We start from the raw sequence: 288,358 nt of genomic DNA on the forward strand, positions 1-288,358 counted from the left end.
CCCGCTTGCACATTTTTACCTACAGGTAAGCCTATAATAAGGCATACCTGTAGGTAAAATGAATATCTCCTAAACCTGTACAGTTTAGGAGATATTCACCTTGCATGCAGCAACTGACATCAGCGGCGCATGCGCTATGAAGGTCCGGCGGATACTGCCAGACCTTGCTGGAACGGGCACTCCTGTGCGCATTTGCAAAGTGACATCATCACAGCTCCGGCCACTCACAGCGCCGGAGCTGTGAACCCAGAAGAAACGCTGAGGGAACATGTCAGCTCCCTCAGCGGTGACCGGATAGTGGTGTGGCCGCTTCGTTCTAAGGTAAGTATTTCATAATGAGCTAGTAAGTGGTGCATACTAGCTCATTATGCCTTTGCCTAATGCCGCGTACACACGGTCGGACTTTTCGACCGGACGCTGACGGACCAAATCCGGCGGACAATCCGATCATGTGTGGACTCCACCGGACCTTTAGCGGACTTTTCCAGTCGCAAATCTGACGGACTTTAGATTTGGAACTTGCTTCAAATCTTTACGTCGTAACTCCGGCGGACCCAGAAATCCGCTCGTCTGTATGCTAGTCCGACGGACAAAAACCGACGCTAGGGCAGCTATTGGCTACTGGCTATTAACTTCCTTATTTTAGTCCGGTGTACGTCATCACGTACGAATCCGTCTGACTTTAGTGTGATCCTATGTATTTAAGTCCGTTCGTTAGAAAGTTTGCCAAAAGTCCGCCAAAAGTCCTTCGAAAGTCTGTCGGACGGGCTGTCGGACTTTTGTAGCTGAAAAGTCCGACCGTGTGTACGCGGCTATACAGTTTTTTTTTTTTTTTCCAGGGCATACAACCCCTTTAAGCAAGCTGCTAGCAGGCTTCAACAAGCTTTCAACCAGCTTCAACAGTTCTAAAGCCTGCTAGCAGCTTGTTTAAGGCTCCATTCACACTAGCGCGTTTTTTGATGCATTTTGCATTTTGCAGAAATGCAGGGGAATTTTTTAACATGGGTTCCTATGGAACATGTTCACATCAATGCATTTTTGTACCTCTGCGTTTTTGTAAAGGGTCAGGGACTTTTTTTCATGCAAAATGCAGCGTTTTGCATGTAATAGAATTCAATGGACCAGCATCAAAAACGCAAGTACAGCGTTTGTGCAGCATTTTTACAGCGTTTTTGCAGTGTTTTTGACGCGTTTTGTGTTTTTGCCGTTTTTTTTTTTTTTTTTTAGACTGTATACAGTCTAAAAAAAACTGTAAAAGCAAAAAAAAAAAACGCAAAACGCTGCAAAAACGCAGCAAAAAAAAAACGCTGCTCAAAAACGTGGCAAGCATCACAAAAAACACTGCAGAAATGCTCAAAAGCAACATGCATAGGCAGAGGCGGCTCTAGACTTTGTGAGGCCTTAGGCAAAACTTAGACATGAGGCCCCACTCACTCCCATAATGGGAAAAATAATTCAAGGGATGAAAATGAACTGTATTAGGGGGGTACAGTATAGGGGAGTGGACATTACAGGGGGTAGGTAAGTGGGCATAATAAAGATATATTTTCCTCAAGCAGAGCTGCACAGGGAAGCTGCTCTCACAGATCCTACCTATTCTGGTAGGCTGTCACAAAGAGGGAAATAAAGGGGGATGGGTGGAGAAGGAAGGAAGGAAGGAAGGAAGGAAGGAAGGAAGGAAGGAAGGAAGGAAGGAAGGAAGGAAGGAGAGAAAGAAAGAAAGAAAGAAAGAAAGAAAGAAAGAAAGAAAGAGAAAGAAAGAAAGAAAGAAAGAAAGAAAGAAAGAAAGAAAGAAAGAAAGAAAGAAAGAAAGAAAAAGAAGGATGGAAGGAAAGAGAAAGAAAGACAAAGATGGATGGAAAGAAAGAGAAAGAAAGATGGATGGAAGGAAAGAAAGAGAAAGAAAGATGGATGGAAGGAAAGAAAGAAAAAGAAAGATGGATGGAAGGAAAGAAAGAAAAAGAAAGATGGACGGAAGGAAAGAAAGATGGGTGGAAGGAAAGAAAGAAAGAGAAAGAAAGATGGAAGGAAAGAAAGAAAGAAAGAAAGAAAGAATGAAAGAAAGAAAGAGAGAAAGAAAGATGGAAGGAAAGAGAAAAAAAGATGGAAAGAAAGAAAGATGGAAGGAAAGAAAGAAAGAGAAAGAAAGAAAGATGGAAGGAAAGAAAGAAAGAGAAAGAAATAAAGATGGAAGCAAAGAAAGAAAGAGAAATAAAGAAAGATGGAAGGAAAGAAAGAGAAAGAAAGATGGAAGGAAAGAAATAAAGAGAAAAAAAAGATGGAAAGAAAGAGAAAGAAAGATGGAAGGAAAGAAAGAAAGAGAAAGAAAGATGGAAGGAAAGAAAGATGGAAGGAAAGAAAGAAAGAGAAAGAAAGATGGAAGGAAAGAAAGATGGATGAAAGGAAAGAAAGAGAAAGAAAGATGGAAGGAAAGAAAGAAAGAGAAAGAAAGATGGAAGGAAAGAAAGAAAGATGGGTGGAAAGAAAGAAAGAGAAAGAAAGATGGAAGGAAAGAAAGAAAGATGGAAGGAAAGAAAGATGGAAGGAAGGAAAGAAAGAAAGATGGAAGGAAAGAAAGAGAAAGAAAGATGGAAAGAAAGAAAGAGAAAGATGGATGGAAGGAAAGAAAGAAAGATGGAAGGAAAGAAAGAAAGAGAAAGAAAGATGGAAGGAAAGAAAGAAAAAGAAAGATGGAAGGAAAGAAAGAAAGACAAAGATGGATGGAAAGAAAGAAAGAGAAAGATCGATAGAAAGAAAGAAAGAGAAAGAAAGATGGATGGAAAGAAAGAAAGAAAAAGAAAGATGGATGGAAGGAAAGAAAGAAAAAGAAAGATGGGTGGAAGGAAAGAAAGAAAGAGAAAGAAAGATGGAAGGAAAGAAAGAAAGATGGAAGGAAAGAAAGAAAGATGGAAGGAAAGAAAGAAAGATGGAAGGAAAGAAAGAAAGAGAAAGATGGAAGGAAAGAAAGAAAGAGAAAAAAAAGATGGAAAGAAAGAAAGAGAAAGAAAGATGGAAGGAAAGAAAGAAAGAGAAAGATGGAAAGAAAGAAAGAGAAAGAAAGATGGAAGGAAAGAAAAAAAAAAGATGGAAAGAAAGAAAGATGGAAGGAAAGAAAGAGAAAGAAAGAAAGATGGAAGGAAAGAAAGAAAGAGAAAGAAAGAAAGAGAAAGAAAAAAAGAGAAAGAAAGATGGAAGGAAAGAAAGATGGATGTAAGGAAAGAAAGAGAAAGAAAGATGTAAGGAAAGAAAGAAAGATGGATGTAAGGAAAGAAAGAAAGATGGAAGGAAAGAAAGAGAAAGATGGATGGAAGGAAAGAACGAGAAAGATGGAAGGAAAGAAAGAAAGAGAAAGAAAGATGCAAGGAAAGAAAGAAAGAGAAAGAAAGGTGGAAGGAAAGAAAGAAAGAGAAAGAAAGATGGATGGAAGGAAAGAAAGAAAGAGAAAAAAAGATGGAAAGAAAAAGAAAGAAAGAAAGAAAGAAAGAAAGAAAGAAAGAAAGAAAGAAAGAAAGAAAGAAAGAAAGAAAGAAAGAAAGAAAGAAGGGGATGGAGGAAGAAGGGAAGGAAAAGCATCCCCTACATCAGTGTACTCACTGGGAGGCAGGAGGGACTGCATGGATGGATGGATGGATCAGACTCCCCTTTTCCTTTTCTGTTTGTTGGGCTTCAGCTTGAATCTTCCCGGCCACACATCCCCTTCTCTGAGGCAGAACAGAGAACACTGCCGAGGAGAGTGGGCGGGGCAGACACAGGAGGAGAGGGCGGGAGGAGGAGCAGAAGCTCTCTCTCCTCTTCTGTCTGGCTGTGCAGGCAGCAGGGGGAGATCTGTCAGAACAGACTCTGCTGAGCGGCTCTCCCTGTCTGTGATCCGGAGATGTACGTGAGCTCCGATCACACGTCTCACTCGCAGCCTGTACCACTCCCTGTAGCAAAGTGAGGGGACTCAGGACTGTGTGATGGCGGATACCTCTGCTGCTGGAAGAGGCGGCTCTCTAATTAGGTAAACAATCCAGCTGTGCGAGGCCCCTGTGACTGCGAGGCCTGAGGCCACCGCCTATTTCGCCTAATTAGAGAGCCGCCTCTGTGCATAGGTGTGAATCGAGCCTTAAGTGGCATGCAGCACTCCCATTAGGATCTGGGGCTGAATGATACATTAAAAGCTTCAAGAAAACTTGCTGTAAGCTCTATTTATGCTTTGTAGAAACTTGCTGTTCACACTGCTCTTTTACGAGCTGAAGCCCATGTGAAACAGGCCTTTAGGGTTTAGGCACTAGAACACTTTCAATTCACGGTGGAAAGTCTGAACTTTCTTGAGAAGAGTTTATTTAGAACTGTTGCAGAATGGACTGATTTGTATTTGTCTTACACCTTGTCACTTGGGCCTTCACAGTGGTGTTTATTTTATATAACACATATTTTATTGTTACTTATTGTTATATTGTGTTACAGTACATGGTATCGGTGCATTTCCATGCACTCTGAATAGCATCACTGTACATACTGTCAGGTCCATAAATATTGGGACATCAACACAATTCTAATCTTTTTGGCTCTATACACCACCACAATGGATTTGAAATGAAACAAACAAGATGTGCTTTAACTGCAGACTTTCAGCTTTAATTTGAGGGTATTTACATCCAAATCAGGTGAACAGTGTAGGAATTACATCAGTTTGTATATGTGCCTCCCACTTTTTAAGGGACCAAAAGTAATGGGACAGATTAACAATCATCCATCAAACTTTCACTTTTTAATACTTGGTTGCAAATCCTTTGCAGTCAATTACAGCCTGAAGTCTGGAATGCATAGACATCACCAGACGCTGGGTTTCATCCCTGGTGATGCTCCGCCAGGCCTCTAATGCAACTGTCTTCAGTTCCTGCTTGTTCTTGGGGCATTTTCCCTTCAGTTTTGTCTTCAGCAAGTGAAATGCATGCTCAATCGGATTCAGGTCAGGTGATTGACTTGGCCATTGCATAACATTCCACTTCTTTCCCTTAAAAAACTCTTTGGTTGCTTTCGCAGTATGCTTCGGGTCATTGTCCATCTGCACTGTGCAGTGCCGTCCAATGAGTTCTGAAGCATTTTGCTGAATATGAGCAGATAATATTGCCCGAAACAATTCAGAATTCATCCTGCTGCTTTTGTCAGCAGTCACATCATCAATAAATACAAGAGAACCAGTTCCATTGGCAGCCATACATGCCCACGCCATGACACTACCACCACCATGCTTCACTGATGAGGTGGTATGCTTTGGATCATGAGCAGTTCCTTTCCTTCTCCAAACTCTTCTCTTCCTATCACTCTGGTACAAGTTGATCTTGGTCTCATCTGTCCATAGGATGTTGTTCCAGAACTGTGAAGGCTTTTTTAGATGTTGTTTGACAAACTCTAATCTGGCCTTCCTGTTTTTGAGGCTTACCAATGGTTTACATCTTGTGGTGAACCCTCTGTATTCACTCTGGTGAAGTCTTCCCTTGATTGTTGACTTTGACACACATACACCTACCTCCTGGAGAGTGTTCTTGATCTGGCCAACTGTTGTGAAGGGTGTTTTCTTCACCAGGGAAAGAATTCTTTGGTCATCCACCACAGTTGTTTTCCATGGTCTTCCGGGTCTTTTGGTGTTGCTGAGCTCACTGGTGCATTCTTTACTTTTAAGGATGTTCCAAACAGTTGATTTGGCCACACCTTGCTATCTCTCTGATGGGTTTGTTTTGTTTTTTTAAGCCTAATGATGGCTTGCTTCACTGATAGTGACAGCTCTTTGGATCTCATATTGAGAGTTGACAGCAACAGATTCCAAATGCAAATAGCACACTTGAAATGAACTCTGGACCTTTTATCTGCTCCTTGTAAATGGGATAATGAGGGAATAACACACACCTGGCCATGGAACAGCTGAGCAGCCAATTGTCCCATTACTTTTGGTCCCTTAAAAAGTAGGAGGCACATATACAAACGTTTGTAATTCCTACACCGTTCACCTGATTTGGATGTAAATACCCTCAAATTAAAGCAGAAAGTCTGCAGTTAAAGCACATCTTGTTTGTTTTATTTCAAATTCATTGTGGTGGTGTATAGAGCCAAAAAGATTAGAATTGTGTCAGTGTCCCAATATTTATGGACCTGACTGTATACAAAAAAAAAGACGAGCTATAATGCACCACAACATGCAGATGTGACTATTCTGCGCATTGTTGCAAGATGTGTTCTTATAAATAATGCAAGTGCTTTTTTGTGTGTTTAGTGGTGCCCCTGTGGGGTCGCTGCATGTAGTAGTTCCACACGTCACCCTGCTTGGCCAGGCATTCACTTCAGACACACTTTGCCAGTCAGTGAACAGTCCTTTAGCTTGTTTTTTTGTTATTTTATTTAGGGGATTAAACTTGGATGGGGAAAAGGGACATGAGATGTCCAAATAATGAATCTTGCTTGTTTGAACAAAGATAGTTGAATCTGTATGGACAGTCTCTAGAGCTCCACACTCCTCCAGCACACTAATTGAGATCACTTTGCTTTCTCTACTGTACAATCCCAGATTTCTGTCACCGTTAGCACATGGTTAGGCCTCACTCTGAATAAGTCCCAACAGTTCAATAATAGCCATTTGCTGGCAGGGGTCTGCAGTCCCCTTTAGCAACCAAATAGCGATGGAAAAGGACATTTGTGCTAACTGAAACTTGGTGGACTACTGATCCCAGAAAGTCAGGTGCAAATCCTGCCAACCCTCTTGGCTGCAGCAACTTGACTTCAACGACACCACAGTCTCTCCCTCTGGCTTCACATCCAATCCTGGCATGTCCCTCCCAGAGCTTCTCACTGTGCTTCTCACCGACTGTCAGGGCTGGGCTCAGCCCTTCGTTCTCTGAACTGGCCACTCAGCTGTCGGCTAATTGCCAGCTCCTATCTCTCCACAGTTACTCACCTGTTGATGATATCCTGCTCGTCATTCCTGTCTACTTAAGCCGTCCAGCCCAGTGGATCTCTGCCTTCGCCTTGGTCAACATCACAGAGATCTCCTGCGTTCCTGTTAAAGACTTTCTTGGCTGACATCCCTTCTGGCTCCAGATCCTGCTTGCTGTTCCACTACACTGATCCCTGACTTTCTGGCTTGGCTGAGTATCCGTTCCGAACTTTGGCTATGTTTTGACTACGTTTGTTCTATTTACTTTTATTATTAAACAAGTGTGATTTAACTGTACTTCTGTCTCGGCCTGATTCATGGTTTCTGTCAGTAGGCGAAGGCCATGAATTCAGAAGATACAGTCAATCCACTTGTTGGTAATATTTTTTCCAGATTGGATGAGCAGGATCACCACATGGATCAGTTTGCCATAGCGTTACAAACGCTCCTGAGTCACACGGCTCATTTGGAATCTCCCACTGTGGCTTCTTTTAAAAGGGTATTTGACGTTCCTGCATGCTCCACTTCTGCTGCCAAGTGCCTCATGTCCATCAAACAGAGTACGAGAACTGTTGCCAATTACGCCATTGAATTTCGTACTCTGGCAGCAGGGTTGCTTGGAACAATGAGGCCCTTGTGGCTGCTTTTTCTCATGGTCTCTGGGATACCATCAAGGATGAGATAGCAGCCCGGGATATACCCACTGAGCTGGAAAGGTTGATCACGTTTGCCATCCCCATTGACTCCAGACTCAGAGAAAGACTCTCTCTTAAGGAGCGCTTGCAGAAGCCTCCTGTACATTTGTCTCTGAGCTTTGCAGTCCCACCTTTGCCTCCCTCACCTCCCATGCCTCCTGGTACCGAGTCAGTCAGTGAAGGTGAACCCATGCACCTGGGTTTCATGCGTCTCTCTGTGCATGAGAGAACCTGTAGGAGGAGGGAGAGATTGTGCCTTTATTGTGGCCAGGTAGGTCACTTTTTGAAGTCTTGTCCTACCCATTCAGGGAACACCCGAACCTTGAGGTCCTGTCACAGACAGACCTTAGGTGTCGTTGTTTCATCCCCAGTTATCCAGAAGGATAAGCCCCTGGTTTTGTCACCCTTTTTTGGGCTGAGTCATCCGTCGAGATACAGGCTCTAATCGACTGTTCATTGATGCTGCCTTTGTAACGAAGCACTCGATTCTGCTGCAGTTGCATGGCACTCCACTTGCCATTGAGGCTCTTGACAGTAGACCTCTACAGCCTGCCCATGTGACTCATGAGACTGTTCTGTTGTCCATGGCCGTAGGGGCTCTTCACCATGAGATATTTCAATTCCAAGTGATTTCCTCACCTAAGTTTCCGCTGGTTATTGGTTATCCTTGGTTACAGAGGCATAACCTCTCTTTTGATTGACTCTGTGCTGAGGTTCTCTCCTAGTCGCCACAATGCAGTAAGATATGCTTCCAGAAGGTAGCCAAGGTCCTGTGCACCTCTTCACTCTCCTCCCTGCCAGAGGAGCACTGCTATTTTAGTGATGTTTTTGACAAAGGTCAAGCCGATAGTTTGCCTCCACACCGGCGGTATGATTGTGCAATTGACCTTCAACCTGGTGCCATACCCCCTTGTAGCCGGGTTTACCCTTTGTCAGTCTTGGAGGATAAGGCCATGAAGGAGTATGTTGCAGACGCACTTTCTCAAGGTTTCATCCAAAAATCCTCGTCTCCTACTTGCTGGCTTCTTCTTTGTGAAGAAGAAGAGTGGTGAACTGAGACCTTGTATTGATTATAGGGGTCTCAATCATTTCACAATTAAGAATGCCTTACCGATTCCGTTGATTACGGAGTTATTTGACCGCCTCAAGGGAGCAACGTTTTTTTTTACGAAGCTTGATTTGAGAGGGGCATACCATCTCGTGAGGATTAAGGAGGGCGATGAGTGGAAAACTGCGTTTAATACCAGAACAGGCCATTATGAGTACCTCGTAATGCCTTTTGACCTTTGTAACGCCCCGGCAGTTTTCCAGGAATTTATTAACAATTTCATCCGAGATTTGTTGCAGTTATGTGTGGTGGTTTATCTCAACGATATCCTCATATTTTCCAAGTCCCTCTAGAGCCACCACACAGATGTCTGTCGTATGCTTCAGAAATGAAGAGAGAACAATCTCTATTGTAAATTGGAGAAGTGTGAATTTCATCGTGAACAGGTTAAATTCCTGGGCTAAGTCATTTCCCCTGCTGGTTTTTCGATGGACCCAGAGAAACTTTCAGCAGTCCTACAGTGCCGCCGACCCGTGGGTTTACGTTCTCTGCAGAGTTTTCTGGGCTTTGCCAACTATTATCGGAAGTTTATTCATAACTTCTCATCTCTGGTCAAGCCCCTGACCTCTTCACTCTGCTCCCTGCCAGAGGAGCACCGCGATTTTAGCGATGTCTTTGACAAAGGTCAAGCCGATAGTTTGCCTCCACACCAGTCGTATGATTGTGCAATTGACCTTCAATCTGGTGCCATACCCCCTCGTGGCCAGGTTTACCCTTTATTGGTCTTGGAGGATAAGGCCATGGAGGAGTATGTTGCAGACGCACTTTCTCGAGGTTTCATCAGCAAATCCTCGTCTTCTGCTGGTGCATGTTTCTTCTTTGTGAAGAAGAAAAGCGGTGAACTGAGACCTTGTATTGATTATAGGGGTCTCAATCATTTCATGATTAAGAATGCCTTTCCGATTCCATTGATTACAGAGTTATTTGACTGCCTTAAGGGAGCAACGGTTTTCACAAAGCTTGATTTGAAAGGGGCAAACAATCTCATGAGGATTGAGGAGGGCAACGAGTGAAAAACTGTGTTTAATACCAGAACAGGCCATTATGAGTACCTCGTAATGCCTTTTGGCCTTTGTAACGCCCCAGCAGTTTTCCCTGAATTTTTTAATGATGTCCTCCGAGATTTGTTGCAGTTACAGTCAGGTCCATAAATATTGGGACATCGACACAATTCTAATCTTTTTGGCTCTATACACCACTACAATGGATTTCAAATTAAACAAACAAGATGTGCTTTAACTGCAGACTTTCAGCTTTAATTTGAGGGTATTTACATCCAAATCAGGTGAACGGTGTAGGAATTACAACAAAAGTAAAAGTGTGTTATTTCCTCATTATCCCATTTACAAGGAGCAGATAAAAGGTCCAGAGTTCATTTCAAGTGTGCTATTTGCATTTGGAATCTGTTGCTGTCAAGTCTCAATATGAGATCCAAAGAGCTGTCACTATCAGTAAAGAAAGCCATCATTAGGCTGAAAAAACAAAACAAACCCATCAGAGAGATAGCAAAAACATTAGATGTGGCCAAATCAACTGTTTGGAACATCCTTAAAAAGAAAGAACGCACCGGTGAGCTCAGCAACACCAAAAGACCCAGAAGACCACGGAAAACAACTGTGGTGGATGACCAAAGAATTCTTTCCCTGGTGAAGAAAACACCCTTCACAACAGTTGGCCAGATCAAGAACACTCTCCAGGAGGTAGGTGTATGTGTGTCAAAGTCAACAATCAAGAGAAGACTTCACCAGAGTGCATACAGAGGGTTTACCACAAGATGTAAACCATTGGTGAGCCTCAAAAAAAGGAAGGCCAGATTAGAGTTTGCCAAACAACATCTAAAAAAGCCTTCACAGTTCTGGAACAACATCCTATGGACAGATGAGACCAAGATCAACTTGTACCAGAGTGATGGGAAGAGAAGAGTATGGAGAAGGAAAGGAACTGCTCATGATCCAAAGCATACCACCTCATCAGTGAAGCATGGTGGTGGTAGTGTCATGGCGTGGGCATGTATGGCTGCCAATGGAACTGGTTCTCTTGTATTTATTGATGATGTGACTGCTGACAAAAGCAGCAGGGTGAATTCTGAAGTGTTTTGGGCAATATTATCTGCTCATATTCAGCAAAATGCTTCAGAACTCATTGGACGGCGCTTCACAGTGCAGATGGACAATGACCCGAAGCAAACTGCGAAAGCAACCAAAGAGTTTTTTAAGGGAAAGAAGTGGAATGTTATGCAATGGCCAAGTCAATCACCTGACCTGAATCCGATTGAGCATGCATTTCACTTGCTGAAGACAAAACTGAAGGGAAAATGCCCCAAGAACAAGCAGGAACTGAAGACAGTTGCGGTAGAGGCCTGGCAGAGCATCACCAGGGATGAAACCCAGGGTCTGGTGATGTCTATGCGTTCCAGACTTCAGGCTGTAATTGGCTGCAAAGGATTTGCAACCAAGTACTAAAAAGTGAAAGTTTGATGGATGATTGTTAATCTGTCTTATTACTTTTGGTCCCTTAAAAAGTGGGAGGCACATATACAAACCATTGTAATTCCTACACTGTTCACCTGATTTGGATGTAAATACCCTCAAATTAAAGCTGAAAGTCTGCAGTTATCTTCTTTGTTTCATTTCAAATCCATTGTGGTGGTGTATAGAGCCAAAAAGATTTGTGTCAATGTCTCAATATTTATGGACCTGACTGTATGTGTTGTGGTTTATCTCGACAATATCCTCATATTTTCCAAGTCCCTCGAGAGCCACCACACAGATGTCTGTCTGTTTACGTACTCCAAGGGAAGTGCTCCTCAAGCATTTGGTAAGCTCATATTACATTGCTATTGAAAAAGTGGCTTGTTAGCAGACAATATCTTTCTGCGCAGCCGGCCAGTTCTGTGAGGGTATCATATGATTAAGCCTGCCATGCGCCCGCTGCGGTGTATGGGCAGCTCGCTCTGTGATCACTGTGTCACTAGGACACAGCTGATCACAGTTCAAGGTAAAGGGCCAATCACAGTGGTCTTTTACAACGTGATCAGCTGTGTCCAATCACAGCTAATCAGGATGTAAACACAAGCCGGTTATCACTACCGGCTATAGCCACCAGCAATGATTATTGTATTCTGCTGCTGGGGAAGGTTCCCCGCACTCCCCACCGGCATAACACATTAGCGATGCAGGATTGTTCAATTTTCTTTCCTTCAACCCACGGTTGAAGTCCACCTGCTCACTCACCTCAGTCTGACTTGCCTGTGCTTTCTCTTCTTATTTCTCCACCTATACTGACCATCTTTGCCTTTTCCCCTCATATGTTCATCTGCACTTATGATCCTGTGCCATATTTTTTCATATTGCCAACCACACTTACCACCCCGTGCCTTTTTATCTAAAATATCCCCTCAACCTTTCCATCCTGTGTCAGGACCTGGATCACCTGTTGGTGGCACTGTGGTTCCCAGAGCTGAAGGGCGCAGTTCCAGTGGCCACCAGTGGGTGTCTCACAGCAGCCAGCAGATCCCGGCAAATAGGCTCCACCTGATGCTGAGAAAGGTATAAAACCCTTCCCTTGATTTTCATAAGTGCTTTAGTGTTTTGCCTTTTAATCATATACCTATTTGCTGATTATCCTGATCACTGTCTTATCCTGTACTTTGCATCTAGTACCCTATAACCTGTTACCTCATCTCTGCTCCCCTTGTTCCCATTTCCAGTCCTGGTCATGCCCTGTATTTGTCTGCTTCCCTCCATTTGTACGGTAAGTAGTGTACTATAGTTAGGTTGTTTGGTTTTGCATCACTGTCATGTTTATTTTTCGCTTTTGATTTGCTTATGGTTTGTTGCTGTTGAATTGGTGCTCAGTCTGATTCCAGTTTCCTAAGTACAGCTACACTAAACTGGTCATCCCTGCTACCTCTGGACACCTGCACTTGGTATCCCTTACATCCTGTGGCTTCTCTTCTCATATCTCCCTTCACACTTATGCCTCGTACACACGATCGGATTGTTGGCCAACAAATCCATGGAATTTTGTCCCAAGGGCGTTGGCTCAAACTTGTCTTGCATAAACACAGTCACACAAATGTTGGCCAACAATTACGAACATAGTGACGTGCTAGACGTACTACATGGTTTTTCATATCTTTAGCGCCACCCTTTGGGCTACTTCTGCTAATTTTGTGTTAGTAGAAGTTTGGTGAGTGTTGATTTGCGCTTTTCTTTTAGCGTTTTTCATTTAGCGCTTTTCATTTAGTGCTTTTTTTTTGTTGTTTCTGAACGGCCGTTTGTCAACCAGACACGTTGCGGAATCAGAGGAGATAGCGTTTTATTTATTATTGGCCTTGGAGTTATTGCTTTGACAATATTTTTTTGGTTGAATAATGATTTGATTTGGTATATTTTCTATATTTTTGGATGCATAGAATGCACTTTTTGGTTAAGTTCTATTGGCAGATAGCATGTCTATTTTTTTTTTAATGCACAATAAAAAAAATGGTGTACAATAATACTTGGCTACGTGTTTTACTTCAAATGACATTTTGGGAGTAGGCAGTTACATTTTAAAAAATACAATATAAAATTGTCAAGGGACTTTTTTTGTTAAAAAAAAAAAAAAATTGACAAGGGACACCAACATAGTTGTATCTTTGATCTTAAAAACTACGGGATAATGATGTTGTGGTAACTTGCACAAAAAAAAAACAAAAAAAAAACATAATAATATTATTCTTGATATTACTAGAAAAAAAAGCCTTTGAAAATCTGAAATTTGTTTGCAATAACTCCATCAGTATCACTAGCAAAGCAGCTTCATTATTATCCCATTAAAGAAGAAGAGATTTGTGAGCTGCATTTGAAGATTTCATAACTTGCCACATCACGAATGTTAATTCTCCATTACGAACACTAGTTTACAAGACCAACCGCTTCTGCTTCCGAGCATGCGTGTTTGTACTTTGGACTTTTGTCCGACGGACTTGTGTACACACAATCGGAAAATCCGACAACACACATTTGTTGGTGGAAAATTTGAAAATATGCTAGCCAACATTTGTTGGCGGAAAGTCCAACAACAATTATCCGATGGAGCATACACACGGTCGGATTTTCCGCCAACAGCCTGACATCCAACATTTCCCGTCGGAAAGTCTAATCGTGTGTATGGGGCTTAAGTATCCTGTGTCTTTTCTTCTTATATCTCTTTATTCATAGTCACCATCCCTTGGCTTTTCGTCTCAAAATTCTTCACACACTGTCCATCCTGTGCCTTCTCTTTTCATACTACCGCTCACACTGACCATACTGTGCCTTCTCTTCTCATACTACCGCTCACACTGACCATCCTGTGCCTTCTCTTCTCATACCTCCCCTCACACTGACCATCCTGTGCTTTCTCTTCTCATACTACCCCTTACACTGACCATCCTGTGCTTTCTCTTCTCATACTACCCCTCACACTGACCATCCTGTGCCTTCTCTTCTCATACCTCCCCTCACACTGACCATCCTGTGCTTTCTCTTCTCATACTACCCCTCACACTGACCATCCTGTGCCTTCTCTTCTCATACCTCCCCTCACACCGACCATCCTGTGCCTTCTCTTCTCATACCTCCCCTCACACTGACCATCCTGTGCTTTCTCTTCTCATACTACCCCTCACACTGACCATCCCGTGCCTTCTCTTCTCATACCTCCCCTCACACCGACCATCCTGTGCCTTCTCTTCTCATACCACCCCTCACACTGACAATGCAGTGCCTTCTCTTCTCATACCTACCCTCATACCGACCATCCTGTGCCTTCTCTTCTCATACCTCCCCTCACACTGACCATCCTGTGCCTTCTCTTCTCATACTTCCCCTCACACTGACCATCCTGTGCCTTCTCTTCTCATACCTCCCCTCACACCGACCATCCTGTGCCTTCTCTTCTCATACCACCCCTCACACTGACAATGCAGTGCCTTCTCTTCTCATACCTACCCTCATACCGACCATCCTGTGCCTTCTCTTCTCATACCTCCCCTCACACTGACCATCCTGTGCCTTCTCTTCTCATACTTCCCCTCACACTGACCATCCTGTGCCTTCTCTTCTCATACCACCCCTCACACTGACAATGCAGTGCCTTCTCTTCTCATACCTCCCCTTACACTGACAATGCAGTGCCTTCTCTTCTCATACCTCCCCTCACACTGACCATCCTGTGCCTTCGCTTTTTATACCACCCTCACACTGACCATCCTGTGCCTTCTCTTTTCATACCTCCCCTCACACGGACTATCCTGTGCCTTCTGTTCTCATATCACCCCTCATACTGGCCATCCTCTGTCTTCTATTCTCATACCTCCCCTCACACTGACCATCCTTTGCTTTCTTATCTCATACCACCCTCGCGCTGACTGTGACTTCTCTTCTCCTACCTCCCCTCACACTATCCATCCTGGGAATTCTCATATTTCCCCTTACACTGACCATCCTGTGCCCTCTAATCTCATATGTCCCCTTTCCCCTTATACTGACCATCCTGTGCCTTCTATTCTCATATCTTTATTCCCCACTTACCATGCTCTGTGTTTGGAAGTGAACCACCTGCTGGTGTCTCCTGGACTTGAGGGGAGTAGCCCCGGTGTTCACCAATGGGTGTCATTCTGGCTGGGTTCACACCTATGCAAATGGGATGCGGGTTTCCCTGCATCTTATTCACATAGCAGGAGAATGTGACTGGCTCTCTATGGAGCCAGTTTACATGTCTCTGGGGCAGCTGCGGAGCGCACTGCACAGAAATGCTGTGCGTCTTTGCCTCCGTTTCAGGGCCAAATTCAGTCAAAGATTCTGCCCTGATTCGTCCCTGAAATGGAGAACAGGGATGGACAGCGTTGCTATGCGATCTGCGGCCAGTTTAGGTGTGAACCGAGCCTTAGTAGCCAGCAGCCTCCAGCAACTAGTCTACACTTGATGCTGGTTGCTTAGAGAATATTTAGCCCCTCCCGTAAGCTTTCTCTTTAACACTGGCAGCCAGGGAGGAGGGTATGGGTGAGCCACGGTTTTACTGCCCCACAAAATTTTAACATTACAGCATATCAGGGCTGTACACATGCCGTGGTGTTGATGCTTTGCTTTGCAGCTCGAGTTGAAAAATACCATGGCTGCAAAGTTTGAAAGGTGGCTCTGCCATTGAGATCAAAAGGTCCAATAAAAGTAAACAAAAAACTGGTGTCAGGAGGGGGCAATAGCAGGACCCCTTGTGAGTCCATGGTGGGGTCTGAGCCATGACCTCCTCGGCTTACAATACACAAGGTATGATTGGGCCCTTAAAATTTTTTTGGAGATTGGGATGAATATGGAATGATAAAACAATACTAGGACATGTATTTTTGCGCTTTAAATTCTTTGTATTTCTTTACACTTTGCACATTATTCACATACAGATGATTCCTCCATATAGAACAAGTCAAACCTGTAGGTCAAGGATTTTCCCAGCAATGTAAATTTTGTTCTGTGTACTTTACAATGCCAGAGGCTGTTTCAAAATTCTAACTGCCATTTTTTTTTCTTTTAAAGGAACCCATTCATAAGTGCGTCATGCAATTCTCAATAAATGTTTTCTATTTAACTAATTCAGATTCACTCCAATTCTGTCATTTATCATGTAAAAATCTGCATTTGTTTTGCTAGGAAATTACTTAGAATCCAGAACACTGTAAGCTCTCACAGTTACTCTTGTTGGGTGTAGAAACGGGCTCTGCTGTGAAATATTATATAAAAAATATAGCAATTTGGCCAAGCTAGCATTTGGATGCTGAGCATGTGGATGGCTGGGACTGAATTTATTTTTACGGTTCAGCAACTTGGGTAGGGAAATTTGCCTGCTAAAATCAATTGGTGGTGTACTGCTATGAGATTGTCTGCAAGTACTTGGGACACCTATTGCTATACCTTCATTCCTCTGAGTGCAGGTTTTAGAGAGGAATGGAGGTATAGTAGGGTTAGAGATCCCAGATAAGGAGCAAGGAGAAGTCTGCCTTTTTCTATGATGTGGGTCTTTCAAGTGCTGTTGCCAATGGACTGCATAGCAGGTTGTCATATGTCTGGTCAAGCATGTGGTGCCCAAGCGGCTGCTGTTCTGGCCACGCTTGATCTGCTTCAGACATAGGTTGCAAACAGCAACAGTGCAATTTGCTGCACACGTGTCGAAAAAGGCCCACGCCAAGGAACTTTTAAAAGTCAGTGGGGAGTCAGCAGCGCCCTGCACCTGTGGAGCTCTACTGTGTGATGCAATAGGGTGGCTGCCCTTAAGCTGCCCCCCTAGAGGACATCCTGCCTTGTTGGAGTTGTGCCTCCTCCTCCTCCCTTCTTTCAGGCACCCAAGTACAGTCAGTGACCTCATCATCCCCGCCCTCCTCATCACTGGAGCAAACTTGGCAGTATGCTGCAGCTGGGGGAACATGACTGCCAGTTTCTTGTCCTTCTGTGGCACCCCCTCTCTCTAGGCTCACGGTACTCCCTTCCTCAACCTGTGAACCAACATCGGAGCCTTCCAATCGCTGCGCATCCTCCAGCAGCATATAACCAACAATGTGGTCGAATAATTCTGGGGACTCCTCCATACATGATGGTGGGACTACGGAAGGAGTGACTGTGGACAAGGAGCCGGTGGAATTGGCCGCTTTGACATCTGCGCTGGAAGGCAAAGTACTCTGAGCCTGGGTGACAGAGGATGAGGAGGATGGGGAGGATGAGGATGGCTTTGTTATCCACTCCACCAACTATTCTGCATGTTGTGGCTCAATAACACGGCCAGCAGCAGAAAAAAAGGAGAAGAGTGCCCCACGGCCTCCTGCAGAGCATGCACCATGTCCACGACCACCACTGTTGACTGTAGACACAGAGGCTGCTTGCCCTCTTTTAGTGGCCTGTGAGCGTCTGCCTCTCCTTGGTGGACTTCCGGACATGATGTATTATTTGTTTTGCAACACCACATTACACTGTATTATATACTGTGTACACCGCCTGAAGTGTATTAGAAACAGTACACCAAATGCACTGTAGATATAGGATACACTGGATGCAGAGTGTGTGTATATATATATATATATATATATATATATATATATATATAAATATATATACACTAGACTGTATATATATTAATACACTGCCTGCACTGACTGAATATAAAGTAAACACTGAATATATAGTCTATGCTAAATGCAGAGTACAGTATATATCTACTAGACTGACTATATATATATATTTATATATATTCAATCAAATACAATGCCACTAACTGAATAACCTGCCTGTTTAACCTAACTCTTTGTCCACGCCAACAACACTACATACAGCTGCTATGTAAGCAGCCTTATATAGTGTGGGGCATGGACTTAGTCCCCCTGAGGCACCCTACCTTTGGCCAATTATGGCTCTCTCAGCAGAGTGCGCTGTGATTGGCCAAAGCATGCAGGTCAGGTGCATGCTTTGGCCAATCATCATACAGCAATGCACTGTGATCTTGCAGTGCATTATAGGTGTTCCGCGGCGCTCTGATTTCCCGCGAACGCCCCATATGTTCGGTTTGTTGTAGAACAAACGACCACCCGATGTTCGACTCAAACTGCGGGCTCATCCCTAATGTAGAGCAACTCGGATTACTTTTACAAGAAAGCCCAATGCTGGCTGAAAAAAATTATACAGGATCATGGGGTAGCTGCATGATATTATCACTGATTCTCGCTGAGGACATTTACAGTATCTCAAAAAAGTGAGTACACCGCTCACATTTTTTTACATATTTTATTATATCTTTTCATGTGACAACACTGAAGAAATGACACTTTGCTACAATGTAAGGTAGTGAGTGTACAGCTTGTATAACATTCTAAATTTGCTGTCCCCTCAAAATAACTCAACACACGGCCATTAATGTCTAAACCGCTGGCAACAAAAGTGAGTACACCCCTAAGTGAAAATGTCCAAATTGGGCCCAAAGTGTCAATATTTTGTGTGGCCACCATTATTTTCCTGCACTGCCTTAACACTCTTGGGCATGGAGTTCACCAGAGCTTCACAGGTTGCCACTGGAGTCCTCTTCCACTTCTTCACGACGACATCATGGAGCTGTTAGATGTTAGAGACCTTGTGCTCCTCCACCTTCTGTTTGAGGATGCCCCACAGATGCTCAATAGGATTTAGGGCTGGAGACATGCGTGGCCAGTCCATCATCTTTACCCTCAGCTTCTTTAGCAAAGAAGTGGTCATCTTGGAGGTGTGTTTGAGGTTGTTATCATGTTGGAATACTGCCCTGCGGCCCAGTCTCCGAAAGGTAGGGCATCATGCTCTGCTTCAGTATGTCACAGCACATGTTGGCATTCATGGCTCCCTCAATGAACTGTAGCTCCCCAGTGTCGGCAGCACTCATGCAGCCCCAGACCATGACACTTCCACCATCATGCTTGATATTCATAAAAAGGAGGGGATTCCGGCGCTCCGAATGATGTGATGCCTTTATAAATGGTGTAATGGTGGCTTTAATAGCACATCTAAGTCAGTCAGTATATTGTAAAAAAAGGAGGCAGCCATCCTCAGAGGGTGTCCATTACCTCTGTCAGCAAGAAATTAGTATAAGAGGGGGGGGAGGTGCCAACTGAGATAGTCCTGCTGTTAATAGAGTGTTAGTGTAGTATATACACTTTCAGGTTCACAGGGTGAAGATGCTCGTCAGGGATAGAGGTGTCCTGGGGTATGCTGATGATGCTCTGCGTGCTCTGGTAACGTTCCCTCGGCCGTAGGGGTGTTGAATCGTGTCACAGGCTTCTCTGCAGTGACCACTTGACAGGAAGCTCCACGCTGACCAGTTTGGAATGCGGAAGCGGAAGTAACATCACCACAGCAGGGCAAGTATCCAAGCATAGAGTAGGGAATGCACAGGCTACGCGCTCAGGGCTCACAGCTCCTTCTACTGGCCTGTTTGCTCTTGGGAAGAGAGCAGCTTCTACATGTACTTAAGCTGCTATACTATATACTATATAATATATAGTAATATAAAATAGATACTATATTGAATTTGTCTATCTGTGATACAAACTCTCCATGTATCTATCCTTTTCAATTTTGTATCATTAAACTTATATAAATTATATATTTCCTTTATGTGCATACGCATTTTTGAAGTCATCACCTTTTAAAGTCCTGCCAGAGGGTTCTTGTTTTGCTATTTGTATAGTTCTACTTTAAGTGTTATGTTATGGTTAGGCCAAGGCTCTGTAGATACGTTTGGCAAGCAGAATAGAGTGAAAAAGTTAAAACGTTGGCAGCAACCAAGCTCTTTATTGTAATAGAGATATGCTTTGTCTTCAACACCAGCATAAAGCTGCTTAGTTAGCCGCCTTAGGGCACCGGAATGGGGGAGGAGGTAAAATCCATATCTCCAGCCACTTGCTGTGGATTCAGATTTTTAAAATACCTGTTTTCCGTCCCCCCTCCACCCCACCCCAGTAGGCTTCCCCCCGGTAGGAGAGAGGGCACAGTATTGATGTTTTAACTTCCTTGCTGTTTAGTAGGCTGCAGTCAGAGAGAGAATGAGGATCACAGTAGGCAGGCGCACAGTAGGCAGGTGAGGCGATGGGTGTGTCCCGCTGTCAGAGGATTCACAAAGGTCTTTTCCTGCTTGCCCAGGACACAACTACCCTTCCTATCCCTGGCCAGATCCTCCCCACCCACACCATCTGGAGGAGGCACTGCAAGACCATTAAGATTGGTCATTCCCAAGGTGTGTGTGGTGGGAAAGGGGGTATCTGGGGGGTGTGATGAGGGTGGGGGTACCTGGGGGATGTAATCAGGGTAGAGGGATTTGGGGGGGGTGTCAGAGGGGGGGATCTGATCATGGTGGGGAGGGTATCTGAGGTGTGTGATTACAGAGGCGGGTATGTGGTGGGTGTGATCAGAGTGGGTGGGGGTATATGGTAGTGGGATCAGGGTGGGGTTATCTGGGGAAGTGTGATCAAAGTGGGGAGTATATGGCGGGTGTGATCAGAGTGGGGGTATCTGGGAGTGCGTGATCTGGGAGTATGTTTTTTCGGGGGGGGGGGGGGGCGATCAGGGGGCATACGGGGGAGATGGGATGCAATCAAAAGGGCATAGGGGTGATAAAATCCCAATCCCCAAATACATGCTGGGGATTCTGATTTTTAAAATACCTGTCATCTGTTCCCTAACGCGGCACCCTCTCTCCTACCAGGTGCAGCGTGGCTGTTTTAGCTTGCCTGCTTGGGCAAATGGAAGACAAGTATTTTAAAAATCAAATTCCTCAGCACGTGGCTGTGGATTCAGATTTTACTCCCCCCCCCCCCAATCCCAGCGCCCCAATGCAGCTGCTTAAGCAGCATAATGCTGTCTCCGGCCAATGTGAATTTATTTATTTTTGATTAGTAGATTGTTGGTGTAATTCCAGGCTCCTGCAGACTGCCAGTGTAGCTGTCTCACAAACCGTCAGCCACAAAGGTTGACGGTAGCTGTAGTTCATTGATTGACAGGGGAGAAGATCCCCGGCCCTCTGTCACATGGAGGGTGGGGATCAGGGGAAGAGCAGCCAGATGCTGAACTTGTTTAAATGTTACACCCTAAATAACATGTAGCATGTTCGCAATGGTGAACTTATTCTTTAAATTCAAGTCAGACGGAAGTTAACTAAAGGTCAAATGCATCTGTCAGTGAATTCTGAATGATCTCAGAAGCATTTCAAACTGATGCTTTTGACACAGGCTTTACTAAATTAAACTCAAGTGCATCCTCCAGAGAGACTCCAGTCACGTCCAAGTGTTGCTGCAAGGAGATACTAAGGTGAGATTGGTGGGAACTGGATGGAGGGACCATTTAGGTAGGCCGCAGCTGCTATCAAGGAGAAGTTTTAGATTGACAAGTGGCTGACCAAATTACTTTCATATTTTTATTTACTAGCATGTTTCAGTATTTTTTTTTTTTTACCAAACTGGATGATGAAAAACTACACTGGGAATATCTTTGTGCCCATATGAAATAAGACCTTTCACACCAGATCAGAGAGAGAACAGCGCCTTGGAAAAGTATTCATACCTCTTGAAATTTTCGACATTTTGTCATGTTACAACCAACAATGTAAATGTATTTTGCTGGGGTTTTATGCGATAGACCAACACAAAGTGGCAAATAATTGTAAAGTGGAAGAAAATGATAAATGGTTTTCAAAATGTTTTACAAATAAATATGTGAAAAGTGTGGCGTGCATTTATATCCAGCCCCCGAGTCAATACTTTGTAGAACCACCTTTCACTGCAATTACAGCTGCAAGTCTTTTTGGGGATGTCTCTACCAGCTTTGCACATCCAGAGAGTGGAATTTTTTGCCCATTCTTCTCTGCAAAATAGCTCAAGCTCTGTCAGATTGGATGGAGAGCTTCTGTGAACAGCAACTGTGAATAGATTCTCAATTGGATTTAGGTCTGGACTTTGACTGGGCCATTCTAACACATGAATATACTTTGATCTAAACCATTCCATTGTAGCTCTGGCTGTATGTTTAGGGTCGTTGTCCTGCTGGAAGGTGAACCTCCACCCCAGTCTCAAGTTTTTTGCAGACTCTAACAGGTTTGCCCTGTATTTGGCTGCATCCATCTTCCCATCAACTCTGACCAGCTTTCCTGTCTCTGATGAAGAAAAGCATCCCCACAACATGATGCTGCCACCACCATGTTTCACAGTGGGGATGGTGTGTTCCGGGTGATGTGCAGTGTTAGTTTTCCGCCACACTTACCATTTTGCTTTTAGGCCAAAAAGTCAAACTTTGGTCCCATCTGAAAAGAGCACCTTCTTCTACGTGTTTGCTGGGTCCCCCACATGGCTTCTCGCAAACTGCAAACAGGATATCTTATGGCTTTCTTTCAACAATGACTTTCTTCTTGCCACTATTCTATAAAGGCAAGATTTGTGGAGTGCATGACTAATAGTTGTCCTGTGGACAGATTCTGCCACCTGAACTGTGGATCTCTGCAGCTCCTCCAGAGTTACCATGGGACTCTTGGCTGCTTCTCTGATTAATGCTCTCCTTGCCCGGCCTGTCAGGTTAGGTGGACGGCCATGTCTTGGTAGGTTTGCAATGAACAGTGCTCCATGAGATGTTTAAAGCTTGGGATATTTTTTTATAACCTAACCCTGCTTTAAACTTCTCCACAACTTTATCCCTGACATGTCTGGTGTTTTCTTTGGCCTTCATGATGCTGTTTGTTCACTAAGGTTCTCTAACAAACCTTTTAGGGCTTCACAGAACAGCTATATTTATACCAAGATTAAATTACACACAGGTGGACTTTATTTACTAATTCAGTGACATCTGAAGGCAATTGGTTCCCCTAGATTTTAGTTAGGGGTATCAGAGTAAAGGGGGCTGAATATACATGCACGCCATACTTTTCAGATATTTATTTGTAAAAAAAATTGAAAACCATTTATTATTTTCCTTCCACTTCACAAATATGTGCCAATTTGTGTTGGTCTATCACATAAAATCTCAATAAAATACATTTACGTTTTTGGTTGTACCATAACAAAATGTGGAAAATTTCAAGGGGTATGAATACTTTTTCAAAACACTGTATGCAAAAGCTGCTCTTGCTACAGATCCATCCCGTGTTCAGGCTCTTCTACATTTTAGCCTCTGTGGACCTTTCTTCCAGCCTTAGAGTAGAAGAAGGATAAAACCCCTATCACATTTTTATTTCTGATTGTTTCCCTGTTGCAGATTTTCCCTTCTTGTCTGGTGAATCTATTGTCAACAGGAAAAGAAGTGAGGATAAACCTCTCTGGGGACAGGAAATGAGGAAAAAATCTCTCTTCGGAGAGGAAGGATGAATCTGTCTCAATAAAATAAGTGAGGCTAAATCTCTTTAACAGAGCCCCAGATTGTGGAAAAAATCTGGAGTTCTAATCCTTCCCCGCTCTATCCAAAACTAGAAAAAAGCTTTTGACTTGACACACTTTAATTCATTTCTTCAGTAACATAAGCCCAGATCTCTACCCTGACTTACCTTAGCCAATCCCTGTCTGACAAGTTCAGACAGAAAAGAAAATAAAGAATAGAATTCTGGGGATGTGGTCCCCTGAGCTAAACAACCATTCTATGCTGCTGATTCCAGGAAATTAATGTTATAGTGGTTCTGTCATGAGAGGAGTGCTGGAGGTTCCATGGCAAACTTTCAGCAGAAAATGTTAAATGTCTGGCTGTGTCTGACTTGGGTAATTTTGTGTTACATACCTGGAACAACCATGCTGTGTGAGCAACAACATTTAGGCAGGCCATACATGGCGTGAATGTCTTTCCTGCAACCACATCAACACAGGCAGTCTTGACAGGGGAATCAATATTTGTTTTCTCCCGGCAAATCCCGGTGAGTGCCAGCGGGGGAAGCCATTGATTATCACTAGCGGCTATAGCAGCCTCTAGCGATAATAACAAGAGAATCCGGGAGGCTGGTTGTACCCAAGTTGATTGATCGATGAACTTGGTACATTCAGCCTGCCCATTAATGGTTCAAATCTCATCCAGTTCCTGCTAACCAGCCAACATTCGAACTGTGTATGGCCGGCCTTATTCTGCCATCCTCCAAAAGTGGTTGGCGATAGCGTGACTGCAGAAGCTGTAGCATGGCGCAGTCATACAATGGTTAGATGGATTGCCTAAACATTAGAGGCCATTGTGTTGTTCAGGGAAACCAATTCGATTCCACCTGTTGGTTCTTTAGCACAGGTTAAAGGATAAGTTCACCTTTGTGAAAAAATAAAAACAAAACAAATGCACATATTTTTCACAGGATCGCAAATGCAATGTCAGGCTCCCTGCAGACTCTTCCTACAGCTCTGAGGCCATACCTCTGTACGGGCTGTTTCAGAGCTGCAGGAAGAATGAATGGATTACGAGGGTGCTCATCAGCACCCTCACAGTCCACTGAGAACTACATGCCATCTGCCGCGGTGTTAATGAATGACTTTGCTGTGCAGCACTGATTTTGAAAAGTCCCAGCAGGTGTAGAGGAATTGGGTGAGGGGGGTAAGCGCTGCATGTAAACATAGAAACATAAATTGGAAGCATTAAAAGACAAAGTGGTCCATTGAGTCTACCCCATTATTTTAAATTCTCAAATGTTTATATTTGTTGTTTTTTGTTAACTTTTTTGTCTTAGTGTAGGTTTGTCTCAAGCGTGTTTGAAGCCATTTACTGTTGACTGACTCACTACCTCTGTTGGAAGTCTTTTCCAAGCATCAACTACCCTTTCACTAAAATAATACTTTCCAAGATTAGTTTTGAACTTTTCCCCTGCTAGTTTGAAGTCACATCCCTGTGTTCTCGATCTTGGCTTCATATTGAAAATACTGCCCTCCCGAACCTTATTCACTATCTTGATGTATTTAAAGATTTCATTCATGTCTCCCCTTTCCCTTCTTTCCTCTAGACCAGTGGTCCCCAACCTTTTTGGCACCAAGGACCGGTTTTGTGGAAGAATATTTTTCCAAGGCCCGGTAGGAGGGGGGAGGAATCACGATGTGTTGTGTTAGCGGTTCAATCATCTTGATACCATAATATCAGAACGATTGAAGTGCATTATTTATATTATTACAATAGAATGCAATGATTATATATTCAACTCACCGTAATGTAGAATCAGTGGGAGCCCCGAGCTTGTTTCCCTGCAATTAGACAGTGTTATGGTGTCAGGATGACTGAAGCACATTATTTCTATTACATTGGAATATAAAATGAAATAGTTCAACTCCCCATAATACAGAATCAATGGGAGCCCTAAGCTTGTTTTACTGCAACTAGGCGGTCCCATATTGGGGTGATAGGAGACAGTGACACTCGAAGTGTGTTGCTTATGTCCAGTCTACTCCGTAATCTCGTTTTGGTTGCTCTCACTGCAGAAAACCCAGCTTCACAAAGATAGGATGTTGGAAATGGCAGCAGGCTTTTCAGTGCTTTTGTGGCAATTTCAGGATATTCTGCCTTGACTTTAATCCAGAATGTATGGAGGTTTGAAGTCGTCTCCAACACACTTTTAAGGCCACCATCATTTGCGATCTCAAGCAGTTAATCCTCTTCTAGCACGGACACAGTTGATTCACCTGGCTTATTCACAAATGGGTCACGGATCCATTCCTTCCCAGTTCGGGGGTCTTTTGTGGTTGGGAAGTAATGCTCAAATTCTTTCGAAAGCTGAGAGAGGTGATCATGCACCAGCTGGGTGAAAGAAGGTTCTGGCTCAGTCTCTTTCAAAAACTCTAATGTTGGAAACATGTCAAAAATCCCATTGTTCACTCGTCGACCCCATAATTCCAGTTTGGCTTTGAATGCAGGCACTTTATCTGCTGACTTAAACACAGTTCTCATTCTCCCCTGAAGTGACAGATTGAGTTCGTTGAGCAGGTTAAATATGTCACACAAGTAAGCAAGTTTTGTGACCCATTCTGTGACACTGAAATGTGCTGCAAGTGGTGACTGTTTTTCAGAAAGAAATCTCTGGAGCGGCTCTCATAACTCAAACACTCTGCTCAGTGATCTACCTTTAGAAAGCCATCTCACTTCTGTGTATAAGAGAAGACGTGTGTGCTCCGCATCCATCTACTCACAGAGCTGTTCGAACAGACGTGAGTTAAGGGCATGTACTTTAATGTGGTTGATCATTTTAATCACAGCCTGCAAAACGTTGTTCAGTTCAGGTGACATTTTTCGGCTAGCCAGCATTTCTCTATGGAGGACACAATGCGTAGACTCGCATTCGGAAGCAACCTCCTTAACCCGAGTAGTAAAACCAGAAAGCCGTCCAGTCATGGCACCACCTCCATCAGTGCATATACCAACACAAAATGACCAATTCACTTTTCCTGACATAATCATTTGAACAATTCTGCAGCTGTGGTGTTGGTTGGTAAGAAGAGTGCACATAGCATATCCTCATGGACATCCTCCTGGAAAACATATCGCACAAAAACAAGCATTGTTGCCTTGTTGTCAACATCAGTAGACTCGTCAACCTGTATGGCATACCATGGTGACTCCTTTATTCTCTCTATCAATTGTGCTTCAATATCCTCTGCGATTTCATTAATTCGTCTAGCTACAGTGCTAGCCAAAAGAGGAACATGTTTCACCTTTTCAACCGCAGCCTCTCCTAAAATTTCATGGCAAATGTCCTTTGCAGCAGGCAGGATCAACTGTTCTCCGATTGTAAAGGGTTTCTTACATTTAGCAATACGGTTAGCCACTAAGAATGAGGCTTTCAATGCAGACGCATTTATCGAAGAGGTGGTCTTCGGTAATTGCTTCTGTCCTTCGGGTTCACGTTTTTTTCTTTTGAAAAACTCAACAGGCTTGTCTTTTAATGAAGGGTGCCTGGTCTCCATGTGGCGAAGCAGTTTTGAAGGTTTCATGGCTTCATTGGATAGCCGCTCACCACATATTATACAAAGCGGGTTTGGAGAATGTGAATCACCTGATGCAATGAACCCATAATTTAAATAGGACTCTTGGTATTTTCTTTTAAATGCAGCTTTTTTTTTTTTGCAGTCTTAGAGTCTTCTGTTGTCTCATCATTGGGTCTTTCCCCCTTTTCAAAAAAGCTATCCAATGACGTTTGTTTTTTACTCATTTTGGCTAGTTAACAAAGCCTGTCACCAGATGTGGATTGCCACTGCTGCTGCCTGTCGCCAGATGTGGATTGCCACTGCCTGTCACCAGATGTGGATTGCCACTGCCTGTCACCAGATGTGGATTGCCACTGCTGCTGCCTATCACCAGATGTGGATTGCCACTGCTGCGGCCTGTCACCAGATGTGGATTGCCACTGCTGCTGCCTGTCACCAGATGTGGATTGCCACTGCTGCGGCCTGTCACCAGATGTGGATTGCCACTGCCTGTCACCAGATGTGGATTGCCACTGCTGCGGCCTGTCACAGATATGGATTGCCATTGCTGCGGCCTGTCATCAGATGTGGATTGTCACTTTTCTGCCCCCAGATGTGGATTGTCACTGTCACCTGCCACCAGATGTGGATTGTCACTGTAACCTGCCACCAAAGCGTAACAGTCCCAGTATAAAAATATTATTAAAAGTATTATAAAAGTCCCAGTATAAAAGTATTATTAAAGTCCCAGTATAGAAATATTATAAAATGTCCCAGTATAGAATTATTGTAAAATGTCCCAGTATAGAATTATTATAAAATGTCCCAGTATGGAAATATTATAAAATGCCCAGTATAGAATTAGTATAAAATGTCCCAGTATGGAATTATTATAAAATGTCCCAGTATGGAATTATTATAAAACGTCCCAGTATGGAATTATTGTAAAATGCCCCAGTATAGAATTAGTATAAAATGCCCCAGTATAGAATTAGTATAAAATGTCCCAGTATGATTTATTATAAAATGCCCAGTATAGAATTATTATAAAATGTCCCAGTATAGAATTATTATAACATGCCCCAGTATAGAATTAGTATAAAATGTCCCAGTATAGAATTAGTATAAAATGCCCCAGTACAGAATTAGTATAAAATGCCCCAGTATAGAATTAGTATAAAATGTCCCAGTAGGATTATTAGTGCAGAGTGCTTACTTACAGTCTCTGAAGTCAGCATGGGAAAGTGAAGGGGGGAGCCGTTAGAGATTGCGGGAAACTAGTATTGAGCGAGGGTGGGCGGAGAGAGATGAGGTCATTATTTCTCTCTCTCTCGGCCGGCCACGCCTCTGTGTAGCCAGCGTAACCTTGCACCCCCGTATGTTAGGGCGGGACAGCGGCGCGCTTGTGCGTAGCACAGAGAAATGATGTCATCTCTCTGCTCGGGCAGCCGCATCGTTACAGTCTTCTCCATTTCCCAAGCGGTACGGCCCAGACAGTGCCCTTCACGTCGTGGCCTGGCTAGAGAAGCGGTACGGCCCAGTTTTGGGCCGCGGCCCGGGGGTTGGAGACCTCTGCTCTAGACTGTACAAATTAAGTTTCTGAAGTCTCTACTGATGTGTTTTATCCCTCAGATCTTTCACCATTTTTGTTTCTCATCTCTGGAGTTGTTCTTTCTTATCGAAAACATTTGAGGTCTCCAGAACTGCACACAGTATTCTTAACAAGCTCTAAATAAAGATCTACAGTGGGGACGGAAAGTATTCAGACCCCCTTAAATTTTTCACTCTGTTATATTGCAACCATTTGCAAAAATCATTTAAGTTCATTTTTTTCCCTCATGAATGTACACACAGCACCCCATATTGACAAAAAAACACAGAATTGTTGACATTTTTGCAGATTTATTAAAAAAGAAAAACTGAAATATCACATGGTCCTAAGTATTCAGACCCTTTGCTCAGCATTTAGTAGAAGCAACCCTTTTGATCTAATACAGCCATGAGTTTTTTTGGGAAAGATGCAACAAGTTTTTCACACCTGGATTTGGGGATCCTCGGCCACTCCTCCTTGCAGATCCTCTCCAGTTCTGTCAGGTTGGATGGTAAACGTTGGTGGACAGCCATTTTTAGGTCTCTACAGAGATGCTCAATTGGGTTTAAGTCAGGGCTCTGGCTGGGCCATTCAAGAACAGTCACGGAGTCCTTGTGAAGCCACTCCTTCATTATTTTAGCTGTGTGCTTAGGGTCATTGTCTTGTTGGAGGGTAAACCTTCAGCCCCGTCTGAGGTCCTGAGCACTCTGGAAAGGTTTTCGTCCAGGACATCCCTGTTCTTGGCAGCATTCATCTTTCCCTCGATTGCAACCAGTTGTCCTGTCCCTGCAGCTGAAAAACACCCCCACAGCATGATGCTGCCACCACCATGCTTCACTGTTGGGACTGTATTGGACAGGTGATGAGCAGTGCCTGGTTTTCTCCACACATACCGCTTAAAATTAAGGCCAAAAAGTTCTATCTTGGTCTCATCAGACCAGAGAATCTTATTTCTCACCATCTTGGAGTCCTTCAGGTGTTTTTTAGCAAACTCCATGCAGGCTTTCATGTGTCTTGCACTGAGGAGAGGCTTCCGTCGGGCCACTCTGCCATAAAGCCAGGACTGGTGGAGGGCAGCAGTGATGGTTGACTTTCTACAACTTTCTCCCATCTCCCGACTGCATCTCTGGAGCTCAGTCACAGTGATCTTTGGGTTCTTCTTTACCTCTCTCACCAAGGCTCTTCTCCCCCGATAGCTCAGTTTGGCCGGACGGCTAGCTCTAGGAAGGGTTCTGGTCGTCCCAAACGTCTTCCATTTAAGGATTATGGAGGCCACTGTGCTCTTAGGAACCTTAAGTGCAGCAAAAATTTTTTGTAACCTTGGCCAGATCTGTGCCTTGCCACAATTCTGTCTCTGAGCTCTTCAGGCAGTTCCTTTAACCTCATGATTCTCATTTGCTCTGACATGCACTGTGAGCTGTAAGGTCTTATATAGACAGGTGTGTGGCTTTCCTAATCAAGTCCAATCAGTATAATCAAACACAGCTGGACTCAAATGGATGATCAGAAGAAATGGACAGCACCTGAGCTAAATATATGAGTGTCACAGCAAAGGGTCTGAATACTTAGGACCATGTGATATTTCAGTTTTTCTTTTAATAAATCTGCAAACATGTCAACAATTCTGTGTTTTTCTGTCAATATGGGGTGCTGTGTGTACATAAATGAGGGAAAAAAATGAACTTAAATTATTTTAGCAAATGGCTGCAATATAACAAAGAGTGAAAAATTTAAGGGGGTCTAAATACTTTCCGTCCCCACTGTATATAGGGGAATCAGGACCTCCTTCCTCCTGCTGCTGAGCCCTCCTAGAATTATATTTGCTTTTCCAATGCCTGGCCACACAGTTCAGGTGATTGAAAAGTGAACAATGTACCCCCAAATCAAGGCAAAAGGGGGTCCAAAGGTGTACCTAAGAAAGTGGCCGGTGAGAGTGTATGCAAAACAAAATCATGCAGCATGGTTGGCCTCAAAGGGAAATGAGCCCAGAGATGGGCTTTAAGGGCCATGTAATGCTAGTGTCTTACAACTTGCCAGTGAAAGGATTGCAATACAGGGCTAAACAAGGTAGAGAAATAACTGCTTCCATGTGTACCTCCCTCACTAGCTGGATGGGTGAGCCATCGCTCCCCTGTTCGGTTCGCACCAGAACATGCGAACAGGCAAAACATTTGTTCGAACACGCGAACACTGTTAAAGTCTATGGGACACGAACATTAATAATCAAAAGTACTAATTTTAAAGGCTTATATGCAAGTTATTGTCATAAAAAGTGCTTGGGGACCCGGGTCCTGCCCCAGGGGATATGGATCAATGAAAAAAAAGTTTTAAAAACAGCCGTTTAAAGTGAAACAATAAAAGTGTAATATTCCTTTAAATTTCGTACCTGGGGGGTGTCTATAGTATGCCTGTAAAGGGGCGCATGTTTCCCGTGTTTAGAACAGTCTGACAGCAAAATGACATTTCAAAGGAAAAAAAGTAATTTAAAAGTACTCGCGGCTATATGAATTGTCGGTCCGACAATACACATAAAAGTTCATTGATAAAAACGGCATGGAATTTCCCCACAGGGGAACCCCAAACCAAAATTTTGAAAAAAAAAAATGGCGTGGGGGTCCCCCTAAATTCCATACCAGGCCCTTCAGGTCTGGTATGGATATTAAGGGGAACCGCGCGCCAAAAAAAAAAAAAAAAAAGGCGTGGGGGTCCCCCTCAAAATCCATACCAGACCCTTCAGGTCCGGTATGGATTTTAAGGGGAACTCCGCGCCAAAATTTAAAAAAGAATGGCGTGGGGTCCCCCCAAAAATCCATACCAGACCCTTATCCGAGCTGGCAACCTGGCAGGCAAAGAGGGGGGGATGAGAGAGCGCCCCCCCCTGAACCGTACCAGGCCACATGCCCTCAACATTGGGAGGGTGCTTTGGGGGGTCTCCCCCAAAGCACCTTGTCCCCATGTTGATGAGGACAAGGGCCTCATCCCCACAACCCTTGCCCGGTGGTTGTGGGGGTCTGCGGGCGGGAGGCTTCTCAGAATCTGCAAGCCCCTTTTAACAAGGTAACCCCCAGATCCCGGCCCCCCCCTGTGAAATGGTAAGGGGACCCCTAGCATTTCACAAAAAAAGTGTCAAAAGTGTTAAAAATGACAAGAGACAGTTTTTGACAATTTCTTTATTTAAATGCTTCTTCTTTATTCTATCTTCTATCTTTCTTCGGTTTCTTCCTCCATCTTCTTCTTCTTCCTCCGATCCTCTGCTTCTTGCTCCGGTGTTCTCATCTGGCATCTTCCTCTGCTGCGTCTTCTTCCCTTCTTCGTGCTCGGGCCGCTCCGCATCCATGATGGGAGACTCCCGCTGTGTGACGCTTCTAGTCTTCTGACGGTTCTTAAATAACGGCTTCCCAGAGGCTTTCCCTGTGACGTCAGAGGGGGCAGGGTCACCCGTTACATAATAGGCGATATGGTATGGATTTTTGGGGGGAACCCACACCATTTTTTTTTTAATTTTGGCGCGGGGTTCCCCTTAAAATCCATACCAGACCTGAATGGAATTTAGGGGGACCCCCACGCCATTTTTAAAAAAAATGTTGGTTCGGGGTTCCCCTGTGGGGAAATCCCATGCCGTTTTTATCAATGAACTTTTATGTGTATTGTCGGACCGACAATTCATATAGCCACGAGTACTTTTAAATTACTTTTTTTCCTTTGAAATGTCATTTTGCTGTCAGACTGTTTTAAACACGGGAAACATGTGCCCCTTTACAGGCATACTATAGACACCCCCCAGGTTTGAAATTTAAAGGAATATTACACTTCTATTGTTTCACTTTAAGCATTATTAAAATCACTGCTCCCGAAAAAAATGGCCGTTTTTAAAACTTTTTTTTGCATTGATCCATGTCCCCTGGGGCAGGACCCAGGTCCCCAAACACTTTTTATGACAATACCATGCATATAAGCCTTTAAAATTAGCACTTTTGATTTCTCCCATAGACTTTTAAAGGGTGTTCCGCGGCTTTTGAATTTGCCGCCAACACCCCAAATTGTTCGCTGTTCGGCGAACTTGCGAACAGCCGATGTTCGAGTCGAACATGAGTTCGACTCGAACTCAAAGCTCATCCCTAGGTAACAATGGTAAGTTTGTAATGTTATTATGTAAACAAATATGTCAGAGAGGAATGGATTCCGTGAGTTACAATTACATTTTAAATTTGTTGAAGATGCTAACACTTGAGAGGATGGATCTTAATATCATTATTGAGATGAACACAATGTTTCCTTAGTGAGTGTGGAAGACAATGACCGTAAGCTGGGTTCAATCATCAAACAATTTTGTAATTGTAGAGATCCTAGGTGAGATACCTGGGTATAGGTAAGGGAGGATAAATCGGGATAAGAGAGAGTAAAGAGGAAGAGAGGAAAAGAAGAAAAGTAAGAGAAACTGTCGGCGGGATCACATGGGTCCCCAAAGGATTACAATGCAATACTGTAGAATCTACTAGAGGGTTATGGTTCCAATAAATGACTCCAATAAATGATCGAAGTCCGAGGGAAGATAATGTGGAGCCCACGTTTTGCGGTGTGGGGGGATTTGGTCTAGAATGGTGGCTTCAATCTTACTGTGAATCATAGCTGAGTGACTATTTTTCACCTCTGCTATACTTAATTTTGGGGTTTTCCAGGATCTGGCTACCATCTGTTTGGCTGCTGTAGTAAGCTGGAGAAGAAGACAAATTTGTGCTCTTGTGTAGTCCCCCTGCACATGGTTTAACAGTGCCAGGGATGGGTCAGGGTCGAGGGTGTCTCGAAGTAATGTTGAGGCCATGTGAAATATTATTGTCCAAAATTGTTTCACAATAGGGCATGACCACCAAATATGGGCATGTGTACCCCTCTCTCCACAGCCTCGGAAACATAGGGGGGAATAATTCGTAGTAATTTAGTAATCCTTGCTGGGACAAGGTACTAACGCATGAGGACCTTGTAATTTGCCTCCAGCGCTATGATGCTATGCGACGAAGATTTTGTGTTGGTCCATATGTTTACCCAATCTTTAGCATCAAGCTCAATTTGTAGGTCTTTGGACCACTGTGCAGTATAAGAAGGGAGGTTGGCTGGTAGGGAGGTGAGGTGATTATAAAGACTAGCAATAATGCCTGGCGCATGTGGGTCAGAGTTGCAAATACTTTCGTAAATTGATAGGCCATCTAGAGGGGAGCAAGAGCCTATTGTTTGGCGAAATGTGCAATCTGCGGAAGCATTCATTAGGAGGAAGCTTGACCTGAGATTGAAGCACCGGAAATGTTTTAAGGGTGGTGTTGGTGACCAAGTCACAAATTCGAGCTGAAATGAGCCTGGCTCAGTAAAAGCTGGATAGAAAAGTGGGTGGCCTAGGAATGAAAGTAACGGGGAATGTGGAGAGATTAATTTGAAAGGGCCACATAGACTGTCCCACAGCCTGAGAGAACGGCGGGTAACTGGGTTGGATATAAAGCCGCGAGTTTAAGGGGGCAGCCATAGTAGGTTGGACACAATAAGGGGGGAGAGTTCCATCGCTTCTAGACTGACCCATAGTGGAATTTCAGTTTTTGCATGCAATAATGTTATTTGGGCCAACTGGGCTGCATGATAATAGTGGGCAAAGTTAGGGAGCCCTAAGCCTCCACTAAGTTTGCTACGAAGGAGGATGGATCTAGACACCCTAGGTTTTATGGGGCCGAATATATTTAAATACCCGGGTTTGAATGATTCGGTGGAAATAGGAGGGAATTGCAATTGGGAGTACCCTGTAGAGATACAGAAGCTTTGGGAGTAAGGTCATTTTAACAGCCGCAACTCGTCCAAGCCAGGAGACACAAAGGGGACGCCAGGTATCCAGTAGGGAGGACAGGTGTGATAATATAGGAAGATAATTTGCCTGGTAAAGAAAAATGGGGTTATCAGTGAGTTTTATCCCGAGATATGGTATGGATGATGTGGACCGATGAAAAGGAAAGTGGTCTTGTAGGTAAGTTCTTTTTGTGGAAGAGACACGTTGAGGGCTTTAGATTTAGCTTGATTAACTTCTAAACATGTTATAATCGCAAATTTGTCTAGAAGCTGAATGAGGTTAGGGAGTGACGTACGAGGAGAGGTTACAAACAGAAGTGCGTCATCCGCGAACAGGCAGATTTTGTGGGACGTTGAAGCGACTTCCAATCTTTGATATCAGGACTCGCTCTAATCAAAGTAGCTAGGGGCTCAATCACTAGGGCAAAAATTAAGGGAGAGAGGGGGCATCCCTGTCTAGTCCCCCTTTGAATTTGGAAGTTATCAGAGCGAAACCCTGAGTACTTAACATAGACTTGTGGCTGATTATATAGGGAGCAGAACCACTGCAAAAAATGCGGACCAAAGCCCCGGCGACGTAAGATAAAGTGCAGGTAAGGCCAGGAAACCGTATCAAACACTTTCCTTATATCTAAAGATAAAAGGTGCATTGGTATTTTGCGAGATTGGGCTAGGTGTTGGAGTAGAATAACCCTTCTAGTATTGTCACTGGCTTGTCGTCGTGGTATAAAACCTACTTGGTCTTTGTGGATCAGCCCCCTAATAATCGGGTTAAGACGTAATGCCAAAATTTTAGCTAAAATTTTGATGCCCAGATTAAGCAAGGAGATAGACCTGAAGTTGGACCAAAGAGAATTATCCGTGTTGGGCTTGGGTATCATGGCTATTATAGCTGTCAACATGTCTCGGCCAAAAGTATGGTGTTGGAGTAAAGCATTAAAAGAATTGGATAGGAGTGGGGCTAGGGTAGTAGCAATTTTTTTGAAGTAAGTGCTGGAGGGGCCATCTGAGCCTCTTGCGGAATTCCGAGAGCACTTTAACAGGGTTGCTAGTGTGGGTATTTTTATCTATTCGGAGTCTAATGGGAACGTGAACTTGTTCTGGGCGACAAAGACGCATAGCCAGGAAGGTATCTGGCTTGTTAGCCTTAGTATATATAGTATGATTGGATCTGCGTATGGCTTTATCGGCCGATTCAGCCAACAGCAGGTCCAGTTCAGCTTTGGCCTTCTCCAAGGCTATTCTATGGGTTTCGGTAGGAGAGGACTGGAATTGAAGAAAGCATTGATGGAAGTCTGCTTCCAACTGGGTTAGTTGTAGCTTTTTATCGCGGTTAAGGTGGGTGGCTGCAGTTCCACTATTTTGACAAATCTTCCTGTAATGCAACATATTACAGCCTAAATATGGGTTTAACATGTTCCAAAGGTGAACCTTGCCTTCAGGCTGGGTTCACACCAGTGCAAATTAGATGCGGATTTCTCTGCATCCAATTTGCATGTCAGGAGATTGTGACTGGCTTTCTATAGAGCTGGTTCACACATCTCTGGAGCAGCTCTGGTGCGAATTGCACAGGAGTCCTGTTCGTTTTCTGGTCTGTTTCAGCCAAAAATTTAGGCTGAAATTGGATCTGAAAACGGTAAATGGAGACGCACTGGACCCCCTGCTTCTGAGCCGCTCCGTTCTTCATTGTGAACCCAGCCTTTAAGGAAAAGTTAAGCCTGCTATACACATCCCAAATTTCAGCTGATTCCTACTGAATAGTCCAAATTTCATGCTTTGGATGGCCCTGTCGGTACCTCATGGAGAATGCAAATCAAAGTAATCAAGTGGAAAATGGGTGGCCAAACAGTGACTGCATCCATCAGATCCAAGCACTGCTCAGGTATTCTGACAACTGTGGGTGGAGGTTGTCTGAATACAATAGCTGTCATGGAAGATTTCTCCAACTACAATGTTAGGAACTCTATACCTGTATGGTTATCCTTGAGCTGTGTTCAAATTATCTTGCGGTGACCTACGTTTTACTGCACTGGATGAATGCAGGTCACCGCTAGTACATACTGAAAACAATCCTTTTCTATGTGTTCTGTTCACACTGAAATGCTGCCCAGAAGTGAGGTGCAGTGAGCTGCTACAAACATTTTATCACAGTGCAGAGGAAGGTATTGCATGCCACTGCTGTGCAGTGACATGAATGAAGTGTCACTTTGTGCACATCAAAGTTCACACACACACACAAAAAAGAAACCGTGTTATGCGCTGAAACGTGCATCACACTGCCCCCTACTACTGTCTGACTGCAACCGGAACTGCGGCGGTTTAGTGTGTGGACTGGCTCTTTCAGTCTGATTAGTTATTATGAGAATTAAAACTGACTCAGCTTTATCAAAGATTTTCATCTTCTGTTACCATTTTCACAATACTGAAAAGTTGAAGAGTCTTATACACAAAGATGCCAAGTTAAACAAGTTTATTAAGATTTTTTTTATTGATACAAGTAACAAATATACATACAAAAAAATACAGATTTCACTCCTGAGCTATTAGAATTTAGGTTTGAACACTACTGTGAGACATAGGGACCCTGTGATACTAGCGGACTCTATATTAACCTGATACAAGTAGTATGGATTATTTGGCTGCTTTATGCTTGAGTCGTGTAATTTGAATGCCTGCAAATTACACGAAAAGATTCTCCACCTAAATTTAATAAATAAAATACTTCTATTTAGTATATCCAAATTCAAATGTACAATACACTATCAATATCAGTGAGATGCATATTGTAGAAAATAAGTTGCACAACAAATTTATATATTTATATATATATATATATATATATATATATATATATATATATATATATATATATATATATATATATATATATGCATTGTGCATTAAAACAATGATAATTTACCTAGTGCCTTCTCCCTTAGTTACAAAGTAACGTACAAAAATGAACTGACCTCCAAGCCAACGAGAAATCAAAAATTTCTTGTGTTAAATAGCTTGCAAACTAGCCTATGATGAAAGGTACACCATTCCTACTGTGAAACATGGAAATGGATCGCTGATGTTTTGGGGATGTGTGAGCTACAAAGGCACAGGAAATTTGGTCAAAATTGTTGGCAAGATGAATGCAGTATGTTATCAAAAAATACTGGAGGAACATTTGCATTCATCAGCCAGGAAGCTGTGCATGGGACGTACTTGGGTATTCCAACATGACAGTGATCCAAAACACAAGGTCAAGTGACCTGTCATTGGCTACAGCACAATAAAGTGAAGGTTCTGGAGTGGCCATCTCAGTCTCCTGACCTCAATATCATTGAACTACTCTGGGGAGATCTGAAAACGTGCAGTTCATGCAAGACAGCCCAAGAATTTACAGGAACTGGAGGCTTTTTGCCAAAAGGAATGGGCAGCTTTACCATCTGAGAAGATAAAGTGCCTCATCCACAAAAGACTTCAAGCTGTCACTGATGTTAAAGGGGGCAATACACGGTATTAAGAACTGGAGTATGTAAACTTTTGATCAGGGTCATTTGGATAGTTTCTGTTGTGATTATAATTTAAAAAGAGTAAACATAGTTGATTGATAATAAATGGCTTCAGCCAAACACTAACCATCAGTGAAAGAAAAGTTTGTGTTATCATTCATATTCTCAGAAAAATGGCCAAGAAATCATACATTCTGCGAGGGTATGTAAACTTATGAGCACAACTGTATATTAAAAGCACTCACATTTAATCATGGGCATATTGCTATGTGTTGATGATGACTAAAACAGCAAAGAGCATTAGCACATTTACATAATTAAGCCAGGGCGATGCGTCTTGTTGTCAGACCAACTTCTTCAGGAGCTCCAGAGGAAGTCACTCTGGTGAGATGATGTGGGCAATGGACATTATTAAAATGTTAGTGCTTTTATTATGACTTTGGAGGTCCCTTCTTAGTGAGCTGCTTTCCAAATTAAGGGTGGCTGCACAAGGTGATTTGTTATATGAAAGTTTAACCGATTGGAAAATATATATTTTTTTCAGATTCAATAGTGCAAAAGTGTTTTCCACAGTATATTTATAATAAATAATATATTGCAAGTGCTGTCTTTCACACTGATACTGATAGTGTATTGTACAATAAAAGCTTTCCATTTGAAACCCATATCAGCAAAATTCAACTTATACAGGAACCAGTAACTCCCTAGAGCATTTACACCCTATTCAGGCAGCCATTCTTTAGCCTGAACCTATATTTATCAGAGTTCCTCTAAGAGAAGAGCTAAATAAGTCAATTTAGAAGATAGTTTGTGACCTTCTCTCATATTCATGAGGCTATTACCTACTGAGAAATTGGACCACTGCTGCAAATACACACAGTGGAAACTAGAATTAAGGAATTGGTGCATAAAATAATGGCAGAAATGTTTTAATGTCTAATCCAATAGAAATATGAATTATTTAAAGGTCGGTCCACTCTAACATATTTCACCTTAACTGCACTTCTGCCAGATTAGGGGCCAGACTAGGCAGAGGTGAACTTTAACCGCTTGCCAACCGTATAATTTACATTTACAGTGGCAAGGCGACTGCTGTGCAGAATCACATACCTACTACGTGATCTTGCATTTCCGGGTCTGGGGCGTGCGCCACTGGTGGCCCACTCCCTGCTGTGATTATACACAGCTGATCAGCAGGTATGGCGGACTCGATGTCCACCGGCACAAGCAAATGCTTCGGTACAGAGGTAGAACAGCCATCTGCCTATGCACACAAAGCAGACTATTGTTCTGTTAGCACAGGCATGGATCCTGTGTTTCTGCCTTAGTACAGTAACGGTTCATATTTTTTAGCACCGATCACTGTATTAGTGTCACTGGTCCCCAAAAAGTGTCAATTAATGTCAGAATTGTCTGCTGCAATATCGCAGTCCCGCTATAAGTCACTGATCGCTGCCATTACTAGTAAAAAAAGAAATAAATAAAAAATATCCCATAGTATGAAGATGCTATAACTTTTGTGCAAACCATTCAATATACGTTTATTGGTATTTTTTTTTTCCAAAAATATGTAGCAGAATACATATTGGCCTAAATTTATAAAGAAATTAGATTTAAAAAAAAATATATATATTGGATAGGTTTTATAGCAGAAAGTAAAAAAATATTCTTTATTTTTTCAAAATTGTCGGTCTTTTTTTGTTTATAGCGCAAAAAATAAAAACCGCAGGAGGTGATCAAATACCACCAAAAGAAAGCCCTATTTGTGGGAAAGAAGGACATACATTTGGGTGCAGTGTCACACAGCCACGCAATTGTCAGTTAAAGTAACGTAATGCCGTATCGCAAAAAATGGCCTGGTCATAAAGGGGGTAAATCTTCCTGAGGTCAAGTGATTAAAGAAACAAAGTCTCTTAACTAGTCCACCCCCGGACCCACCTTTTTGATGCTATGCCGCCATTCCTTTCAGTATCAGAATTTGCACAAAAATCTGTTTCTTCCAGGTATAGGGGGAGCATTTGACTCCCTCCCAGAATGCAGTGCTTGTGCAGCCAATCGGCAGACCCACCTTAACAGAACTTAATTGTGTCTAACCTTCAATATTAAGCTTACACAAGTTTTTACTCCTGGAGAAACAGGGTGGAAGGGAAGCATGGTAAAGGAAAGTATAAGTAGGTGGAAGGGTGGGTTAGTATGAGACTCATGAGTATGAGATGTCACTTTACCCTGAATGAGCAGTCTTTCCAACGCAAAACCTTGGAGGGCAGAAATATGGAAGCTACCACTGCTACACCGATACCTTGGAACAAACATGCAAAAGAGTTTAGGCTTATCAGCCTTCAGTGACTATATGCTTCACTTAGACATTCCAATGGCAAGATCTACTTGCTATACTTCCTGACTCTATTCACCTTCACCTTAGCTTTTGAGTATTCCAGACAACCTTGGGGGGTGTGACCACTCCTATGATATACAAAATAATTTAAAATTCCACCATGGAGAGTGATACTTTCCTGTATGGCATGCGGCAGCTAAGCACAACAAAGAGCTCATGTGAATATTTTTCACCAAGACGTAAGAAAAACTGCTGCCTAATTTCAGTATTTACTATTAACAGAAAGATACTTTTTAGATGGACTGACCCTTTAAGAGATGGCAACAAAATACTGGAAAATAAACTGTACTTTATCATACAACAAATGCACTCAGAAAGCAATTCAAAAACATATTTTCACTGGTTCCAGGTGATCAAGGTACATTTGCTATTATTTTACACTATAGAATATTTGCCTTTACTCCTGTTTGAGTGTCTTAGGTGTCAATAGCAGATTTCATGAAGGTGTGCACAGCATACAAATAGCTGCTTCATATTAATTAGGTGATGGTGGCCTGAATCCCCCTGCAACTTCATATACTGTGTATCCCTCAGGAATTTTGGTAAAGGGATTTGCACATCTCAGTTCTAAGCTCCACCTTCCTCGTCATGACTAAGCCAAGAAGTCTCCTGCTGAATTTATTAAATGTCAAATTAGGAGAACTGCAAAAAACAATAAAATGAAAATGGGGGCATAGCCGGAATGTCCATTAGAGTTATTTTACCTCCATTCATAGTGACCCTCCCTTAGCAAATAATAATTTTAGAACTCATGCTTCAATCCAAGGGTATCTTTCAAATGGAAGCATTAGGTAAACCGATCCTTTATTTTTAAAAGTCAATTTAATCTTGTTTATTTGAATCTGCAGAACAAATTATTTTAGAAAAACTGAAGAAATAATGTAATTAAATTGAATGTATAGCTGAAGAAGAATGTAGATGTCAAAAGACCAAATATCAGACTAAAGGGCGTACAACTGAATGACATAACACAGAAATAAATCAGTACATACAAAGCAGAACTGAAAATATTTGTTAAGCTAAATGTCCTATATTCCACAATATTGCTGTAAATACGCTGTAATGTTATTAATAGTTTGTTTCATTGAAAGAAAAATGCAGTTTTTATTTTTTATTATATAAAACATTATGTTATCCAAACCACCTGATTAGGTTCTTCCTTATATTTTCATACCTGAATTGGAAAATATCTGCAATTGTTTGGTTGCGTTGGCAGCATATTCTAATTTTAAATATTTTATAAACAAGATCAAGCATTTTTGGAAACCACTGTTGTATTTATTTGTAGCTGAAAAAGTATGTTTACCCACAGGTTACTAACTGGTGCATTTCACAGCTCATTAAAGTTAGAGATTTTATATTAAAGCAGAGTTCCACCCATAAAATTAACTTTACAGAAGTAAACATCATAATGCTTCAGCAACAACATATTGAATTTTTTTCTTTACACACCCCTTTTGCACTGTTGCTATGGGGTCCCTTGTATTCTGCCTCTCCGCGGCGATTTACATTTCCCCTCGGCACCTGTGCTTACTAGTGCTCCTGGGAGATGTGTGTCATTCTTTCCCAGGAGTCAGTGGGCAGCCCCGAGGGCTCTCATCGCGTTATTTGGAAACCAGAAGTGACGCGAGCAAAGGCGCGTTCAAGCGCCATTTTCAAAAAGGGAACAAAGCCCTTTGTTGCCATTACACTGACATGTATATATAGAGCAGCCAGCTAAGAAGGAGGTTTCATAGAGCAGCTACAGCGACGATCTTTTAGTACAGCGGGTGTATATCTTCTGCTTATCTTGGTTGCCATCACAACGGGACGGGCACTTCTGACGCCGCCGCCCGTTGTGATGGCAACCTGAGAAGTTTCCTGAGCTGCGTGCTTACTGCGCATGCATGAGAACGGGCAGTGCATGCTGGTTATTCAGCAGCACCGTATCCTGGAAGTTTATCCTTGTAGGCTTCGCCTGCCCACAAGCAAGATGGGAATGCCCAAGCAAGAGGAATATAAGGTTAGTTTTTTTTAATTAAATAGGAACAAAGGCAGCGCAATTTACCAGCCTAATGAATGCTAAATTAGCATACTATGATTGTAACTTTTTTTTTATATATGTGGTTGGAACTCCGTTTTAATACTTTCATCAAATAAGATAACTTCAAAGTGGTTGTAAAGCCTTAAGGTTTTTCACCTTAATGCATTCTAAGGTGTGCCCCCCTTTTTCTTACCTGCGCCTGATCCGATTCAGTGATGTGCATGAGCGCAGCGGCTCCAGCCGCTGTCGCTCTCTTCATTGTATAGACTGATAGCAGCAGGAGCCATTGGCTCTCACTGCTGTCAATCAAAAGCGGTGACATGGGAGTAGGGGGCGGGGCCGAGTCCCTCTGTCTGTGTCAATGGACGCAGCAGCGGGACTCGGGAGCGCGCCTGCACCTGTGCTCCCAGGGAAAGTTGCTTTCTGTGGGGGCAGCTGTTGAAGAGGAGGGGCCTGGAGTGCCAGCAGGGCACCCCAAAAGAGTCAGGCTGCTCTGTGCAAAAGCATTACCCAGAGCTGATAAGTATAGGCAGGTTTGTTATTTATTTTTTTTTAAAAAGAACGTTTACAACCACTTTAAGTCAGTGCGATCTCAAAATGTTCTCAGAGCTGGCTTAAAACAAAATGTGACTGTCACCCTGCCCACTTCTCCCCAAACATATGCAAGATGTATCGCTTGTTTTGTCTAAGGGGGATCGATATCATAAAGTACTAATGCAGGAACAGCAGTGGCCACTGGTCCTGCATTCTATGTGATAATGTCAATAACCTGAGTGGAGAAAAAAAAGTGGCTTCAGGGGACTGATCAGCCCTACCAGATGCGTGGGGATGAAGCCTTTGAAATCATGTGTTAGCATTCCTCTCTAATAGATTGCCCTAGACAAAACAAGCATTATATCTTTCATATAAAAGATGTCTGGGACATTTCGTCCTTAACAGGGTATAGTGCCTAAGCTATGAATCAGTTAATATGCTCCAACTTTGGCTCCCTTTCAACTGACTGCAATTTGCATCCATGACAGAACTCAGGATATGGTTGCCAAACTTTCTGAAACTTGGCACAAGAATAATGGTATAAAACTACTGATATGGCTCTACGCATTTTTTATTGTGGCACTTATAGAATATTTGGCAAAGCAACAACTGGCATCATTTACCAGTGAATGCCAAGTGACTTTCTATATTGTTCTTAGTCCACAATCAAATTGAACAGGTACATTCCTAAAACAGATTGGCAACTGCTGGTAACTCAGTTCTTATTTAGAGCATGATTCATGGTCAGTAACGTGGTGTCTGAAGGGCTATGCGTTCTTCTTGCACACAACAGCCAATGAGAATCTTATTCCATTCTCTCAGTGCAGCCTAAAAGAATGAAAAGAGATTTAATTGGTGGCTATGTTTTTTTTTTTTTTTTTAAGAACCCCCCAGATTGCTCTTTAGAGTAGTACAAGCCTAACAACTGGAGGTATGGGCAAGAACAGGTCTCGCTTCAATCCTAAATCATTTTAGCCTAGCTCTCATGTTGTAATTTAGTAATATCATGTAAATAATAATGGAATATCATGTAAATAATAATGAAAGCAAATCATTTTCTAACCTTAAATAATGTCTTAACATTACCCACCTCTTCATATATTCACACAGTTAAAAGGGACAGAATTGCCATATTTGTAGTGGCAGAAGACAATGTAAAATTTTTGATGTGCCTTTTTTTCTGTTTGGCTTTTCCAGTTTAGCAGAACATGTTCACCAAGTAGAGGGTTTCACCCTGGCGCTCTGAGTTAAAGCATGGCACCATAACCTAGAAGGATGATGTATTGTGTAACAAAGATTAAGTCCTGCACTGGATATGGGAGATTTCAAGCACTGGAAGCAGTAACTGGAAAGCATCTTGGATATAGGAAGCGCTGTTGGAGGCCTGAAAATTAAGACAAATAGTATAAGTAGGTCAATTTAGGAACTTTCCTGTTTCAAAACAGAGACTCAACTGGTACAATAAAAAAAGAAAAAAAAGAAAAAAAAGGTAATTAATGGAAATAATAAGTGCTGATTTCATCTTGTAGTTCTAGGCGGAATCAGAAAGAAGTGCTATCCAACACTTCTATACCAATATAAAAAGAAAACTGATAGTACATGAATGGCAGAGACAGAATACAGGAATATCACCAACAATCCACATACTTCTGTAGCTCAAAACATGGGGGTCATGCCTGACTATAGGTCTTTGGCACACTAGTGATTCTGTCAATGGAAACAACTCGACAGCAACAGAAGAGCCAACTTACCTTCTATTACTGTATTACGTTATGGTGGTTACACCAGTGAGATGTCACTCTGTTGCCTTTCTAGTGGTTGAAATTAGGCAGTATTTCAGCAAGCGAGAAACAGATTGTATGCAGAATCGGCTGTGTTACATCAGCTCTCTACTCTGCCTCTTCTCCCATCCCTACTGCCATAACTGCATTGTAATCTTCTAACCTTACTTTACTTTTCTGTGGCTCCTCGCCTGAAACACGCATTTGAATAATAGAGTCAGTTTTGATAATTAACCTACCAGTTAATGTTTGGATTGTGGGGGGGGAACTGGAGCACCTGGAGGGCAACCATGCAAGCACAGGAAGAATGTGCAAACTTTAGGCAGATAATGTCCTGACCAGAATACAAGCTGAAGACCCCACTGCTTCAAGGTACAGTGCCTTGAAAAAGTATTCATACCCCTTTGAAAATTTCCAAATTTTGTCATGTTACAACCAAAAACGTAAATGTATTTAATTGGGATTTTATGTGATAGACCAACACAAAGTGGCACATAATTGTGAAGTAGAAGGAAAATGATAAATGGTTTTCAACATTTTTTACAAATAAATATGTGAAAAGTGTGACGTGTATTTGTATTCAGCCCCCTCTGAGTCAATACTTTGTAGAAACCCATTTTGCTGCAATTACAGCTGCAAGTCTTTTTGGGGATGTCTCTACCAGCTTTGCACATCTAAAAAGGGTGACATTTTTGCCCATTCTGCTTTGAAAAATAGCTCAAGCTCTGTCAGATTGGATAGAGAGTTGTCTGTGAACAGCAATTTCCAAGTCTTACCACAGATTCTCAATTGGATTTAGGTCTGGACTTTAACTGGGCCATTCTAACATATGAATATGCTTTGATCTAAACCACTTCACTGTAGCTCTGGCTGTATGTTTAGGGTCGTTGTCCTGCTGGAAGATGAACCTCTGCCCCAGTCTCAAGTCTTTTGCAGACCCTGACAGGTTTTCTTCTAAGATTGCCCTGTATTTGGCTACATTCATCTTCCCATCAATTTCTCCACAACTTTATCACTGACTTGTCTGGTGTGTTCCTTGGCCTTCATGATGCCGTTTGTTCACTAAGGTTTTCTAACACAGAACAGCTGTATTTATACTGAGATTAAATTACACACAGGCGGACTCTATTTACTAATCAGGTGACTTCTGAAGGCAATTGGTTCCACTAGATTTTAGTTAGGGGTATCAGAGTAAAGGGGGCTAAATACAAATGCTCGCCACACTTTTCAGATATTTATTTGTAAAAAAAAAATGAAAACCGTTTATCATTTTCCTTTCACTTTGCAATTATGTGCCACTTTGTGTTGGTCTATCACATAAAATCCCAATAACATACACTTACCTTTTTGGTTGCAACATGACAAAATGTGGAAAATGTCAGGGGGTATGAATACTTTTTCAAGGCACTGTATATGTCCTAACCACTAAGCCGCTCATTCAGCACAAGGTCACATGTAAACATTAACATACCTGTAAAAAAGTGCATTATGCTTATGTTTCCAGCAGCCCTTTTGTTGAAATGCTACCTCTTTGCTGCTTGCTGGCTGCTGCCAGATGAGCCAGATAAGTCAAATACCTGTGTCCTCAACTGGCTTCTATGACCTGTAGTGATGTACCAGTTGGTATAGGAAACCACAGCATGCGGTGGAGGAGTAAGTATTCTACACACCTGGAAATATGGAAGACAAGCAGCAGCCCTTGAGCACTGAAGAGGTGGCATTTTAGCATACTGTAGAAGCTGCTGGAAAGTTAAAGCAGAACTTCACCCCAAAGGGTTTTTCCTTGTCCTCCACCCCTCCTCCCCCATATTTGGAATGTCTTTTTTTGGGAGGATAGAGAGGGTACCTGATTTTGATAGGTACCCGCTCCCACTTCTGTTCATATGGCCCCCTCCGCAACCTCTTATGACACGTTACAGGTCCCAGGAGACTGTGGGACTATTCACAGGGCGCAGCATGCCTTGCGCAAGCACAGTGGGCAGCGGCTGTGAAGCCACAGTCACAGTGGGCTGCCCACAGTTAAGATGCCAGCGCCTGGATCTGGAGACCGGCAACGAGGCAGGTCAGAGGAGGATCCTGGAACTGTACTTGTAGCTGCTGACTTATAATTTTTTTATACAGGGTGAATATCCTCTTTAAGTATACATCCTCTATTACAGGTATGGAATGCTTTACAAGTTACCTTTTGCTGTCAGGATCACTTTAAAGGCTAAGTTCACTCCTGGAGCATGTTACCTGTTAAACCCATATTTAGGGTGTAACATGCAACATGCTTTAGCACCTCCCCCTGCAACCCCCCCCTCCCCCCAGCCGCATCATGCATTCACATAAATTGGTGAATGAAGAGACTACAAATCCTGTCTGCCACTGCGACAGACAGCTTGTAGTTCTCAACATTAAAGCGCCTACTGCTTCAACATGCTTTTTTGATGTGTTTTTGATGCTTTGGGGATGCTTTATTTTTAAGCTTTAATTAAGCTTGGCAAATGCCCTGTGTGTATGTGTGTGTGTTTGGCATTTGTTTTAAAGGGGTCCAGTAGAACCTCAGCTCAGTAGTACCCCCACGCAGCAGATTCCCAGCTCATTGGTACCCTTGCTCAGCAGATCCCCAGCCTATTAGTAGCTTTGTTCAGCAGATCCCCTGCTCAGTAGTACTCTCAGCTCTGCTGATCCCCCACTCAGTAGTAACCCCCAACTCTGCTGATCCCCCACTCAGTAGTAACCCCCAACTCTGCTGATCCTCTAGTTTGCTGATCCTCCTCTCTCTCTGATCCCTGCTCACCTCCTGCTATATTGCTCCCACGCTGCGCACTACGTGTGACATTGCTAGTTTCTCCTGCTCCGGCCCCCCAGGTCTGCTGATCTCTACCACTCAGTCCTCTCTCTCTGGTCCCCCTGCTCACCTTCCGCTAGCATCTGGTAGTAGCTCTGCTCCAGACCAGACCCCACTTACCTTCCTAGTTCTCCCCGCTGCACACCAGATGTGACACCTGCACCAGACACTTCCAGAATATATACACATGAACCGGAAGTGACTACCAATGACATCTTTCCGGTTCGCTTGTCTGTTTCCCAGTGCATCCTGGGATATCTCATACCTGCAATACCTCCAAAACAAAGCAAAGCTAAAGTTGAATAAAAGCCTCTCAAAAGCTACAAGTGCTGTAAGCAAGCTTTGTCAGTGAATTCTATGGAGGCTTTGAAGAAACTTTGAAGCACCAAGAAAGCGACATGGGATATAATTTTTGAAGCAAAGCAAACACAATGTGTAAACAGGACGGTAAGCTTACCATTTTATTTAGTGACAGGTTCTTTCATCTGAATTTATGTACAGTGCATCTGGAAAGTACAGGCATACCCCACTTTTAAGTATGCAATGGGGTTTAATTACTAAAGATGGAAAGTGCAAAATCAGGCTCACTTCTGCATAGAAACCAATCAGCTTCCAGGTTTTATTACCAAAGCTTAATTGAACAAGCTGGGGTTAGAAGCTCATTGGTTTCTATGCAGAAGTGAGCCTGATTTTGCACTTTCCAGCTTTAGTAAATAAACCCCATTGCGTACTTAAAAGTGGGGTATGCCTGTATTCACAGCGCTTCACTTTTGCTACATTTTAAGTTACAGCCTTATTCCAAAATGGACTAAATTCATTATTTTCCTCAAAATTCTACAAACAATACCCTATAATAACAATGTGAAAGAAGCTTGTTTGAAATTGTTGCAAATTTATTAAAAAAAAAAAACAAAAAAAAAAATCACATGTATATAAGTATTTATAGCCTTTGCCATGACACTCAAAATGGAGCTCAGGTGCATCCTGTTTCCACTGATTATCCTTGAGATGTAATTCAATTTGATTGTAGTCCACCTGTGGTAAATTCAGTTGATTGGACATGATTTGGAAAAGCACACACCTGTCTATATAAGGTTCCACAGTTAACAGAGCATGTCAAAGCACAAACCAAGACATGAAGTCCAAGTAGACCTCAGAGACAGGATTGTGTCGAGGCACAGATCTGGGGAAGGGTACAGAAAAATTTCTGTAGCATTGAAGGTCCCAATGAGCACAGTGACCTTCATCATCCATAAATGGAAGAAGTTTGGCACCACTAGGACTCTTCCTAGAGTGGGCCGCCTGGCCAAACTGAGCGATCGGGGGAGAAGAATCTTAGTCAAGGAGGTGACCAAGAACCCGATGGTCACTCTGATTGAGCTCCAGCGTTTCTCTGTGAAGAGAACAGAACCCTCCAGAAGAACAAACATCTCTGCAGCACTCTATCCAATCAGACCTGTATGGTAGAGTGGCCACACGGAAGCCAATCCTCAGTAAAAGGCACATGACAGCCCGACTGGAGTTTGCTAAAAGGCACCCGAAGGACTCTCAGACCACGAGAAACAAAATTCTCTGAAATAAAGATTAAACTATTTGGCCCGCATGGCAAGCGTCATGTCTGGAGGAAACCAGGCACCGCTCATCACCTGGCCAATACCATCCCTACAGTGAAGCATGGTGGCGGCAGCATCATGCTGTGGGGATGTTTTTCAGTGGCAGGAACTGAATTGAGGAAAAGATGAATGTAGCAATGTACAGAGACATCCTGCATTCAGAGTGCTCTAGAGCGCTCTGGACCTCAGACTGGGGAAAAGGTTCACCTTCCAACAGGACAACTACCAAAAGCACACAGCCAAAATAACAAAGGCGTGGTTACAGGACAACTCTGTGAATGTCCTTGAGTGGCTCAGCCAGAGCCCAGACTTGAACCCGAGTGAACATCTCTGGAGAGATATTAAAATGGCTGTGCACCGACGCTCCCTATCCAACCTGATGGGGCTTGAGAGGTCCTGCAAAGAAGAATGGGAGAAACTGCCCAAAAATAGGTGTGCCAAGCTTGTAGCATCATACTTGAAAAGACTTGAGGCTGAAATTTGTGCCAAAGGTGCTTCAACAAAGTATTGAGCAAAGGCTGTGAATACTTGTGTATGATTTTATGTGTAAGATTTCAAACAAACTTCTTTCACATTGTCATTATGGGGTATTGTAGAATTTTGAGGAAAATCATGAATTTTGGAATAAGGCTGTAACATAACAAAATGTGAAAAAAGCGAAGCGTTGTGAATACGTTCCGGATGCACTGCATCCAAAACCCTGTCCTGCTGACTACACAGGCAGAATTAAAAACTTGACATAGTTTCTAAACATTCTCTGCTCCACTAAAAATGTGTTTTGGACAGAAGAGGAAGGGTTAGAACCTCTGTCACATTTCTATCACCTTGGGGAGATTTATCATCACTTCCTGTCTCAGACAGGCCCATCACATGTACAGGAATTTACTGAAATTCTCCCTAACGGGGAATAAAGCATAGAAAAATCAGATATGTTTATTCCCCTTGTCACTCTATCCAGAACACAAAAAGTTCAGCCTTGACTTCGATCACACTGACAGCCAATGACATCACCAGCACATGCGCTCTGAAGGTTCGGCTTACCGTGCCGGACCTTCAGAGCCTGTGGCAGAAACGGCGGCTCCCACGCGTGAGTGACATCACGCTCCTGGCCACTCATGTAGCCGGAAGCCGCAAACCCAAAAGGAAGACTGGATGAAGATGTCAGCTGTCTCAGCGCTGACATCGTGGCACTGGAATACTTTGTTTTTAGGTAAGTATCTCATATAGTGCCAACATGCGATGCATACTAGCGCATTATGACATGGTCTTGCAGGATTTTTTTTTTTTTACCAGGGGTTTACATCCACTTTAATGAGAAAACACTTTTGGTGCAACAAGTTAAGCCTGGTATACAAGATGAGATTATTGGATGAATGATCATCCATTTTATTTTGCATGCTAGTCTCCATATCGAAAACAAATAGGTTACTAAAGTACAAAAATTCCGGTACGACAGAATAAAAATTTGGAAGTGATGAAATGTATTGTATTTGTATTATTTTCGGACAAAAACTGTACTGAAAATCGTACAATCTGGTATCGTATGAGAAAAAGTTTCATGTTTTGTCCCTTCAGATAATTTCAGACGAAAGCTGCGTACTAACGATCAGATTATTTTACGATCGATTCGAAAGCAGTATTTTTTGTACGATATTCTGATCGCGTGTACTAGGCTTTAGAATACATACCAAATGCTTACAAACTTGCCCGGTCTGTGATTTACAGACTTTTCCTCTAGCGCTAATAATATTATTTAAATACTTTTGAGCTGTTTGAGGATTCAAATCCAATTCAGCATTTAGCTTCAAGACAAGCACAACTGTATTAGCACCAATAAGACTAAAATATGCAAACTTCAGCTAACAGGTCGCAGTGCTGTGCTTTAAAGTGAATCTTTAAATTAGCAAAGTTATTGCTTTACTTCAAAAAGACCCTGTCGCCACTTTAAAAATTGCTGGCAAAAGCACAGAAAAATCAAGTTTTTGAAATGCTTTCCTTTTTTTTTTTCCATATCTTTATTGAAATGCAATGTGTTTCTAAACGTTTGCTAGCAAATCTGATTGCTTCAGAATAGTCAGTTCCCTAACACAGCCCCTGTTCTTACATGTCTTCTTTTGTGGGTGAGTCCAATTACTCTCCTCCCCCTGTTCCCTCACCTTCCAACAAAACCTTTCTTGCAAGGGGAATTATGGCTTGGAGATCTTCTTGTTGGCGTAAAAAAGGGAAATAAGAAGCCACTGTCTAAGTTAGCCTACCAGAACTCACCTATAACTAAAATATAACTTTTAGTAAACAAACCCTTTAACAAACCCTTTAAAAAAGGAAATAGATAATAGGGTTATCAGGAAAACAAAAAATATATATATTTTTCATCATAGTCCCCCATTCTACAAATAGAAGCATATAATTATTTAACCACTTAAGGACCACCCCATGTACATGTATGGCGGCAGGGCCTTAAGCGCAAAATCATGTACCTGTACGCGATTGCTGTTGTCGGCTCTGGGGCACGCATGCACGCCGCCGGAGCCGCGCTCCCGCTGTGATTGGACGTGGCAGGAGCCAATCAGCAGTTCCGGCAGCCACGATGGCCGCCGGGACCTGCCGATTGTTCAGTGGAAGGCAGAACCGAGGTCTGCCTATGTAAACAAAGCAGACCGCCGTTCTGTCAGAGAGGAAGAGAGATCTTGTGTGATCTCTCTCTTTCCCCAGTTAAGCCATCCCCCACACAGTTAGAAAGCACTCCCTAGAAGCACACTTAACCCTTTGATCTCCCCTGATGTTAACCCCTTCCCTGCCAGTGTCATTTATACACTGACACTGCATTTTTTTTTCTCTTAGCACTGATCACTGTATTGGTGTCACTGGTCCCCAAAAAGTGTCATTTAGTGTCAGATTTGTCTGCCGCAGTTTTGTAGTCCCACAAAAAAAAAAAAAAAAAAAAAAAAAATCGCTGATCACCGCCAGTAAAAACAATTAAAACAAATGTATAGTCCATAAATCTATCCCATCGTTTGTAGACGCTATAACTTTTGCGCAAACCAATCAATATATGCTTATTGGGATCATAAAAAATGGCCTGGTCATTAAGGGGGTAAAACCTTCCGGGGCTCAAGTGGTTAAACTTGGTCACATCAACAGTTATCTATAAAATGTAATGGTTGGATACATAATATTTGGTTACAAACCCTGAAAAGAGTACAGAAAATATCATCTAGATATACCCTTATTGGCAGTAATAAATAATATATCAGTCTGTATATGCAGGGAAAAAATACTTTCCCAATCACAAATGGACTCACCTCTAAAAACACTCCTGTAATTAATGGATTCAGGATGTCTGACTTCTCTGAAGCCTGAAAAGAAAAGAACAGACAGAGGCTTAGAAATAATCTACCATTTTCCCTTTATATCTGTGATTTCCTGAATAGCCAATCAGAACTCCGTGACCTACTAGTCTCATGTGATGTATGCAATGCTAAAATATCGGCTAGAGGGCAGTAATTGGGCAGTGAGATATCAGAATGTACTGGTGTAGAAACAGCCAATCACATGCTTCCAAATTGCCTAAATGGCTGTGTTCAGAGGTATGCTATTAGTAAGCTGACACTCTTGAATGTACTATTGCTATGTATAACACCTTCCATTTTCATATACTGTCCCAGAGGACTACCAATGGCAAACTGAGTCCTGCTAGTTGGATAAATAGAATACTGAGCCTTAACTGGTTGAGGCATTTTGTTTTGGACACTTGGTGAATTAGCTCTCCTACTGTGCATTATCAATGCCGGTTTACGTAGTAGTTTTGCTATATTTATAGCATGTTACAGTTTATCTATTTTCCTTATCTGAATTACAAAAGGTCTCCTTATTAAAATAGGGAAGTATCAGCAAGTGCTAGCATGTCATAATAGGACAACTCACTTACCCCAGTTGTTGTCAGGAGAGTAGTCATTTTCTTTGAAAGCTGTGAGATCTCCTTGCACAACAAAATTGTCATCCTAAAAAATAATCAGACCATTATAAGTCAGTAGAAAAAGCATCAATCTCCATGACATGTTCCAGAAAGAATGACCAACAGTTTATAAAACTATAGCTTCTCGCAGATCATTTTCCAAGAATCATTTCAAATAGCTATTTTTAGAGAGGATTCCCCCTGAAAAAAAGCTTTATATGCAACTTGTTGGAATCTGTATTAATTAACACAGACTTCAATACAATGCTGAAAATAGGAGAAGGCCTGAAATTCTGCTGCAGATTGCCCTTCTGCTATGTAAACCTTCTCTTGACCCTTCTCTAATCTTCAGTGTTTGCCCATTTTTTCTGTATCGCCTTGCCTATAACTTAAGCATACATCTCTTCCTCACACATGACTCTTCATACATATATAGTCAACAGAATCTCAAAACCACAAAAGTGACTAATGACCTTCACAGAGCCAAAACAATAGATGACACTTATTTTCACAGCTCATACAAAAAAAATGCAAATGTGAACAGTGGCACACAGTGACGAACAATTTGACGTCATGAACATGCAAGGTGATTGTTCATTACAAACTCTGGTATAGCTGGGAATACTGAATCATTTTATGAAAAGTCACAGAGAGCCCGTAAGGGGCCTCTATTCAGACTGTCTACATCCACCCAAATTTTTATAATACTCCTATATTCCAATGCTAAATGAATGCAGCATGTTTCCATTTGAGGTGTGCATATTTTATTAACAGGAAAAAAAGGGATGAGGGAAAAAGAAGCAGGGGTAAAAAAAGGAGGCAAGAGCAGCATAGGGGAAGGGAAAAGCAAGGAAGGCAAGGTGTGAGAAGAAAAGAATTGGTGAGTTATGGCCTCCTCTGGGAAGTGGGCAAGGCTTATTGGTCGCTCTTCCACTACAGGAAAGGAACAGTGTTTGAACTCTAAATTCTCCTATTTACACTGCAACATCAACACACTATGGCCAGAGAAATGGTTCATAGGCACAAGTCAAGATTTCTGCATAGCAGGGTTTGAGGCCATGCTCGGAAGGGCTTACGTAAACTCAGTAAAAAATGTTGCATCTAATAAAACCCTATTTGTCAGATTTATCTTTAAGAGCCTTTTCACACTGGGGCGGTTTGCAGGCGCTATTGCGCTAATAATAGCGCCTGTAAACTGACCCGAAATAGCCGCTGCTGTGTCTCCAGTGTGAAAGCCCCGAGGGCTTTTACACTGGAGCAGTGCGCTAGCAGGACGGGAAAAAAAGTCCTGCTAGCAGCATCTTCGGAGCGTTGAAGGAGCAGAGTATATACCGCTCCTTCACCGCTCCTGCCCATTGAAATCAATGGGATAGCGCGGCTATACCGCCGGCAAAGCGCCTCTGCAGAGGCGCTTTGCGGTGGTTTTTAACCCTTTCTCGGCCGCTAGCGGGGGGGTAAAACCCTCCCGCTAACGGCCGAATACAGACGGTAAAGTGCCGCTTACAATAGCGGCGTTTTACCGCTGAAGCTGCCCCCGCCCCAGTGTGAAAGGGCCCTAAGTGTTGCAGTTGGATTTACCTTGCATTTGATGTCATTTACATTAGCAAAGCAGACGGCAAAGGTAGAAGGAAAGTTTTGTTTCTAGCTACATGAAATGCAGGATTGAGCTCCATCAAGATAAATCAATAAAGATTTCTTGCACTTGCATTATGAAATGGGTAGAAGATGTAATATAAAAAACAAGAAAAAATACTGCGCTACCACTAAATCGATAAACCCCCCAAAAAGCAGCAGTTAAACAGTGAGATGTGCACCAAAATGACAAAAGAAAAAGAAATAACCGCGCTAAAATATATATGAATAAGATATGTTAAATATTCTTATACCGATGTCCCAAAAACCTCTGTTAGAAAATTCATGTATGTATGTGAAACATTGCGATAATCAGAAAAATATATATAAGTCCATACATATAACTGTGAATCAAAAGGTGATGTCCATATGTGGTAGACGGAAATCTTTATATATGATAATTGACCAGAATCAGTCACAGAGAGAAGCCCATGAATGGACACAACCAGACTTGGTGGTAAAGATGAAAGAGACACCACACTCAGTGATCCGCCACCACACAAATATTGCGTTTACCACAAGGCAAGCAAAAACCAGCCTATGTTCCGTCCTGGTATGGGAAAATCCAGCTGGTGTGACTTGACTGCATACAGCGTGGCTAAGAGGATGTAGCAAGGACCCCAAACTCTCGTCTCACAGGCATGTGAATGAAAAGAAACTGACCATAGTGTAATACTGGCAGGACAGTTTAATAAAAAAAGGTAGAAAACTTACATAAGTAGATTAAAAACAGCAAATAGCCGGCCGGCATAGCGAGCACCCATCCACACTAGGATGGAGATGACATCAGAGCGTCAACCTCCCGACGTACGTTTCACCACAATGTGGTGAAACGTACGTCGGGAGGTTGACGCTCTGATGTGGTGAAACGTACGTCGGGAGGTTGACGCTCTGATGTGGTGAAACGTACGTCGGGAGGTTGACGCTCTGATGTCATCTCCATCCTAGTGTGGATGGGTGCTCGCTATGCCGGCCGGCTATTTGCTGTTTTTAATCTACTTATGTAAGTTTTCTACCTTTTTTTATTAAACTGTCCTGCCAGTATTACACTATGGTCAGTTTCTTTTCATTCACATGCCTGTGAGACGAGAGTTTGGGGTCCTTGCTACATCCTCTTAGCCACGCTGTATGCAGTCAAGTCACACCAGCTGGATTTTCCCATACCAGGACGGAACATAGGCTGGTTTTTGCTTGCCTTGTGGTAAGCGCAATATTTGTGCGGTGGCGGATCACTGAGTGTGGTGTCTCTTTCATCTTTACCACCAAGTCTGGTTGTGTCCATTCATGGGCTTCTCTCTGTGACTGATTCTGGTCAATTATCATATATAAAGATTTCCATCTACCACATATGGACATCACCTTTTTATTCACAGTTATATGTATGGACTTATATATATTTTTCTGATAATCGCAATGTTTCACACACATACATGAATTTTCTAACAGAGGTTTTTGGGACATCGATATAAGAATATTTCACATATCTTATTCATATATATTTTAGCGCGGTTATTTCTTTTTCTTTAGAAGATGTAATAGACAAGTGGTAGGGTTAAAGCCAAGGTCAATGTCTGCAAGCTTATTTAGGTATAATTTGTGACCAGGACTTGAAATAGTCCCAAAATAGGCGTACAAGAGTTACCCTGGCTTCACCACATCTCATCGCCTGTGTGTGTAATCTCTGGAAAGATACGGGAAAGAGAGAGTCCTGTACCATTTGTCATGAGTTTATGATTCATTTCTTGTAGTCTGTTGCTAATAGAGGTTTGGTATGAAAAATAAATAATGAGGTCAATCCCATGATATAGAATTTACGTCCCTTTTCCAATCTCAAAGAATGATTTAGGGGGTAAATTATAAGCCGCCAGAAACATTTGGTAAGAAATGGAGAGAGTATCACTTAAGGTGTCGATTTGTGACCAAATCTCTTGAAAAAGGATGGAAGACAGTGCATTTTGGTCGAAAATGGATAAGCCGATTGCGTTTTTAGTCGGTTCAGGTACCTGCCAGCTGATGAAAGAAGTAAAGTGAAATGCTCTAAAATGATTGCATTTTACCTACAACTTGAACGTTTTGTTAGCATGACCAGGGAAAACTTAGGGTGACTGATGATGGATGAAACTGAAGAGGGAAATGGTAAGCATTTCATTTGCAAGAGATTCTCTGACCCAGGCTGCAACAGATGGAGAGAAAGAAGTTGAAGTTATGTTATAAGGGCTCGAATAAATGTTACAGTAATCACGGGACGACGGGGGGATGGTCCACACATTCATCTAAGAATCGCCAGTTCCTAAATGTCTTGCAGGACAATTTCATGGGTCAGATGGTAGACACACCAAATAGAAATAAAGCGTTACTAGATCTACTGATTACCAACAATACAGACCTGATCACAGATGTGGAAATATGGGGCAATTTAGAAAACAGTGATTACAGGTCAATTGGCTTCAGTATAAATCACATAAGTAGGAAACATAAGGGAAATACAAAGGCACTGAATTTCAAAAGAGCCAACATCCCTAAACTACAAACCTTACTAGAAGGCATAAATTGGGATAAAATCTTAGGAACAAAGAACACAGAGGAGAGATGGGTTCTCTTTAAAAGCATATTAAATAAGGGCATCAGCCAGTGCATCCGATTGGGTAATAAATTTAAAAGAGCGAACAAAAGTCCTGGATGGCTTAACTCCAATGTAAAAATGCATATAAAAACAAAAGAGAAGGCCTTCAAAAAATACCGGGTTGAGGGATCAGCATCAGCATTCAGACTTTATAAAGAATGCAACAAGAAATGTAAGGGTGCAATTAGGGCAGCTAAGATAGAACACGAAAGACACATAGCGGAGGAGAGCAAAAAAAAACAGTAAAAAAGGGAGGACAGACCATATTGGCTCCATAAAGAATGAGGAAAGACATCTGTTTACAAAGGATGGGGAGATGGCGAAGGTATTGAATTTATTCTTCTCCTCAGTCTTCACGAGGGAATCGGGGGCTTCAGTAACCAAAACTGCAGTGTTTATCCTCATGACACATCACAGGAAGCATCCTCATGGCTAACAGAGGACAGAATTAGAATTAGACTTGGGAAACTTAACATTAATAAATCACCGGGACCAGATGGCTTGCACCCTGGGGTACTTCGGGAACTCAGTCAAGTAATTGCCAGACCATTGTTCCTAATTTTTACTGACAGTCTACTGACTGGAATGGTACTAGCAGATTGGAGAAAAGCCAATGTAGCACCAATATTTAAAAGGGGCCCAAAATACATCCCTAGGAATTACAGACCAGTTAGCCCAACATCAATAGTATGCAAGCTCTTGGAGGGGATGATAAGGGACTATATACAAGATTTTAGTAATGAGAACGGTATCATTAGCAGTAATCAGCATGGATTCGTTCTTGCCAAACCAATCTATTAACCTTCTATGAGGAGGTGAGTAGCCGTCTAGATAAAGGAAGGCCCATAGACGTGGTGTATCTGGATTTTGCAAAAGCATTTGACACAGTTTCCCATAAACGTTTACTGTACAAAATAAGGTCTGTTGGCATGGACCATAGGGTGAGTACATGGATTGAAAACTGGCTACAAGGGTGAGTTCAGAGGGTGGTGATAAATGGGGAATACTCGGCATGGCCAGGGGTGGGTAGTGGGGTCCAACAGGGTTCTGTGCTGGGACCAATCCTTTTTAATCTGTTCATAAATGATCTGGAGGATGGGGTAAACAGTACAATCTTTGTATTTGCGGACGATACTAAGCTAAGCAGGACAATAACTTCTCCGTAGGATGTGGAAACCTTGCAAGAAGATATGAACAAATTAATGGGGTAGGCAACTACATGGCAAATAAGGTTTAATGTAGAAAAATATGAATGCAATCTATACTCTAGGGGGGAGAACCTCTGGAGGAATCTAGGATGGAAAAGGACCTGGGGGTCCTAGTAAATGATAGGCTCAGCAACGGTATGCAATGCCAAGCTGCTGCTAACAAAGCAAACAGAATATTGGCATGCATTAAAAAGGGGATTCACTCCAGGGGAAAAAGCGATAATTCTTCCACTCTACAAGACTCCGGCCGCACCTGGAGTATGCTGTCCAGTTCTGGGCACCAGTCTTCAGGAAGGATGTACTGGAAATGGAGCGAGTACAAAGAAGGGCAACAAAGCTAATAAAGGGTCTGGAGGATATTAGTTATGAAGAAAGGTTGCGAGCACTGAACTTATTCTCTCTGGAGAAGAGTTGCTTGAGAGGGGATATAATTTTAATTTACAAATACCATACTGGTGACCCCACAATAGGGATAAAACGTTTTCGCCGAGGGAAGTTTAACAAGACATGTGGCCACTCATTAAAATTAGAAGAAAAGAGGTTTAACATTAAACTACGTAGAGGGTTCTTTACTGTAAAAGTGGCAAGGATGTGGAATTCTCTTCCACAGGCGGTGGACACAGCAGGGGGCATCGACCTCACCTACTACGTAACTATGTCCTTTTTGTGCACATGTAAAAGTAGGAAAAGACTTTTTGTATGCATAACTGAATAGGTCATTCCTCAATAAATATTCTATTAATTGTAATATACATTATATTGTATAGCTGATAACATTTGAGGAATGCAATATTCAGAAATTGTGGCGCACTATCAGGAGATGAAGACACAGGTTGAATAATCATTTGGGTGCCATAATGAGTAGTAAAAGAACCAATGTGTCTAAACATTTTGTTGCCACACACAATTCAGAAGTAACCTCTTTAAAGATATAGAGTATAGAGAAGATTGTAAGGACAGAAAAAGGTGGGGATACATTTTCTAAGCTGTGCAGGAGAGTTTTTTTGGATTTTCTCTCTAAACACCAGTATTCCATCTGGTATGAACTGTGAATGTGATGTTACTCACTCCCTGCACAGCTGAGAATTGAGTAGGTATCGAGAGAGAAACAGAAAAGAAAAACATTTTTTTTTTATTTTGCTATAATTAAATGGTGCTTTTCAGGTCTTTAATGTAGAACTATAGGCAAATTGTCCCAAAGCCAAACAGGAAGTGAAAGGAAATCTCTGCAAATTAAGGGAATTCCTTGGGGACCCTGGGTCACCAAAACTAGTGTCCCCATTGGAAGATTTCCCATCTATTACTTTTCTGGGAACAACCCAAAATCTGAGATTTTCTTTTACTTTCACTTTTAAAGATAAATGTAAACAGGACACTTAGAAAGGGTCAATCTCCTTAATGGGGGCACAGGCACCAATAAAAAGTGACAAGCATTCCAATTCCTCTGCACTATTCAAAACTAAAAAAAAGTTTTGCTTTCAGTTATACTTTAAGTGAGGATTTATTGATCTTTTTGTATTTTTTAGGGGAGTATGTCTCTAGTTATGGTACTTGTTTGTATTAATTTCGATAAGTAGGAAGAGGAAGAGTTTCATTTAATACTATAGCAGGCTGTATTTTAGCAGTTCTGCCATTAGATGGAATGCTGTGAAACTGAGTACAAATTGCACTGGTTACTTGTATTTCATATATATATATATATATATATATATATATATATATATATATATATATATATATATATACATACATACATACATACATACATACATACACACACACACACATTTATTTTTTTTGTACATAGGAATGTGTTTAAGTCTAATGATCATATGGGATTATTAATGTTTCCGTATAATGATGTATGGGTAGTGTCTTTGTCATTCTCTGACAAAGCTGTGCCTAGTGCAAAACATGTCAGAAGAAAATTTGTTCTTGCTGGTTATTTTAAAAAAAGGATGATTATTTTGCATCTTGTGTGGCATTCCTATTGCCGATTGATTGGTTAGGTGGAAACAAGCCGAGCCAGCACCAGAGATTTGACTGTAGAGTGTGGAGCCTGATCATGCCTGGAACAGCACGAAAAATATTTGACATTGGTGCCAAGTTATGCTTAAGGAAAAACCAGAGTTTGTTGTCCTGGTCAATGATCTGAGTGAGTGCCTTCATGATCAAAGCTTTGTAACACATAAGGTAACCTGGGTACTGCATTTATTTTCAAGACCGTGCATTTATTAAATCATGTAAGAGTGTGTTTTTGCCAAGACTCAAAGTCTAAAGCCTCGTACACACGATGCGATTGTGCCCAACCAAGCGTCCGATTTTTGTCAAAAGGGCGTGTGCCTGGATCTTGTCTTGCAAACTAACGGTACACAATTGTCGGCCAACAAACACGAACGTAGTGACTTACTACGAGGAATTTCAGCTCTTGAGCGCCACCCTTTGGGCCCCTTCTGCTAATTTCGTGCTTGGTGAGCACTGATTCCGAGCATGCATGTTTGTACTTTCGACTTTTGTGTGACGGACTTGTGCACTGACCATCAGAAAATCTGACAATCAACCGTTGTCCACCGAAAATTTACTAGCATTTGTTGGAAGAAAGTTGGACAACAATTGTCAAAAGGAGCGTACTGATGGTCAGATTTTAGGCCAACAGTCTGTCAACAGAAAATCCCCTGCCAACAATCGCATTGCGTGCACGAGGCTTTAGAGTGCAAAAGAAAGAAATGAAGTTCCGTTTTATAATGCGAGAAAGACTGGCTGGAGTCAGTGTACCCAGATATGAAATGGCAAAACTAAGCCCATTTGAAGGGGAAATGGGGTTTTAGCACGTCAACCAGATCTAATTAAAGAGGGTATGAAAAGTTTGGAGCACTCGTAAGAGTGGGGAGCAAAAGAAGAGGTTGGGTGATATACAATAATACGTAGTTGAAATATGCTGCCTTTTCATGTCAATGATTACCCAGGATCAGACTCTTGACAATGGAGTTGGATCTAAAAGTTCAGAGTAAAGGTATTAAAGTGACAATAAAAATAAGCGGAGAGAGATGTCACCTTTAGTGGGTAATGACGGGTATAGTAAAGCAGTGAAAAAAGTGTATGTCAGCTCAATGGTCAGACTATAGTTGGATGCTATTGATATGCGTTTTTCCAAGCCCTCATGAAGGGGCAGAAGTACAGCTCCCAATACACATCGTTTTTCGCAAATATTTTTAACACTGAAATAGTCTTGTATTTGGACTTCAACATTACAGCGTGAGGGCTTTAAGTCTAAATTACACATCCCTTCCACAAGCCAAGGTGATTCTGGATGCCCTACAGTGTGTAGAAATCCAGAATTCAGATTCTCAATGGTTTTACTATTATCATAAAATTTGATGACAACAACAACCTAAGGTAAACACAGAAAGATTCTGTAGGGCTTCAGTGCCTTTTATCCACTGTCCCAAGTACGTTTCAGGATGTGACTAACATAACGGATCCAAACACTTACTGTGAGAGAGCCTTGCCCCGACACACTGCTGCCACATTGGCATCTCCATGCAGGATTAAGGTGGCTGTTTTGTGGAACACTTCCATTGAACAGGCTGTTAGCTCTGCCAAGCTTCGTATTGCTGATTCATGAATATCCTGACACAAGACAAAAATGCATTTTAATTCTAACCGCACATATTGTCTAGTGTTTGTAATTTTACAAAAAATGGTCCGAGACTTGACAAACTGAAGACATGCTACAGGCATAAAGATAGCTTAGCACACTTATCAAGTAGCCATAAAAAATAAAATAAAAATTTACACTTTTTAACAATTTGTGTTAAAACCAGGGTTTTTTGTCACATACATTTGTAAATATACATAGAAGCCATGTTGCCTTATGAAGGTCCCTCTGTGAAGTGTAGTGTCTAACTCTAAAACTAGGCCCTTCGATGTGCACCTTACTTTAAAGTGGTAGCAAAGTCCACTTTTTAACTGGTTCCTACAGATGAGCCTAAAAATAAGGCTTACCTGTAGGTACAGTGAATATCTCCTAAACCTGCATTGTTTAGGCGATATTCACACTGCATGCAGCCAGCGACGTCACCGATGAATTCCCTCTGAAGGGACGGCATACCCGTAATGTACCTTCAGAGCTCCATGCTGCGGCTGTGATTCCCACGAACATGTGTGGGAGTGACGTTATCGAGGCTCAGCCAATCATACAGCCGAAGCCCACGATCCCAGAATGAAGACCAGGAAGCCCTGGCAGCAGTGACAGCGCACCACTGGAGGGCTTAGTTTTAAGGTAAGTATGCCATAATGTACTAGTATGTGGTGCATACTAGCATATTATAGCATTACCTTCCAGGTGGACTTTTTTTGCTCCTTAAGGACTTTACTACCGCTTTAAAAAGCTAGTAATATAAATTGATTGGAGTGGTTGTCATTTTTGTATCAAATGCTACAAGGGTGGTTGGAGACTGTCAGAGACTGGGCACACATAACAAAAGACTCAAACACATGCTACATTTGAAAAATAAGTTAAGCAAATTGTCAGCAAAAAATATGCTCTTTGGATACCTCCACGGTGTATTTTTGAGCCTCCTCCTCATCAGTATTTTCCTCCTCAGCTGCAATCTTCTTCTCCTCTTCCTCCACTTTACTCATCCACCTGTATGCAGCTTTCCTTGCCTGAAACATCAAAAGATGACAGCTCGTGAAACTGATGCAAGGAAGCAGAAATCAATCAAGAGGTTAACTGAGGAAACTAGACTGGGAGCCCAAAGAGTCGGTTTGGAAAGAGATTAACTATGTCCGGAGAGCACAAAGCTCCTGTGACAGTTTTAATTGAGTCAGCACAAAATGATAAATGAAGTGGGCTCTCACAGCAGCTGAAACATAAGAAGAAATCTATTAAGGAGGATACTGACACCTAGTGGACTCATGAGACACAGGCAAGTTATCCCAGATGGAATTTACTGCCACTTTTAGGGCCCTTTCACACATTTAAAGTAATGTGTGTTTTTGATGTATGTTCCTGCTGTACATTTTAAACAAAATTATGAACTCATTAGCAATATGTGCTTTTATATGCCATTCTGTGCATTTTGAAAAAAGGACAAGTAATAGGCATTCTCCATGATGCAGAGGTTTTCAAAACCTTGCATAAAGTATATCTAAATTCAGGAACAAAAATGTAATATATTGCAGCTTACCAGTCCTAAAATGTGGTGGCTGCACTAGTTTTCCTTTTCTCAGGCTTTCTTTTTCTTTATTTTCACCTGGTGGTTCTGCCAGTAAAACACATTTTCTCCTAGGGTGACAATGAGGGAGCAGCAAGCATTGTCACCCTAGGCTGCTCACTCCTGCATTGGAGTACAGATGCAGCATGCTCTATTTTTTTTTTAATGTACCAAGCTACAGACCATGGATGTGAACTAACTACATAAAAATAATAAGATTTGTATTTGAAATGTATTTTTATGCAGTAAAATGCACATTATTTTCTGCAGGAAAACAAATACGTGTAAATAGACCATTATGCTCAGAGTGGAATAGAAGCATCAAATAAAATATATAAATAAAGGATTTGTGAGACCAGCTAGCTAGAACTTGGATAGGGGTTGATTTATTAAAACTGGAGAGTGCAAAATCTGGTGCAGCTGTGCATGATAGCCAATCAGTGTCTAACTGCTTGTTCAATTAAGTTTTGACAACAAAAAAAAACTGGAAGCTGATTGGTTTCTATGCAGAGCTACACCAGTTTTTGCTCTCTCCAATTTTGGTAAATCAATCCCATAGTATCAAAATTCAGATGTTAGACATGCAAATAAAGTTGTTTCAACTTAGAAAATCCGAGCTCTTCCTGCCCCCACTGTAAAAGACATATTGGTTAGAAATGCCACAATGAAAGATGTTGCCAAAGCTTTGATTTGGCACTCAAACACAGGAACATGAAGATAACACTTTCTGCTCACTATGTCTAAGGCTAATTTTAATACTTAAAAAATCTTTGAATTACAAACCCTTTCTATAGGGTTACAGGCTCCAGTTCCAATTAAATATATTTCCTCCCATAGGACATAAGGTAGCATTTATCCCCATGACATGACTTATCATTTTCTTTCTCACTCCTCCCTGCCGCGCATCCAGTCCATCTATTTTCTCCAATTCTCCTTTCTATTCCCCCCTTTCTAATCTCTCCTGAAAATCTTTGTGCCTCTATTTTTTCTTCTTGAATATCCTTGATAACACTTTATTGGAATCACAATCTGAATTGAAATATAACAGAGCTGCAATTGATATTCACCATTGAAGTGCTTCCATCTTGCAATCAACACTTTCTCTTTTTAAGTGATTCATGGATTAGATAAGCTATTGCCTCATAGTTTAACACCTGCTGTGCGCCACAATGTACATTAAATACATTCTCTTGATAATCATACCTTGAAGCATTGCTATTGTCTTTTGCTGTACTCTTTACTGCTTTATATTTTCAAAATAAAAACCTTACTGCTATGTAATAAAAATAAATAAATAATAATAATTACTAAAAAATCTGATCTGCATCAAAATGAACCCCGTACAGTCTAAGGCTGGCCATACACAAGTATTTTTCTTTCATTCAACCCGCTGGTTGAATGAAATTGACTCCATTCCCTCATTCACACACTCAATGTTGGATGCGGGAATCACTTCCACTGAGCCTTTGTATTTTGACAGCGGGGAGATTTCTGTCAGAATACACTTATTAGCACCACCGGCTAGAGGGAAAATGCTCCAACAATAGATCGACTTGTGTACAACCAGCTTGCACATGCATTATTCCAAATTCGACTGGTCCCTGCTGCACCGGGCGAATTTCAATGTATGTATGGTCGGCTGAAGGCAGCCTCTCTCAACCAGGGTTCTGTGGAACCTTAGGGTTCCTCCAGAGGTTGTTAGACTTTTGTTATTGCTCAGGGAACTCCTATCTCTTAGATAAGTAACTACTGACAACCATGATCTTTTTAGCTACAGTGAGGGGAAAAAAGTATTTGATCCCCTGCTGATTTTGTACGTTTGCCCACTGACAAAGAAATGATCAGTCTATAATTTTAATGGTAGGTTTATTTTAACAATGAGAGACAGAACAACAACAAAAATCCAGAAAAATGCATTTAAAAAAAGTTATAAAGTGATTTGCATTTTAATGAGTGAAATAAGTATTTGACCCCTTCCCAAACCAGTACGTGGTGGCAAATCCCTTGTTGGCAATCACAGAGATTAGATGTTTCTTGTAGTTGGCCTCCAGGTTTACACACATCTCAGGAGGGATTTTGTCCCACTCCTCTTTGCAGATCCTCTCCAAGTTATTAAGGTTTCGAGGCTGACTTCTGGTAACTCGAACCTTCAGCTCCCTCAACATATTTTCTATGGGTTTAAGGTCCAGGGACCGGCTAGGCCACTCCAGGACCTTAATGTGCTTCTTCTTGAGCCACTCCTTTATTGCCATGGCTGTGTGTTTCGGGTCATTGTCATGCTGGAATACCCATCCACGACCCATTTTCAATGCCCTGGCTGAGGGAAGGAGGTTCTCACCCAAGATTCGACGGTACATGGCCCCATCCTTCGTCCCTTTGATGCACTGAAGTTGTCCTGTCCCCTTAGCAGAAAAACACCCCCAAAGCATAATATTTTCACCTCCATGTTTGACAGTGGGGATGGTGTTCTTGGGGTCATAGGCAGCATTCCTTCTCCTCTAAACACGGCGAGTTGAGTTGATGCCAAAGAGCTTGATTTTGGTCTCATTTGACCACAACACTTTCACCCAGTTCTCCTTTGAATCATTCAGATGTTCATTAGCAAACTTCAGACAGGGCCTGTACATGTGCTTTCTTGAGCAGGGGGACCTTGCGGGCGCTGCAGGATTTCAGTCTTTCACGGCGTAGTATGTTACCAATTGTTTTCTTGGCGACTATGGTCCCAGCTGCCTTAAGATCATTGACAAGATGGTCACCGTTCTCATGATCATTGAAAATCCACGAGGTGAGATCATGCATGGAGCCCCAGACCGAGGGAGATTGACAGTTATTTTGTGTTTCTTCCATTTGTTTTTAGTTTATTTTACAGTGGTTGTAAACCCTTCACAACCACTTTAAACTACAGGCAAGCCTATAATTAGGCTTACCTGTAGCTGCACTGGATATCTTTTAGGAGATATCCCTGTATTTGCATGTGCCGACGTCATCGGCACATGCGTACTTAAGCCAACTGAAGCAATGGCACGTACATGCTGTTGATTCAGTTGTACCGTGCCGTTCCCGGCAGCTCCCGCGTGCATGCGTGGGAGTGACCTCATCGCGGCTCCAGCCAATCGCAGCGCCGGTGCCACGATACCCGGAAGTAACACCCGGGAGAGATGTCGCTGGCCGGAGGGGGAGACGAGGACGGCTGCGGGGGCTTCATTCTCGGGTAAGTAATTCATAATGAGCTAGTATTCTGTGCATACTAGCTCGTTAAGCCTTTGTCTTGCAGGGTTTTTTTTCCCCGGGTTTACAACCACTTTAACAGTGTCTCTCACTATTAAAATAAACCTACCATTAAAATTATAGACTGATCATTTCTTTGTCAGTGGGCAAACGTACAAAATCTGCAGGGTATCAAATACATTTTTCCCCTCACTGTACCTGTAAGGGGGGACTCTTCCCAATGATCACAAATGTAAGGAACATTCTTCCTAGTGACTATCACACTAATGTATAGTGAGCTGTAGATATAGCAAACATTAGCAGAGGTCACCTGAGACTGAAACAATATTTCAAGGGTTTCTCCATGTTAAAAAGGCTGGTTTAAGGGCTTATTCACACCAAGCCCCAATGCATAGACAAAGCAAAATGCTTTTTTTTTTCTTTGCTGTCATTTCACACCACAGCATTATTGTGATGTAATTTCCCTTCATGTCTCAAAATGCCCTGAACCCTGGCCATGTCCTATAGGACTACACTTCTTTATTAAAAAATAGCACATGTTGCAACATCAAAATACATATATAAATAAGATTAAATTCTGATCTAATTTGGGAAAATGATGCAACAAAGTGTTTATGGCCAGTATTAATCTAAGCATACATATACAGCGGGGATATGCAATTAGCGGACCTCCAGCTGTTGCAAAACTACAAGTCCCATCATGCCTCTGCCTCTGGGTGTCATACTTGTGGCTGTCAGAGTCTTGCTATGCCTCATGGGACTTGTAGTTCTGCAACAGCTGGAGGTCTGCTAATTGCATATCCCTGATATACAGTATATATCCAGGAAATGCACTTACATTTGTAAGTTTCTCTGGTCTCATGGAGATGTGCAAGCCTTGAAACAAAACTGCAAACTCTTGAATGAAGTCTTCATCACCTGTGAGGAGAGGAAAGATATATATGAGGCCAAGTGTCAAGGTACATAATGGACACGAGAAATTAGAATTATTTTTTGTGTGCACATTGTGTGTGATGAGCATCAGATCACATTTTATGGCAAATTACTGCAGAAAAGCAGTTTATTTCCAAACAATTCACAATTATCTTGCCCAGTTTAGGCTACGTGCACAAGGGTTCCAAAAGGGGGGGGGGTTCGCCAATCCCTTTCAATACTTGTGCTCCTAGGTTTAAAGGGTGTAGTACGTGTTCACCATACAGGATGTAGTGTAATACTGATGTAAGATTGTTTTCAGTGCAGGCCAATGGAGCCAGAGTAACATGGTCACTGTACACTCCTCTCCATCTGGCGTCCATGTAGATGAAGGGTCTCTTTTAAAAAGTAGTGAAACATTTTGCAAATGTGGTTTATGTTCTACTTGCTTTGGAACTTCAAGTAAAGAGCTCTATTCATTCCAATTTATAAAAAAAGAAGGCCAGGTGAGAGAAGCTTGGGCGCGAGCCAATGACTGCACTGCTATCAATCTACCCTATCTATCCAATCAACGGCCAGACTCCGTGGAGAAGAGGACGCCGGGGGACACACACAGCAGGTGAACGGGCTCAGGTAAGTAAACGGGGGGGCTGGGGGGGCTGTCGTTGCCAGGTGTTTTTTCACCTTAATGCATAGGATGCATTAAGGTGAGAAAAACACAAATCTTTACAACCCCTTTAAAGTATAACTAAAGGCAAAATGTTTTTTTTTTAGTTTTGGATAGAGTGGAGAGGGATTAGACAACCTGTCAGTTTGTATTGCAGTTTCTGCCCCCATTAGGGAGATTCATCCTCTCTGGTCCTGTTTACCATTATTATTGAAAGTGAAAGTAAAAGAAAATCCCCAATTTTGTGTTGTCCCCAGAAAAGTAATAGAGGGGAAATCTTCCAATGGGTACACTAGTTCTGGTGACCTGGGGGCCCCCATGGAATTCCCTTAATATCTAGGGATTTCCTCTCACTTCCTATTTGGCCATGGGACAGGAAGTGGAGGGAAATCTCTGCAATCGGACACAGATGGCGAAAAAAATATGACAGGGGGTTATAACCCTCCCCTACTCTATTCAAACTAAAAAAAATAAATTTGCCTATAGTTCTACTTTAAGTCACTATCACTGATAATTCACTTGAATTCTCTGAAAAATCAGCTTGTCCATGGCCACTTTGAGGGGTTAATTTGGAGTAAAGATAAGAAGAGAAAGTGTGGAGCTTCTGTTTTTAGGAATGGGATTCTTTCTTACATTTTCTTAAGGAATAACAACTGGAAACCTTTCAGTTGTGATGAGCAATATCACCACTTTAGTGTTTAAGAAGACACTGGGGTTTATTTACTAAAGCTGGAGAGTGCAAATTCAGGCTCACTTCTGCATAGAAGCCAATCAGCTTCTAACCTCAGCTTGTTCAATTAAGCTTTGGCAAAAAAAAACAGGAAGCTGATTGGTTTCTGTGCAGAAGTGAGCCTGAATTTGCACTCTCCAGCTTTAGTAAATAAACCCCACTGCCACGTACTCATTTAGGACACAGTGACTGACTGTGCCTTTTGCTTTGGCTAGAGATACTTTTTTAAAGGAAGGGAAACTCCAAATTCTTAGATTTCCCTAGAGGCAAATGTCAGACATTCCATCCTGTTAAAACATTAAAGAAAGTAAGGCACTACTAAACAACCCCTATACCTCATGTAAGTGATACTGATTATAACTTATTCCAAAATAAATCCATAAATATTTTCTCTATTCATATATATGTGCATAAATGTCTCAAAAAACATAATAGTCTTTTTCAAGGTTAATGTGGTTGTTAACCCACTTCCATAACTTTATATAAGCCCCTCTGTGTTCTAATAGCAAGTGCTCCTGGCTGTGTGTTTTATTAAAAAAAAGCCTCCTTTACCTTGTTTCACAGCAGTTCCCTGCGATCACGTTACCGGCCGTGTCTCCTCTCCGCCCGGCTGACAGATGCAGCGGCGGGGCTGAGATTCCCCCACTGATGTCAGCCAAGACGCAAGGAGGAGAGGCAAGAGAGAGCCGGCCATCATGTGATCATGGGGAACCGCTGTGATATACGGTAAAGGAGGGATTTTTTTAATAAAGCACACAGACAGGAGCACTTGTTATTAGAACACAGAGGGGCTTTTATAACATTTTAAAAGTTATGAGAGCAGCGGGAGCGGAGTGGGTGGGCACTGACACAAGGGCAGACAGGCAGGGAGGAGAGGGGGGAGGAGGACAGAGGAGCACATAGGAGGACAGGAGGGCTGTGGATGACGGAGGCACGTAATCTGACCACGGTGTCAGGGCTCAGCAGCCATGATACACCGTGGTCAGTTTACAGAGGGGAGGGTATAGCCAGGCAGGATCAGCCAGGTATTACAGGTGTTACAAGGGGCCAGATGACACAGCACAAGCACTGTGCTGTATAAAATGCTTTAAAGGGACAGGACCCATTTTTTTTTTTGGGTTAACAAACGCTTTAAAAGATGTGCTTTATTCTCCTTCAATTAGAGCTCCACCACAGTGTGCATAAATTGCACACTCACCAACCATAAGCATTTATCAAGCCTCAGATAATTTGGGATAATAACCGATCTTAATCCACAGATCATAATTCAGATAATCCATATATGGTGCTGTATACGAGCCACTGACACCAGACACTCCAAATATCTCTCTCTCTCTCTCTCAATAGTGAAGGCACCCAAAAAGGACGATAAACCGTGATAGTGTAGTACTTTTTATTAAAGTATAAATATAAAACATCAGATGTGCACTCACATTTTCTGGTACTGCCGTTAGCCCAACATAAACAGCCTTGGGTTTATTGCAAGCTGCTCGCATGGAGCCGGCGTGCATTCCAACGCCAGGAAGTGATGCACGGGACCTGACAGGAAGTGACATCAGCGATGACCATGTGAAGCATGGTGGCTGGAGAACCTTGAAAAAGACTGTTATGTTTTTTGGGACATTTATGCACATATATATGAATTGAGAAAATATTTATGGATTTATTTTGGAATATGTTATAATCAGTATCACTTATATGAGGTATTGGGCTTGTTTAGTAGCACCTTACTTTCTTTAATGTTTTGATTTTAAGGTGGGTTCATCCACCTAAAAAGGGGCAGCTGCACACACATACACATTTTTTATTTTTTCACGTTGTTGGCGCCATATTTATCACATTTATTAAGTCATTCCATCCTGTTACCATAGCCACATTACAATTATGCCAAACATGTCATAGGGCAACTTTACTGTAGAATATTAACATTCAAACGTTGACTAGTGTTAGTGAAGGGCTGAATGTTTCAGTGGATAGTGAAAGCAATTGTTTGTTATCAATAAGGTGAATATTTTGTTAATAAGGGACAGTTCCCATCAGCCTCATGTAGTAACAAATTGTAAAATGTGAACATTATTAAGACATGGTAGCACATCAAGCACAGTGCAATGCCTTGCAGTGCCATTACTTCTGAATTACAACCCATCCCTCTACAAATCCCACCTGTGTTATAGCATGCTGCAACGCATAATGTGCATAGTGATGGGAGAAAAAGAGAAGAAGTGATTTCTCCTGCTTTGGGGTACATTCAAAATAATAGTGAGTGATGCAGTGCATGCCTTTCCACAATGCAAGAAAGTGTGAACAGGCCCTGGTTGTATTGTGAATGTGAGATTCTAACCCTTATAAACATACTTCATAGAGTAGTCTCTACAGTGCTTTGTGAGAATTTCACTGTGAAAATGGTAATGAAACCCAGACAAAAAATAAACTCCTTAATCAAATGGGTTTACCCTGACTATAGAACAAGTTCAGCTACTGAAACACAATTATTTTGGCCAGGAAATTTCGCTGATGTGAAAATAGCAGTGAAGTAATATTATATAGCTTGTTATTCAGTGCAAGAGATGAAATGACAATGTACAAAGCCAGTCCACATTGGGAACCACAATAGAAGAATGTTCCATAATGCTCAGACAAGGGGCAGCTGAGTCCAGTGGTGCAGCTTCCAGCTTTGATCTATTATTAAAGCATAACTCCAGCCAAAAACAGAAGGACAAAATACCAGAACCAGGATTTGCTGCAAAATCCACCTTTAATCCAGAGATTTCCACCACAGTCCTTTTTTTATGTCATTACAAGTCCTGAGTCTGATGGACAGCAGAGCTGCTTTATTCTTTAAACATTGGCACTCCAACAAGTATATACGTAGGATCCTACTGGCTTATATACATTGCTCCAGGAATTTGTATTGTACCTGTGTGATGAAGCCACCTCCCCTCCAGCAATGATTCGCTCATGAGCTCCCTCTATGACAACAACAGCTTTGCCCAGTCTTCTTTGGAGTACAGTATTTTCAGCCATCTTTTCATACCCCTTGAAATTTTCCACATTTTGTCACATTACAACTAAAAACGTAAATGTATTTTATTTTGATTTTATGTGATAGACTAACACAAAGTGGCACACAATTGTGAAGTGAAAGGAAAATGATAAATGGTTTTCAACATTTTTTACAAATAAATATCAGGAAAGTGTGGCGTGCATTTGTATTCAGTCTCCTAGTCTAGTGGCACCAATTGCCTTCACAAGTCACCTAATTAGAAAATAGAGTCCACCTGTGTGTAATTTAATCTCAGTATAAATATAGCTGTTCTGTGAAGCCCTCAGAGGTTTGTTAGAGAACCTTAGTGAGCAAACAGCATCATGAAGACCAAGGAACACACCAGACAGGTCAGGGATAAAGTTGTGGAGAAACTTATAAAAATAAAAAAAAAATATTCCAAGCTTTGAACATCTCACGGAGCACTGTTCAATCCATCATCCAAAAATGGAAAGAGTATGGCACACCTGCAAACCTACCAAGATATGTCCATCTACCTAAACTGAAAGGCTGGGCAAGGAGAGCATTAATCAGAGAAGCAGCCAAGAGGCCCATGGTAACTCCGGAGGAGCTGCAGAGATCCACAGCTCAGGTGGGAAAATCTGTCCACAGGACAACTATTAGTCGTGCACTCCACAAATGTGGCCTTTATGGAAGAGTGGCAAGAAGAAAGTAGTTGTTGAAAGAATGCCATAAGAAGAAGTCCAGTTTGCAGTTTGCGAGAAGCCATGTGGGGGACACAGCAAACATGTTTTAGAAGGTGCTCTGGTCAGATGAGAGCAAAATGGAACTTTTTGGCCTAAAAGCAAAACGCTATATGTGGCAGAAAACTAATACGGCATATCACCCTGAACACACCATCCCCACTGTGAAACATGGTGGTGGCAGCATCATGTTGTGGGGATGCTTTTTTCAGCAGGGACAGGGAAGGTAGTCAGGGTTGATTGGAAAATGGATGGAGCCAAATACAGGGCACTCTTAGAAGAAAACCTGTTAGAGTCTGCAAAAGACTTGAGACTGGGGCGGAAGTTCACCTTCCAGCAGGACAACGACCCTAAACATACAGCCAGAGCTACAATGGAATGGAATCAGAGTTTCTCAACCGGGGTTCCAACCGGGGTTCCGCAGAACCCTAGGGTTCCGCAAGAAGTCCCCAGGGGTTCCACGGCGATCTACCCATCAATCACAGAGAGCTGATGGGTAGATCGGGTCTCCGTTAACACAGGCAGAGTAGTGCAGGAAGTGTCTGTAATAAGTTCTCTTTCATATCGCGCTGCTCCCCGCCGGCCCCTCCTTTCCTCCCGTCCACCCCAACAGCTTGTAACTTGGAAAAGACGAGAGGAGAGGAGGGGCCAAGGGGGACCAGCAAGATATGAAAGAGAAGACTCCCCGCGCTACTGTGCATTTGAAATGGCTACAACAGTGTACCGGTGTGCCCCATGCCCTGCTGTGAGTGTGAGCTAATGTGCCTCATGCCCTGTGATGTGCCCCATGCCCTGTGATATGCCCTGTGATGTGCCCCATGCCATGTGATGTGCCTCATGCCCTGTGATATGCCTTGTGATGTGCCCCATGCCATGTGATGTGCCCCTAGCCCTGTGATGTGCCCTGTAATGTGCACCATGCCCTATCATGTGCCCTGTGATGTGCCCCATGTCCTGTCATGTGCCCCATGCCCTGCGATGTGGCCTGTGATATGCCCCATGCCCTGTGATGTTCCCCACACCCTGCCATGTGCCCCATGCCCTGCCATGTGCCCATGATGTTCCCCATTTTCTGCTGTGTGCCCCATGTTCTGCTGTGTGCTCCATGATGTGCCTCATGTTCTGCTGTGAGTTCCATAACGTGCCCTGTGTTCTGCTGTTTGTCCCTTAATGTGCCCAATGCCCTGCTGTGAGCCCTGTAATGTGGCACATGCCCTGCTGTGTGTCCCTTGATGTACCCCATGTTCTGTATTGTGCCCTGCTGTATGCCCCTTGTGTTCTGCTGTCGGACTTTGGTGTGATTGTGTGTAGACAAGCCCGATTTGACAGAAGGTCCGGTCGTGTGTACACAGCATTAGATTCGCCTAGTCAAAGTCCAGACCTAAATCCAATTGAGAATCTGTGGCAAGACTTGAAAATTGCTGTTCACAGACTCTCTCCGTCCAATCTGACAGAGCTTACGCTACTTGGCAAAGAAAAATGGGCAAATTTTTCACTCTCTAGATTTGCAAAGCTGGTAGAGACATACCTAAAAAGACTTGCAGCTGTAATTGCAGTGAAAGGTGGTTCTGAGTATTGACTTTATCATTTTCCTTCCACTTCACAATTATGTGCCACTTTGTGTTTGTCTATCACATAAAATCCCAATAAAATACATTTATGTTTTTTGGCTGTAACATGACAAAATGTGGAACATTTCAATGGGTATGAATACTTTTTCAAGGCACTGTTCTTGTGTATGGGAGAGAATTCATTCTGGAACTAAGGCATGCTGAGATTTCACACAAAGCTGCATATGTTTTGTGCATTAAAAAGCCTGCCTAATAGCATTTTTTTGAGGGCAGGTAAAGTTTCACTCTAACTGATTTAACCAGTCTCGGCAACAAAGAATCCTAAAAATGATTTTAACATGTTCATAAGCTAACCCACGTTAGATCTGGTCTGTGGATTTTGCCTTCAATTACGCTCATAAAAGCAGAATGTTTTATATTAACGGAAAAAAATTGTATTGTTTCAATTTTTGTCGTCCTTGGCTAAATCTCGATCCCCAATGCAATAAGCTTTTTGAGACTGTGGAAGATACTGTTGTAATGTATGCTTATGCAGTCATTATTAGTTTTGTCCTATTTATAGATAATTGTTACATTGTATTCCCTTGCCATCACCATCAGAATTGTAAAGACCCTGTGTTCAAATTTCTGTGTCAGCTGTCAAGTCTAACCCCATAGAGATCCTTAGATCCTCAGCCCAGGCTGTATATGGAGTTTCAACTTCTTACCAAGTCATGATTAAGGGCCCATTTACACTACAACACTGTGCACTGTGACATGTTAAACAGCCCATTCTAACATAACAGGCTGAATTCCATCACAGTGTGATGCAAGAGAACAGGCTGCATTTCACTGCATTGCATATGCATGTTAGAGGTGCATTGTGGTGCCATTCACAATGAATGACACAACAGCACACCAATGTATAAAACTTGCTTTGTGGTAAAATGTGCCAAGCAATGGTGTGAATCAGCCCTAAGTCTCATTATTTTCTTGCATTAAACAGTTTATTATTCAAATGAAGGATGCCAGAACCTCTACTGCTTAATGAGGTTCTCAATTTTGAAAGCTGTATAATAGAAGCAGGAACTCAGGGAGGGGGTCGCGTTTAATCTGGACTTGGGAAGAGGTCAAATCTCCATGTAGAGTCTAGGCCTAGGATCCAAAGAGGCTCCATGGGGACTGATCTGAAGACTAACAAGACATTTGCAGGCACCATAAGGTCGTTGCACTTCAGAGCGGTTTTTCTTACAATTGTTTAAGATCAGGTTTATTTCAGCACCCTCCACTTCAGCTCCCCTTATGTACATATACAATAGCACCAGTATGTGCCCATAGCTCTGCTGTCCACCAGATATGCACTGAGGGAACAAAAGATGCGCAATTTAGAAACATTACCCTTCTCCACATCATCTTCATCATCAAATTCTTCCAATGAGAAAACTTCCTTTAAGGATTCTAAGTCCAGTTTGAGTTTTGTCAGCTCTTCCCCTGACAGAGCACCAAGGATGGACTTTACCTGGGAATAACAAAGACTGAATATAAATGCTATATTAACTAACACAGAAAACAAACACAAAGCAACTCTAGACAATCAGTAAAAAACATAAAATTGCCAAGGCCAACTAGGATAGGATTCAGGTAGATGAAAGAAGCCAGCAACTTGTTTAGGTTGATTATCTGTATTACTCTTATCTTTTTTACTGCTGCTACATAGACCTACATGTTCCTAATTTGTTTTTAATTGCACCTGTCAGTATGGGGGTGGAGAGTGTATATACATTTGTAAGAGTCCAGTCTGTATTAGGCTATTTGCCAAAACATGTAAGCAGTTTTTATTATCCTGCAGCTGAATAAAGATTTCAACACGGATGTATGAGTTGCCGGCTCCCTTCATTTATCTGCAGTCTGTTCGGGCGAATGGAGAACACTTGGAGCCAGAGCACCAATTATCCAGATTCCTTGCATGGCTAATCTAGGATCCTGAAGTGAGTGCTGCACCTGTGTTCCTTATCAACTAGGACAGGATGTAATTGTTCAAAATCAGCAAGTCTGCAAAGTATAACTTTAACATGACTTCTACATAATGCGCTTCATTCAGATTCAGCAGATATAAGGACCACAGAATGTGCAGCTCAACCAGCAAATCGTTATATTGCACATTTACAGGTTCAAAAATTGAGCAAACGATGACTAGAAAAAAAAAAATCACTGGATACCACAGGGATTTAATAAACAGGATAAACAGCTGCTCAGGATTGCTGCTTATCAATCATTAAATGTGGTGGCTGTATTAGTTTTTTTTTTTTTTTTTTAGGCTCCCCCCCCCCTCTGTTTTCCCTGGTGATCTAGCCCATAACACTCCTCCTGTATTAGAGTGCCCCCACTCGGAATTATCGAGCACAGGGGGCACCTTTGTACAGCAGCATTGTCAGTTTGGGGGAGGGGAGTGTTAGATGTACAAGCAGATTTAAATACAGTAACAAATTAAAGCCAAACTCCAGCTAACACCAGCAGGAGGATTTTTTTTCTTTTCAATACATTTTTTGTTGGTTGGAGACCAATCATACAGGATTATCTTTTGACACGGGTGGATTTTTTTTTACATGTTTATGGAGCTGAGCTTTAAAGGATAAGTTCACATAAAAAAAGAAAAAGAAAAGAAAAGTAATAAATGCACATTTTTTTGCAGGAGCCTGGAAAGCATTGCACCTGCAATCAGCAGATGCCATACAGGTCTCCTGCAGAGTGTCAGTGTGAGTTGTCTACCCCATACATTGTAAGGTCAGGCATTTTCACCCTGACAGGAAGACTCAATGAACTACCACAGCACTCAACAGCGCGTGGTAGATCATTGAGAACTACAAGCTGACAGCCGCAAGGGATGTTGGGATTTGTAGTCTATTCATACACAGAACCGTTTTCAAAAGGTGACAGCTAGTATGGGGAACTTCTCCCTGTACTGCTGTCACTGGAAGAGAAGGCAGCAGGGAGTGGCTGTAGCAGTGGGAACATGTAACATGTTCCCAAAAGTGAACTCATCCATTAAGTGGTTGTAAAGGCTTTTTTTCCTTCTGGAGCCCCCCTACCAGTGCTGTGCACTCCTTCTCTCCTGCATGTGGCCCCATTGCAAGCTGCTTACTATGGGGGAACACGTGGAGCTGCACTCCCGAGCTGTGTGTGTCTGCTCTCTCCTCACAGGATTTGACTGACAGCAGCAGGAGAGAAGGCTCAGGTAAGTGTTGGGGGGAGGAACAGGTGGCGGGGCATTTCTTTTGCCTTAACCACTTCAGCCCTGGAAGGCTTTACACCCTTAATGACCAGGCCATCTTTTGGGATAAGGCACTTCGTTGTTTTAACTGACAATTGCATGGTCATGCGATGCTGTACCCAAATAAAATTGATGTCTTTTTTTCCCCACAAATATAGCTTTCTTTTGGTGGTATTTGATCACCTTTGCATTTTTTTTTTGCGCTATAAACAAAAAAAGACCAACAATTTTGAAAAAAAAGAACAATATTTTTTAATTTCTGCTATAAATCATATCCAATAAAACATTTTTAAAAAAATCTAATTTCTACAGTTTAGGGCAATTTGTATTCTGCTACATGTTTTTGGTAAAAAATAATCCCAATACGCGTATATTAATTGTATTCTGCAAAAGTTATAGCGTCTACAGCGATTTTTAGTGGGACTGCGACATTGCAGCAGACAAATCTGACACTAAGTGACACTTTTTGGGGACCAGTGACACCAATACAGTGATCAGTGCTAAACAAAAATGCACTGTCACTGTACAAATGACACTGGCAGGAAAGGGGTTAACATCAGGGGCAATCAAAGGGTTAAATGTGTCCCTAGGGGGTGCTTGCTAACTGTGGGAAGACAGAGATCCGTAAAAAACACAAGATCTCCACTTTTCCCACTGGCAGAACGGTGATCTGCCTTGTTTACATTCTGCCTCTCCTCAGAACAATCGGAGGGTCCCGACGGACATCACGCCAGCCGGACCCGCTGATTTGCTCCCACTGTATCCAATCACAGTGGGAGCGGGGTCACAGGTGACGTGCGCACGCGCCCAAGACCCTGTGCATGAAATCGCAGACATGTACGTGATTTCGCACATGGGGGCCGCCCTGCCGCAGTATATATGAGTGGGGTGGTCCAGAAGTGGTTAATGCAGGGAATGCATTAAAGCGGTTGTTTTTTTTTTTTTTTCTTTTTGTACTCTGCAAGGTAATGTCGTAATGTGCTAGTATGCATCGCACATTATGTTAAACTTGCCTTAAAACGAAGCCCTTCCAGCGCTGAGATGTCAGAGCTGCAGGTGCTCTGATCTTCACCCGAGTTTGCGAACTCCGAGCCGGAGCTGCCATGACGTCACTACCACGCATGCGCATGGGAGCCACTGTTTACGGCACAGGGCTCTGAAGGAACGGCCCGGGTGGCCGTTCCTTCAGAGTGCATGCGTTAGTGATGTCAAAGGCTGCATGTACAGTAAATAACTCCTAAACAGTGCATGTTTAGGAGATATTTACACTACCTATAGTGTAACCTTATTTTAGGCTTATGTATGGGAGTTCACTTCCACTTTAAGGTAAAAAAAAAATATTTGCGTTCATAGCCATTTTAAGATAATCATACATGTCCATACATACATTTGTTAAAATGTATGGGAACAATAAAAAAAAAAAAGCAGTACATCTCTGCACCATATGCATGCTTCTTTCTGCCGTTTCACTTCAAAAACACTGCAAGTAGAGAAAAATTTCATTTGATCTTGACAACCCTTGTCTCTACTGTACTGAAATTACAAGCAATGTTGTCAGCCCTGCCCGAATTCTCCCCTGTACTGAGAATTAAGCAGCCCATACATTAGTCATTTGTTTTTTGTTCAACCAGCAGGTTGAACGAAAAAAAAAGGGCTTGATTTCCTCATCCACATATTCGAGGTGGATGGAAGAACCTCCCCCCGAGCATTTGTAGTCTGACAGTGGGGATACTTCCCTGTACACTGATCAGCTATACACTGGCTATAGCTAGCAGTGCTGATCGAGCAGCAAAAAGCCAACAGGCGATTGTACAAAAGTCAGTCAGCAGATCGACTTCTGTACTGCCACCCTGCCCATACATGGATCGAAATTAAGCCAGTCCATGCTGAACTGTCTGAATTTTAAGCCATGTATGGCCAGTTTTACTGATAATATAGATAAAGCTTACAGGGCTTACAGAGATGAGTTGAGGGGCAGGTAATGATTTCATCGGAAGGTTTAGTAGTCCAGCAGAGGAAAACTGCTTGGGATTTCAGTGCAGCACAGGCAGTGCTGTCAGGACCAAGCTGACAACAAAACAAAGTTATAAGCTCACTAGATTTCTGGCAGGTCCACCACCAGGTATTTTTATGTACTTGTAGCGTTTAAAAGAAACAAAAAAAATGGGGAAATGTGCACATATTTCAAAGATTTTCTAAACATGTTTTTATGTCCAAATTTACACTTTAAAGTGGTTGTAACCTCTCCCTCACAACTTTATCGCACTGTAATCCTCATAAAAAACACTCATGATGGCTGCTAATAACTGTCTCCTTACTTGTTCTGTTTTTCTGGAATCCGTCGCGTTTTGATTAAAGACGTCACCAGTGCTTCCCTTTCCTTGATTCAAGGCATGCTCTGTGTACCGTCTATCCATTGACATGGTGCCGTAAATGGGATTTCCTCTCCCAGCGGCACAGCCATTTAAGCTCATGAGACTGCAGTGTTTTCTACTTCCTGGTACTCTCCATGTCACCGTGTGATGTCACATGGAGGGGACAAACCTTCTCAATCATGCTGCATTCTAGAGTGGTGATCAGCTGCAGCAGGACTGACAGGCATACATATGCAATCGTGCTTACCCATTATGAGTAATTCAGCAAACTCGGCAATGAGCAGCGGTTCTCATGGGAACATCGGATTGAGAAGGAGGCTTGGCTATTACATGATTGTGCCTGCGCGAGATTGCGGCAAAGGGAAACATGAAAGGGCGGAAATCGGACTCAGATAACAGTACTGAAGATGGCGCCATCTTATCCAGGAAGAAATTTTTTTTCAAAGTTAAAAAAAAGTAATAGGCGATTGTGGCTGGATTAGGTTATGTGATGCTTGCTAACAAGTGATTAGAACAAAATAGATGAAAAGGACCATAGGGATTTCAGGGTTTACTTCCTTTTTAAGCCTGCCTACCCTGACCCTACATTTTAAAAAATATGTCCATAAGCATGTAGATGTATAAACCTGGTGGGAGATAAATAGATATAGTTAATGTGTGAACAGATTCCTCCCCCTCCCCCCACCAAATACTGTACTTAAAAGGACAACAATTGTTTTATGATAAACCATACTGAATTATTTGTGAAGAAGCTATGTTAAAATATTACTGCACACCTGGGACCCTTTTTGTATCATTTATTTGCCCTCCAAATTGTGTGTGTGCATAAACATGAACACCGCTTCCTTATAGTATTTTTATATGTGTAATGTAAACTGAGGACATTTTCATTCCCGGTGTTAATCCAATAGAGGGGGTATGACCACTTATGCCCCATACACACAGTCGGATTTTCCGATGGAAAATGTCCGATCGGAGCGTGTTGTCGGAAATTCCGACCGTGTGTGGGCTCGATCGGACATTTTCCATCGGATTTTCCGACACACAAAGTTGGAGACCAGGAGATAAAATTTTCCGACAACAAAATCCGTTGTCGGAAATTCCGATCGTGTGTACACAAATCCGACGGACAAAGTGCCACGCATGCTCAGAATAAATAAAGAGATGAAAGCTATTGGCCACTGCCCCGTTTATAGTCCCGACGTACGTGTTTTACGTCACCGCGTTTAGAACGATCGGATTTTCCGACAACTTTGTGTGACCGTGTGTATGCAAGACAAGTTTGAGCCAACATCCGTCGGAAAAAATCCTCGGATTTTGTTGTCGGAATGTCCAAACAAAGTCCGACCGTGTGTACGGGGCATAAGAGTGAAAATGTTTTTTAATTTTCATTTTTTAACATGTATGTTGATGGTATGTAAATAAACTTTGTTTTGAAGTAATATGTTATAATGTCTTCTGACAGTACCGGGAAAATCCTATTTGCCCCTAAAAACCTCCTTTTCTCTTTTCTTCATAGTAGATAAAGATGATTCCAGTGCAATTGCCGAAATCCAACAAGATGAGTGTTAAAGTGATACTAAATTAAAAAAAACACCCATCTAAGTACCTTATTTCAAATCGATATATAACAGTCACCCAGCCTATCTGCAGGGAAACGTGAGCAGGAGGAGCTTCTAGTCCTCTGCTGCTGGTCACATGTTCAAAATAAAAAAACAGCCTTTGGATTACAGAGTAAAAAATAAATAATATCAATGAACCGTTTTAAATTGGCATACAAATACAGTATCTCACAAAAGTGAGTACACCCCTCACATTTTTGTAAATATTTTATAATATCTTTTCATGTGACAACACTGAAGAAATGACACTTTGCTACAACGTAAAGTAGTGAGTGTACAGCTTGTATAACGGTGTAAATTTGCTGTCCCCTCAAAATAAATAAACTCACAGCCATTAATGTCTAAACCACTGGAAACAAAAGTGAGTACACCCCTAAGTGAAAATCTCCAAATTGGGCCCAATTAGCCATTTTCCCTCCCGGTGTCATGTGACTCATTAGTGTTACAAGGTCTCAGGTGTGAATGAGGAGCAGGTGTGTTAACTTTGGTATTATCGCTCTCACTCTCTCATACTGGTCACTGGAAGTTCAACATGGCACCTCATGGCAAAGAACTCTCTGAGGATCTGAAAAAAAAGAATTGTTGCTCTACATAAATATGGCCTAGGCTATAAGAAGATTGCCAAGACCCTGAAACTGAGCTGCAACATGGTAGCCAAGATCATACAGCGGTTTAACAGGACAGGTTCCACTCAGAACAGACCTCACCCATGGTCGACCAAAGAAGTTGAGTGCACATGCTCAGCTTCATATTAAGAGGTTGTCTTTGGGAAATAGACGTATGAGTGCTGCCAGCATTGCTGCAGAGGTTGAAAGGGTGGGGGGGTCAGACTGTCAGTGCTCAGAGCATAAGCCGCACACTGCATCAAATTGGTCTGCATGGCTGTCGTCCCAGAAGGAAGCCTCTTCTAAAGATGATGCAAAAGAAAGCCCGCAAGCAGTTTGCTGAAGAAAAGCAGACTAAGGACATGGATTACTGGAACCGTGTCTGTGGTCTGATAAAACCAAGACAAACTTATTTGGTTCAGATGGTGCCAAGCGTGTGTGGCAGCAACTAGGTGAGGAGTACAAAGATAAGTTTGTCTTGCCTACAGTCAAGCATGGTGGTGGGAATGTCATGGTCTGGGGCTGCACGAGTGCTGCCGGCATTGGGGAGCTACAGTTCATTGAGGGAACCATGAATGCCAACATGTACTGTGACATACTGAAGCACAGCATGACCCCCCCCCCCCCCCCCCTTTGAAGTCTGGGCCGCAGGGCAGTATTCCAACATGATAATGACCCCAAACACACCTCCAAGACGACCACTGCCTTGCTAAAGAAGCTGAGGGTAAAGGTGATGGACTGGCCATTTCTTCAGTGTTGTCACATGAAAAGATATAATAAAATATTTACAAAAATGTGAGGGGTGTACTAACATGGTGTGGGTGGATTTCTGGCAGTCATAGGCTGTGTCACGCCCCTCCAGCCTGTGTCGTAGCATAGGAGGGAGGTGAAGCCACCATTAATCTACATGTAACTTCCCGCCCAATTGTGTTTAGCTGGTCAGTGGGCATGGAGGAGGGAGGGAGGGGGCAGTCCTTTACCACTGTGTATACGCCAACATGTGTGACTATATAGTTACATGGCTGTTCAGATGTGATAGGGAGGAAATGCTTAGCATAGAAACTCACTGAATACTGAGCATGTGCAAAGTCGCCACCACAGCTACAAAATCCCTAGCTGAATTGGGGACATGAACAGAAGGTGGAGATAGAGAACAGCAGGATCAACAAGATTTTTTGCAGAATACAGAAAACGAATCCCAGTGACTGAGTATGAACAGCATGTAATACACAATTTAGTGATATTTTTTTTATTATGTGGATTTAGTGACACTTTAGGCCGGGTTCACATATGTGCAGCTGGTGCGTTTATGTTCACCGGCTCATGCGCGATTCAGGCCTGAATTTTTGCCTGAATTTGCACCTGAACTGGACCCAAAGACGCACACAGGACCTCTTCTATAATTCGGGAATGGAGCCACCCGGACCTGTGTGAACTGGGTCCATTGAAAGCTGGTCACACTCGCCTGTCATGCGAATTGGATGCGAAAAAACCTGAATCCAATTTGCATATATGTGAACCCAGCCTAAAGTGGGAGAATCTGCTTTTACTGGCTTTAATTACAAGATCATTCCCAGAGCTGCGGTATGAAAAATGACACCCCCAGTATCTGTTAGCTTTCCATAACTGTGTGCAAGTATCTCACTAAATATGCAATTTATTACAAGCTTTATAACAGGCTGCAAGGTACTGAAGCTCAATTTCTGTGCACGCTTCTGGGGGAAATGAACCAAGCAGAGGAGTCCTAGGATAAGGATCCTGTTAAAACACTGTTAGTGCTGCAATGAAAATTATTTTGAATGTATTGGGCAGTTTTGGAGAAATATGGCTGGCTGTAGATAAGAAAGTCATTTTCAATAACAAATTACAAAAAGGCAGATTTAGAAAATATATAAAGCATATTACATCTTGAAAAAATAACTTTTAGAAATGTAATTGCGCATACTGACTGCAGAGACTGAAATAGCAACTTAGGGTATATACCTTCCCCTCACTTTCCTTGGACAACAGCTCCAAAGCCTCAAGGTGGGACAAGCCCTGGTAATCATCAAACAACAGGCCGTAGTGCGCTCGTCGCTCTGTCTCTGTCGTAACATCACTGCTGACACGCTGCTCCTCTTTCTCCTTTGCTTCTCTTAAAACCTAAAAGGGCATCAGAACAGATAACGTAGGATGATGATCCATGGAAGAAGAATTAGTAAAATGCTTATTTAACCACTTAAAGACTGGACTGTCACCCCCTTCATGCCCAGGCCATTTTTCAGATTTCAGCACTCTCACACTTTGAATGACAATTACTCAGTCATGAAACACTGTACCCAAATGAATGTTATATTTTTTGACACAGATAGAGCTTTCTTATAGTGGTATTTAATCACTACTGGGTTTTTTTAATTTGAAAAAGAATTAACATTTTGCAAAAAAAAGAAAGGTTTTTCTTAGTTTCTGTTAGAAAAAATTGTAAAAAGTAATCTTTCTTCATAAATTTAGGCCACAATATATACTGCTACATATCTTTGTTAAAAATAACCCAAATCAAAGTATATTATTAGTCTGTGTGACAGTTAAAAAGTCTATAAACCATGTTATATATATTTGAAAATTGATCAGTCCTGATGTACTGACTACCTATCTCAATTCTTGAGGACCTAAGAAGTACTCCCCAAATGACCGCTTTTTGGAAAGTAGGAAATCCAGGTTATTTGGTAAGTGGCGTGGTGCATTATGTGAAGTTGTACTGGGTTGCAGCAGATGCACAGACACAGCTGATATCTATGTGGTTGTGCGTCCCCAAACTCACATTGTCTGTGTTTGGGCTTTGCACCCACACAGATGTCAGACTGCGAACATCGGCTGCGTCCATGCAGCTACTGTGTCCCAAAAGACTTGAATAGAACTGCCTGCATGGGGATGCATTAACACCTGCACATCCTCATGCAGGTAAACATGGCCCTCTCACAGGAAACTTTGATGCGCCCAGAGTGAATGAGGCCCTATGGTGACACTGGGACTGGTGTGGTGGTGTGCAGGGACACTGACTGGTTGCACTGGTGTGGTGAGTGTTTAAAGGCTCATTTACACTTGTGACTGGGGGGGTGGCGATAAAGCTTACTGCCCATTAACCTCTCCTACCTTAGTTAGGAAGGTAGCGGCTGGTGTGTACACATACCACAGTAGGAACCATCCCCCCCGTAGTGTTTGGCGGGCAATACCATTTGCTGAGCACAACCCATTCAAGTGGGGCTGCGCTGTAACTGCCTTGCATCCACAGCAGTCTAGCACTTACGGGGGAAAAACAGGCAATAAATGCCTTCGCGCCTCCTTTTAAATGCTCTCTGTCAAGAGATTCAAACAAGGGTCCCTCTTCAGAGAGCACAGCACATGTGAATGAGCCCTTAACTTTGTTTTCAATTGTATGTTTTACAATTTTATTTTTTTACATTAAAAAAAAAATCACTGTCACTTGAGCACTGCAGTGCAGTGTCACCAAGATGACATTGTACTGCTCTGGCCGATGATGCATACTGTGTCTCTGATCACTAACCAGAGCAGTACAATGTCACCATAGTGACATTGCACTGCTCTTGTGACAGTGACAGATAACTTTATTTTTTATTTTTTCAGTGTATAGTACAGTGCCAAGAGATTTCAGACAGCAGGGTTGCAGCCTGTGTTTATATGTGCAATTGCTGTTATTGGTCAGGGCTGGAGCCATGTAACCCGGTCACAGATTGTGCCGCTACATAGGTGGGAAGTGCTTAAAAATATAAAGTAATTTACATAGTTACATAGTAGATGAGGTTGAAAAAAGACACAAGTCAATCAAGTCCTATGTGTGTGATCATATGTCAGTATTAAATTGTAAATCCCTGTATGTTGTGGTCGTTCAGGTGCTTATCTAATTGTTTTTTTAAACTATCGGTGCTCCCCGCTGAGACTACCGCCTGTGGAAGGGAATGCCACATCTTTGCCGCTCTTACAGTAAAGAATCCTCTACGCAGTTTAAGGTTAAACCTCTTTTCTTCTAACTTTTGTGAGTTGCCACGAGTCTTATTAAACTCCCTTCCGCAAAAAAGTTTTGTCCCTATTGTGGGGTCACCAGTATGGCATTTGTAAATTTAAATCATATGCCCTCTCAAGCGTCTCTTCTCCAGAAAGAATAAGTTCAGTGCTCTCATAACCAACATCCTCCAGATCCTTTATTAGCTTTGTTGCCCTTCTTTGTACTCACTCCATTTCCAGTACATCTTTCCTGAAACGATAAAACGATAATTCTCCCACTCCGGCCACATCTGAAGTATGCTGTCCAGTTCTGGGCACCAGTCCTCGACAGCATACTCCAGGTGCGGCCGGACCAGAGTCTTGTAGAGCGGGAGAATTATCGTTTTATCTCAGGAGTTGATCCCCTTTTTAATGCATGCCAATATTCTGTTTGCTTTGTTAGCAGCAGCTTGGCATTGCATGCCATTGCTGTGCCTATCATCTACTAGGACCCCCAGCTCATTTTCCATCCTAGATTCCCCCAGAGGTTCTCCTCCTAGTGAGTAGATTGCATTCATATTATTGCCACCCTCATTTGCCATGTAGTTGCCCACCCCATTAATTTGTTCAGATCTTCTTGCAAGGTTTCCACATCCTGCGGAAAAGTTATTGCCCTGCTTAGCTTACCCCATCTTCCAGGTCGTTTATGAACAAATTAAACAGGATTGGTCCCAGCACAGAGCCCTGGGGGACCCCATTTCCCACCCCTGACCATTCCGAGTACTTCCCATTTATCACCACCCTCTGAACTCAACCTTGTAGCCAGTTTTCAATCCATGTACTCACCTTGTACTTTGTACAGTAAAGGTTTATGGGGAACTGTGTCAAATGCTTTTGCACAATCCAGATACACCACGTCTATGGGCCTTCCTTTATCTAGATGGCAACTCACCTCCTCATAGAAGGTTAATAGATTGTTTTTGCAAGAATGATTCTTCATGAATCCATGCTGATTACTGCCAATGATACCATTTTTATTACCAAAATCTTGTATATAGTGCCTTATCATCCCCTCCAAAAGCTTGCATACAATTGATGTTAGGCTAGCTGGTCTGTAATTACCAGCGATGTATTTTGGCCCTTTAAGTTATTATTAACGCTGCATATTTATAAGTTTTAACTGTAATAACCTGAACTTAATAGACAGGCTTATACAATAAAGGCAGCAAGCACATTATACAAGGTTTGGTTACTCACATCAACCTCATTTCAATTCGCATTAGTCAAATTTTGAATCATGTGACTGGCTGAAATTGGATACAGCGCATTGCTCTAATTGCCCTTATAAATAAGTCTGCAAATCCTGTCTAATCTGCTGTTAAGAAAGACACCCTGTAACAAGCCCCTCTAGACTCCTTCTAGTGACTTTTCTTCAGATCTCTATATTTAATACAACAGCATAAATAAGAAATAGCAAGCATGTAAAACATGTAAGGCCACGTTCACATGGGTGTACCTAAACAAACTGGCCAAACAAAATGCAAAAACGCAAATTGCAGCAAAATCACGTGCGCAAAAATCAAAACGTACAGCAAAAAGCACTGCAGAAACAGATCAAAAGCAAACCGCATAGGTGTGTAGCGAGCCTTATGCTGGCCACACGGATCAATTTTTAGATGAGAATATTCAGATGAAAAATCTTTGTACATTCGCTGAATGAAAGAATGTTTTTTGAAATTTTCACTTGTTTTTAACATTCTATTTTTAAAATGAATGTAATTTCTGAACGAAAACCACATACACTGTCTGAAAATTCCTTTGACCAAGAAGTTTTCTATTATTTCCAAATTTTCCAGTCACTGTGGTTGAAAATGAATGTTAATTTGACCCCACTAACGATTAGATAATCGAACGAACGTTCTTAAAATGATATTTTTTTTTAAGGAAGACATTGTTTGTTTTAAAAAAAAAAAATGATCTCTGAGTCTGATGATATTTACCAGATTCATCCTTTAATAGTATATATCCTCTAATAGTATATACAGTATATCACTTCTGTCTGTTCTCAGAGTGGATTAGAGATTTTGCTCCCTAACCATATAGTGGGTTATTTTTAATTACCATTGCATAGCGATATTTAAGAATAAATTGCCTTTTTTTAAAACTTTACATATTAACTACCGTATTTATCGGCATATAACACGCACTTTTTTCCCCTGAAAATCAGGGGAAAATCGTGGGTGCGTGTTATAGGCCGATCCCCCCCCAATTGTGTGTGATCGGAGCGATCGCGGCAATTGCCGCGATCGGCGCCGACATACACAGCCGTGTGGAAATTCAAATACGGCGCCGAGACTGCAGGGACTCGGCGGAGCGGAGCTACACATAGCCGAGAGTCCTCGGGTTTTCTCGGCGCCGCTTACAGTCCCGCCCATAGGGCGGAACTGGGCGGGACTGTAAGCGGCGCCGAGAAAACCCGAGGACTCTCGGCTATGTGTATCAGCGCTCCGCCGAGTCCCTGCAGTCTCGGCGCCATATTTAAATTTACACAGGGCTGTGTATGACGGCAGGGATCGCGGCAATCCCACAAAGCTGCACGGGGGCAAGGCTGCACGGGGGGGGGCAAGGCTGCACGGGGGGGCAAAGCTGCACGGGGGCAAAGCTGCACTGGAGAAAAGCTGCACTGACAAGGCTGCACTGACATGGCTGCACTGACATATCTGCACTGACAAGGCTGCACTGGGGCAAAGCTGCACTGACAAGGCTGCAATGGACACTGGGGCAAGGCTGCACTGACACTGACAAGGCTGCAGATGGACACCGATAACGCTGCATTGATGGGCATTTTAATGTAAGTTTTTCTTCCTTAAACTTTACTCCTAAAAGTTTTTTTCCTTAAAATTCCCTCCTTAACTTGGGTGCGTGTTATACGCCGGCGCGTGTTATACGCCGATAAATACGGTAAATTATACACCACACTTTTTTTTTTAAGGTTATTAATCGATAAATCAAAACAATAATCGGCCAACTAATCGATTATGAAAATAATCGTTAGTTGCAGCCCTAAACACAACCCTTGCACAGGTGTACACCATATGGCCATGTGAACAAGGCCTAAAAATTTACATAAATAACATTGAGGTATACACTGCAATAATGTACACTACACTTTTACTTTATGGACTAAATACATAAATTAAAGTGATTGTGAAGGATTTATTTTCTTTTAAAAAAAACAAACATCTCTACACTTACCTGTGCAATGGAATTGTCAAAAGTAAAAAACCCAACTACGTTTACTATACCAAATTTATCAGTCTACAGATAACACCCGAAATGGGTGTATAAAGGGCAACAGTTGCTCCAAAACTGTGGCCATCTCCATCTAGAATGCCCTACAGAATATTACCGAAAAAAAGAAGAAAAAAAAAAAAAGGCGGGGGAGAAGAAGAACAGAACAAAGAAAGAGTAAAGTAAAGAGAGAAAGAAAAAAGGGTCCAGAATACTCCAACATATTTATGGTAGGTGTAAATGCTTACATGTGACAGAGTAGTGTTCCTGTGCATAAGCCCTTTGGTCTTCTTAAATCCTGGATCTCCTTCTGCGATCACATCCATTGTCTTTTTCCCAATAAACTCCAAGGCATCCAATCCCCCTGAGATGACAGTCTTTCCCTAAACAACAGCATAAAGATTACAAGGTATATTTCTAGTTAAAGGGTAATACCACTTTCATGGAAAAATCTACAGCAAATAAAAAAAAGTTTATAGCACATAGAATTGCTACAGAAGCTATACTGTTATATAATGTTTTTAAAAATTACCTTTCCAATAAGCTGAGCTGTAATTTTCCAAAAAATTCTATGCAATATGGCAACATTGAGATGTTTTGTATACAGTTGATATTATACAGAATGCCTACAAAATGTAATTTCCTACTTGGGTGAACAATTCTGCTTTAGGCCTCTTTCACACAAATGATCCGTTCAGGTCCGCCTGTCAGTTTTTTAGACGGACATGAACGGACGCTCCATAGACCTCTATGGAGCGTCGGACGCCATAGAGACAGACTCTACGTTCCGTCTTCATCCGATCCCCCATAGGGAAGAGCGGCACTCTGACAGGTCCATCGCTGCACAGTGTTCATAGACAGACCTGTCATCTGCCTGCTCAGTGGGGATCGGCGGAGCGATATAAAAGTTATATACTTAGCAGCCATGTCAAACAACATGCCCCTTACTTTCTATTTAAGTCTATTTACTTAACGGAAAAGCATAAATGTCAAAAGGTATAATGTGCCAAAAGATTTGTTGTTCTTTAATTTGTGGTTTACACAACTCTGCCACACTGCATTGCCAGTCGGGGGACACAACTAGCTGTAATTCTGCAGTTTTTTGTGTCATCTGCTCATTTGACAATCATATTCACACTCCAATTTCCCTGCCCAATCACAGGAAGATGACAAATTAAGCTGTGTGCTTGGGGCAGGGGTGTGTGAATTACTAAACAGAAAAAAAATCTTGTATTTCAAAGGATGTCTGTTGTTGTTTTCCTGGAATTTCTGTTTGAAGTGTATCTATTGTTAATGTATATCTAAAGCCAACTTTTTTTTTGCCTTTGACTTTAGGGCTCATTCATATTGAGTCAGTTCTTGTTTGACAGGCCACAAGAAAGCAATATGTTGCCTCCTTACTGCTTGTTTTAACCCAGTATGTGTTTTTTCCTTTTTTTGCGAGGGAAATTCCCTCTTTGACAGCTGTCACAGGAACCAGTGTAATCACCAAAAGAATTCCCCTCTATTCCTCCTTTGGTGACAACTGAAAATTTCTGCTTTACACCCACTTTTATGCTCATTGGTGGCCAGGACAATTAGGGAGAGTATATCTCCCTATTGGGGAACAGACAGCAATAAAGACCTAGGTCTGAAACCAGGTTCAAATATGTGCGAATTGGATGCAGGTTTTCTCCGCATCCAATTTGCATGAAATGCGTCCTGTGTGTCTTTGGGTCCGGTTCAGGTGTGAATTCAGGCAAAAATTTGAACCTTAATCACACCTGAACCGGTGAACAGGGACACACCGGACCCCATGCTGGGAACTGCGCCCACAGATATGTGAACCCGGCCTGACTTTTGAAACACCCAGGTGGTGATCTCTGAAATAAAGAATTGTTTGCGTGGGGTTTAAGGGCCTGTGCTAGGGTTTTGCCACATTTGAGTTGTGTTCGCAGTAGGAGTGTTTACATTTCATGATCATCGTATTTTCATGATTATCATACAAGTAGAATGATTTGAGTCATTCTCTGCGAGTGGTAAGCTCAGATATTGTAGATAATGCTAAATTCTGTTTGTGCACTAAAGCTAATCTGAGTATATATTTAAGGAGTGTCTGTCTTACCTCTTTAATTCTAGACCCATGTTTAATGAGAGCCCCACAAATACACACTTTGTGTCAGGAACGTGCGGTGAGGTCAGTGGCCGGTTAAGCACTGGCTAGTATTAGAGCCAGATACACAGAGGTTACATACGCCATGAATGTTAGAGCGAGAGCAATAATTCTAGCACTAGACCTCCTCTGTAACTCTAAACATGTAACCTGTAAAAAATGTTAAAGCGTCATCTATGGAGATTTTTAAGTACTGAAGTTTGGCGCAATTCCACAAGTGTGCAAAATTTTAAAGGGTGACATGTTAGGTATCTATTGTAACCTAACATCATCTTTCACATTATACAAAAAAGCCTTTGAAAAATTGCTGCACAAATATCGTGTGACATAAAAGTTTCAACAACCCCCATTTTATTCCCTAGGGTGTCTGCTAAAAAAATATACATAATGTTTGAGGGTTCTGAGTAATTTTCTAGTAAAAAAAAATTATGATTTTCACATGTAGGAGAGAAGTGTCAGAATTGGCCTGAGTGGCAAGTGGTTAATTACCATAAGTAATATACAAATAATTATTATATATTATTTTTAAAGTAATTTACTATATTTTCAAAAACTGTACTCAAGCAGGTGGCTTAATGGACAAATTACTGCAGTTTGTTATAACTTCAATCCAGTAATTTCACAGTAAATAGATAAATAATAAATAATTCTGTTATAACATATAGCATAACAATATATGATTTAGCTTGATTAAAACAGTACAGTACCTGACCGCGAGATTGTGTTTCCAGCGCGATGGTTCTCGGCGACAGGGTACTGTGCATGTCGCGCTGGCTCACTCATCGGGAAAGGAAAACTTTGTTTTCCTTCCGCGATGAGTGACAGGCAGTGCTGACAGCTGTCTAGTATGACTCCTGAGGCGGGAACACCGCGCCAAATTTTAAATGAAAAAACCGGCGTGGGTTCCCCCCCAGGGGCATACCAGGCCCTTAGGGCTGGCATGGATTGTAAGGGGAACCCCCTACGCCGAAAAATTGGCGTGGGGGTCCCCCCCAAATCCACACCAAAGCCCCTTGCCCCCATGTTGATGAGGACAAGGGCCTCTTCCCGACAACCCTGGCCGTTGGTTGCGGGGTCTGCGGGCGGGGGGGCTTATCGGAATCCGGGAGCCCCCTTTAATAAGGGGGCCCCCAGATCCCGGCCCCCCACCCTGTGTGTATGAGTATGGTGTACATGGTACCCCTACCCATTCACCTAGGGAAAAGTGTCAATAAAAAAAAAAAAAACACAGTACACAGGTTTTAAGAGTAATTTATTAGTCAGCTCCGGGGTCTTCTTCCGACTTCGGGGGGTCTCCTTCCGACTTCTCCCGGTGTTCGGCCTCTTCTCCCGGGCCCCGCCGCTATCTTCTTCCAGCTCTATTGCCAGCGAGGGGCCCCGGTCTGCTGCCGCTGTCTCGCCGCCGCTGTCTCGCCGCCGCTGTCTCGCCGCCGCTGTCTTCTCGCCGCTGTCTCGCCACTTCTTCTCTTCTTCCCCGATGTTGACACGACGCTCTCTCCGGCTCGAATGCTGTGTGCGAGCTGCGGAGCCATTTATATAGGCGGTGACCCCGCCCCCTTATGACGTCATGGTCCCAGCATGCGCAGGGACTCTGGCGTCATAAGGGGGCATGACCCCAGAGTCCCTGCGCATGCTGGGACCATACCGGCCTGGTACGGCTCAGGAGGAGGGGGGGGGGGGGCGCTCGCTCGTCCCCACCCTCTTTCCTGGCCGGCTGGGCTGCGTGCTCGGATAAGGGTCTGGTGTGGATTTGGGGGGGGACCCCTACGCCAATTTTTAGGCGTAGGGGGTTCCCCTTACAATCCATGCCAGACCTAAGGGCCTGGTATGCCCCTGGGGGGGAACCCACGCCGGTTTTTCATTTAAAATTTGGCGCGGTATTCCCGCCTCAGGAGTCATACTAGACAGCTGTCAGCACTGCCTGTCACTCATCGCGGAAGGAAAACAAAGTTTTCCTTTCCCTATGAGTGAGCCATCTCGGCGCTGGCTCCTGCGACGGGGCTCGCAGGTGTCAAATCTCGTGTCAAATGCAGCGAGATTGACACAATATCGCGGTCACCTACTGTACCTTTTCAGCAGGCAGCAGATTCTCATTCTCCCTCTTAACTGTGTAAGATAAACATTGGAATTTGGGTAAATCTTATACCCATAAACCCATGCTTTTTCCTTCTAGTTAAAGTGTCACTAAACCCACAACAGTAAAATCAATCTGTATATGCAGAATAGCATGCTTGTTATACTCACTGTAGAACTTAAGGGGTTAATCCTCTGCGTTGTGTAAAAGGGCTTTTTGATCCTGTATGCACAGATCCTCTCCTCCTGCACTGTCTATCTGGGGAAAGCCATCTAACACACGGGCAGGGTAGCCAACCTGCACATGCTCAGTTGTGTCTTTTATGCTGGAGAGAACCTTTCCTTGCTCTCAGAGCTAGCCAGGTCACATGATATTGACATCACACATGTGGGTGTGTATACAGGCTATAGTGGGAATCTCCTACCTGAACAAACTCTGCAGGTTATCATGTGACCGTGGTATACAGATCAGCCAAAAAGGTATATGATGGCAGTATTTTAATGTGAAAAGAAGATTTATAAGCTGCGGGCACTGTGGGTGGGCAGATGAACTATTTTCATATTACTGGGTTTAGTAAAACTTTAAGGGGGCTGGGCTGGAAGGGAGCATGTGTCTTTTAGACACATGCCCCCTTCTATGACACTGCAGTGAGAGAACAGTCTCCACTGCAGCATTTTTATTGGACAGCTTGTTCCAATGGTGCTTTACCATTGGTCCAAGGCTCCAAGGTGTCCATTAAGCTCAGTGCTTCTGACAAGAAATGAGAGGCACTGTGAGCTCATCCTCTCAGTCTGCTGCAAACAGAGTGTGCCAGCTTGTACTTAAACTGGTCGCTCTGTATGTAGCTTCTGACAGGCTGCACAAGAAGCCCTGTATCTCCAGAACTATAGGTGGCAGGGTGACCAGTGGTGGGGTAGGACTTCAGCTACCCTCCTCCAAATCTGGGGTCTCTGTGACCCCAGGTTGCAGAGCTACGACCCACGAAGCTGGATAGTTTATTTTTTATGTTCATGGCTCTGCCTCACCTGCCTCCCCTGACTGCACGTCCCTGCTTTGTGTGTAACATCTGCTAGGATCAGGCAGTCTTAGAAAAGGGTATTATGAAGATGCCAGGTCCAAGGTCTATCTGGAAGAGCTGTGAGTACCTCATCTAGGGAGACTGGAGCGTTATCAGACAAGAAGAAAGCACCTACAGATGCATCCTGTAAACAACCAATGTGCTTGACCAAAAAGAGTTATTGCAGGTGTAGGAGTGGTAGGGGTGGGAAAAGAAGGTATAGACATTGGACCTGGGATACAGGAGTCCCCAGATATTCACTAACTGAAATCTAGGCGTAGACATTTCTTGATCCTCTTAAAGGATGTGTAGGACAGTGTCAGGTCACCTGAGACCAGGTGACAGATGCACTCTGTAGGAGTCGGAAGTGCACCGCTAAGGTAGTGGACCCTAGGACTGACTGCTGCGGATTGAACCCTGGAAGGTTCAGGAAGCAGGTCTACAGGATAACTAACATGGATCCCAGTGGGAGCTAGAGCATAGATTCCCCAAGGTGCGGAGTCTAAGAGCCAGCGGGTGTTCACCAGAGCCTCTAGTGGTGAGGATGGACTGCGCTGCAGTCTGGCTCCAGGTCGCGGCCCCCAGGGTCTCACAGCTCACGCTCACCGTAGACTACAGGAGAAGAGGAAGGAGGCAGCAGGCTGGAACAACAGGGAAGTAAGGGGTAAGCCAAAGGTCTGGGCGACTAGCAGACAAGGATAAACATAACACGCCAAAGGTCAGGGTAACAAGCAGACAGGGAGAGTCAAGAACAGGCCAAAGTCGGTAACAGGAATTAGATGCAGGAAACACAGCAAGTACACACGGAGGCTAACACACAATGGTTGATCAGCACTGCTGGCTTGCAGTGCACAGATTAATATAGGGTTCCCTGATAGGGCCTGGGGTGGGGCCATGCTTAGAGGAGAGGTTATAAAACCAGTCAGGTGAGAGGCAGCTGGTCTTTAGAGATGAACACATGGAGACAGGTAAGCTGACAGAGAAAACTATTGCATAACCATGACAGACAGAGGAGACGATGATTTGGAAGCGTCCAGTGTAGGGTCTCCTTCAAGGTTGAAATCCCAATGTGAACGGTATCTTCAGAAAACAACGTATGCAGTTGTTCAAGGGTGGTCTCCAAGAAGGATCAGAATTAGGACTATATAAGCAAAATTAATAATATACATATATGTTGCAATCATGTAGACTCAATTTCCCCATTACAAATAAAGCACTGCTTTCTGGGTGATGCCAGCTATCTAGAAGCTGTATTTCACAGGGCTTTTAGCTATTTCCGGCTTAAAAATCCAAAATGAAAAAAATCTACGTAGTTTGAATCAGCAATAGACCCATCCTGCAGTAGAAAATGTAAAGAGACTTACTGTACTTTGCACAGCAGTGGATATGCTGGAGAGGAAGCCGAAAGCTCCTGAAATTGGTGATGAGGTCTCACCCTCTTTGGATTCAGCACCCTCTTCAGTATTGGCATCTGTAAAGGAAAATAGTATGACCTTTCACTGGATGTAAACATTTATGTTCTTCATATTTTGCCTGGGTCTTCTCCGCACTCTCCTATTTAATTTCACTAAACAAAAACATACTGTTAGAGTAATTAGCTTCTATTCAAACTTGTTGCAGAGTATATATTTGTACATCTGTACAAATTACATCGGAATAGCTGCACTTTTAAGGAGTAAGGATGTGGATAGTCTTATGTAGTGCAACAAGACTTTATGAACTATAGAAGTAAATAAAATAAATGTGAATATATGAGCTTGAGTCTATTCAAGCTTTAATAATTCTCACACAGCACACCAGTGCTAAACACACACATTCATTATAATCAGCACCTTTGAAAACCCATGAGTAAATTTAAAACATTTAGGACCCTATAGCCATTGTATTCCTGCTGTGTTTTGCATTCCATACATTATCAAAAGAAACTCCAATAAGATGAGCCTAGCATGGTATAAATCTAACCATGACTCAATCCCTATCATATAAATTAGCCATTCTCAACCAGGGTTCTGTGGAAAACTAGCATTCCTCCAGATGTTGCTAGGGGTTCCTTTAGCTGTGCCCAATTGACCTCCATGTGATGGGGTGTGCATTGTTCCAGGCCTATTGCCATTTGGTACAGCCAACAGTATGACACCATGGCAATAGGCCATTTGGCACAATGGTCTATTGCCATTTGGCACTTTTAGCTGTCTAGAAGAGTGTAATTCTTACCCGAACAGTAAGGGGGGCAAATTCTTTCCACTGACTACCAATGACAAGGGCATTTTCCCCACTAACAATGAATTGCTTTGGACAATTAATTTCTTTTAGCAGGGGGTTTATTGAAACATGAACCTTTTTTCAAGGGTTCCTCTGGGGTAAAAAGTTTGAGGAAGGCTAATATAGGTATTTTAGAGAAGGGTTCATTGAAACATGCAGTTTCCTGAGTTAATTCCATATAGAAAAAGAAAAATACTATCCTGTCATTAGTCCAATGCTGAAATAAACACGAGTGTTCACTTGCCTTCTGCTGCCTCAGCTCGGTCTCTAAATGACAGCTCTACAGGACTGGGAACTCCCAGAGTGCTCTCTGCCTTCTCAATAGCTGTACTGATTCCATGACCTGTTGAAGGGAATATATTTTTTTTAAGAATCAAAAAAGCATCAAAATAAAAAATATTTAGTACACACTTTAATGAGTTTAGATAACTGGTAATAGGTTTTAGATCTTTTTACAAACCACATACTTCAGGGATGTTGTTCATTTTCATTATTTCTGAAGCTTATTAAAGCTGAATTCCAGGCAAACAGTAGATTACACCGCTGAAATGCACAAATATAAACCATGCTCTCTATCAAAGGGACTTCTAACCGTGTTCAGACAGTCTTGTGATCAAAGTGCCTCTGCCAGACAGCAAAGCCAAGCCAGCGATCTCACACTTCTCTGCTGCAGTTGAGCAATACAGCTTGGTCATCTTCACAATTTCCAGACTGTGACTTGATATTGAGAAAAAAGATGCCCCGTGCATGCTATCACTCCACACAATCCTGTAAGCATGTTTAAGCTGCTGACTGAAAGGGCTCAGCAAAGCTAAATAACTTTCATTGGCTCAGAGTGCTGGCACTCCCTCTTTTAGTCTGAGTGCTGCTGTGCAGTAAATTACAAAAGGCTGATATCAAGACAGATTCAGAACATTAGGCTAGTTTTGTACAGTTAACAACTGGATTAAAATGTTTTTGGTTTTTTTTTTACGTGTAACTACACCACTTGGGGTGCATGTATTTGTAGTACTGCCTCTTCTCCCAGTCTTATATTTACCTGTAGCCAATTCAGCAAGATATCGGCTGTACAGTCTCAATAATACTGCAGAGCCGCTTGTCAAAATCTTCCTGGCCAGGCCCAAGCATGCCCTCTGCACTCAATCCTATGGAGAGCTCTGGAATGTGAGCTCTTACTCCAAACTAACTCCCATACTCCAAAACTCTCCACAAGATTTAATAAAGTGCAGAGGGCATGTGAGACAGGAAGACTTTAACAAGCAGCTGTAGGCCACTGACAATGACACAAAGTCAGTATCATGCTGGATCAAGAACAAGTCAGTTTAAGATGGGGAAGGGGAAGGGGGAAAAATATTCTGTAACCTTTTAAGCCTACATATAGTATATTAACTGTAAGTAACTATGAGGAGGTTATTAAGGTACACACACAAAGTACACTAGGGCACCCTGTTGTTCCAAATTGGTTAAACTGGCCATACTCTCTCCCAAGAATCCTTGGTCTCGAGGGATTGTCCCTGATTTGGAAAAAAGTCCCTCTTTCTTGCTCATTTGTCCCTCATTTTAGTCTGGTCTATATAGTTGTATATAAAATGCACTTTTTATCTTTCAAAAAGTCCTTCCCAGTTCTAAACCTTTCACCCAGTTTCTAAATTGCTGCATTTGTAAATTTCAAAAGCCAATATAAAGGAATAATAGTGGTAAAAAAAAGCATTTGTGGGTTTAACTAATCTTTTTTTGCATCATTCTCCTTTAAGGGGGTGTGACAGGGGCGTGTCCTATGCCTACATACTTTTGCTATGAGGCTTTCCCTGTTCCCATCTCAAAAAGTTGGGAGGTATGTCTTTCATTTCCAAATAATCACATCTTAAATTGACCAATAGTTTATCCAAAATGCTCTTTCACTATTAAGAGTATGTAGGCCAATCTCCTTTAATAATGTAGGGTAGCATCAGTTTGTCAGCAAAGAACTTAGCCTCCTCACACATTTTCGAATCTCATGAAGTCCAGCTTCTCACTTACTTAAAAATGCAATTATTTTAAATGCTTGCTTGTAGTGTTTTTTTTTTTCTCCATAAATTGTGTTGGATACACTTGCAATGCCTTAGAACTTAGAATCAATTCCCTAGCACCATCCCTTTTTCCCCTTGGACACCATAGCCCCCACCTTTTCTGGGAGTGTCTAATCAGTGTCTGTGCTGACCCAGCTCCTGCACTGCTCCTTTCCTTTTCACTTCCCAATAAAACCTTTTATACAACTATCAATGAGGAAGCAAAGGGAAATACTAAAAGGTCTATAAGAGTCTGCTGACATCACATCCAAAATGACAGCTCTTTGCGGCAGTCTCAGAGCTTTGGGAATGTGTACACAAGGAAGGCTTTTATAGGTAAATTATATGAATAAAATATGTTAAATGCACATATAAGTTTAAAGAGAATAATTGTTGAAATGAATGGTCTGCTGACAGGGTCTCTTTAAAGTGTAATGTAAGTGTCCTATCCACCATTCTGCATCCAGCTGGAAGGAGCGTTGGGGGGTTTAGCATACCCTGCTGGAGAAGGGGGTGTTCTAGGGAACCTGTTGCTTTGCTCTGCATAGACATAGGTACACACTGTGGGCTGGGGATCATATGACTGGTTTCATGGTTGGACTAAAAAATACTTACCTACAGTCGCCACAGTGGCTGAAGCAGTAGATATTAAAGACTTTCCCCAGCTACCCCAGTATCCCCAGGATGAAGAGGATTTGGTAGCAGAATCCTGCAGGAGAAATAGATACAAGGATATAAAAATAACACTTGTAGATAATAATTTAAAGGAGTTCTATGGTCAAAGCATACACTTTCTTTTTTTTTAACATCACCATTGTAATAGTAATACAAACAATGGTTATAGTTGACAATATAAGCTTATTTGAAAAATCTCCTTTCATGTTGTGAGTTCTGCCTGTCTGCAGGCCATCCCTTTCCACAACTTTCTGGATTTTCTGCATGCTTTGCAGTGTCCACTCTGCCGTATACATTTTAATTTCTAATTACTACATATCTCGTATTTGTTTTTGCACATTATCACTATGTTTATTTATTGGCACGAGTTTATTGATTTAATTGTTTGGCTGACACATTTTTGTTTTTGGAGGATGTTTCACCACGTGAAATTAGTAACACATGTGTATATATTTTGCTATATATATATATATATATATATATATATATATATATAATATAAAATTGTATTTATTTTTTTCTACTATAAGAAAAAGTCAGGATCACAGTGCTGCACTTCTTTTTTGGGGTGTACATATCTCATGGTACTTTGCTGCCTGGCAAGCAGTGATCCCTGTCCTGACTCCACCTCCTGAAACTCCTCCTCTCAGCACCTCTGTAAAATGTGTGACACGGCATGCCTACTCACGTTGCGGGTCACGGAATTCCAGGAAGTAAAATGTATAGAATGCTTCACAAAGTTTACAAACTTCAAGATTGTTCAGATTATTAGGAATGGGTAAGAAATAATTGAAATACAATGTGGGAATGCATAATAGGAGCAGGCTAGATATACCTGAAATAAAATGTGGGTCTCCTAAATTTTGACTGTAGACACACTTTAAGCTAAAGCTGGCCATACATTCGGATCACTGTTTGGCCAATAATTTTCCACCTGGCCCAGTCAATTATTAATTCAACTTTTGTTGAGTCGGGTGGTACTTGCAAACAACCCCAAAAGAGTGAATTCCAGCCTTTATGCCCCATTCACACTTGCAAGTGGGGCATTTGTGATTGGGTGCGGGAGACTCGACAGAGGTTCCCTGCAATTACCTACAGGCAGGAAGCCCAACTGACAGCCATTCACAGCCACTTTCATGTAACCACTCAAGCCGCAGTTACCTGTGAATGATCAGCCCTGGTTGCAGACAGTCTGTGTCCAGGACCAATCATTTGCAGGTAATTGCTAAATGAACAATTACATTTGAGAAGCTGCAAATAGCTGAGGGAGCTGTTCGCCTCCCATTTATTGTTTACAATGGGGGGCTTCCTGCCCACAGCTAATCGTGGGGACCCCCATGGGTCTTCCCTATCTATTCAAAGCGCCATTTGCAAGTGTGAATAGGGCTTAACTGATCAGCAAGATGTCACATAGGTGGAACTGGACTGACCTGTGTGAGAAAAAAAAATGTAACTCTGTATATGTTAATTCTGTATGCTTTGTCTACTACAGCGAACGTCCTTGGCATCATACTAACTTTTCTGCCACATACTCACATTCCTAAGACCCTGATAAGACACTAGCCCATCTATGCACTGTTTACAATAGTGATATTTATGTGATACTTACATAAGCATGGTTTAAAAAACCCTCAAATGCACTGAATAACCAGAACAGTTATTTTGAAAGATGCTGTGTCTCTTTGTGTCTGTTCCCTACTGCAGTAGTTATTATTCATTTAGAACCACTGATAAATATTAGGATAGGAGTTGCCTAGCTATACCATTTCCAAGACACCTGTGTCTTTTTTCAACCTTATAAACAATGTAACTTATATATATATGTCTTTTAAATTAGTGATAATATTAGCTAAATGTCTGGTACTGCTTACAACACACAAATACTAATAAAGAAAAGTTTATCAGTATGGACCTGGTCCTTTCGATCTTTCATCTCCATGCAGTCTGTAATATCTTATCATGATGACTTTCATTTATTTATCTAATTAAAATGCAATGTCATCAAAATTAAGATTTCCATGTAAAAAAAGACCCAAAGATAACAGGTCAACATAAAATAAAGTGAACTTTATCTATAGAATATATATATATATATATATATATATATATATATATATATATATATATATATATATATATATATAAATATTTTTTTTTTTTTTTTCAATATACAGTATATTTATTTGAGAAACAATGCTACAATAGCAGCTTCTGCGTTTTCTAGAATTTCTCTTATATCCATACCTGCTCTGGCTTGTCTGTTTGACTCTCCTCCTCATCAGTGGATAGACTGCTGGACTTTGACTCGGGGCGTTTCCGAGTTATGGCAACAGGTTCAGAGACTGTAAGTTTCTCCCCTCCAGGACTATTGTCTTTAGGGTCAGTATTCAGTTCCCCTCCAGGACTATTGTCTTTAGGGTCAGTATTCAGTTCCTCCTGGGAGTGGCTGGGCTCCCCAGTGCTTTCAGTGCTGTCCTTTTCAGACATTTTTAAAACATCTGGGCTAAAAAAAGATATGTAAACAAAGGAGATATTCTTAAATAAAGCCAATAATAAGGAGCAAATCTTAATGTTACCCCTTTCAGGGAAAAACAACAGATTCACAGGTCTACCTGCTGTTTATACTCAGCTTCCATTTACTCCCAGAGCTAGGTGGAAAACTTGATATTTCAGAGTATGGGATACAAACTGACTCTTTTCCCTTCCTCCAATTATCCAATGTTGTGTGTCTCAGCAGCCAATCACTAGGCCCCAGCCCTGTCACTTGGGGGCAAGTGTCCTTAGCTTTGGGTGAGCTCCAACCAGATCGATTTGGAGCTTACAAAGGGCTTTTTCTTTTCCTGGTAAATAGGGCAGCATGGGAGCCAAGAAAGGTGATTTTAAACCGTTGGGGGGGAGGGATGGGCAAGCCTGGAATGGGCATGCCAGGTGTCACTGGGTAAAGCACCGCCTATGGACAATTTTGGGTACTAAAGTTTGTTGCCGTTTTACTGGCACGCACAATTTTAAGGCTTGTCATGTTGGGTATCTATTTACTCGGCATAACCTCATCTTTTATCATTTACAAACAAATATATTGTGTTTGTGCACACTAAATATAACTTTATTGATTTTTTTCCTGAAAATTTTTGTTTGAAAAAAAGTTGCTCTAATATTGTATATATACAATAATATACTAATAATATTATAAGTTGCAACTACTGTTTTGTTGTCCAGGGTCTTTGCTTTCGGAAACAAATTGAAATACCTTTCAGGCCTAAAATGTAACATGTGTACAAAAATGGTTCTGACCCCAGTTTCAGCATCTCTTCTTGTCTTTCACCCATTTAACCCTCTTAGTTCTGCCCATTTCTGCAAAATGGAGCTATTCAGTCAGAGAGAGTGCCTTTGTATTTCTATCACAGTTGACCTGTACATTTCTACACCCTCGGACAAGGTACTTATCTGTCATATATGCATTTGAGCTTGCATTTCTATGATCTGGGTTACTCTTTTGCTGTCATTCAATTTACCCGTCTTGACCCTCATCTGGACAATGCCAAGATGTAATGACTTTTTTGTGTTAAACCATGTCACTCTCTCAGACTGTATGCTTCTTGAAAATAAATTGAAAAAAAAGGTTCAGGTTCTCAGTTTTATATATATATATATTATATAGTTTTAGGTAACTTTTCAAGCCAAAGTGCAGTTTTTCATCTTTTATTTTGTACAAAAACAAATGGGTTTATATTGGGATTAATGTATTTTTTCCCTTTAAAATATAGATTTATTTAACAGTTGTGCAAATATCGTTCGACATATAAAATTGTAACTGGAGGTAGTACTTGTTTTCTTATGGTGGATAGTTGGACAGCTATTCCCAATTTTCCTAGGGAAATGAAATGCTTATCTCAGGTAGATCATAGTTGAGAACAGTGCCGGGACAAGGTCATTCGGTGCCCAGGGCAAAGAAGGCAAACTGCGCCCCCCCCCCTTCACCCCCGCTGTAAAGAAAGCCAGTGTCAGTGGGAATCAACTGTGTCCTGTGTGTGCTGCTTTTTACTGCAGATCAATTTTGTTCTTTTTCCTGAGAAAAAAAGAAAAGACAAAAAGTGATCATTCCCTCTGTAAAGAGCTCTGTATTGATTATCAGAACAGGGCTCAGGGCAACATGTCACCGTCACCTGCTGCCAGATGCCACATGTCATTCGCCATCATCACCTGCTGCCAGACGCCACATGTTGCTGCCACCATCACCTGCTGCCAGACGCCACGTGTCACTTGCCACCGTCACCTGCTGGCAGATGCCACATGTCACTTGCCATGGTCACCTGCTGCCAGATGCCACCGCCACATGTCACTTGCCAACGTCACCTGCTGCCAGATGCCACATGTCACTTGCCACCGTCACCTGCTGCCAGATGCCACGTGTCACGTGTCACTTGCCTCGTCACCTGCTGCCAGATGCCACATGTCACGGTCACCTGCTGCCAGGTGCCACATGTCACTTGCCTCGTCACCTGCTGCCAGATGCCACCGTCACCTGCTGCCAGATGCCACATGTCACTTGCCACCATCACCTGCTGCCAGATGACACATGTCACAGTCACCTGCTGCCAGATGCCACTTGCCTCGTCACCTGCTGCCAGATGCCATGTGTCACTTGCCATGGTCACCTGCTGCCAGATGCCACATGCCTCGTCACCTGCTGCCAGATGCCATGTGTCACTTGCCATGGTCACCTGCTGCCAGATGCCACATGCCTCGTCACCTGCTGCCAGATGCCATGTGTCACTTGCCATGGTCACCTGCTGCCAGATGCCACTTGCCTCGTCACCTGCTGCCAGATGCCATGTGTCACTCACCACCATCACCTGCTGCCAGATGCCACGTGTCACTTGCCACTGTCACCTGCTGCCAGATGCCACTTGCCACCATCACCTGCTGCCAGATGCTACGTGTCACTTGCCACCGTCACCTGATGCCACATGTCACTTGCCACCATCACCTGCTGCCACATGTCACTTGCCACCGTCACCTGCTGCCAGATGCCACGTGTCACTTGCCACCGTCACCTGCTGCCAGATGCCACATGTCACTTGCCACCTGCTGCCAGATGCCACATGTCACCTGCTGCCAGATGCCACATGTCACTTGCCACCGTCACCTGCTGCCAGATGCCACGTCACTTGCCACCGTCACCTGCTGCCAGATGCCACTTGCCATCCATAGCCTGGCTCTCTCTCCCTCCCCTTTAGTTGGGCATACTGGGGGCTGCAGTTTCCCTCTTAGGATTGCAATGAGCCAGTCCTTGGAACTACATTTCCCATGATCCTCCTTTTTGTGTTCCTTTTTTTGTTTTTTATTCTGCCCAATAGGAAGGAGAGGGCACCGCTGCCCGCTCCCGAGTACAGCAGCATGATAGGGGGAGAGAGAAGATCCGGCAGCTGCTCTCTCCACACAGAGACACAGCCGCTCTCCCCGCTGCTGACCGAGGGAAGGAGTTGGAATGGGAAGAAAACAGAGCCCTCTCCTGTACAGCGGTGGCTCGAGGGGGGGGGGGCAGCGCAGTTTCTCCTCCTCGGGACTCGCAAGGGTCCACGGTAACGGGCTTCGAATCTGCACCCCTCTGCCTCTGCTCGTGGCACCCGCCTAGGATGATGGATCGGCCCTGGTTACAACTATTAGCGGTGCCAGCGGCTAGTGTGTACAGTCGCAGTTGTGAAGCATACTGCCGCACTTCACCTGCGCCCCCCTCCCTCCAGAAAATGGTACCGCCCAGGGCATCCGCCCCTTCCGCCCCTGCCTTGTACCGGACCTGGTTGAGAATGTACAAATCATCCTGCATACCTGAATTCTTACTATATAATGATGTGTCACTGACTGTCATTATTGTACTGATTATATGGAGTATGCCTTTCTTGTTTAAAGAAAATATTTGCAAAAAAAAATTGCAACTGCCATGGTTTTATTCTACAAGGCCTCTGCTTTCAGATATTATGTAATATTCTTGGTGTTTTAGGTATTTTATGGTCAAAAATGCAGATTTTAACATGTGTGTGAAAAATGGAAAAGTGGTCAGGCAGTAAAAATTTTAAAGCACACCTGTCATGAAAGATATATGTGACCTGCCACTGCTGGATCTCTACATTTAGAACACCTAGTTCTCTGCCTATTATGCAGATGCTTTAGCTTCAATATATTCACTGACCCAGAACATGTGACTGCCACAAATACAAAACCATCACCAGGCCAAATTTCTTTTCACACTTCTGCCTGCAAACTTTTCAAATCTTATAGATTACCGATAAAGAATATTAATTTAAAACCTGAAATCGAAACAGTTCCCCTCTAGAGCAATTTTTTCATTTTTCACACACACGTTAAAATCTGCATTTTTGATTATAAAATACCTAAAACTTCCAGAATATTACACATTATCTGAAAGCAGAGGCCTTGAAGAAAAAAATATAGCACTTGCAATTTTTTATATCGATTGATAATGGAACAACTGTTGAATAAATTTATATTTTAAAGAAAAAAATACAATAATCCCAATTTAAACACAATTTTTTTGTACAGTTTAAAAAATTAGGTAATGTAGAGCAGACAGACACCAAATTCATCAAGCCTCAAAACTGCATGCACCCGTTAAATGGCAAAAAATTACGGTACTCAAAATTATCAATAGGTGACGTTTTAAATGCCTCACAGCGCATCAGTTTTTAGTCACTCAACAGTCACATAAAAGTGATCGGCTGCCAAGATTACTTTTACATTAAAGCCAGGATTCTGCAGGTAAAAATTAAAACAAGCTCAAAGCTGCTACCAGACATGTCCAAAGAGGTGAACTAGTTAATCTGCTTATATTATGCCTTCCTTGGTTCCTCCCTCCCTGAACAATCTTTTCAGTACATAAAATGAATTATGACCCAGTGACCCTTATTTTATTTTAGTGATGTCACCACTAAGCCTCCATGCTTCCCTATGCAATGCAGGCAGATCATGACTGGTGGGAGTGGTCAGCATGGTGCTGTACAAAGCGTCCTAAAAACATCACATTACCTTGCCTCAGTACTCCTCTCAAGAGCATTCATCACTGACACAAGCAGCGCCTGGCTCTTGGTGGGTGGATGTTAGTCTTTATGAGTGTGCATTCCTAGGAAAACTGTACATGCAGACTACCCTTGGTAAGGCCGGCCATAGATGGTTCAAATCTCAGCCGGTTCAGGGTTAGGGAGGACAACCTCTCTACATGCTCCAACAGGATGATGTTCCTCATTGATGAATACAAGACTACTATCACAAAAATAGATAGAGAACTGGAACCTCTATACACTAAACTTTCCACTCTTAAGACCCATGCCCAATACAATCAACAAGACAAAGAACTTAACCACTTGACCACTGGGCACTTAAACCCCCTTAATAACCAGACCAATTTTCAGCTTTTGGTGCTCTCACATTTTGAATGACAATTACTCAGTCATGCAACACTGTATCTATATGAATTTTTTGTCCTTTTTTTCACACAAATAGAGCTTTCTTTTGGTGGTATTTAATCACCGCTGGGTTCTTTATTTTTTGCGCTATAAAAGAAAAAAGACCGAAAAATCTGTAAAAAAATTGAATTTTTCTTCATTTCTGTTATAAAATTTTGAAAATTAGTAATTTTTCTTCATATATTTTGGCCAAAATTTATACCGCTACATATCTTTGGTAAAAATAACCCAAATTAGTGTATATTATTTGGTCTTTGTGAAAGTTATAGTGTCCACAAGCTATGGTGCCAATATCTGAAAATTGATCACACCTGAAGTACTGACGGCCTATCTCATTTCTTGAGACCCTAACATGCCAGAAAAGTACAAATACCCCCCAAATGACCCCTTTTTGGAAAGAAGACATTCCAAGGTATTTAGAAAGATGCATGGTGTGTTTTTTGAAGTTGTCATTTTTTCCCACAATTCTTTGCAAAATCAAGTTTTTTTTTTTTTTCTTTTTTCACAAAATTGTCATATTAGCAGGTTATTTCTCACACACAGCATATGCATACCACAAATTACACCCCAAAACACATTCTGCTATTACTCCTGAGTACGGCGATACCACATGTGTGAGACTTTTACACAGCGTGGCCACATACAGAGGCCCAACATGCAGGGGAGCACCTTCAGGCGTTCTGGAGTGCCCAGGCCAATTCTGACATTTCTCTCCTACATGTAAAAATCATCATTTATTAGCTAGAAAATTACATAGAACCCCAAAACATTATATATGTTTTTTTTAGCAAAGACCCTAGAGAATACATTGGCGGTCGTTGCAACTTTTTATCTCGCACGGTATTTGCGCAGCAATTTTTTTAATGCGTTTTTTTTGGAAAAAAAAACTGTAAACATCCCTTGTAATAGGAATATGGCATGACAGGTCCTCTTTACAGTGAGATATGGGGTCAATAAGACCCAACATCTCACCTCTAGGCTGTGCCTGAAATAAAAAAAAAAAGATCCTGGCTTCGATCGTAGCGGTGAGTCGGTAGAAGCACCGGAGGGCGGCGGGAGGGGGGGACGTCCCCTCTCGCCTCCCGTAAGAACGATCAAGCAGTGTAACAGCCGCTATGATCGTTCTTATGGTGTAGGGAATCGCCGGCTGAAAAAGCTGATATCTGAATAATGCCTGTAGCTGCACTTATCATTCAGATATCCCCGCACAAAGTCAAGGACGTCGTATGACGGAAGGCGGGAAGTGGTTAAAACGCTTTTTTTTTTTTAAACACAAAGTTGTCCATTTATACAATATTTCTAATGCCCCGTACACACGGTCGGATTTTCCGATGGAAAATGTCCGATCGGAGCGTGTTGTCGGAAATTCCGACCGTGTGTGGGCTCCATCGGACATTTTCCATCGGATTTTCCGACACACAAAGTTGGAGAGCAGGAGATAAAATTTTTTTTTTGTCGGAAATTCCGATCGTGTGTAAACAAATCCGACGGACAAAGTGCCAGGCATGCTCAGAATAAAAGAGATGGAAGCTATTGGCCACTGCCCCGTTTATAGTCCAGACGTACGTGTTTTACGTCACCGCGTTCAGAACGATCGGATTTTCCGACAACTTTGTGTGACCGTGTGTATGCAAGACAAGTTTGAGCCAACATCCGTCGGAAAAAATCCTAGGATTTTGTTGTCGGAATGTCCGAACAAAGTCCGACCGTGTGTACGCCCTATAACACATAGCATGTACATACCAAAAATGACACCCCAAAATAGATTCTCCTACTCCTCCTGAGTACGGCGATACCACATGTGTGAAACTTCCACAGCCTGGCCACATACAGAGGCTGGGTATGGCTGAGCATGGCTGGGTATGGCTGAGCATGGCTGGGTATTGCAGAGTATCGCCGAATATGACTGGGTATGGCAGAGTATGGCTGGGTATCACCGAGTATTGCAGAGTATGGCTGGGTATGGCAGAGTATTGCAGGTTATGGCAGAGTATTGCAGAGCATGGCTGGGTATGGCAGAGTATGGCAGAGTATGGCTGGGTATCACCGAGTATTGCAGGGTATTTCAGGGTATTGCAGGGTATTGCGGGGTATTGCAGGGTATGGCAGAGTATTGTGGGGTATTGCAGGGTATGGCAGAGTATTGCGGGGTATTGCAGGGTATGGCAGAGTATTGCGGGGTATTCCAGGGTATGGCAGAGTATTGCGGGGTATTCCAGGGTATGGCAGAGTATTGCGGGGTATTGCAGGGTATGGCAGAGTATTGCGGGGTATTGCAGGGTATGGCAGAGTATTGCGGGGTATTGCAGGGTATGGCAGAGTATTGCGGGGTTTTCCAGGGTATGGCAGAGTATTGCGGGGTATTGCAGGGTATGGCAGAGTATTGCGGGGTATTGCAGGGTATGGCAAAGTATTGCGGGGTATTGCAGGGTATGGCAGAGTATTGCGGGGTATTGCAGGGTATGGCAGAGTATTGCGGGGTATTTCGTGGTATGGCAGAGTATTGCGGGGTATTCTAGGGTATGGCAGAGTATTGCGGGGTATTGCAGGGTATGGCAGAGTATTGCAGGGTATGGCAGAGTATTGCGGGGTATGGCAGAGTATTGCGGGGTATTGCGGGGTATTGCAGAGTATTGCAGGGTATGGCAGAGTATTGCAGGGTATTCCGGGGTATGGCAGATTTTTGCAGGGGTATTGCAGGGTATGGCAGAGTATTGCGGGGTATTCCAGGGTATAGCAGAGTATTGCGGGGTATTCCAGGGTATGGCAGAGTATTGCAGGGGTATTGTGGGGCATACCAGAGTACTGTGGGGCATTGCAGAGTATTGCACAGCATTGCAGGGTATGCAGAGTAGTGAGGGATGGCTGAGCATGGATGGATGGATGGCTGGATGTCTCTGTGCAGCGCTGTGGGCACTACAGATGCAGCCCACAACGCTGCAGCCATCCATCGGTACACAGGAGGGGAGGAGAGGAACCAGCGTCATCAGATGACGCCGGTTTGTTTACATGTGATCGCTCCATCATTTGACGGAGCGATCACATGGTAAACGGCCGCGATTAGCGGCCATTTACCGAGACCCGTGATGCGCCGGGTCCTCTGGACCGGCGGTCACGGATGCTCTCGAGTGCGCGCCCTAGGGGGCGCGCGAGAGCAGAATTCTGGGAGGACGTCCCTGGATGCCCTCCCAGAGTTAAGCAACTGCCCTGTAGCCGTCATTTGGCTATGGGCCGGTTGTTAAGTGGTTAATGAGCACCTTGAATGTTTTAACCGGGACATTCTAATAAAAAAAGAAAACAAGTTCCTTAGGGACTCGAAGGCCTTCCAGGAACTTAAAGCTTATCACTGGAAGAGCCCCAATCCTAGAAATAGACCTAATCCCAAACCTAAATATAATACCCAGGATCCAGGTTTCTCTGATGCATCCTCGGTATCATCCACTTCGTTCCGCAAACCGCCTAACTACAATAAGTCAAGGAAAACCAAGAGAAATTCACAGGGCAACAGCTCCCAGGAAAAGTCACATAAAATACATATCACAGAACCTATGCTAGGTAGACAGGACACTCCTATACCCAGTTGTACCCCTACCCCTTCTTCCAGTTTTCAACCTGAGACTAACACCCTGCTTCCTAGGATTGTATCATCAGGTACCAGGGCACCGCCACTCCATGCCCACACTGACAATGGCAGCGGTGGACCCTCTTCGAACTCTGAACCCTTATGACAAATGGATCAGGTAAGGACTGAACACCCTTCTATCACTGACTCTATTACAGAGAACTTTAATGTCATTAATCTGTCATCTTACGCCTCATCGGACATACAGATACAAGTTTTAGCCAAGGGTTTAAGCTTCTGCCCCAATCAGGATTTGGATCAATTCGAGGTCATCAAAGACATCCAACTTTTCGCCAGAAAACTAATACTCAAGCAAATGTATACAAAAGAGATACCCACCAAACCCAACTTTGAGCAACATGAACTAAAAGCTCTAGACACCCTAGTCGAGCTCCTTGAGGAGAACGACACACCAGACCTTATTGATCGTATAGACCTAGAGCAGTTGCTCGGTCGTTTCAATCAATCAGACCTTCCTCCCCCCCACCATGTGTCCTTAAAAACAAATCTGACAAATTTCCCAACCTTAACACCAATTCCAATGTAGCCGCATCTGTCAAACTCATCACCACGGACATATGCAATATCAAGTCTCCTGACCCCAGAAATGATAATTTGACGAGATCTGAGCGTGAGGCTCTGTCTACTCAAGGACCACCCCACAATAACTATCAAGCCCTCCGACAAAGGAGGCAACATTGTGGTGATGGATAATGAGCTCTGCATTAACATGTGCACCCGGATACTTGGCAACCAAGACTGGTATTGCAAGATACCGGCAATCAGAATCGAAAGATTCCATAGGGAGTTCTACAATTTGATTGACCACGCCTACAGTGAAGGAGTCCTCAACAAGGCCGAATGGGATTTTATACGCACCCAACACCCACGTACACCCACATTCTACTCCTTACCCAAGGTGCACAAAAGTCTCACCTGTCCACCTGGGGGACTGATCATTTCGGGCAAAGGCTCCCTTACCGAGAGACTCAGCCAACTCGTAGATGGGTACCTACGCCCTCATGTTCTCAGACTTCCCAGTTACATTCGGGATACACCGCATCTCCTACAAAACATTGATGGCCTCTGCATCCCTCCTGAGCCATCGCTCGTGGCAGTGGATGTGAAGGATCTCTACAGTTCTATACCGCATGACAAGGGCCTCTCCTGTGTGCGACACACTATTTCCCTCAACAGTCAGTACAACAAAAAGACCAATGAGTTCCTACTGGCAGCACTGGAATTCATCCTCACGCACAACTATTTCACGTTCAATGGCTCTCACTACCTCCAGGTGCAGGGCGTTGCGATGGGGAGCTCATGTGCCCTGTCGTACGCCAACATGTACCTGGGGGAGTGGGAACACATGATACACGAATCCGCGCACCTTGCTCCATAAATGGAGAACGTCGTTCTGTGGTATCGCTACATCGACGATGTTCTCCTTGTGCGGAATGGACCCACATCCTTACTGCCTACCTTCCTAAAATTAGTCAATGACAATGACTTTAACTTATCATTTACCATGATCTGGGACCAGAAGTCTATCATCTTCCTTGATGTCACCATCCACAAGGACAGTGACGGATCCCTTAGCACCAGCCTATTTAGAAAATCCTCTGCAGGTAACTCCATACTCCATGCCAGCAGCTTTCACCCTCAGCCACTTACTGCCTCCATTCCGTACAGCCAATACCTTCGCACTAGAAGGAACTGTACTGATGATGCAACCTTTGCAAAAGAGGCCAAGATCTTACAAACACGTTTACGAGCTATGGGATATAACAACACCTGCCTCAAAAAAGCGTGCAAGAGGGTTTGTGCCAGAACACGTAGTGACATACTGTATAATCCCTCGACAAAAAAACTCAAGTCTAAACCCATTTCCATCATCATGAGGTTTTCCAATCAACATGTGGCAATTAAGAGAGTTGTATCCAAATATTGGCACATGCTTACCATGGATCCTTCCATTGGCCCTTTTGTACCCACCACCCCGGCATTCACTTACAGGCGGGCTGGATCTCTTTGAGACTAGCTGGTCTGTAGTGAGTTCAAAGGCGGGGGCAAACATGACCCCTGCAAAAACAAAGGCTCTTTCACGTGTGGCGGATGCAACTACTGCAGGTTCCTCAATACCTCCAAGAATGTCACTCTGCCCAATGGCGAACGCTTTAGACCCAGGCACTAAGCTAACTGTAAAACATGTGGGGAAACCACTGGGCCGTAATGTCGCAAATGCACATGAGGGCATCTGCCCTAAATTCTGCTTCATAATCCACAATCGTGTACACACTGGTATGCGTGGAGGAGATGTGAACAAGACACTTTTACAGCTTGAGCAAAGATGGATCTTCAGACTAAGAGCCACCCAACCCCCAGGATTGAACACCTGTATATCGTTCAGATCTTTTTTGGAGGGTTTTTCCTCAGGGGGCTCTGAATGGGAACCTGATGAGATCCCCCCCTAGGGCCCCCCCCCTCCGGTTCAACCTCCACTGGCCCTTATTCCTCCTTCCCCCATGTGACCATGGCCTCACGGCACCTCATGGACCCTTTTGACGCAATTACTTACCACCTTCCCCCCACCCCTTGTTGTATATAATGTATATTTATTGAACTTGTACATATATGTATATAATGCATACAATGCATGTACGTCCTTGGGTACATGCCAAGATGTGCATTTCTCACAATATGCCTTATTTATTGACCTTCACAGCTTTTTTTTTTGTTGAATCCCCTTTTTTCAGTTTTCCGGTTATGCCCCCTTTTCTCTCTGTGTGCCCCCCTGTTTTCTGTCTCCCGACATCCGACCCACTGTTTTTACAGAGCTCGTCCCTCCTCCATACTCTGGATGACCATCCCATCCTGGATGCAGCGCCGGGCTATTCCCCACTCGGCGCAGGGGGGCCGCCTGATGCGACACCTGTTGCTACGGGCGGCGTCCACCACACCGCCCCGGAACCAGGACCTGACCCAGGTAAATTCAGCCACATGTATGGCCCTGTGTTGCCCCTGGGCAGACATCCAACCACCTGTTCCATCTTCCACCCTGATCCACTTTTATACTGTCTTGCAGGCTGGATCCTCCAAGCCTCCCCAGGTCTGGACCCCTGGCTGGGCACTTATCCCCTAGTGCCCCTGGATAGATTTCCTGCCGGCACCTGTCTCAACCACTCACCCCTTGTTGCACCAGGGACTTCCCCGATACTGGGCACTACCTGGCCGGGGTGCCGGATCCTGCCACTTAGGATCACTGGATATGCTTATCTGTGCCGGCCCTTCCCGCATACTGGACAGGAATTTTCCAGTACAGCTTAACCCAGGTACCTGTCCTACTCTGTTTCTTCACAACAATAGTTAATTATTAAGTACACACATGGTGTGTTACAACACCTGGGGTTCCAATACCCCCCCGAGGCATGCATACTGCCTTGTTCTAACACCTTCTTCCCTATTCCCTTGCTCCTTTGCAAATTGGAGCCCACCCAAGGACTATTCCACTCTTTGGTGGCCTCTTGACGCCCTCTGTTGGGGAATATCTCCCTGGCTGACTCCTCTGGGACTGGGTACACATGGCATTCCAGACATGGACTAGGAGCGAGCTATACCTCGGTGTTCAGTGGTGTTATGTTCCCTCCAACCCCCTCTCTTTGAAAGGTTTTAATGGATGCAGTACTAGACACATGCCCCCCAAGCAATACTATATGGTCAGTACCTCATAGTTTTCTGTTTTTATCTCATATGCATATTATATACTTGTATCACAACAGCCACACCTCTATTTTTATGCTGATGTTGATTATACAATGGTCTACAATTGGTTCATAATTGTCTTTTAATTTATAGACATACCATTTTGTTTGCTGATTCCAATCTGACACCCCTGAGGAAGAGTATATCTCAAAACGTGTCGGGTACTCCCCGTATGTGTGTTCCATATGTACCGGAGTTCTATGATTGTGGATCTCTGCATATTGTATTGCATTTTTTTCTGTATCACGCATCCTGTATCTTGTGTACATTTACCCCATGTACTGTAGACCTATCCAGATCTATACCCCAATAAATACCTAATTTCAACAAACTTACACTTCTTATACTCCTTATTACTCCTGAGTAGGTTTTCCCTTTAAAGTCCCGTAAAGAGGATCAATTTACCATTTACCTAGACATATTTGGGATGTGGATTTACCCTACTCTCTAGACCAACTCAGCACCACCTCTTGTTTATGACTGGTGGGAGTGGTCAGCATGGTGCTGTACAAAGCGTCCTAAAAACATCACATTACCTTTCCTCAGTACTCCTCTCAAGAGCCTTCATCACTGATACAAGCAGCGGCCTGGCTCTTGGTGGGTTGATGTTAGTCTTTAGGAGTGTGCATTCCTAGGAAGGCTGTACATGCAGACTACCATTGGTAAGGCCGGCCATAGATGGTTCAAATCTCAGCCGCTTCAGCGGGCACCGGCCGAGATTCCAACCATTAATGGGCAGGCTGAGTGTACCAAGTTGATCGATCAATCCTGTAGGACATATGAATGGAGCTTTTGTTTGGAGCATCAGCCATCTCTCTGTGGACATTGAGGCAGGAGACCATTGGACTACTATTTAGAGCAGGGATCCTCAAACTACGGCCCTCCAGCTGTTGCAGAACTACACATCCCATGAGGCATTGTAAAACTCTGACATTCACAGACATGACTAGGCATGATGGGAATTGTAGTTCCAGAACACCTGGAGGGCCGCAGTTTGAAGACCCCTGATTTAGAGGTATTGTGGCTGAAAATATAGCAAGTGTGTTTATGAATTTTTCTCTTAAAACAGGAAGTTTCCCTAGGGTTTTTTTTTAACAGCAAAGAATTTGCATAGAAATGGTTGATGTAAAAAATCGTTTATTTTACAGACAATAATAATTTAATAACGAATAGTAATGAATCATCCATATAGGTGGTGCGATACTGTGGAGGGGGGCCTTCCCCATGCCGGCGGAGTCCCTTGATCGCCACCGGACTGTCGGAGACGTTGCGCTTTTGCGTTGGAGGCGACGGCTCATGCCGGGGCTATGCCTTCCGGAACGCAGAGGGGACCACGCGGATGATGCCATTTTTGCGCGCAGACCTGTGGGAGGGTGGATGGGGAGGGGCCTGACACCTGCAGACACTTTAAAACCCCACAGCTCCCAGGAGATGCTGAGGTGTTCCCTGCTAATGCTGTCATATACTAATACAAGATGATGGAGTGCTTGGCAAGTGCAGCATTTGGAACGCTTTTGACTAGCTAATCCTTGTATTGTGTTACACCCATGCACGTTCATTTTCCAACATTGTGATCTATTTAACCTATATATACTATTATCCCTATGTAGTATAGTTTTAGTCCTATCCCATTACTTTACGTATATATTATTCAGTGTCACATCACTTGTTGTTTGGCAACTAAACCTATCTCACTTTCATCATTTTATTTCATTAAATCATTTCCCCTTTCCCTTCTCGCTCCACATTATGCTTTTCCCCCCCCACTAATACAGACACTCCACACTCACCCCCCAGTCCTCTACACATTTCACTTTTACACGTTTAACACTTGTTTTTCAGTTTTTAGTAGCCTCCTTGTTTTCAATTTTACACCTTTATTGTGCTATCATCAGTCACCTCACATCATGCACTTTCACTTCACTAATCACATCACCACACCCCATCCCACACTCAACCTTTTTTTCACTGCTAGCCAACCTCTCTTATAAACAATCCAACTAACGAATAAACTATGCCATGTTATGTATAACTTAATTTTCTTATAATATAAATCCATTATTGACCAAGTAACAACCAGCCTACAGCTGCCAAGCACTTCTAGACACTCCCCTAATATTAACTAATGACGACTCACAAAAAGTCTTTGCATGTCCATCTGCAGGTGCTTCACCCCCCATCCTCCTCTCCGAGTCCAAGAGCTTGGCCCCTTGCAAGCTTGTGGACTATGCGCCCACCCTGAGGACGCGCGGCGGCAATGGGATCACTGGACAACTACAATCCTGCAATGCTGGTTTGTGCGATACATCTTCATGTCTTCATCCACCCATCGGTAATTATACCTCTATGTGTATGGAGATATAATTTTGCTCAATTTGAAATGCTTTACCTACATTTTTTATACTGTCCAAAGTCTTTAATTAAGATATTTTCCTAGAATATAAATCCCCCTGAAGAGGCCCGAAATCGCAAGGGTTGAAATGCATCGGGATTTTTCACGTGGATACATATGTTATAAATACAATTGTCAAACCATGCTTGTACATAGGGAATTCTTTGCTATGAGTGATGTTCCATGTCTGTTTTTGCGTCGCACCACCTATATGGATGATTCATTATTGTTCATTTTAAATTATTGTCTGTAAAATAAAGGATTTTTTACATCAACCATTTCTATGCAAATTTCTTGCTGCTAAAAAACCCCTGGGGAAACTTCCTGTTTTTTGTATGCTTTTGGGTTATGCAGCTTTGGGGACTCCCCCATTGCGTTTTCCTTTCTATATATGAATTTTTCTCTTTAGCAAGATATTGGTGGGTGTACGTGTACATTTTTCTAAGTTTAATTAATTTCCCCTCCTTCTTTTGCCAGTATTTTATATACTGTCTCAAAATATAAATATATCAAGCCACTCTTCTCAATTGGAACTGTGTCTGAGGCCCCTGTTGTATATGCTGGGGTTTTTGCCCCCCTGTTTTTTTACATTTGTCTGATGACCTCCACCATATGCCCATCCTTTGTATGACCTCAGTGGGAGAGATCTTTCTGGCTCCTCCTGGGATACACTTTATCTGATACTCATTGTAGGTTTGAATTGAATCTAAATAGTTGATGTTGAAATTTATGATGAATTAATTTATTCTACATGTATCTTATGTATATGTCTCTTTTGCAGCGCTTTCTTACCACACTCCTCTGAGCCCTTGAAGAAGCCTACAAGGCGAAACGTTTTGGGCTTGTGATTATCCTCCCCAATGTGATATTGATATTTTTATGTTTGATTTCTGTTTTCTGGATATACAAAGCAGATATAACAACACTATTCCAATCACGACCTCCAGGGGTGTAGGGGTTTGGAAATTAGCTAGTTAAGGTTTTGAGATATATTTGTCATTGGTTTTAAGGGATATATATCCCTTTTTAACCTATGTTTGTGTGGGAATGATTATTCTGAGAGGAGGTTTCTACACCTTTAGAGTCCCAACCCTTTTTTCTTCTACTAATTATTCTCAAATTGTTTGACAATTTTTAGACACACCTTTTCACAGATTGGTGAACCTCTGCCCATCTTTACTTATGAGACACTCTCACTCTCCAAGATGCTCTTTTTATACCCAATCATGTTACTGACCTGTTGCCAATTATCCTGTTTAGTTGCAAAATATTCTTCCAGCTCTTCCTTGTTAGTACCACTTACTTTGCCAGCTTTTTGTTGCCCTGTCCCAACTTTTTTGAGACGTGTTGCTGCCATCAATTTCAATTTAAACATTTGATATGCTTTCTTTTTTCTATTGTGAATAAAATATGGGTTTATGAGATTTGTAAATCATTGCATTTTTATGTTAATTTTAAACAGCATCCCAACTATTTTGGAACTGGGATTGTAGATAAAAACAAACTTTGCAGCTTTGACTACAGTTGGATAATGTCCTTGCTATAGGTGTAGGCCGTCTATGTATCTCCCGTATGCCTGGATAAAAAAAACTCAGGGATGGCATCATCCTGTCCTGTCTTTTTGATAGGAGAAACTCCCAGCTCTTACTGTTCACCTTCACCATCACAGGAGGGAGCTCTTTCTCTGATTGAAACCGCCTCACATGTGCTCTCAGTCCCTTGATAAAGTAGTTCTGAGCTTGCTCCTGTGATTGTAAAGATAAACAGTAATAGCTGGGAGTCTCTCAGCAGCATACTACCAACAAGACAAGACAGGACAGGAGTATGAGACCTCTGGGAGTTTTCCAGTAAAACATCATGAGGTATGTAACAGGCCTACACCTATAGCAAAGGCATTATTCAACTTCAGTCAAAGATGCAAAGTTTGCTTCTATCTACAGATGCCCCTCACCTGCCTATGCACTTTTTGGCTAAAGGTGAAAAAAGGCCAACAGTGTATCTGCTTTAAAACAGAGCTATATCCACCTTTTCTCCAGTGCTGCAATTCCACGGAGCTCCGTGTCGGCTGCTGACATCTTCAGCCCACAACAACATAGAGAACTGTGGCATAGGGTTCTGACAATTGTATAGTCAACGCAAAGGGGCACTCGAGATAAGAGCATCAAATACAAAAACCCTGTCATGGGGAAGATGGGATAAAATAAACAAACAACATGGGGAGAAGGGAAGAAAATAAAAAAAAAAAAGGGAATGGAAGTGGAAGGAGGGAGAAAGAGAGGCAAGGGGATGAAGGAGTAGGTTTGGGTGTTCACTAGGGAGGGACCCAGCACCCGGACCACAGAAAGTAACTTTAAAGTGGAAGTCCATGCAAAATCTAAAATCCCTGCATCTATAGACACCAGGGATCTAACACTAACCCCTCTATCCCTGTAAAGAAAAATGAGTATACATACCTTTTTGGAAGCCAATCTGACCCACTCCGACCGGATTCCACGCAAAGCTGTCAGCTGCGGCTTTTCTGTGTAGGCCGGTGCAGAGGAGATGGAGGACAACGGTAGCCCCATAGTAACTCTATGGGTGACGTCATTTCCCATTCATTTCACAGCCGTTGTTGTCCGTGTCCTCTGCAGAGCTTCTGGCGCTGGAGATCGGGTTGGAGCGAAACAAATCAGCTTCCAAAAAGGTATGTATGCTCATTTTTTCTTTACAGGGATAGAGAGGTTAGGGTTAGATCCCTGGTGTCTATAGATGCAGGGATTTTAGATTTGCACGGACTTCCACTTTAATAGAGAAGAAACATTGAGGTTGATTTACTAAAACTGGAGAGTGCAAGATCTGGTGCGGCTCTTCATAGAAACCAATCAGCTTCCAGGTTTTATCGTCAAAGTTTAAGTGAACATGCTGAAGTTAGAAGCTGATTGGCCAACGTGCACAGCTGCACCAGATCTTGCATTCTCCAGTTTTAGTAAATCAACTCCATAGTGTGTCTCTTCTGCATTAAAAATCCTGCCTGTTTTTATTTTTTTATTTTTTTTTAAGATAAAGTGGACCTTCACACTTCTTCACCCTTCTTCCTTTTCTCTGCTGGAATAGGGCATCTTTTTTTTTTTTTTTTTTTTTTTTTCTTTTGTATAGGTCTTTTCTTTCTTTTTTTTTTTTTAAAGTGCTATTAAAGTCTTGTTTTTTTCTTTAAAAATAACAAACATGTTATACTCACCTTCTCTGTGCAGTGGTTTTGCACAGAGCAGCCCAGATCCTCTTCTCGGGTCCCTCTTCTGTGCTCCTGCCCCCCCTCCTGCTTAGTGCCCCCACAGCAAGCAGCTTGCTATGGGGGCACCCAAACTGCTGCTCACTCTCCTGATTGGCTAACTGACTTTGACTGACAGCAGCAGGCGCCAATGACACCGCTACTGTGTCCCAGCCAATCAGGATGGAGAGTCCCGAAAGGCCGAGGCATTTGTGCACATCGCTGGATGGAGATGGGGCTCAGGTAAGTATTAGGAGGGCTGCTGCGCACAGTAGTTTTTTTTTCTTAATGCATAGAATGCATTAAAGTGGATGTAAATATCATACTGTAGAGTATAAGATTTCCTATCATTTGAGCCCAGTCTTGCCACACAGAGTTAATCCATCTCTTTTATTGTTCAGTGAGAAAATTCTTGACAAAAACTTTGTCAAATCCTCCCCCTTGCTGTGAGTGACAGGTGATTTACATATCTCGTGCTTCAGCCTAAGACACATGCAGTATTTTTTAATTCCCTCCCCCACTCCTTTCTTCAGCAGCTCTGCAAGGATTGGCTGTTCCACACCTCAGCATGATTTGGCATGCTGAAGTCATGTGGTTACTTTCCTGTCTTTTCACTGGATGTTAGAGATCATAGCAGAAGTTCAGTGTAAGAAATACACAGGAGAAAATGCATATTGACAAGGGGAGTGTAGAGGTGGGCGGGGAGTCTACTGACATCACGACTCCACCCACCGAGCTCCAGACAACAGACCCACCCACAGAATATGCAGTTCTTCGGGTCTCATAACAGACAGAGGGGAGACATTTGACAGGTAAAGATACATGGAGGAGGCGTGTATATCCTTATAGATAACCCCTATGGCAGTAGTTTAGAAAGGATGACATTGGGTTTACATCCACTTTAAGATCAAAAACCTTCTGCCTTTACAACCACTCTAAAGTGATTGTAAAGGTTTGTTTTTTATTTTTTTAAATAACAAACATATCATACTTACCTCCACTGTGCAGATCGTTTTGCACAGAGTGGCCCCGATCATCCAATTTTGGGGTCTCCCGGCGGCTCTCACGGCTCCTCCCCACATATAGCCCCCTAGGAGAAGTGCACTACCAGGGGGGTTACCTTGCGGGTCCGCTCTCGAGTCCAGCATTTGCGTCCAGACACAAACGCAGGACTCGGCCCCGGCGTCATTAGATTTGATTGACAGCAGTGGGAGCCAATGGCTGCGCTGCTATCAATCTATCTAATCAAGAGCCAGGACCCCGGGGAGAGAGGGATAGCGCGTCCTCGCTGAGGGAAATACGGGGCTCAGGTAAGTAAGGTAAGTAAAATGGGGGGGCTAGGGGGCCGGTCACTGTCAGGTGTTTTTTCACCTTAATGCATAGGATGCATTAAGGTGAAAAAACATGAGAGTTTACCGCCTCTTTAAGTCCGGCCCGTAGAGCTGCGCGATTCTGGCTAAAACGAGAATCACAATTTTATTGCTTAGAATAGAGATCACGATTCTCGCGGCCTAACATCATCTTTCACAATATACAAAAAATTGGGCTAGCTCTACTGTTTCGTTTTTATTTTTAATTTTTTAAAGTACAGACCGCTGTGCAAATACAGTGTGACATAAAATATTGCAACAACCACCATTTTATTCTCTAGGGTCTCTGCTAAAAAAAATATATATATATTATGTTTGGGGGTTCTAAGTACTGTATTTATTGGCGTATAACACTCACTTTTTCATCATGAAAATCGGGTGCAAATAGCGTGTGCGTGTTATACGCCAATACTTCAATTTTAGCTGCCTCTGAGGGGACAGGGAGGGGGGCGGGATGAGCGCCGTCAGATTAAATACAGTGAGAATCTCCTGTTTACTTGGCGGCCTCTGTAATAGAAAGTCCCGTCTCCTGGGTCGCCATTGGACCACTGATGGCAGTGGTGAGGCTGCTGCATTGATGGCAATGGTGAGGCTGCATTGATGTAGACTATTGAGGCTGCATTAATGGCACTTGTGAGGCTGCAGATGGGCATTGATCAGGCTGCACTGATGGCAATGGTGAGGCTGCAGATGGACACTGACCCTTATTTTGCTTCAAAGTTCCTTATTAAAAATTTAAGTTTTTTTCCTGAAACTTCCCTCTTAAAATGAATGTGCGTGTTATACACCTGTGCATGTTATACGCCGATAAATACGGTAATTTTCTAGCAAAAAATACTGATTTTAACTTGTAAGCAACAAGTGTCAGAAAAAGGTTTAGTCTTTAAAGCTTTTGTTAACGTTTTTAGCGTTTGTGTCTCCTCTGTCTCCTGTGTCAGTTCATGACAGTGCCGCCCCCTCTGCTCCTGCTGCTCAAGTAACCTAACTTGTATGCACCATCCGTGCTGTCTTCTTATGCAGTGTCCTCCTGTGTGTGATTTATTTAAAAAAAGCTGTAAATACCTCATGTAAGAGCTGAGATCCACAATCACATGACCGACCGACCGGCCGGGTCCCCCCCCCCGAGTGACGTCAGCGGGGGAATCTCTGCCCCTTCCACTGCACCGGACAGAGAAGGAAAGGAGAGACCCGGCCGGTCATGTGATCGCAGATATCGGCTCTTACATGAGGTATTATCAACCACTTTAAGTGGTTAAACTGACCTAATTTACAGAACGGAGTTCATTCCTTTGATCTAAAACAGGGGTAGGCAACCTTTTAAGCACAATGTGCCAAAATTTTTTTTAAAGAAAATTGAGAGTGCCGGTTATAAAAAAAAAAAAAAAAAAAAAAAACGTAAACTTCACGCTCCTAATGACTAAAGAAAAAATGTCTTAAATAATAGTAAGAAATTAACATTGCGATTCCAAAGATCAATGATACCTTACCCTTGCTTCAAAAGATGTGTGCTGCAAGGCATGTACGGTAAGGTTGAAATGAATGTGCCAGCCAAGAACTTCTGCAGATCACCCCAATTCCTGCACCTTCACACTTCAGATTACCCCAATTCCTGCACCTTCACACCTCAGATCACCCCTAATTTCTGCATCTTCACACCTCAACTCACCCCAATTCCTGAACCATTAGAAGACCTCTGATCACTCCAGTTCCTGCACCATTACAACTTAGCTCAGCCCCAGTTCCTGTACCTTCATACCTCAGATCACCCTGATTCCTGCACCTCCACACCTCATATCATGTCAAATCCTGCACCTTCACCCCTCATATCACCACAATTTCTGCACTTTCAGATGTCAAATAAGCCCCAATGCATGCACCTCTAGACACCAGATTAGCCCCAATTCTTGCGCCATCACACCCCAGATCAGCTCCAGTTCCTGCGCCATCACACCCCAGATCAGCCCCAGTTTCTGCGCCATCACACCCCAGATCAGCCCCAGTTCCTGTGCCATCCCAGCCCAGATCAGCCCCAGTTCCTGCGCCTTCACACCCCAGATCAGCCCCAGTTCCTGCACCTTCACACCTCAGATCACCTCAATTTCTGCACCTCCACACCTCAGATCACCAAATTTCCTGGACCTCCACACCTCAGATCACCCAAATACCTGGACCTTCACACTTCAGATCACCCCTATTCCTGCACCTTCACTAACTACTACTTGTAGAAAACACAGACTAAGCACTTACATCAGGGTTTCCAAAATCCCCCCCCCCCCCCCCTTTTACATCAGAGTTCCTCTCCTTCTTATATCAGGATCCCTAGAGTTCTCCCCTTTACATCAGGATCATCAGATCCCTCCCTTGTAACAGGGTCCCCCCTTTACATCAGGGTTACAAGGGATCCCCATCCCCTTACAATGGAGTCCCCAGTGTTCCCTCCCCCCTGCATCAGGGTCCCAAGAGTTCTCCCCCATAACATGTTCCCCAGAGCCTCCACCCCCATTAAATCAGAGTCCCCAGAGGCTCCCCAGGCTTACATCAATCACCAGAGTCCCCCCTTACATTAGGGTCCCCAAAGTTCCCCCCCACTTACATCAGGTCCCCAGAGTCTCTCCACGTTACATCAGGGTCCCCTGAGTTGCCTGAATTACATAAAAACTCCATCATACTTAGACCATGTACCGCATGCAACCATAGCCCCCATAATCTCACTCATCAAACCATAACTCCACCAAGCATATCCTACCTTCTATCCAACCCAGCAGTATCTAAAATGCCCCATACTTAACCACCCATAATAACCACATAATCCTGACCATGTCCAAACCACCCATACATGGGTGTGCACACATGCATCCTCACATACAATCCCACACCCAATCATCAATGCAAAAACATGCACATACACATAACCCCATCTGTGACAATCCGCACTATCACACACCAACCAAAACACACACACCACTATCCATGCCGACACATTTGCATGTGCATACATACCCATCCATTCACACACTGCAACCACATATACACCAGCACATAAAACATGCGCTTGCACGCACAACATTCCTGTATATGCATACACATACCCACGCACAACTGCACACGCACATACAGCAACATATTTGCCCACATGCCAGCCACAAAACTTGCAAAGTCACAACACCCCATTTATGAAACAATGGCAGCCAACCCTGTCCACATGCATTCATACCGTAGCCTCTTAGCCACATACCCGAAACCAGAGCAAACAAACCAAACCCTATGGACCCAGACTGAAGAGTAGGAAAAAAACATAAGCAAAAAGGTCAAGCCAGCACGTCCCCAATACAAAAAATGACAGCAGACAAAATGCTTAAACCAGGCATGTCCAAATTACGGCCCGCGTTGCGATTTTGAGCGGCCCGCCTGGTTATCTGGACATATATATCTTTTGTGGCCCCCAACGCTTTCCCAGCGCCGGGGCCACAAAAGATATATATCTGGCTGCCATGGAGGGGACAGGGAGGAGGCGGGACAAGAGCCGTACACACAGGAATATTTCCTGTTTACATGGCAAGCTCTGTAATAAGAAGTCCCGTCTCCGGCACTGCCATTGGACGACTGTTCTGTCCATAAAAGGAGGCGGGACTTTCTATTAAAGAGGCAGTTTCTCCTGTATGAGGAGTTTCTCCTGTATGTAATATTTTGCCGCTCGTCCAGCCCCCTCCCTGTCCCCTCCGAGGCTGCAGATGGATGGGCAATCCTTCAGGATGCACTTATGGAAATGGAGAGTCTGCATTCCTGGCAATGGTGGGTGCTGCATTTCTGGCAATGGTTGGGTGCTGCATTCCTGGCAATGGTGGGTGCTGCATTTCTGGCAACGGTGGGTGCTGCATTCCTGGCAACGGTGGGTGCTGCATTCCTGGCAACGGTGGGTGCTGCATTCCTGGCAACGGTGGGTGCTGCATTCCTGGCAACGGTGGGTGCTGCATTCCTGGCAACGGTGGATGCTGCCCTGATGTAAATGGTGGGGCTGCATTCATGGCAATGGTGGGGCAGCAGATGGGCACTGATCCTTAATTTTGCTATACAGTTCTTTATTTAAAATTTAATTTTTTTTCTGAAACTTCCCTCTTAAAGTGAAGGTGCGTGTTATACGCCAATAAATACAGTATATCCAAATAACACGCCCAAGCTCATCTCTTTACTCACACACAGCCACAAAGGCAAGAGAATTCTTGTTGGGCAGTGTATTAGTGCTAGAGCGAACACACTTAGACCGAATTTTAATGGTTCAAAGAATGTCAGGCAAAATGGTCGGCCCTCACGCATGTTCACTTCATCAAATCTGGCCCTCTTTGAAAAAAGTTTGGACACCCCTGGCTTAAACACACCAGCTACTGGAGAGGGCAGTCGCCCCTCTTTCATAGTGTGTCCCAGCTTCCAAGGGCCACAGGACCGCAGCCATTGCCTCTCATTTATACTAGTCCTGCTGATACCGAGTGGGGGGTTGGGGGGTGCCGGAAACTGCCCACGTGCCGTCATCCCAGGACCAAGCCAAAGAGCACGGCTGCGCCGGACATCAAATGGGGAGACGGGGATTGGAACTAGCAACTGCGGGCGCCGGGCAACTGCACACGCGCTGCTATCCCAGGACTCAGGTACAGCCAATGAGCGCGGCTGCCCAGGGTATCAATGGGGAAGGGGGGAATAGGAACCGGCAACTGTGTGTGCGCTCTCATCCCGGGGAGGCATAGCCTTCCATTCAAGAACAGGAGGAAAGAGCAGGTCTATAGGCACGTCATGGAGAAGCCCGCTCGCTGGACCTGAAAACACCCGGGGGGATTGGGGGCCTCTCAATGATGTCAGAGAAAATTAGGTGGTGTGGGACGGCTATGTGGCCAGGCATGAGATGATCTCAGATGGGTGAGTATCTGAATTGTCCAGATACCACCATCAGGTAAGTAGGACAGAAAAGAAAATGGGGAGGTTGACTGGAGTTCCTCTTTATTATTATTATACAGGATTTATATAGCGCCAACAGTTTGCGCCGCGCTTAACAAAATGAAAGCAGACAGTACAGCTACATTACAATTTGGTACAAGAGAAATCTGAGGGCCCTGCTCATAAGAGCTTACAATCTGGGAGGAAGGGTCAAATGATACAAAAGGTAATAGCTGTGGGGGGGATGAGCTGATGGAGGAAAAAAAACAGTGTATTAGGGTGTTCAGGGATCATCTAAAGATGGATAGATTAGGGGACAGTCAGACAGATTGGGGTAGGGAGTTCCAAAGGATGGGAGAAGCTCTGGAGAAATCCTGGAGGCGAGCATGGGAGGAGGTGACAAGGGAGGTCCTCTTTAAGGACCTGTGCCATTGGGATTCTATTGATGGCAATCGTGAGATCATTGAGAATACATAGACAGGAACATCTGACCATCGCCTGCGTTTCTACATTGACAAACACTTGTGTGTAAATTAAAAACCCTCTTAAAGTGCACAAAAGCCCGTCCATGCTGCCAGAGGTTGGGCAGAAAGCCTCACCTAACACCGAAGTGGAAGCCTTCACCTACCGTGCTATTTCTATCGATGCTTCCATTGGTAGGAATAACAAGAGGTAACTCTTAAGCCCCACAGACTCCGTGCTCCCACTATCTCTCCATATGTATATATATATATATAATACACCAATAAAAGTGATATTATCTTCTACATGCACAGCATACATGAGACATGACACATCAGAGGGGAGAGGAGACAATGGGAGTGGGTCAGCGCTGTAGCAGAGGATGTTTGAACACGCTGGGACTCTTAGTCCTCCAGCAGGTGGACGCACGTGACGTTACCTGTGTAAGGCGCACCAGCCGTCCGGGGTTCTCCTCCGTGATGATGTCACCAGAGATGGGGGGGGGGGGACCACACGCCGCCACGTCACTGACAGCTCCAGTCACCCAACACTACCGAGGTCAGCGAGGCGGTCAGCTTGCTCCGGAAGTGATTTGTCAGGAAGATATGCGCTTCCGGGAGGTGGCTGTCAACTCAGCGGAGGAGGTGTGCGGATGCAGCTGCGGGGGATCGTCTGATCGATAGGTAAGGGGAGCTGTGTACCGGGGAGGAGGGCAATTCAATGAGGGTATCTGTATGGAGCAGTGTTGGGCCTTATTATCCTGACAGATATAGTTCAGTCCAGTATTGCAGTGGCTAGTGATAAGGAACTACATGACTTTTGCCTTAGATTGCACTATTTCTGACAAGATGAGACTTCCGTATACTGTGATCGCAGCATAGAAGGGCTCCAGTCTGTGGGTGCAGGCGGCCTTTCCTCGTTGAGTTCTACTTACATTGTGCATACATTCCGTACATACCTTGTCTCAGGCTGAGGCCTCACCAAGAGTTATGTAAAAATCAGTATTTTTTTGCTAGAAAACTATTGAGAACTCCCAAACATAATATATATCTAATTTATTTATTTTTTAAGCAATAACTTTAGAGAATAAATCGGAGGGTTTTGCAATTTTTTTCTCTCTCATGGTATTTGTGCAGTGGTTTTTAAACGCAGTTTTTTTGTGATTTTTTTTTTTGTGATTTTTTTTTTGTGACTTTTTAAAATTTTAATGCACAAAAACACAGTACATAACTCAGTTCTTTGGTAAAGTATAAAAGGTAATGTTAGGGCAAGTAAATAGATACCAAACATGTCACACTCTTTAAAATTGCGCACAGATGTGCAATGGCTACCTAAATGATATTATCCGTAGGTGAAGTTTTAAAGCCTTTACAGGTTACCATTTCAGACTTACTCAGGAAGTCTAGTGCTAGAAATATTGCCCTCGTTCACGATGATCCCTCGCATGTTTACTGCGATTGCTTTTTGCATGCATGCGGGACCGACACCTGCGTTCGCCTTTTTTTACACTGTCCCATTAAACATTTTTTATCACTTTTATTGTTATCACAGGGAATATAAATATCCCCTGTGATCTAGGCAGTGACAGGTACTCTTTACTGAGATCTGGGGTCTATTAGACTTCAGATTTCTTCTTTGCCCTTAAAGTGGAGCTCCACCCAAAAGTGCAAATTTGGCACCTTTCGGGGGTGGGGGGAACTGAGACATGTTTTTTCCCTATTTCCGGAGACGGCGCCATGGCAAAGCTCGCCCCCCCCCCCCCTCCTCCTTCCTCTGCCGCCAGGCCAATCAGAATCCGCAACAGGGAACTGGCTGTGAAGCCGAAAGGCTTCACTGCCTGGTTCCCTTACTGCAATGGCGGCGGCTCCACCCGACAGCCGATCTGAAGATCACCTGGGGTGCCGACATCGTGGGCCCTCTGAACAGGCAAGTGTCCATATATTAAAAGTCAGCAGCTGCAGTATTTGTAGCTGCTGACTTTTAATTTTTCGTGGAATGGATGGACCTCTGCTTTAAGCTTTGGATTATACCAAGATCAGTATGATCAGATGCTTTTTTCAAAGCACTAAGGGATTGTTTGCATCCAGTGAAACCAAAAGTGTTGAAATGCTCATGCTCCCGCTTTCTTAGACCATAGAGATGATCAGAGCCATTCTAGTCTCAGATCAGAACCATAACCTGCACTCTCGGGTTCCGCAGTGGAACAAGAGAGCCGTGGAAGGCGGCAGGGGCGGTGGTAACGTTCCCTCTTGCTGCTTGTAAAAGCAATTCAGTGGATAATTTGCCTGCTAGGATTGCTTTTACAAGAAAGCCAACTGTTGGCTGAAAAAAAACAATACCAGGATGATGCACAAACACAAGTACCCCTATATGTGGCCCAGTTGATAATGACCCACTTCCATGAGGCTGTATATATGTGTACGGTCAGAGGGAAAGGGTTAAAGATTCATGCATTTATGATCCTATTATTCTGTGTGCTCAGATTTTATCCTACCTAAAATACACTGACATTTGACTCTGACCATCACCTTTAACACCAAACCTGACACTACCTAAATCAAACCCTCACCTGGCTCTTTTATCTTTATTTGTTGTTACACACACACACCTTTCTTTGTTTATTCAAATATTTAGGTTGCGCCGATTCAAATAAATCCCCTAAGTGATAATGATATTTCAGTGACACAAAAACAAATTACCAAACAATCCTGTGAAAAAAATGAATAATACAAAATAATATATTTGATAAAACAGTCACTATAGAGTCTTTGATGAAAAAGAGAACCAAGACAGTCCGTATGCTGAGAATGGTGCATCAATATATTCCTCCAAGGTGGAACACAAGCATAACACCGCAAGAAAAGTGTGCAAAGATAATAGGATAGTGCCTCCACCTCTGTATACACTGCCGCTTACCAGCTGTAATTGATCTTCTATTACAGGAGATCAAATGCACTTTTTGGCTTATTCCCCGCCTCGGGTCTCTATATGGTGCGCCAATGCTCCCAGCGTCCTCGCCAAATGCAAAGCCTCATTTTTGGTTGAAAATGTATACTTTATTTTGCAAGAAAATATACAAAAAACAAATACTACAGAGCTATAACGGCCTACCTTGAAAAATAGGTTATAATGAGTATCAGTACCATCATCCCTGGAATCATAATTGAAGGGGATGAGAGGATAGAGATGTGGTTGCAGTTGCTGCCACTGTCAACTCCCGCCACGACCTCTCAAAATAGGAAAGGTGGGACTATTCTGGTACTCAATAGTGGTGTGTAATAATAGGTATAAGGATAAAGGATAAAGGTATAAGGATCCTTATACCTATTATTACACACCACTATTGAGTACCGGAATAGTCCCACCTTTCCTATTTTGAGAGGTCGTGACGGGAGTTGACAGTGGCAGCAACTGCAACCACATCTCTATCCTCTCATCCCCTTCAATTACAAAAAACAAATACTTCAACAGGGTACATTCCATTCTGTACTGCGACGCAGCGAATAAACACACTACATAACAATACAGTTCCACGCATACAAATAAATTACATTCATTCTGCGGTATGATGCCTGATGTGCTGCTCAGAGTAATAGTACCTCGAAACATCACATCATGCATGACACCCCAATTCCCCTGAAAGCATTACTTCAAAAAGACATGTCACAAAAATGTCAAGTCCTATACTGTCAAATAGCATTCCAATAGGCAACGGGTGTGATGGATGGGGGGTGGAGGAGATGGGGTAGGGGAGGGGAAAAAAAGAGTTCACAGGCCCGAAGCTTTTTTGAACTGCCATAGGATACACAGGTGGGTGGGGGGGAAATCTTCAGACCTCCTCTTCCTCCTTAAAGTCCATCAAGTGATAGTCTCTGAGCAGACAGTGGAGCAGTCTGCGACAGTCCTCGATGGGCATCCTCTCCCGCTGGTGGATGAGGCGCTTTCTGGCGCACCATACAGCATTCTTAAAGCAGCACAGCACCCGCCAGGCACTGTCAATGTCCTCCTGTGAATGAGTTCCACAGAAGAGTCCGTTCAGCACACCAAAGTGTGTGATTGCAGTCTGTGGTACAAAGTCTTTAAGTTCTGGTTCCAAGGCCCTCAACCGGTCCTGTGCAAAGGGACACTCCCAGAAAACGTGCAGAGCAGTTTCCTCTTGGATGATGCAAAAAGGACAGTGCCTGTATCTGTACAGGTTTCTGGCATGCACGAATGTCCTGAGTGGCAATCCCCCTTGGATTGCCATCCATGCCAGGTCTTTGTGCTTGTTGGTGAGTCTCTTTGAAGAAACATTCCTCCAGACCACTTTGCAAGTGGCTGAAGGGAGGGCTGGAACAGTCTCAACAATGTCAGATGCTCTAATCAACTTGTGGATAGTTTTTGGCTTCCACAAGTCTCTCCATGCAGCCCCAGCTCCTTATTAAACTTGAAAGTGTCCAAGTAGTACCAAGGGGTGTCCCAGTTGTAGGGGATGGAGCTGTCCCACTTGTCCCATCCAAAGGACCTCCAAAGAGGCAGGAGGAAGAAACGGGACATGGAGTTACCACCAGAGTATACAGTTCTGTCCACCAAAGTCCTGCGGATGCAGTTACAGGCAAAGAACACCCTCAGTAGCTTGGCGATGTCAGGCATGCCCTTACTGCCCTTGAGAGGTTCCTTGAACATAACCACCCGCTTCACTCTGTCCATTTTGGAGCTCCAGATGAAGTGAAACAGCGCCCTGGTGATGGCCTTGCAGGTGTTAACCCGGGGAGGCCAGGCCTGGGCGAGGTACTGCAACAGAGGGAGAATCTCGCTGCGGAGTACCAGTGTTTTACCTTCAATGGTGAGTTCTCTGAGGCTCCAATGTCCAATCTTCTGTCTCATCTTGGCCAGTCTCTCCTCCCAGGACTTCAGGGCTGCGCCCTCAGCTCCAAACCAGACCCCTCAGTTTAGGCCGATACGTATTCTTCTACATATTTTTGGTAAAAAAAATCGCAATAAGCATTTATTGATTGGTTTGCGCAAAAGTTATAGCATCTACAAATAAGGGGATAGTTTTATGGCATTTTTATTTAATTTTACTAGTAATGGCGGCGATCAGCGATTTTGTATCGTGACTGCGACATTATGGCGGACAGATCGGACACTTTTGGCGCTATTTTGGGACCATTCACATTTATACAGCGATCAGTGTGATTAAAAATGCATTGATTACTGTGTAAATGTGACTGGCAGTGAATGGGGTTAACCACTAGATGGCGCTGTAGGGGTTAAGTGTGTCCTAGGGAGTGATTCTAACTGGGGGGGGGGGGGGGGCTATGTGTGACACAACACTGATTACAGGAAGCTGTGATCAGTGTCCTGTCACTAGGCAGAACGGGGAAATGCATTGTACATTGAATTGTACAAACAATACCCCATAATGACAACGTGAAAGAAGTTTGTTTTAAAATCTTTGCAAATTCTTAAAAAAAATGGAAAAAAAATATCACACATACATAAGTATTCACAGCCTTTGCTCAATACTTTGTTGAAGCCCCTTTGGCACTAATTGCAGCCTCAAGTCGTTTTGAGTATGATGCTACAAGCTTAGCACACCTATTTTTGGGCAGTTTCTTCCATTCTTCTTTGCAGGACCTCTCAAGCTCCATCAGGTTGGATGGGGAGCGTCGGTGCACAGCAATTTTCAGATCTCTCCAGAGATGTTCAATCGGGTTCAAGTCTGGGCCACTCAAGGACATTCACAGAGTTGTCCCGTGGCCACTGCTTTGTTATCTTGGCTGTGTTCTAGAGCGCATGATTAATCATCAATCGCGATCTCGATTCAACCCCCCTCACGATCTTAATCCAGCATTTCCTTGATTCAATGTAACAAGTGCAGAGCCATTCTCTGCTAACCCTAAAGAATAAAATGGTGGTTGTTGCAATATTTTGTTACACTGTATTTGCGCAGCTGTCTTTTAAATGCAATTTCTTGGGAAAAAATACACATCAATGAATAAAAGAAAAAAAAAACCTAAACAGTAAAGTTACGTCAATTTTTTTGTATAATGTGATAGATGTTATGCTGCGAAAATTGTGATCTTTATGCTAAGAACAAAAACAATTGTGATTCTAATTTTAGCCAGAATCGTACAGCTCTGCTGTGTGCTTCGGGTCATTGTCCTGTTGGAAGATGAACCTTCTCCCCAGTCTGAGGTCCAGAGCACTCTGGAGCAGGTTTTCATCAAGGATGTCTCTGTACATTGTTGCAGTCATCTTTACATTGATCCTAACTAGTGTCCCAGTTCCTGCCCTTCAGCATGATGCTGCCCCCACCATACTTTACTTTAGAGGTGGTATTGGCCAGGTGGTGAGCAGTGCCTGGTTCCCTCCAGACATGATGCTTGTCAATAAGGCCAAAGAGTTTAATCTTTGTTTCATCAGACCAGAGAGTTTTGTTTCTCATGGTCTAAGATGCCTTTCCTTCAGGTGCCATCTCCAGGGGGGCAGTCTATGTGCCTTTTACTGAGGAGTGGCTTCTGTCTGGCCACTCTACCATACAGGCCTAATTGATGGAGTGCTGCAGAGATGGTTGTTCTTCTGGAGGGTGCTACTCTCTCCACAGAAAAAAGCTGGAGCTCTGTCAGAGTGACCATCGGGTCCTTGGTCACCTTCCTGACTAAGGCTTTTCTCCCCTGATTGCTCAGTTTGGCCGGGCGGGCCGCTCTAGGAAGAGTCCTGGTGGTTCCAGACTTCTTTCACTTACGGATGATGGAGACCAATGTGCTCATTGGGACCTTCAATGCTGCAGAAAATTTTCTGTACCCTTCCCCAGATCTGTGCCTCAATACAATTCTGTCTCGGAGGTCTCCAGACAATTCCTTGGAGTTCATGGCTTGGTTTGTTCTCTGACATGCACTGTTAACTGTGGGATTTTATATAAATGGGTGTGCGCCTTTTGAAATCATGTCCAATCAACTGAATTTACCACAGGTGGACTCCAAGTTGTAGAAACATCTCCGATTGGGTTTACACTAGTGCGAATTGGATGCGAATTTACCCGCATCCAATTTGCACGACAGGAGATTGTGACCGGACCCCTGCTGTCAGCCGAATCCGTCTGCAGTGTGAACCCAGTTTCAAGGATGATCAGTGGAAACAGGATGTACCTGAGCTCAATTTTGAGTGTCAATGTAAAGGCTGTGAATACTTATGTACATGTGATTTTTTTTTTAATAAATTATGGGGTATTGTTTGTAGAATTTTTTTTTAGGAACGTAATGAATTTATTCTATTTTGGAAAAAGGCTGTAACATAACAAAATGTGGAAAAAGTGAAATGCTGTGAATATTTCCCGGATGCACTGTATATCTTGTTTAACCGTTTCCTGACCGCCGCACACGATGTACGCTGGCAGAATGGCACGGGTGCGCAAAAGGGCGTACCCGTACGTCCCTTCGTAATCCCGGCTTAGTTGGTGCGCACGTGTTGTGGACTCTATGTCCGTCAGTGGCTCACAATCACAACGAGGAGAGGCAGAACGGGGAAATGTAAACAAGGCATTTCCCTGTTCTGCCTAGTGACATGACAGAGATCTTCTGTTCCCTGTAATCGGGTCAGTGATCTCTGTCGTGTCCTAGGTAGCCTATCCCCCTACAATTAGAACACGCTGAGGGAACACTGGTCCCAAAATAGTGTCAAAAGTGTCCGATCTGTCCCCTGCAATCCCGATTAAAAAATCGCAGACCACGCCATTACTAATAAAAAATAAATAATAAAAATGCCATAAATCTATCCCCTATTTTGTAGGCTCTATAATTTTTGTGCAAACCAATCAATCAATATACACTTACTACGATTTTTATATCTATCTATCTATTTTTTTTTTTTTTTTTTTTTTTGGAGGGGGGGGGGGGGGATTATAGCAAAAAGTAAAAAATATTGCTTTTTTTTTTTTTTTCAAAATTGTCGCTCTTCTTTTGTTTATAGTACAAAAAAAAAAAACAGCAAAGGTGATCAGATACCACCAAAAGAAAGCTCTATTTGTGGGGGGGGGAAGGACATCAATTTTGTTTGGGTACAAGGTCGCACGACCGCGCAGTTAAAGTAACGCAGTAACAAAACGCAAAAAAATGCTCTGGTCATTAAGGGGGCTGAAGTGGTTAAAAAGTGAATTGAACTTGAAACGAAGTAGTTACTCACCTTCCTCCTTTTCTTGTCTGTCATTAGTTCACTGTTTTTTTTGTTTTTTTTTTTACATTTTTCAACCCGTCATGACAGACGGTGAATATAAAATCTTAGACCCCTTTCAAACTATGGCTGCGGTAGCGCTAAAGTGCTGCTCGTTTTAGCGGCGCTTTAGCGCAGTTCGGACGCTAGTGGGGGTTAAAAGCGCCCGTACTCCAACGCTTCTGAATAGCTTTTCAGGCCATTCATTTTAATGGGCAGGGCGTTTTGGGAGCACTAAGTACATCGCTCCCAAACCTCCCCAACTATGCTGCTTGCAAGACTTTTCCTAACGTCCCGCAAGCGCACCGACCCTGTGTGGAACGTCACACTGAAATTAATGGGAGTTGGTTTTCAGGCGCTATTCCTAGTGCTAAAACGCCTGAAAACCGTCTTAGTGTGAAAGGGGCCTTAGTGCTCGAAACCAGTTTTGTAGCTCTGACATGTGTTGGTAAAACTGTACATATCATCGCAAGTACTTATCGGGCCTTTCCTTGTGGTAAATGGTAATGGACATCTCCTGATGTGTTTTGTTTTGTTTTGTGTTTTTGTTTTTTTTGTTCGAAGGAAAACTGGTCAAAAAGAGTTTAAAAAAAAAAAAAAAAAAGTATTTTTTGAAATGTAACTATATTTCTTGCCATTACCATGACCCACCACCAAAGAACAAGTCAGAACAAATTTTTCTACTCCTGTGATCACATCTACAGGTGCATCTTAAAAATTTAGAATATCATTAAAAAGTAGAGCTGCACGATTAATCGTCAAGAATCGTTATCGCGATATTTTTTTTTTTTTTTTTTTTTTTTTTTTCTCCCGTTGCAATCCTAACAAAGGGTTTACCGATCTTTGGTATGCAGAGAATTTTCTCTCTGATTTCAGCTGTCAAAAGTCAAAGTGTGGGCAGTCTGCTAAGTTTTAAAACATTCTATCACTGGAATGTTAAGTCTAAACAGTGTATCAATTTGTCTTTTACATCAAAGGAATACACTTCTGTATGTAAAATAGGAACGTTTAGGCCCCTTTCACACGATCGGACCGTTCAGGTCCGCCTGTCAGTTTTGATGGTGGACCTGAACAGGCGCTCCATGTTAGCCTATGGAGCGACGGATGTCAGCGGAGACATGTTCGCTGACATCCGACCCCGTCCGATCCGCTAAAGGCAGACGGATGGCCCTACGTCCAGTTCCGTCGCTATCGGATCGGGTGAGATCTGATGAAAACGGACATGCTGTCCATTTTCGTCCGATCCCTCCATAGGCGGCAGCGGCGCCTGACAAGCCCCTCCCCGCTCAGTAAGCAGAGAGGGACCTCTCAGCCGCCAGCTCAGCGGAGATCAACGGACTGATCTCCCGCTGAGCCGGCGGACCGAGGCGGGCTCCGTGGAAACGGAGTCCGCCTCGTGTGAATGAGGCCTTAAATACTAAACCTTTTTCTGACAGTTGTCGTTTTCAAGTTAAAATACATTTTTTTTTTTGCTAGAAATTGCTGGACATTACTTAGAACCCCCAAACATATATATATATATATATATATATATATATATATAAAATGGTGTTTGTTGCAATATTTTATGTCACACTGTATTTGCGCAGTGGTCTTTCAAATGCAATTTTTTGGGGAAAAATTACTTTAATGAATTTTAAAAAAAACTAACCAGTAAAGTTAGCCCAAATTTTTTTTGGTATAATGTGAAAGATTTTACGCCGCGAGAATCGTGAGAGAATCGTGATCTTTTTATTCTAAGCAAAAAATCATGATTCTCATTTTGGCCAGAATCGTGCAGCTCTATTAAAAAGTACATTTTTTTTTTTTCAGTAATTCAATTTAAAAAGTGAAATTCATATATTTTATATGGATGCATTACACACGGAGTGATAAATTTCATGCAATTCTTTCTTTTCATTTTGATGATTATGGCTTACAGCTAGTGAAAACCCAACATTCAGTATCTCAGAAAATTAGAATGATTACATAAGACCAATAAAGTATTTTAATGTAGAAATGTTTGCTTATTGAAAAGTATGTACAGTATATTATTCACTCAATACTTGGTTGGGGCTCCTTTTGCATGAATTACTGCATCAATGCGGTGTGGCATGGAGGTGATCATCCTGTGGCACTCCTGAGGTGTTATGGAAGCCCAGGTTGCTTTGATAGTGGCTTTCAGTTCATCTGCATTGTTGGGTCTGGTGTCTCTCATCTTCCTCTCGACAATGCCCCACAGATTCTTTATGGGGTTTAGGTCAGGTGAGTTTGCTGGCCAATCAAGCACAGTGATAACATGCTCATTAAACCAGGTATTGGTACGTTTGGCACTGTGGGTAGGTGGCGAGTTTTGCTGGAAAATGAAATCAGCAACTCCATAAAGCTGGTCAGCAGAGGGAAGCATAAAGTGCTCTAGAATTTCCTAGTAGATGGCTGCACTGACTTTGGACTTGATAAAAAACACAAGGGAACAACACCAGCAGATGACATGGCTCCTCAAATCATCACATCATAATCCTTGCTTAATAAATAATCTGGTTGTTTTAGCTTACTAGCTGCAAAAATCAAGTGCAAGTTATTCATACCTAACAGCCAGTAAAACTATGCTTTTCTTGAATAACACCAAAGCACCTGCATACATTTTAATATTTCCAGAACTATTTTAGTCAATTGTTGACAGTCACTTGATGATCACAGTAAAACTGTTGACATTATGTGATTTGGTCTAACTAGCATTTGTGTGACTTGTTTTTCACTGTGATCGTTGCCTGGGGTAAGTATGCGGTTTGACTAAAAATACTTTGTTGTAATATGTGATTTACATGGTCTTTAAAATCCCTTTTTTTTTTTTTTTTTTTTTTTATCTTTAACAGGGATGGAGTACAAATATGCTGGAACAATCCATGAATGAACTGCTTCGTCATCTGAGAGATCTGCCAATGGATATTTGTCTTTGAAACCTTTGCCCTAGAGTCTTTAGTTTGACCAAATGGGAAGGGCTCTTTCCTGCCTTTGTTCATGGACCCTGTTCTTCCTGCTCTGCACTGTCCTTTGCATTGCACAGAGCAGGGAAAATTTCACACAGGTCCTCAGTCTCCACAATGCCTCCTTGCACACTCAGTTGCAGATTCTGCAGAATGCCTCCATGCACGCTCAGTTGCAGATCTCTGCAAATTCTCCGACCCATCGAGACCAGATAGCCAAAGAAGGAAGCAGCACAGTCATAGAGTGTAACCTTAATGCCAGCCAGAATGGGGATGTCATGTGGTTTAACTCCAAAGGACGCTCGCTGGGAGAGGTGGAAGGAGGTAAGGTGAAATAAAATGGGTGATCTACATCCTTGTGATACATTTTCTGCTCTTTTCTTGTAAATTTAGATAAGGTATTTGAAACACAACTCAAAATAGTTTCCTTTGGTATGGGTGTAGTTGGATACTAGTTAGCTACACTGGTGGAATCTGATTCTCATGCCCAATGTCAGATTAAAGCTAGCCATATATGTTTAGATTTCCTTTGTTCACCCTCACGGGTTGAAGGAGATAGGTCAATTGATTCCACCATCCAAGCTAAACAGCATGCATGGAGAAATTTCCCCTGCTGACTATTGTATTCAGACAAATTGGACCTTTTGGAGGTGATATCTCCTGATTTATTTATTTTAATCAAAGGAAAACTGGCTCATAATAGTGTGCACTTGTAGTCCATTGATCTTTCCTCTAGCCCGATAACTTAATGTCTGCACCTTGGTATGGACTTGAGGCTGTAGCCTGAGCATTGCATCCGCAATCCACTGGTCGCAATGCAAAAAAAACTATTAAATTCTGTTTTTTTTATTTTTATTAATCAATACAGGTGCATTTTATTATTTTTTGCAATATGTGTAAAATCCCATTTAACAAGGCAGTTTATAGTGGAGCAGTTCTTAGATCTTTTACAATTTAGTAATCCCTGAGAACCCCTGGGCTACCTCAGATGCATACGTCACTCAGAAATAGATATCCTAATAAATATCCTAAAAAATAGTTACAGAACTATGAGCATGGAAACTTTTGATCCCCTGCTAAGTCTTCAGAGCTTTTTTAGTGGAACCACTTATTGACCAGAGTGAGTTCTCTGTATAGCCCTTTGGAGAATTCACTAGAGGGCAGGTGACAGGGCATTCCTGGTTCCTGCACACGTTTGTGGATTATCTATATGATTATAAGAGGGAGCTTGTTTAGGCTGTTTCAGCAGACAATCCTACTAAAACCTTGCAATGTCTAAACACATATTGCATCGTGGGACTCTTCCAGTGCAACGATGAACAATTCAAACTTCTTAAATTAACAGGACAGAAACGTGAAGCAATAGTTAGGGCTCAGATATTCACAGTATATACTACAACCAAAATTTAATAAGCAATACTTTCCAGTGAAGCAAGTGCTTCCATACATGCTATTGTTGAGCCACATTGTGCAAATTACCAACATTCTGATTTTTTTTAATGTGTTCTGTTGCTAGTCTCATTCCAGTCAGTTGAATTGGAACCTTTCAAAGCACTACATAATTAAAAAGCATGGTGACCTAAGATATTACAGCAGAATGGGGGACCCAATCAAGCTATTGCTTTTGCCCCGCTGCCCGTTTCTTCAGCTGACATTGATCAAGAGTGCAGTAGGCACAGCAGAGCCACCCCATTTGCATTTTCTATACTCCCATGGTCCCATCAGAAATCAACTGCTCACAAGTGCACTATCCCTTGTGAAGTGACCAGTAGGTGCACAGCTTTGACCTATTGTGCCATCCCCCTGATTTAATGCAGAGACATCCCTGGACCCTAGCCATCTGTGTAGTTTTGCATTTAGATTATCTAACTTTGATGGCAACCCATTTTACCAATAAAGATACGTGCCTGGGCCATCTTGAATTTCTCTTGGGTGACACTGATAAACCCTTCCACGTGTGAATAGACCGAGGGATGATGAGGGCAAAGAATTTTTAACTAGAGCTGCTTGGGGTGATGTTTCGACCCTTTCTGTGACCCATGAGGTTCCAGCTCTTAATACCTGACATTCGTGCCAATTTTCTCACTGTTTACACTCTCTTTCTAAATATCAACATTTTGTCAGGGAATTGACTCTCTAAGAAAAGATATGTGTATCGATCTGGGCGATGCGCTGAACCCTGTCCCTCTTTCCTGGTGGACGCTCAATCACAGGATGATCTAGGATTTCTCCATAAATGGGAGAACGATTATGGCTTACTCTTAGGGAAGAACAGGGTACAATTTTTTTCCCATACAACCTCTATCGGTAATAAATGCCAAGAGATCTTTTGCAGAATCATAAAGAGATTGTGTGACATGCCATCAATCCTGGTCAAACTATTTCCTCAACAACGTGGCCTGTGTTGGCATTGTAATACACATACTGAATCCTTCTAGCGCAACTTTTGGGATTGCCCTGCTTTACAATCTTTTTCTTCCAACCAGGTTTGGAGATAATCCACCAATTTACAGGTTTTTCCTCATTTACTAAACCAACTGCTATAGTTCTTAACATTACACCCATGTCCTGAAGGTGATACAAGAAATCCATGTTGATTCAAGCCAGGGCTTGTATCCTTTGTTTTTGGAAAAGCCCAAACCTGCCGATTGTAAGACAATGGTTTGTCAGAGCAAATGACATCCAAGAGATGGAAGACCTTACAGCGACTCTAAAAAACAAGATTACCAGTCAGAAAAAAAAAATCGTATTATTGTGAAGAATTTAAATGCTTTTTCAAGTACAAGCAAATGATAAAAGAGCCTCAAAAAAGGAGGCTGTCCCCCAAGGGGGTTTTCTAGGCAGCAAGGGATAAAAATTGTATCAAAGAACTATGTAATAATTGAAATTCTTTATTTTTATTTTTATTATGACAAAGTATCAAACAGTAGCTGTTTAAAATGTATATAGTCAAAACATGAGCTGTGGTACATATATAAAAAGCAGTATCATTAACATGACGATATACAGTGATGATGCATCATGGTCAAACACCATAGGAAAAAGTAATAGTTATATCTTGTATTAGAATCTTGATGCGTTTTGACCCCAACGGGTCTTCAGAGGATTATGTAAACTGTAAAAACGTTAGCATATATTGAAATTTTTGATTGATAAAGAAAAAGAAGAACGAACAGTCATAAACACTTTCTTATATTTACCAATCATGGTGTATTGGACCATATTCAGTGCTCTCTGTATGGAAAAGACCCCCCTTGTACGATCTCAGCGTCTCTCGATGGTCGGCACAGTCAGCGAAAGGGGGGGGGAGTCCACCGCTCATGCGCGCCTTACAAGGAGTCACACCATGGGAAATCCCTGGCAAGGGACGGGTGGAGCCTGTAGTCAAGGTATTGTATATAATGCATTGAATATACAGCTCAAGAGGGTGGTGAGAAGGTGTAAATCTGTATCTACACACTAATCTGTAGTCTATGTACTATGCATATATTATATATATTTCAATTATTACATAATTCTTTGATACAATTTTTATCCCTTGCTGCCTAGAAAACCCCCTTGGGGGACAGCCTCCTTTTTTGATAATTCTTATGGGGTGTGCAGTCGCTTTGTCTTTTCCCCTATGAGTGGCTTCCATTATATGATAAAAGAGCCTAACCTTCTCTTTTCAGGCTAGTCCTGGTGTCTTATGCTTGTATCCTGCAACAGAAGTTATTTGAATGTTTGAGTATGTGACTAATCTGAGATAGAGATATAATATTTAATTTTGTTTTTTTTTCTCCCCACGCCACTTTGCTAATTATCCATGCACCCCATGATATGTGACAGCTGAATTTTAAAGAGGTTCAGTCTGTAAAAATAATAAAAACTAAAAATCTTGTAGTTGCTGATTTTTAATGAAAGGACTCTTACCTGTCCAGGGATCCAGCACCGTTCTCACCTGGGCTAGTTCTTCACTAGTCTTCAGGTTCCCAACGTCGGCATCCTAACTGTGGGCAGTCGGCTATGCGCCTTTCGGCTTTCGGCACTGCACCTGTGAAGGCCATGCTGCACTTTCTGAATGTCCCTGCAGTCTTCTGGGACCTGTAGCATATCCCAAAGTACGTGGGTGGGAGAACTAGGTGATCCGCGTGGAAGTGGAAGCAAATACCTGTCAAAACTAGGTAACCAATCCCCCCCCCCCCCCCCCCTAAAAAAAAAAAGTGACATGCTAAATGTGGCAGGAGAGAAGGACTTAAAGCGCAACTTCCCCTTTTGGGTGAAGTTCCGCTTTTAAGTATAACCCATAATCACGCACTATAATAGTGCTCTTGAAAACCAATCTGTCTGACCCTGTGTTCCTTTCCTGTTTTCATCGTGGACTGTTTACATCCAGAGATTCTAACAGTATAGAGGTGCAGTGCTACGTTACTGTTTCCTAGTTCTGTCATCATTTAAGCCTTTATCTGTAGTTTCCAAGTTGAAAAGCCTGTTAAAAACACTTGAGTGTGTGTGTGTTAGGTGATCCTCTAATAGATATTTGGTGAAAGCTAGAGCTACATGGTGATTTTTAGTAGCTCATCATACTGCTAAAATTGCTAGCGATGAATCACTAAGAGTAACGGCTAAACAGATGGAACAAATGGTATTCCAATGGAACCCAATGGTATAAACTACACAAGTAGCACATTGGAGTGATTAATCTTGCAAGCTACTGTGTAGCTTGGGGAGCTGTGTTTCATTTCTTAGCAATTGTTCACTACTCTTGTACATATGGACTTCAGTATGTGATAGGGCAATGTGTTCCGCAAGCTTTTACAACATATTAGCAAAGCTTGTAAAAGATAAGTTCACCTTTTCTAAAAGAAAAAATAATAATCAATGCACATATTTTTGCCGGTAGAAAATTGTGCATTAATTTTTTTACTGGGAGCCTGCAAAGCATTGCACACGCGGTCAGCAGATTGCGGGTGCAATGCAGGGCTCTTACAGACAGTCAGTGTAAGCTGTCTGCTTGTACAGGCAGGTAGATACACACTGACGGGAAGCATCAGTGAACTACCTAGAGAGCTCAACAGCGCCCTGGTAGTTCATTGAGAATTACAAGCCGACAGCCACAAAGGCTGTATCAAGGAGTGTGGGGAATGGGGTGCTCTGGATAACAAGGATACTTTAACAAAAACAGCAGCACTTCAGAAGAGTGATGCATACCCTATAGGAAAAACAAAGCAGAGAAGAAGGTGTTTCTAAGTGCAGTAATAAAACACTTTAATGATAAGGGTTAAAAACACTTACAAGATGGAAGTGAAAAACAGGCATATCAGTGGATCCATAACGTCCAGTGGGATGCCTCCTGGGAGTAAAGACAGCTGCAGGTGGAAGTTCCAGCTGACCAGCGGTGGAAAACACTGTCTCTCAGATCCAAGTTGGAGGGCTGTGCTGTCTGAAGAAGGAGCGACTGAGCATGCTCCAAAACATGTACCGCCCGCTCTGACGTCACTTCCTGGTTGCCTGGACTCCATGCTGGTCCTGACAGCACAGCCCTCCAACTTAGATCAGAGAGACAGCGTTTACCTCCACTGGTCGGCTAGAGCTTCCACCAGCAGCTGTCTTTACTCCCAAGAGGCATCCCGCTGGACGTTATGGATCCATTGATATGCCTGTTTTTCACCTCCATCTTGTAAGTGTTTTTAACCCTTCCATATATACATAGTTGGTGAGGTTGAAAAAAGACACAAGTCCATCATGTCCAACCTATGTGTGTGATTATATGTCAGTATTACATTGTATATCCCTGTATGTTGTGGTCGTTCAGGTGCTTATCTAATAGTTTCTTGAAACTATCAATGCCCCCAGCTGAGACCACCGCCTGTGGAAGGTAATTCCACATCCTTGCCGCTCTTACAGTAAAGAACCCTCTACGTAGTTTAAGGTTAATCCTCTTTTTTTCTTCTAAATTTTAATGAGTGGCCACGAGTCTTGTTAAACTCCCTTCTGCGAAAAAGTTTTATCCCTATTGTGGGGTCACCAGTACGGTATTTTTAAATTGAAATCATATCCCCTCTCAAGCGTCTCTTCTCCGGAGAGAATAAGTTCAGTGCTTGCAACCTTTAATAACTAATACCATCCAGAGCCTTTATTAGCTTTGTTGCCCTTCTTTGTACTCGCTCCATTTCCAGTACATCCTTCCTGAGGACTGGTGCCCTGGTTCCTTGTCATTAAAGTGTTTTATTACTGCGCTTAGAAGAGCCGCCTTCTCTGCTTTACAAATGCTGGTACCTGTAGTTCTCTCATTTACAGAACTCTGTGAATCAACGACACAGCCAGGTGGGCAGAGCCCTGCACAGCCGCATTCTTTTTTTTAAATTGTGACAGCAAGTGCGGGGAGCAGATTCCTCGCTGACTATCACAACAGGGGTCAGAGGGTAGTGTGGGGACTGCTGCAACAGTAACATGTTACACCCTGAATATGGATGTGACATATTACAAAAGGTGAACTTATCCTTTAAGCAGCTTTGTTGAAGCCATAGATCTTTATTGAAGTACTTGATTGGCCTTTAAAAAAATAAATAAAACTACTAGCAGACATCGATAGGTCTTTCAATTTTATTGTAGCCAACTAGCCACTTGTTTTAAAATGACAGCCTCACTCCTATTATCTGTCTTTAACCTCCTTGAACAAGAGCTGAAGCTTTGAAGGCTTCAAAAAAACAGCATGAAAATTTTGTTAAAGGCTGCTGTACAAATTACTATTATACAAACTGAAGCCCATATGAATAAAGCCATGGTGACTACTCATTTGCAATTATATTATCAAGACTGAGCTGCTAAATATTGCGAACATAGCTCTAGCTTTAGAAGTGATGTGGGAGATGTCAGCCTACCACACAAAGTGCAGAAATGTAGTAACTACTTGTGAGCTGGGCCAGTTTTCATCAGGAAGCTCTGTAGGCACATTTTACATATGGTCCACTGTGAAAAGTATGTACAATGAAGCAAATGATGGGCTTGCCCTCTGATGGCAGACATTTCTGTACAAGTCACACTTCAGTCTCGGCAAAAAAGCACACCACCATTGAGACCATTCAGATTTATTGGAGTTATACCAAGTCTCCAATACAGTTGATTCAGTTCATAAAGATGATACAGAGCTCTTTTGTAATTTCTGAACATTGCCTTTATGAGATGATATCATAAGTCATTTCATAGAATTGCACTGTCCTAGTATTTTCATTTGCCACAGTGCTTTTTATCTGACTGGCTTCCTATTTAGTGATGCATGTACTGAAGAATCGTTATTAGGCTGAGCAAATTTATTTCCTGAGATTACATTACCCTTAGGAAGCTTTCATAGAAGGTTAGTCAGTAAGGTAGAGGTTTAACCCATAGCAGTCAGCTGGCAATTTACTTTATCAGAATAACGCAAATTAAAAACAAGGCTCATTTCTTGCATCCAAGTATAGATCTTGTTTTGTATATACATCAGCTTATGTAAAATTAATCTTCTTTGCCTTTCATGATCAGATAAGATGATTTGCAGTGGAGAATTGAGAAGGGCTTGGGCTAGATTAAAATATTTAGCAAACTTTAATTTAACATAGTTGACCTGTTTCTGAGTTTTGGCTTATCCTTTTCTGTGTAGGGAATACCAGACATCTTTTTAAAGTGTATCTGTGCCCAGGCTATAGATTATTTATATATTTACATCATGTTTTTAAGCAGTGAAGGAGCTTTAAAGGGTTAGCTTACTTTTACAAAAGAAGGTCCATATACCATACGCTGCACTAGCAGCCCTGGAGCCTGTAAGCACAATGCTCACAATAGCAAGCAGTCAATGGTCGATGTGGCCACATGATCGCATTGATCAATGAAATTCTCCTCTGAGCCGCCACCTTCCAAAACGGTGTTCTGGAAGCGGTGTAAATTTCGTTTTAGTCCTAGTCTTTTAACTAAAAATGCCATTTTAGTTTTAGTCATCTGAATTGTTTTATTAGTTGTATTTAGTCGACTAAAATACAGCGGGTTTAGTTAAAGGGGTTGTAAACCCTTGTGTGTTTTTGTTATTTAAAAAAAAATTAAATAACTAAATGTCACTTACCTCCACTGTGCAGTTTTGCACAGTGTGGCCCCGAACCTCGTTTTCTGGGGTCTCCGGTGGCGCTGTTCCTGGGGGTTAACTTGCAGGTGCGCTCCCGAGTCCAGCATTTGCGTGCATAGAGCCAGAATGCCGGACTCTGCCCCGGCGCCCGTGTCATTGGATTTGATTGACAGCGGCAAGAGCCAATGTCTGCGCCGCTATCAATCTATCCAATCAAGAGCCAAGAACCCCGGGCAGAGAGGTACAGTGCGTCTCCGCCGAGGAAACGAACGGGCACATGTGAGTTAAAGGGGGGGGGGGGGGTTTAGGGGGCCGGTCAGTGTCAGAAGTTTTTTCACCTTAATGCATAGAATGCATTAGGGTGAAAAAAACACAAGGGTTTACAACCACTTTAAATTGTAATGCATTAATTAATCATTTCTCTAGAACAGTGGTCTCCAAACTGCAGCCCTTTGCTTGCTTTTATCCGACCTTTGGGGCACTATTCCTCCCACTGACGCCACTGATGAGGCAGCGTTCCTCCCACTGACGCCACTGATGAGGCAGCGTTCCTCCCACTGACGCCACTGATGAGGCAGCGTTCCTCCCACTGACGCCACTGATGAGGCAGCGTTCCTCCCACTGACGCCACTGATGAGGCAGCGTTCCTCCCACTGACGCCACTGATGAGGCAGCGTTCCTCCCACTGACGCCACTGATGAGGCAGCGTTCCTCCCACTGACGCCACTGATGAGGCAGCGTTCCTCCCACTGACGCCACGGAGGAGGCAGCGTTCCTCCCACTGACGCCACGGAGGAGGCAGCGTTCCTCCCACTGACGCCACGGAGGAGGCAGCGTTCCTCCCACTGACGCCACGGAGGAGGCAGCGTTCCTCCCACTGACGCCACGGAGGAGGCAGCGTTCCTCCCACTGACGCCACGGAGGAGGCAGCGTTCCTCCCACTGACGCCACGGAGGAGGCAGCGTTCCTCCCACTGACGCCACGGAGGAGGCAGCGTTCCTCCCACTGACGCCACGGAGGAGGCAGCGTTCCTCCCACTGACGCCACGGAGGAGGCAGCGTTCCTCCCACTGACGCCACGGAGGAGGCAGCGTTCCTCCCACTGACGCCACGGAGGAGGCAGCGTTCCTCCCACTGACGCCACGGAGGAGGCAGCGTTCCTCCCCGCAATACCAAAGATGGCTTCCCACTGACACCAGGACATTTCCTGCTGCCACTGACTATACTCCAGCCCTCTTAAAGTTTGAAGGACAGTAAAATGGCCCTTTGTTTAGAAAGTTTGAAGAGCCCTGCTCTAGAATTTCATAACTCATTATACAGTATTGTGATAATGTGCAAAGTTCTGCGCTGTTAAATTAATAGTATCAAAGGCAGTTGACACAAAGGTAGTAAAGCAAAACCTCAAAACCATATCAAGTGTAGAGCCCAAAATATTTTTTAAACCAAAATAATGATATAAGTGAACATGTACAGTATGCAAACTTCACAGAATGGAAGATAAACATTAAATGAATTGCATAGAATTGTAAGATGACACAGCCAATGTGATATCACTGCTCAAAAAAATTAAAGGAGCACTTTGAAAACACATCAGATCTCAATGGGGAAAAATATGCTGGATATCTATACTGATATGTATATATAATGTAATGTATTAGGAACAAAAGGATGCCACATTGTTTGATGGAAATGAAAATTATCAACCTACAGAGGGCTGAATTCAAAGACACCCCAAAAATTAAATGTGAAAAATGATGCAGCAGGCTAGTCCATTGAGCTGAAATTTTTAATGGCAGCAACTCAAAATGGTACTCTGTAATTTGTATGACCCTGACGTGCTTGTATGCATGCCTGATAACGTCGGGGCATGCTCCTAATGAAGCGATGGGTGGTGTCCTGGGGTATTTCCTCCCAGATCTGGACCAGGGCATCACTGAGCTCCTGAACAGACTGAGGCACAACCTGGTGACGTCGGATGGACTGAAAAGATAATGTCCCAGAGATGTTCTATTGGATTTAGGTCGGGCGAGCGTGGGGGCCATTCAATGGTATCAATTTCTTCATCCTCCAGGAACTGGCTGCATACTCTCGCCACATGAGGCCAGGCATTGTCATGCACCAGGAGGAGCCCAGGACCCACTGCACCAGCGTAGGGTCTAACAATGGGTCCAAGGATTTCATCCCAATACCTAATGGCAGTCAGGGTGCCATTGTCTATCCTGTAGAGGTATCCCTCCATGGATATGCCTCCCCAGACCATCACTGACCCACCACCAAACCGGTCCTGCTAAACGATGTTGCAGACAGCATAACGTTCTCCTCAGCTTCTCCAGATGCTTTCATGTCTGTCACATGTGCTCAGAGTAAACGTGCTCTCATCTGTGAAAAGTATAGGGCGCCAGTGGCAGACCTGCCAATTCTGGTGTTCAATGGCAAATGCCAATCAAGCTCCATGGTGCCGGGCAGTGAGCACAGGACCACTAGAGGACTTTGGGCCCCCAGGCCACCCTCCATGAAGTCTGTTTCTGATTGTTTGGTCAGAGACGTCCATACCAGTGGCCTGCTGGAGGTCATTTTGTAGGGCTCTGGCAGTGCTCATCCCATAGAGGAATCTCCTCCATGCTCTTGAGACTGTGCTGGGAGACGCAGCGAACCTTCTGACAGTGGCACATATTGATGTGCCATCCTGCAGGAGTTGTACTGCCTTTGCAACCTCTATAGGGTTCAGGTATCACCTCAATGCTACCATTAGTGATACTGACCCTAGCCAAATGCAAAACTAGTGAAAAACAGTCAGAAAGATGAGCAGGGAAATAAATGTCAGTGTCCTCCTCCACCTGTAAAACCATTGCTGTTTTGGAGGTGATCTCATTGTTGCCCATCTAGTGCACCTGTTGTTAATCAGTTTCAGCTGGTTTGGTGTTAATGAATATAACAAACCCCTCTACTACTTAACTGACCAGATCAATATCCCAGTTTAATTGACTGGATGCTATATTCTGATTAAAAAGTTTTCCTTTAATTTTTTTGAGCAGTGTATATGAAATGATATTCATAAGTGCAGGTAGTTCATATTTAGGTACATATAGTACCATAGCATAGTCCATGTAAACAAGTGTATGGACAACATGAATGTGGTGCCACCACTCCAGTGAACTTGAAAATTATGTCAAACAGTGTCCAAATGGTTAAACCGCCACCATCGAGTAAAATGCAAACTCGCCTGAAAATATGGCTGCCGTTACAGCAGCAAGTGCACCTTAATACATAAATGGAAATCCCTTTGGAAGTATGCAACTCCCACAGACAGCTCAAACTAGAGTCCTACTGAGAATAAAAAAAGATCACCAGGAGGTGCCCAGATGGATTTTCATAGTGTAGTAGGTTTTATGATTCCATAGATTAAAAAAAAGACATAAAGGTAAAATCACTCATTTGGGCAGTCGATGGCGACTCGAAATCGCACATCGGCAAGACGTCAGTGCTGAGTATCCTGGCTGACGCGTTTCGTCCAATGGGATGTTATCAGTGGGACCACACTGCTGCATATTTAGAGATCGAAAATCATTTTTAAAATTTAAATGAACGTGTTAAATCTTACAAAGATTTTAGTGATTGGGTTTGCTTATACTTTAATTGTCTTTTCTGTTTATTTGTTACAGGAGGGAAATGGCTGATCTCTTCCACTGGAGCCCTTAACATTACGAGTGTAACTTTTGCTGATCGAGGGCGGTATACTTGCATTTGTCCAGTTGGCAATGGCACCTCCTTCTACACAGTTACTCTTCGGGTGACTTTCACTTCTGGGGATATGAGCATATACTACATGATAGTCTGCTTGGTGACCTTTACCATCACCCTGATTCTGAACATCACACGACTCTGCATGATGAGCAGTCACCTCCGGAAGACAGAGAAGGCTATAAATGAGTTCTTCCGCACAGAAGGGGCTGAGAAGCTCCAGAAGGCATTTGAGATTGCCAAGCGTATTCCAATTATCACCTCTGCTAAAACTCTGGAGCTGGCCAAGGTGACTCAGTTCAAAACCATGGAGTTTGCCCGTTACATAGAAGAATTGGCCAGAAGTATTCCTCTGCCCCCTCTCATATTTAACTGCAGAGCTTTTATGGAGGAGATGTTTGAAGCAGTGAGGTTGGATGATCCGGACCAGGTGGAGAAGGAGCATGGCTCTGGGATTTACACCATCAGTCCTGATATGGCTCGGGGCGGATCTCCAGCTGGCGATTCGGAAAATAGCTCGGTCCAAGGCCAGGAGATAGCAGTTAACGTGTCTGTTCATCCTCAGTGTGAGACACTGAGCATCAGCACCAACCATTCTCAGGAGTGTCCTCCTGTAGTGTGTCCTGAGGAAGTCCTCTCTATAGTGGATCAGGACAGGGCACCAGAAGCCAGTGCGTGAACACACTAGCTTTTTGGGCAACTTTAGTCTTTCTACCCCAAATTGATTTTTCAGTTTTGGCTCTAAGCCAAGGAATTACAGAATATCTGAAGTCAAACTTTTTTTTCTTTTTTTTTTTTTCATTTTGCATAAAGTAAGGGTGTGTGTTTTGCCATCTCTGTCCCATTGGGGACATTACCTCATTACCTTTTATAAACAGCAATGTAAACAAATTCTCTCCAAAGTAAGGATAATCCCCTCCTTAGACAGTTGTAACCAGAACAAATGTCCTATGGGTAGTTCTTACATCTATTAGTGTTTCGGTGATAAATCAAAATTCAGGATTTTCCCTCACTTTTAGGCTGGCCATACACGGAGCGAATTTCTTTCCAGCAACCACAGACCGTGTTGATGCGGAAATACCCCTGCTGGGTCATTGTCTTCTCCTGGCGGGTGGGGGGGGGGGGGGGGGTGACAAGTCATCCCAGCCGGAATAAGACAGTGATTATCGCCAGCAGCTGGCAATAATCGCAGGTAATACCCCTGCATGCTGGTTGTACTCCAGTTGTTCGATCAGTCAACTTGGTACATTCAGCCTGCCCATACACGGTTCAAATTTCGGCCGGTTCCTGCTGAACTGGCCGAGATTCAAACCGTGTATGGCCTGCCCTAATCGTTGTGACAATTGCCTTTGAAAGCAAACAAAGAGAGGGAATCTAACCAGTGAGGACATAGACAGCAATTCGGGCTCTAATCTATCACCATTTAGTGCAAAACTAAAAACAAAAAAACATCTTGGCTTCAGATATGCTTTTTGTCTTTTGCCCTGTATTAACTGGCTAGGGCCTGAGCACCTACAGACTCAGTACAGACTAACTTCTGCTGCCATTATGAAAAGGTCTCTTTTGCTGAAGGTATGAGACCCCATGGTTGTGAAGGGAAAAGTTACTCTGAGATCTCTGAGAAGATCCTGAGGGATATTGGGTCCCATTTGGCGCTTCTACCTACCTGTGTCCACAAATAACTGAAATGTCACTTTGGGTGGAATGACGCTTTAAACTTGTTACAGTATGATTTTTGTTCATTCCACCTCAATTCAATAGTTTAAAAAAACATGTGCCATGTCACTTTGCTGCAAATACATATCTTTTATTACACTGGTTAGACTATTAGACTTATTAACACTCCTTAAAGTGGATGTGTACTCAAATATTAACAGTCTTACTGCATCATGTGGCATGGATGAAAAAAAAAAAAAGGAAAGGAAGAGTTTTTTTCCTCCATTTGGTCAGATGATCTCTGCTAAAATGATCAGCCAATTAGAAACTCTGATCCTTTCATTTTCCAATTCTAAATAAATGTCTTTTGTCACATGACAAGAAGTGTCTAGATCAATCTTTTTATAGCAAAATGTGTTTCAACACTTCCAGTACAACTTTTTTTTTTTTTTCCCGGATAGAGTTAATATAGCTTAAAGTTAATATTTGAGTATACATTCACTTAAACCAGGGGTGTCCAACTGGTGGGCAACAAAGCCCTCTGGTGCGGCATGCAACCTCATGCTCTGGGAAAAGGAAGTAAGGGGAGAAAAGATGCAGCCGTGCACAGCACTGATCTCTTCTCCCCTCTCTTACTCTTCACACAGGGGAAGGGGGGCACAGGGAAATTGAAAACGTTTTATACCTTAATACAAACAATGCATTAAGGTAAAAAACAGTTTTAGGTTTAGTAACACTTTTTAAAAACTGCTAATCAAAACTGGTGAAAAACAATTAAAATATCTTCTTGTCTGTCTGTTCCAAGCAGTAATAACCCTTTCTAACCATCAAGAGCTGGTCCTTTAAGAGTTCCTAAAGCCAATGGCGTCAATCATGTGATCACTGAATTGCTGTCGCTTATCACGTGATCAGGATGTTGCCTCTCCGGCTCCTGACTGTAAACTGTAACCAGGAGTTGTCGGTGACGGCAAATTTACTGTGCTGGGGGCTCTGAGTGAGCATGCTCCCCGCACAATCAAGGAACACAATCTATATGTATATATGTGGCAGGTTGGCGTTAAAGGAGAAGTAGGGCCAAAGGTCTTTTGACCCTACTCCTGTGGGTCAGAGGGGGGCACTTTGTTCTGCACTCCTGTAAAGAACAGTTGGGATCCACCCAGGCGCCTGTACCGGCAGCTGGCTGAGCCGCTGAGAGATTAAACCAGACGCTCCCACCCTCTCCACAGTCTGGTGTTCCAGTGAGCGCTGGAGGGGCAGAGCAGAGAGCCGCTGACAGTTGCTTTCTGCTGACTGAGGTCTGGGTGATCAGTGGTTTTTGATCGCTCAGTTCTCGGTCTCAGAGCTGAAAGGGGATCGATGCTGCATCCACCCAGGTGAGTATGATTGATTTTTTTTTTTGCATTCCAAAACTATTTTCAAAGCCCACTGCCATGCCGCTACATATATGCGGATGGCCACATTATAGGGTGCATTATTGTTTGATAAATGCTACTTTATGAGCTGTTTATTCATGCTGCATATAAGACACTTGTGAATTCCATTGAGCAAACCTCCTCAGAACTTTCCAGTCTCTGAAATTGGAAATTGTCTGTGTTCAGTTTATTCCAGATGAACAGAATTGGATGCAAACCTGTTCAGAAGCAGGTGTTTTATGGCTCCGGTAATTTGGCTGGTGACCATGCCTGAATTTCACTAGCAGTCTGTTCGGGGTATGTTTGTGTGTACAGTGCATTTCAACTCCTAATGCCCGGTAGCTTTCAATTCCTTTCCTGCCAGCCTCCTGTTGGCAGGTTTGTGTTCAGATTGCTGAATTATGCAGAAAAGCAGCAGTTTGCCAGCTGATTAATATAAATATTTGAGTGGTGGTGCTGAATTCATATTTCTGTTTCTGTCCCATACTGTCTGTTTATAAGTAGTACCAAGTGGTCAGCTGTGTGTTTTTTTTTTTTTTTTTTTTTTTTATCTAGTTTTCCTTCAGGACTTAGTGGGGGGGAATTAATCAAAACTGGAGCAGTCAGAATCAGGAACAGCTACCAATCCGATTTTATCTTCAGCTTGTTCAGGTAGGCTTTGCAAATTTAAGTGATTGTAAAGCTTTATTTCTTTTTAATAAATTCATAAACATGGTATACTTACCTGCTCTGTGCAATGGTTTTGCTTAGAGCAGCCCCGATCCTCCTCCTGGGGTCCCCCACTGGCGCTCCTGGCTCCTCCCTTCTACAGAGCACCCCCATAGAAAGCCACTTTTTATGAGGACACTTGTGCAGTATACTGTTTTGGACATTAAATTATGAAATGAATGTGGCTCATCTATCGCCGCCTGTGATTTAACAGTATAAAATATTGTATACTATACAATTTAGTGTAGCATGTATACATTTTTCTGTAAGTATTTACTATTCAGATTCATTGGTGGTCTATTTTTCTAGAGGTCATTTTATTCTGTAGAATTCTAGCTGGTGATAGCTACACTCTGTACAAGAAAATTAAGGGTCTATTATTTCAGTATTATAATGTTGTATCTCTTCTCTTTTGTGTTATTTTTTTTTATTGTTAAAATCTGACAATCGTGTATTGTATTCATAAAGAGTCACATTCATTATTCTGAATAGATTTGTTCTTGTTTGGATATTCATGGATTGATCTATTAAAGCGTAAAATTACATTTTGTTGTGTATGGTCCTTGATTAATTAAATTAGTACACTTTCATCTGACTTTTGAGTGCCTGTTAAAATGGTATAGAAAATGCAAATGAACACACCCAAGGTTGATTTATTAAAACTAGAGAGTGCAACATCTGGTACAGCTCTGCATGGTAGCCAATCAGCTTCTAACTTCAGCTTGTTCAAATAAGCTTTGACAACAAAACTTGGAAGCTGATTGGTTTCTATGCAGAGCTGCTTCAGATTATGCACTCTCCAGCTTTAGAAAATCACACAGTCCGCTGATCCCCCCCCCCCACTGAGCAGGCTGATGACCGGTTCATCTCCGGAGATCAGATGAAAGCGGAACGCCTGTCCATTTTAATCCCATCCCAGCTGATCCACCAGATGGGTGGAAGATGGGGTCACTGCCCTTCTGGATTTCACGGATCGAATAGCAGTGGGTGTCAATGGATATGTCATCGCTGACATCCGCCACCCCATGGGAGTCAATGGAGTGTCCGATCAGATCCGCTTGAAAAACTGACAGGCTGACCTGATCGGAGAGCCTGTGTGAAAGGGGCCCTAAGGGTCAATCCTGCTACATCCCTATTAGAAGCAAGAAAACAATAACACATAAGCACTGGGAATTTTCAGGTGGTGGGTAATTAAATTACACAAATCATGTAAAAAATAAAGATCATATAATTTGTACAGAAAGCCATAAAATTAACATATTAAGAAAATATTTTTGTGCTTGTCTTGGGAAGATAGTGCTATGCTAAACATGTCTGCAGATATAGTACCCTAATATACCCCACAAGGCAGCCAATTGAAAATACAGTGTGGAAAACCAAATCACTTTTTCGTACATCATGGGACACTGTCAGGCTAATATTAATTACCTGCTGGGTTATACAAGATCATTAGGTGAATGGACACTGGTAGACCAAAGGTCTTCAGACAGGAAGTGATCCCCTATATAACCCCTCCCATACAGGGAGTACTTTAGTTTTTTTACCAGTGTCTGCAAGGTGGATGGCACGGTTTGTTTGAGCTCTCTGAGCTCCAGGTCTCTAGTCCCACAAATGGTTCCAAAAATGAATCAAGGGATTGAGCGATCGCATCCATTTGATACAGGCTTTTATGCTTAGATAAATGGTTACCGAGCCTCGCAAAGAAGACTCAGATCCTGCAAGGTTTTGCCTGTAATGTGGCCTCCGGGTGCTGGACCCTGCAGAGTGGAAATCCTGGACACTACAGCACTAAGGCATGTCCTGTAGGGTCCTGTATGGGTCCAAGGGAGTAGACCCTTAACATGAAAGGGTACCCAGTCCTTGAAGGTCCAAGTGACAGGAACCCGCCGTGAAGGGTGAGGATTGGGCCCTTAGTTTCTAAGTGGCTTTGCGCCTGGACGGGTAAGTGAAACCCCTTTACTTTATTATTGTGGGGTGTCCCAGTGATTGTAATAATCGGTCAAGCTAGCTAAAGGCTGGACACCTGTGTGCGGTGCCCATATGGGGGAGTTCTGGGCTAGCTGTGGGTGTTTGCAAAGTGCACCTTTTTTGCTTGTGTCTGGCTGTTTTTTTACCTGTATGATGGCGCACGACAGTGCGCCATTTCTCATTGGTTTGCCATGGCACACTTGTGTTCGCAATAGCGCTGTTGGGCTCAGCAGTTTCTTTGGCGGCCATGGCACATGCGGCTTCACCGCACATGGGCCATAGCCTTTATCTGGGCGCACAAAGTTTTGCATCGTACATGAGTACAGTCACGTCCGCTCGCCGGGACTGCGCACGCGCGTATAGAACGTTCTGGGGAACACCAAACTTATTTAAGCTGTGTAGGTCAAAGCATGTGGAGCTTCCAGAAGGCAGCTATGGGACACAGAGCAGGCTCTGAACAGACACTTGCAGTGGTTCATTTTTCCTTACCCGGGTCACGTGAGTCACCAGGTGTTGCTTGGCAGGCTAAAGGTGCTTAGCAGGATTGTTGCATAGGGGCTTGGCGCGCCCTATTAAAGGGCACCCTTCTGAGGTGTTTTAACTACACCCAAGTACTCTTTGTTTGCGGCATTGAATGTCTTCCAAAAAGAGGAGTGGGACTAACACCACAGGGAAGGGCACACCTTATGTCATCAGTAGTTCATGATGAACCTAGTCATATCCCTGGTATTGTATCCCCCTGAAAGACCAGAGGCTCCTGGGCAATCTGAGCCGGTGCACCTATCTGGTATTGTACCTACAGTCAACGCTGCTGCTTCACCCTTTATCGCCAAGGATGAACTGTCCTCAGCCCTAGCTGGGTTAGAGCACAGGATTGCTTCCATACCGCAGGGTGGCAGGAAGCGTGACAGATCCCCCTCCCTGGAGTCTAATACTCTGGAGCAGGAATGGGTTGAGGCTGGGGAAGAGCTTAAATCTCAGGATTCGGTGGAGTGCCCGGCAGATGAGTCTGCTTCCGAGCAATCTGGACAAGAAGACATCCACTCGATGTCTGCCTCTCAGTCGCAGAGGCTTTTGATCCTGACTCTGACCGAAATGGTTCGTTCTGCCTTTAAGTTGCCTCTTCCAGAGGTGACTGAGCCCCCCTGGTCCTCTTTGGGACACCTTTTCAGGTCGCACAGACTTTCCCACTACACCCCCTGTTGGAACAGGCAGTGTATGCTGATTGTGTTCTAATAGGGGAATGGTGCTGTTCACAGATAATGGAAAAATCAGAAAGACACAACCCCAACCCACCAGAAAATGGGAAAAAGGAAAATTGAAATTTAAATAAAAAATTTTTGAATAAAAAATATATGAATAAAAAATATAAATATGAATATAAAAGTGGTAAGCAATAGGTGTGCGGGGTGCACCAAAGTGTGTGAAAATTCTAACTGAAATGCTATGAGTTAATCCCTTAGTGGCGCCTCCTTGTACTATTTAAGACGTGTGGCGTACCAAGATGGCCGCGCCTCGGATGACGTCTTGATGACGAAACGCGTAAGGCGTGGCCATACGGTACGCACACGTCGCTTTCACGTTTTGACTCTGCACTTCCGGTTTCGACAGCTAGGCCGGTGGAACGCACGCCGTTACCTCGCTGCCTAGACACCATCCGCTTTCTGTTTTTGTTTAGTGAGCACTGTTAGCTCCCGTTTTTAACTTTTCTATATATGTTTTGTTAATAAACTCTTTTTAACGGACTTACACCATGCGGATTCCCTGTTTCTCCACATATAATTTGTTCCGGTGGATACTCATGTAAGAACAACGTGGATCCAGTGGGAAGGGGCTTGTTGGACCTGAGAGGGGGATCCCTGGACTCCAGCATTCCAGCCACAGGATTGATTCATGCCCTTCACCCCTGCAGGGGTAGGGCTTTCTGGTGAGTGAGGGCACAAAAGGGGGCCTGCCAGATACGGACACATTAACACTGAAATTTGCTGATGATCACACACCTGTCGGATATACTTTCATTGGACAATTCATATTGGACATTTTTTGAGTGTATTATTTACTCATTTATATATCTGTTTGATGGCACATATTTATTAATTAATATACTCATTTTTTCCATTCACTTTCCACATACATTTCCACTTTTCATTTATCTTTTCTTATTTAAATTTGGATGATCACAGATGTTCATTTGAATTACCTATATGTATATTTTATGTATTGTGGATGATATTTGGCACATGAGTGGGAATTTTAATGTTGTTATCACTTTTTATGATATTTTTTTGTCATTTTTTCCACTTTGTACTAGGTATGGTTTTGTGTTTTTTGTGTGTTTTTTACTTTTGGTAGTGATTTGCATATTTATACCTTCTGTCATTTAACCTAAGGGATTAACTCATAGCATTTCAGTTAGAATTTTCACACACTTTGGTGCACCCCGCACACCTATTGCTTACCACTTTTATATTCATATTTATATTTTTTATTCATATATTTTTATTCAAAAATTTTTATTTAAATTTCAATTTTCCTTTTTCCCATTTTCTGGTGGGTTGGGGTTGTGTCTTTCTGATTTTCCCATTATCTGAACAGCGCCATTCCCCTATTAGAACACTTTGGTTTTGTGGATTTCACTTTGGTGTTTCCATTTTGCTTGGGGGGCTGCGGTTCTTTGTTGTCATTGGTCCTAAGCGCGGAATATTTGACTTACATCTTCCTCGGTACCTTCTTTGGTGCACCCATTAATTCTGCAGCTATGGACATTTTTGGCTATGTAGCAAATCGAAATATTGATCTCACAGGGGTTTTCAGTCAAGAACAAGTTACTAAAACACAAGACATGAATGGCTTATTTAAACAACTTAGGCATACCCTAGAGAAACAGCTCAGGGTTTGGTGGGATGTTGCCACCTTAGAGACCTATATTGGGGAAAATATGACACCTAGGAGGTTAAGGTGGGACGTGAACCCTAACGATGGCCTTAATGATGCCACTCTTATGGAAGATTGGTTTGCTTTTTTCTCCAAATGCGAGAAAGAATTGCTTGGGAATATAGTCAAAAGAAGACAATTGAAGCTTCGAGGGATCGAAGCTAACATCAATGAAATCAAATCTCTCCTACAGCCATATAGCAACCAAAATGATTATAAAATCAAGGAGAGGGAGTTACAGGATACCATAAAAAAGTATGATCTGGAGATCCAAGCCAAGAAACAAAAAAAGTTTAAAAGAGATGTTCTGGATTACACCAATAGGAGGGTTTACAAATGGCAGATGGAGAATGAGGTCATTGATACAGATCATGATGAGATCTCATTGGATGATAATCCCAGTGAAGATAATGCCGAGATGGGGGTGCCTACCCAGAACATCCTCCGACAGACGAGGTTTGAAAATTTACCCACCATGAGGAATGATGAAACGCCTAGAACGCCTAATTATGCACGTGGTCAAGTAGGTAACAGGAGGGAGGACCATTATGAACCCCATTATGGAAGATCTCCAGTTACCCCACGGTACAATGTACCCATGTATAATAGATTTTCTCCCATTAGAGAAGAAAGACCTTACTCCTCACAGTGGTCATCTGGCCACAGGAGAGACAACGGAAGAGAAAGGGATTTTTTCCAGGGGAGACCGAGAGACAGACCACCTGGGAGATGGAATGCGAAAGTACAATACCGGCGCCCAGGGTGGAGAGGAACACAGTCAGATTTCCACAACCCCCGAAGAGGGGAGGATCTCCCTATAAGTACGAACAGGATACAGAGGAGGAATGGGTACCCCAGTTATCCATTCCCACCATATCCATGGAGGAACACAGAGAATGGAGAAAGCAGGAATTCAGAGAGGGAACCGGAGTATACATACAGAGACAACGAAAGAAACAGACAAGAGGAAAACGAGGAGGGAGGAAGAAAAAGGAGAAGGGAATATTAGGCCAGGGAATCTTCAACCTGAGTGAAGTCAATTTTTCTAATGATGAACTGAAGGTATTAGACCTTGGGTTGAAATACGCACCAGATAAGGGGATTGACAAATTTGAAGTATTCATTGACCTACAGAAATTCATCAGGAAACTGAAAATAAAGAAACACTATGCTCTGAACAAAGAAGTCATTTCTATGACAGAACCTGAAATTTACACCCACACCAATCTTAGAAACAATTCGATTTTTAATCCCAAAGTTCCAGGGGACCAGTGCATAGGAGCTTTTAAACGTATGGTGGAAAATGATTTGAGGAAGATCAAAAAGAAGAAGTCAAGAAACGCAAACGTTTGGAAAGCAATAAAGGAAATTGGAAATAAAAAACAAGTGGTGATAAGACCCGCCGATAAGGGTGGAGGATTAGTTATACTGAACAAAGTGGAATACGAAGAAGAGATGAAGAATCTATTGAAAGTCGAGAATACCTACATAAAATTGAAACGTAACCCCAAGGCACAGTATTTGAAGAAACTGAAAAAATATGTCAAAAAAGGGGTAGAGGTAGGGATTTTAAATAAGAAAGAAGCTCAATATTTAATTCCAGAGTCCACCAAAACCCCGGTCATATACTACCTCCCTAAAATACATAAGCGGTTGAATAAACCACCGGGCAGGCCAATTATAAGTGGTATGGATTCATTATTTTCCAGGTTAGGAGAGTACATTGACCAATTTCTGAAACCCTTAGTGGTGGAGGGTAAATCATATCTTAGGGACAGTGCCCAGTTGATTAAGGAGTTGAGAGCTGTCTCAGGTGGTGACCAATGTTTACTAGCAACAATAGATGTAAACTCGTTATATACGAGCATCTCCCAGAAGGATGGATTAAAAGGTGTTGAGAAGGCCTTATTTGACAGATCTAAGTTGAGACATGAACAAATTAAATTTATTTTGGAAGGGTTAGAGCTGGCTATGGAGAGTAACTATTTCTGGTATAAACAAGAATTTTACGTTCAGAAAAAAGGCGTAGCCATGGGTGCCAAGTATGCCCCAAGTGTGGCGAATTTATTTATGGACATGATGGAAGAACGCTATATATATGGCACCAGACGTCCTCCAAATTAGGTTTTACCGCCGATACATTGATGATATCATTATACTGTGGGAAGGCAACTCAGATTCATTCCAGGATTTTTTGCAAGAACTGAACCACAATGTATATGGGATCTCTTTTACTGGAAAATCAGACTCTAAGGCGATAGAATACCTAGATCTTCAAAGAAGGAGATGAATTACTCACGAAAACGCACTTTAAAACCACAGACCGCAACGGGTATATACCCACCTCCAGCTGCCACCACCCTAAGTGGAAAGAAAATATCCCGAAAGGACAACTGTTGAGAATAAGAAGGAATTGCCGTAAGACCGACGACTATATTAGTCAAGCGGATATGGTAATTAATAAGTTTGTGGATAAAGGCTATCATGTGGACACCTTGTTGAAGTTAAAAAAGGAGATACAGACTAAGGATAGAGATTCCTTATTTACAATCAGGAATCACGATACTAAGAAGCAATCTCCAGGTGATGTTGCTTTTATCACCGGCTTTAATAACCAATATCGGACTATAGAGCACATAGTGAGGAAATATTGGCCCATTTTAAAATCAGATAGGACCTTGGGTAAAATCCTCACTAAAAAACCTCGTTTTATCTATAGAAGGGCACCCACCTTGAGAAACCATCTAGTCCATAATGTGATCGACCCCCCGAAAAACATCAAATTATTCTCCGATATGAGAGGTTTTTTTAGATGCCGCAAATGTCTGGCCTGTCGGGTCAGCAGGAAACAACCGAATAAGAGACTCTCATTCCACTCAAGAAATGGCAAGGAATATGATATTAGAGAATTAATTACTTGTAACACCACACATGTGACCTATGTCATTGAATGTCCTTGCCGACTACAATATGTGGGCAGGACTACGAGACCTTTGTGTGTACGCATCAGAGAACACATCAATAACATTAGGAAGGGGTTTCCTAAACACAACCTCTCCAGACATTTTGATGAACACCACCATAGAGATCCATCGGGCCTGGTTTTTTATGGCATTGATACCATTAAGGAAAATTGGAGGGGAGGTAGTAGGAAAAAACTGATATCCCAGAACGAGACCAGATGGATATTTTTATTGGATAGCCTGGTCCCTAGAGGTCTTAATGTGGATATTGATTTAAATTGTTTTCTATCCAACTTTTAATTACTTGTTTTTTGGAACTTTAGTGTATGCCTTTTTACAATAGGTACCGGGTTTGGTTATATATAAAAAAATGGGGTTCTCCTTCATATTGAGATGTGGTTTGTCCCCGGGGATGAACAAACCCCTGTAGCTAGCAAAGATCAAGGTCCCCACATGGGACGGGGGGGGGGGGTTTGTGCCACCTCCCACATCGGTTGGTATGGGGGATGTTGATGTCCTTCGTCTGAGTTATGTACCTTGAAACACATGTGCTTATTTTTTTTATATGATTTTATATGGGATTTTTTTCTACCCCTTGTTGTATATACAATATTTGAGTACTAAAACATCACATTAGCTCATTTTTTATTCTGGTACATTTCATCTCCACTCGTATTTTTATTTTTATTTTTATTTAATTTTTTATTCTCATTTTATTGATTTTTCTTGATTTCATTTATCTTATCTATATATTTACAAAGTGATGAGACTAATCCCTCTACACTTACTCCTTTTTTATACACTGAACCCTTGATGAAATCCACCTTGGTGATAGGGATATATAACATCCTCTGGTACCAACACAGTATTTATTTTTACATCGATGGTAATGAGGGCACATATATATATAAACCATGTTGATAGTTCCAGGTGCTACTATTTGTTTCCTGACCTTAAACTGGGATGGATATTTTTTTATCCATTACCAAATTTTATTTTCAAAATTTGATATCACATTTTTGGTGCTATTTATAAAAAAAGATTTTTTCATATATTAGGTTTTCCATGTTTTTAAAAATTTCTTAACAATTTAATTATTTTTTACTAATTTTTCTAATTGTCTTTTTTATAATTGTCAATTTTTACATTTTATATTGGTATAAAATATTCCTATATTGCCATTGGCTATATAGTGGGCATCATGGAGTGGGCCTACTTTCGCCCGTATGCCCTTGCTGTATTGTGGCTTACCATTATGTTATATTATGTTACATTGTATTATTATACGGAGGCGCCCGATCCTGCCATTTTATCGTTCCCCACCAGGGGATGCCTTTCTTCATCTACATTGGGCTGGTTCCCTTCCCCCCCCTTTAGCTAATACATTGCTTCTCCGCTGGGTGGACGGGACGTCACCATTAGCTTTCTGTGATTGGACACTGTGGCGCCTCCTTGTACTATTTAAGACGTGTGGCGTACCAAGATGGCCGCGCCTCGGATGACGCCTTGATGACGAAACGCGTAAGGCGTGGCCATACGGTACGCACACGTCGCTTTCACGTTTTGACTCTGCACTTCCGGTTTCGGCAGCTAGGCCGGTGGAACGCACGCCGGCACCTCGCTGCCTAGACACCATCCGCTTTCTGTTTTTGTTTAGTGAGCACTGTTAGCTCCCGTTTTTAACTTTTCTATATATGTTTTGTTAATAAACTCTTTTTAACGGACTTGCACCATGCGGATTCCCTGTTTCTCCACATATAATTTGTTCCGGTGGATACTCATGTAAGAACAACGTGGATCCAGTAGGAAGGGGCTTGTTGGACCTGAGAGGGGGATCCCTGGACTCCAGCATTCCAGCCACAGGATTGATTCATGCCCTTCACCCCTGCAGGGGTAGGGCTTTCTGGTGAGTGAGGGCACGAAAGGGGGCCTGCCAGATACGGACACATTAACACTGAAATTTGCTGATGATCACACACCTGTCGGATATACTTTCATTGGACAATTCATATTGGACATTTTTGAGTGTATTATTTACTCATTTATATATCTGTTTGATGGCACATATTTATTAATTAATATACTCATTTTTTCCATTCACTTTCCACATACATTTCCACTTTTCATTTATCTTTTCTTATTTAAATTTGGATGATCACAGATGTTCATTTGAATCACCTATATGTATATTTTATGTATTGTGGATGATATTTGGCACATGAGTGGGAATTTTAATGTTGTTATCACTTTTTATGATATTTTTTTGTCATTTTTTCCACTTTGTACTAGGTATGGTTTTGTGTTTTTTGTGTTTTTTACTTTTGGTAGTGATTTGCATATTTACACCTTCTGTCATTTAACCTAAGGGATTAACTCATAGCATTTCAGTTAGAATTTTCACACACTTTGGTGCACCCCGCACAGCTATTGCTTACCACTTTTATATTCATATTTATATTTTTTATTCATATATTTTTTATTCAAAAATTTTTTATTTAAATTTCAATTTTCCTTTTTCCCATTTTCTGGTGGGTTGGGGTTGTGTCTTTCTGATTTTTCCATTATCTGTGAACAGCGCCATTCCCCTATTAGAACACTTTGGTTTTGTGGATTTCACTTTGGTGTTTCCATTTTGCTTGGGGGGCTGCAGTTCTTTGTTGTCATTGGTCCTAAGCGCGGAATATTTGACTTACAAGTGTATGCTGATTGGGAACATCCTGACAGGACTTTTTTGCCTGCTAAAAGGTTTTCCCTTTTATATCCCATGAATGAAAAGTTTGTTAAAAAATAGAGCATGCCAGCCATAGATACAGCAAATTGAGTTATTATTAAAAGCTTCCTTTTCTTTTGGCCAGTTCAGCTATTCAGCCAGCTGTTGCAGCAATTGGTATTTGCCAGTCCGTAAAGGATCAGGTCAAACGGCCGGATAGGCCTAACCAGGAGGATGATCTGCCTGAAAGTAAGACAGATATTTCTCAGCGCTGTGTTTTGCTGTTGATGCTTTAAAGGATTCAATATAGCAGGTTTCTTGTCTGGCTCTCTTGTCTGTACATATGCGCAGACTTTTATGGCTTAAGAACTGGTCAGCCGAGCTTCCTTGTAAAAAGTTATTGGCAGGTTTCCCATTTCATGGGGAATGTTTATTCGGTGATCGCTTGGACAAATATATCCAAAAGATTTCCAGAGGGAAGAGTTCTCTACTTCCTGTGAAGAAAAGCACCAAACTTCCCTTGTTTAAAAACCCAGGGACTACTTCCTCAAATGTCTCAGCGTCAGGGCGGTTCTGCCGCCAACAGGGCGCTAGGGCCAGGGGCAAGCCGCAAGGCCAGGGCCAGAAAAGGCCCTGGGTCCAAAATTCTTCTAAACCCAGCACCAAGCCCCTCATTTTCAGGGGACGCCCCCACTCCATCGGGTGGGGGAAGGCTGCTGCACTTTGCGAACATTTGGAAAACAACAATTCAGGACGAGTGGGTCACCTCAATTATATCTCGCGGTTACAAGCTGGAGTTACGGGGTGTTCCCCCGTCAGATGTTTCTAAGATCCAGTGTTCTCTCAGGTCCTCCAAAAAGAAAAAAAAAAAAAAAAACGTATTGCTTTAGGCACCACATCATCTAGTCCATCAAGGAGTGATTTAGAGGTTTCGGTATCCGAAAGGGGCACAGGGTTTTACTAAAACCTTTTTGGACCTAATATCCTTGAACAAGTATCTATTGATACAGTCCTTTCAGATGGAGTCTGTCCGCTCAGTAGTAACCTCACTCCAGAGGGGAGACTTTTTAGCCTCCATCGATATAAAGGATGCGTACTTACACGTACCTATCTTTCAGCCTCATCAGAGGTTCTTACGTTTTGCACTAGAGGAACGTCATTTTCAGTTTGTAGCTCTACCCTTTGGGCTTGCTACAGCCCCCAGGTGTTCACAAAGGTCCTAGCACCAGTACTGGGTCTTTTAAGGGCCCAAGGGATCCTGGTGTTTGGGTATCTGGACGACCTCCTGCTCTGAGATCACTCAGTACAGGCTCTAGAACAGAGCATATTATACACAGTGAGGTATTTGAAAAGCTTAGGCTGGATCATAAATACAGAAAAATCAGCCTTGAGACCAGCTCAAAGCCTAAGATATTTAGGTCTAATTCTAAACACGGTCCAAGCAAAAGTATTCTTGCCACCCTTAAGGATCTGTGCCCCGAAGGATCAGGTGCGTCAGATAAGGGGCACCAGACAACCCTGCATTCGGCTCTGTATGAGTCTTCCAGGGAGGATGGTATCCTCCTTCGAGGCAGTGCCCTATGCCCAGTTCCATTCCAGGCCTTTTACAACAAGACATCTTGTTGGCTTGGAACAGAGGAAGAAAAGCCCTGGATTACCAATATGCTTATCTCCTCAGACATGCTTAAGCCTAAACTGGTATTGCAGGATCAGAACCTGCGAAAGGAAAAGTCCTTTCTCCTGGTAACTTGGAGAGTACGGACTACAGATGCCAGTCTCTCAGGCTGAGGAGCGACCCTAGACGGGCTCACAGCTCAGGGGAAATGGTCAGGGACAGAGTAGACCCTGCCCATCAATGTCCTAGAATTACGGACAGTACGTCTGGACCTACGGTCCTGGACGGTGGAGCTTCAGGACTGCCCCATCAGGGTTCAGTCTGACAATGCCACGGCAGTAGCCTATATAAACCAAGGTGGTACCAGGAGTTGTTCAGCTCTGAAGGAGGTGAACTACATACTAGCCTGGGCAGAGGGACATGTGCCAATAATATCGGCAGTCCATATCCCGGGAGTAGAGAACTGGAAGGCAGATTATCTCAGCCGCTAGCAGATCTGCCCGGGGGAATGGTCCCTACACCCAGAGGTGTTCCAGGAAATTTGCCAATGCTGCGGATGGCCAAAGGTCGATCTACTGGCATCCAGGTTCAACAACAAGCTACAGCAGTTTGTGTCTCGAACAAGAGATCCTCTGGCAATTGGAGCAGATGCTCTGATAGTTCCATGGAGCCAGTACTCCCTGGTTTATGCTTTCCCTCCGATCCCTCTACTTCCACATTTGTTGAGCAGGATTCGAAGATTGTGAGACTGACCAGAGACGGGCCATGGACGCTTCCATATCGCCCCGATCTACTATCTCATGGTACAATATTCCATCCCAATTTACAGTCTCTAAATCTGACGGCATGGCTATTGAAGCCAGGGTGTTAAAGGACCGTGGCATCTCGGGACCAGTGGTGTCTACTCTAGTGAATGCTAGAAAAGCTGTCACTAGGAAGATTTATCATAAGGTCTAGAAGACTTGTGTTGCTTGGTGTGAAGCCAGAAAATGGCATCCTCAGAAATATGTGATTGGGAGAATTCTCTTTTCTACAGTCAGCTGTGGAAATCAAATTGGCTTTGAGTACAATCAGAGGTCAGGTTTCAGCCCTATCAGTATTCTTCCAAAGGCCTTTAGCCTCCCATTCACTGATCCGAACCTTTATGCAAGGGGCAACCTATGTGTCCTTGGGACCTGAACTTGGTGCTGTCTATGTTACAGAAATAACCATTTGAACCTATTAAGGAAATTCCATTAGACTTGCTGTCACGCAAGCTAGCCTTCCTGATGGCTATCACCTGGGCTAGAAGGGTGTCAGAGTTGGCGGCCCTTTAATGCAGGGAACCGTACTTGATCCTTCACCATGACAGAGTCGTGTTACGACCTATTCTATCCTTTTTGCCAAAAGTGGTGTCGGCCTTTCATTTAAATCAGGACATCATTTTGCCGCCTTTTTTCTCTAAGCCTCGTTCGGCGGAAGAGAGACGACTGCATTCTTTGGACGTTGTCTGGGCAGTCAAGGTTTATTTGTCTAGATCTGCAGAGATCCGAGGATCAGACTCTTTTTTGTTTTACCAAAAGGACCCAAGAAGGGGCAGGCAGCATACATTGCCAATTGGGTCTGTCAAGTGGTCATTCAGGCCTACGGTCTGAAACATAAAGCTCCTCCCTTTAGGGTAAGAGCTCATTCTGCCAGGGGTGTAGGAACCTCTCCCGGACTTTTTGCCATCAGGTATCTGTGGCTCAGATTTGTAAGGCTGCTACCTGGTCTTCAGTGCATACGTTCACAAAATTTTATCAGGCGGATGTTCGAGCAGCCGAGTATTCGGCTTTTGGCTGCAGTGTACTGCGGGCTGCCATATAAGTTCTGATGGCTATTATTTGGCAGGGTGTCTCCCTCTCCTCAAGGCTATTGCTCTAGGATGTCCCAACAGGTAATGAATATTAGCCTGACTCTGTGTCCCATGATGTATGAACAAGAAAATAGGATTTTTACATCGTACTTACCTGTAAAATCCTTTTCTTTGAGTACATCATGGGACAAAGAGATCCCTCCCCTCTTTTTTTTGAGGATTTCGTGCTTGCTACAAAACTAAACTACTTCCTGCATGGGAGGGGTTATATAGGGGATCACTTCCTGTCTGAAGACCTTTGGTCTACCAGTGTCCATTCACCTAATGATGGAGTATAACCCAGCAGGTAATGAATATTAGCCTGACGCTGTGTCCCATGATGTACTCAAAGAGAATGAGCTTACAGGTGAGTATGACGTAAAAATCCTATTTTATTCTATTATGTGATTGCTGAATTATCTGATTTTGTAGGGGGTGAGACTCTATGCATTTCACCGTTACAGTACACTGCTTCTTGAGGAGATTGGGGGGTTCATATAGAAAAGATATACAGCACAAAATTAAACTGCATCTAAATTTTTATATAAAATCTACGATATTAGCAAATTTTTAGAAAAAAAGTTGTCACTCACATGCAAGTAAGGTTAAGACACAGCACCCAAGTCTGGCCTAAAAAACCACTGGAAAAATGAGACTAGAATGGAGTGAAAGCCTCAGAGCCAACCAATCAGGTGTCCAATAATATGGGACACCTAAAAAAAGGAGTTTGGGCATTTTATAGAAAATTGTCCTATTAATGTAAACTGTTAGTACCATTAGAATTCAGGCATGATTATACAATATAACCCCTCCATCAAGTAGCAGTTTACAGTTTCTATTTGTATTATTAAAATGTTGGTGTTTGTGCATTTTTAATCCATTAACCGGTTCCCGACCGGCGCACGCCGATGTACGTATGTACGTATGCACGTATGTATGTATGCAGAATGGCACAGCTGGGCAAATGGGCGTACCCGTATGTCCCTTTAAATATGCCGCCGTGCCATTGTGTACGCGCCGACCAGGAGCTCCGTGAGTCGGGTCCCACGGACTTGATCGCCGCGGGGATACCCGCGATTGCCTCACGGAGAGGAAGAACGGGAAGATGCTAATGTAAACAAGCATCTTCCCGTTCTGCCTAGTGACAGTGTCACTGATCTCTGCTCCCTGTGATCGGGAGCAGAGATCAGTGATGTGTCACACGTAGCCATGCTCCCCCACAGTTAGACTCCCCAGGATATACTTAACCCCTACACTGCCCCCTAGTGGTTAACCCCTTCACTGCCAGTCTCATTTACACAGGAATCAGTGCATTTGTATAGCACTTTTTGCTGTATAAATGACAATGGTCCCAAAAATGGTCCCAAAAAATCGCTGATCCCCGCCATTACTAGTAAAAAAAAAAAAAAAATTAATAAAAATGCCAAAAAACTATCCCCTATTTTGTAAACGCTATAACTTTTGCGCAAACTAATCAAACGCTTATTGTGATTTTTTTTTTTTTTTTTTTTTTACCAAAAATATGTAGAAGAATACGTATCGGCTTAAACTGAGGAAAAAAAATGTTTTTTTAAATATTTTTTGGGGATATTTATTATAGCAGAAAGTAAAAAATTTGTTTTTTTTTTTTTTTTTTTTTTTCAAAATTGTTGCTATTTTTTTTATTTATAGTGCAAAAAATAAAAACCGCAGAGGTGATCAAATACCACCAATAGAAAGCTCTATTTGTGGGAAAAAGGACGTCAATTTTGTTTGGGAGCCACGTCGCACGGCCGCGCAATTGTCAGTTAAAGCGACGCAGTGCCGAATCACAAAAAGTGCTCTGGTCAGGAAGGGGTAAATTCTTCCGGGGCTGAAGTGGTTAACCCGGGTTTGTAAATTCAAATCCCACCCCCCTGACCTGACAGATCCTGCCCTTTTATGGATGACATTTTTCCTTGGTGTGCTTTGGTTGAAGTGTTTGGGAGTTGTCATTCTGCATCCAGAGCATAGTTTTACCAGTATGTACACCTGGATGTGTTTACTACCATTTGTAACAAAAAATATTCTAGAAAGTGACTGGTTTTGCTACTCTCTCCCTCATCTACTCCAATCACCAAATACTTGGTGTAGGAAAGAAATTAGAAGCCCTAAAGTCTGTCCTGCAAACCCCTACCTTCCCTCCCAACAGAGCAATAGAAAGTATTTGTGTACAGTATGTAGACCCAAAATCTATTTTTCAGTGTGTTTGGAATCACATCTCTGTGTTCAGTTTTTTGATTTTAATTAAAAAAAAAAAAATGTACTTTGGTTTTTACAAAATAGCATTACAATATTCAAATAAGCATGCGATTGAGTGAAAAATATCACCGTACAGAGCAAAGAGGATCTATCAAAAAGGGGGGGGGGGGGAGTGCAGTGAACCCAAGCCGATTTTACATCATCATAGCCTGGTGACTTTATTGCAAAGTTTTTTTACCTGGAGATCCTGCCAGTAATGCAACGTCCTTTTGCAGGCTGACAAGCCGATGCCTTATAACTAGCTGCAGTGTTGTCAGCCTCCCATGTGCAGTCCTTCAGTTGGCTTTTTGATTGCCAATCAGGATTATCCAATGGGCAGTGGAAGATGATCAGTAGATCTAGGAAGCGAAATGTAAATTTTGACCTTTGCTGTAATAGGCAAGGCTGGCCCTTGCCCCCCCTGGCTCCCAAAATTCAGTAAAGTTCCTTATCACATTAAAAGCTGAAATAAAACTTTTTTATTTATTTATTTTTTTTCAATAGCCACAAAGGATATAAATCCGTGTTGTGTACACTAAATGCCTTATCAAACCCTGGTTTTTACCTTGTAAAAGTATTGGTGAAATCATCACTGTACTGTACATAGCCTGTGCAGACAGAGTTGTGGAAGAGACCCAGCAGGCCCCACCCTCTATTGGCTGCCTTCAAAAAGCTACAAGAGGGAGCACATGCAAAGACCATTCACCCTGCACAAGGAAAATGAGCAGCAGTGACTGGTCTGTAATACAGAAAGCTCTTGCACAGAGAACAAATTTCCCACCGGTTTAAGCCTCATGCACACTGGACGTTCAGCCCTGATGCATGAGAACCTGGAATTTTTGTGCAGGAAGGAGGTACAGGTGTACCCACCAGCAGTCTGAGAGGGCTGAAAGCTTCTGTGGCCAGACAGTGCACCGAGTAATACTAAGTAGGGCAGTATATGCCCAGAACACTGGGAAGTCTGTTTCAGGCATTCTCACTAGTACCACTCAGTGTACCATCCAGCCGCAGTAGCTTTCAGCATCTCATAGACTTTTACAGGCTGTTGGCTATGGGGCTAGACTTTGCAGCTGTGCATTCCACCTGCACCAAAGTGCTGGGATCTCATGCATCTGGGCTAAACGCCCAGTGTGCATGGAACCTTACTAAACAGATCTGTAAGAAATACACAAAACACACCAACATTCTAGTAAGAGTATGTATGCTTCATGTATTTAGGCATTATTTGATTATCCTGGAGCTCAGCTTTAAAGAACTATGGAGGCTTTAGGAAGACAGAGCCAAGCAAAACTTCTAAATGAAAAGTTGAGATTGCATGAAGTTTACAGTAAGTTACATATATCTGGATTTATTTGCATTAATATTAGCATAGTTGCCAACATTGTAAAAAAAATTTCGGGACACTTTTTTGGCTGTGGGTGGAGTCACACTATAATTAGGGGGTGGGGCATGCGCTTGTAGGCGTGGCATAGGTAAAAGAAAAATGTGGCGCGCCGTGCCAAAAATGGGTGTGGTTTATGCAAAATAGTGGTCGTGGCTCAAATGGGGTGTGGCTAGAGTCTGGGATGAATGAGGGATGAAGAGAAAAAGGGGGAAAGGGGGGTAGAGGGAAAGGGATGGAGGGACAGCAGACCCAGATCCTACACCACAATAGCAATGTGTATTCCAGAGTTTAACAATTAGCAGATAAAGATATTCCAAAAACCTGGTGTTAGCGCTTCAATCATCCCGGCACCATGGTTGTTATGGTGTCAGGGTGATTGAAGCGCATTATTTCTATTATTACATTGTAATATAAAATGAAATCATTCAACTCACCATAATGCAGAATCAGTGGGACCCCTGAGCGTGTCACCTGCCACCAGATGCCATCAGGTGCCCCCAGCAGAATCTGTCCTTACATACGGTGACCCCAGCAGAGTCCGTCCTTACATACGGTGCCCCCCCAGCAGAATGCCTCCTTCCATCAGGCATTCCCAGTGGAGTGCCTCCTTACATCAGGTGTCCCCAGTGGAGTACCTCTTACATCAGGTATCCCCAGTGGAGTGCCTCTTACGTCGGGTGTCCCCAGCGGAGTGCCTCTTACGTCGGGTGTCCCCAGCGGAGTGCCTCTTACGTCGGGTGTCCCCAGCGGAGTGCCTCTTACGTCGGGTGTCCCCAGCGGAGTGCCTCTTACGTCGGGTGTCCCCAGCGGAGTGCCTCTTACGTCGGGTGTCCCCAGCGGAGTGCCTCAAATCAGTGCCCCCAGCGGAGTGTTGGCTGCAGTCTAGCTACATCTCCTTAAGAGTGGTGACAAGGGGGGAGAGGTGTGTGGGTGGAGGCATGGTGACTTGGGGAAGGGTGGCGGCATGATGGTGATCTGGGGGGTGCAGGCATGGTGGTGACTAGGCCGGAGGGGGTGCAGGCATGGTGGTGACTAGGCCGGAGGGGGTGCAGTCATGGTGGTGACTAGGCCGGAGGGGGTGCAGGCATGGTGGTGACTAGGCCGGAGGGGGTGCAGGCATGGTGGTGACTAGGCCAGAAGGGGTGCAGACATGGGGGGAGGGGGATGCAGGCATGGTGTTGAAATGGGGGAGGGGGTGCAGGTATGGTGGTGACATGGGGGGAACAGGTATGGTGATGACATGGGGGAAGGGGGCAGGTATGGTGGTGACATGGGGGGAGGGGGCTGCAGGTATAGTGGTGATATGGGGAGGAGGGGGTTGCAAGTTATGGTGGTGACATGGGGGGAGGGGGTTGCAGGTTATGGTGGTGACATGGGGGAAGCAGGTATGGTGGTGATATGGGGAGGAGGGGGTTGCAGGGTATGGTGGTGACATGGGGGGAGGGGGTTGCAGGTTATGATGGTGACATGGGGGGATGAGGGAAGCGGGTATGGTGGTGACACGGGGGGAGGGGGGAAGCAGGTGTGGTGACACGGGGGGAGGGGGGAAGCAGGTGTGGTGACACGGGGGGAGGGGGAAGCAGGTATGGTGACACGGGGGGGGGGGGAAGCAGGTATGGTGAAACGGGGGGAGGGGAGAAGCAGGTATGGTGGTGACACGGGGGGAGGGGGGTGCAGGTATGGTGGTGACACAGGGGGGAGGTGGGAAGCAGGTATGGTGGTGACACGGGGGGGTGTAGGTTTGGGGGTGACACGGGGGGGAAGGGGGAAACAGGTATGGTGGTGACACGGAAAGTGGGGGGAAGCAGGTATGATGGTGACCCGGGGGGAGGTGGGAAGCACGTATGGTGGTGACACGGGGGGGAGGGGGGAAGCAGGTATGGTGGTGACATGGGGGAAACGGGTATGGTGGTGACACGGGGTGCAAGGGAGAGCCAAGACCATCAGTGCACTGTCCCCAGCTAGCGGAGCCCCGGTCCTTCCATCAGTGTGACTGTGTCCCCGCTCATCGCAAGGGGGGAGCCAGGACCATCAGTGCACTGTCCCAGCCAGCGAGCCCCGGTCCTTCCATCAGTGGCGCTCGTCGGACACACGGGGCGGAGGGTTGGCGGCTGGAGACTGAACATTTCCTTGTGTTGAGTGGGGAGGGGTCACCAATCCCTGTAGCCAATAGGCTTCAGTGTACAATAGAATTTTCTATTTGTACACTGAAGAGAGAAGCCGATTGGCTGCTTCTCTCCTCTGCACTGAACACAAGGGGAAACAATACTCGTGGAGGCGACGGCGGCCATTTTTGTGTAGCCGTTGCTGTTTTTTGACAAAAACATTCCCGATTTTCTCGGGACAAAACCAAAATCCTGGGAAAACAATTGGGACAAGTTTAAATCGGGACGAGGGTCCCAAAATCGGGATTGTCCCAGGAAAATCGGACTGTTGGCAACTATGATATTAGCACAGGTACTGTATGACATTTGTATAGTTAGGACTCCTGATCTGCATATTTGTTCCAGGTCAGAATGAACAGAAGTCACTAGATTAACTTACCCAGACGGCTGCAATGGGGCTGGGTGGGAGACTCACTATGGAGTTTGTTGAGAAAGCATAAACATGAAAATCAGTGTGCATGTAAGGATAACATGGATCCACTACTGCATCATAAACCCAGATTCTGAGCTGTTGTTAGCTGGTCATATACTGTTTGAATTTTGGTCAGTTTCTCATTGACCAGCTGAAATTCACTTAGTGGGTGGCCCTCTCTGCCCGCTCCTGCCTGACATCCTTTGAATTAAAAAAATAAAAAATAAAGAGTTGGTTGAATAGCGGCTGCATCCAATCCGATGCAGCAGCTACTAGGATATTCAAAACACAAAATAGCAATTCATTAACCACTTAAGGACCGAGCCTCTTTTTGAGATTTGTTGTCTACATGTTAAAAACAGGTTTTTTTTGCTAGAAAATTACTTAGAACCCCCAAATGGGGGTCGTTGCAATACTTTCTGTCACACCGTATTTGCGCAGCGGTCTTACAAGCACACTTTTTTTGGAAAAAATACACTTTTTTAAATTAAAAAATAAGACAACAGTAAAGTTAGCCCAATTTTTTTATATTGTGAAAGATAATGTTACGCCGACTAAATTGATACCCAACATGTCACGCTTCAAAATTGCTCCCGCTCGTGGAATGGTGACAAACTTTTACTCTTAAAAATCTCCATAAGCTTCATTTAAAAAATTCTACAGGTTGCATGTTTTAAGTTACAGAGGAGGGCTAGGGCTCTACCGATCGTGGAGATACCTCACATGTGTGGTTTGAAAACCGTTCTACTCACGTATGCGTTCGCTTCTGCACGCAAGCTCGTTGGGACGGGGCTCATTTAATAATAAAAAAAAAAAAATTTAATCTTATTTATTTTACCTTTTCTTTTTTATTTTTACACTGTTTTTTTTTTTTTTTTTAATGTAAACATGTTTTTTTTTTTTTTTTAATTGTGTCACTTTTATTCCTATTACAAGGAATGTAAACATCCCTTGTAATAGGAAAAAAGCATGACAGGACCTCTTAAATATGAGATCTGGGATCAAAAAGACCTCAGATCTCATATTTACACTAAAATGCATTAAAAAAAAAAATCTGTCATTAAAAAAAATTTTTTTAAAATGCCCCTTTAAGAGCTATGGGCGGAAGTGACGTTTTAACGTCGCTTCTGCCCTGCAATGATATGGAGACGTGTGGGGGCCATCTTCCCCTCAGTCGTCTCCATGTCAGGCCACAGGAAGGATCCAATCGCCTCCGCTGCTGCCGACACCGGATCGCAGTGGGAGGGGGGGAGGCCCCTCTCCCACCGCCAATAAAAGTGATCTTGCAGTGAATCCGCCACAGAGACCACTTTTGTCTTAAACCAGACCTCTCACTGAAGAAGAGGATACCGGAGTTATGGCGGCTAGCTGCTGCCATAACAACAATACCCCTCTTCAAACAGCCGACGTATAACGACGGTGGGCGGTCCGGAAGTGGTTTTGGTGGTCATTCTGATAATCTGTATGCGTAACAGTCTTGCACAAGGCTAAAACATTTCCATGACAGTACAAACAAATGGCCACTGCCTTCACCTCTAACTGGTCTTTGCAGCAAGGAGCACATGGAAGGGTAATGCATGCAAAACAAAACCAAAGAAGTTTCCCAGCTCAACTCCTCAACCAGCCTGCTACTAACCAAATGATCCTAAGCCCTCATGCACACAGGCTGTTAAAAAAAACGTTATGAAAATGCCAGCATCTTTGCAGTGATTTTTTTAAACTTTTTTCAGCGTTTTTCAGCGTTTTTGAAATAGCGTTTTTGAGCGTTTTTGAGCGTTTTTCCGCGTTAGCGTTTTTGAGCGTTTTTTTTTTTTTCAAATTTTTTTTTTTTTTTTTTTCAATGGATCAAAAACGCTAAAAAACGTTGGTGAATGACGTTTTTGAGCGTTTTTCAGCGTTTTTCAGCGTTAGAGCGTTTTTACAGCTGAAAAACGTCTCTCAGAACCCACTGGTCCTGGGTTTTTTTTACAGCTTAAAAACGCCTATGCCACTTGCAGCTCAAAAACGCCTAGGTGGGCATGAAGCCATAGACTAACATAGACAGGCCTTTTTAAGCTGCAAAAAAAGCTCAAAAAAGCAGCTGTAAAAACGTCCGTGTGCATGAGGACTAACAGTGGCTACTTTCACACTGAAGCCGCGGCCGTGTTGGTGGTAAAGCACCACTTGTTGTAGTAGCACTTTACTGTTGTTTTAGCTGCGCTTTTCGGTCTCTAGCAGGGCATTTTTAACCCCCGCTGGCATCCAAAGAAAGGGTTAAAAACGCCCGTGTTGCGGCGCTTCCGAAGCACTTTTCAGACACTTCGGAAGCGCTGCCCATTCATTACAATGAATGGGCGCGATATACAGCGCTCCTACATCGCCCCAAAGATGCTGCTTGCAGGACTTTTTTTTTTCCACCAGTCCCACAAGCGCACTGCCCCAGTGTGAAAGCACTAGGGCTTTCACACTGGGGAGGCATGAGAGGCAGTTTTCAGACGCTGTTTTTACCGCTATAATGCCTCAGTGTGAAAGGGGCTTATTAGTTAAAAAAAGGGGTTTAATTTGCACACATTTGCAAACATATGCGTCAGCTGCAGAGGCCCTTCACAGCACCCCAGTATTACAGTAGCTGCAGTCCTTACTCTAAATTTTGAGAGCCTCCACAGTGGAAGCACATGCAATAAAATGTATAGGCAGGGGGCAGGTGAGCCTGGAGGGAGCCCACTTCTCTTAAAGGCACAGGGACGCACTGGACACCCAGCATATAGCACCATTGCAGCAATGGTGTCTGGTGCATCCCCTCTCCAAATAACCAACAGTACAAACTGGACACCCAGCATATAGCACCATTGCAGCAAAGGTGTCCAGTGCATCCCCTCTCCAAATAACCAACAGTACAAACATATGGCCACTGCCTGCACCTATAACTGGCCTTTGCATCAAGGAGCACATGGAAGAGCGACGCATACAAAACCACAGAAATTCCCAACTCAACTTACCGACCAGCCTGCAACCAACCAAATTATTCTGTCTAAAGCCTCGTGGCATGGTACGATTGTTGGCCAACCGAGTGTCTGATTTTTGTTAATAGGGCGTGTGTCAGGATCTTGTCTTGCATGCTAACGTTACACAAATTGTCAGTCAACAAAACGAACGTAGTGATGTACTAGACATACTACAAGACTATAAAAAGGAAGTTCATTTCTCAAGCGCCACCCTTAGGGCTCCTTCTGCTAATTTCGTGTTAGTAGAAGTTTGGTGAGTGTTGATTCATGCTTTTCATTTTGTTTCTGAACGGCCGTTCGTCAACCAGCCATGTTGCATAATCGGAGAGAGAACGTGTGATTATTGGGCTAGGAGTTATTGCTTTGACCCAAGTCCAGTCCAGCAACAGGAGGAGGAGTTCTTGGACCCAAAATTGGTTGCTAAATCGTGACCAATTATGTCATATGCCATTACTGCGGGAGCTCCAGGAGAATAACCTGGATGATTTTCAGAATTCTCTCCGGGTGACGGACCCCTGCTTTCACCATTGAACCATTGGTGACCCCCTATATTAAGAAGCAGCACATGTATGAGGCTTTCCATCACTCCAGAGCAAAAGCTCATAGCCGCCTTGCGGTACTTGGCGACGGGGAGAAGTCTCCAGGACCTCAAGTTTACTACTGGGATCTTCCCCCAGGCTCTGGGAGTCATTATTCCAGAGACCTGCTCAGCCATCGTTCAAGTCCTGCAGAAGGACTATATTAGGGTAAGTTTTTACCTTTTAAGATCACATTCTATATATTTGTTTTCTAATGTATGTTATTAATTTTTTTATTACATAATTATCAATGCTGTAATATGCTGTGAATGTCCTCTTTGTCTTCATGCATGCTGTAAGCTTTTACTGCTCGTTTTTTGGCCTACATGCATATTTTCCTTTTTGTCAGCTACATTTTGGGGCTTACCCTAAACACCCCCTAAAATGTGTACAAATGTTATTGTTGCCCTCAAATTTAGAAAGAGTGCAAGAGGCCATTTTTTTGGACCAAGCTCATTTGGAACCCTCCCTCCCCCCCAAAAAATGCTAAGTCAACAGATCCAAATACTCAATATCTGCTGACTTTGCAAAACCCATACACACTGTCCCTCTTTTGTGTTTAAATTTCTTTTTAAATTCTCCAAACCATGTAGTGCAAGGGCCTGCCTGATTACCTACAAAACCTACTCCTATTGTTAAGAATAATCAATAGAAGACACTCATGAGTGCAGACAAAAAGGCTGCGCACCCCATACGATGCATAAAAATTGTACAAAGAACCCCCTAGCGGGGCTTTAAAGCAGCCAGTAAATACAAGATAAATAATCAAAGCATAATTTTATTGGTACAAAAAGTAGTATATAATAAATGAATTCTGACCTATAGAGTCAGGACATGAACTGGGATACAATATGCAATAAAAAATATAAAAAACACAGCAGACGGTCCCCGTAATCGGGAACAATGTGCAATACAATGTATTAGGACAACACGGGAATGTTTAAATATTAAAAACAACGCGTTTCGACCCTGAGTGGGTCTTCTTCAGAGGATAATTGTCAACTGTGGAAATATAATCATGTATCAAACATAATGTAGGACTCAACAATAGCAAACTCACATATGTAACACAGTACATCTACAAAACTTGTATAATTACCAATCACAAAATTCCCGATAATGTTAGGTGTTCATGATGAAGAGGGTATGGTCCCTCCTGAGTTTTTGCCTCCCCAGTACTGGGTCAACTCCTCAAAGTGCGGGCGGTGGGCCAGACATGCCTTACGAGGAATCATGCATTTATTACCCCCCACACAGGGGAGGGAAGCAGGGAGAAATGGGCAGCCAGCACTCACTGCACCCGAGGTGGAGTGACAATGATACTGCAATCAAATTGAAAGCAAGAAATAATTAATTCTCTTAGAGGAATACAAATTCCCCTGATTCAGAGCAGTTTCCTAGTGTTGGATGTAGGTGTAGGGGCATGCAGGGGACAAGAGTACAAGGGAACGGAATGGAAAAAACATGCGGAATGGAAGTGAGAGGAAAAAAAAAAAATCATAATGTCCAAATGTGCTGCAATTTGGACATTATGTATCCAGCTTTTTAGATTATGACACTTCTTACCTGTCCACTGGGCTGCTAATAGTTTAAGTAAGGAGGGGCTGACCAAAGTATCACTGATTATGCAAACAGCTCTCATGGAAGTGGAGAGGGTTACCTGTCCAAAATATCTACCCATTACCTCCCCCCCTAAAGTTTGTCTAATGGGCCACCAGAGGGGGGGAGGAATCGGATAAGTTGACCTTCCACTTTTGTCTTTAAATACTCATTTAAGTGTATCCTTTTGTTGGCTAAGCATGTTTGTGTCAAATTGGATTGCAATGTTATGTGCAGAAGTAGTAATTACTTTTTTTCTTTTTTTAATCCGCAGTTTCCCTCCAATCCAGAGCAATGGCAGGATGTTGCAGCCCAGTTCCAGCAGCAGTGGGATTTTCCCAACTCTGGTGGTGCTATCGATGGCAAGCATGTCCGGATTGTACCACCAGCCAACTCTTACTCCTATTATTTTGACTATAAAGGCTTTTGCAGCATAGTCATGCTAGCTGTAGTGTCTGCCAACTATGAGTTCTTGTATTTGGATGTTGGGAAGAACGGCCAGAAACTCTGGAGGAGTGATTATGCAGACAGAGTTCTACAAGCGGCTCCAGAATGGCACCTTAAACTTGCCACCCGCTTAGGAGAATGTTGAGGGCCTCAATTTTGTGTTTGTGGCAGATGAGGCCTTTGCTCTGGGGAACATCTGATGAAGCCATTTCCTATGAGGAACCTCACCCCAGAGCAGAGAATCTTCTATTACAGTCTCTCTTGTGCCAGAAAGGTGGTCGCAAAAACGCATTTTGCATCTTATCAAGTCGTTTCAGGCTGTTTTTGACTCCAATCAACCTGGAACTCTACAAGATAAACCATGTGGTCCTGTGCTGCTGCATCCTACATAATTTTTTAAGGATGAATGCTACCAGCTACCTAGCCTCACTGCCAAGTGACGTGGACCCTGCAGTGGCAGGCCCAGCTGAAGAGGCTGCAGTTCGTCCATCTGTGGGCATGCTGAAGGCTTTTGAAAATGCCCGTGCTGGATTGCCATCACAAATTGCCCAAAATTTACGTCAGAAATACCTTGAATATTTTGTGGGTAGAGGGGCAGTGGCTTGGCAGCAAATTGTAGCTGATCATTTTTAATAACTTTTGGAGATCATAAACTCGTATTTCATTTGAACTACTGTTGTCTGTGTTTCTTATATGTCTGTTCCCAAATGGGCTTTATTTGGCCACTTGCTCCAATAGTGCAAATGTACCTTAATTGCTACATGAGGTGACAATATCTTCTTCAGCTATTATGGTGTGCTGTGGGTCTGCTACACACACACAATGTTTTGGTTCTTAATGGCTCTAATGCATGAAGTTCAAAAACATTATGCCTTTACAACTCCTTTAATTTTTTGGAGGCCTAAAAATTACAGGAGTTGTCCATATGTAAGAGCACATTGTCACTGTAACTACAACTTACAAAATAAATTGGATATCAGAGATAGTAAAAAGGCTCTGATCCCAGCGCTCTCAAATGGATGAAATGATGATGGTCTATGCACTTCAAGCTGCTATTATAAGAAACCAACAAAAGAGATAAACAAAAAAAAAAATTTTATATATATATATAAATAAAATATTCACCAATATGATATAACATATAGTGCATGAAAAATAAATAGTAAATGAATAAAATAAAATGAACTTTTTCCACTCAACTGGCAAAACACCTGCCAGTGGTGGATCGATCTGATATGCCTGATCTGGAGTAACCGTATTGCGTGTGCTGGTTAAACACAATCCTGGTGCCTACTAAAATGCTATTAATCGTAGCAAAAAAGTATAAATTAAAATAGCAATAAAAATAGCATATACAAAATGGATAATGTATGTGAAAGTCCAAAAACTCAGTCAGCGTGACTATAAGAAATATATATGGAGAGGGTGATGTAGTAAGTCCTTTGTAAAGAAACAAAATTCCATGCGTGCAGTCTACAGCCGTTCAAAGCTTCAAAGTCCAACGGAGTGCACAATTCAAGGGCTGCTACACCATCACCGGACCACCTCGTGATAACCCCTTTCGGGTATATGCTTACCAGAGGTAAGTGTCAAATACGTGTTACAATGAAGTAAGTGTTACAATGAATGGGCGCGATATACAGCACTCCTACATCGCCCCAAAGATGCTGCTTGCAGGACTTTTTTTTTTTTTTTTTCCCCCCCAGTCCCGCAAGCGCACTGCCCCAGTGTGAAAGCAGTGTGCAACCCCTTCCTCAGAGCTACTTTAGTTATGAGGAAGGGGTTGCACCCCCAAAACGCATCCATTGATACCCTGTGGTTGGAGATAGCACATGTTGACACACTGGGTGTTTTTGAAAAATAGATGTATGGAACTACACACATTTTAGGCATGGGATCATGGGGGAAATAGGAATGTTAAGGCCCAATTTTAGGGCACCTTAAATTTTGGGGTTTTGGATTCTAAAAAAAAAAACATAAACATTACAATTCGCATTAGTTAGGGCAGTGTTTCCCAACTCTCTTCCTCAAGATGCAAACCCAGGTCATGTTTTCGAGATTTCTTGAATTTGGCACAGGTAATGTCATTTTCACTGTTAGTAATTTGCACATTGTTTATAGACTGAAGAAAATCTAGAAAACAGGACCTGGTGGTGCACCTAGAGGAGTGGAGTGTAGAAACAGAGTTCTGTCCCTCAACTTTTCTTCTTGTCTATTGTTGCTTGCAACCTGCTTGCCCTTCAGACACCTACACTACTAAGAATGGATATAATTCTATGCGTTTTTGGTGCCACATCCAATATTAAAATGATATCGCTTTGACACTACTAGGAATGTACACACTGCAACTACTCTGTAATCTTGGCCCTGGTGCCTGGGTCTCCCAAACTCGGGTACCTAGCAACACTGCCAGCTTATTCCACCTCTTCCTTCTCCATGCTAATGTTAAGGCATTACATACAGTCAGGTCCATAAATATTGGTACATCGACATAATTCTAATCTTTTTGGCTCTATCCACCACCACCACAATGGATTTGAATTGAAACGAACAAGATGTGCTTTAACTGCAGACTTTCAGCTTTAATTTGAGGGTATTTACATCCAAATCAGGTGACCGGTGTAGGAATTACAACAGTTTGTATATGTGCCTCCCACTTTTTAAGTGACCAAAAGTAATGGGACAGATTAACAATCATCCATCAAACTTTCACTTTTTAATACTTGGTTGCAAATCCTTTGCAGTCAATTACAGCCTGAAGTCTGGAATGCATAGACATCACCAGACGCTGGGTTTCATCCCTGGTGATGCTCTGCCAGGCCTTTACTGCAACTGTCTTCAGTTCCTGCTTGTTCTTGGGGCATTTTCCCTTCAGTTTTGTCTTCAGCAAGTGAAATGCATGCTCAATCGGATTCAGGTCAGGTGATTGACTTGGCCATTGCATAACATTCCACTTCTTTCCCTTAAAAAGCTCTTTGGTTGCTTTCACAGTATGTTTCGGGTCATTGTCCATCTGCACTGTGAAGCGCCGTCCAATGAGTTCTGAAGCATTTTGCTGAATATTTGCAGATAATATTGCCCGAAACACTTCAGAATTCATCCTGCTGCTTTTGTCAGCAGTCACATCATCAATAAATACAAGAGAACCAGTTCCATTGGCAGCCATACATGCCCATGCCATGACACTACCACCACCATGCTTCACTGATGAGGTGGTATGCTTTGGATCATGAGCAGTTCCTTTCCTTCTCCATACTCTTCTCTTCCCATCACTCTGGTACAAGTTGATCTTGGTCTCATTTGTCCATAGGATGTTGTTCCAGAACTGTGAAGGCTTTTTTAGATGTTGTTTGGCAAACTCTAATCTGACCTTCCTGTTTTTGAGGCTTACCAATGGTTTACATCTTGTGGTGAACCCTCTGTATTCACTCTGGTGAAGTCTTCTCTTGATTGTTGACTTTGACACACATACACCTACCTCCTGGAGAGTGTTCTTGATCTGGCCAACTGTTGTGAAGGATGTTTTCTTCACCAGGGAAAGAATTTTTCGGTCATCCACCACAGTTTTTTTCCGTGGTTTTCTGGGTCTTTTGGTGTTGCTGAGCTCACCGGTGCATTCTTTCTTTTTAAGGATGTTCCAAACAGTTGATTTGGCCAGACCTAATGTTTTTTGCTATCTCTCTGATGGGTTTGTTTTGTTTTTTCAGCCTAATGATGGCTTGCTTCACTGATAGTGACAGCTCTTTGGATCTCATTGAGAGTTGACAGCAACACATTCCAAATGCAAATAGCACACTTGAAATGAACTCTGGGCCTTTTATCCGCTCCTTGTAAATGGGATAATGAGGGAATAACACACACCTGGCCATGGAACAGCTGAGCAGCCAATTGTCCCATTACTTCTGGTCCCTTAAAAAGTGGGAGGCACATATACAAACTGTTGTAATTCCTACACCGTTCACCTGACTTGGATGTACATACCCTCAAATTAAAGCTGAAAGTCTGCAGTTAAAGCATATCTTGTTAGTTTCATTTCAAATCCATTGTGGTGGTGTATAGCACCAAAAAGATTAGAATTGTGTTGATGTCCCAATATTTATGAACCTGACTGTACTTTGGTAATGTGTGGAGTGGGTGTTTGGTTTGGAAATCTAAACACTCGACATGTATACACATTTGAAGCAAGATTCCAAGAATACTTGCGCAAACAAGAGGCTCCCGAATACTTCCTTCCTCTTCTGATTCACTTTGGTCCTCAATGTGACTCACGTCAGGGGATTTGATGTCCACAATGGCAATGTCTGTGATTGGTCCAGGAGTCAGATCCCATAGCTCCAAAGAAACATCCTGGGTGAGCTGACCACACTCACTTTCCTCTAAAGAATAAACAACACACCATTTATTAAGCCACCCCAAGTCACATCTGTTTCTAGCATACATTTTGCTACATTAGTTGACCAACCTTGCACTTGGTCTGATGTCAATGTTTGCTCCTGACTAGTGGACTCCACCATGCTGCACTGTTTTTTTCTCTGTGAAACATGCATAAAAAAGGGAAGGTGATGCCATTTTCCAGAGGCAAACACTTGACAAGTGCCAACACTGAAAAAGACCTGCAGTTGCCCCCCACCCCACTTGTCTCCTATGGGATACGGGATATGTGATGACCATCCGAGCAGGCGTGAATCTGTGTGACTGGGAGCCCTGGGGCCTCTCCTCTACCAATGTGTACACTGGCAAGGCTGCATTAATGGGCACTGATGAGCCAGGCACCAACCAGAAAGTGTTCTTTACCCCTTAAGTTCTGCCCTAAGCCCATGGCCTATGGCCCACCTAGAAACACCCCTGTAGGTGGCTAAATGAGTGTGTTTGAAGTTGGCAATTACGTTTTTGGGTGGAAGATGGCCTTGTTGCCTCCCCTGTTGGGGCCTGAGCGAGGGTAGCCTCCCTTCGTCCCTTGTGGTGGTTTGGCTGGAGCCTCCTTTTTTTGTGCCTCCCAGTTGAAAGAAGAAAAAACAATATGTCCCAAAAAAAAAAAGGAATGTCTAAAAACATGACCAAATAAGAATGTTCATATATGCTTTATATTTACCTTCATCTTTGGAATCCCAAGTCGTACAAAGATTTTAGAATAGCTTATATAGAATTCTCTAGAGCTACTTTGAGAAAGAAAATATACAGACAGCTAATTTACACATATACATATTGTTTAGATCCAAATATTGCTTACTTTTTTATGATCTGATGTATGTACTCCATCTGGTCTTGTTCACGCTGTTTGAGATCAGACCATCGTTTTCGGATTCGGTCCTTTGATCGTTCCACTGAAAATTCGCACTGCAAAACGGCGATGACCTTCTCCAAAATGATGTCCTTTCAGCTGTTGGGCCTTTCGTAATTGCACAGCTTGCAGTCATAATCGTGCTTCTTTAGGATGCGCACCATCTCCACCATCTCACCCAGGGCCGGATTAGCCACAAGGCCACCGAGGCCAGGCCTCGGGGCGGCAGTGGTGTAGGGGCGGCGCCGCTCCTGCAGCGACTTCGCGGCCGCCCCCCCCCCCTTTCGTGCTGCCGATTACAGTCTATTATGGGCACCAGTGCCCATAGAAAAGATGGCCGCGAGCCGACCACAAAACTGCGCATGCGCCGTTCCGAAGCCGGCCGGGCTCGGGAAGGCTCGTAAGCACTCGGCCGGGCGGCGCAGTAGCGTGATTGTGCCGCCCGGCGCCATTTTTGAAAAAAATGAGTAACAAGTAATGTCAGCGGTGCGGCGGCGGGGGAGAAAGATGACATCTCTCATTGCCCGCACCGCTGTTCTGCCCTCCTCCTGGTGGCAGGCAGCATGGCAAGGGACATCCCAATCTGGTGGCAAGTGACATCCCCATCTGGTGGCAAGTGACATCCCCATCTAGTGGCAGGCATGGTGGCAAGTGACATCCCCATCTAGTGGCAGGCATGGTGGCAAGTGACATCCCCATCTGGTGGCAGGCAGCGTGGCAAGGGTCATCCCCATCTGGTGGCAGGCAGTGTGGCAAGTGACATCCCCATCTGGTGGCAGGCAGCGTGGCAAGTGACATCCCCATCTGGCGGCAGGCATGGTGGCAAGTGACATCCCCATCTGGTGGCAGGCAGCGTGGCAAGTGACATCCCCATCTGGTGGCAGGCAGCGTGGCAAGTGACATCCCCATCTGGCGGCAGGCAGCGTGGAAAGTGATATCCCCATCTGGTGGCAGGCAGCGTGGCAAGTGATATCCCCATCTGGTGGCAGGCAGCGTGGCAAGTGATATCCCCATCTGGTGGCAGGCAGCGTAGCAAGTGACATCCCCATCTGGTGGCAGGCATAGTGGCAAGTGACAAGAGATGGTGGCAAGTGACACGCTCAGGGCTCCCAATGATTCTGCATTATGGTGAGTTGAACTATTTCAGTTTATATTACAATGTAATGATAGAAATAATGTGTTTCAATCATCCTGACACCATAACAACCATGGTGCCGGGGATGATTGAAGCACTAACACCAGCCATTGCCTTGAAAATTTGCCTGCAAAAAATACTTACCCCTCGCGCGCTTACCCTGAAGTATTTTTAGTCTGTACAATTAAAGCCAGTTATTTTCAGTGTTCTCGTGTGTGGAGATATGTTTTTAATTGATCTATTGTAGAAGTCATCGATAAAGGACGTGGTGTGCGTGTGTGTGGGGGCGGCATTGAAGGACCCGGCCTTGGGGCGGCAAAGGGAGTAAATCCGGGCCTGATCTCACCCTTGCTCATGGGGGTTGCTTTGTGCCTCCTATGAGCTCCACCACAGCGGGGCTGGCTGTAATCTGCCGAATCTGCCATGTTGTCCCTCCTGGATGTTCCGCCGTGTGATGCATGCAGAAGAGAGATGGTCACGCCCCAGCGTCATGACGCACTGAGAGCGGAGTTTGACGCATGCGCATGTGTATAAAGCCAGAATGCACGGTCGATGGAACGGCCATAGGAACGATCTTGGAGTGGAGGACGAACGATCGCCAACACATGAAAGGAGAAGAAAATGAAGGAACAATTGGAAAATGAGGCATAGGTGGGTAGTGACCTATACTGCTTAGATTGAGGCCTATATTGGGGCCAGCTTATGGGTTAAGCCAGACATTATGGTTTGTCTTGTGTTCTGTCTTGCAGGCATCATGACGGATAAATTCACTTCGCCAGTGTAAGATAACTGCTGGTACTTTAGAACCCGTGACTTATTCAACTATTAGAAAGGGAATTAAAGCCTCAGACTGGTGTCCAACCGGGGACTCTTTAGTGCCCACAGATGGCATCCCTACTTCAGGAGGACATGTTGCCAGCATCATAAAAGCATTGACGTTGGATGTCATATAGGACAGGGCTACCCTTGTGGCGCTGACGCCCTCTGAGTAAATTTAAAGTTAATTCCCTGCACTGAATTAATGTGTGGATTGCACTAACTCCTAAAAAAGGAATTTAATACCATACCACTTCTAATAACCCAAAAAATTATACATAAATCTATTATCTATTTATGTGTGAACTCCTTGCGGGTATTTTTCTTTGTGCTGACAATGTATATATGTGCCCAAACTTCACCACAATATAATACCCCTATGTAAAAAATCTGCAATATTAACAAATAGATATGATTAAAGTGCAAGTGCCAAATGTATAAAATATAGAACAAAAATGTGAAAAAATATAAATAAAATAGAAAAATTGAGGATAGGGTTGAAAATAAACCAAAATTTACAAATATTATTATTATGTGATCAAACAACTCAGTCCATTGAATCCATACATAAAAAATATGTGTATAGCAAAATACAGTGAATGTCCACAGTGAGTGATCAATTCCTTCCAATGGTGACGTTCCTCAGTAGTATTTAAGTGCTTCCACTTCCACCATTATAGTGACTACACCACCACCTAGACAATTATGAAAAAATAAACAATTATGCGCCTTTGGTTCATTAATTTTGGATAACCACTCAGTTTTTGATGGGTCCGACAGCAGCCTTTCCAAGCAGTGTACTAATGCCTCTTGCTCTATTGGTTCTCATGAAACATATAGATAGCCATCATAGTGTAGTATGTAACTATACTTTTATTAAAAAAGTTAAAAAACACACAATTGAACTCACACGTTTAGGTGCCTCTAAGCTGGCACCAAGCTAATCCAGCCGTGTACCTGGAGTGGGGACTATCAGTCTATCTGCTCCTATGCTTCCTCTTAGCGGTGTGAGTTCCAAGCCTCGTTCTCGTTCTTAGCAGGGAGTGACAAAAAATAATCTCCCAGCAGCCTCTATGCGTTTCGCATTTCCGTATGTGTCCTCAGGAAGTTTAGAGGCACCTGAACATGTGAGTTCAAGGAATGCTATAGTTGTAGCCCATGTCTTGAATATGTCTGTGGTGGCTCTTGAAGCACTCACACCAGCCGTAGTCCACTCCTTGTGAATCTCCCCCCAAATTCTTTAATGGCCTTTTGCTTCACAATCCTCTCTAAGCTGTGGTTATCCCTGTTGCTTGTGCACCTTTTTCTACCAAACTTTTTCCTTCCACTCAACTTTCCATTAACATGCTTGGATACACTCTGTGAACAGCCAGCTTCTTTAGCAATGACCTTTTGTGGCTTACCCTCCTTTTTAATTAATTCTAATTTTCTGAGATACTGAATTTTGGGTTTTCACCAGCTGTAAGCCATAATCATCAAAATTAAAAAAAAGAAATGCTTGAAAAATATATCACTCTGTGTGTAATGAATTTATATAACATATGAGTTTTAAATTAATCGAATGACTAAAATTACCTTTTTGATGATATTATAATTTTTTGAGATGCACCTGTATATATTATAATATTTTTTAAAATGTTTCATTTACATTGAAATAAAGTTTATTATTTATAGTGCTATACTTTTTTGGGCATTTCTTGTAGAGTGTGATGACTATGCTGACAGCTCTTCTGTAACCTAGCTTTCATATAGGCATTCATTATGGTACATTATTGTCTCAACTGAAAGAGCCAGATGTCACAAAGGGCCTTGAGGGGGGAGGCGGTGGGGGCTTGAGTTTTCCTGGGTTTACTTTAAGCACCTCACTACTGCCATATGTTTAAGAACAGCAGAGTTTTTTCTAAAATATTTTTAACTGGCACTTCAGAAAACACACATAGGCAGCTAGCTCATCTGTAAAAGACTGTGTTAAGAGCTGCCATTGGAGGGCTCAGATCACAGTTAAAATGTACAGAGCCAACCAGAGTGAATCTGTACCTTGTGATGTTTAATCACAGCCATCGCAAATGTTAACTTTCTAGTCTAGTGTTTACATTTGAGTGCACTCCTTTTCCTGCCACAATGATGGAAGAGAAGGGAGTAGGTTTTTTTGATGAATGAATGAGGGATGAATAAAGGAATCGGCAGCAGATTCATAGTGAGGGGTTTTATAACTGACTGTGGGATCGTTTTCTTAACCGGTTTACCCTCCTCTCCTGTACATTGAATCTCCATGCTGTCTCTATGTGATCTGTATGTTAATTCTTCACTCCTTTATCCTGCACATGAGTTCCTCATCCCATTCCTCCCGCTGTATATGACCTGTACTTTAACCCTTTCACCTCCTCCTCCCTCTGTGTGTGACCTGTACATTAATGATGAGCTGTATCTAGTGCACCATTATCAAGACCCATGTTTTATTGCCTTCAATGCCAGCATGTTTCTTAATTTCCAAAACATTATCACAAAAAATTTGATCACTTTGTGTCTACTTTCCAAAAAAAGGGAAATTTGGGGGGTTTTCATACTGTTCTGGTATGTGATATGTTTAATAATGAAAAGTAAGGAACATATTTTTGGACTCTTTTCCTTTTGTACAGTAAAATACAAAGTGATTTTCTTGGCACTGCAGTTGAAAATTTCACACACATTCTAAAATTTACTAATGTATATCCAGCCTTAGGCTGCGACAGTTCAGCATTGAGAATATATACGTGTAGATTGATTGTTTTATCTACACATGTATAACACTAGAGGGCAGTAAATATTAGTATAAAGCCAGACCAAGCACTAGTAAACTGTCTGCAGGAACAGCTTGTTAGACAGCAAAACCTGTTCGTTTACATGCAGGCTGGGGACAGAAAATGAAATACATAACAAGCCAATTAATGTTTGGCTAGACATGTTTTATTAATGAAGAAAACTCAGACATTACGGATTCATGCCTCCAGTTAACGGACCAGGAAACTAACACAGAAAATTAATGATGATATTCAGGTATGGAAAGCTTATATACAGTATATCTGGGCAGAAATTTAGTTATTACCTGTTAAGAATCTTAATGCCCATAACAGCCTTGAGATCATGTCGCTGGTGGCACTTTATTAGCAGTAGGATCGCTGGATAAAACACTGACTTGCTTCAATGGTGTCACTTCGTTGCTGGCCAAAATGCTGCAAAACCTCAATTACCAGCAGTGAGCAGCACCAGAGTGATGTCACAGAGGCAGGTGATTGGCTTCTGTTCTGGCCTAGCCATCCGAGTAGGAACAGATGATCTGTTTCTCCTCCCCTGTGAGAACAGGTATTTGTGTATTTACACACACAAATCCCCGTTCCTGCTCTCGTGCACGCGTTCGTGGGTGGCCGGCGGCGATCGCTGTGTCAAACTCATACATCCAATGGTGCTTCAATGCAGTGACCCCAATTCTTCCGCACTCACCAGAGCTTGTGGACCCCTAGCCTTACAGCAAATGGGTCTGCCTCGCTTTTGGATACTCCTTTCCCAGGTCTTTGGATGTAGTTATGCTCCTTTGCCACCTTTTTCTCTGCACTCCACCTTTAAATACTGTTCCTCCACTCACCGTATATCAGAGGGACAGACAGGGGAAAGATACCATAGTGTAGTAACATTTAAAAAAAAAAATTTACATTGCACTCACTTGCATATAACAGGTAAAGGCATACAAGACCCGGAAGCGCCCCCACAGCATGTGCTCTACTGATCAGATGTAACGTCACTGCAAAGCCCCGCCCAATGCGTTTCACTGACAAATAGGCATTCTCAAGAGCAGTCTCTACAATACTTTTTTAAATAGCAGTAACTACAATATTATATTTACACATTGATATAGCATTTAGTTTATTAGGGAAGAATGATGAGTTACCCTGCTCCTGCAGCCTCCTGGGATTTCAATGTCACATATTCCTAGAAGCAAGAAAGAAAGGGTTTGGAACTTTAAATAAGGTAGGTCTAGCATGGCTAAAGGAAGAGTCAATGTAAGAAGACGCATCCCTAAAGGTTTCTGCTTATAGACAGCTTTGGAGGAGATCTTCTGCTGCATTATTAGGGACCAACTGCAAGAACCAAGAAGAAACAGCCTAGTCTCAATGAAGAAAAAGTAAAAATGATGGTGCAGAACCGGGTATGCAGCAATGGAGTGGTAGATCCCTGCAAAACAATGCTGGATTTGCTGTACATTATTCATAATGCTGAGTGTGTTTATTCAGGATAACACAGCAAGAAAGGCGAGAGAATACTAAGTTGGTGACTGAAGGAAACTACTTAGGCCTCATGCACAAAGGACATTTTTTTTCCTCCTTTGGATGCCTTTGCTTCAGAGTAGGAAAACGCAGCTTTAAAAACAAACCTAAAGCCACATTTTGCATGAGCGTTAATGCATGTTCACACATTTGGAATTAATGCATTCTATTGGACAGAATAGTAATTTATTCTCACAGACCTGCGTACGTGTCTTGACCGTGACGTCACCCGCGCTCCGCTCGTCCATCCTGAATGGGACATCCATTATCTATTGCATCCACGCTGTTATCCTTCGCACTGGGGTACAGTGCATTACATTGTGAGTGTATTTTCGCTTATTTTAAATAAACCTGCTTGAGTATCATTCAGAGAGCACTAGATCCTTTTTAATCTCTTACATGTGAATACTGCCTGGGTGTCTGCTATTTGAAGCCGCTGTTGCTGATATCTGATTGTGCATTCATCTCCTGTGTTATTATCCCTGTGAGGGAACAGCCGTTTTGACCTGACTGATTCACTCAGGGGTCCATCCATTGAGGTGAGCGGCCATCACTACCGAAGGTGGAGGTCCATGTTTTGTCACCACAGTCACTCTGTTTTCTCATGTCACTCTGTCACCGGAGGATTCATTGGATTTTGCCTGCATTCTTTCTTTTATTGGACTTTTTAGCTTTGCTTATCTATTTTCATTTGTATGCGCTGTACTGCCTTTTTTATATTCTCACAGACCTGCCTCCTGATTGGCTGGGAGAAACTTTAGTGTGAAAATAGCGAAAATTAATTTGCTTTAGTCACACAACTGTGCGCTCCGAGGCCACCCTTTTTTGAAGCCTATTAGAGCCTCTGGCTCTAAACAGGTGCTTCAAAGAACACACCCCCGCATTAAACTTCATGGTCTGGTACCACTGATATGTAGATCAGGGGGCCGGACGCATGGACAGGGGAGGCGGCGCCCATGCGCCCTCTATGGACGGGCCGCCACTGCCAGAAACATCAACAAACTTTCTGCTTCCAGGGCTGCTTAGAGTCCTTAATTGCAAGTGAAGGCTCAGCTGAACAGCAGCAAAGGAAGCCATACATTTTGTATAGGGCAGAAATCTGGCTGCACCGTAGCTAGCCATGACTATTCGCACACTTTAGGGTTGATTTACTAAGGGCCAATTTACACTAGTCCGACAAGCACTCCAACTTCAAGAGCACAAGTCGCATGACATGTCAAAATCAATTGTTACCTATGAGAGCTGTCTTAACTGAACCCAAATGGACCCTTCGGTTTGGTGTGGATTTTGAGGGGAAACCCCATGCCAAAAAAAAAAAAAAGTGTGCCCCCCCCCCCCCAAATTCATGTCAGACCATTATCAGAGCGTGCAGCCTGACAGGCCAAGAAAGGGGGGGCGAGCAAGCACCCCCCTCCTATACCATACCAAGCCACATGCTCTCAACAAGGTCTCTTCCCCACAACCCTGGGCTGTGGTTGTGGGGGTCTACAGGCATTTTGGGAATCTGCGGGGCTTATCGTAATCTGGAAGCCCCACGTTGATTCCACCCCCATGGTCTTGGGGGGGGGGGGGCTACGCTGTTTTTTGTTTGTTTTTTTCAATTTTGGTGTGGGGTTCCCCTTCAAGATCCATACCAGATTCAAAAGGCCTGGTATGGATTTTATTATTTATTTTTTTTATTTGGCGGGAGGTTTCATCCATACCAGAAGCAAAGGTATTGTTTTAATTGGTCAAAAGACAAGTCGCAATCATCTCCAAGTCGGATCAAAATCAAATCCCGTTCATTGAAGTAGCATGGAAGTCTGACCTGAAGTTGCAGGGCAAAGTCAGAATGAAAGTCGTGGGACCTTCATGTCAGATCAGTGCGAACATAGCCGAAGACCTCATACACACTGTTAGATTTTCTGCAGATTTTTGTCTTCAGAAATCTACCAAAACCATATAATAGGAGGTCAAACCTTAAGAGTTTCAATTTGTATGCAATCAATATGTATTGCACTACATAGTTTTGGTAAATCTGAAGACAACAATCTGCAGATAATCTAATAGTGTGTATGGGGTCTAAGGCCTTGTACACACGGATTGATTGTTGGACGACCGAGCATCTGATTTCTGTCAAAAGCGCGTGTGCAGGATTTTGTTTAGCATACTAACTATCCGCAAATTGACGTTTGACAAACACAAATGTAGTGACGTACTATGAGAGTATAAAGAGGAAGTTAATTTCTCAAGTGCCACCCTTTGGGCCCCTAATTTTGTGTTAGTAGAAGTTAGTAGAATTTTGGTGAGCACTGATTCGGGATTTTCAGATCGTACAAAACAAATGCCTTTTAAAATATGTTTGGCATAACTACATCAGTATCACCAGCAAAGCAGCTTCATTATTATCCCATTAAAGAAGATGAGAATGTGCGCTGCATTTCGACATTTCATCAATTGCTGCACCACGAATGTTAATTCTAGATTACGAACACTAGTTTACAAGACCGAGCACTTCCGGCTCGTTCCTTGATTCCGACCATGCGTGTTTGTACTTTCAGCTTTTGTGTGACGATTTCTGTACTGACCATCCGAAATACAGATGTTGAGTTCACACCCTACAAAAATTTTATAGCCTGCACATCCAGCTTTTGTCTGATGAAAAATTCGAATCAGTTGTCGAAAGCACCGTACTAACGATCTGTAAAATCTGCAGACAGCTTGTCTTAAGACTTTTCCCTTCTGATTTTCATACCGTGTGTATGAGGCCTAAAGCTGGATACACACTATACAATTTTCTGTAGATTTTTTTCCTTCAGATTTACCCAAACCATAAAATATGAGGTCAAACCTCAACCTTTCACACTACCGCGACTTCAACGTCACGCAATTTTCCCGCGATTTCAGGGAATGCCTTTGTAACTCTCATCAAATTCTAAGGCCCCTTTCACACTTGTACGACCTGTCCCATGATTTGGGACCGCAAAGTCGCATGACAAGTCGTTCCTCATGATTTCCAATGACAACCATTCATATTAGTACGACTTCAAGTCATGCCAACTTCAAAGTAGTGCCTGCACTACTTTGGTCCGACTTTGATCCTACTTCAGCCCATTGACTATCACTGAAGTCGGATCAAAGTCGGATCGCTGTATTAACAGATCCGTCTTTGGCATGTGACTTGTGCTCTGATGATCTTGAAGGGAAACTCCATGCCTAATTAAAAAAAAACAAAACGCCATGGGTTCCCCCTCCAAGAGCACACCAGGCCCTTCGGTCTGGTATGGATTTTCAGGGGATCCCCCATGCCGAAAAAAAGACATGGGGGTCCCCCCAAAATCCATACCAGACCCTTATCCAAGCACACAGCCCGGCAGGTCAGGAAAGGGGGTGGGGACGAGCGAGCGCCCCCCCTCCTGAACCATACCAGGCCTCAGGCCCTCAACATGGGGGGTGGGTGCTTTGGGGGGCACTGCACCCCCCCACCCCAAAGCACCTTGTCCCCATGTTGATGAGGACAAGGGCCTCTTCCCGAAAACCCTAGCCGTTGGTTGTTGGGGTCTGTGGGTGGGGAGCTTATCGGAATCTGAAAGCCCCCTTTAACAAGGGGGCTCCCAGATTCCAGCCCCCCACCCTACATGAATGAGTATCGGGTACATTGTACCCTACCCATTCACCTAAAAAAAAGTGTTAAAAACAAAACACAGGGGGGGCAGGAGGCGGAGCCTAGCGGAGCAGACATGCATTGTTAGAGCTCCACACCGCTGAGGAGAGAAGAGAAGGACAAAGCGGAGCCTGCAGGCTCAAAAGGTATCCATTTGAACCTTTTTGCCCCAGGGAACAAACTGTGAAAGTTTGGGCAGGAAATATGGTACTGGGAGGAAACCGTGGCAGAAATAAAAATCACCTCACAAAGAGCTCACAGGCACTCACTGCAGCTGAAGCAGCTCCAGTCACCTCACAAGATACAGCATCAGGGCGCTCTCACAGACAGAAAATGTCACAGCAAGACTCTCCATTTGAGTCAGATACAGAACAAATCCTCTCACAAACTTCTCCACAAGCCTCCTCAGCATCCCCAGTAATATTATTACAATTTGAAAAGATGCTTCATAAGGCTTTAAAACAAACCTCAGACCAAATAACAAAAAGCCTAACCAAAGAAATAAGAGAGCTGGGAAACCGCACCGCAGCCTTAGAAATAAAAATGGATGAAATTGAAATTACAACCCAAGAAAATATAACAGAATTGGAACAATTAAAAAAAGAGAATTTAATACTTCAAACTAAGCTCGAAGATTACGAAAATAGAGCCAGACGTTCAAACTTGCGCATAAGGGGAATACCTGAAACTGTGACAGACCTGCAATCTACTATTACTGCTCTATTACAAGAACTAAAGCCAGATATCCCTATTGAACGTTTAGAACTGGACAGAGTACACAGAGCCCTCACAGCCAAAAAGAAAGATGGACCCCCACGTGATATAATCACAAAATTTCATTATTACAGAACGAAAGAACAAATACTAATTGCTGCAAGAGAAAAAAAGGAACTTAATTTTCAAGGACACAATTATCAAATTTTTGCTGACCTGTCCCAACTTACTATTACTAAAAGACGATCCATGAAACCCCAACTAATGGAACTGCAACGCCACAACATTATGTATCAATGGGGCTTCCCCTTTTCAGTCAGATTTAACTACCAAGGTACAATTTACAGAAGCAGATCAGCAGATGAACTACAACAAACCCTTTTAAAATTAAATCTGACAGAACCCACAAGCAGCAACACTCCCACTCGCAGAAGAATGGCATCATCTTCACCTTCAGGCAGCACCCAGAAAATTTCAGAACAAAATGGGAATCATCATTCTCACAAAAGAGGCCGTTATGCCACATCATCCATGGACCAAGAAGATTCAATGGACTGACATCCTAATTCCTGATATCTCTTCATTTATTATACTAAGAGATGGTTCTCTATAAAAAAACTATATTTATAACTGAATGTAACTGCGTTCTGATAGTCACACACTGTGTGGGATCATGTTACATTCCAGTTATATTTCTTATTACTTCTGATTCATATAGCCTTAGAATATATAAGTGAAATAAGGAAATTCTTGTTCAGTTATATATTTTCAGGTAATAACAATAGATTTATTACTTTTTAGGACAAATATGTTCAATAATCCAGAAGTAATGGAAGCTTTTTCTTTCTTTTCTTAAAACAAATATATTATTACCTAACTAGTTCCTAGAATTATGTTTTTGTTTATTCTAATCTGAAGCAATACAACCTCAATTTTATGAGTGAACATATCTAAACAGTTACATATGACTAGAATATGTAATTGTTTACTCTAAAAGCTTTAAAATCCCAAAATAATTCAAACTATCTTCATCAATACCAAAGTTATTAACAGTACCTTTCTAGCTGAATTATTTAGCCTAGGGCAAGACTAACCATATACAACCACCCTGGAATAAATAATTTCAACAAAAACTATATTCTGCACTCCAATTAATGAAACATCATTTTGATGTCTTTTGACATAGCACTTCTCTCCTGTAAGCGGAAGATCCGTGTACCCCCATTAGCTCTCCTCATTCTCCCAACCATATTATGTGGGAGTGTGACGAAGGCACTTATTCCCCTGAGAGAGATATTTATTCTCTTTCACGGGTAAATTGTGATTACTTGCAAAAAATAATTTATACAATGTATCATCTAATCTCATATGTTTTTTGTTTACTCTTTACTCCAGAATTCACTGGTTTCTTTTCTATCTATTCATCTCTTCAGTCCACACAGGTTGATCTGCGCAGTCAGCTCTGCATAACAAAAAGTAAGTCAAAACTATTTTGCCATGGCACCACTGAATATACTTTCCCTGAATGTTCAGGGAATAAATGTCCCTCAAAAAAGGACCAAAGCCTTCCGTACTTTCCATAACAAGAAGGCTCACATAGTATGCCTCCAAGAAACACACTTCACCAAAGATTCTACTCCAAAATATATTTCTCCTTTTTATCAACAAATTTACACGGCTTCTGCCTGTACCAAGCAAAGGGGAACTCTAATTGCATTTCACCGATCCACACCATTCACCTTATCAGAAATTAAAGACCCAGAAGGTAGATACCTGATACTCATGGGTTATATAATGGATACAGCAATCACGGTGATTTCCTACTACGCTCCTAACAAACAACCTACACCATTCCTCTCACATATATTACAAGTGATTAATACACACAAAATAGGAACAGTGATAATGTGCGGGGATTCGAACCAGGTCCTCCTCCCATTTCTAGATAAATCACCTTTTACACCATCCAAAATAACCTCTAGATTACCTTTTTCTCAACTTCTTTCCAAATACAATCTGGTAGATTCGTGGAGAGAAAGTAACCCAATGAAAAAGAAATTCACTTATTTCTCGCACCCTCATCAAACCTTCACCAGAATTGATCATATTTTTCTAACAATAGGAATGATACCAGAAATTATTGCATCAGATATAATTCCGATTCCGTGGTCTGACCATAATGCAGTATACACTACTATAGCCTCAGCCATACCAAAAGCACATGACCCAACGTGGTACTTACCGGACATAATGTTCAAACACCCACTACATCAGATGGCCATTGAACAAGCTTTAAAGGAATACATATCAATTAATAATACAACAGACATCTCCCCAATAACACTGTGGGAAGCTCATAAGCCTGTCTTGCGTGGTACAATACAAAGACAAATGGCACTATTTAAACGGGAACGCAAAAATCTAGCAAAAAAACTAGAACTCAATTTTAATGCAGCCTACATATCATTTCAAGATAATCCATCTCAGAGTACAAAATCTCATCTGGAAAAATCTAGATTGGAATACGATCTATTTCTCACTGAGTCAGTTGATAAATCCCTCAAACGCTCCAAACACAATTTCTACATGAATACAAACAAACCAGGTACATATTTGGCTCGGGCATTAAATTCAACGAACAAATCTTTCAAACCAATACGTTTGAAATTATCAAAAAATGTTTACACTTGTAATCCAGTTAAAATAGTCCATAAATTTCACTCACATCTCGCAACTTTATACAAGACAAACAATGAATTTAATCCTATAGAGGCTGAATCCTTCTTCTCAAAAATAACCTTACCTGAGTTATCTCAGAATCAAAAAAGCAGTTTGGATGAACCTATAACTATAGATGAAGTTGCTAATGCCATAAAAGACCTAAAACTTAACAAAAGACCAGGCCCAGACGGCTACTCGGCTTTATACTATAAAACATTCTCAGAAATACTCTCTCCCATTCTCACTGAAACTTTTAACAAACTTCTAGATGGACATTCTTTTCGGCAAGAAACACTAATGGCAATTGTTTGTATGATCCCAAAACTCCTTTCTGATGATACTTCCTGTGTGAATTATCGGCCTATCTCTCTGTTAAACCTTGATATTAAATTATTAGCAAAAATAATAGCAAAACGCCTCAATAGCATTATAGGAAAATTAATACATAGAGATCAAGTAGGCTTCATGCCAAATAGACAGGCAGGCGATAATATACGCAGGGCAGTGTTATTGGCACATATTGCTAAAAAACGGAAAATCCCTTTATGTTTTCTATCTCTCGATATTAAGAGGGCATTTGACACAGTATCCTGGCAATATATGCAATATTCATTACAAAAATGGGGTTTTGGACCCCACTTTTTAACATGGATCAAAGCATTATATAATAAACCCAAAGCCTATATAAAATATGCTGGATACAAATCTGAAGCCTTTAATATCGAAAGAGGTACCCGACAGGGTTGCCCATTATCTCCCTTATTATTTGCCCTTATACTCGAACCCATGGCCCGATACATCAGAACAAACCAAACTATAACTGGCATTGAAGTAGGAGGTATTACACACAAATTATGTATATTTGCAGACGATATATTACTTTTTCTATCATCACCACAGGTCTCTGGTCCTAACTTAATACCAGCTCTTGATGGATTTGCAGCCCTATCCGGCCTTATGATTAATCCTAAGAAATGCCAAGTGCTTAATATTTCACTCACAAACATGGAATTGATCCCGGCTAGGGCTGCACTCCCATTCACATGGGCAGAAAAATCAATCCCATATCTTGGAATTCATTTAACAGCATCTCATTCTGACTTATTCTCAACCAATTATCCTCCTGTATTAAGACAGATCACAAATCTAATAAAACAATGGTCGCAACTTCCTTTATCCTGGATAGGGAAGATTAATGCAATCAAAATGACTATTCTACCCAAATTGCTTTATCTATTCAGAGTCCTCCCTATTCCAATTCCTTCCTATTTTTTGAGAATAGTACAAAAAAGAGCAACTTCGTTTATATGGGGCTCTTCTAAACCACGTATACCTATACACACACTACATCTTCCCAAAAATAAAGGAGGCCTGGGATACCCTAATTTTACTAACTACTACAGAGCAGCACATTTGGCCAGTCTGTCCAAATACCATGCAAAACAGGAAATCCCATTATGGGTATTTATAGAGGCTTCAGAAAATGACCCTCTATTAATATCAAATTTATTATGGCTTGATCCTAAAGACCGCTTTAAAATTCATAATCCCATAACTAAACACTTCTTATCTCTCTGGGATAAACTAAAAACCAAATATCAGTTACAATCTCCACACAATCCTCTCCTCTTTTATCAGAAATCTGGCCTTTTATCCAGCATGGATCTACCCAAATTCTTTTAAAGCTTGGACAACATCAGGCATTCAGACACTAAATGACTTCATAGCATCTAAATCATTCCTTTCATTCCCATCGCTTAGAGAAAAATATGATCTACCAAACTCTGAGATATTTAGATATCTCCAAATCAAAAATTTCTATACACCATTCCTAAAGGGGGATACACCATTATCCCAATTATCCATTTTTGAATCAATCTGTACAAAAGATCCATTTGCTAAAGGTACAATTTCATCACTTTATAATCAATTATATGGAGTAGCAAATCTTAATAGACCCTCTTACGTTCAGAGGTGGGAGGAGGACCTGGGACGAACTTTAGAAGACACGGACTGGTCTAACATATGGCTCACATCTAAGTCATCTTCACCCAACATCTTAGCACTGGAGACAAATTATAAAGTCCTAACTCGCTGGTACCTTGTACCCGCTAGAGTGGCAAAATATTCACCTAATACCTCAGCTCTTTGTTTTCGAGGATGCCCAGAAATAGGCACATATTTACACATATGGTGGACGTGCCCAGTAATCCAAACCTTCTGGAAGGAAGTCTTCGTGATTGCATCTAAAATATTTAAAAAAATAATACAACCAGATCCATATTTAACTTTACTTAATCTGAAACCGGAATGGTTAACACTCTCTCAATTCAAACTTATGATCCAACTAATAACGGCTGCAAAACAAACAGTGGCCAAGGCATGGAAATCTCCTACATTGGTACTAGCAGAAACAATTCACAGAATGAATAATACAATGTCCCATGCTAAGATGGTAGCCATCGATCAAAATCAAATTCCAAAATTCGAAAAACTTTGGCATCCTTGGATAAAACAACAGTTCCTGTCAAACTTCAATGACTCTGTCCTGTTGCCATGGTAACAGATTAAATGACTTACAGAGACACCCATTCTAAGGCTTCAAAGAGAACTAAAAAGAATAATAAACTGACGAGCGGGACAACCTTGTGGACCATACCTCTACCTTTCAACCCTTTTTCTTCTTTCTCTTTCCTTTTCTCCACCTTACGATTAAAGCTCATTATCAGAATTTATTTGACCTATATACACTCTACTTGTAAACAATATGTATAGTAGGTATAAATCATTTAAATACCTACAAAAGTAACTAAGGAAATGATATATATATCTTTAATTTAGGTTTACGTGAACCCAATGTTTAATATTTGAAATTTCATGATATTTACCTATATAAACCCTACTGTAAAACAATGAGCTTACTTTATAGATCCTTGTAAACTTACTTTATGTATCTTTATAACATTGTATACTCAATAAACTTCTTTTGACAAGGAAAAACAAAACACAGTACACATGTTTTTAAAGTAATTTATTAGGCAGCTCCGTTGTCTCTTCCAACTTCTTCTCCCCTCTCCGGCTCTTATGCCTCCTCCGCTGAAGTCTTCTAGCCCTCTCTGGTTCTTCTCCCTCTGTCCGCTGTCTTCTGCCAGGTCACAAGGTGGAGGGAGCAGAGCCCCCCCTGCCCCCAAAGCACCCCCCCATGTTGAGGGCATGCGGCCTGGTGGGGTTCAGGAGGGGGGGGCGCTTGCTCGTCCCCGCCCCCTTTCCTTACCTGCTGGGCTGTGTGCTCAGATAAGGGTGTGGTATGGATTTTGGGGGGACCCCCACGCCTTAAAATCCATGCCAGACCGAAGGACCTGGTATGTTCTTGGAGGGGGAACCCATGCCGTTTAAAAAAAAAAAAATTGGCGTGGAGTTCCCCCTAAAGATTCATACCAGACACAGCTCCTGGTATTGTTGAGGATCAAAGTCGGATCCCTGTTCATTGAAGTTGAACTTCAAGTTACAGGGCAAAGTCGGATCCACAGTGGTATGACTGTCTTGTCAAAATCGCAGCAAAGTCGCACAAGTGTAAAAGGGGTCTTAGGCTGCATTCACACCTGAGCGTTGTAAAGTCGCACATTTTTACAGAGATTTTACCACGTTTATGACCACGATTTTGCTGCGTTTTTACCGCGATTTTGTTCAGGTCACCAATGTAAGAGGCAGAAAAATGCCTGTAATCTGCCCCAAAGAAGCTCATGTTCTTTTTTGAACTTAGGGCGTTTTTCAGGCGTTTTGCTTCAGGCGACAAAACGCTCAGGTGCCAGGTGAACAGGTGCCATTGAAATGAATGGGATTTTGCTTGTTGGGCCTTTTTCAGGCGTTTTTTCGGGCGTTTTATGAGCTGAAAATGCTCAGGTGTGAATGCAGGCTAAAGCCTCGTACACACAATCGTGTGTGATGTTTGTCTAAAATCCGGCCGTTAGTACGCTCTATCAGACAATTGTTGTCCAACTTTCGGCCAACAAATGTTGGATGGCAGGCTAGTAAATTTTTGGCAGACAACGGTCTGTTGTCAGATTTTCGTATCATGTGTACACAAGTCCGTCGCACAAAAATCCAAAGTACAAACACACATGCTCGAAATCAGTGCTCACCAAACACGACATTAGCAGAAGGTGTCCAAAGGGTGGTGCTCAAGAGCTGAAATTCCACATAGTACGTCACTACGTTCGTGTTTGTTGGCCAACAATTGTGTGCCAGTAGTATGCAAGACCGATCGTGTGTACGAGGCTTTAGAGTTTCAATTCGTATGCAAATAAGCAGGTCCTTGCACTACATAGTTTTGGTAAATCTAAAGGAAATCAGACAACAAAAGTTGTATAGTGTGTATGGGGTCTTCGAACTGGAGAGTGCAAAACCTGGTGCAGCTGTGCATGGTAGCTAATCAGCTTTTAACTTCAGCTTGTTCAATTAAGTTTAAACAAAAAAAAAATATGGAAGCTGATTGGTTTCTATGCAGAGCTGCACCAGATTTTGCACTCTCCAGTTTTAGTAAATCAACCCCAGTGCGTGCATACAGCTAGTTTCTCCGCGGGCAAGAATCGCTGATTGTTGCTAACAGCCACCTAAGTAAATAAAGCCTTGGGTAGCAAATGTGTTAGGGACAGGATAATCTGGGGTAAATAAAGGGTAAAAAACTTGGAAAAAATAAATAAATAAATCACCACATCTTTGAACTGGCAAGCTGCAATATAAAATATTTTGGTTTTTGGGTTTAGACGCACTTTAAGTATGTGTTTTATTCAAAGTGGCCCATAGATGGCGCTCTGTATGCAATTAAATCATGCTGCTCCCAGCATGATAAATGTATCTGGGCCACTGTACAAAACTTCAATCTAAGCCTTCCTGAACTGTGCCATCTCCCTGTAAAGCTAATACGTGTTTTAGAAGCTTACTCTGGCCCATGGTATTTTAAAAAAAGGTTTGTTCTATGTGACCTGTGATTGTAACAAGCTTTTTTATGATGTCACCTGTTCTTCTCCATCTATTAATCATCTGCGGAGACCTTTGCAAGCTGGCAGTCTGCTCAATAAAATAGGACATCACTATTTTTTTATGGCTAGCTTCATAACCTACATATTTGTCATCTCACCTGCAGAGGAGCTTACAGACTGCTCTGTTTTCCAATTTGGGCTTATTGAATCAGGCAGTGCAAAGGGCAGTAACCCCTGGGCAGCTAATAAGATTTCTGTTTACTGCACTGATAGGAACATGCGGACTGACCTGTACTTGTGAAAATGCGGGTGGCTGGATCTAGTCATTCCGGAGTCACTGATCTGGCACAAGTGTTTGGAACAGAAGTTTAAACCTCACTTTCTACATACTGAACAGCATAGCTCCCAACTGTCCCTGATTTGGAGCAATGTCCCTCTGTCCCTCTTTCCCCCTCATTTGTCCATCATTTTGGTCTGATCTTTATTGTTGTATATAAAATGCACTTTTTATCTTTCAAAAAGTGTTTCCCAGTGCTAAACCTTTCCATATTCTAAATTGGTGCATTTGTAAATTTTAAAAGCCAGCATAAAGGAATAGTAGTGGTAAAAAAAAAAAAATGCTCTTGTGGATTTAAAGAGGGAGTCCACCTAAAAAAAAAAATATTAAAAGCCAGCAGCTACAAATACTGCAGCTGCTGACTTTTAATAAATGGACACTTACCTGTCCTGGAGTCCAGCGATGTCGGCAGCCGAAGCCAATGAATCGCTCGGCTCTCGGCTGCTGCTGCCGCCGCCGCTATTCTCTGTGAGGGAATCGGGAAGTAAAGCGTTGCGGCTTCACTTCCCGGTTCTCTACTGCACATGCACAAGTCGCGCTGCGCATCCTAAGTGGTCCCCGCTATCTCCTGGGACCTGTGTGTTTCCCAAGGGACAGCGGGGGGGGGGGATGCGGGAAGGGGCGTGACTCCCACGGGAGTCTATTCCAGGAAGTGGGTGCAAATACCTGTAGTAGACAGGTATCTGTACCCCCCTCTCCCCTGAAAGGTGCCAATTGTGGCACCGGAAGGGGGGAGGAATCAGATGATTGGAAGTTGCACTTTTGGGTGGAACTCCGCTTTAATTAACCTTTTGTTTTTTTTATTCTCTTTTAAGAGGGTGTGGCGGGGGTGTGTCTTATGCCTACATACATTTGCTAGTAGGTGTCCCTCATTCCCATCTCAAAATGTTGGGAGGTATGGAACAGAGAGGAGCCAATTTGTCTACCCAACCCATAGAAGAACTGCACAAGTGTGAACGTCGGAATAAAGAAGCTGGTGGAGGGGTGTAAACAATGCAGAGAGCCTCGAAGTGAGATCTTGGTAAGTATAGCAATTTGGAATGGTAAGGAGGGGGCATACGGATAAGGAAACTTTGTAGGACAAGCACTGCAGTAATCATTTAAAATATGTGCACAGTGACTCTACACTATGGGATATATTTATAAAACATTAGTTAGACAAATGTCACCAGCATTTCTCCTGACTGCACCTTCCACCTTATTTCTCACAAAATGCAGTATATTTTTTGTGAAATACTTAAATTACAACTATAGGCAATTTTTTTTTCTTCATTTTGGATACAGTAAGGGAGGGATATAACCCCTGTCAGGTTTGTTTCGCCATCTGTATCCCATTGCAGAGATTTCCCTTCACTTTCTGTCCCATAGCCAAACAGGAAGTGGGAAGAAATCCCTGCAAATAAATGGAATTCTTTGGGGACCCCCAGGTCACCAGAACTAGTGTCCCCATTGGAAGATTTCACCTTTATTACTTTTCTGGGGACAACCCAAAATTTGGGAGTTTCCTTTACTTTAACTTTCATTGATGTAAACAGGACAAATAGGGTAAATCTCCTTAACGGGGGCACCAACAGCAATAAAAACTGGCAGGGGTTCTAATCTCTCTCAAATCTATAGATGGCTTGAGATATATTTCAAAGAGGAAATGCAGTCTGCTCACATAATTTGTCATAAAAACATCTTTGCCATTCTGCTTCCCTCCAACCACTTTGCATATTATTTTATTCATACTGTGATTCCGTACTTGCCAACTAGGCTGCAGAAATCTCCCTCCACTGAGTCTGGCTGCAACCATTTTAACTGTGGGCAGCTGAAGCTTCAATTCAAAAAATATACTGCATTTTGGTCACTAGATGGAGATGATGTTCTCAGGAAGTTATAGTATTAGAGAAAATACAAGGAACGTTCTTGCAGTTGGGTGAATGTGTCAGGTCTGGGCTCAGCCCTTACGTCTCTGAGCTGGCCGCTCAGCTGTCGGCTAATTTCCAGCTCCTATCTCTCCACAGTGACTCACCTGTTGATATCCTGCTCGTTAGTCCTGCCTACTTAAGCCGCCCAGCCCAGATGATCTCTGCCTTCGCCTTGGTCAACACCACAGAGACTATCTCCTGCGTTCCTGTTAAAGACTTGCTTGGCTGACATTCCTTCTGGTTCCAGATCCTGCTTGCTGTTCCACTACACTGTTCCCTGATTTCCTGACTTTCTGGCTTGTCTGACTAGCCGTTCTGTTACCGATCTTTGGATTTGTTTTGACTACGTTTGTTCTATTTACTTTTATTATTAAACAAGATTGAATCAGATTGTTGTAAGTATGACTAGTTTTTTCAGATTGTTTGGAAACTTTTGTGTATTATTTTTTACGAAAATCGCATATATCTCAAGATTGTAGTCGCATATTACTGATGATGATACTCTTATTATTTCTTTTTTTTTTTTTAATTACATTACAGATAGAGATTTGTTTACCCAATTGTAAATCCCTTGATGAAGGAGTAATACATACCTATTTCCGAAACACGTCGGGTCACGTGCTATATACTTCATCCGCTCGACCTTCCACTTTTAGGCTGCAGATCGTAGGCACAGGGGTGTCATATCTTCTGTATACAATTGGACGTATATACTGTGTCTGTATTTGCACTTTGAATGTTATACCTTCTATTATTACCTTTTATATATATATTTTGTACATGTTTAATAAAGTTCGCACTGTAGTGCATTTTTATAAAAAATAATAATTTTCGAGATTATACATTTACTTCTGGCCAGCATAAAAATCCTTCAAGGGCGACCTCGATGCACTTTTAGTGCATAGTTCTTCTTCCAGTTATATAGGATATTGCCTCTATTGTACATACCTTGCTCTCACTTTTTTATTTTTCATGAATAGGTAGCAAATACCGGTGTAAGTCCCTCCCTTATGAGAAGCAACGTATGTATATATAAAAACTAGGTTCAACTGCACCACCTGATTCTGATTTTTGTTTTATCGTTTTGTTTTTTCCCTTTTTCTCTCTTTGCTCTGTTATTGTCTTTCGATTATGGCATCATACCAGGGCAGTCACTGGACGGAGTTTATGTCCAAAGTACATGATGAATTTGAAAAGAAAGAATCCCTTGACTCTGAATTGTCTTCAACCTTTTCCAACTTGAGCCAATTGCTGGAGAAAAAATTTATTTTGCACTGGCACATTAAGTCCTTTAAGGACTATATTGCGGCCAACCTGAACTCCTTTGGACTTAGGGTACAAATTTTCCCTACGTTTGATCATATAGACCCTAATTTCAAGGCTGTATGGGAAGAAAACCTAAAAGAATGTTAAAAAAAGATGATGTTGTTGCTTATCAACGAATATGGTAAACGTATAGTCGATATAGATGGGGAATTGGAAAAATTACAAAACCAAATGTCGCTTTTAAGAACCCATGTGTCCTTCTCTGAGTCAGAAGACAGATTAAAGCGACATTTGGAACAATTTTAATAAAAACATCTTAATTAAAAAAGATAAAAAACTACAACGAGATAGGAAAGCCTTTGAAGACGGTAGAGCTTATAAGTGGCAAACTAATACAAGCAATAATTTTTCTAAAAAACCACAAAAAAATAAACATACAAATGCATATGAAACCTCTGCACACTCATCTATTTCTTCTTCCTTACAGCCTCCTGCCCATAGCAAGGGTCGTCGACAATTCAAACGGCGCCGTCATTGTAATGAATCATATGATGAGTCCCTACATATGGAGAGTTCCCCCTCACAGGCAGGTAACGGCATTCAGTCTAGCCATCATCTTAATAGTGACATATCGGATGTGCAGACTCCGGCTAGTTGCTCCGGATCGTCTTTAAATACATCATCCAGTATTCCCACTATGCCACAACTACAATCTATGCCCCTCGGAACGTTTTTAGACCAAATGAGAGGTTGCATACAGACTCATCAAAAGCAAACAAAAACACAGTCGTCCAAAGCTCACAAGACCAACCAACATCAACCACGTTAAACGTGGTCAATTTATCTTCATATTCACTCAATGAACATGAGATGGCTGTTCTAGGACGTGGCCTCACCTTCTGCCCAGACACCCGTTTGGACAGATTTGAGGCCATTAAAGATATACACTTATTCATTCGTAAGGTTTTACTCAAAAGCCTATATGCAAAAAAACCCATCACGGAACATAGGCCCACAAATCAAGAGATTCAAGCATTAGACAATCTTATTGCCCTGCTAGATGAGAATGAAACTGAAAATCTTTCGGCTCATGAAAACATCCATGACCCGATTGTGAATATAGATGCTACATCTACTTCACACACGCATGCACATATTTCTGAACCTTCACTTAAAAACAAATCCACTGTATATCCCTCGCCCAGCTCCAACCCCAATGCAACAGCTTTTCTCAAATTTGTATCGACTGATATCAATAAGATGAAAAGTTTTTCAAATCCACATCCCAATCTCAACCGTGATGAACGGATGGCATTGGAGGCACTGTCTTGTAACCACAACGTTGTCATCAAACCCTCTGACAAGGGTGGCAACGTCGTGGTTATGGACAGTGCACAATACACTGAGATGTGTATGGACATATTGCACATATTTCTAAATCATTATTGGACAAGTTTACTCAAGATTTTTATACACTTGTTGACACTGCATTTCAGCACAATGCAATATCAAAACAACTGGGAGTTTATTAGGATCAGTCACCCTAGAGAGGCAACCTTTTATGCGTTACCGAAGCTGCATAAACAAAAGAGAAAAACCACCAGGCAGACCCATCGTTTCAGGCTGTGGAAGCCTAACAGAGAATCTCGGTGGTGTAGTTGATAACCACTTAAAGCCCCTAGTCACCTGCCTATCATCGTATGTACGTGACACTATCCATTTTTTACAAATTATTCAAGATATACACATAGAGGACAGCACCCAATTGGCAGCCATCGATGTGGAATCCCTTTACTGCACTATTCCCCATGCTAAAGGCCTAGCGGCAATACGACACATCTTGCTTCAATATAGTGACTCTGAACCCAAATATACTGAATTTATTATGACTTCTCTTGAATTCATACTCTATCACAACTTCTTTTGCCTTGACGGTTCCCACTACCTCCAGGTACAGGGCGTGGCGATGGGGACATGTTGTGCCCCATCGTACGCCAATCTGTACCTGGGGGAGTGGGAACACTCACTGCTTGTTCAAGAGTCACTATCTATGTATATGTGCCATGTCATAACATGGCGACGATACATAGATGATATATTCCTCATTTGGGATGGGCCAACCGAACTACTACATCAATTTCTTGAGTGCATTAATAAGAACGACTTTAATTTAAAATTCACGATGACTCACAGCCCCAATGAAATTACGTTTCTAGACGTGTTGATCAAAAAATCATCAAATGGAAACCTCTCTAGTGAACTGTACCGCAAGCCTACAGCAGGCAATTCCTTGCTTCATGCAAGTAGTTTCCATCCTAGGCCCCTCTTGGTGTCTATACCATATAGCCAGTATTTAAGAGCTCGTCGCAACTGTTCTGACGATGTTGGATTCAAAACTGAAGCCAATATTCTAAAAAAGAGACTCCTCGAAAGAGGATATTCAAACACTTGTCTAAAAAAAGCGTATAAACGAGCCCTTAACCAACCTCGCCGTGACCTGCTCAATGCACAAAAACAACCAAGTAAAGATGAAACAACAAGAATTATTATAACATGCTCATCACAACACAAGCAGGTCAAATGTATTTTGAACAAATACTGGCACTTACTAACAATGGACCAAACTTTGGCCCCTTTTGTTCCCAACGTCCCAGCAGTTACATACAGGAGACCGCCATCCATAGGAGATAAAGTAGTCAATAGTGAGTATAAAGCCTGTAGAGGCGATCCATGCAAAACACTGGGGACCTATATGTGTAGGGGATGCCAATATTGCCAGTACATGGACAGACGGAAAAACATTATTTTGCCCAATGGCCAGCTGTTTTCTCCCAGGCACTATGTTAACTGTAAGACCTCTGCAATAGTATATTTGTTAACTTGCGAATGCGGGTGCTATTATGTGGGAAAAACCATAAATGAGTTTTTGAAACGCATTTACCAACATCTTGGCACCATACGCAAACGCGACCCAGACTTACCTATTGGTCGCCATATGGCAACGGTTCATCTTTTATCGATCCCCAAAATATACTTTTTAGCCCTTGATCGCATCCACTTCAATCCAAGAGGAGGCAATTTCAACAAGCGCCTTCTCCAGTGTGAACTGAGATGGATACACAACCTACAGGCCAATTATCCACCTGGCCTCAATGTGGCCTTTAACTTCAAACCCTTCCTCCCTGGTTTTCATCAGGGGTTTGTGAGCTGGACCTGTAGGGACCCTCATATATGGTTCGCTGTCTATTTACGTTTCCAAATTTTACTTAATTTATTTTATTCATTATTTTTTCTTCATTTTTCTTTTTTCTTCGTTTCTACATGTTATCCATTACCACATGCAATGCTTATATTAAATATTTCAGGACAGATACAGGAACGGATACAAGTCACCATGTCTATATATATTTAGGTCAGTTCTGACCAAATTGATTGTTACATTATTGTTTGCACATATATTATCCAAGTTTTCTGTTTCTTTTTACTTTTTTTTTTTTTTTGAACTGATTGCTATTTAATTGCTTGCATGTAATTATAGCTTTTCAACATGTCTCTCTCCTTCTCTTGCCCCACTCCACTTATGTACAGCAGGCTGGCTGTGTGTATTTTCAATTCTATCCACAAGATGGCGCATGTTGCCGAGTGCAGATCACTGGCGTGCACACCGACACCCGGCGGGTTAGCTCCACACATGCATGGCTATGGGGCAGCACTAGTTTGCTTGTCCCCTGGGCCTCTTGCATGTGAAGGAGCTTTCTGACGTGTCCCCATGCTGGCTTTCCTTGCTCGCATGGGGATCGTATGCCCGCCGGTGGTGTTGCGACACGTGACGTCATCACGCCCGGGGGGGGCGTGGCTACACCGCGCGCCTCGGCGTCAGGGGGATGCCTCGATCTCCACACACAGCTGCTAGCTATGCAGCTGACTATGTGGAGTGGACACTGATTGACTAATGCCTAATCAGTTGTCCTTTATGAGACGCAGACACTCCCAGGGCACCTGTCAGTTTTGAACTGCTGCCCAGAGGTCTGCTTCTCAGGACATTAGCTAACAAATACAAGATAATCATAATACTCTATAGATCTTTACATACAGTTGTAAACCTGCAAAATCTTACTCTATACACTTTTCTATTATGGATGAGTGACTGTTGTGTCTCTCTCAGCCAAATATGGGCTTACTTATGCGCCCTGTATACTTATGATGCTACAATTTAAATACACAGATCTCAATCAGGCGTCCCTTGTGAACATGTTGCAGCGTTAAGCCCTGCATTTCTGGCCGCCCATCCCGTGTTCTGTGGACTTCCCAAGCCAGCCTGCTTCATCTCTGCTGTTTAATTTTCGTTTTGTTATCACCTGTCTGTTCCTATGAATCAGATTGTTGTAAGTATGGCTAGTTTTTTCAGATTGTTTGGAAACTTTTGTGTATTATTTTTTACGAAAATCGCATATATCGCAAAATTGTAGTCGCATATTACTGATGATGATACTCTTATTATTTCTTTTTTTTTTTCTTTAAATTACATTACAGATAGAGATTTGATTACCCAATTGTAAATCCCTTGATGAAGGAGTAATACATACCTATTTCCGAAACATGTCGGGTCACGTGCTATATACTTCATCCGCTTGACCCTCCACTTTTAGGCTGGGGGTCGTAGGCACAGGGGTGTCATATCTTCTGTATACAATTGGACGTATATACTGTGTCTGTATTTGCACTTTGAATGTTGTACCTTCTATTGTTACCTTTTATATATATATTTTGTACATGTTTAATAAAGTTCGCACTGTAGTGCATTTTTATAAAAAATAATAATTTTCGAGATTATACATTTACTTCTGGCCAGCATAAAAATCCTTCAAGGGCGACCTCGATGCACTTTTAGTGCATAGTTCTTCTTCCAGTTATATAGGATATTGCCTCTATTGTACATACCTTGCTCTCACTTTTTTATTTTATTTTTATTTATTATTAAACAAGTGTGATTTAACTGTACTTCTGTCTCGGTCTGATTCATAGTTTCTGACAGAATGCTTGTGACATTTATGTAACAAATGTTTTACACAACTATAATTTCCATGTAATTACCGCAATAGACCGATTTCAAGCAAGTTGCTATTCCGCCCCCCCAGAGTGCAGGATTTCTGAAGAGAACCCGCCTGCTGGAGAAATGGACATTTGTGCTAATGTCAATTCCCTGGGAGTGTCCATTCCTCTTAAAGCCCTGCTGGGCACAGTGGTTCCTCCTGCCCAGAGACGTATCTACAAATCATGGGGGGGACATAGGCAATTTTTTACAGTCCTAAAATAAAGTTTGCCTAAATCAAAGGCAAACAGCAAGAGAACTGTCAGCACAGTCAGTACCCTATAGGGACAAGTGCTCTGGCAAAACATTGTGGTTGTAGTTGCAATTATGATAACAGCCATAATGAGATTGTATATTATGACAATATTATCAATGCTCATGCACACAATTATGCTATAACCACAATTCAAACTTTAGCTTCTTTAAGCTAAACACACATCGTAAAAAACTATCAATAAATGCTGTATTACATGCTGCTCATACTCACTATGGGATTTGTTTTCTGCATTTCCTCCCTATCACATCTGGGCATGTGTGGGCGTATTCACAGTGATAAATGACAGCCCACTCCCTCCCTCTTCCTTTTATGCCCACTAACCAACTAAACACAATGGGGGAGGGGTATTCCATGTAGATTAATGAAAGCTTCACCTCCCTCCTGTTCTAAGACACAAGCTGGAGGGGCATGACACAGCCTGTGACTTGCAAAAATCTACCTGCACCATGTTATTGTTAAAAATAATAAAGATTTGATTTCAAATTTTTATATGTATGACAATTAAAAACAGTTTATTAATAGTAATTATTTAATTTTTCTCCGTATTCCAAAGGCTGTTTTTTTTTTTATTTTGAATATGTGACCAGCAGCAAAGCAGTAGAAACTCCTCCTGCTTCTGTTTCCCTACTGATAGGCTGGGAAAAATTTGGGTCACGAGACAGCTGTATATCGATTAGGAAAAAGGTACTTGGATTTTTTTTTTTAATTAAAATAATTACAGTGCCATCATCCATATACAGAAATAGAAGGGATAATGTAAATTAAACATGGTGTGTTTAGTATCACTTTAAGCTTTATTGTAGCCCTACAAGCCTAAGCCATCCTATAAGGTTTTAGCAGAGAAAAAACAAACTTCTGACTGCATTTGACATAAAGGATTAATTTCAGGCTGTAGCAGAAGTTCTGAGGGCAATAAATGTACACTGCTAAAGCTGATCACATGATAGCAGACCTTTGTATGAACATTCATGAAAAAATTCTCAGTACTTTTAAGTAATGAATGTCGTTTGAAAGTACAGCTGTGGCCAAAAGTTTTGAGAATGACACAAATATTAATTTTCACAAAGTCTGCTGCCTCAGTTTTTATGATGGCAATATACATATACTCCAGAATGCTATGAAGAGTGATCAGATGAATTGCAATTTATAGCAAAGTCCCTCTTTGCCATGAAAATGAACTTATTCCTATAAAAAACATATCCACTGCATTTGTGAAGAAGGCTTCAGGGTGCCCTAGAAGGTCCAGCAAGCGTCAGGACTGTCTCCTACAGTTGATTCATCTGTAGGATCTGGGCACCACCAGTGCAGCCTTTGCTCAGGAATGGCAGCAGGCAGGTGTGAGTGCATCTGCACGCACAGTGAGGCAAAGACTTTTGGAGGATGGTCTGGCGTCAAGAAGGGCAACAAAGAAGCCACTTCTCTCCAGGAAAAACATCAGGGACAGACTGATAATCTGCAAAAGTTACAGGGATTGGACTGCAGAGGACTTGGGTAAATGTGGTCAATCCTAAAGAGGCGGGTGAACAGAAAAAAAAACTCAAATTCTGACAAACTCCAAGCATTGATTGAGCAAGAATGGGCTGCCATCAGTCAGGATGTGGCCCAAAAGTTGGTTGACAGCATGCCAGGGCGAATTGTCTTGAAAAAGAAGGGTCAACACTGCAAATATTGACTCTGCATAAACTTAATGTAATTAGTCAATAAAAGCCTTTGACACTTATGAAATGTGTGTAATTATACTTCAGTATACCATAGTAACATCTGACAAAAAGATCTAAAAACACTGACAATTAATATGTGTCATTCTCAAAACTTTTGGCCACAGCTGTACTTTTGTTTGCCTTTAACATTTGATTTTGTAATGAATAGACTTTTCTGAACAAAAACACATATGCTGTTAGAAATTTGTTCGTTTGAGAAAAAATTTCCATCCTGCTCCTTCAAATTTTCTCATCACTGCAGTTGAAGGTTAACATTGATTCAACGCCACTAAGAATTTGAAACATGGATGAACATTTTTAGCACAAAAAACTTCTAATTAGATTCTATTAATGAATATTGCCAGCTTAAGACATATAACAAAATTCTTCTTATGTAGCACCCTGTCCTGAACAGGAACTACTACCTAAATTTAGTTGTGCTGGGTGGTAGTCAACCCAGACTGATTTGTAGTTTGTTTCATCACTTGGTTTTCCCCTAAATTTAGTGGAGTTGTGAGTTCTCACTGCTGCCAGTAGGTGTCACTAGTACCTCTTGAAATTATGACTATAATTAGTATGAATATGAATATGAATGAGTATGAATATTTATATTTCCTCGAACCTACCCAGTAGGAGATTCATGATCACTTTTGCATGTAGGGAGTGGATATAAACATTTGGGGCAAGCCTTTTGATCTCTTTTTTTACCCCAGGCTGCTGGAGTGATCTGATCTATTAAGCCTATAGCCTGTGTGGGGCCTTTCATGTGCTCTGGACTTTGGGATAGGTCTGAAGTGGTTTTAGAAGCTCTCCTGCCTCTTAATGGGGGAAGCTGTACTGAGATTGAGATCCAGGTGGAGGACCTTGCTGGAGAAAGCAAGGATGAAGGGTTGTTTTTCTCACAGGGGTCTGGTGACTCTCTTGGACAGGATCCATGGAAGCCCAGGAGAGGACACTGGAACCAGCAAGAGAGAGAAGTCTGTGCACCAGCAGAGATGCAGCCTGCATTGTTGCTGGGTTGGTTTAACAGTTCTGACACTGTGAAGCTGGGCATGGATCTGGAGAAGTCTGTAAGTGTTCTGCCAGGTACAGTACATGGGATCTCTAACTGTCTCCTTGCATAATGATCAATAAATTTCTGAAAGAAAGTGACTGCTGTCAGGTATTTTTTGATACCCATTTTAGCTATGAACTCAGCCCTGGGGTGAAATACTAGCCCACCCCTGTCTCTGGAGGTGCCTATGGGGGTCAGAGGGGTGCTACACTTACTATACAGGAGGGTGGATTTATAACTAATGCTGATTCTGAGATCTGACTTTAGCCCTTCTATACTAGAAACTTCATAGTTGTACCCCTGACTGGGCCCCCTTTCCTACCCCTGGCCCCATAGCAGCTGCATGGCTGCTATAGCTATTGTGACACCACCCACTGATCCCCAAATTACAGAAAGACATAGTAGTCGTAAGTAGGATTGCCACCTTTTCTTCAAGCCAAACCCGAGCACTTTAGCCGCGGCATTTTTTGGGGGGGAGGGGTGGGTAGACGCTATAAGATTGTAAAAACCTGGGACACTTCTGGTGGCCTGAAAAAGAGTAGTAATGTGGCTCATAGCTCGCCGCAGCAAACAGTGCACGTGGCTCAATTGTGAGTGTTCTGCATGAAATGCAGGTGACTGATATGTCCTGGGGAGAGGGCTAGTGCTAGCAGGGGGGTGGGGAGAGTTAGATATGTGCTAAATTTTGAGCACCAGTGGCGGCTGGTGCTTAAAATTTTTTTGGGGGGTGCAAACAAACTGAAACATTTTGAAAAAAAACATCAATTGCAGCATCACTGTGCCCCATAAAATGCAGCCACTGTGCCCCATAAAATGCAGCCACTTGTGCCCATCCAATGCAGCCACTGTGCCCATCATATGCAGCCACTGTTTCAATAAAATGCAGCCTCTGTGCCCATCAAATGCAGCCTCTGTGCCCATCATATGCAGCCTGTGCCCATCATACAGCCTGTGTGCCAATCATACAGCCTCTGTGCCCTTCATATGCAGCCTGTGCCCATCATACAGCCTCTGTGCCCATCATATGCAGCCTGTGCCCATCGTACAGCCACTGTGCCCATCATATGCAGCCTCTGTGCCCATCATATGCAGCCTCTGTGCCAATCATAAAGCCTCTGTGCCCAAATGCGCTGGGGTGCTTGGGGGGGGGGAGATATGTGCTGGGGGGGGGGCTTTGTAAGAGAAGAGGGCCAGTGCAAGGGGGAGGGGTAAGGGGTTAGGATATGTGCTGGAGGGGTCCTTTGGGAAGCAAGAGAGATAGTGTAAGGAGTGGTTGTCAGATTTCAAATCCAATCCACTCTTCTAGCATATCTTCCCCCTGCCAACCCCCCCCCCCCCCCCAGCACATATCCTCCTAACCCCTCGATCACTCCACATATTTTCTACCTTGTCCTCCTTTCCAGCCGCTCTCTCCCCCTCCCTCCTCCGTCTACAGAGCATAATAAAAACTTACTACAGACCTGATATCAGCGCTCCCCCTTCCTCCTTGTGTGTGTACAGAAGGGAGAAGGAGGAGGGGAGGAGCTTTGATGCACTGACACTCTACTCTGCTCTGCTGAACCAAGCTGCTGTCAGGGAGAGGGGAGACATGTCACTCTCGGTGCAGTCCGTGTGAATGATGTGTCCGGGTCTGGGGCAAAAGTAAACACAACTGTCCGCGAGAGAACCGTACAGGTGGCAACTTTAGTTGTAGGAGCCAGCAGATCGAACCACAGAACACAACAGGGGACCATGAGATGGACAATCCTGGATATGTGGGCTTCTGAAGCATCTTCAGCTGTTGGGTTCTCTTCCTTAGAGTAGGATTTAGCAGCGTAGACAGCGAGAAAAGTATTAACATGGATTTTAGCACCCGAGTCGCTTTAAGGAGCAGCAAAAAAAGCTTTATGTATAAGTGGCTAGCAGCACTCTCAATGTTGATTCACCTGTTGATATTCCTGTACTTACCATGAGGACTCATCTAGAAACAAACGTGTTTTCTTTATTTTGTATTAAATCTGTGTTTACTCAATGCTCTTGTTGAGTTAAGTGGCTCTGTCACTGCTATAGGATCAGAAAAGCAAAGAGTGTAACAAAGTGGAAATGTAGAAGTAATGGAGATACAATGCCTGCTGAAGAGGATCATTCACAGACTGCGGGATATTTGATAGTCTCTTAATGTTACAGGCTCGCTATCTAAACTCTCAGCTAACAAATGGGGAAATAATTCTACATGTGATCTTTTGTGAAAGAAACGATCTGATATTCGCTTGAATGGAACAAATAACAAGTTGTCCCTCTTTAAAGGGTTAATGTAATACAAAGAGACAGAAAACGGGAGCATTCAATATAGAAGCCTTGCTTTGGTGTCTGGTTTCCCCATAAATCCACCCTGTATCACTATCGTCATGGAAGATGCAATTAGGCTTAAAGCCCCCCCAGAGGCTCCCCTTCACTGTGAGTGTTGGGCACCATGGTGACCCCTCTTCAGATGACGGATCAATGACACCCTGTACTCACAGTATGTAGTCTTTGTATTGTAGTTTTCAGGAATAATTATTCTGTGTACTCTGGAAGACTGAGATAATTTTGTGACAAACGGGAAATACTGTGGGGGGGGGGACAAGGCTGAAGAGGGGGGGTGAGTATTGTAGTGAGAGCTACAGGAATTAACTCACTATTTAAAACGTGCTGGCTTACAGTGGGTTAAAGCATTACTACGGTCAAAAATTTAAAAACATATATTCATTTTTACATTTTATTTTATTTATTTGTGGCCTACTCCTATTATCCTGAACAATCTTGAAGTCTGTAAACTTGCTCTGTGAAGATCCCTACACATTTCCTTCTTTGAATTCTGTAACACATATTCTCCATGCCCTATGATTAGGTACTGCTGAGTCACACATTTCACAGAGCCTGCCTTCTGAGTTATAGAGGTGCTGAGAGGAGGAGTTTCAGGGGGTGGGGTCAGTACAGGAATCACTGTTTACAGGCAGCGAAGTACCATGGGATATGTATTCCTTAGAAATTAAAAGTAAACAGCAGAATTCCCCGCTGCAAAGCATGCAGGGAATGCAGGAAGTTGTGGAAAAAGAGGCAGCATTCATGCAGCACTCACAACATAAAGGATCCATTCACACCAGGTGCAGTGGGACTGTGTTGGATGGCTATTCTAGCGCAGTCCCACCGCACTCCTACCGCAAGATGAAAAAAAAAAAAAAGCCTTTTCTCCAGTATGGCCAGTTCACACTACTATGTTGTGGTGGTGTGTGGACAATGCAAGCTGAAAAAAAGCAGCATAGGTCGTCGTACGCCAGCCAGTGGAACTCCATGAAATGTCACTGTGTGTCATTTCAATAAAGTTTGTTTTAGAAGTCTATTCCAGGCTCGTAAACTCATAGCACTAAAATGGTTATCATCATATCCACCTACTATAGCAGAATGGAAAATACAAGTAAAGGAAACTTTAATTAAGGAAAAATATATTTTCTTACATAGAGGCAGGGTAGAAAAATTCGAAAAAATATGGAAAAGGTGGTTTGATACCTTGGAGGTATGACGAGAGAGGAGAGGATCAATGTATGAGTAATAGGGGGGGAGGGGGAGTGGGTGCCAGGGGTGCTTTTTTTTTTTCTTCCCTTTTCCCTCTTAATACGGGCTGGGGGTTGTAGGTTTGTCCTTTTTTTTTTTTGCAGTGTTTTTTTTGTTTTTTTTCCTTCCTGTTGTGTGTGTGTGTATATAAAATGAATAAAAAGATGATTTGATTAAAAAAAAAAAAAAAAAGTTTGTTTTGGAAAAACAATAGTGAACAGTGTGATGCAGTATTGATGCATCAACACTGCGCTGGTCTAGCCAGACAGCACCGCACACCAACCACTGTGTTGCAACACAGCGGTTGGTGTGAATGTTCTGGAAAGTAAGATGATATTGTATTGTCAGATATAACTGTTGTTTGCAGCGGCCGGTCCATAAGTGGCGCAGGGGCGCTGCCCCCCTATTCTCCTAATCTCCATGCACCGGCCTTAATCTCCATGCGGGGCGCCGGATGCATAGATTTCTTTTGAAGCACATGATTAGAGCCTGAGGCTCTAATTGGCTTCAAAAAAGTTGGCGCCCCGAGCCCACCCACTTGTAACATTAGCAAATCAACATTCGCTATTGTCCTCCTTCTTCTCCTCCCGGCCAATCAGGACAGAAAGCCGGTCTTAAGACTGAATTGGCTAGGAGGAGAAGCCGGGAAGCCGCCCGCAACCTGGATGGGGTAAATGCAGACCTGGTGTGGGGGGGGGGGGGTGTCTGCCACCCCCCCCCCCCAAAAAAATGGAGCACCAGCCGCCACTGGTTGTTTGTATTGTCAAACAAAACCAACAGAATTATCCTGTCTAACAGTTTGCATTAAAAACAGGGGTTTTGTTTGCAGACATTTGCAAATACATGCGTAAGCTGCAGAGCCGCTTCACAGCACCAGTAATATCTGCAGTCCTAACTCTATACATTTCTGAGAGCCTCCACAGTGGAAGCACATGTACAGTGCCTTGAAACAGTATTCATAATTCTTAAAATTTTCCACTTTTTGTCATGTTACAACCAAAAAACAAAATGCATTTACATGTGATAGACCAACACAAAGTGGCACATAATTGTAAAGTGGAAGGAAAATTATAAATGGTTTTCAAATTTTTTTACAAATAAATATCTGAAAAGTGTGGCGTGCATTTGTATTCAGCCCCCTTTAGGCCCCTTTTACACGGGACAGATCCGTGTTGATCCGCCCCGTGTTTATCCGCTGCTCAGCGGGGATAGCTCCGTTTTCCCCAGCTGAGCAGGCAGATGACAGGGTGGGACCCGCACACTGTGCAGGGACCGCCCTGTCAGATCTCCGCTCTCCCCTATGGGGGATCGGAGGAACACGGACCGTCTGTCTGTGTTCATCCGATCCGCTCTGCAGACGGATAGAAAAATAGGATTTTCTTCCGTCCGCAGAATCGGACGAGAGCGGAGCCGGACAACATCAGGTGTTAGCGGATGTACATCCGCTGACACCCGCTATCCCATAGGGATGCATGTATGTCCGTATTTCATCCGAAAACGGATGGATGAAATACGGACATACTGTCCGCATGTGTGAAAGGGGCCTTACTCTGATACTCCTAACTAAAATCTAGTGGAACCAATTGCCTTCAGAAGTCATCTAATTAGTAGAGTCCACCTGTGTGTAATTTAATCTCAGTATAAATACAGCTGTTCTGTCAAGAAGCCCTCAGAGGTTTGTTAGTGCACAAACAGCATCATAAAGGCCAAGGAACACATCAGACAGGTCAGAGATAAAGTTGTGGAGAAGTTTAAAGCAGGGTTAGGTTTTAAAAAAATATCCCAGGCTTTGAACATCTCACGGAGCACTGTTCAATCCATCATCTGAAAATTTAAACTGTATGGCACAACTGCAAACCTACCAAGACATTGCCATCCACCTAAACTGACAGGCCGAGCAGGGAGAGCATTAATCAGAGAAGCAGCCAAGAGGCCCATGGTAACTCTACAGGAGCTGCAGAGATCCACAGTTCAGGTGGGAGAAACTGTCCACAGGACAACTATTAGTTGTGCACTCCACAAATCTGGCCTTTATGGAAGAGTGGCAAGAAGAAAGCCATTGTTGAAAGAAAGCCATAAGAAGTCCCATTTGCAGGTTGTGAGAAGCCATGTGGGGGACATAGCAAACATGTGGAAGAAGGTGCTCTGGTCAGATTAAACCAAAATTGAACTTTTTAGCCTAAAAGCAAAATGCTGTGTTTGGCAGAAAAGTAACACTGCACATCACCCTGAACACACCCACCGTGAAACATGGTGATGGCAGCATTATGTTGTGGGAATGGGAAGTTGCATGGAGCCAAATACAGGGCAATCTTAGAAGAAAACCTAGAGTATGCAAAAGACTTGAGACTGGGGCAGAGATTCGCCTTCCAGCAGGACAACAACCCAACAATCTTTTTTTTTTTTAAGCTTGAAAATAATAAACAAAGAAATGTATACAAAAACATTGCACATTCTCTTCAGAATCACACTTAGGACACAGCCTGCTGAATGTTTTCATTTTTCATGGCTTTTTTTGAAGCTGTATTCTTTTTATGTTTGGCTACAGGGGTGAGTCTAAAAAATGTAAGCAATTTTTCCTCAATTCTGATTTCCAGCATCATTTAAACCTTCAGCATTGTTATGTAAAGAATCCTCCTCCTCTGCATATCACTGCTGGAAAGTCATATAAAGTAGTCATACAAAATATAAGAAACTCTGTAACCTGCTCCTTTCTTGTTTCCATAGAGACAATTGATGGCCTTCAATCAGCTTCTCTTATTAAAAAAGGGATTGTATCAATGCAGGCAATCTTTCTGTGATCCTTCATAGTACCTCCTGATCAGGCAGGGCCACTGATAGGCGGATACAGCCAGCCCTCCTGTATCAGGCCTGGTCCCCACTGGCTCAGCAAGGTGGCCCTGGGGCCATATGCACCCAGGGCATGTGCTCTGCATCTCCTGCAAGATGCCCTTGGTCCAAACACTGCGACCACCTCTTCAAACTGACATCAGATAATTGAGCAATAAGCAGTGCAGAGCCATGGGAACTCTAAGGCCGGCCATACATGGAGCACATTTCTTTCCTGCAAGCACAGACGTGTTGAAAGGAAAATCCCTCCATCGTATTCTCCCGGTAGGGGGGCAGGAGAAGCCATTCCACCAGAAGAAGACAGTGATTACTACTAGTGGCTATACCAGCCACTAACGATAATTGTATGTAAAATCCGGCAGGCTGGTTGTACCCAAGTTGATCGATCGATTGGTACATTTAGCCTGCGTATACATAATACGAATCTTGTCCGTTTCCTGTTGAACCGGCCGAAATTTGAACCATCTATGCCTGGCCTTAGGCTCCCTCTTGTCTCCTTTGTCATATGACAAAGTCGAGGGGAGACCTGGAAGGGAGGACTTCCCCTGCCTTTGGAATTTCTGCTTGGTGTGTGCGGGAAGGATAAAGAATTTCTGCCTGGGTGGGGAGCTTTTTGCTGGTGAGGGGGGTTTGTTGTGGGTGGTTCTTAACCACTTGCCGACCGCCTCACGCCTATATACGTGAACAGAATGGCACGGGTAGACAAAATCACGTACCTGATACGTGATGCTTTCCCGCGGGCAGGGGGTCCGATCGGACCCCCCCGGTGCCATAGGCAGTCGGCTCTTGTTCGCGGGCGATGAGAGGTCAGGGGGAGGCCATCCATTGATGGCCACCCCCTCCCGATCGCTCCCAGCGAATCAAATGCTTCCTCTCCCTCTGTAATGTAAACAGAGGGAGAGGAAGTGATGTCATCTCTCCTCGAGCCGGTCTTTTCGATCCGGCACCGAGAAGAGAAGACATCCAAGTAAGTTGCACCAACACTACACTTCCAGTAGAACACGCAGGCACACTTTTCACCCCCCGATCACCCCCCTGTACCCCCTATCACACTGACACCAATAGCAGTTTTTTTTTTTTTTTGCATTGGTGTCAGTTTGTGACAGTTATAAGTGTTAGGGCAGTTAGGTTAGCCCCCTTTAGGTCTAGGGTACCCCCCTTTAGGTCCAGGGTACCCCCCTAACCCCCCCTAATAAAGGTTAACCCCGTGATCACCCCCCGTCACCAGTGTCGCTAAGCGATCGTTTTTCTGATCGCTGTATTAGTGACACAGGTGACGCTAGTTAGGGAGGTAAGTATATAGGTTCGCTGTCAGTGTTTTAGAGCGACAGGGACCCCCATATACTACCTGCTAAAGGTTTTAACCCCCTGATTGCCCCCTAGTTAACCCTTTCACCAGCGATCACCGTATAACTGTTACGGGTGACGCTGGTTAGTTAGTTTATTTTTTATAGTTTATTATAGTTTATTATAGTTTTAGGGCACCCGCCGTTTATTACCTTATAAAGGTTTAACCCCCTAATTGCCCGGCGGTGATATAAGTTACGTTTTTAGGGTCAGATAAGGTCTGCGTCGCCCCAGGCAGCGTCAGGTTAGCGCCAGTACCGCTAAAACCCACGCACGCAGCATACACCTCCCTTAGTGCTATAGTATCTGAGCGGATCGATATCTGATCCGATCAGATCTATACTCCCCAGCAGTTTAGGGTTCCCTGAAACGCAGTGTTAGCGGGATCAGCCCAGATACCTGCTAGCACCTGCGTTTTGCTCCTCGGCCCAGCCCAGCCCACCCAAGTGCAGTATCGATCGATAACTGTCACTTACAAAACACTAAGCACACATAACTGCAGCGTTCGCAGAGTCAGGCCTGATCCCTGCGATCGCTAACAGTTTTTTGGTAGCGTTTTGAATCAGTCGCTAACAGTCAGGAGCTTTTTTGCCTGTGAGTCTCACTAGTGTACCCCTAAATTTAGAGCCCAAAATGGCAAATCGAAGGTACACTAGTGAAGAGGCCTACATGTTTCTGAGCATGACAGATAGTGAAGAGGAAGTCACTCATCTGTCAGATTCAGGCTCAGAATACGATCCTGTAGAGGACAGCGGCTCCATGACAGATAGCTCTGACGACGGAGTTGTGGTCCCTGCTAAGGTCAGGCGTACCAGACCCCGAACTTCTTCTGTCCTTGAAGTGCAAGAACCGCAGGGCTCTCGTATGGAGCAGAGAAGTACTAGTGACGCTATTCCTTCTGGTGAACTGGCAAGCACCAGCGGCCTAGTACACCCTGGTCGTACATCCAGCACTGCAGTAACACTTGGTGATGTGGCGAGTCCCATAAGTGCAGTTCAAGCTGGCGAGGTGGCAAGCACAAGTAGTGTCCCGCTGCCACCAAGAAGATGAACACAGGCCCGTCGTGCCCATAGTGCCCTTCCTGCTGCATTCGCCAATCCGAATTGGGTACCCACCACTTCTGCAGCACCCGTACTTCCCCCATTCACTGGCCAACTTGGAATTCAGGTGGAAACAGTTGACTTTATGCCACTGGATTTTTATTCGCTGTTTTTCACCGAAGATCTCTATAGATCTATTGTGGACCAAAGCAATTTGTACGCTGGTCAACACATCGCCGCTAATTCCCAGTCCTCCCTTGCCAGAGATTGGAAACCAATTACGGTTTCCGAATTTAAGATCTTTCTGGGCCTTTCCCTCCTCATGGGCTTGAATAAAAAGAGTGAGTTGCGGTCATATTGGTCCACTGACCCAATTTACCATTAGCCCTTGTTCTCTGCTTCCATGGCCAGGGCACGATACGAGCAGATTTTGCGGTTCATGCACTTCAACGACAATGAACTCTGTCGTCCTCGTGGAGACCCTGAATACGATCGGCTCTATAAAATTCGGCCCCTCGTAAACCACTTCAACCAACGTTTTGCAGACTTGTTTACTCCCCATCAAGTTGTCTGCGTTGATGAGTCCCTGGTTAAGTTTTCTGGCCGCTTGTCCTTCAAACAGTACCTTCCCAGCAAGCGTGCCAGATACGGGGTCAAGATGTATAAGCTCTGTGACAGGGCCACAGGCTATACATGTAGTTTTATGGTTTACGAGGGCAAAGATAGTCACGTAGAGCCGACAAACTGCCCTGACTACATAGGAAGCGCTGGCAAGATAGTGTGGGACTTGGTGTCACCCTTATTCGGAAAGGGGTACCACTTGTACGTGGACAATTATTACACGAGCGTGCCACTTTTTAGCCACCTTTTTGATCATCAGATTGGAGCATGTGGAACCGTGCGACCTAAGCGCCGGGGCTTTCCTCAGCGGCTTGTAGATTCCCGTCTTAGGCTGGGGGAGAGAGCCTGCTTGCAGTGTAATAACTTGCTCGCTATGAAGTGGAGGGACAATAAGAATGTTTTCGTTCTTACCTCCCTTCATGCAGACACGACGGTCCAAATTCCTACAGCGACTGGTGTTGTGGAGAAACCCCTCTGTGTCCACGAATATAACCTTAATATGGGAGGGGTGGACCTCAACGACCAGTTGTTGGCGCCATACCTAATTGCCCGTAAGGCCAGATGCTGGTACAAAAAAGTGTCTGTTTATTTATTTCAATTGGCTTTGCTGAACGCTCATGTGCTATACAGAGCTTCAGGACAGACTGGATCCTTCCTTAAATTCCAGGAAGAGATCGTCAGAGCCCTTCTGTATCCAGACGGTGCTTCACCTCACCTTCCCCAACCAAATGCAGTAAGCCGGCTGCATGAGAGGCATTTTCTTTATGCCCTCCTGAGTACCCCTACCCAACGAACCCCCCAAAAAAGATGTCGTGTCTGCAGCAAGCGCGGATTTAGGCGTGACACCCGGTATTATTGTCCCCTCTGTCCTGGCAATCCTGGTCTTTGCATTGGTGAATGTTTTGAACGCTACCATACATTAGTGGAGTATTAGCGTAGGGTACAACACTGCACAGACTAGGACACACTTTCACAGGGTCTCCCAAGATGCTGTCGCATTTTGAGAGACCCAAACCTGGTACCAGTTAAAAAAGTTAAAGTTACAAAAAAAAGTGTAAAAAAAAACAAAAAAAAGTAAAAAAAAAGAAAAAAAACACAAAAAAATATATAAAATAAAAAAACCAAAAATAGTTGTTATTTTATTGTTCTCTCTCTATTCTCTCTCTATTGTTCTGCATTCTATACTGCAATGTTTTATTGTTATGTTTTTATCATGTTTGCTTTATAGGTATGCAATTTTTTTATACTTTGTTTTTTTATTGTTAACCACTTTTTTGTTTTCAGGTACGCCATTCAGCTGCAGAGCGGATTTATTTATCTTGACAGCAACAGCGTTTGCTCCCACGATACATAAAGCCGTGACTCCAGCGCTGTCGGAGGTGATTTCACCAGCACAGTTACATACTTCAGCATATATGCCGAAGCGTGGGGGCAGCAGTGGGTGGAGGAGCAATTTGCTCCTGCCTTTTGCAGGACGATGCCCCCATGCTTCGGCATATATATACGGTGCATGTATGCCCATCATTAGAAGTGGGTGGATGAAGGGAGGTATTCTAATGGTGGGCATACCCACTGATCAATATCTTTTTTTCGTTCAGCCCACAGGCTGCATGAAAAAAATTTTTACAATGTATGCCCAACAAGGACCAGCAACGTACTGGTATGTTGCTGGATTTGAGTGGTTATACCAGAATAATGCCTGCAGGTTTAGGTATCATCTTGGTATCATTCTTTTCAGCCAGCGGTCGGCTTTCATGTAAAAGCAATCCTAGTGGCTAATTAGCCTCTAGACTGCTTTTACAAGCAGTGGGAGGGAATGCCCCCCCCCACCGTCTTCCATGTTTTCTCTGGCTCTCCTGTCCCAACAGGGAACCTGAGAATGCAGCCAGTGATTCAGCCAGCTGACCATAGAGCTGATCAGAGACCAGAATGGCTCCAAACATCTCTATGGCCTAAGAAACTGGAAGCTACGAGCATTTCATGACTTAGATTTCGCCGGATGTAAACAGCGCCATTGGGAAATTGGGAAAGCATTTTATCACACCGATCTTGGTGTGGTCAGATGCTTTGAGGGCAGAGGAGAGATCTAGAGTCTAATAGACCCCAATTTTTTCTAAAAAGAGTACCTGTCACTACCTATTGCTATCATAGGGGATATTTACATTCCCTGAGATAACAATAAAAATGATTAAAAAATAAATAAAAATGAAAGGAACAGTTTAAAAATAAGATAAAAAAGCAAAAAAAAAAAAAAAAAAAGAAAGAACCCCTGTCCCCCCTGCTCTCGCACAAAGGCAAACGCAAGCGTCGGTCTGGCGTCAAATGTAAACAGCAATTGCACCATGCATGTGAGGTATCACCGCGAAGGTCAGATCGAGGGCAGTAATTTTAGCAGTAGACCTCCTCTGTAAATCTAAAGTGGTAACCTGTAAAGGCTTTTAAAGGCTTTTAAAAATGTATTTAGTTTGTCGCCACTGCACGTTTGTGCGCAATTTTAAAGCATGTCATGTTTGGTATCCATGTACTCGGCCTAAGATCATCTTTTTTATTTCATCAAACATTTGGGCAATATAGTGTGTTTTAGTGTATTAAAATTTTAAAAAGTGTGTTTTTTCCCCCAAAAATTGAAAAATCGCTGCGCAAATACTGTGTGAAAAAAAAAAATGAAACACCCACCATTTTAATCTGTAGGGCATTTGCTTTAAAAAAATATATAATGTTTGGGGGTTCAAAGTAATTTTTTTGCAAAAAAAAATAATTTTTTCATGTAAACAAAAAGTGTCAGAAAGGGCTTTGTCTTCAAGTGGTTAGAAGAGTGGGTGATGTGTGACATAAGCTTCTAAATGTTGTGCATAAAATGCCAGGACAGTTCAAAACCCCCCCAAAAGTTGTCACTAAATGATATATTGCTCAAACATGCCATGGGAATATGTGAAATTACACCCCAAAATACATTCTGTTGCTGCTCCTGAGTACGGGGATACCACATGTGTGAGACTTTTTGGGAGCCTAGCCGCGTACGGGACCCCGAAAACCAAGCACCGCCTTCAGGCTTTCTAAGGGCAAAAATTTTTGATTTCACTCTTCACTGCCTATCACAGTTTCGGAGGCCATGGAATGCCCAGATGGCACAAACCCCCCCCAAATGACCCCATTTTGGAGAATAGACACCCAAAGCTATTTGCTGAGAGGTATAGTGAGTATTTTGCAGACCTCACTTTTTGTCACAAACTTTTGAAAATTGAAAAAAGAAAAAAAAAATATGTTTTTCTTGTCTTTCTTCATTTTCAAAAACAAATGGGAGCTGCAAAATACTCACCATGCCTCTCAGCAAATAGCTTGGGGTGTCTACTTTCCAAAATGGGGTAATTTTGGGGGGTTTTGTGCTATCTTGAATTTTATGGCCTTCGAAACTGTGATGGGTAGTGAGGAGTGAAATCAAAAATTTACGCCCTTAGAAATCCTGAAGGCGGTGATTGGATTTCGGGGCCCCGTATGAAGCTAGGCTCCCAAAAAGTGCCACTCATGTGGTATCCCCGTACTCAGGAGAAGCAGCAGAATGTATTTTGGGGTGTAATTCCACATATGCCCATGGCATGTTTGAGCAATATATCATTTAGTGACAACTTTGTGCAAAATAAAAAAAAAATTGTCACTTTCCCGCAACTTGTGTCAAAATATAAAATATTCCATGGACTCAACATGCCTCTCAGCAAATAGCTTGGGGTGTCTACTTTCCAAAATGGGGTCATTTGGGGGGGGGGGTTGTGCCATCTGGGCATTTTATGGCCTTCAAAAATGTGATAGGTAGTGAGGAGTGAAATCACAACTTTACGCCCTTAGAAATCCTAAAGGCGGTGCTGGGTTTTCGGGGCCCCGTACGCGGCTAGGCTCCCAAAAAAGTCCCACACATGTGGTATCCCCTTACTCAGGAGAATCAGCAGAATGTATTTTGGGGTGCAATTCCACATATGCCCATGGCCTGTGTGAGCAATATATCATTTAGTGACAACTTTGTGCAAACAAAAAAAAAATTTTTCACTTTCCCGCAACTTGTGTCAAAAAATAAAATATTCCATGGACTCAACATGCCTCTCAGCAAATAGCTTGGGGTGTCTACTTTCCAAAATGGGGTAATTTGGGGGGGGGGGGGTTGTGCCATCTTGGCATTTTATGGCTTTCAAAACTGTGATAGGTAGTGAGGAATGAAATCAAAAATGTATGCCCTTAGAAATCCTGAAGGCGGTGCTTGGTTTTCGGGGCCCCGTACGCGGCTAGGCTCCCAAAAAGTCCCACACATGTGGTATCCCCGTACTCAGGAGAAACAGTAGAATGTATTTTGGGGTGTAATTCCACATTTGCCCATGGCCTGTGTGAGCAATATATCATTTAGTGACAACTTTGTGCAAAAATAAATAAATAAATAAATAAATTGTCACTTTCCCGCAACTTGTGTCAAAATATAAAATATTCCATGGACTCAACATGCCTCTCAGCAAATAGCTTGGGGTGTCTACTTTCCAAAATGGGGTCATTTGGGGGGTTTTGTGCCATCTTGGCATTTTATGGCCTTCAAAACTGTGATAGGTAGTGAGGAGTGAAATCAAAAATTTATGCCCTTAGAAATCCTGAAGGCGGTGCTTGGTTTTCGGGGCCCCGTACGCGGCTAGGCTCCCAAAAAGTCCCACACATGTGGTATCCCCGTACTAAGGAGAAGCAGCTGAATGTTTTTTGGGGTGCAATTCCACATATTCCCATGGCCTGTGTGAGCAATATATCATTTAGTGACAACTTTTTGTAATTTTTTTTTTTTTTTTAATTTTTTTGTCATTATTCAATCACTTGGGACAAAAAAAATAAATATTCAATGGGTTCAACATGCCTCTCAGCAATTTCCTTGGGGTGTCTACTTTCCAAAATGGGGTCATTTTGGGGGGGGTTTGTACTGCCCTGCCATTTTAGCACCTCAAGAAATGACAAAACTAAAAATTGTGTAAATTCCAGAAAATGTACCCTAGTTTGTAGACGCTATAACTTTTGCGCAAACCAATAAATATACGCTTATTGACATTTTTTTTACCAAAGATATGTGGCCGAATACATTTTGGCCTAAATGTATGACTAAAATTGAGTTTATTGGATTTTTTTTATAACAAAAAGTAGAAAATATAATTTTTTTCAAAATTTTCGGTCTTTTTCCGTTTATAGCGCAAAAAATTAAAACGGCAGAGGTGATCAAATACCATCAAAAGAAAGCTCTATTTGTGGGAAGAAAAGGACGCAAATTTCGTTTGGATACAGCATTGCATGACCGCGCAATTAGCAGTTAAAGCGATGCAGTGCCAAATTGTAAAAAGTGCTCTGGTCAGGAAGGGGGTAAATCCTTCCGGGGCTGAAGTGTTTAAGTAAAGGGGGAGTTTTCATGCAGGTAAGTTTACTGGAGGGGGGGTCAGTTAGGGGGGGGTGGGGGGGTCAGTTAGGGGGAGGGGGATTCCTTGGGATGAAACTTTTGCTAGGAGGAAGGGGGTCCTTTAGGTAGGAGATTTTTGCTTTTCAGGGAGGGGTTCTACTGGGTGCAGGGGCTGGGTGGTGGTGGTGTTTGAGGAAGGGATTTTTGCTGGGAACAGATTTTTACTTTGAATATGATTTGCTTTGTTGGGGAGGTTTTGTTGGTGGGAGGATATTTTTATATTACTTGTGGGAAAGAAGGGTTTTGAAAGGGATTTTTGCTTGGTGTGTGGGGGTTGGGAGGTTACTTGTGGGAAAGAAGGGTTTTGAAAGGGATTTTTGCTTGGTGTGTGGGGGAATTTTATTGGAAAATAATTTTGCTTGGGTGGAAGAGGGGGAAATATTTTCTTTGCGGGGGAATACTGTAGTTCAATTTTTAAACACTGATAGATTTATTTGCTTCCGCTAAAAAAAAAAAAATACTTTCCCCTTCCCCTAACAAGTTTTTAATTAGTGTACAGTGCATGCTGTGCTGTCCAGTGCTGAAGAGAAGTGATATGGAACCTGGAAGAATTGGCAGAAAAGATGGAGGCACTTGAGGATGATGTGACAAAGGACAGCAAGACATGGCGAACAGGTAGGTAAGATTGCCATAATGTGCAAGTATGCATAGTATGCCAAGTGCCATACAACTACAGTTCCACTCAGTAATCCTGACCTCTGCATTCTGTCAGGATTGTTGGTAAAATGCTTCTGACCACTGCACTGTGTATACAAGCCTGTATTTTAAAGGTAAATTCCACCTTTTGTGAAAATTGTGATTAATGCACCCACATAAATAGGGTGCATTATTATTATTTTTTCAATTGAAGCTTGCAGAGCATTGCGATCACTCTGTATGTGGCCTACTCCTGACACCTGTACTTTGTACATTGCATACACCTGACCCCAGCACTCTGTACATTACCCACTTCTGACCCCTCTACTCTGTACATTACATACTGTATAGTGTGATTCAAAAAGGATATTCATAATGGAATGAACCTAACACAACTGTATTAACATGAAAAGACATATTAACTGTCCAAGTTTTACCTCTGCTCTATAAATATTTGTTGTGGGCCCCTGAGCACCGGTGGTGACACGACAGATGATGTATTTTACCATTGTTGTCACTTTCACCTTTGTGGGGGTTTTCTGTGGGGGGGTTGCCCCTTACAATAGTGGCCAAATAGAGGAAGATTGCCCCTTATAATATATTGGTGGTCAGTGGGAGTAAGACTGCCCCTTTTACTATATGATTGGGCAATGGGAGGAAGCATCCTCCTTACAATGGAGTGTCCCTTACAACTAGTGTCCCTTATATTATATTGGTGGTCTATGTGAGGAAGAATACACCTTATATTATATTGATAGTCCATGGGAGGAAGAATGACCCTTATATTATATTGATAGTCAATGGGAGAAAGAATGCCCCTTATATTATATTACTGGTCCATGGGAGGAAGAATGCCACATTTTATTGATGTGAGAAAAAAATGCTAATTACAATGGTGCTCATGGGAGGAAATTCCCCTTATATTATATTAGTGGTTAATGGGAAGAAGAATTCTAATTACAATGAGGCTCTTGGGAGGAAATGCCCGTTATACTATATTAGGGGTCAGCGAGTGGAAGAATGCCCCTTAGGATCTGTGTGGGCAGGCTTTTGCTGGCATCAGAACTGTTTCACTCCTCATATAGGTCAACGAGAATGCAAAAGTAGGTTGAAGCATGTCAAATGGAGCTCAGAATGAGTTCAGCTTTAGGCCTAATGAACATTTCAATATATTTTGATTGATCTCAGAATTGTCTCAAACCTTTGTCCATTCAAACAAGCACAAAGCTAGGGAGTGAGAAGAATTCAACACCAATATGCACGCTGTAAGGGCAAAATGTTCTTTCACTGACCGCCATTGTAAGGGACATTCAGAATTCCCCTCACAGTGGTCAGTGGGGAAAATGCCCCTTATGCCGCGTACACACAACCGGACTTTTTCGACATCAAAGGTCCGACGGAACGAATCCGTCAGACAATTCGATCGTGTGTGGGCTTCATCGGACCTTTTCTGTCAAAAAATCTGACGGATCTTATAAATAGAACAAGTTTCAAATCTTTCCGATGGACTCAATCCCTATCTAAAAAACCGTTCATCTGTATGCTAGTCTGACGGACCAAAAAGGGCAGCTATTGGCTACTGAACTTCCTTTTCTAGTCCGGTCATACGTCATCACGTTCGAAACGATCGTACTTTGGTGTGATCGTGTGTAGGCAAGTCCATTTAGTTGGAACTCCATCGGAACTCCGTCGAAAAGTCCTTCGGAGTTCAGTCCAACAAGAAGTCCGCGTGTGGACGTGGCATTACACTTCAGAGGGAGGACAAATTGCCTTTATACTGTAAACATGCAATATGACATATGGGAAAAGCAACAATAAACGCACCCAAGATTATTGTGCTAGTTATTTCCTAAAATAGCATTAGCTTCAGGGTGGTCATAACTGAGTTTCAATAAGATATTGAAGAAATCAGGAAAATAAGTAATTTATGGTAAAAATAACAAATGATTTATGAGATTAAAAAATAAATGGATAAAAAAAGATTCATCAGAAATAAAGGCTTTCTGAGGTTAAAGCAGAACTTGCACCTCTGCCACTTTTTGTAACAATCCAGCTCCAACAAAAATGTTAGATTCTTGTTTTGTATAAAGCAGGGAAGGTATAGAGCCTTTTGACAGATTTTATTTGCAATCTGTGTCCTAATAACACGCTTTTATAAAGTGGAGAAGGATTAGAACTTTAATGATTTTATTGCAGCATGTGCCTTTCTATTCCAGTGACAACCACACCCCCGTTTCTTCTACAGGTGCGTGGGGATAGTACGTGAGGGAACATTTCCAATGGAATTATATGCAGAAACAAAAACCTGAGAGAAATTGTCATTTTTGTCACAATCCTTGCTAAAGATATTTCCCATCACCTGTCCTAAAGTGAAGTAAAATCACTGCCTGGCAGAGGCTCTAACTCGTCTCTGCTCTTATCTAAAACAAAAAAAATGTTTTTTTATGGACACAGACAGCGCCTAAAAGTAACGATTGCACACTAAAGTAATATTTACGTTCGGAAACTGAGTATTTTTCTTTATCAATGATGCTCATTAAGGTTTTCAAAGACAAGAAGTGAATACAATTAACATTGCATTGCATGATAGCAAAGGACAGATAAAATGCCATTTATCCTCTCCAATTCAGAATACCAAAACTGAGTAGTTTTAATGTAACCCCTGTCACTAGATTAAATAACTTCAAAGAGCATACCCCTTAAAAAATAGTGGCTTAAACTTGCTTCTCTGGCTCTTTTTTTGTTGAAACTTTGATGTGTTAAAGAGTGTCAGTTGCCGCTGCAATCTGACATTTCCGGGTGTGTCAGATAGCTTGTGCCCTACTGGGCACTATTCTTTTTCCAAACAACCCCACTGACACCACAGAACATTACAGTGACATCAGGAGGAACCAGAGTACCTAGCGGGAACACACCCAGAAGAGAGCAGCGGTTCCCAGAACTCTTCAAGAAAGTGAGGTTTCAATACCCTGTTCATAGGACAGGTAAATACAAATCACCATCCTTTACTGTAAACTGCACTTTGAAGTTCTACAAACTAGTGACAGGGTCACTTTAAGAGAAAATGACTGACATAAAATACCGAACTCAAGATTGTACACGTAAAGCAACCAAACAGATGTCAGTGCATTGAAATACATTACAGAAAGATGAAAATATTTTTACCTCTCTACCCCCACCCCCATGGACATTGTTTTTAGGTCATTACTGTGTTTGGGAGTCATGCTTTGTGAGCCCAATACACTCCATCAATAAGTTTTAGTGTCGTGGTGTTTGAAATGTTTGTGTTTGAGTCTCTGCAGGCCCCTGCTTATAGTATTTGAACATATTTCATTAATCAAGACACCAAATGCCAAAGTAAGATGTTTTCCTCGCCATCCAAGGGTATCCCCATCTGTCACTTGCTGGGCCCTGGCATCTGGGATCTACAAACCTGTCACTTTTCTGGAACGAAGTGCAACATCAGACCTTAATATGTCGACTTAATCTATGTATCCTGATGAAATGTGGTCCAGACTCCCTACGCTTCCAGCTTCTGTGTAGAGAGCGATATAATAGGTGGTGTTTTCCGTCTGTTGATGCAAGCTGCCTTATGTCTCGGACACTCTGTGTTTTGATGGATGTACTTAGAAGAAAAACCACATAGACATCCTTTATTTCTACTTTTCCAAGCAATAAAATCTACCATAGATTTAAAGTACTCCTGCAGAGGTGTAAGCAATAGAGGGCAGCAGAAGCAACAAGGGCCACAATATCACACTGAACAAAGGCAAAACTAGAACTGCCTATTTATAAATTGGCAAAGGGCTGATCTGAGGATAATTACCACTTTTTCACCATAAAAAGCACATTGTAGTATTTATAAAATGTTTTCTTGGGTCAAGTTCATCTATTGCTCATCCAACCAAGCCACACTCACTCCCAACACCTTGATTTCTAATCCTTCAATGAAAAATATAGAGCTTACTAACATTTGCCATATTTGTAACAGTGCTCTCAAGTAATATATATTCCTCATGAAGCTAATTGTGAAACACGTTGAAGTTATCTGCTTGTGTACTACACATGGTAGAAACAACCACCTGATACCATTAGAATATATGGACACCTTTGCACAATTTTGAATGGTTTGCCTGTATCATGTTTATTGACAATGTCTCAGTTATTTTAATGAGTGTGAACCTTTTATCGTGATTTATGTAATAAAATAATGTAAATGTTGTGCATATACAGGGTTAGAGAAGCACCACACTCCTGAACAGCCAGCATGATATAGACATGAGAACGGTCTCAGCCCGGGTCTCCCCCAGAAGCCACCCATATGACGCGTTTCGTCTTACTCACCAGAGCTTGGCCACCCTAGCATTTTTACAAATATGGCAAATGTTTGTAAGCTCTATATTTTTCATTGAGGGATTAGAAATCAAGATGTTCGGTGTGAGTGGAGCTTGGTTGGATATGCATCTTCTGATGGAGACCCATGGGCCGAGGCCCTTGTCATGTCTATACCAAGCTGGCCAGTTGGGAGTGAGGCGCTTCTCTAACCTGTATAGGTATTGTTTTGGATAAGCTTGTTTGTCAGCTTGCACCCTCTTTACCTGATGCCTGCAGGAGTTGTTTCTCTAGCTTTGAGCAGTGTTCCATGTCTAGAACTTAATTGTTGTGTTATATGGTTTCTGGTCTCACCATTTTTCCTTACTGTATCTTGTTGTATATTGGGATGTAGTGTCATTTTGGTCTACCCCCATCCTCATCCCGTTCTATATTTCCATGTTGAATTCCATAAAGAGCAGGAGCAAATGGCAAAGAAGGGAAGGTGTAGCTCTGCGCAGCCATTTTCCAATACAAGCATCTTTTCCAGACTGTAAAGCCACTCCTTGTCCACCACTGCAGCTTAGTATTAGCGCTTTTTCAAGAACGCTACTAAAATTCGTAAACAGAGTCCAATTATGTATTATTGATATGAATTCACCTAGCATGAACAGGTGAGATAGTTCACTTAGAAAAGTCCATTACTGAACCGAAAGGATGTGTACTGAATGTATGTAATGGCAAGGGGTGTGCTGCAGGGTCAATTGATGCTGGCTGCTGGGGGATCTATTGTCACTGGACTGAATCTATTTTTGCAGGGAGGAGATCTATTTTTGCTTGGGAGGTCTAGTGTTGCTGGTAGGGGATCTATTGTTGGGGGTAAGTCTTATGTTGTTGGGGGTCAGTTGTTGCTGGCAGGGATCTACTTTTGAGGGAGGGGTCTATTGTTGCTGGCTGCTGGAGGGCCTATTGATGCTGGCCATGGGGAGATCTGTCGTTGCTGCCTAGGGTCTATTATTGCTGAAGGATCTATTGTTACTAGGGGGATCTATTGTTGCTGGCTGCAGGCTATCTATTATACTATACTATACTATATAACTGTTTCTTGTTATCATTAACAAATTCCATACAAATTACTTAGTAACACAAATATTACATGGTTCTGTATTCTCTAAAAGGGGTGGTCCTGGGAGGAGGGTAGGGGGTGCAACCAAGGAACAGGGCTTGGAGGTTGGTAGTGGTGACTTGGAAAGGGGGAGTTCCTGCAACTATCCTCAAGTTAAAAAGCCCTGCTAACAACTATGTACTAATTTAAAACATTATTATGGATAATACTATAATTGCTCTTACAAGTTAACCAAAACAACAAGTGCCTGAACAAGGACCTTTATGGGATTATAACTGCATATAGGGATGAGCTTTGTGTTCGAGTCGAACGCAGGTTCGACTCGAACATCGTGTGTTCAGTCATTTGCCGAATTACGAACGATATGGGCAGTTCACGCCAAATTCGAGTGGTGCGTCACGGCCCATAATTCACTGCGGCATCGCAGTGCATTGCTGGCTGATGATTGGCCAAGCATGCACTATGACCCACATGCTTGGCCAATCACAGCGCTGTGTCTACAGAGAGCCGTAATTGGCCAAAGCCAAGGACGCTTTGGCCAATTATGGCTCAGGGGGTTTAGTACACGCCTCACACTATATAAGGCCGCCTGCACATCGGCCTTGTGTAGTGTGTTCCGGCTAGAGAGAGATAGACAGAGAGAGAGAGACAGTGTCATTTGATTTAAGTTAGATAGAGTAGGCAGGTCGAGTCAGTTAGCTGCACTTACAGTGTATTGTGTATATATATGCATCCCAGGTGTTGTGTATATATATATATATATATATATATATATATATATATATATATATATATATATATATTATATACTGTATTCAGTTTAGCTAGATCCTGTTCTTCTCTTCCTAATATACTGACAGGCAGGAAGGTGTTTTTACAGTATTTCCAGTTACTGTACTGTGTACCCCGCACAGTTGTACCTACAGTATAGCTACCTGCAGCCAGGTGCTTGTGTAGGCTCTTTGAAGTATTTCCAGTTACTGTACTCTGTACCCCGCACAGTTGCATGTACAGTATATCTACCTGCAGCCAGGTGCTTGTGTAGGCTCTTTGAAGTATTTCCAGTTACTGTACTGTGTACCCCGCACAGTTGCACCTACAGTATAGCTACCTGCAGCCAGGTGCTTGTATAGGCTCTTTGAAGTATTTCCAGATACTGTACTGTGTACTCCGCACAGTTGTACCTACAGTATAGCTACCTGAAGTCAGGTGCTTGTGTAGGCTCTTGAATTATTTCCAGTTACTGTACTGTGTACCCTGCAACGTTGCACCTACAGTAGAGCTACCTGCAGCCAGGTGCTTGTGTAGGCTCTTTGAAGTATTTCCAGTTACTGTACTGTGTACCCCGCACAGTTGCACCTACAGTATAGCTACCTGCAGCCAGGTGCTTGTGTAGGCTCTTTGAAGTATTTCCATTTACTGTACTGTGTACCCCGCACAGTTGCACCTACAGTATAGCTACCTGCAGCCAGGTGCTTGTGTAGGCTCTTTGAAGTATTTCCATTTACTGTACTGTGTACCCCGCACAGTTGCACCTACAGTATAGCTACCTGCAGCCAGGTGCTTGTGTAGGCTCTTTGAAGTATTTCCATTTACTGTACTGTGTACCCCGCACAGTTGCACCTACAGTATAGCTACCTGAAGCCAGGTGCTTGTGTAGGCTCTTGAAGTATTTCCAGTTACTGTACTGTGTACTCTGCACAGTTGCATCTACAGTAGAGCTACCTGCAGCCAGGTGCTTGTGTAGTCTCTTTGAAGTATTTCCAGTTACTGTACTGTGTACCCCGCACAGTTGCACCTACAGTAGAGCTACCTGCAGCCAGGTGCATGTGTAGGCTCTTTGAAGTATTTCCATTTACTGTACTGTGTACCCCGCACAGTTGCACCTACAGTAGAGCTACCTGCAGCCAGGTGCTTGTGTAGGCTCTTTGAAGTATTTCCAGTTACTGTACTGTGTACCCCGCACAGTTGCACCTACAGTATAGCTACCTGCAGCCAGGTGCTTGTGTAGGCTCTTTGAAGTATTTCCAGTTACTGTACTGTGTACCCCCCACAGTTGCACCTACAGTATAGCTACCTGCAGCCAGGTGCTTGTGTAGGCTCTTTGAAGTATTTCCAGTTACTGTACTGTGTACCCCACACAGTTGCACCTACAGTATGTCTACCTGCATCCAGGTGCTTGTGTAGGCTCTTGAAGTATTTCCAGTTACTGTACTGTGTACCCCGCACAGTTGCACCTACAGTATAGCTACCTGAAGACAGGTGCAGGTGTTATCATACTAATAATACTACAGGCAGGCAGTTGATTCTGCTAGCTGCAGTATAATCGGTATATATATATATATACATCCCAGTTTTTTGCAGTTCACTGCAGGCCAATAGTATGTCTGGAAGGCCAACAAGGAGAGGCAGACAGTCACAAGCCAATAAAAGAGGGCAAGCAGGCTCTGTGTCTGTGTCTCTGTGTCTAGAGGCAACAGTGCTGGTCGTGGAGACGGTGAATCCCTATCAGCACGTGGCCGTGGGACACGCTTGGCCTCTTTTTCGGCAGCTGGCCGTGTTGAGCTGCAACATGCAGAAGACTTGGCCGAGTGGATGACCAAGCTGTCCTCATCGTCCTCATCCTCTCTCACCCAGACTCAGGGTACTTTGTCTGGCAAAGCAGCTGCCAATGCGGCCTCTTCCCTCAGCTCAATGGCATCAGTGAATCCTTCCCTAGCCCCACCATGTCCTCCTGAGGAGTCCCTCGAACTGTTTGACCACAGTGTTGGGTACATGCTCCAGGAGGATGCCCAGCGTTTTGAAGGCTCCGATGATGGTACTCAGCTAGAGGAAGGCAGTAATGTGAGCCCAGACAGAGGGGGTGCCCAAGAAAGACAGCAGTCATGTTCCACCTGCTGCAGCATTCTGCCAGGTTTGCTCCAGTGATGAGGAGGGAGGGGATGATGAGGTCACTGACTCCACGTGGGTGCCTGATAGGAGAGAGGAGGAGGAGGAGGCACATCACCAACGAGGCAGGATGCCCTCCAGGGGCCAGCCTAACGGCAGCACACTGACTGCATCACACCGCAGAGCTCCGCATGTGCAGGGCGCTGCTGTCTCTGCACATTATTCGAAAAGTTCTTTGGTGTGGGCCTTTTTTGAGATGAGTGCATCAGATCCCACCGCTGCTATTTGCAACATATGTCTCAAGCGTATCTCGCGTGGCCAAAACATCTTACGCTTGGGCACCACATGCTTGACTAAACATATGTTGACCTGCCATGCAGTTCGTTGGCAAGCGTACCTAAAAGACCCACACCAAGGAACAAAGAGGACCTCTCCTTGCTCCTTATCAGCTGGGATCTCCAACCCCACAATACCTTCAGTCCTCTCTGAGACCTGCACTGAGAGGAATGAAGGTGTAGAATTAGGTGTGTCACAGCCGAGTACTTGCGGGCAATCTACTATCGGTACACCAATGTCAGATTGTACCAGGCAAATTTCCCTGCCCCAACTGCTGCACCGCAGAAAGTAGTTCGCTCCCAGCCATCCACATGCCCAACGGTTGAATGCTAGCTTGGCAAAATTGCTAGCACTTCAACTGCTACCTTTTCAGTTGGTAGACTCTGCCCCCTTCCGTGAGTTTGTGAAATGTGCGGTTCCTCAGTGGCAGGTTCTCAAACGCCACTTTTTCTCATGGAAGGCGATTCCTAGTCTCTACCGACATGTGGAAGGCAATGTCTTGGCCTCGCTGGATAGTGGTAAGGTGCATATTACCGCTGACTCATGGTCCAGCAGGCATGGACAGGGACGTTACCTAAGTTTAACGGCGCATTGAGTGACTCTGCTGGCAGCTGGGAAGGATGCAGGACAAGTTTCAGTAGTGTTGGAGGTTGTTCCGCCACCATGCCTCCAAAATGCCAGTACTGGGGATTCTGACACACCTCTCTCCTCCACCCCCTCCTCTTCTTCTTCCTCCATGGCCTCTTCCTGTGCTTTGTCCTCAGAACCAGCGGTGCTCCGTAGGCGTTCAAGGGGCTACACAAGTACGCAGGCCAAAAGATGCCATGTGGTGCTTGAGCTGGTGTGCTTGGGGGACAGGAGCCACACTGGGGCAGAGATTCTGTCAGCTCTGCAGGGGCAGGTTCAGAGGTGGTTGATGCCACGCCAACTTAAGGCAGGAATGGTGGTTTGCGACAATGGCACCAACCTCCTCTCCGCCCTCTGACAGGGACAACTGACCCATGTGCCCTGTTTGGCTCACGTCCTTAACTTGGTGGTGCAGCGGTTCTTGGGCAGGTACTCGGGCTTACAGGATGTCCTGAAGCAGGCCAGGAAAGTCTGTGTGCATTTCTGCCGGTCATATAATGCCAGTGCTCGGCTGGCAGACCTCCAAAAGGAATTTAACTGCCCAAGAACCGCCTAATCTGTGACATGCCCACCAGGTGGAACTCAACGTTGGCCATGCTGCAGAGGCTGCACATGCAGCAGAGGGCCATCAATGAGTACCTGTGCGACTATGGCACCAGGACAGGGTCAGGGGAGCTCGTTTTTTTTTCCCCACGCCAGTGGGCCATGATCAGGGATGCATGCACTGTCCTGTCACCATTCGAGGAGGCCACGAGGATGGTGAGCAGTGACAGTGCATGCATCAGTGACACTGTCCCCCTTGTCCACCTGTTGGAGCACACACTGCGTGGAATAATGGACAGGGCACTTGAGGCAGAACAGAGGCAGGAAGAGGAGGACTTCCTTAGCTCTCAAGGCCCCCTTTATCCAGACAGTGTCCCTGCGTGCCCGCCGATCACACAGGAAGAGGACGAGGAGGAGGAGGATTGTGTCAGCATGGAGGTGGAGCCTGGCACTCAGCATCGGCAGCAGTCTTTAACCACCTGACATCCAGCCGTAACCGAATGACGGCTTCAGCGCGGATGTCAAATCCCGGGAGGCCGTCATATGACGGCCTCCCCTTTCCTCGCTCCCCGTGCGCGCTCACGAGCGCGCAACGGGGAAATTCTGTGTTGGCCGTGTCCCTTGGACACAGCCAATCACAGATCGCTGTAAACGGCCAATCACAGCGGCCGTTTACAGCGCGATCACTACCTCCAATGAGAGATGATCTGAAATGTAAACAATTGAGATCATCTCTCATTGCCGGCTCTCTCTCCTCACACAGAGACAGCGTGTGAGGAGAGAGAGATCTATCAGCAATCTGTGAGTGTACCTGTGCGATTTACTGTGCCTACAGTGCCCACAGTGCCCATCATTACAGTGCCTATCATTACAGTGCCCCATCATTACAGTGCCCCATCAGTACAGTGCACCATCAGTACAGTGCCAATCGGTGCCCACCTGTGCCAATCGGTGCCCACCTGTCTGCCCAGCGGTGATCAGTGTCTAGCTGGACATCTGCACAATCAGTGACCACCTGTGCCACCTCATCAGTGCCCACCTGTGCCACCTCATCAGTGCCCACCTGTGCCAATCAGTGCCCATCTGTGCTGCCTCAGTGCACATCTGTGCTGCCTCAGTGCACATCTGTGCAATCAGTGCACATCTGTGCCGTCTCATCAGTGCCCATCTGTGCTGCTCCATCTGTGCCGCCCCATCTGTGCCGCTCCATCTGTGCCGCCCCATCTGTGCCACTCCATCTGTGCCGCCCCATCTGTGCCGTCCCATCAGTGCCCAGCTGTGCCACCTCATCAGTGCACATCTGTGCAATCTCAGTGCACATCTGTTCCACCTCATCAGTGCCCACCTGTGCCGCCTCATCAGTGCCCACCTGTGCCGCCTCATCAGTGCCCACCTGTGCCACCTCATCAGTGTACATCTGCACATCTGTTCCACCTCATTAGTGCACATCTGTTACACCTCATTAGTGCACATCTGTTCCACCTCATCAGTGCACATCTGTTCCACCTCATCAGTGCCCCTCTGTGCCACCTCAGTGCCCATCTGTGCTCATCAGTGCCGCCTCATCAGTGCCCATCAGTGCAGGCTTAGCAACCATGGCCAAAAGAAGCTTTTCCGCCGAGGAGGCGTACCAAATACTGTCCCAGGCCGACGAGAGCAACGGGGAGCTCTCTTTTTCGGATTCCCTTTCCGACTCCGATTCTGAGTCGGACATAAATTATGAGCCAGTCCTCAGTAGTGGAACACTGAGTGACTCAGAGGAGGAAGAGATTCGACCCGCCAAACGAAGGCGTTCTGGTGGGGAGGCAGCACCGCAGTCCCATCCACCAGCATGGCAGTCCCATCCACCAGCACGGCAGTCCCATCCACCAGCACGCAGTCCCATCCACCAGCACGGCAGTGCCATCCACCAGCACCGCAGTGCCTCGGCAAGAAAGGCCAAGGACCCAAGCCAGCCTTCCCTATGCCCTGCAGAACCCCTTGTGGCTTCCTCCTAATTCAGGGGAAGCCAACATTCCCCCTTTCACTGCCCAGCCAGGAGTCCAGGTGAACACGGAGAATTTTTCCCCAATAGATTTTTTTAATTTATTTTTTAGGACATGCTGTCAAATATTGTGGCCCAGTGCAACCTTTATGCACAGCAATTCATTGCGAATAATCCAACGTCCTACTATGCCCGTCCCTACGAATGGAGAGACCTAATGGTGGAGGAGTTGAAGGTTTTTTTAGGGCTCACATTTAACATGGGACTCACAAAAAAAAAAACACTTTGCTGTCCTATTGGTCAACCCACCCCCTCCAACACATGCCAGTATACTCCAAGGTAATGCCCAGAAACAGATACCTCATGATATTGAGGTTTCTTCATTTCAACAACAATACCCAGTGCCCTCCCCGAAATGACCCAAACTATGATAGACTTTTCAAAATTCGGCCACTTTTAAATTATTTTTCTGCACTATTCCCCCTGCTGTTTACCCCGGACAAAAACATATGTGTGGATGAGTCCCTTGTTAAGTTTAGTGGCAGGCTTAAAATAAAGCAATATATTCCCAGTAAAAGGGCCCGCTATGGGGTGAAGGTATACAAATTATGTGACCGAGTCACAGGTTACTTGTATGCCTTTAAAGTGTACGAAGGGAAGGACACCCAGCTGCAACCCCCTAATTGCCCAGACTACTTGGGATCAAGCGGGAAAATTGTTTGGGACCTCACATACCCCCTACTGGAGAAAGGCTACCAACTGTACGTAGATAACTTCTACACATCTCTGCCCCTGTTCCACAACCTGCATCGGAAAAAGACGCCTGCATGTGGTACCATTAAAAAGAACCGGAAGGGCTTTCCTCAAAGTCTGGTCAATAAAAATTGAGAAAAGGAGAAACGGCGAGTTTACGAAACAATGAGATTTTGGTAGTGAAGTGGAGAGACAAAAGAGATGTGTACATGTTGTCTTCAATCCACGATGATACCTTCATGGAAATCCCCAGAAGAAATGGCCCCATACAGAAACCTAAATGCATCTTTGATTATAATTTGTTTATGGGGGGAGTCGACTTGAATGACCAGATGCTGGAACCGTACCTTGCTACAAGACGGACATACCATTGGTATAAGAAAGTCGCAATTTATTTTTTTCATTTGGCCATCTACAATTCTTATGTCATTTATCGTAACTCCACCCAAAACCCCAAACGCTTCCTTGGCTACCAGGAGGAAGTTTTCACTGCCCTTACATTCCCGAACGGCCCCCCAGAAAAAATCCGATCAGATGTTCTAAGTCGACTCTCCGAACGCCACTTTCCAGATAAGATCCCTCCCAAATCAACAGGCCAACGACGGCAAAAAAAATGTAAGGTGTGTACCAGAGCTGGATTCAGAAGAGACACATCTTATTATTGTGCACAATGTCCTTCTGAACCAGGCCTCTGCGTAGGTGAATGTTTTCGTCGTTACCATACTTCACTAAATTATTAGTGAAGTATGGTAAACATAAGCCTCCGTTCCTGCAATTTACCCTCACACCCCTTATGCCACTGCCTCCTCTGTAACTGACCCTGGCTTGTTATTTAACCACGCTTCTGCCTAACGATTCTGTATATTCCTCTGCCTGATCTGGAACTGACCCTGGACTGTTATTCGACCATGCTTCTGCCTAACGATTCTGCACATACCTCTGCCTGATCTGGAACTGACCCTGGACTGTTATTCGACCATGCTTCTGCCTAACGATTCTGTACATACATTTGCCTGATCTGGAACTGACCTTGGACTGTTTGACCATGATATTTGCCTGCCTCTTGGACTGATCTTGTACCCTGATACTGGACTAGTGGGATTCAACGCAGGGGTCTCACATATGTGAGGGGCTCCAGAATTGTTTTTCTGGATGAAGAAAACAATTTTTTTTGTTTTCTCAATCCTAGATTAGGGTCTGGAGACTCGGAGGCTTCAAAGAGATTTGGGTGGGAGAAGCCTCTACCCCTGTCCCCATTCTGTCCTGAACGAGGCCCTACTTCTGCCTGTAGGACTTACTGCCGTCATGCCTCTGCCTGTTGCACTGACCACACCACATGGACCTGCCTACTACCAGGACCAATATTTTTGGCACTGCGGACAATATCTCTGCCTGCACTGACCCTGGACTTTATATGGACAGTAACCCTGCCTGCTGCCTGGACAATTGTGTTCGCCGCTGCTGACCAAGTCCCTGCCTGCTGCCTGGACCAGTGCTATCCTCCTGTGCACAACTGCGCTACTACAACCACAGGTTATCTTTTTTGTTTACGCTTTGCTCAGCATAATGTATTTTGGGGTGTAATTCTTGGTATGTGCATGCTATGTGTCCCTGGAACACCTGACGGTGTTCCTTGCATGTTGGATCTCTGTATGTGGCCAGGCTGTGTAGAAGTCTCACACATGTGGTATCGCCATACTCAGAAGGAGTAGCAGAATGTATTTTGGGGTGTCATTTTTGCTATCCAAATGCTATGTGTTGGAAATATCTTATAAACTGACAACTTTGTGTAAAAAAAATGTGTTTTCATTTTTTTTCCACATTTTTCAAAAACTTCTGGAAAAAAATGAACCGTTCAAAAGACTCATTATGCCTCATAGATTATACGTTGGGGTGTTAGCTTTCCAAAATGGGGTCATTTTGTGGGTGTTTCCATTGTCCCGGTGCTCCAGGGCCTTCAAAAGTGTAATAGGTGGTTGAGAAATGTGATGTGTAATTTATGCTCCTAGAACACCTGATGGTGCTCCATGCATGTTGGGCCTCTGTATGTGGCCAGGCAGTGAAAAAGTCCCACACATGTGGTATCGTAATACTCAGGAGGAGTAGCAGAATGTATTTTGGGGTGTCATTTTTGCTATCGAAATGCTATGTGTTGGAAATATCTTATAAACGGACAACTTTGTGTAAAAAAAAATGCGTTTTTCATTTTTTTCCACATTTTCCAAAAACTTCTGGAAAAAAATAAACCATTCAAAAGACTCAATATGCCTCATAGATTATACGTTGGGGTGTTAGCTTTCCAAAATGGGGTCATTTTGTGGGTGTTTCCATTGTCCTGGTGCTCCAGGGCCTTCAAAAGTGTAATAAGTGGTTGAGAAATGTGATGTGTAATTTATGCTCCTAGAACACCTGATGGTGCTTCATGCATGTTGGGCCTCTGTATGTGGCCAGGCAGTGAAAAAGTCACACACATGTGGTATCGTAATACTCAGGAGGAGTAGCAGAATGTATTTTGGGGTGTCATTTTTGCTATCTAAATGCTATGTGTTGGAAATATCTTATAAACCGACAACCTTTGTGTAAAAAAAAATGCGTTTTCATTTTTTTCCACATTTTCCAAAAACTTCTGGAAAAAAATAAACCATTCAAAAGACTCATTATGCCTCATAGATTATACGTTGGGGTGTTAGCTTTCCAAAATGGGGAAATTTTGTGGGTGTTTGCATTGTCCTGGTGCTCCAGGGCCTTCAAAAGTGTAATAGGTGGTTGAGAAATTTGATGTGTAATTTATGCTCCTAGAACACCTGATGGTGCTCCATGCATGTTGGGCCTCTGTATGTGGCCAGACAGTGAAAAGTCCCACACATGTGGTATCGTAATACTCAGGAGGAGTAGCAGAATGTATTTTGGGGTGTCATTTTTGCTATCTAAATGCTATGTGTTGGAAATATCTTATAAACTGACAACTTTGTGTAAAAAAAAATGCGTTTTCATTTTTTTCCACATTTTCCAAAAACTTCTGGAAAAAAATAAACCATTCAAAAGACTCATTATGCCTCATAGATTATACGTTGGGGTGTTAGCTTTCCAAAATGGGGTCATTTTGTGGGTGTTTCCACTGTCCTGGTGCTCCAGGGCCTTCAAAAGTGTAATAGGTGGTTGAGAAATGTGATGTGTAATTTATGCTCCTAGAACACCTGATGGTGCTCCATGCATGTTGGGCCTCTGTATGTGGCCAGGCAGTGAAAAAGTCACACACATGTGGTATCGTAATACTCAGGAGGAGTAGCAGAATGTATTTTGGGGTGTCATTTGTGGTATACACATGCCATGTGAGAGAAATAAGCTATTACAATGACAATTTTGTGGGGGGAAAAAAAAAATCTCAATTTTGCAAAGAATTGTGGGAAAAAAATTCAACTTCAAATAACTCACCATGCCTCTAACTAAATACATTGAAATGTCTACTTTCCAAAAAGGGGTTATTTGGGGGGCATTTGTACTTTCCTGGCTTGTTAGGGTCTCAGGAAATGAGATAGGCCTCAGTACATCTCAGATGTGATAATTTTTTTATGATTTGCACCATAGCTTGTAGACTCTAAAACTTTCACACAGACCAAATAATTTCCACAAATTTTTGGTTATTTTTACCAAAGATATGTAGCAGTATAAATTGTGGCCAAAATTTATGAAGAAAAATTACGAATTTGCAAAATTGTGTCACAGAAATGAGGAAAAATGTGTTTTTTTTTCAAAATTTTCAGTCTTTTTTCATTTATAGCGCAAAAAATAAAAAACCCAGAGGTGATCAAATACCACCAAAATGAAGCTCTATTTGTATGAAAAAAAGGACAAAAAAATCATTTGGGTACAGTGTTGCATGACTGAGTAATTGTCATTCAAAGTGTGAGAGCACTGAAAGCTAAAAATTGGTCTTGATAGGAGGGGGGTTTAAGTGTCTAGTAAGCAAGTGGTTAAGGGATCAGTTACAGTCCCAAGAAACCCATGGACTTGTACATGGCTGGGAGGAGGTGGCTGCGGATCATGTCACCATTAGTGACCCAGAGGACTCCGGACCGAATGCCTCAGCAAACCTACGCTGCATGGCCTCCCTGATCCTGCAAAGCCTGCGGAAGGATCCTCGTATTCGTGTCAAGGAGAGGGATCAATACTGGCTGGCAACCCTCCTTGATCCACGTTACAAGGGTAAGGTTGCGGACCTTATCTTGCCATTGCAGAGGGAGCAAAGGATGAAACATCTTCGGGAGGCCTTGCAGAAAGGTCTGTGCAATGCATTCCCGGAGACTGGGAGGTTACAAACTCCTGTTCCTGGACAACGTGTTGCTGAGGCTTCGGTCAGTCAAAGAAGGAGCGGTGGAGAAGGTGGCCATCTGACCGATGCGTTCAGACAATTTTTTCGTCCGCAGCCCCAAGGTATGATCGGTTCCAGCAACCATCGCCAGCGTCTGTTTTACATGGTGCAGGAATACCTAGGGGCAAGATCTGACTTGGATACCTTTCCCATGCAAAATCCTCTGGGTTACTGGGTCTTGAGGATGGATCACTGGCCAGAGCTTGCACAGTATGCAATTAAGCTACTGGCCTGTCCTGCATCCAGCGTTCTTTTGGTACGCACATTCAGTGCTGCTGGAGGCTTTGTAACCGATCACAGGGTGCGTCTGCCCACCGACTCGACTGACCATCATAAAAATGAATCAGTCTTGGATCACCACCAGCTACCAAGCACCTGATGCTGATGTAACTGAATAATTTTTTTTGAAATGTCAGATCCCTTCAAGACTGCCTATGCTGATGCTGAGTGACTATCCTGTTATGCTGAGTGATTATCCTCTTCCTCCTCAATGATCATGCTGATAGCTTGTAAGAACATTTTTGGTTCTGGGCGCCGCCACCAGTGGCTAAGGCCCAATTTTTCAGCCCCTGTTTAACAGGGGCGTGTAATTACAATTTTTGATGCAATACTTTGCAGCAGGGCTCGTTCCTGCGCTCCAACTAGAGTATCTGTGAGGGGTTGCAGTGTTGTGGCACCAGCACCAGTGCCTAAGGCCCAATTTTTCTGCCTCTTGTTCAACAGGGACATGTAATTACAGTTCTTGATCTAATATTTCACAGCAGGGCCCGTTCCAGCACCCACCAAGAGTAACTGTGAGGACTTACAGTGTTGTGGCACCAGCACCACCACCACCAAAGGCCCAATTTTTCTGCCCCTGCAACAGGTGCATGTAATTACAATTCTTGATCTAATATTTCACAGCAGAGCCCTGTGAGGGCTTACAGTGTTGTGGCAACACCAACACCTAAGGCCCCAATTTCTACAGAGTATATAGGGCAGGCCCCTATTTTCAATCATCCAACTTACAAACGACTCCTACCTGCAAACGGAAGGGGACAACAGGAAGTGAGATGAAATCTACCCCTAGGAAGGGAAATTCTCTCCTGTAAAAGTTAATATGGGAAAAACGTTTCTCCTTTCCACTGATGCTTTATCACCAATCATTGTTTCACTAAAAACTCCAAATTTTCTAAAAATATTTGTCATTGGGACAGAAAGTGAGGTGAAATCGTCTTAAGAGGAGCACATACAGCAAAACAAATGCCACAGGGATGATAACCCTTCCCTATGTTTTCCAAAAAGCTTAAAATAGATTTTTTGGCTGGAGCTAAACACATTAAAAATGTACCAGTTCAAAATTAGAAACAGATTCTACCTAACAACAAACCTACAGTCCCTGTCTTGTTTGCACTGCCTGCATACTGTTGTTCAGAGTCCTTTTTTTAATTTGGGTGCGGGGTTCCCCTTAATATCCATACAAGACCCAAAGGGCCTGGTAATGGACTGGGGGATACCCATGCCGTTTGTCTCACTGATTTTCATCCATATTGCCGGGACCCGACATTACATTACATTAAAGCCGCAAGCAGTTTTAAATGACTTTTATTCCTTTAAAAATTTCATTTTGTGCAGGGACTGTTCTAAGCACGGGAAAAATGCGCCACTTTACAGGCATACTATAGACACCCCCCAGGTACGATATTTAAAGGAATATATCACTTTTTTTTTACTTTAAGCATCATTAAAATCACTGCTCCCGAAAAACAGCCGTTTTTTAAAATTTTTTTTTGCATTGATACATGTCCCCTGGGGCAGGACCCGGGTCCCCAAACCCTTTTTAGGACAATACCATGCAAATTAGCCTTTAAAATTAGCACTTTTGATTTTGAACGTTCGAGTCCCATAGACATCAATGGGGTTCTAACGTTTGTACAAATTTTCGGTCCGTTCGCAGGTTCTGGTGCGAACCGAACCGGGGGGGTGTTCGGCTTATCCCTAACCACATATTATTGTAATGAAACCTTCAGATGTAAAAAGGTTAAAAACAGCATTTGAAATAACATTAATGTCATGTTAAAACTGATATTAATGACATATTAATACAGCTCTGTCTTTCAGTGGCGGCCTCAAAGTTGGTTTTGCCCAGATCAACTGCTTAAAGCGTTTGTTAACCCCCCCCCCCCCCCCCCAACACCACCAAAAAAAATTTTTTTCTGGTACCTTAAAGCAGATTAAACAGCACAGTGCCTGTGATGTGTAATCTGCCCCCCTTAAATTGTAAAAATAAAAAAACCCTGAATCTGGCACTTCCTGTATACTGTCTCCAAACAGACCACGAAAATCGGGGCATCTTTGCCCTGATCACTGTGGTCTAATTGCAGGCCTCCGTCATATGCTGCTGTCTCCTCTGCTCTTGAAGTAATTGGTACAATAAATATTATTCGAGGGTGGTTATGTATTCCCTCTATTTATTGCATATATGTATTAACTTGTCTATTCCCATGGTTAGCTAGTCTATTAAAACTCTGATAAGCACAATGATATAAGGTTAGCTATGAAAACAAATACACTGCTTAGTAAAACAATGTCTTATTTATTTCCCAAGAAAATAGGAATATGCTGGCATGGAAATACTATAGAGAATTATATGACTGAGTATATGACAAAAGAACATCAAAAATACTTATCACAATGCTTTCCTCGACATAGTGTTTTGTCGGCTGGGCTCAGGATGGCAAAAGAGAGAGCCATGCGGCTCAGAGAGCCACCAGGCTTAAGCCAAGCGCGAAAAGGGTAGAGAGGAAGCTCTCTGACTCATTCAGTCCTTTTATACTTCAATCATACACCATCCAGACCCAACCCCATTGCTATCCCATCTAGACTTTTGATGAATCACAGTACTTATGGGGCAGTCCTCCTCAATATATTATATTACTGTCCGTCCTGCTTTATTGGACTCTAGGGGCAGCATTGTCCATGTATCATCTCTAGGTGCCTGTTGATCCTTTGATCTTTGTCACCCACCGTCATCAATCATCCTGGCAGCCATGGCTCTTTTTTGAAGATTGCTTGGAGTATATTATCACACCAGTCGGCCCCGAGCCAAGCTCTTGTTATGGCCTTACTAACTTTCAGATGCAGATTCTTGGGGCCATCTGCCTGTATCAACCAGGGAATGAAATACCAGAAATATGATATTAAACCATGTTGCGATATTAAACCATGTTGCCTTCCAACAGCTCTCCTGTCTCCCCCCTCACCCCCCTCCTTCCTGCATGTCAGCTTGTGTCTGTGTCTCTGTCTCCGCCCCCCCCCTCGACGCTTCTAGTAAAATTCCAATTTTTTTTTTTGCTCACAGCCAGATACTCTTTCATATCCTGGCAGAGCACACTGTACCTTTCTTTTAGAAAAACGAGCGCTGAAAAAAACGTTTTAGCGCTGTCTTCAGGCCAGTCACGTGACTCTCGGCCAGTTTCCATGGCTACTGCAGGAAAGACTGAGCGGCCATGTGATCTCCCCGGCTGACACCAGAGGGAGATCACAGCCTCTCCTGCAGTATGCTTCCATTGGAGCTGTACAGCAACCAGAGGGAGATCACGGCCTCTCCTGCAGTATGCTTCCATCTGAGCTGTACAGCAGCCGTGAGTCATGTGACCGGCCTGAAGACAGCTTAAAAGCAGTATTTACAACGCTTGTTTTATATAATAAAGGTACAGTGTGCTCTGCCAGACTCTAATAGAGAGTCTGGCAGAGTTTTAGTAATATGGGTTAACAAACCCTTTAAACAGACTTTTGAAAGGTCATACATACATATAATGTTTCAACCAACCGCCATATGAACCCTCAGATGGCGCAGTCCACGTGACCAGAACACAGACTATACAAAAGGAAGGAAAGGAATCCTGCTAGGTAGGTCGCCTAGCAGAACACCATGGTTGAATAAGATAAATTTATTATAGAAAATGCACCATCATAATTCCAAAATAAATATTATTGAAGTCCAAGTGAAAAGACAATCTTCCCAAAAAATGTAAAAGCAGCTGCACATACATCCATACACAGCAATCGCACTAAAATGCAGATAAGCATTCAATAATTCAATACGATTCCTATATGGTACTAAAGTGTGTATATTCACTGGCATAGATTCAAGAGTAGCTTCAGGTTGGAATAGTCCAGACTAGTTTCAGTGGCGGCCTGTCTGTACGGGGTGCAGGAGCGTCGCCTCCCCAATCCATGCACCCGGCCCCTAATCTACACGCAGGGCGCCGGATGCATACATTTCAATGGGTTTTTTTTTTTTTTTGCACATGATTAGAGCCTGAGGCTCTAATTGGCTTCAAAAAAGGGAGGGCTTGGCGCCCTGAGCCCACCCAGTTGTGTGACAATAGCAAATTAATATTTGCCATTGTCCTACTGATTATTCTCCCGGTCATTCAGGAAGTGGGTCCTGAGGCCTCCCAATTTGCCAGGGAATCTTAGGACTCCCGGGCAATCGGGTCTCAGAACCCACTTCCTGTTCAGCTAGGAGGAGAAGCAACGTCCCCGGAGCAAGGAGTAGCTGGAGCGAGGAGCAGCAGCCCTACCCCGGATCCTTGTCATCTGCCTCCTAAGGTAAGGAGTCCCCTGATTGCTGCCTTTCCGTTTTTCTCCCGTGGGGGGGATCGGCGCCTTCCCGTCTGTCTACGGCAGGGGGGGTTCGCCGCCTTCCCGTTCATCTCCCGTGAAATTAATTTGGCATCAGTCTCTGCAATCCACTGTACAACAGAGCTCAGACTGGAGAGAGAAAAGCAGCACAAGGTCTGCTGATAAGGAGATAGATAGGGGAAGAGGGCAGGGTGGCAGAATCATGAGCTTATCATGAGCTTATCAGTATGCTGCTTCTCCTTTCACTGCCCAATCTCATGCTGGGAGAGGGACAAGATCTGTAAGTGTTTCTTATCTGCAACTCAAGTCTCATGCCCTGCCAGACAAGGCTTTGCTATGTGGTAGAGCTGTGCAAATCTCAGGACTGGACGGACATAAATACAAATCATGTAGCAGTTAACAGAGGTCCTATTTATGTATTTAATCTATGTATTTACCTATCTGATTGAAGTTCAACTTTAAATTTCATATGAGATTTTAGTGATTGGTTTTACATATACTTCAATAATCAAAATCCTACCTACATTTTAAACACAGAATTCTTCCATTCAGCGCAGCTTGTGAATGAAAACGATCCACGCTTTTCACGTCCGGAGGCTTTTACCAGAGACACACTGCAATGGCAGTTATTCATGCTGATTTATATACTAGAGTATGAAAACCGACAAGCACAGCCTGAGTGCAAAGGAGGTATCTGTGCCAGAGCTTGGTTTTGATCAAAAGGTACAAAGCCTACGGGAGCTTCTCCAAATAATTTGTAAAAACAAGTGCACTAGCGAGGTAATAACGTGTGTCTCAACTTCATCAAAAGGTCTTGTTTGGAGCACAAACGCATGGTTTTCTAATTATACGGTATGAAGGGGATTTGTAGTGAATTTGCATTTTTCTTTTTCTTCTACTGAAATAGTAGATATTAATATTTTATATTTGTCAGTAGTCCTCAGCAGGTAGCAAGAAAACTTAAAGCAAGTGAATAAAATTTTTAAAATGCTGTCGGATATAAAGTGCAGGTACTTAGTGATGCTGCAGCAGCCTCCAAGTCCTGCCTTCTGCACATTCCTACTGACCAGCGCAGAAGCCAGCAGTAATGTGAGAGAGGTAGAAGGCAAAAGGCAAACTTGGACAAACTGTTTATTCTTAGGTCCCTGAAAAGGACATACAGCCATGATTTGAGGTTAGAAGAAAAGAACAAAAGTGTAGCTTGAATGAAGTATGTGGGCCCCAATGCAAAAGCTGACCTGGGGCTCCCCACCACCACTCCAGGGGCCCCCTGGAGAATCAAAGGGGTGGCCATTAAAAACTCCTCAAGTTCCAGCCATGATGGGCCCTTTGATCCCAGATTCATATACAAGCCCATCGCCTTCACCCAGCAGCTCCTGCCTCACCTGGCCTGCCTGCCCCCACCTTGTGCGTACATGCACGGTTGATCAGGGCTGAGCAGGACGGGGAGGGAGGGAATGTACTGGTCTGGGAGGGGGGGCTAAGCAGAGAGTGTGTCACTGGGAGAATGGGCTTTCCCCCTGTGTAGCTGAAACCGGAAATTCAGAGGGCCTGGGACTGTCCTGGATGGGCCCCTGCCCGGCCAGCCAGGGCCATCTGAGTTTACTGAATTAGGGTGACGTTGCAAGCACTTTTGCACAGCAACACAGTGTGAAACCTAATATGACTATTGTGACCCCAGGGACCTCTCAAGCTCCACCCATGGTGAAAAGGGCTCTTTAGAGTAGTTTAAATGTGGAACTCCCTCCCCCAGGAAGTAGTACTAGCTGAGAGTGTCCACAATTTCAAAAAACTTTTAGATATCTTCCTCAATAAGCAGAATATAAAGGGCTATGGGAATTGTTAGGGAATAAACTCCTCTGGGTTTTGCAGGGAGGGGGGGAAGGGGGTCAACCATTGCTGTCCTTGTTTGCATTGTTTTCATTTTGTTTTTTTGTTTCTTTTTTGCCTTATTGATATTATGCGGTGGTATTTCTCATGCGCACTGCAGGCATCTGAGATGGAGGGTGCTCTTCTCCCTGGGCTTTGATAGCTTGGTCCTAATGTTCATTCTCCTTCCCTATTATGTCCTCTTTGTGCTCCATGGCTAAGTTCACTATTGTCTCCTGAAAAGTGTTCAAGCCTAAATTCTGTCGGGAAAAGGTCCCTGGTTTTTACCTATCTACGCAGATTTACACCCCATCTCTGTATTCTCCAAGAAACCCATTTACATTCGGACCCAAACTAATTGCACATGTCTAGCCTTCAGCCCACTGTCTGCTGAAAATGGGTCACAGGAGTGCAGAATGAACTGCACTCCTGTGATCCAAAGGGGAAGTACAACCAAAGCTCGTTTAAATCAAGAAGAAGCAATAGCGGGAGAGACATGAAGAGAGATCCAATTCAAAATTACCCACTGGATGTACCAGGCCTTTAACCCTTGGCGTCGGCAAAAAACAAATATGCGGCCGCACTAGACTGGGCTTTTTTTCTTTGGGGTCGCATATATGGTCAGGGTCAGTATTTTTTTTAACTGGATTTATTTTTAAATTAGTATTAGTGTCAGTTAGTGTCAGTGTGTTTTAAGTAGGACAAAAAAAAGCAAAATGCGCACTATTGTTTCTGGGCTGTACTACGGGTACAAACAAGAAATAACTTACACCTATGTGGCATCGCTGCGATCGTCAGGGGAATTTATTTTTGGTTGTTTGGTGGTAGGTTATGGTAGTAGCAAGAAATATACAGCTAAATTTAAAAAGAAAATTTTTTTACTATTTTGGGCCAGTTTTCCTTGATAATAAAAAAAAAATCAGAAGGTATCAATTACCATTTACCACCAAATGAAAGCCCAGTTTGTCCTGAAAAAAACAAGGTATAATCCACCTGGATACACAAAGTAGTTGTGACGATATGTACAGTTTTACTAACACATGTCAAAGTTGCAAAATTGGTCTTAGGCATTAAGATTTGTTTTACCCTTTTAACGCGGGGCAAACAGGGCAACTGCTCCAGGCCTGGTCTTTTTTGGGGAGCCCAAAGCAACTGCCCCTTGAGCCCGCGCTGCCCACAAATTGGGGCCCCGATGTTGGCACCACAGAGCACACTAAGGAAGCAGTTAGTATTCCCCGTTCTGCCTAGTGACAGGACAGAGATCACTGCTCTCTGTCATCGAGAGCAGTGTATGCTGTCACGTGTATTGTAGCCTCTCCCCCCCACAGATAGAATCACTCCCTAGGACACACTTAACCCCTTCATCGCCCCCCCTAGTGGTTAACCCCTTCACTGCCAGTGTCATTTACACAGTAATCAATGCATTTTTATAGCACTGATCGCTGTATAAATGACAATGGTCCCAAAATAGTGTCAAAAATGTCCGATGTGTCTGCCATAATGTTGCAGTCCCGATAAAAATCGCAGATCGCCGCCATTACTAATAAAAAAAAAAAAAAATAATAATAAAAATGCCATAAACTATCCCCTATTTTGTAGACGCTATAACTTTTGCGCAAACCAATCAATATATGCTTATTGTGATTTTTTTACCAAAAATATGTAGAAGAATACATATCAGCCTAAACTGAGGAAAAAAATTGTTTTTTATACATTTTTGGGGGATATTTATTATAGCAAAAAAAAAAAAAAATAATGCGGTTTTTTCAAAATTGACGCTCTTTTTTTGTTTATAGCGCAAAAAATATAAAACGCAGAGGTGATCAAATACCACCAAAAGAAAGCTCTATTTTTGGGGAAAAAGGACATCAGTTTTGTTTTGGTGCGATGTCGCACGACCGCACAATTGTCAGTTAAAGCGACGCAGTGCCGAATCACAAAAAGTGCTCTGGTCAGGAAGGGGGTAAATCCTTCCGGGGCTGAAGTGATTAAAATGTTACTAAACCCACAACAGTAAAATCTGTCTGAATATGCAGAATAGCATGCTTGTTATACTAACTGTGGAACTTAAAGGGTTAATCCTCTGCATTGTGTAAAAAGGCTCTTTGATCCTGTATGCACAGATCCTCCCCCTACTGCAGGGTCTCTCTGGACAAGGCCAGATAAGCTACAGTCAAGAGTGGTCCCCCCTGCCCATGCTCAGTTTGGTCTCTATTGCTGTGGAGAATATTTCCTTGTTGAGCTGAGCTAGTCAGGTCACATGGTATTGACATCACACATGTGGGCGTGTATACAGAGCCTAAATGATAGCGCAGTCCCTCCCTCCTCCTCCATGCCCAGTAACTAAAAAAGAACACAGTCGGTGAGATGTCACATCTTGATTCATGGATGATCCGCCTCCCATAACTGCACGAAGACACAGGCTGTAGTGGAAATCTCCTCCTACCTAAACAATCAGCACCCTTCAGTTTATTACGTGACCTTGGTATACAGATCAGCCAAAATGGTATATAGTGGTAGCGGTATTTTAATGTAAAAAGAAGATTTATGAGCTGTGGGCACTGCGGGGGGGGGGGGGTTTGAACTATTTTCATATTTCTGGGTTTAGTAACACTTTAAAAAGTGCCCACCCCCTGCCAGCCTGCTTACTGGGGATTGGCTGGAACCCTCCTCAATACTACAGGCAGCTCCTTCTAACCTCCCTCCCATTCTTCTGGAAGCTTCTCCAAGGTTCCAGCAAGTAGGGGAAGGTACCAGAGGTGCTGCCTGCTGAGTCATCCAGCCTCCCTGAGCCACTCACCCTGACTCAGGATCAACCAAGTCTGGCTCTCATCCAGGCTAAATTTTTCGACACTAAATTACACCTAGTACACCTGGCACTCTACACTAGAGGGTGCTACACTGACATGATTAAAAAAGGTAAGATCAAGAACTGTTAAGAACTGAAATAAAAGATGTTTGCTCTTGGGTTTAGATCTGCTGGTTGCAGTGTGTGGAAATATGCTTTAGTTTGTGAACCTACATACTTACATCTAAATCAGCTCCCAAGTAAAAAATAAAAATAAAAAATAAAGCAGCAATAGAACGCAAAAAATGAAAAATAAAAAATTCTAAAAGACTGTTGGATCTTATGAAATCACAGTAAATGCAAGTAAGCTTATACTCCACTCTCCTGAGCCACACAAACTTTGACTTGAAAAAAAGGTGGCAACCCTAGGTCAGGCACTGATGTGGATGAGAAGGTCTGGCTCACAGTCTCCACTTTAATTCATCCCAAAGGTGTTCTATCGGGTTGAGGTCAGGACTCTGTGCAGGCCAGTCAAGTTCCTCCACCCCAAACTCACTCATCCATGTATTTATAAATAAACCTGTCTAATAAAATCTAATAAACCCTGTGTGTCTCTCTCTATATATATATATAAATTAGATCCCCCCTCACACACACCCACACCTACAAAAAGGCATGCATTTGATTCCATTTGCATGAAAATGGTGATTGCCCTCCATATGTTATATATCAGCGTGCATGCCAGAGTGAGTGCAATAATTTTAGCACCAGTGCATCTGCATAACTCTAAACTGATGATCTATAGGGGCTTTTAAAGCGTTGCAGGCGCACACAATTTTAAGGTTTGACATGGGTATCTATCTACTCGGCAAAACCTCGTCTGTTATATTTTACCAAAAAAAGTAGGTAATAAATTGCATTTATATGCCCATAAATTAACTTTAATGTATTTGTTACTGAAATTTTGCCTTTCATAAACAGTTGTGCCAATGTTGTGTAATATAAAAATTAGAACTACACATTTTATTCTCTAGGGTGTCTGCTTTCAAAAATAATATTTTGGGGTGTTTTAAGTAATCTTTAGGCCTAAAATGATTTTTAAAAACATGTAAGCAAAAAATGTAAAAAGTGGCTCTAGGACTCAAGTGGACCCCTTGTTGCGGAGGGGGTGGCAGGAAGACTGTGGTGCGGGGACAAAATCCTTGCCGGGCCTTGCAGATGACCAATGTCACTGGGAGGGAAATCTGACAGCTGTTACAGAAGATTAATGGCAAATCGTCAGCAGAAACACCTGTGACACCGAAAAGGGAATTTCCCCACACTTGGGAGAAATTTCCCCTCACTTCCTGTTTGACTTTGAAATAGAACATGATGGGAAAACTGCTTAACAGGACACAGATGCAACTTTTCTTGACTTCTGTCTTATAGTTTTTAAAGTCTTTTTTTGGACTTGCACCTACAGACACGCCTATAATAACCCATAGGCACCCATAGGCACATTGAATATCTTCTGGTTTAGGAAAAATTCAGAGCTTCATGCCGCAGCCAATGGTTCCCGTGCGCATACATGGGAGTGATGTCTTTGTAGCACCAGCCACTTATACAGCCAGAGCAGCCAAACCCGGAAGGAAGACCGGGTGAAGTAGGAAGTCCTATCAACAGTGACAGTGTGCCGCTGGAGGGCTTTGTTCTAAGGTAAGTATTTCTTAATGTGCTTGTATGTGATGCATAGATTTTCTAAAGGGGTGGATCTGCTTCTGCAGTCAGTCGCCTGTGTATCTTTTCCAAGGTCTCCTCCTGCCACTTTCCTGTGCAGCAGGTCTGAAAATACAGACAGCAAACCATCTGAACTACCAGCTACAGCCAGACTCCCTGGGAGGAGGTGCTGTCAACAGAGAAACACAAGTAGCTATGTGTACTGTACTGTTTGTATTGTTACTCCCTCCTGCCACGTAGCGCCCTTTGTGGAAAACTGCACCTAGGCAGCTCCTGTTATTGCAATTGTTTTGTTTTCTGTTATACATTGTTCTGTGCTTATTGCATACCTCTTTACCAGAGGTCTGCAAACTTTCCAAACAAAGGGCCAGATTACTGCTCTTAGGGGAGGCTGAACTATGGCCAATTGGAGCAGAAAATGCCCAGATGTCAGTGGGATTAAACAATGCCTCATACTTGGCTGTCAGTAGGAGTAAGAAAACTACACAGCACCTGTAGTAAGTAGGAGGAGAAATAGTGCCCCATTATTGGTATCGGTGGAAGCAATAGAACAGATTTTTGGTTTCAGTGAGATGAATAGTGCCCTATAGCTGGTGTCAATGGAAGGAATAATATTCCATCATTGGTATTAGTGGGAGGCATGATGTTGTATTTTTGGTGTGGGAGGAATAATGGTTCATTGTTGGTGCCAGTAGGAGGAATAGTGCCCCATCTCTAATAGGACGTACACACGGTCGGACTTTGTTCGGACATTCCGACAACAAAATCCTAGGATTTTTTCCGACGGATGTTGGCTCAAACTTGTTTTGTCTACACACGGTCGCACAAAGTTGTCGGAATTTCCGATCGCCAACCACGCGGTCACGTACACCACGTACGACGAGACTAGAAAAGGCCGGTTCAGAACCAAGTGCGGCACCCTTTGGGCTCCTTTTGCTAATCTCGTGTTAGTAAAAGTTTGGTGAGAGACGATTCGCGCTTTTTCAGACTCGTGGCTTTCAGATCGTTTTCTGCCGTTCAGTTTGTGCTTGTGGGTTTGTATCTGCTCTTCAATGCGTGCAGCAAGTTCCGCGTGACTTTAATTAGTCATTGTATTCTTGTTCGTTCGTTACTGTTTTTCAGGTCGCTCTTCACAGGCCTTGCTGTTCTTCAGTGCATTCTGTTACTTCGTTCTGAGCAGCCGACCGTTTTCTAGCCATGTTGCGTATGCGTACTCCTTGTAGAGTTCGTGCTGTGCGGGGGCTTGGTGTTGGGGTCCTGACCTTGACACAAGTCCAGTCCATGAACAGGGTGGGGAGGAGTTCATGGACCAAGAATTGGTTGCTTCAGCGTGACCAGTTCTCTCATATGCCTTTGCTCCGTGAGATCCGTGAGAATAATCCTGATGATTTCAGGAACTTTCTCAGGATGACGGACCCCGTGTTTCACCGTTTGTTGGCTTCACTGACCCCCTATATCAGCAGGCAGGATACCTGCATGAGGCAAGCCATCATTCCAGAGCAGAGGTTGGTCGCTACCCTGCGGTACTTGGCGACAGGGAGAAGTCTGCAGGACTTAAAGTTCTCGACAGGCATCTCCCCCCAGGCTCTGGGGATCATAATCCCAGAGACCTGTTCTCCATCATCCAGGTCCTGCAGAAGGAGTATATGAAGGTAAGATTTTTATCCTTTAATATCACATTTTATTGTATTGAATGTTTGCTAATATATTGTATTTCTTTCCTCATTCCCTAATTACCATGATTGTAATATGCTGTGAATGTCCCCTTTATTCTCATGCATGCTGGATTTTTATGTAATTATTATTTTAGGTCCTTCATACATATTTGCTCTTCAATAACCTCCCCAGCATGGTGTCTCCTGGCCCTATATTCACCTCATGTAGTCACTTAACAATGTATTTTTTCTGCTCCATAGTAGTGCTTTACCCCAAACACCCCCTAAAATGTTTGGAAATGTTATTTTTGCTTTAAATTCTGGCAGAGTGCCAGAGGCTTTTTTTTTGTGGTGTCCCCAAATAATTTTTAGTAACCCTCCCTCCCCCAACTGCTAAGTCAGCTGATCCCAATTCTCTATTTATCCTCAATCATCTATCTGCTGACTTTGCCAAACCCATACACACTATACCCATCTCTTTTGTGCTCTGATTTATGGATGAATTCCCCAAAGCATGTAGTGCAAGGGCCTGCCTGTATACTTTCAAATGGTACTGTTTAAAGTTTTGGGATCCTATTATTATCTTGATAGGTAATAGCAGAATGTCCAAATGTCCTCAAATGTGTACAATGTGTATTTATATCTTTGTATTATGACCCTTCTTACCTGTCCAGTGGGCTGCCAATAGTGTAACTAAGGAGGGGCTGTTCCAAGTAATACCCTGTATTTAGGCATTCATCTCTCAATGAAGTGAAGAGGGTTGCCTGTCCAAGATTTCCACACACCCCCTATAATGTTAGAAATGGCCCATGAGAGGGGGGGGGGGGAATATGATAGGTGTACCTTATACTTTGGCGTTGTTAAATTCCCCTTAATAAATGCTATCTGGAGGTTGCCCCATAATGTTTGTGTCTAATCTGCTTGCCATGTTTCAGAGTAAAAATAGTAATGTTTATTGTTTTTTCCTCAACAGTTTCCTTCCACGCCACAGGAATGGCAGACTGTGGCCTCCCACTTTGCCGAGCGGTGGGACTTTCCTAACTGCGGAGGGTCAATTGATGGGAAACACGTCCACATCGTCCCACCACCCAACTCGGGGTCGTACTATTATAATTACAAGGGGTTCAATAGTATAGTGATGTTGGCGGTGGTGTCGGCTAATTACGACTTCTTGTATGTGGACGTCGGGAAGAATGGCCGGATGTCCGATGGTGGAGTCATCGCCCAGAGTTCTGACGGCGCTTGAAAGTGGCCGTCCTGGCTTGCCCTCCCTGAGTGCCCGTGATGTCCGGTTACGCTACCTGGAGTTCTTTGCGGGTAGGGGGGCTATCAATATGCCAGACAATCTGTGAAGCCTTTTTATAATTAAAAAAAAAAAAGAAATTCTTTGTGGACATTTACTGCTTGTGTTTGTTTTAGCTGACCCTGACAGAAATGTGTTGAGTCCAGAAAATGTCGTGATTGTGTAACCTTATTATACAAAGCACTGTTGGCTGTTATTTACTAAATGCAAAAACACATTTCACTACAAGTGCACTTGCAACTGCACTGAACCTGCACTTGTAGTGCAAAGTGGTTTTGCCCTTAAGAAATAACCCCCATTTTTGCTGAAAACAGCAATTACATCACCTCAAAAGTGTTGTAGTGTTGAGACAATAATCCACACATTCTTGAGTAACCAACTTTTTTATACCTGCACAATCACATGTGCATTTTTCAAAGGTTTTTAAAACAAACCAACATGTTTGTTGTATAACAATTTTTGGAGTAGCATTATCAAAAATAGAAATGTCCATTTAAGATAAAACAGGCCTGTGTAAAACCAACAAGAAAGACAAAAAACTTGAACTTACAAAGTTCACATTAGGTAAAACCTGAAGGCTATATCAGACATCAGTATTTAGGAACTGGGTTTGATATAGCGTTCAGATGGGGGGAAATCACCCCTGGAAAAGCCAAATTTGGAAGATGCACACCAATTTACGAATGTCAACATGTGCTATCTGCCATCACGGGGGATCAAGGGACGTGTTTTGGGGGAGCAAGCCCTTCCTCACCGCTACTTTATAATTGAGGAAGGGGTTGCACCCCCAAAACGCGTCCATTGATCTCCCGTGATGGCAGATAGCACATGTTGGCACACTGTGTGCATCCTCCAAATTTGGCTTTTCAAAACATTGCAAAAAGATTTAAAAGATTGGACCACAATCCAAAAAGTGATTTTGTGGGGTTTTAAATTCGCCCCAAAACATCAATGATGTTATTATTTTTTTTAATCACATCATTGATATTTTGCTGTATGTTTTGCAGTTCTACATTACACCCCATGATCTCCCCGATCAGGATCTGGGCACTTTCTGATGTGAAAGGATCTGGATCACGATCACCTAAAAAGAGAGAGACAAAACAAAAACAGGTATCAAAATTCTGCCGGCATCCATCTCTTATCTGAGCTTGTGGTCGCAGACACTCACCTGTTGTGGTGCCAATCTCCACCACATCTTCTTCTTCCTCCTGCTCAGCTTGGGTTGGTGTTATTTCCCCTTCTTCCATAGGTGGGGGGTCTGTGTTCTCCTTGGATGAGGGGTGTCCTCCGAGTCTTTTCTTCCCTATGTAAAACAAAAATGGTATAATTAGCACACAGATATTTGATGGCAGAACTAGAAATAGGAAACATTGCTTGGAAGTGGGGTACAATTGTCAATTTTAGCCGAGTTCCAAGATGTCTTTTTTTTATTGCCCTTTGTCAAGCTGCAATACTTTACCTGTTTAGTACAAGCTTCACAGATGGAGACCCCCCTATAGTATACACTGGAGCACCTGTGTGGCCCCCCTAATAAAAATGGTGTTCTTGTGTCCCACACTAGTGCTCCAGTGTCCAGATGTGAAAACAGCTGCTCAGTGTCCTCTCCTTACACAGAATCTAGTTTGCATTTCATTCTAGTAACAAACCCATCTACACAAACAAATATTTGGCATCCAAGTAGGCCAAAAAAAAATGTGGGAAAATGCATATGGCCTAAACAATGGTGTTTTAGAGGCCCGAAAGAAAAATGTTTGATACGAACGAATAATGGGCCCATGAACATTAAAGTTGCCCTTTTAAACGTTACAATTAAGAAAAGCATATGGAGCAGCAGGAACGGAATAAAGACAGAAAGAATAGGAACACAGCACAACTACTTACTTTTTTGCAGCACTCTCCGGATCTTTCGGTACTGCTCTGGCTCTCTTAATTTCAGGTCCGACCACCGCTTCCTGAGCTGATCTTTCGATCGTCGTACCCCGAAATTCTTGTGCAGACTTTTGACCACTTTCGCCATGATCTTGGCCTTTCTGACATTGGGGTTGGGGTAAGGCCCATACTTTCCGTCATAGTCGGACTTCTTCATGATGTCGACCATCTCCAACATCTCCCCAAAGGACATATTTGTGGCCTTAAAACGTCTCCTTCTGGATCGGGACGTGTCCGCATCCGGGCTTTCCTCCTCCTCCTCCTCGATCCAGCAATTATCACGCACCTGCTGTGACTCCGCCATGTGCTCTTCCCCCACTGTGCCGAACGAATAGAATAGAAAGAACGTCAGGGGCGGGCGGAGTTACACGCATGCGCAGTGTGTATAAAGCGTAACACGCGTGCGTATTACGTACGATCTGTGAGCGGAGGAAGGAGCATTGGACGCGCTGATCGTAAGAACGAAGGTAAGAGACAAACTTGTGCCTATACTGCTTCTACATTGAGGCCTATATTGTAAGAAGATTAGGAGAGTTTTGTCTGACATTAGGCTTTGTCTTGTGTTGTGTCTTTCAGTGAACATGGATATGCTACTGAAAGACAATGACTTCATGTCAGTATTCATAGATATGTTAAGGGAGCTGCCCTGTCTGTGGAAGATTAAACACCCCTATTTCAAAAACCAAGCAAAGAGCACTGGTGCAATTGTGTGAAATTGTGAAGCAGGTGATCCCCACGGCAGACATCACCTATTTAAAGATATTAATTGGTGGCCTGAGGAGCACATATCTAAGGGAGCGCAAGAAGGTCCAGGATTCGCAGAGATCCGGAGCAGCAGATGACATCTATGTCCCCAGGATGTTGTACTACGACAGGCTGCATTTTCTGGCAGGCCAGACTGAACCCAGGCCATCCCTCTCCAGTCTTCCTTCCACGCTTCCTTCCCCCCCGGCTGAGGCTTCTGACACCCAACCTGGGCCTTCCAGGCCGCATGTGGAGGAGCCCAGATTGAGCCAGGTATAGCATTCCTCGAAATATTTCTGCTTGTCCAATCAATGATGTTAACTAGATGTTAGTTGGGAGTACTAATTTATGATTGTGATTGATGATGCAAAAACTAAAACCATGTCCCTTTTTCATACACATGGAAGTCTCAGCCAGGAGGTGGCCGGGCCGAGCCGGCTGGCTGATCTGCAGGTCCCTCCACCCCCCTGAAAAGAGAAAGTGGCAGTAGGAGGAGTACCCTAGAGGAGGCTGCCAGAGGACTCTTTTGGAGGGCTACAGAGGTCCTGGGAGCACCACACACCATGGAGGAGGACATTGCTGCCGTCATTGCATATAAAATGCAGAGGATGGAGGAGGGCCAACAAGTCATGTGTGAGTCCCTCATATTGGAGGCTCTTAACAAAGGTATGAGGGGCCAAATTACAGCTCAGACACACCTTTGCGATGGTCCTCCTCCTCCTCCTGCAGGTCCTCCTCCTCGTCCTCCCTCTCCTCCAGGTCCTCCCAGTCCTTCTCCAGGTCCTACTCCTCCTCCTCCTGCCACATCTCCAACAGCACAGCCACAGCCCGGAATGAAGCGTGGAAGGAAGACCAGAAAGTGAGGACCCTGGATCCAGTCTGGTCGGCCAAAAAATGCAGCCTCTTGTGGTACCACAGCCTGGGGACACACATGTCATCTGCTGCTTTCAAGATCTCTGAGAATCCCGGACCAGACTGCCCTCCCTTACATATGGACTCCTCAGGCCACCAATTTTGATGTTCAAGAATTGATGTCTGCCGTGGGGGTCCCAGGCTTCGCTAATTTCTCCTGTTGATCCAGTGTTGCCTTCCTCTTTGTTTGGTTCTGATCCCTTAATAAAGGATTTTTGTTTTGAATTCTACTCTCCTATGTGTTTTACTTCAAAAAGGACAGTTTGTTTGTGAGGATTCAGGTACATTTCAAATATACAATGTGAAATGAACAAGGGACACCAATACCAAACAATCTCCTGGAGATTAAATAATAAAAGATATCAATGGTGTTGGGGTAACTTGACACACAAAACACACACAAAAATATTCTGGAGTAAAAATAAAAATAACATTGAACAAAGATCAGCCTTTGAAAAAATACAAACATTAAATTAAAAAAAAGGCTTAAAATCCCCAAAAAAATTAAATAAAAAAAAAAAATTATGTCAGATGTGACAACTAATAACAATATATTCAGGGAATACCAAAAAAAAACAAAAATAAAACTTTGGGAGAAGTGTTTGTGAATATGAGCAGCAAAACTACTTCATTCTTGTCACATTATAAAGAAGAAGAGAGTGCGCTGTATTAAACCATTTTTAACATTGCAGCGTGACGAAAGTGCTGTATCCATTGCGAACACTAAGTTTACCAGAACGAGCTGTTCCGTCTTGGAATTTCTTCTGAGCATGCGTGGCACTTTGTGCGTCGGAACAGGCCACACACGGTCGGAATTGACGCGATCGGATTTTGTTGTCGGAAAATGTTATCTCCTGCTCTCCAACTTTGTGTGTCGGAAAATCCGATGGAAAATGTCCGATGGAGCCCACACACGGTCGGAATTTCCGACAACACACTCCATCGGAAAATCCAACCATGTGTACGGGGCATTAGATTGTAAGCTCTTATGAGCAGGGCCCTCTTAACCCTTGTATTTTATTGTATTGTAACTGTACTGTCTCTCTTTTATATTGTAAAGTGCTGCATAAACTGTTGCGCTATATCATACCTGTATAATAATAATCATTGGTGTCAGTCAGAGGAATAATGCCCCATCATTGGTGTCAGTGGAAGGCATAGTGCCCCATTGCTGGTGTCATTTGGGGGGAATAATGCCTTGTATCAGTGGCTTGTATCAGAGGGAGGAATAGTGCCTTGTATCAGGGGGAAAAACAGTGCCCCAAGGGCCTGATAAAGGCCCACATCTGGCCCAAGAACTGCAGCTTGGAGACCACTGCTCTTGACTGTTCTATTCTATTGGCATTGTCCATTTATTCTGCATCTATTTAGTAAAAGTTGAGTTTTATAATTTGATTATTTGGTTGATGCCCCACTGTTGTAATATGAACTAAGAAACTGGGTTCAGTAGACTCTTTTAGATCTGACATTTTGCAGATTAAACTTTAATTATATTTTTTTTCTTCTTTTTGCATTCCATGTACATCTAGGCAAACTGTAAAAAAACAAATGCTGTACAGTCCTGCAATACATGCACATTTAGCCATTCATATGCTTTACAAATGTTGCAAAGAGAAAAATATCAGTTGATGCTGCCAGGAATTCAGTGAGCTCCCCTCTTCCTGTTGGCTGATAACACTACATTTGATGCACATAAAGCAGTGTTGTCAGCGCTGTCTGAGTTCATCTGTACAGAAGTCCACCTATTTCCCGCCTCTCTACACACACATACATCAGTTTCTTTCCCAGCTGCTACTTGGACTTCCCACACAGTTGGGGGAACATACTAAACTACAGCAGATAGAATCTGGAGCAGCTATACATACTGTACCTACTGTCTTCATCTTGTTCAGTCAAGCTTTGAAAATGATAGCTAGAGCTTGATTGAGATTGATTGTCATGAACAGCTGCTCCAGTCTCGGCAATTTCTCCACATTGTGTGTAATAAAAGGGCTATTGGGAGATGTGGTTCTGAGGGGAGTGCCTATGTCAGTTGGAACTGTTGTTGATCACTCTGTCCAACAGCTTTTCCTGAAGAAGTTTACAAGCCTGGTAATGATGTCATAGCTTTTTCTCACTAAAGAACCAAGGTTAAAGAAAATATGAATGCTGGGACATTTTCTAAAAGGGGATAGGGAGGTTTGGGGAACAATTTGGGTCATGCCTATACAAATCCTTTAACTCGCCTGAGATATATATTCTACATTCCTAATTTAGTCTTCTTTTTTCAAAGCCTGTTTACAGTATCTTTGGAAATTTTATTTTTATCTCCAGTTCTCTGTAGCTTTCTGTAAAAGGTTTTTTAAGCAAAAAGAAAAAAGAACAAACACAACTCAAAAAGATCAAACCACCTCTTATTTGTTTGTTTGCTTAAACATATTTTTCAGTTGAAAATTATCCTCATATCTCAGCAACTTGGAAATTTCACATTGAATCACATCGGGTTCTGTTTATCTAGAACTGTCAATGTTTCCTAAAAGCAACCAATCGCATGAAAAAAAATAATAAAAATAGAACACTGGGGGAATTAACATTTAAATCTGCTTTGTTGTTATTGAGAAATGCAGGCTATCCAATTCAGAGCTGCATAACAGGCCTGATTCACCACCAGTACGTACCTCATTTCCCTCACTTTGGGGTCAATTTACTAACATTTACCGCATGCGATAACACAGTCGCGTGACTCGTTTGCAATTATTGCATGCGGTAAATTAAGTCCAATTCATTAAAAAAAAACAATTATGCGGTATTTACCGCAAAATGAAAACTGGGCCAGTAAATGTGGTTTAAAGAGCTCTTAAGTCCAATTCACAATTGAACCAGAGGGTAAAAAACGTGATTTTTACAGCCAGGGTTTTGCTGGTGGTATCACATGCAGTATTTGTCAAAAAACAGCATGGGGTCGGGGGGGACCCCCATGCTGTGTTTTGACAAATAGCTGATTGCTATGGAGCGGACTGGGATGCTGACAATCAGAGATGATGGAAACAAACAGCATGGGGTCCCCCCCAATGCATACCAGGCCCTTTGGGTCTGGTATGGATTTTAAGGGGAACTTCACACCAAAATAAAAAAAATGGCGTAGGGTCCCCCCCAAAATCAATACCAGACCCTTATCCAAGCATGCAGCCTGGCAGGCCGGGAAAGGTGGGGGGAGTGAGCTTGATTTCAATAAATCAATCAATCAATAAATCCCGCAGACCCCCACAACCACTGGCCAGGGTTGTGGGGATGAGGCCCTTGTCCTCATTAACAACAAGGTGTTTTGGGGCGAGGGGGCAGAAAGCCCCCCCGCCCCAAAGCACCCACATCTCATGTTGAAGGCATGTGGCCTGGTATGGTTCAGGAGGGGGAGGGGGTGCTCCCTCGTCCTTCCCTTTCCTGACCTCCTGGGCTGCATGCTCCGATAAGGATCTGGTATGGATTTTGGGGGGGACCCCACGCTGTTTTTTTTTTCATTGTTTTTAATTGTCGGCATGTTTTTTTTTACATTCAGCTGTCAGTGAGAAACCTGCTCATCCTCATCGATTGTTAAGGACGTGGCAGCCAGCTCCCTGGCCTGCTCCTTAGCAACCAGCTCAATGAGGTAAATCCCCGCATTAAATAATGTAATTACTGCTAAATCAAACAAATACTGAATTCGGTATTTAACGCAAAATTCTTAGTGAATTGGACTTTCACAACTAATTTACCGCAAGCGTTATTTTATCGCATATTTTTGCCCATTATTTAACTCTTAGTGAATTGACCCCTTTATTTGCAATCAGAGCCCTGCATAAGTTCATGCCTAAGTTGCAGATTGGGTCTCAGTCAGAGCTTACCCAGGGCTAAGGATACCCCTCCCAGGGTTGCCAACCATTAGTATGTCTCTGGACAGGTTGTAAAAATCTGTGATTTTTACAACTGTTTGTAAATAACAGGCTAATTTGACACTGTGGAGGAGATTTACTAAAACTGGTGCACACTGAATCTGCTGCAGCTGTGTATAGTAACCAATCAGCATCTAACTTCAGCTTGTTCAATTAAGCTTCACAATAAAACCTGGAAGCTAATGCAATGCTGCACCAAATTCTGTGGGCACCAGTTTTAGTGTATACCAGGCAAGTTACTTGTTATGGGTATTGTCAGTGTTTCCAAATTGTGTTTATACTGTTTAAATATCAGTTGTCTTAGCTTTTAATAGGAGTTCTGTCATTTTTAGGATGTCAGTAAAAATGTGCTCCATCAGTAAATTTCCTGTGTTTTGTCAATAAAAAATGTGGTGGGACGTTGGCAACACTGATCCCCCCTACAATGACATCACCTCCTTTCATGACATCATATAGGCGTGGCTGCTCAGACTAAAGCCTGGTACACACTATTGCCGCATCGGATTTTTCGACGGAAAATGTTCGATGGGAGCTTTTTGTCAGAAATTCCGACCGCGTGTGGGCTCCATCGGACATTTTCCATCTGAATTTCCGACACACAAAATTTGAGATGTGGATCTCAAATTTTTCGACAACAAAATCCGTTCTCGTAAAATTCCGATCGTGTGTACACAATTCCGACGCATAAAGTTCAAAGCATGCTCAGAATCAAGTATGAGACAGAAGCGCTCAATCTGGTAAAACTAGCATTCGTAATGGAGATAGCACATTTGTCACGCTGCAAATTTTTAAATCTTTTAACCTCCCTGGCGGTATGATTATTTCGGATTTTAGGTGCTGAAAGCGGTACAATTATTTTGCATGGAAATTTGGCGTTTTATATTGTAGGTCTGTAAATCTTAACAATAACACACTTAAATCTGTCCAAACCAGAGTCTAGTAGATATCCCGGGTATGATAAAGTTTGAAACACAAAAACATAAATTATAATATAATAAATAAAAATAAATAATTAAAAAAAAAATAGGTATAAAATAAATTTCCCCACAATTCACTATCGCTCAATTCTGCAAGTGTTCTAATTTACTATCGCTGTTTTCTAGCTGGTCTAAAGCCACTTTTGACGTAAAGGGACACTTTTTGGTTGCTATGGACAATCTCCAGTTTCCAGGCAGAAAGAACAGTGTATATCATGTAAAACTGCATGCAGGGCATGGGCCAAAGCACTGGGGACAAAAGGGATGTGAAATCATTTCATACAGTACTGTAATCTGTAAGATTACAGTACTGTATGTGTTATGAGTTTTACTTTTTTTTTAATTTGCCGCCAGGCTACGCCCCCGTGCGTCGCGACGCTCGCAGGGAACGGAGCCTGGCACAGAGAGGCTTCGGAGGAGGACGGAGCCCTCGGACACTGCGGGGGACATCGCAGGATCCCGGGGACAAGGTAAGTAAGGAGGCACCAGGATCCTGCGATGTAATCCCGAGTGTGGCTCGGGGTTACCGCTAATGGTCCTGAATTTTAACCCCGAGCCACACTCCGGAAAACCGCCAGGGAGGCTACTGCAGCGCATTCTCTTCTTCTTTGGAATGCTAAAATAATTAAGTTGTTTTGGTGCTAATATTCACACAGAGTTCTCACAAACTGATTTCTGTATTATTTCTCGTGATCTCATGAATATTTTTTTTTTTTCGTCAGATCTCCATAATAATGTTTAGAATTTTTGGTTATAGTGTTGTTTTTTTTTTTTTATCTCCTATTTTTTTATAGTGATCTCCATAATTTTTTATTTTGTTTTGTTTCAAGTTACCACAACACCATTATTATCTTTTATTTTTTAACCTCAAGGAGGTTGGTTTGTGTTGGTGTCCCTTGTTGATTTGACATTGCATTTTTGAAATGACCCTGCCTACTCACAAACAAACTGTCTTTTTCTGAAGTAAAATGCGTAGGCAAGTATTTGTGAAAAATAAATAGCCATTTATTCTGGGTCATAACAAAATAAAGAGGAAGGCAACGCTGGAGAAACCGGTGATATTAGCAAAGCCTTTGTACCCCAGGGCACACATCAACTATTTTACAGTCAAAATTGGTGGCTGAGGAGTCCTTATAATAGTGAGCACAATCCGGTCCAGGACTACAAGAGATCAGGAACAGCAGCAGATTACATATATGTCCCCAGGCTGTGGTCTTACAACAGCCTGCATCTTTTGTCAGACCAGACTGAACCCAGGCCATCACTCTCTTGTCTTCCTTCCACACTTCCTTCCAGGCTTGCTTCCAGGCTGTGTCTCTGGTGTTGTAGTTGTGGCAGGAGGTGGAGGAGGAGAGAACCATGGTTCAACTCACAAACGTGGCTTTGGCTTGTGTGTTCGCCCCTCAACCCCTTATTTAGGGCTTGTAAAATAACTTCCTCACAGAAGAGGTGTTGGCCCTCCTCCATTTCCAGCATTTTGCAGGCTGCCATGTAGGCATAGTCCTCATGAAGACTGGGGGGGGGGGGTTTCTGAGGGCCGTAGTAGCCTTTAGAAATAGGCCAAGTGCTGCCTCCTCCAGATTACTCCTCTTCCTGGCACTTTTTTGTGGAAGGTGGAGGGGAGGGACCTGGGATTCGGGCAGGCTACTGGGCCCGGCCACCTCCTGGCACTTTCCACAGCCTGGCTGAGGCTTTCCTGTGTATGAAAAAGGGACATCGTTTTAGCTTTTGGTTCATCAATCACACACAATTTTCAGCTCATGACTGTTGCAAATTGAATGTTAATAAATAGAAAAGACTATTATTCTGACCCCAGCATTTTTCATTCTTGTCCCAATCATTTGTGGCCACTACTGTCTATTGATATGTAAAACCCTTTGTAAAATCAGAAATTACAGATCAGTAATAACATCTAGTTAACATCATTAATGATTTGACTAAAAATTTGTTGAACAATGCTATACCTGGCTCAAGCTGGGCTCCTCCACTTCTTCCTGGCTGGAAGGCCCAGGTTGGACGTCAGAAGCCTCAGCTGAGGTGGAAGGAAGCCTTGAAGGAAGACTGGAGAGTGCTGGCCTGCCAAAAAATGCAGTCTGTCATAGTACCACAGCCTGGGTACATAAATGTCATCTGCTGCAGCTCCTGATCTCTGGAAATCCTGGACCTTCTTGCGCTCCCTATTATATGTGCTCCTCATGCCACCAATTGTGGCCTTCAAATAGTTGATGTCTGCCGTGGGGATCACCGGCTTCACATATACCAGCAACTGATCCAGCGCCGCCTTCCTCTTTGTTTTATTGTTATAAAAGGGGTGGTTTACCTGCCACAGACAGGGCAGCTCCCTGTACATATCAATGAATATGGGGATAAAGTCCTGATCATTCAATAGATTAATTTTATCTGCAAGACACAACACAAGACAAACCCTAATGTCAGGCTAAACTCTAGTAATCTTGTCCTAATGTAGGCCTCAATCTATAAGCAGTATAGGCCACTGATGCACCAAGTTAAAATTGTACCTTTGTTCAAACGATCGGCGCTTCTGATACACCTTCCTTCTCTCGCAGATCGTACGTATGTACGCGTGTTATGCTTTATATACACCGCACATGCGTGAAACTCCGCCCGCCCCAGATGTTCTTTATAGTCTATTCCCGCCCCCTGTCTTTCAGCGCAGTGGGAGAGCACATGGCGGAGACAGAGCAGGTGCCTGAGAGTAGCAGCAACAACGAGAAAAGCCCGGAGCCACAAACGTCCCGATCCTAGAGAATATTGGAGGCCTCAAATATGGCCTTTATGGAGATGGTGGAGACAGTGGACATCTTCAAGAGGGCTGACTATGATGGGAAGCATGGACCTTACTCAAACCCAAATGTGAAAAAAGCCAAGATCATGACTAAAGTTGAGAAAAGTCTGCAGAAGAATTTTGGGGTACGACGATCCAAGGATCAACTAAGGAAACGATGGTCAGACCTCAAATTGAGGGAGCAGGATCAGTATAGAAGAATCAAGAGAGTGTTGCAAAAAAGTAAGTATTTTGTCGTGTGTTCCTATTCTTCTTCTTACATTCGTGCTGCTCCATGTGCTTTTCTTTACTGTTGTATAGTATAAAATGGCAAGGGTCGTGGGCACAGTAATCATTCGTAGTAAACATTGTTCATTCGCCCACTAATACGATGTTTTTGGCAGATGCAGATTAACTACATTTGGTCATGCCTATTTGTCTTAAAATAAGTTTAGTACATTGTTGTCTAGATGGGTTTGTAACTAGAATGAAATGTAAACTTGATTCAGTGTAAGGAGAGGACACTAAGCAGGTGTTTACACATCTGGATGCAGGAGCACTAGTGTGGAACACCAGAACAAACTTTTTAGGGTGTCCCACACAGGTGCTCCAGTGAGTACTAGGGGTGTCTCTATGTGTGAAACTTTACCCAAAAAGGTAAATATTCCAGCTTGAAGAAAGTTAAAAAATCATGTGTTCAACTTTGAACAAAACAGACAATTGTACGACACTTCCAAGCAATGTTTCATATTCCTATTTCTTGCATCAAGTATCTGTGTGCTAAGTATACCTTTATTTTATTCACATAGGGGAGAAAAGACTCGGGACGTCTGAGGTCACCAGGGATCCCCAACCTCCTAAAGAAGGGAAAATCCAAAAACAAAAACCAGAGGATGTGGAGGAAGGAGAGGTTTATGAAGTGGGCCAAATAGTGACCAGTCAGTGTCTGAGAACACAGCTTCTGGTAATAGATGGATGCCTGCATATTTCTAATACATGGTGTGTTTTTTTCTTTTAGGTGATGTGGATGTTGTGGAAGAAGAATCTCATTTCACAAGTGCAAGTGCAGATCCTCATCGGGGAGATCATGGTGTGCAATCGGGATTTACAGCAGATCAAGGAAGACATCAATGATGTTGAAAAAGACTCAAAAACATCATTGATGTTTTCGGCAGAATCGAAAACACACCAACATTTCTAATATTGTTTTCCAACCTTTCTCCAATATTTTGAAAGCCAAATTTTGAAGATGCACACAGTGTGTCAACATGTGCTATCTGCCATAACGGGATATCAAGGGGTGCAACCCCTTCCTCGCAACTATGGTAGCTGAGAGAAAGGGCTTGTACCCCTGAAACACGTCCATTGATCCCCCATGATGGGAGCTAGCACATGTTGACATTAGGCATGGTATCAGGAGGGAAATCTCCATTTTGACTGTCATTTTGTGTGCATCTTCAAAATTTGGCTTTCACAGGGGTGACATCACCCCATCTGATGAAGGCAATATCAACACAGTTTGGACATACTAATGTCTGATATTGTCTTTACTTTGTCAAAGTTGAATTTTGGAAGTTCCTGAGTTGTGTATTGTTTTATGGTTTTTAACATGCCTGTTTTAACACAAAAAAGGCTTTTTGTACTGTCCAAAAAAAAATGTTCTTACTAAAATAGGTTGGTTGTTTCAAAAACCCTTTTCTAACACACATGTGAATGTGCACAGAGTAAAAAGTTTTGTACTCAACAATGTGTGGCTTCTTCTTTCAATGCTTAATATAATTTTTTGGACTAAGTTGGTGTTTACACTGAAATGGGGGTTATTTAATAAAGCCAAATCCACTTTGCACTACAAGTGCACTTTCAGTGCAGTTTTAAGTGCAGTTTCATGTGCACTTTTGCAGTGCACTTGGAGTGCAAAGCGTATTTTCCTTTAGTAAATAACTCCCACAGTGCTTTTTAATTTGCCACAATCACGCCAATTTCGTGATTCGCCAAAATTCATTCATGGTGCTAAAAATGATGAAAATTTTTCTCAGTAATGCATTAATGTGTGTAATGCAGTAATGTGTGTGTAGCAGACCCACAACATAATAATAGTTCGCTGAAGAAAATATTGTCACCGTATCAAATAAATTACGTTTGCACTATTGAAGAAAATGGCCAAAAAGTAAAGCCCATTGGAGAACCTAGTAGACAGCTAAAAGAAACCCATGCAGTAAATCAAAGGAAATCTTCTTTCAGTTTAAAACATTTTTGGATAAAATGTTTCTTAAACAGTTTCTGGCATATCAATGGCCCCCCCTACCCGCAAAGTACTCAACACACTTCTGTCTTACTTCGCGGGCGCTTTGGGGGGCAAGCTAGGACGGCAAGCTTCAAGTGCCGTCAGGGTTTCTTCTTGAAGTCCTGCCTCAGGCCCAACTGAGGCCACATAGTTCATTGAATTTCTCCTTAAAAAGTTGTGTAGAATGCAGCATGCAAGGATTATATGGTTAAGTTTATATTCTGCCATGTTGATTGGCATAAGGAATAGGTGGAACTGGCTGGCCATTATCCCAAAAGCATTCTCCACCACTCTTCTGGCTCTGCCCAGACAGTAGTTATAAACCCTCTGGTCCAGGGTGAGGGTCCTCATGCCTTCAAAACAGGTCAGAACGAACCAACAGAAAGCACTGAAAAATAGAAAGGCCGGAGCTGAAAATCAGAAACGAGCGGACAAGAACGCACTGTAAATCAAATACGTAATATAAATATGATCCCACAAGCACAAACTGAAGAGCAGTAACGATTGGAAAAGCACGAGGCTGAAAAGCGCAAATCGTCTGTCACCAAACTTCTACTAACACGAGATTAGCAGAAGGAGCCCAAAGGGTAACGCACTGGCTATTAAACTTCCTCTTTCTAGCCCCGTCGTACGCGTTGCACGTCACCGCGTTCTTGGCGTTCGGAATTTACGACAACATTGTGTGACCGTGTGTATACAAGACAAGTTTGAGCCAACATCCTATGGATTTTGTTGTCGGAATGTGCGATCGTGTGTACGTGGCATATGAGTTTTTTTCCTTCAATCCAGCGGGTTGAATAAAAAAACACCTCCAGTTGGAGCCACTGTACTAACTGTGAAGTTAAGTGAAGTACAGTGATCTCCCCCGCTGAGCTGTTGTGTTCTGACAGGGAGACAGCCCCCCTGCCAGAACACTCCAATCAGCGCTCTCTGCCATTGGCGGAGAGCGCTGATTGGGAGTCTGTCAGCTGTTGGTTTTCCAGCATGCTTGTCCAACAGAAGCCGACCAAGCGGCTGGCTTCTGTCGGACAGGGCGACATACACACGGGCCGAATGTCGGACATTTTTCTTTTTTGAACCGGACAATTTCTCCCAACATTTCGGCCTGTGTGTGCAGGACTTAAGTCTGAGCACTGCATTGTGAGAGGGAGGAGAATCATATTTTCCCCTCACCAGCGAGTAACATTTTTTTAAGGCTCCAGGGGTGACAGGAGAGCATTTGAAAGCAGTGGCGTCGCTATGGGGGTGCAGACTGCACCCAGGTGACATTGCCAGAGGGGTGACACTCAGGGCCAGCTCCTGGAGTGCCTCTGCTGCTCACTAACACAACAGAGCAGAGCAGGGAGCAGGAGGCAGAATGAGAACATTTCTGTACAGGGGGAGAGAGTCACAGCAGCGCTGAATAGAGGGCAGTAACTTCCAGAGTTATCTTTTCAAGTTAACCAGCAGGTGAATGGTTTATAGGTGGTCCTAGCAATCAATCACCAGTTTGTTAATATGAAAAATTCATTAACTCCAGCAGCTCCCACCCTCTATTCAGCACTGCTGTGTCTCCCGCACTGCATGCCCGAGTGAGGTAGGAAGGGCCAGAGCAGCAGGGGCGGGGCTGTGTAAAGTGTAGGGGGTTGTGTAATGTGCAGGGGGACTGTGTAATGTGCAGGGGCTGTGTATTGTGCAGGGGGCTGTGTGATGTGCAGGGGGCTGTGTAATGTACAGGGGGGCTGTGTAGGGTATAGGGGTCCAGAGGTGCGTGAGCTTTGTAAGGTAAAAGGGTCCAGAGGTGGGCGTGGCCAGGATGTGAAAGAGAGGAGACGTGCCCTGCTTAAGCTCCCAACATCCGCCTAACTAATCTGCCTGAATCCTGGGTTTAAATAAGCCATCCTGCTTACCAAAATCTTCCTACTGTCTGGGGAGCTGCTCCGGTTCTCCCCATGACTGGAACATGCAAAACAAACAAGAAGGCATCCTCTCACAGCTCCTGGACCGAGCCGCCAACAACTCGTGCAGCGGCCATCTTTCCTGTCACCTCCTCGCATCCAGTGTCAGTGGCAGACTCCTGGATGGCGGCAGCTATGGCTCTGGACCCGGACGGCTCCTCTTCCATCCCCCAGGCTGACTCAGAGCTGCATGGGGACCAGTCCACTGCTGCAATCCTGGCAGCCATCACGGATAGTAAATCCTCTGTGGAAGGGAAAATAGATGCACTGACGAAAGAATATGGGTTGATCAGACAAGATATGGACAAATTTAGAGGCCGCCTTGCAGAGGCCGCCTTGCAGAGGCAGCAGTGGAGGACACTACTGCCTCCACTGTTCTGGCTCTAGCTGATCTCCAGCAAAAGGTCAAGATCCTCTTGGCCCGCTCGAAGGACGCTGAAAACTGTCTCCGGTGCAATAATGTAAGGATGGTCAGGCTCCTGGAGGGCGCAGAGGGGCCCAACCCTGTAGTGTCTGCTGAGGCCTTCTTTAAGCAACTCCTGGGCTTACAACACCTCTCCCCAGTATACATTGTGGAGCGTGCACACAGGGTGCCCATTGGTCCAAGGTCTGCTGGTTTGATGCCGCGTGCTTTTCTAGTCTGTCTGCTCAATTTCAGGGACAGAGGTTTGATCCTAGCGGAGGCCCGCAAACACCCTGGTTTGAAGTATGAAAATGCGGTGATACACCTGTACCCTGATTTTTCTCCTGACCTGCGAAAGAAAAGGCACTCCTTCACAGATGTTTGCAGATGCCTACATGAGAAAGGCCTGATTTACAACATGCTGTATCCTAGTCGCTTGAACGTCATCCACAATGGCTCTGCTAATTTCTTTGAATTTTCTTGCTGATGCAGTTGACTGGTTGGATTCTCTTGCCTAAAAACGAGATTCAGTTGCCTAGCTTGCCTAGCCCCGTGGTTGGTGAGCACTTCTACTTACCCTTTCCAAGGATGGTACCTGGAGTGATTGCAAATGTTATCCTTTTATAAGCTGTTCTTCTATAGACAATGTTGTTGTCATGGATTTGCCACCCAGCGCAGGGGTCACCCAAGGGTTAACAAATAGAACAGAGTAATTTCAGTGATTGGCGTCAATCACTGCTTTAATTAAACACATCAGCTGCATAGAGACTTTGCTGTCTGATCTGCAGCTTGTACCTGTGAAACCTGTTCCTGAGATCCTGATTCTGATTACGGTGTTTAACACGGCTCACTCTGACTACGCTTCTTTCTGTTACCCTGACACTGTCTTCCCTTGTTGACTACGATTACCTCTCTACTGCTTGATATCCTGTTTCCAAACGCTGCCTGTATCCTGACCATTCTCTGCCTGTCGTCTATACCTTCATCTGATCGTCTGTTACCAAACCTGGTTTGTCTGACTACGCGTTCAGTGTCTCCTAAGCTCTGCACCTACCAGCCTGCTTCCTGTTTCCTGCTGCGCCAGCTGAACTGACAACACCTACTATTCAACCCGCTGGCCCATCCTGTGACACATCTGCTACACCAAAGATGAACCAGGCACCCATAAACCGGCAGGCTCTTGCGGCCACTGTTGCAACACCTTTGGCCCTTGAGCCGGGGTTGTACGAGAAAGCCTTCCCACTGCACGTCAGGCTCATCCGACAGGTACGTAACAGCTGTCCTTAACAGGTTGATCAGATTAAAGAGCCCAAGACTGCCTATCCATTCAATGCGGGGAGCTAAGGTACTGTTTTAGGGCGATATGACTTAACCATATATCTCCATGGCCCTTCTTCGAGTGGATGAACTCTTGGAACAGTCCGCTATTTTTTTTTCCAGTTTTGGGACTAAAGTTTCTCCGGGAGTTTTTCCACTCGTTTTTTCTGGTATTTTTTTTTGTGTGTGTCATGCTCAAAAGGTTTATGCTAATTGGAGGTCAGTTTGCCTTGCACAGTCTGTACTGATATTATGCTGCTGTCTAGTGAGATGTAGCTCTCTGCATCTGGGTTCCTGCCCCTCCTACCCCCCCTCTAATTCTACTTATCTTGTCTCCATGACATACAGACCACTATTACCGTATATACTCGAGTATAAGTCGAGTTTTTCAGCACATTTTTTTGTGCTGAAAGTGCCCCCCTCGACCAATACTCGAGTCTAGCACTTTTCTGCAGCAAAAAAAATTTATTTTCCAAACCGATTTTGGGGCCCTGTATCTCAGGGCCACTTTGTGCTAGGAACCCCAAATTTGGTGTGCAAACCCAGTGGAACTGGTACCATAACATATCCAAAGCTGGGGTTCCTATCACTAAGTGGCCCCGAGATACGGGTCCCAAAATCGGTTCGGAAAATGTCATTCTCTGCTGCAGAAAAGTGCTTGACATTTTCTGAACCGACTTTGGGGCCACATATCTCAGGGCCACTTTATGCTAGGAACCCCAAATTTGGTGTGCAAACCCAGTGGAACTGGTACCATAACATATCCAAAGCTGGGGTTCCTAGGACCAAGTGACCCCGAGATACGGGGCCCCAAAGCCGGTTTGGAAAATGTCATTCTCTGCTGCAGAAAGTGCTTGACATTTTCTGAACCGATTTTGGGGCCCTGTATCTCGGGGACACTTGGTGCTAGAAACCCTAGCTTTGGATATTTTATGGTGCTAGTTCCACTGAGTTTGTACACCAAATTTGGGGTTCCTAGCACTAAGTGGACCCAAGATACGGGGCCCAAAGTCGGTCAACTGTGTCCATCTGCAGCAATGTCATTTCGGGACCATTTGGGTTCAGAGACCCCAAATTTTGGCTGCAGCTAGGGGGCATCTAGAAACCCTTAACTACTGAGTTTGAAGTTCGGGGGACCTATGGCTGCAAATGGGCACAGTGAGGCATGCAAATGGGCACAGTGAGGCTGCAAATGGGCATTGTTGATCCTCTTTTCCACTTACAGAAGCTGTGCATTTCTCACCCTCGTCTTATACTCGGGTCACTAAGTTTTTCCCATTTTTTTGTGGTAAATTAGGGCCTCGACTTATACTCGGAACGACTTATACTCGAGTATATACGGTATATGAGTAATCTGAAAATTCTCTCATGGAATGTCCGTGGGCTAAATTCAAAGTTGAAAAGATCAATGGTCCTTCAGTACCTTAAATCCCAAAACCCTCATGTAGTCCTCTTGCAAGAGACCCACTTGACTGGTAGTAAAATACTCTCCCTAAACAGAAACTGGATACAAAGAACAATACACTCTACGCACTCTTCATATGCTAGGGGTGTTGCTATTTTAATCCATAAAAAGCTGGCCTGCTCTATTGAGCATGTGGTCATAGACCCCCAAGGGCGCTATGTGATTGTGGTGGTGGACATTAAATCCCAGTTATTGGCCATAGCGATTATCTATGTCCCACCTCCTTTCAAAAGTGAGGTATTGTACACTGTTCTGGAGAAAGTCGCCACCTTTGGCTCATTGAAGTTATTTGTAGCTGGTGATTTCAACAGCATCCTAGATTATACTCTAGACACCTCTAACCTGACTCGGGTGCGGAACCTTGACTTTAGACACTGGGCAGACTCAGCAGCATTGGAGGAGCTATGGCTATGGAGAAGGGTTCTATCTTTCCCATGTCAGTGCCTCCTCCTCCCATATTGACCTGGCCATCGCTAAGTCAGCTCTGCTGCCTCTGGTTACAGAGGTTTGTTACATGGCTGGGGGATCTCTGATCTCACTCCCTTACAGGTCACAATTGGTCTACTGCAGAGCATATGCACAGGTGTTTGGCAGTTGCACCCGAGATGGGTGGAGGAGTCCTGTCAGAAACCATGAAATCAGGCTGAGACAGAAGTACAGTTAAATCACACTTGTTTAATAATAAAAGTAAAAAGAACAAACGTAGTCAAAACATAGCCAAAGTTCAGTAACTAGAACAGATAGTCAGCCAAGTCAGCCAAGCCAGAAGTCAGGGATCAATGTAGTGGAACAATAAGCAGGATCTGGAGCCAGAAGGGATGTCAGCAAAGCAAGTCTTGAATTGCAGGATATCTTTTCTGTGATGTTGACCAAGGCGAAGGCAGAGCTCCTCTGGACTGGATGGCTTGAGTAGGCAGGACTGATGAGCAGGATATCATCAACAGCTAAGTAACTGTGGAGAGATAGGAGCTGGCAATTAGCCAAAAGCTGAGCAGCCAGCTGAGCCCAGCCCTGACAAGTCCTCAGTGAAGGCCTTGATCTCGCTGCACTTGAAAGAGTTTTGGGATTTTATTGAGGGCACAGGGGGCTCACCCATTGCGTGGGATGCCTTTAAGGCATCGACATGGGGGTATACATGTCTGACTTTAAATCTCCCGGGGTGGAAAAACATGCCAAATATGAGGAACATCAGGCCAATGAACTACGTTGTGCACAGACTTATGCGCATTCACCCTCTCTTTTCTCTCCGGCGGAGTTACAGATGTCTAGATGGGCACTACTGGTTCATTTCCAAGGTCTCTCTCATTTCCAAGGTGTGTTTTTAAAAATAGAGCTGAAGAACTATTTGAGAAGGGTGACAAAAATGGGAAACTGTTAGCCATCCTGACAGCAGACTCTCAGGCACACGCAGTGGTGCCTTGCATTTACTCATTAGAAGGCATTTTAGTGAAACATAGAGGGGGTATCATGCAGGAGTTTGTCTCCTACTACTCTGGACTATACTCATCCATCCCACATCTGACCCTCAAGTTTTAACAGATCTGCTGAACTCCCTCCAGATCCCGGTGTTACCAGATGAGGTGGCTGCTAGCCTGGAGGCATCTTTCACTGAAAAAGAATTGGTGACTGCTGTTGCCTCTTTTCCCAATGGTAAATCGCCGGGCCCTGATGGGATCCCCGCAGAATGGTAAAAACAGTATTTAGATCTCCTATCTCCTAGGCTTTTACAACTCTATGGGGACTGTTTTGACACTGGGACTTTACCGGTATCCTTTTATGAGGCTCATGTGTTACTGCCCAAGCCAGATAAGGATCCTCTTTATTGTTCCTCATACCAGCCCATAGCACTGCTCAACAGGGACCTGAAAATACTTACCAAAATGATCGCCCATAGGTTAATGAAAATAATACATCACTTGCTATCACCAGTCCAAACAGGGTTCATGCCTAAAAAGGCCACGGACATTAACATCCGGAGGGGGAGGGTATAAACGCATACTCAATTGACTGCAGAGAGTTCATCGGGGGGGGGCGCTCTGGTGTTTTTTGACCTGGAAAAGGCGTTTGACTCCATTGATTGCAGGTACATGACACTTGTATTACAATGCATGGGGTTCGGCCCCACGTTCCATAGATATCGCTGCTTTATGATCATCCAGTGGCTGCCCTCTGCCTTAATGGTGGAGTTTTGAACGTCTTTCCAGTGTTCAGAGGCACCAGGCAGGGGTGCCCCCTTTCATCAGGGCTATTCGCACTGGTTATGGAACCTCTGGGAATTGCATTGCGCTCATCTCTCCAAATACAGGGGATCAGCGTGGGTACTCTGACTGAAATGACGGCCCTTTATGCAGATGATCTGGTACTATTTATTTGGGACACGGGACCTTCCCTACAGGCTGCACTGTCTCTCTTGGGCAAGTTTACAGTGGTCTCTGGCCTCAAGGTTAACTGGACCAAGTCCAAAATACTCCCTTTACGTTCCCATCCCATGCCTGGGCAGGCAGACCCCAATAATCCCCTGCATTGGGTCACACAAATTAAATATTTGGGGCTCATAAAGACCAACACGGGGACTGACTTCATAGGCCTCAATGTCTCCCCGCTGCTTGCTATTTTAAAAAAGAAATTACACACTTGGAAAAACCTTCCTTTGTCACTCATTGGGAAGATAAAGATTACAATCTTGCCCTTATTTTTGTACATCCTAAGAAACTCCCAGTGTGGATCCCCAAATCAATTTTCAAATAAATAGATAACATGGTCTCCTCCTTTTTTTAATGGCGTAGAGGGATCCCCCGCCCTAAATTGGCTATATTACAACAGCTATGGGGTGATGGTGCCTAACCTTTACAAATATTTCTTTGCTGGCCAATTGACAGTAGCTTACTGCTGGCTAACTACCCCCACAGATGATGCCTCAGTATCCCTTAAACGCTGCCTATATAGGATTATATGAGGCGCTATACCACTTGGTGTACAGAGGTTCAAAGTCTCCCTACTTACTCACCTCTTCCATGTGCTCAGTTATTAAGCATGGTCTGTGACTCAGGGGTTTAGACCTTCTAGTCCTGGCAGGTTTTCCCCCAATCTACCTTTATGGTGAAATACAAATGTAACATATTTTTTTGATTACTTAGACCCAGTAGTTTGGAATAAATACGGCATGAAGACCTTACACCATAGGTCTTGTATTAGGTCTAGGCACTCTGATGACCTTCGATGGCCTGAAAGAGCACTATGGCCTACCAAACTCAAACTTTGGATATATTCAATTGCGACATGCTTTTTGCTCTCAATTTGGTAGAGACCCTTATTACCTTGAACCTAGAACTACTGACACACAGTGACTCCTTATCTAAACCAGTCTCCAGTTTATACAAAGACCTCTTTCTGGAAACGGTCCTATTGACAGAGACTTGCAGGCTGGCCTGGGAGACAGTGGCTTCTGGTTTGGATAGAGATGATTGGGATGATATTTGGGGGGACCCCTTTTCAATGTCTAGTTTCTACTAGAAATCGTCTGATCCTGTACAGTTTTTTGCATAGAATCTATCTTACCCCAGCTAGGTTAGCTAGGATGTTTTGGAGCCAACACTCTCTATGCTGGAGATGTTCTGAACCCCTTGTAAACTTTATGCACATTTTTTGGGATTGTCCACATATTCAGCCCTATTGGCAAGACACAGCAAAGTGTATCCGGTCAGTTACACCCATCTCAGTCCCCCTTTCGGTTGAAGTATGCCTGTTGAGCTTGGTTGAGCCTCTTCTCACCCTCCTGTTGTTCTATGCCAAGGAACTGATTATCCTGTCATGGAAAAGATCTATTACCCCAACTTTGGCTTCTTAGAAATCCCTGGTTAACTAAGCAGTCCCTTTTAATAAGGCAACTTATTTGAGTAGGGGGGTTGAGGCCAAGTTCGACAAGGTATGGGGGGGCTGGATGGCATCCATGGACACGGTTTCCGATTAAATTCATAGGTAGCTTAGTACATGGTCCTTGTTATGGGAAACATGGACAGGAGCATTGTGTTCCTAAGGGGTGGTTGTGGACTGAATGCATTATAAAGTTATGATTTACTGAGTGTTTTATGGTCCTTACTTCTCCTGATGAGGTGGGGGGAAGTTTGGGAAATGTAATACTTGCATCATCTTAGCTTGTTGAGGCGCAAAGACTATTTTGTCTGGACATATGATGAATTGTTTCTTTGGGGGGGGGGGGTATTTTTTTTTTGTAGATTTGTTAAAATTTTTCAGTGTGACCGGTTGTTAGTTTCCGCGATATGTGGTTTAATGTTGTATGTATTTACTATAAATCTCAATAAGAAGTAATTTACAAAAAAAGGGGGTCCAGAGGTGCAGAGCTGTGTAATGTAAAGGGGTCCAGAGGTGTGGGAGCTGTGTAACGTAAAGGGGTCCAGAGGTGCGGGAGGTGTGTAATGTAAAGGGGTCCAAAGGTGCAGGAGCTGTGTATTGCAAAGGGGTCCACAGATGCGGGGGGGCTATGTAATATAAAGGGAACCAGAGGTGCGGGGGTTGTGTAATGTAAAGGGGTCCAGAGGTGCAGGGGCTGTGTAATGTGCTGGGGACTGTGTAATGTAAAGGGGTCCAGAGATGCGGGGGCTGTGTAATCTAAAGGGGTGCAGGGGGCTGTGTAATATAAAGGGGTACAGAGGTGCATTGCTGTGTAATGTAAAGGGGTCCAGAGGTACAGGGGCTGTGTAATGTAAACAGGGCTGTGTAATGTAAAGGGAACCAGAGGTGCAGGTGCTGTGTAATGTGTAAGGGGCTGTGTAATGCAAAGGGAACCAGAGGTGTGGGAGCTGTGTAATGTAAAGGGGTTCAGAGGTGCGGGGTCTGTGTAATGTAAAGGGGTCCAGAGGTGCAGGGGTTGTGTAATATAAAGGGTTCCTTTACGGAGCTGTGCAATGTAAAGGGGGCAAGATATGCGGGAGGTGTGTAATGTAAAGGGGTCCAGAGGTGCAGGAGCTGTGTATTGCAAAGGGGTCCACAGATGCGGGGGGCTATCTAATATAAAGGGAGCCAGAGGTGTGGGGGGCTGTGTAATGTAAAGGGGTCCAGAGGTGCAGGGGCTGTGTAATGTGCAGGGGCTGTGTAATGTAAAGGGGTCCAAAGATGCGGGGGCTGTGTAATCTAAAGGGGTGCAGGGGGCTGTGTAATATAAAGGGGTACAGAGGTGCAGTGACTGTGTAATGTGCAGGGGGCTGTGTAATGAAAAGGGGTCCAGAGATGCGGGGCTGTGCAATGTAAAGGGGCCCAGAGGTGCAGGTGCTGTGTAATGTGTAAGGGGCTGTGTAATGTAAAGGGAACCAGAAGTGTGGGAGCTGTGTAATGTAAAGGGGTTCAGAGGTACGGGGGCTGTGTAATGTAAAGGGGTTCAGAGATGCGGGGGATGTGTAATGTAAATGGAACCAGAGGTGCGGGGGTTGTGTAATGTAAAGGGGTTCAGAGGTGCAGGGCAGTGTAATGTGCAGGGGGCTGTGTAATTTAAAGGGGCTCAGAGATGCGGGGGATGTGCAATGTAAAGGGGGCAAGAGATGCGAGGCTGTGTAATGTAAAGGGAACCAGAGGTGCAGGGGCTGTGTAATGTGCAGAGTGCTGTGTAATGTAAAGGGGTCCAGAGGTGCAGGGGCTGTGTAATGTAAAGGGGTCCATTGGTGCGGGTGCTGTGTAATGTAAAAGGATCCAGAGGTACAGGAGTTGTGTAAGGTAAAGGGGTCCAGAGGTACAGGAGCTGTGTAATGTGCCGGGGTCTATGTAATGTAAAGGGAACCAGAGGTGAGGGAGCTGTGTAATGTGCAGGGGCTGAGTAATGTAGAGGGGTTTAGAGATGCAGGGGCTGTGTAATGTAAAGGGGGCCAGAGGTATAGGGGCTGTGTAATGTGCAGGGAACTATGTAATGTAAAGGGAACCAGAGGTGCGGGGGCTGTGTAATGTAAATGGGTCCAGAGGTGCCAGGGCTGTGTAATGTGCAGGGGGCTGTGTAATGTAAAGGGAACCAGAGGTGCAGGTGTTGTGTAATGTGTAAGGGGCTGTGTAATGTAAAGGGAACCAGAAGTGCGGGAGCCGTGTAATGTAAAGGGGTTCAGAGGTGCGGGGGCTGTGTAATGTAAAGGGGTCCAGAGATGTGGGGGATGTGTAATGTAAATGGAACCAGAGGTGGGGGGTTGTGTAATATAAAGGGGTCTAGAGGTGCAAGGCAGTGTAATGTGCAGGGGCCTGTGTAATTTAAAGGGGCTCAGAGATGCGGGGGCTGTGCAATGTAAAGGGGGCAAGAGATGCGGGAGGTGTGTAATGTAAAGGGGTCCAGAGGTGCAGGGCAGTGTAATGTGCAGGGGGCTGTGTAATTTAAAGGGGCTCAGAGATGCGGGGATGGGCAATGTAAAGGGGGCAAGAGATGCGAGGCTGTGTAATGTAAAGGGAACCAGAGGTGCAGGGGCTGTGTAATGTAAAGGGGGCTGTGTAATGTAAAGGGGTCCAGAGGTATGGGGCAATATAATGTAAAGGGGTCGAGAGGTGCAGGGGGCAGTGTAATGTAAAGGGGTCCAGAGGTGCAGGGGCTGTGTAATGTAAAGGGATCCATAGGTGCTGGGGCTGTGTAATGTAAAGGGGTCCAGAGGTACAGGAGCTGTGTAATGTACAGGGGGCTATGTAATGTAAAGGGAACCAGAGGTGAGGGAACTGTGTAATGTGCAGGGGCTGAGTAATGTAAAGGGGTTTAGAGATGCAGGGGCTGTGTAATGTAAAGGGGGCCAGAGGTATAGGGGCTGTGTAATGTGCAGGGAACTGTGTAATGTAAAGGGAACCAGCGGTGCGGGGGCTGTGTAATATAAATGGGTCCAGAGGTGCGGGGGCTGTGTGTATTGTGCAGGTGGCTGTGTAATGTAAAGGGGTCCAGAGATGCGGGGGCTGTGTAATGTGTAAGGGGCTGTGTAATGTAAAGGGAACCAGAGGTGCAGGAGCTGTGTAATGTAAAGGGGTTCAGAGGTGCAGGGCTGTGTAATGTAAAGGGCTCCAGAGATGCCGAGGCTGTGTAATGTAAATGGAACCAGAGGTGCGGGGGTTGAGTAATGTAAAGGGGTCCAGAGGTGCGAGACAGTGTAATGTAAAGGGAACCAGAGGTGAGGGTGCTGTGTAATGTGCAGGGGCTGAGTAATGTAAAGGGGTTTAGAGATGCAGGGGCTGTGTAATGCAAAGGGGTCCAGAGGTGCAGGAGGTAGCTTAGGAGCTCATGGTCCTTGTTAATGGGATACATGGACAGGAGCATTGTGTTCCTAAGGTGGTGGGTGGTTGTGGACTGAATGCATTATAAAGTTATGATTTACTGAGTGTTTTATGGTCCTTACTTCTCCTGATGAGGTGGAGGGGGGGTTGGGAAATGTAATACTTGCATCATCTTAGCTGGTTGAGGCTGAAAGACTGTGCATATTTTGTCTGGGCATATGATGAACTGTTTCTTTGGGGGGGTTATTTTTTTTTTGTAGATTGGTTAAAATTTTTCAATGTGACCGGTTGTTGGTTTCCGCAATATGTGGTTTAACCACTGCAATACAGGGCACTTAGACACCCTCCTGCTCAGACCAATTTTCAGCTTTCAGCACTGTCGCAGTTTGAATGACAATTGCGCGGTCATGCTACACTGTGCCCAAACTAAATTTTTATAATTTTGTTCCCACAAATAGAGCTTTCTTTTGGTGGTATTTGATCACCTCTGCGGTTTTTATTTTTTGCTAAACAAATAAAAAAAGACCGAAAATTTTGAAAAAATAAAAGTTTTGCTTTTGTTTCTGTTAAAAAAAAATTGTAAATAAGTAAGTTTTCTCTTTCACTGATGGGCACTGATAAGGCAGCACTGACAGGCACTGACAGGCACTGATACGGCGGCACCAATGAGCGGGCACTGACGATGGGCACTGAAATGCGGCACTGATGGGCACTGGTAGGCAGCATTGATGGGTGGCACTCATATGTAGCACTGATGGGC

The 288,358-nt window shown here is 43.3% G+C and overlaps 2 protein-coding genes across 2 annotated transcripts; one reads left to right on the top strand and one right to left on the bottom strand.

The window, feature by feature from the left end:
* Positions 1-37,012: 37,012 nt before the first annotated feature.
* On the bottom strand, positions 37,013-127,976 carry FAM114A2 (family with sequence similarity 114 member A2). The gene is made up of 14 exons (XM_073621146.1): positions 127,822-127,976; positions 102,368-102,626; positions 100,064-100,157; positions 97,645-97,743; positions 96,503-96,609; positions 90,104-90,238; positions 84,567-84,725; positions 76,109-76,229; positions 67,943-68,022; positions 63,215-63,325; positions 62,151-62,287; positions 53,168-53,240; positions 52,542-52,595; positions 37,013-44,396 (listed from the first exon to the last, which is right to left on the bottom strand). The coding sequence occupies exons 2-14, from the start codon at positions 102,608-102,610 to the stop codon at positions 44,310-44,312; spliced, it is 1,500 nt and encodes a 499-aa protein (XP_073477247.1). The 5' UTR covers positions 102,611-102,626; positions 127,822-127,976; the 3' UTR covers positions 37,013-44,309.
* Positions 127,895-154,679, top strand: MFAP3 (microfibril associated protein 3). The gene is made up of 3 exons (XM_073621148.1): positions 127,895-128,065; positions 138,431-138,865; positions 150,280-154,679. Exons 2-3 carry the CDS (start codon positions 138,547-138,549, stop codon positions 151,035-151,037), a joined length of 1,077 nt encoding a protein of 358 aa, XP_073477249.1. The 5' UTR covers positions 127,895-128,065; positions 138,431-138,546; the 3' UTR covers positions 151,038-154,679.
* The last annotated feature ends 133,679 nt before the right edge of the window (positions 154,680-288,358 follow it).

The sequence above is a fragment of the Aquarana catesbeiana genome, linkage group LG03, assembly GCF_042186555.1.
Source record: "Aquarana catesbeiana isolate 2022-GZ linkage group LG03, ASM4218655v1, whole genome shotgun sequence".
In the NCBI taxonomy this organism is placed as follows: Eukaryota; Metazoa; Chordata; class Amphibia; order Anura; family Ranidae; genus Aquarana; species Aquarana catesbeiana.

Coding starts and splice junctions, on each gene's coding strand:
- FAM114A2 (XM_073621146.1), bottom strand. CDS start 102,610: ATGTCTGAAAAGGACAGCACTGAAAGCACTGGGGAGCCCAGCCACTCC. Junction 62,288..63,214: donor CTCAAAAATACACCGTGGAG/GTATCCAAAGAG, acceptor GTCTTGTGTCAG/GATATTCATGAATCAGCAAT. Junction 52,596..53,167: donor CTCTCCTGACAACAACTGGG/GTAAGTGAGTTG, acceptor TTTTCTTTTCAG/GCTTCAGAGAAGTCAGACAT.
- MFAP3 (XM_073621148.1), top strand. CDS start 138,547: ATGGGAAGGGCTCTTTCCTGCCTTTGTTCATGGACCCTGTTCTTCCTG. Junction 138,866..150,279: donor GCTGGGAGAGGTGGAAGGAG/GTAAGGTGAAAT, acceptor TATTTGTTACAG/GAGGGAAATGGCTGATCTCT.